Source organism: Pleurodeles waltl, chromosome 12, assembly GCF_031143425.1.
Source record: "Pleurodeles waltl isolate 20211129_DDA chromosome 12, aPleWal1.hap1.20221129, whole genome shotgun sequence".
NCBI classification, from domain to species: Eukaryota; Metazoa; Chordata; class Amphibia; order Caudata; family Salamandridae; genus Pleurodeles; species Pleurodeles waltl.
In genome coordinates, this window is record NC_090451.1 from 42,496,539 (window position 1) to 42,740,331 (window position 243,793).

The 243,793-nt window shown below is 48.5% G+C and overlaps 1 protein-coding gene across 1 annotated transcript; it reads left to right on the forward strand.

Moving 5' to 3' along the window:
- The first annotated feature begins 6,874 nt into the window (after positions 1-6,874).
- On the forward strand, positions 6,875-223,433 carry LOC138268273 (SURP and G-patch domain-containing protein 2-like). The gene is made up of 11 exons (XM_069217767.1): positions 6,875-7,012; positions 14,213-14,317; positions 14,611-16,179; positions 17,172-17,298; positions 39,412-39,755; positions 73,451-73,562; positions 83,165-83,517; positions 83,975-84,033; positions 99,231-99,280; positions 170,678-170,795; positions 223,242-223,433. The coding sequence occupies exons 2-10, from the start codon at positions 14,218-14,220 to the stop codon at positions 170,793-170,795; spliced, it is 2,832 nt and encodes a 943-aa protein (XP_069073868.1). The 5' UTR covers positions 6,875-7,012; positions 14,213-14,217; the 3' UTR covers positions 223,242-223,433.
- The last annotated feature ends 20,360 nt before the right edge of the window (positions 223,434-243,793 follow it).

The following is a 243,793-nucleotide window of genomic DNA, read 5'->3' on the forward strand; positions in this document are numbered from 1 at the left end:
ATACTTATCTCAGACGGCAGCCTCCATGCCACCCCCATCTGCACAGGGCCCTCCTCACTGCAGGGCCCTCCTCACTGCAGAGTGCAGATGACAAGGAAATGATCTGAGAGGACCCTAGCTGAGTCACAGCTTTCTTTGCGTCATTTTTTTCTGGCACTTTTAACACCTGCTCAGAGCAGGCATTAAAAGGAGGTGTCTGTTGGTTACAATGGGCCTCTTGGTGCTTTGCAGGATTAGCATCAAACATTTTGATGCTAATCCTGCAAAGCACAGGACCAGCGTAACAAATTCTGACCCTAGTCCCCTAACTACTGCCATGTTGCGCCATATTTTAAATACAGCGCACACATGGTGGCGTTAGGGGAGCGCTAAGGGGCGCAACAAAAGTGGTGCAGCACTGTGTGCAGCACCACCTTTTTCAAATATGCCCCATAGGGGCATATGTAAGAGCCCCTAGTGCCTTTCTAATGCCACATTAGTGTAGTTTCTTTTAAGCTAATGTGGCGTTAAGAGGCCAAAAATGCTGTACCATATTTACAAAGTGGTGCAATTAATGCTTTGCGCCACTTTGTATCCTTTGTGCTACATTATGCCTGTGCCAGGCATAATGTATGCAAAGGGGGCCTTCCCCCCATTAGGGTGGGGCCAAAAAAATTGTGATTTGCATCATTGTTTTCTGGCACTTTTAACGCCTGCTCAGAGCAGGTGTTAAAAGGAGGCGTCTGTTGGTTACAATGGGCCTCTGGGTGCTTTGCAGGATTAGCATCAAAAAAATGTCCGCTAATCGTGCAAAGCGCCGGACTAGCATAAAACATTCTAACACTAGTCCCCTATCTACCGCCATGTTGTGCCGTATTTTAAATTCAGCGCACACATGGTGGCGTTAGGGGAGCGCTAATGGGTGCTAGAAAAGTGGTGCAGCACTGTGTGGAGCACCACTTTTTTCAAATACACCCCATAGGGGCATATTTAAGAGCCCCTAGTACGATTTTAACGCCACGTTAGTGTGTTTTTCTTAAGCTAATGTGGCGTTAGGAGGCCAAAAACACTGCGCCATTTTTACAAAGTGGAGCAATGCATGCGTTGCGCCACTTTGTAACCCTTTGCGCTACATTATGCTTGCGCCATGCATAATGTATGCAAAGGGGGCATCCCCCCGTTAGGGGAGCCAAAAAAATGGCGTAAAGAAATCTGACAGATTTCTTTGCATCATTTCTTTCCAGCACTTTTAACGCCTGATCAGAGCAGGCATTAAAAGAAAGCTTCCATTGGTTACAAAGGGCCTCTGGGATCTTTGCAAGATTAGCGTGAAAATTTTTGACACTACTCCAGCGCTGGACTAGCGTAAAAAATTCTGACTCTAGTCCCCTAGCTACCGCCATGGTGCGACATATTTTAAATATGACGCACACATGGTAGCGTTAGGGGACGGTAGGGGGTGCAAAAAAAGTGGCGCTGCACTGTATGCAGCTCCACCTTCCTTAAATATGCCCCATAGCTCTGTTTTTTGAAGCAGGCATATGAGCCCTCTATCCTGCTTTATGTTGAGCCAAAGCTGCCACTAGGCAAAACTCCGATCTCTCTCTTTAGCAGGAACATTAATCACAAGACGTATCTTGACATTTTGTTTCTTGAAGGCTAAACGCACAAGGAACTTTTCAGCAGGTGCTTTTAAATTGCAAGTTTCGTAAGTAATTGCTAAACACAGGCCCCCCCTGCGGTCAGCACCCGGTGCCATCCCACCGCTCGCACCGCCCAAAAGCCGGCCCTGGAGACAGTCTCAATTTTGTGTTCAGGTGCAGTTCAACAGCCATGTATGGCAGCCAACAGCTCTGGGGAGCCCTCCGAATTGTCTGCCCCACACTGGCGTGTGACCCGACTGGGCTGTTGTTGCGGTGTCAAGTACTGCGTGATGGTGTTCACCGGGTGTGTGCGCGCTGACCTCTCCTTTATAATGATTTCACAGGATAGTAAATGGGCGCCCACTGCCCCACGCCAGGGAAAATATGGTTGGCCAAGGGCTGCTCGCTTGCCTATGCCAATCCTCACTGCCCCCCAGCAGGGCACCAGGTAGAATCCGATTGAAGGCACGCTGTAACTGGGGGCGTTGGCAGGTAACCCATCAATCTTTGGCAGCTAGTATATTTGAGCATTTCTCACAGGGACTACCTCCAGCCACCTGGGAGCCCCCGCTGCTGCCACCCAATGACGATTACTGTTGGCCTCCTCCCGCCGGCTGGGCAAGTACCATCCCCAGAGCCCAGGAAGGTCCATATGTGCACCCAAAGCACTGCAGGATTGCCGCAGGCTGTTGCCACCAGATCAGGGCTTCCACAAGGGTCCATCCCAGCCACCACCCTTCTGGGCTCCCACCACACCTGCTGTCCCTGAGCAGCATTGCATTGCTTTGCATCCCCCAGGGACCCTTGCGAGTCCAGGACTCTCCGCTACTCATGTGGTGGTGGCGGGTGAAATGGGGCAGTTCATCTCCAGCCCCCAATCGTGGCCACCGCAAGCAACAGCACTGCCCCAGCTGCTCGCTCAGGCCCCGCTCCCAATGGCGTAAGCCAGCAGACCCATGCACCTCAGGGGGCAACCCAAGCTGCTCACCTTTACAGAGGGGGCCCTGAGACTCCTGTCGCCACAAACCGTCCAGGGGCTCCCCTCCCTCGCTCTCAAGATCTCCAGGCGAGGCCAGGCCAGAGGTGCAGCAGCGGCAGAGCAGCTCAACTGCCACTCTGCCCTTAAGCAGGCTAATTAGGGTGGCATCTCCTGCGCCGTGTCAGGGATTCTTGCCTCACAACCACGATATACCGCTATATAGTAGGGCGTTTCACATTTGGCAGTTGCCCTGCAGGGGTCAGCATGGCCGCCCGAGCACATGCTGGATGGCGAACTGCAGAATCATTCAGGGGGATATGGCCCCTACTCTGTACATTTCAATCCGACGGCCACACGCACCCAACAGCATGGATCAGGTCTCTCTCGGTTACAGACAGGACCCACAGTATCGTAAGTTGCTAAGTATCCCTGGGTGGGGGGGCCTCCCCCATTCCAGGTATTTGCAGCCAACTGTGGGCCAAAGAGACGGTGGCCACAGCGCTGACTTGACCCCTGCACTTCACTGTGGTGGGCTAGTTGGCGTGGCCTGTCACGGTCCCACACCACAAGGGTGCCTCAGCCCTTCCGGTTGTGCTGGCTCACAGGATGACAGCAGGGTCAAGGAATCTTCACAGGGAGCCCCAAACGGCTGAAATTTCACCCCACACTGTGGCTGCTCTGCTGGGGGTCTTCACTGCCGTCCCAGCATATAGCAAGAGGTAAGATGGTGCAGGATAATGGTGGGCCAGCCGAGAGCAAAGAGACTCACTTCCTGTCGGCCAGATTGCTTGGCCACACCCCCCCACAAGGAGGTTAGTACTAAACCTCAAAGCTGGTTTCCTTGCAGGTAATTTAAGATAGAGGGTATTCATTTATTGAGAAATCTTCTTAAAGAGTGAGACTGGATGGACTGGAATGCTTATTTAACAATCCATACTTTTGCACCTCACAGGAGGCTTCCTCAGTTTCAGTGGAGGGCTACAATGCTGCAAATTCATGGTGCTGCCTCTTGGCCCTTCTTCAGTGTCATGGTCCTTCAAGGTGATGAAGCTGGTGTTGCAGATGTAGAGGGCCAAGGAGAAAATGAACAGGCACAAAACAGAAACAGGAGTGAGATAGAACTCTTTCAATTTTTTCAAACAAATTGGTTGAATGAGACCAAGACTTAAGCCCTTGTGGGTCGGACCTGTTACACAACAAGCTCTATTAAAGTTTGGCCCAATATTTGAGGAATGATCTGCTGGGGATGCTGTAGTTCATTTGGTTCCAAATATGCTGAACTGTTGTGGGTGAAAGACTTGAGTTCACAAAGTAAGAGGTAGTCAAGATGATGCTTGTCATTTTTAAGAGGCTATAAGCATACATGCCAACATTTACAACCCCAAATAGGGAAATTTTACAAAACAAATATTGGGGGAATGTATTTTTTCCATTGGCTTATATTGAAGCAGAGGCAGTTTAGATGGGAGGCACTTAAAAATAAAGCCATTTGGACTGGGATTATGTAATATGGTTCCAGGAAAGTGTAGTTTTCTCCTTTTACATGTTCATTGATACTGTGAAACTTCAGTAAAAAGAAGAGAAGCATAATCCTCGCTTCCGTAATATGAGGCAGGGGAGTGGAATTCATATAGCCTGACGCCCAGTACATATTATTTGGGGTCAAGGACAACAAGTTTCCATGTTTATTTTGTCCTTGGGACAAGTAAGCTCAACCCCCTGCAGCACAAAACCTTTGGCTGCCAGTTTACAGAGAAGCGAACTGTCTGCAGCTGAGGTAATATTTATGTTTATAGGTTCATGCTGTTCAAACTTGTATTTATGGTTCATTAATGCAAAGCCTTTATTAATATGGTGAGCGCTCTAAATGAATGGTATAAGGTCACACCGCACTAATGATAGTGTTGCCAGTAAAAAGATGTGTAAACACAAGTTTGCAAACTTTAACAATAACAGGCTATGTATAATGCTCTGATTGGATGCAAATGTTTGCAGAAGCTTGTAAGTAAGATTGATGATTCTATGCTTTCAACATAAAATGTTCAGAAAAAATGCAAGTAGGAAAAGTTTTGCTAAATTACTGTGAAATTTTAGGTACTATTTCTTTGAAGCATCATTCAGTAAAATGTGTTGATGCATGCTAGTATTTTAAAAAAAATATTCATAATGGAAAATCAGTGTAACCATTTTCAACAAGATTATGGGAAACATGAAAATAAACAAGCAGTAGCAAAACCAACCCATTTGACATGGGTGGACAGTCTTTTGGTTTTGTCAATGCTTGTCTCGTTTTGACATGGCTTTTGTAACACTTTATTGTTGTGGGAGCTGCCAGGCTTTTGCCATTCTAACAAACATTGGCAAAAAAAAAATGTGGTCTCAAAAAGCACACATTGCCACAGTAGTTCCTGGCACTGAGCAAAACTACTTTGTGTGCCAATATGATCCTTGTGGAAGAGCAGAATGCTGTCACTCACAGTAAAGCCAGCTCACAGATGGATAGAGAAATAGAATTTTAAAAAAAGAAAGGGGCATATTTACAAGCCCCTAGCGCCAACTTGCGCTGCCATAGCGTCATTTGTTTTACGCAAAGGTGGGGCTTCACCTGCGCCATATTTACAAAGTGGTGCAATGTTTGCATTGCGGCACTTCCAACCCCTTGCGCAACATTGTGCCTTCGTCAGGAATAATGTATACAATGGGGGGGCGTTGTGACGCAGGGATACCCCAAAAATGGCGCAGTGAAATTTACATTTCACTGCACCATTTTTTCCTTCATTTTTAACACCTGCTCAGAGCTGGTGTTAAAATGGCGCAACCATTATAGTCAATGACGCTCCCTGTGCTTTGCTGTACTAGCGTCAAAACTTTTGACGCTAGTGCAGCAAAGCTCCACAATAGCATCAAAAAATTTGATTCTATTGTCCTAACTACCACCATAGTTTGCCGTACTGTAAATACAGCGCAATCATGGTGTTGTTAAGTGGGACCGATGCACCCCTTTCTTGTAAATATGCCCCTAAGTGTCTTAGTTAATGCCAGACCTAATTAGAGGCCCAATTCTTAAAGAATGTCACAAAAGCGCACCCATGGTATATGTCTTTGCATTAGTGCCTTTCATGAAATCACAAGAATTTATGAAGTAGACCAAGAAAACGTACTCCTAGAAAATATTTGTGAACTGTATTTTAGCACAAGCAAATATGCATGTGTGGATTTGCACATGCAAAAATGTATTGTGTGTTTACAAGTTCAGTTTCCCTCAAACCAATTTTTTCCCAAACCATGGAAGAACTTCTACTTCTGCCCTTATCAGCAGTAAATTTCCAACCGTTCTCAGTATGGGAAAAGAATAGAGAAGAGCTGGTGAAAATCATTAAAATATGTAAGTTAGTAGGTTTACACTGACTCAGAGGTATTCCAGCCCTGGAACTATTGCTTACTGCTTCTTCCAGCCCCAGGTTGAAGATCTGCGCAAAGGTGGCAAAATAAGGCAATTGCTATAGTAGGTCTTGAATTTGCTAGTATTCAAGCCCTACTATAATAATAGCCATGGCATTTTCAGAGGTTATGAGAGCTCTTACATAATGAGACTGCTGTGATAATTTGTCGATTCGGTGCACTACATAGCATCAAAGGGACAAGTAGATTTTTTTTTACGGGACAGGTATCTTTAAGAAGCAACCTATCCCATGGACAAGTGGATATTTTGTTAAATTCTACACCACTGATGAGGGGTTCTATTTTTTGTTCTTCCGATTTTCAAAAATGCGATTTCTTTCATATGAAAGAGCTATGCACCAAGTATTTAAGTGGTTTGTAGGAAAGGTGATGGTATGACCATGTAGTAACGGGTACATTCCGCCCTACACGATTAGGTCACCTTGGAGTTCCATAATGATGTTTAGAAACACGGCCTTCGCCCTCGCCATGAAGATCCTATAAGACTCGCAATATCCTTGTAATGTACAGCAAGGGTACTTCCATATATTCTCACCTCCTCATAGAAATAAGTATTCTTGACCCAACAGCTACAATTTTTATTTACCCTGCATCTCCCTCTACAAAGATTGCATAAAGGCCTATTGTTTGATGATGGCTGCTGGTAGTGCTTCGAGTCCTATTACGACCCCACTGACTGCGGCCCCCCTAAGAAGCATCCAGTCCGCTGTTGGCTCTGGAAAAAAGCAGCTCCCGGTGGGTCGCGAGGAAGATACACATCCGGTCACTTGAGCGGAAACTTCGTCACAGTTGTCGCCAGGCTCGGAAGTGCGTCATAGTGGGGCGTCGCAGTACGGCACTCGTACTCAGCGCGCGAGGGAGTCGTTTAGTGGCACGGAGTAGCGCAGCGCTGGGACCGAAGCCCGAGCCGCCGCGCGGGTTGAGCCGAGGACTGACCGACTGCACCCCGGTGAGCGTCTCGCCGGCCCGCACCTGTGGTGCAGGCTGCAAGGGGGTGGGGGGTGCTTGGGCATTGAAGACGTGGGCGCGTGACGCTCTCCACGGCCTCTGCCGCGGAGGCGTCAGACGCCCGGCCGCCGGTGTGGGCGCGCGCGCGGCCTCAGGCGCGTCTGTACGTGCCTGCGGCAGCTTCCGCGAGCCCACCGGCCGCCATCTTGGTGGTAGAACGGGGGTCGCCCTGCCGCCATTTCATCCAGGTGGTCGGTGCGGGTCCGCGGCGGCCACCGCTGAGGCCCGGGGGGCGTGGCGCGGTGACCTACGGAGGCTGCCTCCAGCTGAGCGTTGGCACCGCGGGTAGGTCTTTGATGGTGGCCAGTCCGCTTCCCCGTGTGACGGGGATGGGTCATGTGGCCATTGTCTGCTTGGGGGGATGTATGTTGTGTAATTCAAGTGCATGAAGCAGTTGTACCCGTCCCTGCTCCTCTCAGAGCGCTCAGTTCCAGTCGCATTGGTATTGTGGGTTGGATGGTACTCATAGCTTTATGCTAACTGGGCATCTGGGTCTTTCTTGGCCCTTATCTAGCTGAAAGCGCGCGTATTGAGCCGGGCTTTGTATGTGATGGGAGCACCTGGCGGGGGCAGGTGAACCGTGGTGTAGTTGTTGGCTGTCTTTGGTAGTGGGACATTGCGTATGCTCGGATCTGATGAAGACTGCCACAGCCTGTTAGAGATCTTGTGCAAATAAAAATAGACCTCGATAGCTGGTCGAATGAACATCGCTTTTTATTACTTAAGGGCATGTGATTATGACTGGTTGCTGTGCAGAAGAAAAAGACAATCGAAGCTTCTGCGTTTACAGCTCTGAAATCAAGAGCATCGTCACGTCTGCGTCTTGTTTGTACCTGTAAATCGTTGCTCGGCCACCTTTTTGTTTTTCTTTGCCCCTGGTTAGTCCAGTCTGTGGACCACGCTCCATAGTTAACCCTAAGTCCTGCTGTCATTTAGTCTTGTTTTCACTTGTATGTGGTGTGTGTGTTTTTTTTTTTAAATATATATATATATATATATATATATATATATATTGCTCAGCGTTCGCCTTTATCTTGCTCTTTTAGTACCATGCGCACCCCTGAACCCTAAGTTGTAGGTGATTGCCACCATGCTCTAAGGCACGTAGCCTATTTGAAGTTGGTCTCCGGGAATGATAGCCGATGAGGATAATGCACTGCTTTAGTTTTATGCCTGTCCTCCATCTCATAGTTTTATTTGCGTACAGTCGAAGCGCTTTTCAGTGAGTGCCCTTCCCCGAACTCTGAAGGATTAGGGGTGGATAAGGAAAGGGATATATGACTACAGTATTAGTATAGGGAGGTGTGAGTTTATTTTAGTGGAGGACATGTGAGTCTGTTGGATTGAGTAGAATGATGGAGAAATAGGAGGGAATAATGCAGAATAGTTCATTGGCCGATCATAGTAAGATGAGGCTTGGGATTAGGTAGATGGTGCTACTAGTAAAATGGGGTTTTGGGATGAGGCAAAGGAGAGAGAAATTAAGGGGAATTTAGTAGGGTTGTTTAGAAGATCGTAGTGGTAAATTGAGGTTGTCCCATTGTGTGGCAGCTAGTACCGATGGGACTGTGTGATGTTGAATGGAACATTAAATGTATGTGGTACAGAATTAAGCTGTGTTATAAAGATTTACAAGGTGTTTCGGGGGTGGGTATGATCTGTTGCATCTTGATGGCGGTGGGGCGCAATTATGTCATATCTGTACCATACATGTCGGAGAAGGATTTTGTCACCCAGCAGTCTTTACTTGAATGTTCATTTGTGTTGTCATTGGTCATGCTATTGAAATTTGCGACCATGTATGAATGTCCAGTATGGGAAAATGGCTCCTTGTTGCGGTTACCCCCCACGCTTTTTGCCCCAGCACCAGTGTTCTTTCACTAAAAATGTACCATTGTTTCCACAATTGGCATACCCCTGGAACTCATAAGTCCCTTATAAAGGTACCAAGGGCCCTGTGACCAGGGAGGGTCCCTAAGGGCTGCAGCAGGTGTTGTGCCACCCTAAGGGACCCCTCACCTAACACATGCACACTTCCACTGCAGATTGTGTTGGTGGGGAGAAAAAGGCAGTCAACATGGCATCCCCTGGTGCCTTGCACACAAAATACTGCCTCTGGCATAGGTAACTCACCCCTCTGGCAGGTCATAAGCCCTAAGACAGGGTGCACTATACCATAGGCGAGGGCATAGCTGCATGAACAATATACCCCTACAGTGTCTAAATACATTCTCAGACATAGTAAGTCCAGTGTGGCCATATTAAGTATATGGTCTGGGAGTTTGCCAAAACAAACTCCACAGTTCCATAATGGCTACACTGAATACTGGGAAGTTTGGTATCAAACTTCTCAGAATAATACACACACACTGATGCCAGTGGTGGATTTATTAAAAAAAATGCACACAGAGGGTGTAAAGAAATGGCTCCCTGTTGCAGTTACCCCCCACTTTTTGCCTGATACTGATGCTGACTTGACTGAGAAGTGTGCTGGGACCCTGCTAACCAGGCCCCAGCACCAGTGTTCTTTCACCTAAAATGTACAGTTGTCTCCACAATTGGCACAACCCTGGCACCCAGGTAAGTCCCTTGTAACTGGTACCCCTGGTACCAAGGGCCCTGATGCCAGGGAAGGTCTCTAAGGGCTGCAGCATGTCTTATGCCACCCTAGGGACCCCTCACTCAGCACAGACGCACTGCTTGCCAGCTTGTGTGTGCTGGTGGGGAGAAAATGACTACGTCGACATGGCACTCCCCTCAGGGTGCCATGCCAACCTCACACTGCCTATGAAGTATAGATTAGTCACCCCTCTAGCAGGCCTCACAGCCCTAAGGCAGGGTGCACTATATCACAGGTGAGGGCATATATGCATGAGCACTATGCCCCTACAGTATCTAAGCAAAACCTTAGATATTGTAAGTGCAGGGTAGCCATAAGAGTATATGGTCTTGGAGTCTGTCAAAAACGAACTCCACAGCTCCATAATGGCTACACTGAATACTGGGAAGTTTAGTATCAAATTTTCAGAATAATCAACCCACACTGATGCCAGTGTTGGATTTATTACAAAATGCACACAGAGGGCATCTTGGAGATGCCCCCTGTATTTTACCCAATTGTTCAGTGCAGGACTGACTGGTCTTTGCCAGCCTGCTGCTGAGAGACGAGTTTCTGACCCCATGTGGTGAGAGCCTTTGTGCTCTCTGAGGACAGAAACAAAGCCTGCTCTGGGTGGAGGTGCTTCACACCTCCCCCCTGCAGGAACTGTAACACCTAGCAGTGAGCCTCAAAGGCTCAGGCTTTGTGTTAAAATGCCCCAGGGCACTCCAGCTAGTGGAGATGCCCCCCCGCACCACCCAGACACAGCCCCCACTTTTGGCGGCAAGTTCAGGAGAGATGAGAAAAACAAGGAGTCGTCACTGGCCAGTCAGGACAGCCCCTTACGGTGTCCTGAGCTGAGGTGACTCTGACTTTTAGAAATCCTCCATCTTGCAGATGGAGGATTCCCCCAATAGGAATAGGGATGTGCCCCCCTCCCCTCAGGGAGGAGGCACAAAGGGGGTGTAGCCACCCTCAAGGACAGTAGCCATTGGCTACTGCCCTCCCAGACCTAAACAACCTGCAACCTAAGAAGAAGAGGACTGCTAAGCTGAAAAACCCTGCAGAGAAGACGGAGACACCAACTGCTTTGGCCCCAGCTCTACCGGCCTGTCTCCCCACTTCTAAAGACACTGCTCCAGCGACGCTTTCCACAGGGACCAGCGACCTCTGAAGCCTCAGAGGACTGCCCTGCATCTAGAAGGACCAAGAACTCCCGAGGACAGCAGCTCTGTTCACCAAAGACTGCAACTTTGCAACAAAGAAGCAACTTTGAAACAACTTGTGTTTCCCGTCGGAAGCGTGAGACTTGGCACTCTACACCCGACGCCCCCGGCTCGACTTGTGGAGAACAAACACCTTCAGGGAGGACTCCCCGGCGACTGCGAGACCGTGAGTAGCCAGAGTTGATCCCCCACAGCGACGCCTGCAGAGGGAATCCTGAGGCTCCCCCTGACACGACTGCCTGCTTCCAAGAACCCGACGCCTGGTAGGGACACTGCACCCGCAGCCCCCAGGACCTGAAGGATCCGACCTCTAGTGCAGGAGCGACCCCCAGGTGGCCCTTTCCCTTGCCCAGGTGGTGGCTACCCCGAGGAGCCCCCCCTTTGCCTGCCTGCATCGCTGAAAAGACCCCTTGGTCTCCCATTGCTTTCTATTACAAACCCGACACCTGTTTGCACACTGCACCCGGCCGCCCCGTGCAGCGGAGGGTGTACTTTCTGTGTGGACTTGTGCCCCCCCCGTGCCCTACAAAACCCCCCTGGTCTGCCCTCTGAAGACGCGGGTACTTACCTGCTGGCAGACTGGAACCGGGGCACCCCCTTCTCCATTGAAGCCTATGCGTTTGGGCACCACTCTGACCTCTGCACCTGACCGGCCCTGAGCTGCTGGTGTGGTAACTTTGGGGTTGCTCTGAACCCCCAACGGTGGGCTACCTTGGACCCAAACTTGAACCCCGTAGGTGGTTTACTTACCTGCAAAAACTAACAAACTCTTACTCCCCCTAGGAATTGTGAAAATTGCACTGTCTAGTTTTTAAATAGCTATTTGTGATTTATGTGAAAACTGTATATACTGTTTTTCTAATTCAAAGTTCCTAAAGTACCTACCTGCAATGCCTTTCATTTGAAGTATTACATGTAAATCTTGAACCTGTGGTTCTTAAAATAAACTAAGAAAATATATTTTTCTATACAAAAACCTATTGCCCTGGAATTGTCTCCGAGTGTGTGTTCCTCATTTATTGCTTGTGTGTGTACAACAAATGCTTAATACTACTCCTCTGATAAGCCTACTGCTCGACCACACTATCACAAAATAGAGCATTAGAATTATCTCTTTTTGCCACTATCTTACCTCTAAGGGGAACCCTTGGACTCTGTGCATACTATTCCTTACTTTGAAATAGTGCATACAGAGCCAACTTCCTACAGAGGGCATGCCCCCTGTATTTTACCCAATCCCCCAGTGCAGGACTGACTGGTCCGTGCCAGCCTGCCACTGAGACAAGTTTCTGACCCCCTGGGGTGAGAGCCTTTGTGCTCTCCTGGGCCAGAAACAAAGCCTGCACTGGGTGGCAGTGCTTAACACCTTCCCCCGCAGGAACTGTAACACCTAGCAGTGAGCCTCAAGGGCTCAGGCTTCGTGTTACAATGCCCCAGGGCGCTCCAGCTAGTGGAGATGCCCCTGACATAGCTCCCACTTTTGGTGGCAAGTCGGGGATATAATGAGAGAAACAAGGTGTCACCCTGACAGCAAGGTCCACCCCTAAGGTGAACAGAGCTGAAGTGACCCTCTCCTTAGAAAATCCTCCGTCTTGTTTGGGAGGATTTAGCCTAATAGGGATGTGCTCCCCTCCCCAAAGGGAGGGAGCACAAGGACGGTGTTGCCACCCTCAAGGATAGTGGCCGGTGGCTACTGTCCTGTGACCCTAACACACCCCTTAATCCAGTATTTAGAAGTGACCCTGAACCCAGGACTTCAGATTCCTGACGACCTACAAAGAAGGACTGCTTAGCTGAAAAACCCCTCAGACAAGAAGGAAGACAACTGCTTTGGCCCCAGCCCAACCGGCCTGTCTCCTACTTCAGAGAACCTGCACCCCTGTGATGCATCCTGTGGGCCCAGCGGCCTCTGCTGACTCAGAGGACTGCCCTGCAACTACAATGGATCAAGAACTGTGGACAGCCTACTTGTCCAACCCAAGAAAGAAGAAACCACCTTTAAAGGGACTCTCACCTCACTCCAGTAGCGTGAGTCCCCACCACTCTGCACCTGACGCCCCTGTCAAGAGAAGCCAACAACCAGAGAGGATCCCCAGGCGACTCTGACGTGTCCACCCTAGGCTGACCGCCCTGCACTCAGTGATGCCCGCAGATGGAATCCCGAGGACCATAACTGCCCCCCCGCCGAAGGTATCAGACGCCCGGAGAAGCACTGCACCTGCAGCCCCAGGCCAGTGACCAACTGACCACTGGTGCAGCAGTGACCAGCAGGCGGCCCTCACTCTAGCCCAGTCGGTGCCTGGCCAGAGAAGTCCCCCTGTACCCTGGCTGCAACGCCCGAGTGACACTCGGGTCCCTCCATTGAACCCTGTTGAAAACCAGACACCCTGTTTGCCCACTGCACCTGTGCCGCTGAGGGTGTGTTTTGTGTGCCTACTTTTTTGAAGGGGGGGGGGGTGACCTACTAAACCCCCTGGTCTGTGTGTCCCCCCCCCCCCCCCCCCCCAAAAAAAAAAAATCCCCCCCAGGGTCTACTTACCTGCCAGCAGACCAGGACCAGAGCACCCCCCATCTCCATACGCGCCCATGTTATTTTGGCTCCTCTTTGACCTTTGCACCTGACCGGCCCGGTGTTGCTGGGTGTTTGGGGTTGACTTTAACCCCCAGCGGTGGGCTACCTATGCCCCGGAGACTGAACTTGTAAGTGCTTTACTTGCTGTATTAACCAAACTGTACTTACCTCCCCCATGAACTGTTGAAACTTGCAGTGTCCACTTTTAAAATAGCTTATTGTCATTTTTTGAAAAACTGTGTACATCACTGTTTTGGGTCAAAGTTCTTACTATACCTATGCAAAGTACCTTACATTTAATGTACTTACCTGCAATTCGAATCATGTGGTTCTGAAATGAATAAATAAAAATATTTTTCTATATAAAACCTATTGGCCTGGAGTTGTCATTGAGTGTGTGTTCTCATTTATTGCTTAACACTACCCTCTGATAAGCCTAACTGCTCAACCGCACTACCACAAATAGAGCATTAGTATTATCTTTTATTGCCCCTGTCAAGCCTCTTGGGGAACCCCTGGACTCTATGCACACTTTATCTCATTTTGATATAAGGTATACAGAGGCAGCTTCCCACATCCAGCCTGTGCAGGATTCTGTTTGTGGAGACTTCATTTTTACCTCTTTGTGGGTACTAACTTTAGGCGCAAAATGTCAGGGCTAGCACTGAAGTCAGTACAAGTTCAAACTGCTTTTTCCAAGCTAAATTTGTGATACATCCAATTTCCTTTTGTTTTTTACTACAGGTCGTATGATAATGGCAGACAGACAAGTGTCTCGTGAAATTTTCGAAGCAATTATGTCTGAAATGGTTGGAACCGTTCGCATGAATAGGGGAGCTGGTGCTTCAGGTACAAAAAATATTTTTTGAGGCAATACGTAGTGCTAGGTTGGCCTAATTTTCTTGAAGCTGGCAACCTATTGCTAATGTCAGCTTAATTTGGAAATGAGTCTTTAACTGTAACGCTGAATGTAGCAGATGTTAACCTCGAGATTGAAACATGAGTTTTTTTTTTGTTTTTTTGCCTTGATACAAATTAATTTTATTGTCCTCTCAGATTGATCCATCTGTCTGATTTTACTATGGCATTTTTCATGTACGTAAAATTATTTTACTTATTTTTTTTTTTTTTTTTAAACATAGGTCCAATGAGGGCGGCACCTAGACCACGACCCCAAGTATATGGAGATAATTTTCAAGATGTGCCAATTCGCTCTCCCCTTGAGAGTAGAAGAGGGGGCTTTACTGGACCTTCCAGAAGGGATTTTGAAAGTGAACGATCAATTGGGCCTTTCTTGGAGCGCAGAAGATCTCGCAGTCCTCTAAGGGATGAAGATCCTTATTTTAGTAGACGTGCTGCAGTAAATGACGACTTTGGGCAGCAGCGATCTCGAGAACAGGAGTTTCGAATTGCTGCACAGAGAAATCCCAGCCCGCTGAGATCACCAGAGCAACTATTTGGCAGGAGTGTACCTCCACGTGTTGATCCTGAACGGTTTCCTATGCGGGGTGATGGAGGGCCGTTCTCTCCCAGGGGCAATGGGGCGCGGTTCCATCCCAGAGGTGATGGAGGACCTTTTGTAAGGGGTGATGGAGAGAGGTTCCCTCCTCGTGCTGATGTGGGGACATTTCCTCAGCGTGGAGAGGGTGAGAGGTTGCACCTGTGGGGTGAAGGGGGTAGGTTGCCTCTAAGAAGTGAAGGGGGGCTATTTCCTCCCCGTGGTGATGGTGGACCCTTTCCGCCAAGGGGTGGTGGTGTCAGTGGAGCATTCTTTCCTCCAGGAGATGGTGGGCCCGTCTCTGCAAGAGGTCGTGGTGGGAAATTTGGACAGCGATCAGAGGGAGCTTTTCCTGTGCGGGGGCGTGGAGCTGCTGCACGTGGAGGTAGTGCGAGAGGCTCTACAAGAGGCAGAGGAGCATCTAGCAGCAATGCACTGTCTGTAACCAAACCAGGGACAACTATGGACAAGAAATCAAAGGCTGCGCTGGAGTGCAGTACCAAAATAGCAACATGGGCTGGTTTCCACAGAATTAATGCTAATGATTACAGGCGAAAGAATCCAGCTCAGAGTGCCCTGGATACAGAAACTGCTGTCAATACACTGGCCATGTTCAAGCAGCCTTTTCCACCAGAGCTCAGATCACGCTGCTTTTATTTGATAAAGCTTTTTAACCATGCTGCGCTAAAGAAGACCAACCTGGATAAGGATCTTGTGACATTGTTGATTGAGAACAATGTTATTACATCTCCAAAAGATATACGTGACTACATAAATCCATTTGACCAGCACTTAATGTCACTTCAACACTATCTTCTGAAGAGTGCTCACCCACTCTTCTTGGCTTGCAATACGTTTGAAGTAAATGTAAACACTGGATATTACACTCCTGTCAATATTTTTTCTGCTTTGAAGAAAACCATTTTCTATTGTCGTCAGGCCTTGTTGCTATTCGGCCAGACATATTCCCTCGCAACATATTTGAGGCAGAGCAGAATCTTGAAAGTTCTTGGCATTGGGGAAGATGCTCCAAAGCCTGCAGACTTTCCAAATATGGAAGATTCATATTTGTTTGGAACCAAGTACATAGCACAGCTGAAGACCTGGTTGAAGAAAAGCGGCCACCAACTTAAGCTAAACAAAAACATTGATGTCCCTAAGGAGAAAGAAGAACAAGTTATGGAGGCCAAGCTTAAAGATTCAGAGGTTCAAGGTAACTAAACTTTATTTTAATCTTTAAACTTCTTTTTATTTTAAGATGGAGATCTGTCCACTGTAGTGCAAGGTTGTCTGTATTTCACTTGTCATGGACAAACCTCCAGGTGTAATTAACTTTGAGCAGTCCCAACGTGTGCTGTATCTGTCCCTTTCACAAGAACTGTACCAAATAATCTGGCAAAAGTAATCTCAACCTTTAATATTGTCTGTTTCCCTAACAGTGTGCATTGTGTTTTTGAGCTATAGGGCCAGATGTACGACCCCGAATTTTGCGTCTTGCAGTGTGTGACTCATTTGCGAGTCGCAAAACTGTATGTACAACAGTGTACTTCACACTGTTTGCGATTTCCCCATGGGGTCGCAAATGATCTACCTCATTAATATTCATGAGGTAGGTTGCAGTTTGCAACCCCCCTCCTCCAATGGGAATGGCTGCACTCGGATTGGTGGCCTGCTGGGGACAGCAGACCACCATGTCTGTGACTGCTTTTAAATAAAGCAGTTTTTTTCCCCGTTTGTGAATGGGTTAGCACCAGTTTGAAATTGGAGCTAACTACGATTGTTTTGTGACTGCATTCACGGTCACGAAACAATCCTACATCGCACTGCGACTCGCATTTCGGAAGGGAACGCCCCTTCCTAATTGCGACTTGCAAACCCTTTTTGTGATTCAGTAAATAGATTACCAAATCGCACAAAAATGGGCCTGTACATACCAAGGTGCATTTTTTTTTTTATTTAATTTTTTTATTTATTTTATTTTTTAGTCGCAAACGACCTGATTCTGCGAATCAGGCCGTTTGCGGCGAGAAAAAAGGTACGTACATGTGGCCCTTAGTGAAGTGCTCAGAAGTTATACAAGTTACAGACTTAGGAGTGGTACAACGAACTGTAACCATTTCGTTATTGTGTAGTTGTTTGCTATATCAATGTGCTCTTCTTGTCTAGATGATTTAGACAGTCAAATTTTTATTTTGTGATTGTTAGGTCTTAAACCAGCTGATCCAAAGGTCTTGGAGACAGTTGATAAATTGCTTCAGAATGCAATTGACACTTGGAAAGAAAGAGACTCGACGGATGCAGAGAAACCAGAGAAAGAGAAGCCTGACTTTTGGTGAGTGTATAGAAGGCTTCCAAACAAACACCACAGATTGATTTTCAGCTTTTGCAGAAACAAATAGTAATGCCAGGTCTACTATAATAGAGTACCCATGGGTATTTTTGAAAACAAAAATAAAACCTACAGGCATTTCATGTGAAGCACGATTCCTCTGTTGCCAGCTGTAGGAAGTTGGCTCTGTATGTGCTATTTCAAAGTAAGGAATAGCATGCACAGAGTCCAAGGGTTCCCCTTAGAGGTAAAATAGTGGTAAAAATAGATAATACTAATGCTCTATTTTGTGGTAGTGTGGTCGAGCAGTAGGCTTATCCAAGGAGTAGTGTTAAGCATTTGTTGTACATACACATAGACAATAAATGAGGTACACACACTCAGAGACAAATCCAGCCAATAGGTTTTTATATAGAAAAATATCTTTTCTTAGTTTATTTTAAGAACCACAGGTTCAAATTTAACATGTAATATCTTGTTCGAAAGGTATTGCAGGTAAGTACTTTAGGAACTTCAAATCATCAAAATTGCATGTATACTTTTCAAGTTATTGTCAAATAGCTGTTTCAAAAGTGGACACTTAGTGCAATTTTCACAGTTCCTGGGGGAGGTAAGTTTTTGTTAGTTTTACCAGGTAAGTAGGACACTTACAGGGTTCAGTTCTTGGTCCAAGGTAGCCCACCGTTGGGGGTTCAGAGCAACCCCAAAGTCACCACACCAGCAGCTCAGGGCCGGTCAGGTGCAGAGTTCAAAGTGGTGCCCAAAACACATAGGCTAGAATGGAGAGAAGGGGGTGCCCCGGTTCCGATCTGCTTGCAGGTAAGTACCCGCGTCTTCGGAGGGCAGACCAGAGGGGTTTTGTAGGGCACCGGGGGGGACACAAGTTGACACAGAAATTTCACCCTCAGCAGCGCGGGGGCGGCCGGGTGCAGTGTAGAAACAAGCGTCGGGTTTGTAATGGAAGTCAATGGGAGATCTAGGGATCTCTTCAGCGCTGCAGGCAGGCCAGGGGGGGATTCCTCGGGGAAACCTCCACTTGGGCGAGGGAGAGGGACTCCTGGGGGTCACTCCTCCAGTGAAAGTCCGGTCCTTCAGGTCCTGGGGGCTGCGGGTGCAGGGTCTCTCCCAGGCGTCGGGACTTTAGGTTCAAAGAGTCGCGGTCAGGGGAAGCCTCGGGATTCCCTCTGCAGGCGGCGCTGTGGGGGACAGGTTTTGGTACTCACAGTATCAGAGTAGTCCTGGGGTCCCTCCTGAGGTGTTGGATCGCCACCAGCCGAGTCGGGGTCGCCGGGTGCAGTGTGGCAAGTCTCACGCTTCTTGCGGGGAGCTTGCAGGGTTCTTTAAAGCTGCTGGAAACAAAGTTGCAGCTTTTCTTTGGAGCAGGTCCGCTGTCCTCGGGAGTTTCTTGTCTTTTCGAAGCAGGGGCAGTCCTCAGAGGATGTCGAGGTCGCTGGTCCCTTTGGAAGGCGTCGCTGGAGCAGGATCTTTGGAAGGCAGGAGACAGGCCGGTGAGTTTCTGGAGCCAAGGCAGTTGTCGTCTTCTGGTCTTCCGCTGCAGGGGTTTTCAGCTAGGCAGTCCTTCTTCTTGTAGTTGCAGGAATCTAATTTTCTAGGGTTCAGGGTAGCCCTTAAATACTAAATTTAAGGGCGTGTTTAGGTCTGGGGGGTTAGTAGCCAATGGCTACTAGCCCTGAGGGTGGGTACACCCTCTTTGTGCCTCCTCCCAAGGGGAGGGGGTCACAATCCTAACCCTATTGGGGGAATCCTCCATCTGCAAGATGGAGGATTTCTAAAAGTTAGAGTCACCTCAGCTCAGGACACCTTAGGGGCTGTCCTGACTGGCCAGTGACTCCTCCTTGTTATTCTCATTATTTTCTCCGGCCTTGCCGCCAAAAGTGGGGCCTGGCCGGAGGGGGCGGGCAACTCCACTAGCTGGAGTGTCCTGCTGGGTTGGCACAAAGGAGGTGAGCCTTTGAGGCTCACCGCCAGGTGTGACAATTCCTGCCTGGGAGAGGTGTTAGCATCTCCACCCAGTGCAGGCTTTGTTACTGGCCTCAGAGTGACAAAGGCACTCTCCCCATGGGGCCAGCAACATGTCTCGGTTTGTGGCAGGCTGCTAAAACTAGTCAGCCTACACAGATAGTCGGTTAAGTTTCAGGGGGCACCTCTAAGGTGCCCTCTGTGGTGTATTTTACAATAAAATGTACACTGGCATCAGTGTGCATTTATTGTGCTGAGAAGTTTGATACCAAACTTCCCAGTTTTCAGTGTAGCCATTATGGTGCTGTGGAGTTCGTGTTTGACATACTCCCAGACCATATACTCTTATGGCTACCCTGCACTTACAATGTCTAAGGTTTTATTTAGACACTGTAGGGGTACCATGCTCATGCACTGGTACCCTCACCTATGGTATAGTGCACCCTGCCTTAGGGCTGTAAGGCCTGCTAGAGGGGTGTCTTACCTATACTGCATAGGCAGTGAGAGGCTGGCATGGCACCCTGAGGGGAGTGCCATGTCGACTTACTCGTTTTGTCCTCACTAGCACACACAAGCTGGCAAGCAGTGTGTCTGTGCAGAGTGAGAGGTCTCCAGGGTGGCATAAGACATGCTGCAGCCCTTAGAGACCTTCCTTGGCATCAGGGCCCTTGGTACTAGAAGTACCAGTTACAAGGGACTTATCTGGATGCCAGGGTCTGCCAATTGTGGATACAAAAGTACAGGTTAGGGAAAGAACACTGGTGCTGGGGCCTGGTTAGCAGGCCTCAGCACACTTTCAATTGTAAACATAGCATCAGCAAAGGCAAAAAGTCAGGGGGCAACCATGCCAAGGAGGCATTTCCTTACACAACCCCCCCCCAAACGAAAGAGGATGAGACTAACCTTTCCCAAGAGAGTCTTCATTTTCTAAGTGGAAGAACCTGGAAAGGCCATCTGCATTGGCATGGGCAGTCCCAGGTCTGTGTTCCACTATAAAGTCCATTCCCTGTAGGGAGATGGACCACCTCAACAGTTTAGGATTTTCACCTTTCATTTGCATCAGCCATTTGAGAGGTCTGTGGTCAGTTTGAACTAGGAAGTGAGTCCCAAAGAGGTATGGTCTCAGCTTCTTCAGGGACCAAACCACAGCAAAGGCCTCCCTCTCAATGGCACTCCAACGCTGCTCCCTGGGGAGTAACCTCCTGCTAATGAAAGCAACAGGTTGGTCAAGGCCATCATCATTGGTTTGGGACAAAACTGCCCCTATCCCATGTTCAGAGGCATCAGTCTGCACAATGAACTGCTTAGAATAATCTGGAGCTTTGAGAACTGGTGCTGAGCACATTGCCTGTTTCAGGGTGTCAAAGGCCTGTTGGCATTCCACAGTCCAGTTCACTTTCTTGGGCATTTTCTTGGAGGTGAGTTCAGTGAGGGCTGTCACAATGGATCCATATCCCTTCACAAACCTCCTGTAATACCCAGTCAAGCCAAGGAATGCCCTGACTTGAGTCTGGGTTTTTGGAGCTACCCAGTCCAGAATAGTCTGGATCTTGGGTTGGAGTGGCTGAACTTGGCCTCCACCTACAAGGTGTCCCAAGTAAACCACAGTTCCCTGCCCTATCTGGCATTTGGATGCCTTGATAGAGAGGCCTGCAGATTGCAGAGCCTTCAAAACCTTCCTCAGGTGGACCAGGTGATCCTGCCAGGTGGAGCTAAAGACAGCAATATCATCAAGATAAGCTGTGCTAAAGGACTCCAAGCCAGCAAGGACTTGATTCACCAACCTTTGGAAGGTGGCAGGGGCATTCTTTAAACCAAAGGGCATAACAGTAAACTGATAATGCCCATCAGGTGTGGAGAATGCTGTCTTTTCTTTTGCTCCAGGTGCCATTTTTATTTGCCAGTACCCTGCTGTCAAGTCAAAGGTACTTAGAAATTTGGCAGCACCTAATTTATCAATGAGCTCATCAGCTCTTGGAATTGGATGAGCATCTGTCTTGGTGACAGAATTGAGCCCTCTGTAGTCCACACAAAACCTCATCTCTTTCTTTCCATCTGTGGTGTGAGGTTTGGGGACTAAGACCACTGGGCTAGCCCAGGGGCTGTCAGAGCGCTCAATGACTCCCAATTCCAGCATCTTGTGGACTTCCACCTTGATGCTTTCCTTAACATGGTCAGACTGTCTAAAGATTTTGTTCTTGACAGGCATGCTGTCTCCTGTGTCCACCTCATGGGTACACAGGTGTGTCTGACCAGGGGTTAAGGAGAAGAGTTCAGGAAACTGTTGTAGGACTCTCCTACAATCAGCTTGCTGTTGGCCAGAGAGGGTGTCTGAGTAGATCACTCCATCTACTGTGCCATCTTTTGGGTCTGATGACAGAAGATCAGGGAGAGGTTCACTCTCTGCCTCCTGATCCTCATCTGTTACCATCAACAGATTGACATCAGCCCTGTCGTGGAAGAGCTTAAGGCGGTTTACATGGATCACCCTCTTGGGGCTCCTGCTTGTGCCCAGGTCCACCAAGTAGGTGACCTGACTCTTCCTCTCTAGTACTGGGTAAGGGCCACTCCATTTGTCCTGGAGTGCCCTGGGAGCCACAGGCTCCAGAACCCAGACTTTCTGCCCTGGTTGGAACTCAACCAGTGCAGCCTTTTGGTCATACCAAAACTTCTGGAGCTGTTGGCTGGCCTCAAGGTTTTTGGTTGCCTTTTCCATGTACTCTGCCATTCTAGAGCGAAGGCCAAGTACATAGTCCACTATGTCCTGTTTAGGCTCATGGAGAGGTCTCTCCCAGCCTTCTTTAACAAGGGCAAGTGGTCCCCTTACAGGATGACCAAACAGAAGTTCAAAGGGTGAGAACCCTACTCCCTTCTGTGGTACCTCCCTGTAAGCGAAAAGCAGACATGGCAGGAGGACATCCCATCTCCTTTTGAGTTTTTCTGGGAGCCCCATGATCATGCCTTTTAATGTCTTGTTGAATCTCTCAACCAAGCCATTAGTTTGTGGATGGTATGGTGTAGTGAATTTATAAGTCACTCCACACTCATTCCACATGTGCTTTAGGTATGCTGACATGAAGTTGGTACCTCTGTCAGACACCACCTCCTTAGGGAAACCCACTCTGGTAAAGATACCAATGAGGGCCTTGGCTACTGCAGGGGCAGTAGTCGACCTAAGGGGAATAGCTTCAGGATACCTGGTAGCATGATCCACTACTACCAGGATATACATATTTCCTGAGGCTGTGGGAGGTTCCAGTGGACCAACTATGTCCACACCCACTCTTTCAAAGGGCACCCCCACCACTGGAAGTGGAATGAGGGGGGCCTTTGGATGCCCACCTGTCTTACCACTGGCTTGACAGGTGGGGCAGGAGAGGCAAAACTCCTTAACCATGTTGGACATATTGGGCCAGTAGAAGTGGTTGACTAACCTCTCCCACGTCTTGGTTTGTCCCAAATGTCCAGCAAGGGGAATGTCATGGGCCAATGTTAGGATGAACTCTCTGAACAGCTGAGGCACTACCACTCTCCTAGTGGCACCAGGTTTGGGGTCTCTGGCCTCAGTGTACAGGAGCCCATCTTCCCAATAGACCCTATGTGTTCCATTTTTCTTGCCTTTGGACTCTTCAGCAGCTTGCTGCCTAAGGCCTTCAAGAGAGGGACAGGTTTCTTGTCCCTTACACAGCTCTTCCCTTGAGGGTCCCCCTGGGCCTAAGAGCTCAACCTGGTAAGGTTCAAGCTCCAAAGGCTCAGTTCCCTCAGAGGGCAGAACATCTTCCTGAGAAGAGAGGTTCCCTTTCTTTTGCTGTGTTGCAGTTGGTTTCCCAACTGACTTTCCTTTCCTCTTGGTAGGCTGGGCCATTCTTCCAGACTCCAGCTCTACTTGTTCACCCTGTGCCTTGCATTGTGCTCTTGTTTTCACACACACCAGTTCAGGGATACCCAGCATTGCTGCATGGGTTTTTAGTTCTACCTCAGCCCATGCTGAGGACTCCAGGTCATTTCCAAGCAGACAGTCCACTGGGATATTTGAGGAGACCACCACCTGTTTCAGGCCATTGACCCCTCCCCATTCTAAAGTAACCATTGCCATGGGATGTACTTTTCTCTGATTGTCAGCGTTGGTGACTGTGTAAGTTTTTCCAGTCAGGTATTGGCCAGGGGAAACCAGTTTCTCTGTCACCATGGTGACACTGGCACCTGTATCCCTCAGGCCCTCTATTCTAGTCCCATTAATTAAGAGTTGCTGTCTGTATTTTTGCATGTTAGGCGGCCAGACAGCTAGTGTGGCTAAATCCACCCCACCCTCAGAAACTAGAGTAGCTTCAGTGTGGACCCTGATTTGCTCTGGGCACACTGTTGATCCCACTTGGAGACTAGCCATACCAGTGTTACCTGGATGGGAGTTTGGAGTGGAACCTTTCTTGGGACAGGCCTTGTCTCCAGTTTGGTGTCCATGCTGTTTACAGCTATGACACCAGGCCTTTTTGGGATCAAAGTTTTTACCCTTGTACCCATTGTTTTGTGAAGAGGCTCTGGGCCCACCCTCCTGTGCAGGTTTTTGGGGGCCTGTAGAAGACTCTTTACTATTTTTAGTTTTGGTTGTCTCATCACCCTTCTGCTGGGGAGTCTTTGTGACCCCTTTCTTTTGGTCACCCCCTGTTGAAGTCTTGGACACCCTTGTCTTGACCCAATGGTCCGCCTTCTTTCCCAATTCTTGGGGAGAAATTGGTCCTAGGTCTACCAGATGCTGATGCAGTTTATCATTGAAACAATTACTTAACAGGTGTTCTTTCACAAATAAATTGTACAGCCCATCATAATTACTTACACCACTGCCTTGAATCCAACCATCTAGTGTTTTCACTGAGTAGTCAACAAAGTCAACCCAGGTCTGGCTCGAGGATTTTTGAGCCCCCCTGAACCTAATCCTGTACTCCTCAGTGGAGAATCCAAAGCCCTCAATCAGGGTACCCTTCATGAGGTCATAAGATTCTGCATCTTGTCCAGAGAGTGTGAGGAGTCTATCCCTACACTTTCCTGTGAACATTTCCCAAAGGAGAGCACCCCAGTGAGATCTGTTCACTTTTCTGGTTACACAAGCCCTCTCAAAAGCTGTGAACCATTTGGTGATGTCATCACCATCTTCATATTTAGTTACAATCCCTTTGGGGATTTTCAACATGTCAGGAGAATCTCTGACCCTATTTATGTTGCTGCCACCATTGATGGGTCCTAGGCCCATCTCTTGTCTTTCCCTCTCTATGGCTAGGATCTGTCTTTCCAAAGCCAATCTTTTGGCCATCCTGGCTAACTGGATGTCCTCTTCACTGGGGCTATCCTCAGTGATTTCAGAGGTGTTGGTCTCTCCTGTGAGGGAACCAGCATCTCTGACTATTATTTTAGGAGTCAGGGTTTGAGGGACCCTGTTCTCCCTAGATAGGACTGGTAGGGGGGAATTGTCCTCCAAGTCACTATCCTCTTCCTCTGAGTTGCCACCCTCAGAGGGGTTGGCCTTTTCAAACTCTGCCAAAAGCTCCTGGAGCTGTATTTTGGTAGGTTTGGGGCCCATTGTTATTTTCTTTAGTTTACAGAGTGACCTTAGCTCTCTCATCTGTAGATGGAGGTAAGGTGTGGTGTCGAGTTCCACCACATTCACATCTGTGCTAGACATTTTGCTTCTAAAAGTTGGGATACTTTTTAAGAATCTACAACTAGTTCTAGGTTCTAATTCAAACTTTTACAAACTTTTAAACTCTAAAAGAAATGCTAAACAGGATCTAACACAAGGCCCTAGCAGGTCTTTTAAGAATTTAGAAAACTTTTCAAATTGCAAAAATCAATTTCTAATGACAATTTTGGAATTTGTCGTGTGATCAGGTATTGGCTGAGTAGTCCAGCAAATGCAAAGTCTTGTACCCCACCGCTGATCCACCAATGTAGGAAGTTGGCTCTGTATGTGCTATTTCAAAGTAAGGAATAGCATGCACAGAGTCCAAGGGTTCCCCTTAGAGGTAAAATAGTGGTAAAAATAGATAATACTAATGCTCTATTTTGTGGTAGTGTGGTCGAGCAGTAGGCTTATCCAAGGAGTAGTGTTAAGCATTTGTTGTACATACACATAGACAATAAATGAGGTACACACACTCAGAGACAAATCCAGCCAATAGGTTTTTATATAGAAAAATATCTTTTCTTAGTTTATTTTAAGAACCACAGGTTCAAATTTAACATGTAATATCTTGTTCGAAAGGTATTGCAGGTAAGTACTTTAGGAACTTCAAATCATCAAAATTGCATGTATACTTTTCAAGTTATTGTCAAATAGCTGTTTCAAAAGTGGACACTTAGTGCAATTTTCACAGTTCCTGGGGGAGGTAAGTTTTTGTTAGTTTTACCAGGTAAGTAGGACACTTACAGGGTTCAGTTCTTGGTCCAAGGTAGCCCACCGTTGGGGGTTCAGAGCAACCCCAAAGTCACCACACCAGCAGCTCAGGGCCGGTCAGGTGCAGAGTTCAAAGTGGTGCCCAAAACACATAGGCTAGAATGGAGAGAAGGGGGTGCCCCGGTTCCGATCTGCTTGCAGGTAAGTACCCGCGTCTTCGGAGGGCAGACCAGAGGGGTTTTGTAGGGCACCGGGGGGGACACAAGTTGACACAGAAATTTCACCCTCAGCAGCGCGGGGGCGGCCGGGTGCAGTGTAGAAACAAGCGTCGGGTTTGTAATGGAAGTCAATGGGAGATCTAGGGATCTCTTCAGCGCTGCAGGCAGGCCAGGGGGGGATTCCTCGGGGAAACCTCCACTTGGGCGAGGGAGAGGGACTCCTGGGGGTCACTCCTCCAGTGAAAGTCCGGTCCTTCAGGTCCTGGGGGCTGCGGGTGCAGGGTCTCTCCCAGGCGTCGGGACTTTAGGTTCAAAGAGTCGCGGTCAGGGGAAGCCTCGGGATTCCCTCTGCAGGCGGCGCTGTGGGGGACAGGTTTTGGTACTCACAGTATCAGAGTAGTCCTGGGGTCCCTCCTGAGGTGTTGGATCGCCACCAGCCGAGTCGGGGTCGCCGGGTGCAGTGTGGCAAGTCTCACGCTTCTTGCGGGGAGCTTGCAGGGTTCTTTAAAGCTGCTGGAAACAAAGTTGCAGCTTTTCTTTGGAGCAGGTCCGCTGTCCTCGGGAGTTTCTTGTCTTTTCGAAGCAGGGGCAGTCCTCAGAGGATGTCGAGGTCGCTGGTCCCTTTGGAAGGCGTCGCTGGAGCAGGATCTTTGGAAGGCAGGAGACAGGCCGGTGAGTTTCTGGAGCCAAGGCAGTTGTCGTCTTCTGGTCTTCCGCTGCAGGGGTTTTCAGCTAGGCAGTCCTTCTTCTTGTAGTTGCAGGAATCTAATTTTCTAGGGTTCAGGGTAGCCCTTAAATACTAAATTTAAGGGCGTGTTTAGGTCTGGGGGGTTAGTAGCCAATGGCTACTAGCCCTGAGGGTGGGTACACCCTCTTTGTGCCTCCTCCCAAGGGGAGGGGGTCACAATCCTAACCCTATTGGGGGAATCCTCCATCTGCAAGATGGAGGATTTCTAAAAGTTAGAGTCACCTCAGCTCAGGACACCTTAGGGGCTGTCCTGACTGGCCAGTGACTCCTCCTTGTTATTCTCATTATTTTCTCCGGCCTTGCCGCCAAAAGTGGGGCCTGGCCGGAGGGGGCGGGCAACTCCACTAGCTGGAGTGTCCTGCTGGGTTGGCACAAAGGAGGTGAGCCTTTGAGGCTCACCGCCAGGTGTGACAATTCCTGCCTGGGAGAGGTGTTAGCATCTCCACCCAGTGCAGGCTTTGTTACTGGCCTCAGAGTGACAAAGGCACTCTCCCCATGGGGCCAGCAACATGTCTCGGTTTGTGGCAGGCTGCTAAAACTAGTCAGCCTACACAGATAGTCGGTTAAGTTTCAGGGGGCACCTCTAAGGTGCCCTCTGTGGTGTATTTTACAATAAAATGTACACTGGCATCAGTGTGCATTTATTGTGCTGAGAAGTTTGATACCAAACTTCCCAGTTTTCAGTGTAGCCATTATGGTGCTGTGGAGTTCGTGTTTGACATACTCCCAGACCATATACTCTTATGGCTACCCTGCACTTACAATGTCTAAGGTTTTATTTAGACACTGTAGGGGTACCATGCTCATGCACTGGTACCCTCACCTATGGTATAGTGCACCCTGCCTTAGGGCTGTAAGGCCTGCTAGAGGGGTGTCTTACCTATACTGCATAGGCAGTGAGAGGCTGGCATGGCACCCTGAGGGGAGTGCCATGTCGACTTACTCGTTTTGTCCTCACTAGCACACACAAGCTGGCAAGCAGTGTGTCTGTGCAGAGTGAGAGGTCTCCAGGGTGGCATAAGACATGCTGCAGCCCTTAGAGACCTTCCTTGGCATCAGGGCCCTTGGTACTAGAAGTACCAGTTACAAGGGACTTATCTGGATGCCAGGGTCTGCCAATTGTGGATACAAAAGTACAGGTTAGGGAAAGAACACTGGTGCTGGGGCCTGGTTAGCAGGCCTCAGCACACTTTCAATTGTAAACATAGCATCAGCAAAGGCAAAAAGTCAGGGGGCAACCATGCCAAGGAGGCATTTCCTTACACCAGCCCATTATGCTTGGCCCTGTACATGTCTGGTGGACTTAGTTTGAACCCTTTCTGTAAGAACCTGCCTCTTTACATAGTGTACCAAAATGAGGTATACTGTGCAAAGAGTCCAAGGGTTCCCTTACTAGTGGACAGGGACTTGCTGTAACAATCCCAAGGTGCTTTCAGGGGTTAGTGGGGTCAAGTAGCCTTAGGCTTATCAGAGAACAGTATTAAACATTCAATAAATGATGCAGATGACTCTATGGAGATCCACACCAATTTATTAAAAAATGACCGGTATCTTTATATACCACCAGAATCAATACGATTAGGTAAGTACATTTTGGAAGAGACATCTTCATAGTTTTGAAAACTCAACACTTTGTGCAATATTCTGAAGCTGCTATGCTACCCTATGGGAGAAAAATATATCATAAGCAGGTACTCACAGTAGCTTACCAGGACCAATCTTCCAGACTTCAAATGTGTATATGGCAGGATCCTAGAACAAACCAACAGATACCTTGGGTGGCATTGGGGTGACCCAGAGCAGTGGTACTGTTCAGCCTCTGGTACCTAGTTGAAGTTAATAGGGATCAGTCTGGTCGGAAAGATTCTGCAGTTGAGGTCTGGGGGACTAGACTGGGTTAACCCACAAGGAGGTTCAGTTCTTGTGATGCTTTGAAACGTTGGGACACCTGTGGCCCTCTTCTCCTCGGTCTAGGCCAGCTGGTTGCAGAAGTGCAGCGTACCGTTGGGTTTCAATCACCGTTGACAGTCGTAGGTGAGGGTGTAGGAAGCTGGCCTGGTGCGTGGTGTACACCTACGGTGTTGGCACCTTATATTAGGTCCAGGCAACCCCTATTCGTGAATGAAGTCAGTGTCTAGGAAGCCAGGGCTCTCTAGGAGACATGCAAAGTTGGAAAGTACCCTATTTTTGTCATGATTACCCACACTTTCTGCCTGCTGTCAGTGTGCTTTTGACTGTTCACTGGGATCCTGCTAACCAGGAGCCCAGTGACTGCTCTCCCCCTCTAAATATGGCTGTTCCTGACTTTGTACACCCCCCAATTGGCATACTGGTGCCCCAATGGAAGTCCCTAGTATATGGTACCTAGGTATCCAGGGTGTTGGGGCAGCAGGGGTTCCCCATAGTCTGCAGCATGTATTATGTCACCCATGGTAGTCCATGCAGAATGTGTCTGCAGGCCTGCCATTGCAGCCTGTGTGAAAAGGTGCATGTACCCTTTCACTACAGGTCACCGTGTCAAGCCATCCCTATGGTGGACCCTCCTAGTCCAGAGGGCAGGGTCCAAGTGCCTGTGTGTGAAGGCACCCCTGCATGAGCAGAGGTGCCCCGCCACAAGCTCTCGCTCCATTTTCCTGGACTTCATGAGTGTGGGGAAGCCGCTTTATCTGTGTACTAGGCATAGGTCACTACCTATGTCCAGCTATATAATAGTAACTCCAAACCTAGGCATGTTTAATATCAAACATGTTGGAATCAAACCCCAATACTGTTGCCAGAATTGGTTGCATGATTACTCTAGTATTGGAACTTTCATAGATTCACATGCTTGAATATTTCCCTGTCGTTGAGATGGGAGTCCCCGGTGTAATACATAAGAGATGCTTAAATGTATACCTACATTACATGCATTAGTCCTTTAGCTTAGTAACATATCACTGTCCTTTTTTAAAAGGCCCGAACTCAAAATTCAACCAATTTGGTTGTACCGCCCTGTAGAAGCCTCCTGTGAGGAACTGCCTTCCCTCAGATTTTCCACTGCATGTCGTGCTGAGGAGCCTCCTTTGAGCTCTGCTCTCTAACATCTGCTCGCGGAGTCAGTGAAACATAAGAATTTTCAATCCCGGAGCCTTTTCTACAGTTTAGAGGGGATAGATATCCTACGTACAAACCCTAAATTTATCCCCAAAGTACCATCGGACTTTTATATTAATGAGCCTATAGTAGTGAAGTCCTTCTTTCCACAACCTCAGACTGGAGCAGAAAGATCTCTTGACTTGAAAAGATGTCTCAAATTCTACTTACACAAAGCAGTCAATCAGAAATCAAACCATCTCTTCATAGCCTTCAGTGTACCCTGAAGAGGACATCCAGTTACTAAACAGACCATTTTCAAGTGGATTTTGAACACTATAGCCTTTTGCCATCAAAAGGCTGGTCGACCTTTGGGCACGAGAGTGCGTGCACATTCCACTAGAGTGATTTCCACCTCTTGTGCACTGTTCTCGGGCGTATCCCTACCAGACATCTGCCGAGTGGCAACGTGGAAAACGGCCCATGCTTTCACGCAGCACTTGCTTAGATGCTGAAATGCTCAGATGCATCGGTTGGCCAAGCAGCCCTTAAGCATTTGTTCAAATGAAGGTGAGCCATTTCTCTATTCCTGCCGTCTGCTCCTACTGTTTAGTAACACGTTTTCTGTATAATAATAAATTTGCTTGTATGATAGATATCTATCTAAATTTCGCATATGATAGAATGTTATTACAAATACAGGGAGTGCAGAATTATTAGGCAAGTTGTATTTTTGAGGATTAATTTTATTATTGAACAACAACCATGTTCTCAATGAACCCAAAAAACTCATTAATATCAAAACTGAATATTTTTGGAAGTAGTTTTTAGTTTTAGCTATGTTAGGGGGATATCTGTGTGTGCAGGTGACTATCACTGTGCATAATTATTAGGCAACTTAACAAAAAAAAACATATACCCATTTCAATTATTTATCATTACCAGTGAAACCAATATAACATCTCAACATTCACAAATATACATTTCTGACATTCAAAAACAAAACAAAAACAAATCAGTGACCAATATAGCCACCTTTCTTTGCAAGGACACTCAAAAGCCTGCCATCCATGGATTCTGTCAGTGTTTTGATCTGTTCACCATCAACATTGCGTTCAGCAGCAACCACAGCCACCCAGACACTGTTCAGAGAGGTGTACTGTTTTCCCTCCTTGTAAATCTCACATTTGATGATGGACCACAGGTTCTCAATGGGGTTCAGATCAGGTGAACAAGGAGGCCATGTCATTAGGTTTCCTTCTTTTATACCCTTTCTTGCCAGCCACGCTGTGGAGTACTTGGACGCGTGTGATGGAGCATTGTCCTGCATGAAAATCATGTTTTTCTTGAAGGATGCAGACTTCTTCCTGTACCACTGCTTGAAGAAGGTGTCTTCCAGGAACTGGCAGTAGGACTGGGAGTTGAGCTTGACTCCATCCTCAACCCGAAAAGGCCCCACAAGCTCATCTTTGATGATACCAGCCCAAACCAGTACTCCACCTCCACCTTGCTGGCGTCTGAGTCGGACTGGAGCTCTCTGCCCTTTACCAATCCAGCCACGGGCCCATCAAGACTCACTCATTTCATCAGTCCATAAAACCTTAGAAAAATCAGTCTTGAGATATTTCTTGGCCCAGTCTTGACGTTTCAGCTTGTGTGTCTTGTTCAGTGGTGGTCGTCTTTCAGCCTTTCTTACCTTGGCCATGTCTCTGAGTATTGCACACCTTGTGCTTTTGGGCACTCCAGTGATGTTGCAGCTCTGAAATATGGCCAAACTGGTGGCAAGTGGCATCGTGGCAGCTGCACGCTTGACTTTTCTCAGTTCATGGGCAGTTATTTTGCGCCTTGGTTTTTCCACACGCTTCTTGCGACCCTGTTGACTATTTTGAATGAAACGCTTGATTGTTCGATGATCACGCTTCAGAAGCTTTGCAATTTTAAGAGTGCTGCATCCCTCTGCAAGATATCTCACTATTTTTGACTTTTCTGAGCCTGTCAAGTCCTTCTTTTGACCCATTTTGCCAAAGGAAAGGAAGTTGCCTAATAATTATGCACACCTGATATAGGGTGTTGATGTCATTAGACCACACCCCTTCTCATTACAGAGATGCACATCACCTAATATGCTTAATTGGTAGTAGGCTTTCGAGCCTATACAGCTTGGAGTAAGACAACATGCATAAAGAGGATGATGTGGTCAAAATACTCATTTGCCTAATAATTCTGCACTCCCTGTATAGAAAATGTGATAGTCACTGCTTGCTATTCTTATTCAAGCATGTGAATCTATGAAAGTTTTAATACTTACCTGTAACTGTAGTTCTCCAGTATTGGAATATTTCATAGATTCACATGCAGCCCACCCACCCACCTCCCCTGTGGAGCTCACCTTCTCTTAGCGTTTCTTAATATTGCAGCACTTATGCTTGGAAAATCTGAGGGACGGCTTTCCTCACAGGAGACTTCTAGAGGGTGGTGCAGCGTGATTGGCTGAATTTTGAGTTCAGGTCTTTTTTCCACAAACTGACTTTGATATGTTACTTAGTTAAAGGCCTAATGCATGTAATGTAGGTATACATTTAAGCATAGCTTATGTATTACATCGGAGACTCCCATCTCAACGACGGGGAAGTATTCAAGCTTGTGACTCTATGAAAGCTTCCAATACTGGAGAACTACAGTTACAGGTAAGTAACTCATTTCTTCCAAGCACCCTTGGGGGTTCCTTGGAGGGCTCCCCAGCTTTGTTCCTACCAGTTTTCATGGTTTTCTTGGGTAGCGTTGCTGCTTCCATCCTACAGACCGGTTTCTGCTTTCCTGCTGCTTGCCCAGCTCAAGCCCAGGAAGGCAGAACAAAGGATTCCACCAGGGCTTCTCTGCATCGTTCACTTCATCTTCTGGCCACGGCAGCTGTAACTGGAGTCTTCAGGAACCAACAATCTGCAACTCCAGCAACTGCAACATTTCCCTGGCTGTGCGTCCTCTGAGGGAGACGAGTCTTCAGCCTGCACAAGAAGGAATCTCCCTTGGAGTGAAGGAGTCACTCCTCTGCATCAGCAAGCAACGACGACTGGCTGCGTGGATCCTCTAGAACTGCGTGGATCCTGCATCACAGGTGGTGGTCTGGAGTGGTCCCCTTGGTCCAACTCTACCCGCTGTCCAACTTGGGAGAGGGTAAGCCCTTGCTTCTCCTTGCAGGACAGTACCCTGTTCACCACAACTCTTGCAGCACTCTTCTCTGCAGAGCAGTGTCTCCTGCCTGCTGCTCCAGCAACATGGGACTCCTCTCCAGGTGTGCTGAGTGGGCCTCAGTACAAATCCTGTGCCTGCTGCCTGAGGGCTGCATCCTCGACTTCTGGCACCATCCTCAACATGAGCAACAAAACGGCTGATTTGCGTATGGCTGGGTCCACCTTGGTAAGTAAAATGTGTAGAGGGGAGCTGGGAGTACTAGAGAACCACAAAGGGAAGTAACACAGAATTCCCCCCCACCCCCCAAAACGACCAGGAATGCAGGAGTTAAAAAATGGATTTTCCCAAAACACCCAAAAGGAGGAAAAGAAGACTCCCAGAAAAGACTGCAAGAAAACCAGAAGTGGATTCCTGAAGAAAGACCTGTGGAGAGATGGGACCAAATCCAAGAGTCACAGTTGTGGATACAAGAGTTGGTTGACGGTACTGAGGAACAGCACTGCAGCCCAGGAGCCGGAGAAAAGTTCCAGATTGATGCAGAAGGGGTCCCATGCTTGAAGGGAGATTGCAGACTGGTGTCAGTGCAGGATTTCCACTAACTGGCCTTGAGGTTCGTGGAAAAAAAGGTGCTGCAGGAGCAGAGGCAGCTCCCACATGACTGGGACACAGGAGTCACAGAAGGAACTCACACAGCACTACAGAAGTGTATGACATGCTGCAGGAGAACCACACAGGAGGCTGTGCTTTGCAGGATGGAGTGCTGGGGGCTGAAGCTACATGTCGCCTGAAGATCGCTTGGAGGAGATGCAAACAAGCCTTGTCAGCTGCAAGAGACCAAATGTGCCCTTCAAAACAAACCAGTGGCTTGGGGAGGCTAACTCTCCCAAGCCAGTCACACCTATTTCTTAAGGGAGAGGGTGTTGCCTCCCTCTCACAAAGGAAATTCTTTGTTCTGCCTTCCTGGACTTGGTCGGATCAAGCAGCAGGAGGGCAGAAACCTGTCTGAAGTGTGGCAGCAGCTGGGCTGCCCGGAACACCCTGTAAGATTGGTGGTAGCTATGCTGGGGGTCCTCTAGGGAGCCCCCAGAGTGCATGGAATCATACTGGCAACAGTATTGGGGTATGATTTCGAAATCAAACGTGTCCAGGTTCGGAGTTACCCTAATGTAGCCGGACATAGGCAGTAACCTATGTCCATTACACACATAAAATGGTGTCCCCGCTCTCACGAAGTCCAGTAAAATGGGGCTGGAGTTCGTGGGGGCACCTCTGCTATTGCAGGAGTGCCCTCACACACAGGTACCTGCACCCTGCCCTCTGGGCTGAGAGGACCTACCATAAGGTTGGCTTACTGTGACCTGGTGCAGTGACCTGTAGTGGTGTGTGCACCTGGTTCAGGCAGATTACAGTGACAGCCCTGCAGAACCCTCTGCATGGGCTCCCTATGGGTGGCAGAATAACTGCTGCAGCCCATAGGGATCCCCCTGGAACACCAGTGCACTGGGCACCTAGGTACCATGTACTAGGGACCTACATGGTGGGGACCAGTGTTCCAATTGTGGGAAAAAGAAGGTACAATTTAGAGGGGAGAGCAAAACGACTGGGTCCTGCTTAGCAGGAACCCTGTAGACAAAGTCAAACATGCTCACAACAGGCAGAAAATGGGGGTAACCATGCCAAGAAAGAGGGCACTTTCCTACATGCAGAAAACACAGACAGGGTAGCGAGGTGAGCCAAGCACTATTAAGAAACTAGCTTCTTACCCCCAAACGGAAACAAGCCAACAAAGAACTGTTGACCCCCAAATAGCGGCATATATCACTGCACAAACAGGCACACGTCATAAAAGGACCTATGGCAGCAATGATTGACTCGTCTGATATGTATGTTTTATGGCCAGTCAGTTGCAGATAATTTAGGGTTCCATCACAATGATTGATATTACAATGATTTGACACTGTTTTTGATTTATGACCCGTCATGATGATTTCGGACCCAGGAATTAAATTGGGATTGTGCATGCAAGAATAAAAAGCGCCTTTGTTTTTCCGAAAGATACCATGTCTCAAGTGTCTAATTTCTATGGTTTGATTTACGGCAGTGTCCAAGTGCGGGGGCGTTAAAGTGGTTGGCATTCTCTCTGAGGGAAGCCAGATCAGCATACCTGGGGCGGTAGGCTCTTTGAAACCCCCTGCCTTGGAATGCAGATTTGCAGGTCATTCTATGTGTTAACACCTGTGCAGGAGCAGTCTTTGTTCCTGAGAACAGAGGCTCTCACCCTCAAGTGGGGCTGGGGGGGTCCAGAAACATGCCTGTTGGATGCAGGCTGGCTAAAACTAGTCTGCCAGTACACCTGCAGTTGGTAGGTCTCTCAGTGGGCACCTCTAAGGTGCCCTCTGAATCGATGTATTAATAAATCCATGACTGGATTCCGTGTTTTATTAAGACGAGGTGTTCGCTACCAAGTATCCCTAGTTTCATTGAAGCCATCATGTAGCGGTGGAACTGGTATTGACCAGTGTCCAGTCCATGTACTTAAAATGGCTTCCCTGATAACTTACTATGGCTAAGAATTGACAGACCTAGCAGGGGCATATCTGCTCTTGCAGATATGTCCACACATAATGTAATGTGCCCTTCCATAGGGCTTTAAGGCCTTTTGTAGGGGGTGATGTACATATATTGCACGGTGTGTTAGTGGACACACATGCAGTGTGCCATGTCGTGTTTGCAGTTTTAGCTGCACCAAGACGCGCAGCCTGCAATGGCAGTCTGCATGAGCTAGGTGAGGCGTCCCTTGGTGTTGCACAATACGTGCTGCAGACCTTGGGGAACCTGTTTGATACTCCTGCCCTCGGTACCTGGGGTACCATTTACTAGGGACTTACAGGGGTGCCATAGGTGTTGCCAGTTGGGAAACAATTGTACAGTTTGAAGGGCAAAAGATCTGGCGTTGGGGACCTGGATAGCACAAACCCAATACTTTGTCAGAATTGCATCACATACCGGGCGAGAAGTGAGGCGGTGACCATGTCAGAAAGGGGCACTTTCCTGCACTTTACAGTTGGATTAGTTAATTTGGGACAAAACAAGTTCAAATTGAGTCAGTTGCCCTGTCTGAAAGTTTAGACAGCTGGGAAAGGGAGCAATCGGTCAGGCTGTTTAAGGGGCAGTACTTACGGGCCAGATGTTCAAGCAAATGGATATGCTTGCTGTGGACTAAATTGGGTGAGGTTAAGCCTTTATTTGGGTGAGAGAATGGAACACGGGCCAAGAGTCTGATGCCCTCACAAGTGGTCCCCTCAATTTTCAAGTGTCAGTCGATGGTATGTGGAGGGCTAGGTACTGTGAATTAAGGACCACTGTGACAATATCACTGTAATGAAATGCCTTCTTGGCATGGTTACCCCCTGACTTTTTGCCTTTGCTGATGCCAAGTTATGATTTGAGTGTGCTGGGACCCTGCTAACCAGGCCCCAGCACCAGTGTTCTTTCCCTAAACTGTACCTTTTTTCTCCACAATTAGCACAACCCTGGCACTCGGGTAAGTCCCTTGTAACTGGTACCAAGGGCCCTGATGCCAGGGAAGGTCTCTAAGGGGTGCAGCATGTCTTATGCCACCCTGGGGACCCCTCACTCAGCACATGCACACTTCCTTACAGCTTGTGTGTGCAGGTGGGGAGAAAAAGACTAAGTCGACATGGCACTCCCCTCAGAGTGCCATGCCAGCCTCACACTGCCTGTGGCATAGAGTCTGCTAGAGTCACCCCTCTAGCAGGCCTTACAGCCCTAAGGCGGGGTGCATTATACCACAGGTGAGGGCATATGTGCATGAGCCTTAAAACCTTAGACATTGTAAGTGCAGGGTAGCCATAAGAGTATATGGTCTGGGAGTTTGTGAAACATGTACTCCACAGTTCCATAATGGCTACACTGAAATCTGGGAAGTTTGGTATCAAACTTCTCAGCACAATAAATGCACACTGATGCCAGTGTGCAATTTATTGTAACATACACCCAGAGGGCATCTTAGGCCAGGAACAAAGCCTGTACTGGGTGTAGGTGCTTCTCACCACCTCTGCGTGAACTGTAACACCTGATGGTGAGCCTCAGTCTCACCCCTTTCCTTACAGCGCCCCAGGGCATCCCAGCTAGTGGAGATGCCCACCCCTCCAGCCACTGCCCCCACTTTTGGCGGCAATGCTGGAGGAGATAATGAGAAAAACAAGGAGTCGTCACTGGCCAGTCAGGACAGCCCCTAAGGTGTCTTGAGCTGAGGTGACCCCTGCCTTTAGAAATCCTCCATCTTGAGTTTGGAGGATTCCCCCAATAGGAGTGGGGATGTGCCCCCCTCCCCACAGGGACGAGGCACAAAGAGGGTGTAGCCACCCTCAAGGACAGTACCCCTTTGCTACTGCCCTCCCAGACCTAAATACACCCCTAAATTCAGTATTTAGGGGCACCCCAGAACCTAGTAAACTAGATTCCTGCAATCTGAAGAAAGGAGGACTGCTGACCTACAAGCCTGCAGAGAAGGAGGAAGACGACAACTGCTTTGGCCCCAGCCCTACCGGCCTGTCTCCAACTTCGAAAACCTGCAACCAGCGACGCATCCGACAGGGACCAGCGACCTCTGAAGCCTCAGAGGACTGTCCTGGACTAAAGGACCAAGAAGCAACTTCCAAAGACTGCACGTTTCCCACAGGAAGCGTGAGACTTCTCACTCTGCACCAGACACTCCGGGCTCGAGGTTCAGAGAACCAACACCTCAGGGAGGACTCCCTGGCGACTGCGAGCCCGTGAGCAACCAGCGACGACCCCCCTGAGCCCCCAAAGCGGTGCATGCAGAGAGAATCCAGAGGCTCCTCCTGACGCCTGGAACAAGCACTGCACTCGCAGTCCCAGGACCTGAAGGAACCGAACTTTAGTGCAGGAGTGACCCCGAGGCAACCCTCTGCCTAGCCCAGGTGGTGGCTGTCCTGAGAAGGCCCCCCCACCCCGCCCGTGCCTGCCTGCACCGCTAGAGTGACCCCCGGGTCCCTCCATTGTTGTCTACCTAAAACCCGATGCCGGCTTTGCAAACTACACCCGGGGCCGACTCTGTGCCGCTGGGGGTGTGTTTTGTGTGCCTACTTGTCGTTCCACCCCCCCCAAGTGCTCTACAAAATCCCCCTGGTCTGCCCCTGAGGACGCAGGTACTTACCTGCTGGCAGACTGGAACTAGAGCACCCCTGTTCTCTGTAGGCGCCTATGTGTTTTGGGCACCTCTTTGACCTCTGCACCCTGACCTGCTGGTGTGATAACTTTGGGGTTGCCTTGAACCCCCAGCGGTGGGCTGCCTATGCCCCAGAACTGAGACTTGTAAGTGTTTTACTTACCTCCTAATCTAACCCTTACTTACCTCCCCCAGGAACTGTTGATTTTTGCACTGTGTCCACTTTGAAAATAGCTTATTGTCATTTTTTTCAAAGACTAAATTATATTGCTTTTATTCTAAGTTCCTAAAGTATCTAACTGAAGTACCTTGCATTTAAAGTATTTACTGCAAATCTTGAACCTGTGGTTCTTAAAATAAATTAAAATATTTTTCTATATAAAAAGCTATTGGCCTGGAGTAAGTCTTTGAGTGTGTGTTCCTTATTTATTGCCTGTGTGTGTACAACAAATGCTTAACACTACCCTCTGATAAGCCTACTGCTCAACCACACTTCCACGAAATAGAGCATTAGAATTATCTACTTTTGCCACTATCTTACCTCTAAGGGGAACCCTTGGACTCTGTGCACACTATTTCTTACTTTGAAATAGTATATACTGAGCAAACTTCCTACAGAAAGCCTTTAAAAGATCCATTCAAGCGTCTTCCCTGCAGAACTGTTTGTTTTGTTGGCACTAGTATTGACTTCTTGTGATTGGGAGATAGGCCTAACTGTAGCAAGATATTTATTTGCTGATGAGTTCATCCAATGTTTTACTTTGACGAGTCAGTTGTCGAGCTATGGATATCTACTTATCCCTTAATGGCACAGATAAGTTGCAACCGGCACCAGGCAGACGCTTCAGGCCAAATAAAAAGGCTCTGAATTTGTAGCTTTGACCATCCATTACAAAAACACAGCCACTACCAGTGTTTGGGAAGGATGGATAGTTCAAAGTATGCATCCTCCATATCTTCAGTGGTCTAAAATCAGTTTTGTTTATGGATTAGAGCTCATCCTGAAGTGTTAACATTCTGAATGTTTGTCTTCCTCTGACACCCAATTTCTTTGTTTGGAGGACTGCAGCAATGTTTGTTATTGTATGGCTGTGATTCACTACAGCTAGCATCCAACAATCCAATGTCATCTTTGTGCACACTATTTCTTACTTTAAAATAGTATATACAGAGCCAACTTCCTACAATTACCATAAAATTAATTTGTGCATTACGGGTACTGGCTGTTGCACCATTTATGTGTCCCTCACTTGTAAATGATCATGTGCAGTGATTTCGATATTGTTTTTCATTTTCTTTCTAGGTTTTTATTTGATGAAAATTGCCAAGAATACAAATATTACCGTTTAAAGCTGGCAGAACTGCAAAAGTTGAAACAGGCCACAACAGAGCGAACTGTGCAAACTGATGACAAAACTCCAGAAGAGCTAGCAGCTGAATCTAAATCTTTGTTGTATGCCAGAAAAGCTAAAGAAGTTAAGAAGAAAATTATGAAAGGCGTAGTTTCCTCAAAGCATAAAAAGACTGGTAAAACATTAACTGGTGCGTTGTCTGCTAAAAAGAAGCAAACTGGTGATCAAGCAACAGACAAATCAGAGAATGCTGTTGGGAATTCTGAAGACTCCTCAGATGGTGAAAGCTCAGGAGGTGGGATTTTTGTATTTAGCGATTTCTTACTCCTGATGGGCTAGGGAAGCACTTTGCAGATGAGTTGCTTGCTATTCTGTGGAACTGCTTTGGAAAGAAGTGTATTATAGCTTATATGGGTAGTGTAGATGTACTTGAGAGCTAGAGCTGTACTCTAGTCTTGTATTTCTAGTGCACCTGTACAAAAGTTTCAAATGAAAATGAATAATGGGTAGCACACAGTCATAAAAGTATATAGCTGCCATCTGTTAATAGTGATATTACAGAGGTCTCTATGACGTAGCCCATGATAAACGGAAATCAGAACAATGTGGCACATGGAATCCAAGGACCAGAGATTAAGCCCCGGTTGTGGGAGAGCGGGGGGCCTGGGACATTTTTATTTGGCAGCTTTCCACTCTGATAAAGCATAGACATGGTTAGTAAATATGTAACATTACATTTCAGAAGGGCACTTAACATCTTTAGAAGTTTTTTTTTTTCTTTTTTTTTTTTTTTTTTTCCCTCTCTCATCCCAAAAGAATCATTTAAAAGGAAAACTGCCCTATTACTGCAGTCTCTTGCAGCTGTCAAAAACCTATTTAGCTTTGAGTTCACTTATTACACAGGTTTGTGTGTAATACTGTAAAATAATTCAGTTTTAGTATAAGGAGAAACCAATTATCCTAAAGTTTTAACGCAAAAAGGCATGTATGGAATTTCGGTTACTTAAGGTAGCATCCTTTTTTGTTTGATGTAGTGTCTGTATGCTACAAATACCGCAATGGAAAGAGTAGAATTTAAGGAGCAGATGAGAGGAAAATGCCAGGAAAAACTGTACGATTCCCTTAAGAAAGAAGGGTTTGATTCCAGGTTGAACCTTTGTGTTAAGTGCGGTTGTCCAGGTCACAACTTTTGTTATTATATTGCCCATAATGAAAGGGAAGGAATTCTGGATAAGTAGCCTGCCCTGGCAGAGAAGACTACCAAATATATGAAAAACAGTCTTAAGGATAGCTGTGCGTCTGCGCTGGCTAGATCCTTTGCTCCATATGGGTAAAGTGCCACCTTTCTAGCATAGTTACCCAGACTTTTTGCCTGATGTCGGTGTGTTAATATTTCACTGGGATCCTGCTAATCAGGACCACAGTGTCTGTGCTCTCTCCTCTAAATTTGGTTGCTGGTAAACTTTTTACACCCACAATTGGCATACTGGTGCACTTATGTAAGTCCCCAGTATATGGTGTAGGAATCTGACCTCTTGTGTGATAAGCACCTATGATATCACCTTATAGCATGTTGAGGGAGCACCTAGTAGTGAAGTGTAGGCAGTGGCTTGGAAGCCAGGGCTCTCTGGAGATAGCTGTGAATGAGCAGCCAAGACTTATCTAGGAGACATGAAAAGCTTATGCCATACTGTCACACGGCAACTTATCACACATGAAAGAACCACACAGTTTTAGAAAAATAAAGGTGCTTTATTATAGTAACACAACACTATAATACTTATAAGCATTCATCCCCACCCCTGCCTGGACACACTCCCAAACTGGAGGTAAGTACACACTATTTATATACACTTTAGCAATCAGCAATTTGCGTAGTAACAAGCACTGGCAATACTTAGTGAAGCTGGTGTGGTGGGTACCTGAGATACTTACACCTTATACCAGGTCCATATATCTCCTATTAGTGTAGTGTAGTGCAGGCAGCGACCAAGAAGACAGAGGTGTATTCCTGAAGAGAAAGACCTGTGGAAGAAGGGGACCACGTTCAGAAGACGCAGGAGTGTCCAGTGGTGGCAGGAGCCGCTACCCATCAGTCTATGGTTACAGGAGTTGGTAGACGGTATGGCGAAGACAGTCAGCAATGCATCCCAGGAGCTGGAGAAGAGTTCCTGGAGGATGCAGTTGACGTCCCACGCTGGATGGAAGATTGCAGTCGGTTAGTAGCATGGAAAAGCCATCAACAAGCCTTGGCAAAAGCAGAAGTCGCTATGAAGCAAAAGTGGATCTGCCGGGGACCAGCAAGACCCACTGGAAGAGGAACTAGGAGTCGCAGAGAAGCCCAAGCAGCACAACTAGAGAAGGCCTTCATGCTGAAGAAGATATATGCAGAGGGCTGTGCATCGCAGAAAGGATTGCAGGGGCTACAGGGAGCCAGAAGATCCCTTGGAGTAGATGCCAGCAAGCTTTAGTAACTGCAAGAGACGCGGTGCACGGGGGTACTGTCCCGTGTGGGCAGGCAAGGGCTTACCTCCTTCAAAGTTGGACAGCTGGCAGAAAGGAGCAAGAGGACTACTCCGGACCGCCACCCGTGATGCAGGATCCACGCAGCTCAGGATGAGAGGAGTTCCACGCAGCCGGTTGTCATTGCAGTTGGTTTCTGCGGAGGCAGGGAAGTGACTGTAGGAAGTTTTGTGAAGAGGCTCTGGGCCCACCCTCCTGAGCAGGTTTTTGGGGGCCTGTAGAAGACTCTTTACTATTTTTAGTTTTGGTTGTCTCATCACCCTTCCCCTGGGGAGTCTTTGTGACCCCTTTCTTTTGGTCACCCCCTGTTGAAGTCTTGGACACCCTTGTCTTGACCCAATGGTCCGCCTTCTTTCCCAATTCTTGGGGAGAAATTGGTCCTAGGTCTACCAGATGCTGATGCAGTTTATCATTGAAACAATTACTCAATAGGTGTTCTTTCACAAATAAATTGTACAGCCCATCATAATTACTTACACCACTGCCTTGAATCCAACCATCTAGTGTTTTCACTGAGTAGTCAACAAAGTCAACCCAGGTCTGGCTCGAGGATTTTTGAGCCCCCCTGAACCTAATCCTGTACTCCTCAGTGGAGAATCCAAAGCCCTCAATCAGGGTACCCTTCATGAGGTCATACGATTCTGCATCTTTTCCAGAGAGTGTGAGGAGTCTATCCCTACACTTTCCAGTGAACATTTCCCAAAGGAGAGCACCCCAGTGAGACCTGTTCACTTTTCTGGTTACACAAGCCCTCTCAAAAGCTGTGAACCATTTGGTGATGTCATCACCATCTTCATATTTTGTCACAATCCCTTTGGGGATTTTTAACATGTCAGGAGAATCTCTGACCCTATTTATATTGCTGCCACCATTGATGGGTCCTAGGCCCATCTCTTGTCTTTCCCTTTCTATGGCTAGGAGCTGTCTCTCTAAAGCCAATCTTTTGGCCATCCTGGCTAACAGGAGGTCATCTTCACTGAGAGCATCCTCAGTGATTTCAGAAATGTGGGACCCTCCTGTGAGGGACTCACTATTTCTGACTAACACAGTTGGAGACAGGACTTGAGGGGTCCTGTTCTCCCTATTTAGGACTGGAGGAGGGACATTGGCCTCCAAGTCACTAATTTCTTCCTCTGTGATGTCATCATCAGAGGGGTTGGCTTTTTCAAACTCTGCCAACAGCTACTGGAGCTGAATTTTGGTAGGTCTGGAGCCAATGGTTATTTTTTTGATATTAGAGAGACCTTAGCTCCCTCATCTTAAGATGGAGGTAAGGTGTGGTGTCGAGTTCCACCACATTCATCTCTGTATCAGACATTATTTTGCTAAGAGTTGGAAGACTTTTTAAAGAATCTAAAACTGTTTCTAGAATCTAATTTCAAACTTTTAACAAACTTTTTAAACTCTAAAAGACAATGCTAAACAGGGACTTAACACACAAGACCCTAGCAGGACTTTTAAGAATTTAGAAAAATTTCAAATTGCAAAAATGAATTTCTAATGACAATTTTGGAATTTGTCGTGTGATCAGGTATTGGCTGAGTAGTCCAGCAAATGCAAAGTCTTGTATCCCACCGCTGCCACCAATGTAGGAAGTTGGCTCTGTATGTGCTATTTCAAAGTAAGGAATAGCATGCACAGAGTCCAAGGGTTCCCCTTAGAGGTAAAATAGTGGTATAAATAGATAATACTAATGCTCTATTTTGTGGTAGTGTGGTCGAGCAGTAGGCTTATCCAAGGAGTAGTGTTAAGCATTTGTTGTACATACACATAGACAATAAATGAGGTACACACACTCAGAGACAAATCCAGCCAATAGGTTTTTGTATAGAAAAATATATTTTCTTAGTTTATTTTAAGAACCACAGGTTCAAATTCTACATGTAATATCTCATTCGAAAGGTATTGCAGGTAAGTACTTTAGGAACTTCAAATCATCAAAATTGCATGTATACTTTTCAAGTTATTCACAAATAGCTGTTTTAAAAGTGGACACTTAGTGCAATTTTCACAGTTCCTAGGGGAGGTAAGTATTTGTTAGGTTAACCAGGTAAGTAAGACACTTACAGGGCTTAGTTCTTGGTCCAAGGTAGCCCACCGTTGGGGGTTCAGAGCAACCCCAAAGTCACCACACCAGCAGCTCAGGGCCGGTCAGGTGCAGAGTTCAAAGTGGTGCCCAAAACACATAGGCTAGAATGGAGAGAAGGGGGTGCCCCGGTTCCGGTCTGCTTGCAGGTAAGTACCCGCGTCTTCGGAGGGCAGACCAGGGGGGTTTTGTAGGGCACCGGGGGGGACACAAGCCCACACAGAAATTTCACCCTCAGCAGCGCGGGGGCGGCCGGGTGCAGTGTAGAAACAAGCGTCGGGTTTGTAATGGAAGTCAATGGGAGATCTAGGGATCTCTTCAGCGCTGCAGGCAGGCAAGGGGGGGGTTCCTCGGGGAAACCTCCACTTGGGCAAGGGAGAGGGACTCCTGGGGGTCACTTCTCCAGTGAAAGTCCGGTCCTTCAGGTCCTGGGGGCTGCGGGTGCAGGGTCTCTCCCAGGTGTTGGGACTTAGGATTCAAAGAGTCGCGGTCAGGGGAAGCCTCGGGATTCCCTCTGCAGGCGGCGCTGTGGGGGCTCAGGGGGGACAGGTTTTTGTACTCACAGTCTTAGAGTAGTCCTGGGGTCCCTCCTGAGGTGTTGGATCGCCACCAGCCGAGTCGGGGTCGCCGGGTGCAGTGTTGCAAGTCTCACGCTTCTTGCGGGGAGCTGGCAGGGTTCTTTAAAGCTGCTGGAAACAAAGTTGCAGCTTTTCTTGGAGCAGGTCCGCTGTCCTCGGGAGTTTCTTGTCTTTTCGAAGCAGGGGCAGTCCTCAGAGGATGTCGAGGTCGCTGGTCCCTTTGGAAGGCGTCGCTGGAGCAGGATCTTTGGAAGGCAGGAGACAGGCCGGTGAGTTTCTGGAGCCAAGGCAGTTGTCGTCTTCTGGTCTTCCTCTGCAGGGGTTTTCAGCTAGGCAGTCCTTCTTCTTGTAGTTGCAGGAATCTAATTTTCTAGGGTTCAGGGTTCTAAAAGTTAGTCACCTCAGCTCAGGACACCTTAGGGGCTGTCCTGACTGGCCAGTGACTCCTCCTTGTTATTCTCATTATTTTCTCCGGCCTTGCCGCCAAAAGTGGGGGCCGGGGCCGGAGGGGCATTTCCTTACACACGGCTCCTTCCAGCTTCTGCAACATTTCCCCGGCTGTACATCCTTCGAGGACGGCAAGTCTTCAGCCTGCAAAGGAAGGAAGAACTAATCTCCCTTGGAGCGCATGTGTCACTGTAAGGAAATGCCTCCTTGGCATGGTTGCCCCCTGACTTTTTGCCTTTGCTGATGCTATGTTTACAATTGAAAGTGTGCTGAGGCCTGCTAACCAGGCCCCAGCACCAGTGTTCTTTCCCTAACCTGTACTTTTGTATCCACAATTGGCAGACCCTGGCATCCAGATAAGTCCCTTGTAACTGGTACTTCTAGTACCAAGGGCCCTGATGCCAAGGAAGGTCTCTAAGGGCTGCAGCATGTCTTATGCCACCCTGGAGACCTCTCACTCAGCACAGACACCCTGCTTGCCAGCTTGTGTGTGCTAGTGAGGACAAAACGAGTAAGTCGACATGGCACTCCCCTCAGGGTGCCATGCCAGCCTCTCACTGCCTATGCAGTATAGGTAAGACACCCCTCTAGCAGGCCTTACAGCCCTAAGGCAGGGTGCACTATACCATAGGTGAGGGTACCAATGCATGAGCATGGTACCCCTACAGTGTCTAAACAAAACCTTAGACATTGTAAGTGCAGGGTAGCCATAAGAGTATATGGTCTGGGAGTCTGTCAAACACGAACTCCACAGCACCATAATGGCTACACTGAAAACTGGGAAGTTTGGTATCAAACTTCTCAGCACAATAAATGCACACTGATGCCAGTGTACATTTTATTGTAAAATACACCACAGAGGGCACCTTAGAGGTGCCCCCTGAAACTTAATCGACTGTCTGTGTAGGCTGACTAGTTCCAGCAGCCTGCCACACCAGAGACATGTTGCTGGCCCCATGGGGAGAGTGCCTTTGTCACTCTGAGGCCAGTAACAAAGCCTGCACTGGGTGGAGATGCTAACACCTCCCCCAGGCAGGAGCTGTGACACCTGGCGGTGAGCCTCAAAGGCTCACCCCTTTGTCACAGCCCAGCAGGGCACTCCAGCTTAGTGGAGTTGCCCGCCCCCTCCGGCCCCGGCCCCCACTTTTGGCGGCAAGGCCGGAGAAAATAATGAGAATAACAAGGAGGAGTCACTGGCCAGTCAGGACAGCCCCTAAGGTGTCCTGAGCTGAAGTGACTCTAACTTTTAGAAATCCTCCATCTTGCAGATGGAGGATTCCCCCAATAGGGTTAGGATTGTGACCCCCTCCCCTTGGGAGGAGGCACAAAGAGGGTGTACCCACCCTCAGGGCTAGTAGCCATTGGCTACTAACCCCCCAGACCTAAACACGCCCTTAAATTTAGTATTTAAGGGCTCTCCCTGAACCTAGAAATTAGATTCCTGCAACAACAAGAAGAAGGACTGCCTAGCTGAAAACCCCTGCAGAGGAAGACCAGAAGACAACAACTGCCTTGGCTCCAGAAACTCACCGGCCTGTCTCCTGCCTTCCAAAGAACTCTGCTCCAGCGACGCCTTCCAAGGGGACCAGCGACCTCTGACTCCTCTGAGGACTGCCCTGCTTCGACCACACTACCACAAAATAGAGCATTAGTATTATCTCTTTTTACCACTATTTTACCTCTAAGGGGAACCCTTGGACTCTGTGCATGCTATTCCTTACTTTGAAATAGCACATACAGAGCCAACTTCCTACACCGTGCAAACAATGTTGCAAGCAAAGTCTTTGTCGTGGATGCAGACTGTCTGTTTCTGTAGGGTCCAGTCATGGTTTCAGTGGGCAAAAGTCAAAGTAGAGGTTGCAGAGAAGTTCTGCTAGAATCCTGCGTGCTGAATCTGAGGATCCACCCCAGAGGAAGACCCTAAGTAACCCTGAAAGGGGGATTGGTCACCTAGCCAGGTGACCAGCTATCAGGAAGGGGCTCTTACGTCACCTGCCTCACCTGGCCACTCGGATGCCCCCAGAGGCCTCTGCTCACCTTGGATTCAAGATGTCAGAATCTAGGGAGCCTCTGGAGCCCCTAGAGTGGTGGACAGCGGCATGGTTACTCCCCTGTCCTTTGTCCAGTTTCGCGCCAGAGCAGGTACTTTTTTGGGGGTCAGGGCACCAAATGATCTCTTCAAAGCATACCAGTGGCTTGGGGAGGCTACCCCTCCCAAGCCATGTAACACCTATTTCCAAAGGGGGAGGGTGTTACCTCCCTCTCCCAAAGGAAATCCTTTGTTCTGCCTTTTTGTGCTTGAGTGGTGGCAGCAGCTTGGGCTGCCTGGAAAACCATGGAGGACTGGTAGGAGCAATGCTTGGGGTCTTCTAAGGAGCCCCAGAGTGCATGGAATCATTCTTCCAATATTAACAACAGTATTTGGGTATGATTCTGACATGTTTGATAGCAAACATGCCTAGGTTCGGAGTGCATAATGTAGCTAGACATAAGTAGTGACCTCTGTCCAGTACACACATAAAACGGCGTCCCCACACTCACGAAGTCCATGAAAATGGCACTGGAGTTTGTGGGGGGCACCTCTGCTGGTGCAGGGGTGCCTCACACACAGATACTTGCACCCTGCCCTCTGAGCTAGGAGGGCCTGCCATAGGGGTTTCTTACTGTGACCTGGTGCAGTCACCTGTAGTGAAAAAGGGTGCCTGTATCCTTTCATGCAGGCTGCAGTGGCAGGCCTGCAGAACACTTTGCATGGGCTCCCCATCGGTGGCATAATACATGCTGCAGCCCATGGGGGAATCCCCTGGTACCCCAATCCCCTAGGTACCATATACTAGGGACTTACATGGGGGCAAAAGCATGCCAAATGTGTTTCAGCAAACCAAGTTTAAAGGGAGAGATTTGAATCACTGGGGTCCTGGTCAGCAGGATCCCAGTGAACACAGTCAAACACACTGACAACAGGAAGAACATGGGGGTAACTGTTCCAAGAAGGTTACTTTCCTACAGATGTCACCTGCCTGACCTGGCCACTCAGATGCTCCCATGGGCCTCTGCACATCTTGGTTTCAAAATGGCAGAATTAAGTAGCTACTTGGGGTGTAGGGGCAGTCCAGTCCAAAACTGTCTGGATTTTACCCCAGAGTGGCTGGATCTGGCCTCTGCCTACCAGGTGGCGCAGATAAACCACTTTCCCTGCCCTTTCTGGCACTTTGATGCCTTGATAATGAAGCCTGATTTTTGCAGAGCCTCCAGTACACTCCCAAGGTGGATCTGGTGATCCCTGCAGGTGGAGATAAAGACGGCTATATTGTCTAGATACGCTGCACTGAAGCTTTCCAGGCCTTGGAGCGCTTTGTCCACCCACTTCTGGAATGTGGCAGTGTCCTTCTTGAGTCCAAAGGACATCACTGTAAAGTGATAGTGCCCACTAGGAGTGGAAAATGTTTTTTTAAGTTTTGCATCCTCTCATAACTTGATCTACCAGTAGCCCGCAATCGTCTCAAGGGTGCTGAGATGCTTGGCTGAAGTCAAGAGTAAGGGTAGCTCATCTGCCCTAGGGATAGAATGCGTGTCTGTTTTTGTTACTGTATTGAGGAGTCTGTAGTCTACACAGAACCTCATCTCTCTTGCCATTTTGAGAGTGGGTACTTTGGTACAAGTATTACACGACTAGACCAAGGGCTGTCTGAAGGCTCAATAACACTCTGGTCTAGCATCTTTTGCACCTCCGCTTTGATGCACTCCCTGACATGATCCGGCTGTCTGTATGTTCTACTTTTGACAGACTGGCTGTCACCTGTGTCAATATTGTAGTCACACCATGTTTGACCACGAGTCGGAGAACTGTTATCTTTTTTTGCTGCTCAGAGAATTAGTCAGCAAGTGCAGCCACCTATACTGACCCATCTGTAGTATTGAGAGAAGAGGTCAGGGAGAGGGTCACTCTTCCTGACCTTAATCAGTTGCCATTAGCAAAGTTGTCAGCCCTATAATAATAATGAGGCACTCTGTGGGGGCTACAGGGAGAGCCAGATAAGTGACCTCGCCCTTTCTCTCTACAGTACTGTGTGATCCACTTCACCTGTTTTGGAGGCTTGAGTGGTTGCTCCCAGCCTTCCTTCACAAGGGCAAAAGGACCACTGTCACGGTGTCCAAACAAAAGTTCAAAGGGGCTGTAGCCCATTCCCTTTTGAGGCACCTCCCTGTAGGCACAGAGGAGGCAAAGTAACAGGACATCCCACCTCCTTCTGGGTTTCTCTGGGAGTCCCATTATCGCGCCTTTGAGGGGTTTGTTGAGCGTTTAAACTAACCCATTTGTTTGTGGATGATAGAGGGGTGAATTTGTGAGTTACACCAGACTCCTTCCACATAGCTTTAAGGTAAGCAGACATGAAGTTTCCACCTCTGTCTGATGCCACCTCTTCAGGAAAACCCACTTTGGAGACGATTCCCAGGAGGGCCTTGACAAATGCAGGGGCTGCAGTGGTGCTAGGAAGAATGGCCTTTGGATACCAGGTGGCATGGTCCACCACCACCTGTATGAATCTGTTTCTAGAGGCTGTTGGAGGATCCGGGGGGCAACAATATCCACCCAAACCCCCTCAAAGGGTACCCCAACCACTGGTAGTAGAATCAGGTCTTGGTTTGTGGCCTTCAAGGGGTATGTCATGTGCCAAGGTTAACAGGAACTCCCTAATTTTCAGAGAGATGCCCAGTCTCCCTTGCTCCTGAATAAAGGAGGCTGTTATCCCAGTACACGTGTGTGCGCCACTGACCTCCCCTGCCTCTTCTACTGCAGCTTTCTGTCTTAAGCTTTTTAGTGTGGGATAGGTCTGCTGTTCCAAATGGAGTTCCTCCCTGGTGGGCCCCCATGCACCCAAGAGCTTAGCTGTGTCATACTTGAGCTCCTGTGGTGCAGGTTCCACCCAAGGAGTAGATTCCTCTCCCTCAGGAGTAGAATATCCACTGGACCTTTGAGCAGGGGGTAACTTTTTACGCTGTATGCCTTTTCTTTTTGAAGGGCTTCCTGGACCATTGTTTCAGGACTTCCTTTTCCCTTTTCTTTTTGGCCAGTGCTCTGGTCAGGGCAAACATATGACCAGGGATGCCCAGCATTGCTGCATGGGCCTCCAACTCCACTTCAGCCCAAACTTGGTCTCCAAGTCATTACGTAGTGAATATGCTATAGGTAGATCAGAGGACACTACAACCTTTTTAGGGCCAGTAAACACCCCCTCTCCCCATCCTCCCACCCCACCTACCCTCTCAAAAAGAGTCAATAGATGTCATGGGGTGTTATTGAGACCATCAGTCACTTCGTATGTGACCAAGTAGGTGTTGTTCAGCATGCCACCCCAGTTTGGACCCAGCCATATGCAAATCAGTCTTGACCCTGTTCCTCATGAGAACAGTCCAGCCCGAAATGTCAGGACTGGAGACAAGCTGGACTGGAGACCAGCATCCTGGGACCGGTTTCAGGGTATCACCCTTCATCAGCCAGGCTAGCTTGAATCCTGTGGCACAGTGAGCAAGGGGCCCTCGTTTGGGCATACCCTTCCCACTGTGCTTTGCAGGGAAGAGTACTGGGGCAGGGGCTAAATGGAGCCTGAAGATACCTTGGAAGAAGAGACAACAAGCCTTGGTAGCTGCAAGAGTCGTGGTGCACAAGGGTTCTGTCCTGCAAGGAGAGGCAAGGGCTCACCGTCTCCCAAGTTGGATAGCTGGTAGAGACGACTAAGGGGGTGTAGGAAGTTGGCTCTGTATGTGCTATTTCAAAGTAAGGAATAGCATGCACAGAGTCCAAGGGTTCCCCTTAGAGGTAAAATAGTGGTAAAAATAGATAATACTAATGCTCTATTTTGTGGTAGTGTGGTCGAGCAGTAGGCTTATCCAAGGAGTAGTGTTAAGCATTTGTTGTACATACACATAGACAATAAATGAGGTACACACACTCAGAGACAAATCCAGCCAATAGGTTTTTGTATAGAAAAATATCTTTTCTTAGTTTATTTTAAGAACCACAGGTTCAAATTCTACATGTAATAGCTCATTCGAAAGGTATTGCAGGTAAGTACTTTAGGAACTTCAAATCATCAAAATTGCATGTATACTTTTCAAGTTATTCACAAATAGCTGTTTTAAAAGTGGACACTTAGTGCAATTTTCACAGTTCCTAGGGGAGGTAAGTATTTGTTAGTTTTACCAGGTAAGTAAGACACTTACAGGGTTCAGTTCTTGGTCCAAGGTAGCCCACCGTTGGGGGTTCAGAGCAACCCCAAAGTCACCACACCAGCAGCTCAGGGCCGGTCAGGTGCAGAGTTCAAAGTGGTGCCCAAAACACATAGGCTAGAATGGAGAGAAGGGGGTGCCCCGGTTCCGGTCTGCTTGCAGGTAAGTACCCGCGTCTTCGGAGGGCAGACCAGGGGGGTTTTGTAGGGCACCGGGGGGGACACAAGTCCACACAGAAATTTCACCCTCAGCAGCGCGGGGGCGGCCGGGTGCAGTGTAGAAACAAGCGTCGGGTTTGTAATGGAAGTCAATGGGAGATCTAGGGATCTCTTCAGCGCTGCAGGCAGGCAAGGGGGGGGTTCCTCGGGGAAACCTCCACTTGGGCAAGGGAGAGGGACTCCTGGGGGTCACTCCTCCAGTGAAAGTCCGGTCCTTCAGGTCCTGGGGGCTGCGGGTGCAGGGTCTCTCCCAGGTGTCGGGACTTAGGATTCAAAGAGTCGCGGTCAGGGGAAGCCTCGGGATTCCCTCTGCAGGCGGCGCTGTGGGGGCTCAGGGGGGACAGGTTTTTGTACTCACAGTCTTAGAGTAGTCCTGGGGTCCCTCCTGAGGTGTTGGATCGCCACCAGCCGAGTCGGGGTCGCCGGGTGCAGTGTTGCAAGTCTCACGCCTTTTGCGGGGAGCTTGCAGGGTTCTTTAAAGCTGCTGGAAACAAAGTTGCAGCCTTTCTTGGAGCAGGTCCGCTGTCCTCGGGAGTTTCTTGTCTTTTCGAAGCAGGGGCAGTCCTCAGAGGATGTCGAGGTCGCTGGTCCCTTTGGAAGGCGTCGCTGGAGCAGGATCTTTGGAAGGCAGGAGACAGGCCGGTGAGTTTCTGGAGCCAAGGCAGTTGTCGTCTTCTGGTCTTCCTCTGCAGGGGTTTTTCAGCTAGGCAGTCCTTCTTCTTGTAGTTGCAGGAATCTAATTTTCTAGGGTTCAGGGTAGCCCTTAAATACTAAATTTAAGGGCGTGTTTAGGTCTGGGGGGTTAGTAGCCAATGGCTACTAGCCCTGAGGGTGGGTACACCCTCCTTGTGCCTCCTCCCAAGGGGAGGGGGTCACAATCCTAACCCTATTGGGGGAATCCTCCATCTGCAAGATGGAGGATTTCTAAAAGTTAGAGTCACCTCAGCTCAGGACACCTTAGGGGCTGTCCTGACTGGCCAGTGACTCCTCCTTGTTATTCTCATTATTTTCTCCGGCCTTGCCGCCAAAAGTGGGGCCTGGCCGGAGGGGGCGGGCAACTCCACTAGCTGGAGTGTCCTGCTGGGTTGGCACAAAGGAGGTGAGCCTTTGAGGCTCACCGCCAGGTGTAACAATTCCTGCCTGGGAGAGGTGTTAGCATCTCCACCCAGTGCAGGCTTTGTTACTGGCCTCAGAGTGACAAAGGCACTCTCCCCATGGGGCCAGCAACATGTCTCGGTTTGTGGCAGGCTGCTAGAACTAGTCAGCCTACACAGATAGTCGGTTAAGTTTCAGGGGGCACCTCTAAGGTGCCCTCTGTGGTGTATTTTACAATAAAATGTACACTGGCATCAGTGTGCATTTATTGTGCTGAGAAGTTTGATACCAAACTTCCCAGTTTTCAGTGTAGCCATTATGGTGCTGTGGAGTTCGTGTTTGACAGACTCCCAGACCATATACTCTTATGGCTACCCTGCACTTACAATGTCTAAGGTTTTGTTTAGACACTGTAGGGGTACCATGCTCATGCACTGGTACCCTCACCTATGGTATAGTGCACCCTGCCTTAGGGCTGTAAGGCCTGCTAGAGGGGTGTCTTACCTATACTGCATAGGCAGTGAGAGGCTGGCATGGCACCCTGAGGGGAGTGCCATGTCGACTTACTCGTTTTGTCCTCACTAGCACACACAAGCTGGCAAGCGGTGTGTCTGTGCTGAGTGAGAGGTCTCCAGGGTGGCATAAGACATGCTGCATCCCTTAGAGACCTTCCTTGGCATCAGGGCCCTTGGTACTAGAAGTACCAGTTACAAGGGACTTCTCTGGATGCCAGGGTCTGCCAATTGTGGATACAAAAGTACAGGTTAGGGAAAGAACACTGGTGCTGGGGCCTGGTTAGCAGGCCTCAGCACACTTTCAATTGTAAACATAGCATCAGCAAAGGCAAAAAGTCAGGGGGCAACCATGCCAAGGAGGCATTTCCTTACACAACCCCCCCCCAAACGAAAGAGGATGAGACTAACCTTTCCCAAGAGAGTCTTCATTTTCTAAGTGGAAGAACCTGGAAAGGCCATCTGCATTGGCATGGGCAGTCCCAGGTCTGTGTTCCACTATAAAGTCCATTCCCTGTAGGGAGATGGACCACCTCAACAGTTTAGGATTTTCACCTTTCATTTGCATCAGCCATTTGAGAGGTCTGTGGTCAGTTTGAACTAGGAAGTGAGTCCCAAAGAGGTATGGTCTCAGCTTCTTCAGGGACCAAACCACAGCAAAGGCCTCCCTCTCAATGGCACTCCAACGCTGCTCCCTGGGGAGTAACCTCCTGCTAATGAAAGCAACAGGCTGGTCAAGGCCATCATCATTTGTTTGGGACAAAACTGCCCCTATCCCATGTTCAGAGGCATCAGTCTGCACAATGAACTGCTTAGAATAATCTGGAGCTTTGAGAACTGGTGCTGAGCACATTGCTTGTTTCAGGGTGTCAAAGGCCTGTTGGCAGTCCACAGTCCAGTTCACTTTCTTGGGCATTTTCTTGGAGGTGAGCTCAGTGAGGGCTGTCACAATGGATCCATATCCCTTCACAAACCTCCTGTAGTACCCAGTCAAGCCAAGGAATGCCCTGACTTGAGTCTGGGTTTTTGGAGCTACCCAGTCCAGAATGGTCTGGATCTTGGGTTGGAGTGGCTGAACTTGGCCTCCACCTACAAGGTGTCCCAAGTAAACCACAGTTCCCTGCCCTATCTGGCATTTGGATGCCTTGATAGAGAGGCCTGCAGATTGCAGAGCCTTCAAAACCTTCCTCAGGTGGACCAGGTGATCCTGCCAGGTGGAGCTAAAGACAGCAATATCATCAAGATAAGCTGTGCTAAAGGACTCCAAGCCAGCAAGGACTTGATTCACCAACCTTTGGAAGGTGGCAGGGGCATTCTTTAAACCAAAGGGCATAACAGTAAACTGATAATGCCCATCAGGTGTGGAGAATGCTGTCTTTTCTTTTGCTCCAGGTGCCATTTTTATTTGCCAGTACCCTGCTGTCAAGTCAAAGGTACTTAGAAATTTGGCAGCACCTAATTTATCAATGAGCTCATCAGCTCTTGGAATTGGATGGGCATCTGTCTTGGTGACAGAATTGAGCCCTCTGTAGTCCACACAAAACCTCATCTCTTTCTTTCCATCTTTGGTGTGAGGTTTGGGGACTAAGACCACTGGGCTAGCCCAGGGGCTGTCAGAGCGCTCAATGACTCCCAATTCCAGCATCTTGTGGACTTCCACCTTGATGCTTTCTTTAACATGGTCAGATTGTCTAAAGATTTTGTTCTTGACAGGCATGCTGTCTCCTGTGTCCACATCATGGGTACACAGGTGTGTCTGACCAGGGGTTAAGGAGAAGAGTTCAGGAAACTGTTGTAGGACTCTCCTACAATCAGCTTGCTGTTGGCCAGAGAGGGTGTCTGAGTAGATCACTCCATCTACTGTACCATCTTTTGGGTCTGATGACAGAAGATCAGGGAGAGGTTCACTCTCTGCCTCCTGATCCTCATCTGTTACCATCAACAGATTGACATCAGCCCTGTCGTGGAAGAGCTTAAGGCGGTTTACATGGATCACCCTTTTGGGGCTCCTGCTTGTGCCCAGGTCCACCAAGTAGGTGACCTGACTCTTCCTCTCTAGTACTGGGTAAGGGCCACTCCATTTGTCCTGGAGTGCCCTGGGAGCCACAGGCTCCAGAACCCAGACCTTCTGCCCTGGTTGGAACTCAACCAGTGCAGCCTTTTGGTCATACCAAAACTTCTGGAGCTGTTGGCTGGCCTCAAGGTTTTTGGTTGCCTTTTCCATGTACTCTGCCATTCTAGAGCGAAGGCCAAGTACATAGTCCACTATGTCCTGTTTAGGCTCATGGAGAGGTCTCTCCCAGCCTTCTTTAACAAGGGCAAGTGGTCCCCTTACAGGATGACCAAACAGAAGTTCAAAGGGTGAGAACCCTACTCCCTTCTGTGGTACCTCCCTGTAAGCGAAAAGCAGACATGGCAGGAGGACATCCCATCTCCTTTTGAGTTTTTCTGGGAGCCCCATGATCATGCCCTTTAATGTCTTGTTGAATCTCTCAACTAAGCCATTAGTTTGTGGATGGTAAGGTGTAGTGAATTTATAAGTCACTCCACACTCATTCCACATGTGCTTTAGGTATGCTGACATGAAGTTGGTACCTCTGTCAGACACCACCTCCTTAGGGAAACCCACTCTGGTAAAGATACCAATGAGGGCCTTGGCTACTGCAGGGGCAGTAGTCGACCTAAGGGGAATAGCTTCAGGATACCTGGTAGCATGATCCACTACTACCAGGATATACATATTTCCTGAGGCTGTGGGAGGTTCCAGTGGACCAACTATGTCCACACCCACTCTTTCAAAGGGCACCCCCACCACTGGAAGTGGAATGAGGGGGGCCTTTGGATGCCCACCTGTCTTACCACTGGCTTGACAGGTGGGGCAGGAGAGGCAAAACTCCTTAACCATGTTGGACATATTGGGCCAGTAGAAGTGGTTGACTAACCTCTCCCACGTCTTGGTTTGTCCCAAATGTCCAGCAAGGGGAATGTCATGGGCCAATGTTAGGATGAACTCTCTGAACAGCTGAGGCACTACCACTCTCCTAGTGGCACCAGGTTTGGGGTCTCTGGCCTCAGTGTACAGGAGCCCATCTTCCCAATAGACCCTATGTGTTCCATTCTTCTTGCCTTTGGACTCTTCAGCAGCTTGCTGCCTAAGGCCTTCAAGAGAGGGACAGGTTTCTTGTCCCTTACACAGCTCTTCCCTTGAGGGTCCCCCTGGGCCTAAGAGCTCAACCTGATAAGGTTCAAGCTCCAAAGGCTCAGTTCCCTCAGAGGGCAGAACTTCTTCCTGAGAAGAGAGGTTCCCTTTCTTTTGCTGTGTTGCAGTTGGTTTCCCAACTGACTTTCCTGTTCTCTTGGTAGGCTGGGCCATTTTTCCAGACTCCAGCTCTACTTTTTCACCCTGTGCCTTGCATTGTGCTCTTGTTTTCACACACACCAGTTCAGGGATACCCAGCATTGCTGCATGGGTTTTTAGCTCTACCTCAGCCCATGCTGAGGACTCCAGGTCATTTCCAAGCAGACAGTCCACTGGGATATTTGAGGAGACCACCACCTGTTTCAGGCCATTGACCCCTCCCCATTCTAAAGTAACCATTGCCATGGGATGTACTTTTCTCTGATTGTCAGCGTTGGTGACTGTGTAAGTTTTTCCAGTCAGGTATTGGCCAGGGGAAACCAGTTTCTCTGTCACCATGGTGACACTGGCACCTGTATCCCTCAGGCCCTCTATTCTAGTCCCATTAATTAAGAGTTGCTGTCTGTATTTTTGCATGTTAGGCGGCCAGACAGCTAGTGTGGCTAAATCCACCCCACCCTCAGAAACTAGAGTAGCTTCAGTGTGGACCCTGATTTGCTCTGGGCACACTGTTGATCCCACTTGGAGACTAGCCATACCAGTGTTACCTGGGTGGGAGTTTGGAGTGGAACCTTTCTTGGGACAGGCCTTGTCTCCAGTTTGGTGTCCATGCTGTTTACAGCTATGACACCAGGCCTTTTTGGGATCAAAGTTTTTACCCTTGTACCCATTGTTTTGTGAAGAGGCTCTGGGCCCACCCTCCTGTGCAGGTTTTTGGGGGCCTGTAGAAGACTCTCTACTATTTTTAGTTTTGGTTGTCTCATCACCCTTCTGCTGGGGAGTCTTTGTGACCCCTTTCTTTTGGTCACCCCCTGTTGAAGTCTTGGACACCCTTGTCTTGACCCAATGGTCCGCCTTCTTTCCCAATTCTTGGGGAGAAATTGGTCCTAGGTCTACCAGATGCTGATGCAGTTTATCATTGAAACAATTACTTAATAGGTGTTCTTTCACAAATAAATTGTACAGCCCATCATAATTACTTACACCACTGCCTTGAATCCAACCATCTAGTGTTTTCACTGAGTAGTCAACAAAGTCAACCCAGGTCTGGCTCGAGGATTTTTGAGCCCCCCTGAACCTAATCCTGTACTCCTCAGTGGAGAATCCAAAGCCCTCAATCAGGGTACCCTTCATGAGGTCATAAGATTCTGCATCTTGTCCAGAGAGTGTGAGGAGTCTATCCCTACACTTTCCTGTGAACATTTCCCAAAGGAGAGCACCCCAGTGAGATCTGTTCACTTTTCTGGTTACACAAGCCCTCTCAAAAGCTGTGAACCATTTGGTGATGTCATCACCATCTTCATATTTAGTTACAATCCCTTTAGGGATTTTCAACATGTCAGGAGAATCTCTGACCCTATTTAAGTTGCTGCCACCATTGATGGGTCCTAGGCCCATCTCTTGTCTTTCCCTCTCTATGGCTAGGATCTGTCTTTCCAAAGCCAATCTTTTGGCCATCCTGGCTAACTGGATGTCCTCTTCACTGGGGTTATCCTCAGTGATTTCAGAGGTGTTGGTCTCTCCTGTGAGGGAACCAGCATCTCTGACTATTATTTTTGGAGTCAGGGTTTGAGGGACCCTGTTCTCCCTAGATAGGACTGGTAGGGGGGAATTGTCCTCCAAGTCACTATCCTCTTCCTCTGAGTTGCCACCCTCAGAGGGGTTGGCCTTTTCAAACTCTGCCAAAAGCTCCTGGAGCTGTATTTTGGTAGGTTTGGGGCCCATTGTTATTTTCTTTAGTTTACAGAGTGACCTTAGCTCTCTCATCTGTAGATGGAGGTAAGGTGTGGTGTCGAGTTCCACCACATTCACATCTGTGCTAGACATTATGCTTCTAAAAGTTGGAATACTTTTTAAGAAACTAAAACTGATTCTAGAATCTAATTCAAACTTTTAACAAACTTTTAAACTCTAAAAGAAATGCTAAACAGGATCTAACACAAGGCCCTAGCAGGTCTTTTAAGAATTTAGAAAACTTTTCAAATTGCAAAAATCAATTTCTAATGACAATTTTGGAATTTGTCGTGTGATCAGGTATTGGCTGAGTAGTCCAGCAAATGCAAAGTCTTGTACCCCACCGCTGATCCACCAATGTAGGAAGTTGGCTCTGTATGTGCTATTTCAAAGTAAGGAATAGCATGCACAGAGTCCAAGGGTTCCCCTTAGAGGTAAAATAGTGGTAAAAATAGATAATACTAATGCTCTATTTTGTGGTAGTGTGGTCGAGCAGTAGGCTTATCCAAGGAGTAGTGTTAAGCATTTGTTGTACATACACATAGACAATAAATGAGGTACACACACTCAGAGACAAATCCAGCCAATAGGTTTTTGTATAGAAAAATATCTTTTCTTAGTTTATTTTAAGAACCACAGGTTCAAATTCTACATGTAATAGCTCATTCGAAAGGTATTGCAGGTAAGTACTTTAGGAACTTCAAATCATCAAAATTGCATGTATACTTTTCAAGTTATTCACAAATAGCTGTTTTAAAAGTGGACACTTAGTGCAATTTTCACAGTTCCTAGGGGAGGTAAGTATTTGTTAGTTTTACCAGGTAAGTAAGACACTTACAGGGTTCAGTTCTTGGTCCAAGGTAGCCCACCGTTGGGGGTTCAGAGCAACCCCAAAGTCACCACACCAGCAGCTCAGGGCCGGTCAGGTGCAGAGTTCAAAGTGGTGCCCAAAACACATAGGCTAGAATGGAGAGAAGGGGGTGCCCCGGTTCCGGTCTGCTTGCAGGTAAGTACCCGCGTCTTCGGAGGGCAGACCAGGGGGGTTTTGTAGGGCACCGGGGGGGACACAAGTCCACACAGAAATTTCACCCTCAGCAGCGCGGGGGCGGCCGGGTGCAGTGTAGAAACAAGCGTCGGGTTTGTAATGGAAGTCAATGGGAGATCTAGGGATCTCTTCAGCGCTGCAGGCAGGCAAGGGGGGGGTTCCTCGGGGAAACCTCCACTTGGGCAAGGGAGAGGGACTCCTGGGGGTCACTCCTCCAGTGAAAGTCCGGTCCTTCAGGTCCTGGGGGCTGCGGGTGCAGGGTCTCTCCCAGGTGTCGGGACTTAGGATTCAAAGAGTCGCGGTCAGGGGAAGCCTCGGGATTCCCTCTGCAGGCGGCGCTGTGGGGGCTCAGGGGGGACAGGTTTTTGTACTCACAGTCTTAGAGTAGTCCTGGGGTCCCTCCTGAGGTGTTGGATCGCCACCAGCCGAGTCGGGGTCGCCGGGTGCAGTGTTGCAAGTCTCACGCCTTTTGCGGGGAGCTTGCAGGGTTCTTTAAAGCTGCTGGAAACAAAGTTGCAGCCTTTCTTGGAGCAGGTCCGCTGTCCTCGGGAGTTTCTTGTCTTTTCGAAGCAGGGGCAGTCCTCAGAGGATGTCGAGGTCGCTGGTCCCTTTGGAAGGCGTCGCTGGAGCAGGATCTTTGGAAGGCAGGAGACAGGCCGGTGAGTTTCTGGAGCCAAGGCAGTTGTCGTCTTCTGGTCTTCCTCTGCAGGGGTTTTTCAGCTAGGCAGTCCTTCTTCTTGTAGTTGCAGGAATCTAATTTTCTAGGGTTCAGGGTAGCCCTTAAATACTAAATTTAAGGGCGTGTTTAGGTCTGGGGGGTTAGTAGCCAATGGCTACTAGCCCTGAGGGTGGGTACACCCTCCTTGTGCCTCCTCCCAAGGGGAGGGGGTCACAATCCTAACCCTATTGGGGGAATCCTCCATCTGCAAGATGGAGGATTTCTAAAAGTTAGAGTCACCTCAGCTCAGGACACCTTAGGGGCTGTCCTGACTGGCCAGTGACTCCTCCTTGTTATTCTCATTATTTTCTCCGGCCTTGCCGCCAAAAGTGGGGCCTGGCCGGAGGGGGCGGGCAACTCCACTAGCTGGAGTGTCCTGCTGGGTTGGCACAAAGGAGGTGAGCCTTTGAGGCTCACCGCCAGGTGTAACAATTCCTGCCTGGGAGAGGTGTTAGCATCTCCACCCAGTGCAGGCTTTGTTACTGGCCTCAGAGTGACAAAGGCACTCTCCCCATGGGGCCAGCAACATGTCTCGGTTTGTGGCAGGCTGCTAGAACTAGTCAGCCTACACAGATAGTCGGTTAAGTTTCAGGGGGCACCTCTAAGGTGCCCTCTGTGGTGTATTTTACAATAAAATGTACACTGGCATCAGTGTGCATTTATTGTGCTGAGAAGTTTGATACCAAACTTCCCAGTTTTCAGTGTAGCCATTATGGTGCTGTGGAGTTCGTGTTTGACAGACTCCCAGACCATATACTCTTATGGCTACCCTGCACTTACAATGTCTAAGGTTTTGTTTAGACACTGTAGGGGTACCATGCTCATGCACTGGTACCCTCACCTATGGTATAGTGCACCCTGCCTTAGGGCTGTAAGGCCTGCTAGAGGGGTGTCTTACCTATACTGCATAGGCAGTGAGAGGCTGGCATGGCACCCTGAGGGGAGTGCCATGTCGACTTACTCGTTTTGTCCTCACTAGCACACACAAGCTGGCAAGCGGTGTGTCTGTGCTGAGTGAGAGGTCTCCAGGGTGGCATAAGACATGCTGCATCCCTTAGAGACCTTCCTTGGCATCAGGGCCCTTGGTACTAGAAGTACCAGTTACAAGGGACTTCTCTGGATGCCAGGGTCTGCCAATTGTGGATACAAAAGTACAGGTTAGGGAAAGAACACTGGTGCTGGGGCCTGGTTAGCAGGCCTCAGCACACTTTCAATTGTAAACATAGCATCAGCAAAGGCAAAAAGTCAGGGGGCAACCATGCCAAGGAGGCATTTCCTTACAGGGGGCCACTCCAGACCACCACCAATGTTGCAGGATCCTCGTAGTTTTGCAGGAGAGAAGATCCATGCAGCTGGTCATTGTTGCTGTTGGTGCCTGCGGATGCAGGGGAGTGACTCTTCCACTCCAAGGGAGATTCCTTCTTGCTTCTTGTGCAGGCTGAAGACTTGTCGCCCTCAGAGGATGAACAGCCAGGGAAATGTTGCAGTTGCTGGAAGGGGCTGGAGAAAACATGTTGCAGAGCAGTTTTCGCAATCGCTGCAGATTGTAGGTTCCTGTGGAGTCCAGTTGCTGCTTCAGTGGCCAGAAGTCCAAGTAAACGTTGCAGAGTCGTCGTCCTGGAATTTTGCACGTCTTATCTGAGGACCTATCCAAGAGGGAGAACCTAAATAGCCCTAAAGGGGGGGGGGGGGATCGGTCAGTTAGCGAGGTGACCACTTATCAGGAGGATGCTCTGACATCACCTGCCTGGATGCTCTCCAGAGGCCTCTGCCCACCTTGGATTCATGATGGCAGAATCAAGTGGCCACCTGGAGGAGCTTTGGGCATCACCCCTGGGGTGGACAGGGGAGTGGTTACTTCCCTTTCATTGTCCAGTTTTGAACCAAAGCAGGGACTGGGGTTCCCTGGACTGGTGCAAACCGGTTTATACAAGGAGGGCACCAAACATGCCTTCCCAAGCATACCAGTGGCTTGGGGAGGCTACCCCTCCCAAGCCATGTAACACCTATTTCCAAAGGGAGAGGGTGTTGCCTCCCTCTCCCAAAGGAAATCTTTTGGTCCGCCTTCCTGGGCTTGAGCTTGTCAAGCAGCAGGAGGACCTTATTGGTGCCAGTATTGGTAGTATAATTCCGACATGTTTGATACCAAACATGCCCCGGTTCGGAGTCACTTTTATGTAGCAGGACACAGTACACATGTAAAATGGCATCCCCGCACTTAACGAGGTCCTGGAAAAGGGAGCTGGCGTTCGTAGGGGCACCTCTGCTCATGCAGGAGTGGCCTCACACACAGGTACCTGCACCCTGCCCTCTGGGCTAGGAGGGCGTGCTGTAGGTGTGACTATCAGTGACCTGGTGATTCCCCAGGTGCCCCCAATGCCCTGGGTACCATGTACAAAAAGAGGGCACTTTCCTACAGTGATCATCTCCGGTGCTGAATTACAGTGCAGCAGACCACCATTTGTAGAATGGTTGGTCCCATTTGATTGCATCACAGACAAGAATGCAAATCAACGGCAGCATTATATAAGAATTTACCTTTACCTCAAGGCAGAATCCCTGCACTAAGCACATCCAGCCGCCTTAAACATGTGCCAACAAGGAATCTGAGATGCTCCGTAGTTAGACAGTACCTTCTCAAGTGCCAAGGTCTGTCATTTATAGGTCTTCTCACTACTAGAAATTGTTCTGAGTGACGCTCTTTGGACTTTGTAGGAAGTTGGCTCTGTATGTGCTATTTCAAAGTAAGGAATAGCATGCACAGAGTCCAAGGGTTCCCCTTAGAGGTAAAATAGTGGTAAAAATAGATAATACTAATGCTCTATTTTGTGGTAGTGTGGTCGAGCAGTAGGCTTATCCAAGGAGTAGTGTTAAGCATTTGTTGTACATACACATAGACAATAAATGAGGTACACACACTCAGAGACAAATCCAGCCAATAGGTTTTGTATAGAAAAATATCTTTTCTTAGTTTATTTTAAGAACCACAGGTTCAAATTTAACATGTAATATCTTGTTTGAAAGGTATTGCAGGTAAGTACATTAGGAACTTTGAATCATTTCAATTGCATGTATACTTTTCAAGTTATTGACAAATAGCTACTTTAAAAGTGGACACTTAGTGCAATTTTCACAGTTCCTGGGGGAGGTAAGTTTTTGTTAGTTTTACCAGGTAAGTAAGACACTTACAGGGTTCAGTTCTTGGTCCAAGGTAGCCCACCGTTGGGGGTTCAGAGCAACCCCAAAGTCACCACACCAGCAGCTCAGGGCCGGTCAGGTGCAGAGTTCAAAGTGGTGCCCAAAACGCATAGGCTAGAATGGAGAGAAGGGGGTGCCCCGGTTCCGGTCTGCTTGCAGGTAAGTACCCGCGTCTTCGGAGGGCAGACCAGGGGGGTTTTGTAGGGCACCGGGGGGGACACAAGCCCACACAGAAATTTCACCCTCAGCAGCGCGGGGGCGGCCGGGTGCAGTGTAGAAACAGGCGTTGGCTTCGCAATGTTAGTCTATGAGAGATCTCGGGATCTCTTCAGCGCTGCAGGCAGGCAAGGGGGGGATTCCTCGGGGAAACCTCCACTTGGGCAAGGGAGAGGGACTCCTGGGGGTCACTTCTCCAGTGGAAGTCCGGTCCTTCAGGTCCTGGGGGCTGCGGGTGCAGGGTCTCTCCCAGGCGCCGGGACTTTGGATTCAAAGAGTCGCGGTCAGGGGAAGCCTCGGGATTCCCTCTGCAGGCGGCGCTGTGGGGGCTCAGGGGGGACAGGTTTTGGTACTCACAGTATCAGAGTAGTCCTGGGGTCCCTCCTGAGGTGTTGGATCTCCACCAGCCGAGTCGGGGTCGCCGGGTGCAGTGTTGCAAGTCTCACGCTTCTTGCGGGGAGCTTGCAGGGTTCTTTCAAGGCTGCTGGAAACAAAGTTGCAGCCTTTCTTGGAGCAGGTCCGCTGTCCTCGGGAGTTTCTTGTCTTTTCGAAGCAGGGGCAGTCCTCAGAGGATGTCGAGGTCGCTGGTCCCTTTGGAAGGCGTCGCTGGAGCAGGATCTTTGGAAGGCAGGAGACAGGCCGGTGAGTTTCTGGAGCCAAGGCAGTTGTCGTCTTCTGGTCTTCCTCTGCAGGGGTTTTCAGCTAGGCAGTCCTTCTTGTAGTTTGCAGGAATCTCATTTTCTAGGGTTCAGGGTAGCCCTTAAATACTAAATTTAAGGGCGTGTTTAGGTCTGGGGGGTTAGTAGCCAATGGCTACTAGCCCTGAGGGTGGGTACACCCTCTTTGTGCCTCCTCCCAAGGGGAGGGGGTCACAATCCTAACCCTATTGGGGGAATCCTCCATCTGCAAGATGGAGGATTTCTAAAAGTTAGTCACTTCAGCTCAGGACACCTTAGGGGCTGTCCTGACTGGCCAGTGACTCCTCCTTGTTGCTTTCTTTGTTCCCTCCAGCCTTGCCGCCAAAAGTGGGGGCCGTGGCCGGAGGGGGCGGGCAACTCCACTAAGCTGGAGTGCCCTGCTGGGCTGTGACAAAGGGGTGAGCCTTTGAGGCTCACCGCCAGGTGTCACAGCTCCTGCCTGGGGGAGGTGTTAGCATCTCCACCCAGTGCAGGCTTTGTTACTGGCCTCAGAGTGACAAAGGCACTCTCCCCATGGGGCCAGCAACATGTCTCTGGTGTGGCAGGCTGCTGGAACTAGTCAGCCTACACAGACAGTCGGTTAAGTTTCAGGGGGCACCTCTAAGGTGCCCTCTGTGGTGTATTTTACAATAAAATGTACACTGGCATCAGTGTGCATTTATTGTGCTGAGAAGTTTGATACCAAACTTCCCAGTTTTCAGTGTAGCCATTATGGTGCTGTGGAGTTCGTGTTTGACAGACTCCCAGACCATATACTCTTATGGCTACCCTGCACTTACAATGTCTAAGGTTTTGTTTAGACACTGTAGGGGTACCATGCTCATGCCCTGGTACCCTCACCTATGGTATAGTGCACCCTGCCTTAAGGCTGTAAGGCCTGCTAGAGGGGTGTCTTACCTATACTGCATAGGCAGTGAGAGGCTGGCATGGCACCCTGAGGGGAGTGCCATGTCGACTTACTCGTTTTGTCCTCACTAGCACACACAAGCTGGCAAGCAGGGTGTCTGTGCTGAGTGAGAGGTCTCCAGGGTGGCATAAGACATGCTGCAGCCCTTAGAGACCTTCCTTGGCATCAGGGCCCTTGGTACTAGAAGTACCAGTTACAAGGGACTTATCTGGATGCCAGGGTCTGCCAATTGTGGATACAAAAGTACAGGTTAGGGAAAGAACACTGGTGCTGGGGCCTGGTTAGCAGGCCTCAGCACACTTTCAATTGTAAACATAGCATCAGCAAAGGCAAAAAGTCAGGGGGCAACCATGCCAAGGAGGCATTTCCTTACAGACTTCAACAGTAATTTCCCTAGCGAATATCTAGACACATGCAGGCAATATTGAAGGTCCATAAGTGTAGCAAAATTGCCATGCACTAGAGAATGTTTTTACAAAAAAAAAAACTTCAAAATTCACTTGAAGTTGAACAGTTGTTGTAGGAAGTTGGCTCTGTATGTGCTATTTCAAAGTAAGGAATAGCATGCACAGAGTCCAAGGGTTCCCCTTAGAGGTAAAATAGTGGTAAAAATAGATAATACTAATGCTCTATTTTGTGGTAGTGTGGTCGAGCAGTAGGCTTATCAAAGGAGTAGTGTTAAGCATTTGTTGTACATACACATAGACAATAAATGAGGTACACACACTCAGAGACAAATCCAGCCAATAGGTTTTGTATAGAAAAATATCTTTTCTTAGTTTATTTTAAGAACCACAGGTTCAAATTTAACATGTAATATCTTGTTTGAAAGGTATTGCAGGTAAGTACATTAGGAACTTGGAATCATTTCAATTGCATGTATACTTTTCAAGTTATTCACATAGCTATTTTAAAAGTGGACACTTAGTGCAATTTTCACAGTTCCTGGGGGAGGTAAGTTTTTGTTAGTTTTACCAGGTAAGTAAGACACTTACAGGGTTCAGTTCTTGGTCCAAGGTAGCCCACCGTTGGGGGTTCAGAGCAACCCCAAAGTTACCACACCAGCAGCTCAGGGCCGGTCAGGTGCAGAGTTCAAAGTGGTGCCCAAAACGCATAGGCTTCAATGGAGAGAAGGGGGTGCCCCGGTTCCAGTCTGCCAGCAGGTAAGTACCCGCGTCTTCGGAGGGCAGACCAGGGGGGTTTTGTAGGGCACTGGGGGGGACACAAGCCCACACAGAAATTTCACCCTCAGCGGCGCGGGGGCGGCCGGGTGCAGTGTTAGAACAAGCGTCGGGTTCGCAATGGAAGTCAATGAGAGATCAAGGGATCTCTTCAGCGCTGCAGGCAGGCAAGGGCGGGGGCTTCCTCGGGGAAACCTCCACTTGGGCAAGGGAGAGGGACTCCTGGGGGTCACTTCTGCAGTGAAAGTCCGGTCCTTCAGGTCCTGGGGGCTGCGGGTGCAGGGTCTTTTCCAGGCGTCGGGACTTAGGTTTCAGAGAGTCGCGGTCAGGGGAAGCCTCGGGATTCCCTCTGCAGGCGGCGCTGTGGGGGCTCAGGGGGGACAGGTTTTGGTACTCACAGTCGTAGAGTAGTCCGGGGGTCCTCCCTGAGGTGTTGGTTCTCCACCAGCCGAGTCGGGGTCGCCGGGTGCAGTGTTGCAAGTCTCACGCTTCTTGCGGGGAGTTGCAGGGGTCTTTAAATCTGCTCCTTTGGATAAAGTTGCAGTCTTTTTGGAGCAGGTCCGCTGTCCTCGGGAGTTTCTTGTCGTCGAAGCAGGGGCAGTCCTCAGAGGATTCCGAGGTCGCTGGTCCCTTTGGAAGGCGTTGCTGGAGCAGAGTTCTTTGGAAGGCAGGAGACAGGCCGGTGAGGTTCTGGAGCCAAGGCAGTTGTTGTCTTCTGGTCTTCCTCTGCAGGGGTTTTCAGCTAGGCAGTCCTTCTTGTTGTTGTTGCAGGAGTCTAATTTTCTAGGGTTCAGGGTAGCCCTTAAATACTAAATTTAAGGGCGTGTTTAGGTCTGGGGGGTCAGTAGCCAATGGCTACTCGCCCTGAGGGTGGGTACACCCTCTTTGTGCCTCCTCCCAAGGGGAGGGGGTCACAATCCTAACCCTATTGGGGGAATCCTCCATCTGCAAGATGGAGGATTTCTAAAAGTTAGTCACCTCAGCTCAGGACACCTTAGGGGCTGTCCTGACTGGCCAGTGACTCCTCCTTGTTATTCTCATTATTTTCTCCGGCCTTGCCGCCAAAAGTGGGGGCCGGGGCCGGAGGGGGCGGGCAACTCCACTAGCTGGAGTGTCCTGCGGGGCTGTGACAAAGGGGTGAGCCTTTGAGGCTCACCGCCAGGTGTTACAGCTCCTGCCTGGGGGAGGTGTTAGCATCTCCACCCAGTGCAGGCTTTGTTACTGGCCTCAGAGTGACAAAGGCACTCTCCCCATGGGGCCAGCAACATGTCTCTAGTGTGGCAGGCTGCTGGAACTAGTCAGCCTACACAGACAGTCGGTTAAGTTTCAGGGGGCACCTCTAAGGTGCCCTCTGGGGTGTATTTTGCAATAAAATGTACACTGGCATCAGTGTGCATTTATTGTGCTGAGAAGTTTGATACCAAACTTCCCAGTTTTCAGTGTAGCCATTATGGTGCTGTGGAGTTCGTGTTTGGCAGACTCCCAGACCATATACTCTTATGGCTACCCTGCACTTACAATGTCTAAGGTTTTGCTTAGACACTGTAGGGGTACAGTGCTCGTGCACTGGTACCCTCACCTATGGTATAGTGTACCCTGCCTTAGGGCTGTAAGGCCTGCTAGAGGGGTGTCTTACCTATACTGCATAGGCAGTGAGAGGCTGGCATGGCACCCTGAGGGGAGTGCCATGTCGACTTACTCGTTTTGTCCTCACTAGCACACACAAGCTGGCAAGCAGAGTGTCTGTGCTTAGTGAGAGGTCTCCAGGGTGGCATAAGACATGCTGCAGCCCTTAGAGACCTTCCTTGGCATCAGGGCCCTTGGTACTAGAAGTACCAGTTACAAGGGACTTATCTGGATGCCAGGGTCTGCCAATTGTGGATACAAAAGTACAGGTTAGGGAAAGAACACTGGTGCTGGGGCCTGGTTAGCAGGCCTCCGCACACTTTCAATTGTAAACATAGCATCAGCAAAGGCAAAAAGTCAGGGGGCAACCATGCCAAGGAGGCATTTCCTTACAGTTGTGGTTACAAATTAACACTGAAATAACCACATTTCCGTTGGTTCTGCGGTCCTTAACTCGCACACGAAGTGCTGAGCTTCTGACCTCACCTTGATTTGAAAGATGCAGTACGAGTGTTGTAAATGGCTTCACAGGTGAAATTGCACGCCACATAATATTGAGTTTTACTTGCTAATCTTGTGAGTTGAAAACTCGCCAATGGATGCAGTCTTTGCCCTGAATTGTAGTTGTGCTGTATTTGAGAAAGGAGGGCAGAATATTTTGGAATGGGTTAGATCAGATCTTCCTGACGTTCAGTAGTGGGTGCTGCCGCTGGGTTGTTCACCTCCTCCCAGACCATTGTCTGCCAAGAGCTTCCACCCTTTACCCACACATCCATGTTCATTCTAGGGAGACTGTGCCTTACACGACATCGGCTGAGATGCTGGAGACCTAGGGAGGTATTCATAATCCAGATCTGCGCCCTTTTCTTACATCATGGGGGTTTCCAAAGCCTGCTGTTTCATTTATTATTCCTTTTCAGGATTCTGTCCTTTTTGGGTTTAACTCTAACCATATGGTGTCTCATTTGTGCACCGATTATTATAATACAGTCCCTTCTAAAACCACCTATACCCGCCTGAATCTGCTTTGGTGTCCCTGTAAGAGGGCTGGTACAGGCGCTCGTGCGCCTTCAAGAGGTTTACACAATTGTCGGAAGTTGGCTCTGTATGTGCTATTTCAAAGTAAGGAATAGCATGCACAGAGTCCAAGGGTTCCCCTTAGAGGTAAAATAGTGGTAAAAAGAGATAATACTAATGCTCTATTTTGTGGTAGTGTGGTCGAGCAGTAGGCTTATCCAAGGAGTAGTGTTAAGCATTTGTTGTACATACACATAGACAATAAATGAGGTACACACACTCAGAGACAAATCCAGCCAATAGGTTTTGTTATAGAAAAATATATTTTCTTAGTTTATTTTAAGAACCACAGGTTCAAATTTTACATGTAATAGCTCTTTTGAAAGGTATTGCAGGTAAGTACTCTAGGAACTTTGAATCATTACTTTAGCATGTATACTTTTCACATAAAACACAATAAGCTGTTTTAAAAGTGGACACTTAGTGCAATTTTCACAGTTCCTGGGGGAGGTAAGTTATTGTTAGTTTCAACAGGTAAGTAAGGCACTTACAGGTTTCAGTTTTTGGTCCAAGGTAGCCCACCGTTGGGGCTTCAGAGCAACCCCAAAGTTATCACACCAGCAGCTCAGGGCCGGTCAGGTGCAAAGGTCAAAGAGGTGCCCCAAAACACATAGGCTATAATGGAGAGAAGGGGGTGCCCCGGTTCCAGTCTGCCAGCAGGTAAGTACCTGCGTCTTCGGAGGGCAGACCAGGGGGGTTTTGTAGGGCACCGGGGGGGACACAAAGTAGCACAGAAAGTACACCCTCAGCAGCGCGGGGGCGGCCGGGTGCAGTGTGCAAACACGCGTCGGGTTTCCTTCAGGTTTCAATGGGAGACCAAGGGGTCTCTTCAGCGATGCAGGCAGGCAAGGGGGGGGCTCCTCGGGGTAGCCACCACCTGGGCAAGGGAGAGGGCCTCCTGGGGGTCACTCCTGCACAGAAGTTCCGTTTCTTTAGGGGCTGGGGGCTGCGGGTGCAGGGTCTTTTCCAGCCGTCGGGAAATGGAGTTCAGACAGTCGCGGTCAGGGGGAGCCTGGGGATTCCCTCTGCAGGCGTCGCTGTGGGGGCTCAGGGGGGACAACTTTGGTTACTCACAGTCGTAGAGTCGCCGGAGGGTCCTCCCTGAGTTGGTTGTTCTCCACCAGTCGAGTCGGCGTCGCCGGGTGCAGTGTTGCAAGTCTCACACTTCTTGCGGGGAATTGCAGGGGTCTTTAAATCTGCTCCTTGTAACAAAGTTGCAGTTCTTTTGGAGCAGTGCCGCTGTCCTCGGGAGTTTCTTGTCTTTTTCGAAGCAGGGCAGTCCTCAGAGGATTCAGAGGTCGCTGGTCCCTTGGAAAGCGTCGCTGGAGCAGGTTTCTTTGGAAGGCAGGAGACAGGCCGGTAAGTCTGGGGCCAAGGCAGTTGGTGTCTTCTGTTCTTCCTCTGCAGGGGTTTGTCAGCTCGGCAGTCCTTCTTCTTGTAGTTGCAGGAATCTAACTCTTTAGGTTCAGGGAAGCCCTTAAATACTAAATTTAAGGGCGTGTTTAGGTCTGGGGGGTTAGTAGCCAATGGCTACTAGCCCTGAGGGTGGGTACACCCTCTTTGTGCCTCCTCCCAAGGGGAGGGGGTCACATCCCTAATCCTATTGGGGGAATCCTCCATCTGCAAGATGGAGGATTTCTAAAAGTTAGTCACCTCAGCTCAGGACACCTTAGGGGCTGTCCTGACTGGCCAGTGACTCCTCCTTGTTATTCTCATTATTTTCTCCGGCCTTGCCGCCAAAAGTGGGGGCCGGGGCCGGAGGGGGCGGGCAACTCCACTAGCTGGAGTGTCCTGCGGGGCTGTGACAAAGGGGTGAGCCTTTGAGGCTCACCGCCAGGTGTTACAGCTCCTGCCTGGGGGAGGTGTTAGCATCTCCACCCAGTGCAGGCTTTGTTACTGGCCTCAGAGTGACAAAGGCACTCTCCCCATGGGGCCAGCAACACGTCTCTAGTGTGGCAGGCTGCTGGAACCAGTCAGCCTACACAGATAGTCGGTTAAGTTTCAGGGGGCACCTCTAAGGTGCCCTCTGTGGTGTATTTTACAATAAAATGTACACTGGCATCAGTGTGCATTTATTGTGCTGAGAAGTTTGATACCAAACTTCCCAGTTTTCAGTGTAGCCATTATGGTGCTGTGGAGTTCGTGTAAAACAGACTCCCAGACCATATACTCTTATGGCTACCCTGCACTTACAATGTCTAAGGTTTTGCTTAGACACTGTAGGGGCACAGTGCTCATGCACGGGTACCCTCACCTATGGTATAGTGCACCCTGCCTTAGGGCTGTAAGGCCTGCTAGAGGGGTGTCTTACCTATACTGCATAGGCAGTGAGAGGCTGGCATGGCACCCTGAGGGGAGTGCCATGTCGACTTACTCATTTTGTTCTCACTAGCACACACAAGCTGGTAAGCAGTGTGTCTGTGCTGAGTGAGGGGTCTCTAGGGTGGCATAATACATGCTGCAGCCCTTAGAGACCTTCCCTGGCATCAGGGCCCTTGGTACCAGAGGTACCAGTTACAAGGGACTTATCTGGATGCCAGGGTGTGCCAATTGTGGAATCAAAAGTACAGGTTAGGGAAAGAACACTGGTGCTGGGGCCTGGTTAGCAGGCCTCAGCACACTTTCAATTCAAAACATAGCATCAGCAAAGGCAAAAAGTCAGGGGGTAACCATGCCAAGGAGGCATTTCCTTACAACAATTCAAAGGACTCTTGTATCTAAAGGAAATGGTGAAATCATCACTTATCGCTGAGGGGATGTATTTTCTACTTACAGTATCATAAATCAGTGGGTGAAGGCTTGAATGTTTATTGTGGATGTGTGTTTCGATCTAATCCCACTTCCCAAAACTAGATATTTTTCTATTCATTGAAAAATGCAGTTGTGTTCTGTGACCTATTTTGCGGGTGCTTTAGGCTGTTTATGATGGGAACCAGATTGAACAGACTGCTTGTATACGCGCATGAGGGTGCCTGCTTGTTGCTTTCAGTTGCCTGTGGGGTTGGGTAAAGTCACAATCCTGCACACAGAGTAAGACATGCTCGTCTTGCCCTCATATCATTCTTGCACTCCCGTTACGTGATAAAAACCCGTCTTCTGAGTCAATCTGATTCATTCTTTAGAATTCATTTTTTGTGAGCAGCCCTCCAGAAAAGTAAATGTAAATCATATATTTGTGTAATGACAAATGCGACCATAGAAATACAGAATATAGTTCAACATTCCTGGCTGCTTGTGTGAAGCAAATGATGCTTTGAAATCCTGCGATTTAAATATAAATTGGCTTCAAGACATACATTTTCCTGATCTCATTTTAATTCTATTTAGAGAAGTGTTTTGATGTTGTCCTTTTGTGACCTAAAACAGTTCACCATGGTCTTCCTGTAGACCAGTGGTTCCCAAACTTTTTTGACCGGCGCCTCCCTTGACCTATTGGCTGCGGCTCCCCATTATGCTTTTTTTTTTTTTTTTTTTTTTTTTTTTTGGGCGTGTGGGGGGATGTGAGCCGGGCCTCAGGAGTACTTACATTTTTCACGCTGAAAATAATTAGGATAAAGCCAATGAAGATATTATAATCATAGATGTAACAACATAAAAATATAACAGTTTAATTAAAAAAAATATATATGGTTAAGTCAGAAACAATAAAAACTATGCTTAGAAATCTGTACTGAGGGGAATGTCTCCAGTACTAATCCTATGCTAGACAGCATATGCTCTCCTCTGCACTCTGGTGTTTGACTGTGCGTCGCACAAAGCAGCCTATTTGTGTGCTAGATCTGGGAGTGACACCAGCAGCATGCAAAGTTTTGCATATATGGTGCTGCACTCTGTTTTCTCTTTAATGCAACAATGCACAGCAAAATTTGAAGTTTCATCACATTGTGTGAAATCTTAGTAAACTTAAGCCTGCAGGTTTTTGTGAATAGAACTAGTGTGTACTATAATTACTACCACTAGATGGTGTTTGAGGATTAAACTTCAAGGCCCTTCCTTGCTGTATTTCAATTTCTCACTCGAAATTCCACAATCACGAGCTGTGCACTCTAAACAAGGAAAACTGACTTTTTTTAATGGAGTGGGATTATCTAAGTTCTAATATGCAGCTGCAGAATTAGGTCACTGCTATCAGTAATGATGCAGCTCATGGCGCCCCTGTCTTGTTTTGATGGCGCACAGTTTGGGAACCATGGCTGTAGACACTTTAATCATATATCAGTGAAACTAAATTCTAGATCTTTAGTTCAGAATTCAACAATGAGATCTGGTGACTGGTGTCACTGGCTGGACTTCATTCCATAACAGTTTAGTAATTTGATTTTGTTATTTTAAGAAAATGTATGCCTTTTTTGGTGTTTAACTGCAAATTTTGAAGCAGGTGGGGAATTCTGCATTAATGATGAAAGTCCTGAATTAATGTTTTGTTTGGGGAGTCAATTGTCACTCATTACTTCGTTAGATAGACAGTGTTTAATTAGAGAGGCAACGTTTCTGTGTGATTTTATTCTGCACTTTACTGTATTTTCATTATTGTTTGTATAGTTGACTCTAAGACCCGGGAAACTGTACACAATCTTGCCAGGTTGGTTACTGAAATGGGACCGGACTCGAAGGATTTCAGTACGGATAGCATCACTAGCAATCCTGACTTTTGGTAAGTAAGTGGGTTTTTGAGCTTGGAAGATTTTTTTTTTTTTTTTTAGGTGCCAATGCAATTCAAGCACTAAAGTGAAAGCTTTCCACTTGTACATACAAATGTTTCATAGTTTATTGCATAATGTTTTTAAATTTATTTTGATACACCAGGTTGTTCCTTGAACAAAATGCCATGGTAGCAAATTAACTGCCTAATATGGTGCATATATTTTTGAAATTATTTTTAGTTTTTTGAGTTACATCGGGTGCTACGTCTCCTGGTGCATTGGAGACTCCTTAATGATCAAGCAATTGTTTTAAAATTCCTTGTTCTCAGGCAGTGACTTCTCCACGCAGTAATATCAGAAGTTGGTACATTTGGATATTTCAGAGGAGAAATACTCTGAAGGAGAAGTACTCATTAGTTGGTAACATTCATTGGTAACATTCATTGATGTTTAGAAGCCTTGAATGCTTCTACCCAGTTGAAAGAATCTCCAGAAGTTAGCATTGAGCCTGTAGGCCATAGAAAACTATCAAAGGGTATTTATTACAGGCTGAAGTGAGACGTGAAAAAGGCTTGTGTAGTAAAGTTTGACATGGAATGATTACTTGTAGGTGGTCTCCCACCCCTCTTTTTGCATACTGATCGTTTGTACGTGGGGGCACCAGCCTTGGATTTTGAAGCTCTTGCAAATGTCAGTCAACCCTCACATGAAGCTCCCTATGCTTCTGGACACTTCTTGCACAACCCTAGGGATGCAGGGATGACTGACACACCCAGACAGCCGAACTTGGTGATCTGGTATCTGTTTGTGTATATCAGTCTGAGCCAGAAAACCCACTGTTTGTGCCTGCTATGGAAAAGTTGTATGCACTACAGTGTCAATACAAATAGGCAATTTGCTGTATCTGTTCAGGGCATCATCTCTTTTTTTTTTTCTTCTACATCTTTAGTGAAGGTCTAGCAAACATACACCTATTAGCTTACAACTTACTGCCATGGCAGCATACATGCAGAACTGACGGCATCCATCCAGATTTCGTGCCAGTCATTACAGCTTTTGTGGGAAAGTAAAAAACAATTATTCTCCCAAGAACACTTCTTGCACCCGCTTAGAACTTGAATTCGGAATGCTGCTTTGTAGGGCCACATTTAGAACCCCTTCATTCGTCCTTTACAATTCCTTTCCTGGAAAGTTGCTTTCTTACAACTACTTGCAGTCAACTTAAGCTCTTTCCAAAAGTGGGGTCGGCATTCCATATTAACCAGATTATTGAGCTACCTGTCTTTTTTTCCGTCTCTCGACTTAGCATCTCGAAGCATGGTACACACTATAGATGTCAAGAGAGCTAAATGTACTACATTAACTTTTAGTTGATTTTGTAAAATCTCATAAAGGCTTGCCTATTTTCAAGCTAGGTATTGCTAGATAATGAAACCAAGGCAAAGCACACATTGTCGGTACACCCCAAATAGAGTCTACATGTTAAGAAGGGAGCCACATGTGGATGTGCTTACATGTCAACAAATCATATTAGGGCAAGCAGTTCCCAAAACATTGTTTGAAATATTTTGTATCCTCTACCACCCAGCAACTTCCACAAGGCGGTGGGGGGGGCGCACATGGGGAAAAAAAACACTAACCTGTAGTAATTTGTTCGTAATGTTTAAGGGCTCACTTCCACAGCCTGAAGCACTGAACATATTTACACAACATTTGGCATGTAATTGGAGTCCAAAAGAATGCCATTTAAGGGTTAGCGTACATCTGTTCAGTAGCTTATTTTTTTAATATATAATTTCACATCTAAACCTAGAAGGTACCACAGTGGTCCTGAAGAATAAAAAGGGCTGTATGGTTTTACTCTAAGTTAGCAGCAGAGTTTGTATTGCCTGTTATATATATATATATATATATATATATATATATATATATATATATATATAATATCCCCAGTTTAGTCTGGAGTTTTCCAGCAACCACAATCTCATTCGATTACATCTCAGGGATACTCCACTCTATTGGTTCTTCATCTGAAAAGTAAAAATGTCTCTGCAAGATCCTAATTTTTCACCTGATCTTTGGGTTTAGTTTGGTAGTTTCAGATTTATTTTTTGTCAGTTAGGTCCTCCTGCATGTTCTGCTGCAGACGTGTTTTGAAGCAATTCACAGTCCAAAAAGATTCAAGTTCCATCTTATTGTTGTGAGGTTTTTCATTGATCACCAATTTCTCCAGAAGAGCTTGTGTTGTCTGACAAAAATACGGTGGTCCCAATAATGAGGATGTTAAATATTTCATTTTAATTTGCTGTGTGTTAAGGTTTTCATTTGTATTTGAATGAATTTTATAAAATCTAGTGACCTTCCCAATGACGCAACTCCTCACACTGTAACTTGTTTGCCTGAAGCCTGGCTGGCCACCCCCTATTCTGTGTGTATCTGTTCCACCAGAAAGGTAGTGAGACTATGAGAAAGCAGAATAAAAGAAAAAAAATACCTTCATACTCCTCTTTGCTATTCCTCCTTCACAGCATCCCCCTTCTTTCTGATGGATACACCTACCTGTGGATTCCTCACCTATTGAATACTCCCATTGCACCAGCACTCAAGGGAAATCTTCTTCCTAGCTTCTGCACGTCGACGTCACAATTGCCCATGCGACGCCGTCTGACGTCATACAGGCAATAAGAAGTCCTCGCCGACGTCCGTTCCCTTTTTTCCGTGACATTCGAACAACGGTTATTCTTCGAGGGAGCTACTGTTACTACTCGACGTGGTTACAGTTATTTTTGCTGTTTTTGCTTTGAGACAGTTTACAATGTCGCAAAGAAAGTCAGGATTCAAGCCCTGCAACGAGTGCGGTGGCAAAATGACTTTTACGGACCCACATTCTGACTGTTTGTGGTGTCTTAGTTCCGACCACGACGTTGACAAGTGTGACTCTTGTCAACGAATGAATCCAAAGGCCTTAAAAGAACCTGAGGCCAAGCTCTTTTTGGCGAAGTCAAAGAAAAAGGAGAAAAGACATCACCGCAAGTAGTCTTCACCGAAGTCGCATCGACGTCATCGGGACTCCCGGCGTCGTCGAATCTCGATGCCGGTCGAGTAGGGAGAGATCGCGATCGAGGTCACCTTCGACTCGACGCCGGAAGACTTGAAGTTAGTCCCACCATCTCTCCCCAACCGCAGACGCCGTTAGAATCTCCGACTTCCCCGACTTCGCGGACGTCGCCTGTAAATCCTCCTTCGGTGTTCGAGGTTCCACAGTGTCAAGAGTTTTCTCCGGCTTTGCAGACGTTGGGACCGGCATCGATGTCGCCTCCAACCCAGGCTCCTCAGTATCCGGCTTTCCCGGCCCCTGGAGCCGATAGTTCCGCATTCTTGAATGCAATGTTCTCCATCTTTCAACAGATGGCTCCAGGTGGTGGACCGACTGGTCCTTCGGGCCCTTTGGCCTTCAATATGGTTGCTCCGGCTCCGTTATGACCGGCACCCTTTATGCCCTTTCTTCCCTTGGGAAATGTGGGCTCGGCGCAGTTATCGGCGCCTATGGCGTCGGCGTCTCAGCCAGCGATGCCGAAAAGACCTGCGCTGGAACAGTCTTCTGTCCGTCGTTCGGTGCAGAAGAAATCCATGGCGCCGTTAGATCCGGCGTCTGATGGATCCGAGGAGCGGCGTCAAGCTTGGACACCTGCTGACGCCATGTTGACGCCGAGGATTGAGGAGAGATTGCATTTGAGGAGGCTTGCTCTTCGCCTCCTCGAAGAACAAGAATATCGGAGACCGACATTGGAGGAAGGGGAGATTGATGAATCTCGTGAAGATCTCCATGGCTTGGACACGGCTAGTGGTCTGGACACCTCTCCAGAATGGGACTTGTCGTCACCTGGGGAGTACACGGAGGCAGCGGACTTTTTTTTAGACCTCACTTTGCCGGTGTCTGAGCCTAAGCCAAACATTTTAACAGAAGTGTTGCACCCTGCTTCAACAACTGCAGAGCCACTTCTGCCTTTTAATGAGGCTCTGTTGGATCCCATCATGGAAATCTGGAAGAAGCCGGTGTCATCTTCGGCAGTGAATAGATCTGTGGCTCGAAGATATCGAGTGGCACCTGCTGACCCAGGCTTCCTCTCCAGGCACCCAACTCCTGAAAGCCTAGTGGTTCAGGCTTCATGTTCAGTCCGGTCTGCTCCAGGATCGTTTCCAGCTGTGCCCTCAGAGACTCTAAGAAAATGGACATGTCGTCAAAGAAGGCTTTCTCGTCATGTAGCATGGCTTTGAAATCCACCAATGCTGCCTGTATTTTAGGGAGATACATTTACGCCCTGATGGACGAAATAAAGTCAACTCATTCTGAGGTGCCCCAAGAATTAATGAGCATGGTTTCTGATGCTCAAGCAGCGGCAACCCAAGTTATTCAATCTGGGTTGGATACAACTGACTCTGTTGCCAGGGCTATGGGTACTGCTGTGGCTACAAGGAGGCAAGCCTGGCTTCGTAGCTCTGGATTCTCTTCTGATGTACAGTCGACCCTCTTGGACCTTCCTTTCGATGGCGATAAGCTTTTCGGCTCCAAGGCTGATTCATCTCTAGAGAGGTTCAAGGAGAGTAGGGCCACTGCCAAGTCTTTAGGCTTGCAAGCTGCTTCTTCTGCTTCCTCCAGACTTTTTAGAAGGTTTCGAGGATTTGGTTGTGGTTCCTCCTCCTCCTCCTTTCGAGGGAGATTCCAGCATCAACCCACCTCTGCTCTCTCCTATAGATCTTACAGAGGGAGGGGTAGGGTCCGGACCAGAGGAGCCACCCAGCAGCACTCTGCCTCTTCCTCTGGAGGGGTGCAGCATGGGAAGCAGCCTTAGACTTCCACCAATTCCTTCTCACTCCACTCCTGTAGGGGGGAGATTATTGAACTTTCTCCACAAGTGGGAGGTCATAACATCAGACTCCTGGGTCACCAGCATTGTGGGGAAAGGTTATGCCCTTCCCTTTCGGGAGTTTCCGCCCCCCCATCCCGCCCGCCCCGCCCTTCCTCCTGTTCAGAAGAGGATCTCCTGTTGCTAGAACAGGAGGTTCTAGTCCTCCTTTCAAAGGGTGCAGTGGAGTTGGTTCCAGAGCAGGAAAGGGGTCAGGGTTGTTACTCAAGATACTTCCTGATCCCCAAGAAGGATGGCCGGTCGAGGCCAATCCTGGACCTGAGGATCTTGAATTGGTTCCTCAAACAGGAAAAGTTTAAGATGCTGACCCTAGCTCAGGTGCTTTTGCCGCTGAACGGTGGAGATTGGATGGTGTCTGTCGACTTGCAGGATGCTTACTTTCATATCCTGATACTCAAGTCGCACAGGAAGTATCTCCGGTTTGTGGTGGGGTCGCAGCACTATCAGTTTGCGGTCCTCCCGTTTGGTCTTACTTCAGCACCTCGAGTCTTCACAAAGGTGATGTCTGTGGTTGCGGCAGAGCTCAGAAGGAATGGGATAGCTCAGAAGGAATGGGATAGCAGTATTTCCTTATCTGGACGACTGGTTGATCAAAGCCAAGTCTCCGGAGCTTGTATTGCATCACCTTCAGTCGACTACTCAGAAGTTGTTCGACCTGGTTTTTTCAGTGAATGTGCCCAAATCTCACCTAGAGCCCTCTCAGCGCCTCCTGTTCATAGGGGCAGTTCTGGATATAACATTGAATCAAGCCTTTCCTCCGCCTCAGCGGATTCAGGACATTCAGGCGTTGCTTCCAATATTTCGAAGTGGAGCGGTCATTTTGGTCCTCAAGGTCCTGCGCCTGCTCGGTCTGTTTGCTTCTTGCATACTGCTGGTCACTCATGCTCGCTGGCACATGAGGGCTCTTCAGTGGTGCCTCCGAAAGCAGTGGTCTCAACACAAAGGAGATCTCGAAGGTTCAGTGAGGATCTCCAGAGATGCTGCCACGGATTTGAGATGGTGGATTGCGGATGGCAATCCTTCCAGAGGAAGGCCGTTTTCGCAAGCTCCGCCTGTGGCCACAGTAATAACGGATGCTTCCACTCTAGGGTGGGGAGCTCATCTGGGGGACCTGGAGATCAAAGGTCTTTGGACTCCAGTAGAACAGATGTTTCATATAAATCTGTTGGAGTTGCGGGCTGTAAGTCTGGCTCTCAAGGCCTTCCTCCCATCCCTTCGCGGTCAGTCTGTTCAGGTCCTGACGGACAATACTACCGCGATGTGGTATATAAACAAGCAGGGAGGAGTAGGGTCGTACCTTCTCTGCAGGGAAGCTCTACAGCTTTGGTCCTGGGCAAAGGACCATCAGATTTGCTTGGTAGCAAATCATCTGGCCGAAGTCTTGAACGTACGTGCAGACAGTCTCAGTCGTCATTTCTCAGCTGATCACGAGTGGCGTCTCCATCCGGATCAAGTCCGTCTAATCTTCCAGATGTGGGGGTTTCCTCGGATAGATCTGTTTGCCACTCGGGAGAACTCTCACTGCCCGTTATTCTGCAGCCTCCAGTATCCGGGACAAGGAGCATTGGGGGACGCGTTTCAGATGACCTGGTGCGACCAGTTGCTTTACGCGTTTCCCCCCCATACCCTTGATTACTCGAGTTTTGAGGAAAATTCACCAAGACCGGGCCCAAGTCATCTTAATAGCTCCGGATTGGCCAAGGAGGGTATGGTACTCGGACCTTCTCCAACTCTCACTGTGCCCTCCGCTCTGTCTCCCTCTCAGAGCAGACCTCCTCTTGCAGGGGCAGGTTTTACACCCCCACCTCCAGAGCCTGCACTTTCATGCCTGGAGATTGAACGGGGCAACCTGAGTTCCTTTTCTCTCCCGCCTGATGTAGTGGATGTTATCTTATCGGCCAGGCGACACTCCACTAAATCTATCTACGCTAATAGGTGGGCTAAATTTGTGATTTGGTGTGGAGAGAGGCAAATTGATCCCTTACGAGCTCACTTATCAGATATCTTGTCTTTTGCATTGTCCCTGGCACAGAGTGGTTGTGCAGTGGCTACAGTTAAGGGATATTTATCTGCCCTGTCAGCCTTTCTATGTCTTCCGGACCAACCTTCTCTATTCAAATCCCCTATAGTACTTAGATTTTTAAAAGGTCTTATTAACAAATTTCCTCCCACTCCTTTCATTATGCCTCAGTGGGATCTAAACCTGGTTCTATCTTTTCTTATGGGTTCCCCGTTTGAGCCTATGCATTCTTGCCCTTTAAGATTATTGGTCCTAAAGACTGTTTTCCTTGTTGCAATTACTTCCGCAAGAAGAGTGAGTGAGCTGCAGGCTCTATCTGTTAAACCCCCTTACACATCTTTTTATGGGGATAAGGTGGTGTTGAGGACCAAGGCTGCTTTCCTACCGAAGGTTGTTTCACCCTTTCATATGGCCCAGACGATTACTCTCCTCGTTTTATCCTCCGCCTCATCCTTCGAAAGAAGAAGAAAGACTACACCGATTAGACCCGAGGAGAGCGCTAAGCTTTTATGTGGACAGAACGAAGGGTTTCAGGCTGGAGGATCAGCTCTTCATCAGGTACGTGGGAAAGAGGAGAGGAAAGGCAGTACAAGAGAACACTCTCCAGGTGGGTCATTCTTTGCATTAAAATGTGTTACTCTTAAGCAAAGAAAGAACCCCCTGATGGTATAAGAGCTCATTCCACCAGAGCTAAGTTGGCCTCTTCGGCCTTGGCTAGGGGTGTTCTGTGGTCGACATCTGCAAGGCCGCAACTTGGTCATCCCTCCACACTTTTGCGAAGCATTGCTGCTTGGATTCTGAGGTTAGGATGGATGGCCATTTTGCACGGTCAGTGCTGCAGGATTTCTTGGTTTGACCATTCAGGCACCCACCATCGAGTGCGGTACTGCTTTGGGACTCTATTCAATAGGTGAGGAATCCACAGGTAGTTGTATCCATCAGAAGAACGAGTTACTTACCTTCGGTAACGACTTTTCTGGTGGATACATTAGCTACCTGTGGATTCCTCACGGTCCCTCCCGCCTCCCAGTTGCCTGTCTGGTCTAACCAAGTTGTTCTTGGGTGTGCTCCTCTTGGTTTTGGGGGGCTTGTACATATACTATATATTTTTATTTATTAAATATAGTTATTTGATTGCTCATCTCAATGGCCTATTAGTCTCAGGCACGTAAAAAATTTTGGTACGGACGTCAGCACGTCGGCGAGGACTTCTTATTGCCTGTATGACGTCAGACGGCGTCGCGTGGGCAATTGTGACGTCCTCGTCGACGTGCAGAAGCTAGGAAGATTTCTGTCGAGTGCTGGCGCAATGGGAGTATTCAATAGGTGAGGAATCCACAGGTAGCTAATGTATCCACCAGAAAAGTAGTTACCGAAGGTAAGTAACTCGTTCATCTCCCCAGTCAGCATACACGAGCAGCGGTAGGAGCTTATTGTAGGGTTTACCTGCTCTGTGATATTGTGACTGTCACACACTAGTGGCACCCGAGTGTTAATGTTTCATCTTATCAAAGATTTGTCCTTCTCACTGAAGATGTATTACAGAAACTATCGCGGACTTGTCATTTCAACTTCTTGAAAAGACAGCTCTACATTCACATTTGCTAATGATGGGTTTTGTTGACCTTAGCGGTGCTTCAGTACAGAATACTTGTCTGCTGAAATGGTGAGCTGTGGTGGACTGTAACCCTCAGGAATTTACATTCAGTCTCCCCTTTGGGGTTTTGTTACCTAGCGAGTTGAATATGCTCATGCCTATTTAATTTTTAATTGGACAAATTGAGGAAGCTTTAATTGTTCTGCACTCTGACCATCATCACAGTATGAGGTTCTGATGGTTTTGTAGGTCCAAGCACTAGTGGGTATGAGTTAAACTTCATTGCACCGGCTCCTGATGCGCTCTCACGCTTAAGTTATTTTCAGTTTTCACTTCATATGTTGGCATATTCATTTTTGTCAGCCGTATTTATCCATATTTAATTTTAGTTTTATCTTATTACATAAAAAAAAAAAATTGCATTTCCAGAAGTGTTTACATCATTTTCATTCTCACCTGGACACATTAGTTTTTCTGTGCAAGCGGAAGATGGTATCTAATTGATTCATTTGGAGTTTCATCCTTCTCTGCTTGTGCCGTTGCTCTTGACAGTATCTTGCCTGCCAGTGACTGCATGGACAGTCGGCGGCCACGTTTTTATTCCTTTAATAGGTACAAACAGTGAAACTGTTTGCTTTTGGTCTGTTCTGTGTAAAAATCCGTGAAAACTGGGAGCCTTTCTCATGATATGACATTAGTGGCCCTGACTCACTAAGGGCTCACTTGATTAACAGTGGCATTGTGGTGAGCAACGGTTCAATCGGATCTGAACACCTGCTTAAGTTAAAAAGGCTTCAGCAATTTTAATTCAACGCAGTGTAAGCACACAGCCCATTTATAAGTCTTGAAACCCATTCACTCCTGGCTGATCAAGGACGCCAGATGCTCTTGAAACGACCCCCAGTTTTTACGTTGTTACATATGTACTGTTTGTAAATTTTTAAATGGTGGTATCACCCTTCAGTTTGAGTAGATCCTTTTTAGAGTTGATTTTTTTTTATTTTTTTTGTTCTTAGTGATGCACTGCAAATTGACATCCGAAATCTTGTCAACATGTTTGCTTTATAGGTTCTTAAAAGAGGAAGACAGTGAAGCATACAAATACTATCAGAAGAAGTTGGCTGAATTCAAAGAGGCCAAATCCACGTCTGGATCGGCCACAGTTAAAGAGGAACCTAGTGACGCACCAGCCTCTGAACCAGGCGATGGTAATAGCGAAGAGTCTAAGCCTGCGCTGCAGGAACCAGATGCCTCTGATGAAGAGGAGGATGAGGACCAAGATCAAGCTGAATGTGAGGCAGAGAGCAATGCCTCTGAGAGTGCCCCTTCTACTCCTACTCACAGTCGGAAAAGAGGTCGCCCTACTAAGGCTAGCCCCCTTAAATCCCCAAAGAAAGGGCGTGTTGGGGAGCTGTCCAAAGGCAAGTAGATTTATGGCACTGTCCCGTTTACACCATCAAGATTATTCTTTTAGCAAATTAGAGTAACAGCTGCTTCTGTAGCTCAGGCCATATAGTTTAACGCTGTTTCGTCTGAGTCAAACCGTACCAGAAATTGTGAACAATCTGCTTGTACGCACCATTTCAAGGAGAAGGGAAATTACATACGTGAAGGCAGAACTTCTCAAACCCTAGGTGTCCAGGAAAAATCCAGACACAATCATAAAATATTTGAGATGCATCAGAAAATCCATGCTGGGTACCTCAGCATGACTCGTTTGTGGCCTAGCAAATATTGCTCATGCCACCATTTGTATGGCTGTAAAAGACCAGGGATGCCCTTAGGTACTTTAAGTATTGTGGTGGTGCATTTTTGAGATTTGTGGTTATTGACAAGTATGTTCTTCAATCTTAACTATGTCTTCGGTTTAACTTTTAGTTGAGGAACCTGTCACAGTTGCTAATGAAAAGCCAAGTGGACGACCAGCCCTGAGAAAGGTGAGGTGGAATAGATGTCACCCCTCTGTTCAGTGGGAATGACGGAACCCTAGCAGGAAATCTGTGGTTCTTGTTGAAATATGCACATTTTCTTGAGTCTTTAGGCCCAAACAATGAGGCCTTATTTCTCTGTAAGTCTTAACACTAAGCTGGCATGGCTCCCCCCCCATGTGACGTTGCACAAGATAGCACCAAGTCTGTGCATTGACTAGTTTGTCAGTGCAAGACTTGACAACTAATATTCTAAAGAAGCCCAGTTTACGGCAGATATGGGCTTTAAGAGCAGATATTAAAAGGCGGGCTTCACATGCGATAACTGGAGCTGCTACCTTCTAAGGACAGCTCACCAGATGCTAGTCTCTTAGGTTAACGTGTAAATATCATGAGTAACACTGGGCATTCTGTTTTTATTTGTAGTCTTGAACAGTCTGAGGCCAATAAAAGGTTATGCTGGTCTGCACTACCACAGTATTCAGCACTAGATATAAATATATCAGATTGTACCATGTTAATGGAGACAACTGTGGCCTATGGCAATACATTAAGTGCATGAATGGAAAAAAATGGTACCAAGAAGGTACCAATGGTCTTGCTAGGTGCATATTTATTGTATTATGAAAAATGTTTGTACACAGTTGCCTCCTCTCCTAAGTGGAGTCAGCCTTTTTTTGGTAAATAAGCCATGCTACAAATCATTTTACTGTACAAGCAGAACAGTTTAAGCATATACTCTAGGTCTTAGTGTAAAACTGTATTTGCACACCTTTTGGGATATGAGATGGAATTGGTCCATCTGAGTTAATTGACGTATGCAATTCTCAATATACACACACTTTCTAAAAGCTGTGCAGAAAAAAAGATAAATGTGTACAGCTCCAAAGGACCTTATGAACTTGCATGCAGAAATGAGGGAACCAGTTGTTGTTGATCTTGCGAGCACCTAAGCACAATATTTGGCCTAAGCACTAGAATGTTTTAGCATGTGAATTAAGGGGGCAGTGGCTCTGACCCTGACTCTTTAATGAGGAACCAAGCAGAGGACATTCCTGTTAGTCTTTTGGCCCTTCTTCCTCCCCAGGTTTGTGGGGAAGCCGGCTGCCCGGCTCATATTTTAGGCATCTGCTAGACAACTTCTCAAAGCCAAATTGAATTCAAACAAATTGGCAAAAGTGTTTGGATCTCTTCTTGAAGCATTAACATTGCCTAAATCAGTGGTAAATCTTTTAAATGATAGCATGGCTCCATAATCAAAACTGCTAGAATTCCTGAAACAGCCAAATTTATGGGCAGTGGAAGAATCAACTCGAGCATACCGGGTTCGTTTTTGTTCAGCGTTTTCAGCACATAAGGCGATCCATGTGATGTAAACTTGACACAACTAAAAAGGCATTTCTCTAATGGCTATTCCACAAGGAGTCACTTAATTCTTTAGATACAACTTCATGCAGGCAGATAGGTTATGTTTCTGGCATCCTCTAATTCTTTCCAACTTTGTACCCTGACAATTTTTTTGTTTTGAAAGAATAGGACCGCTAGTTTACAGGGATGGTGACTTGGATTTATCATACTTGATGAGCAACACAAATGGCGTTGGTCTGATATGTTAGATGATCAGATAAAGGTAATTTACTCAAGGTAATCTGATTTTGCTTCTTGATGTAGCGCATCCCAATCTTGAGCAATGGGTGGCAGATAACTTACAGAAAAAACCTAGCAGGCAAAGAACATCAGGAAAAATAGTCCATGGTCCTGCTTTTTTGCCCACTATTGGAGATGCATTTTAGCAGAGAATCTGTTTGGTTCTGTAGCTTCCCTTGTTGCTGCACACTGTGCAGGTCACTGTGCCTTAAACTATATTGCCATTTTCTTCCACCCATACATCTTGTCTGTACAAGCTCAAAGTTATACCAAGGAGTGTTTACGTATTTTGTGGAGCATGGGTGATGTGCAATGATTTAGAATTTAGCCTTCCTCAGAAGAGGGTTCCTTCAATATCGTGCTGTCAGTTTTTCCTGTTGGTCCAACTTTTTATTTTTATATGGTAATGTCACTCCTGGAAGATAGTTGCTTGTGTGGTCTGTAATGAAAAACTGTCCAGCGTTTGGCTTCCATGGTTGGATAAGGGAATGTCATGTTCTCATATATATATTTGTTTGATGGCATGTGTAGCTGCAGATACACATGCTGTGCATATCCCGCCATCTAGTGTTGGGCTCGGAGTGTTACCAGTTGTTTTTCTTCGAAGAAGTCTTTTTGAGTCGCAAGATCGAGGGACTCCTCCCCTTTCGGCTCCATTGCGCCTGGGCGTTGACTCCATCTTAGATTGTTTTCTTTCCGCCATCGGGTTCGGACGTGTTCCTCTTCGCTCCGTGTTTCGGTTCAGAAACTTAGTTAGATATCTGAAAATTCGATGGTATTGTTTGCGTTCGGTATCGGGTTAGTTAACGCAGATCGACACCGAATCAAGAAAAAGCGCTGGTGGCCCTTCGGGGCTTCGATTCCCCGGCGGGGCCTGGTCGGCCTGACCACGTGCCTCTTCAAGGCTAATGGAACGGACCCCATTCCGCTTCTGCCCCGAATGCCACAACAAGTATCCTTACACAGATCAACATTTGGTCTGTAATTTGTGTTTGTCTCCTGAACACAAAGAGGATACCTGCGAGGCCTGTCGGCCGGTTCGGTCGAAGAAAACGCTAAGGGACTGTAGAGCACGAAGGCTTCAAATGGCGTCGGCGCCGTCAGGACACCACGACATCGAGGAAGAAGAGACTTTCTCCATTGCTGACTCGGACGAGGTCGAAACAGAGCAGACGGCGAAAACCGTGAGTAAAACAGCCCCTGCCAAAACTCACGTAAAAATCATGAAGGCCCAGGGGACGCCACCGCCGGCAGGCCATGGCTTAACCCGTAAAATCGGTGACCGTCCATCAGCACCGAAAAAGGGCACACATGTGTCGAAGTCATCAGACTCCGGTCGAGATACCGGCACAAAATATACTCGGCACCAGGACCCTAGTTCCGAGCAATCTCGACATCGAGATACCGACACCGAGATGAGTCAGCACCGAGAGATCGGAACACCGAAACTAAAAAAAAAAAAAAAAAAAAAAGTGGCTTCGGAGCCGAAAAAGACTGTTGAAAAGGTTTTGATACCGAAACATCCGGCTTCGGAGCCGAAAACAAGCTCCTACACCGAGGAACAAGGCCTTTCAGCACAAATGCAAGGCCATAAATTCGGACAAGAGCTAGAAGCAGGGGAGCCAGATTATACACTGAGAAGTCTCCATATTCAAAAGGATACAGGGAAAATTAGAACTCTCTCTCCTATAAGGATGAAAAGGAAACTTGCTTTCCAAGACAAAGATAAACAACCACAGGCAAAGGTGGCAAAACGAGTAACTCCGCCACCATCACCACAATACTCAACGCAACCATCACCAATTGCAACCCCACCTATGATGCAGTCTCCAACGCACACAGGGATGAACCAAGATGACCCAGATGCATGGGATCTTTATGATGCGCCTGTATCAGATAATAGTCCCGACTGTTACCCAGCAAGACCATCTCCACCTGAAGACAGTACTGCTTACTCACAGGTGGTGTACAGAGCAGCTGCTTTTCACAGTGTGACACTGCACGCTGACCCGATTAAAGATGACTTTTTATTTAATACTCTGTCGTCAACACATAGTCAGTACCAGAGTCTACCAATGTTACCAGGAATGTTGAAACACGCAAAGCAAGTATTTCAAGAGCCCGTAAAAGGCAGGGCCATCACACCTAGGGTGGAGAAAAAGTACAAGCCTCCCCCTACAGACCCTGTGTACATCACGCAGCAACTGGCACCTGACTCAGTAGTAGTAGGCGCAGCACGTAAAAGGGCGAATTCACACACCTCTGGAGATGCACCACCACCCGACAAGGAAAGTCGAAAGTTCGATGCAGCGGGGAAAAGAGTTGCAGCCAATCAATGGCGGATTGCCAATTCACAGGCTTTGCTATCAAGATATGACAGAGCTCATTGGGATGAAATGCAACACTTTATAGAACATCTGCCCAAAGAGTTCCAAAAGCGTGCACAACAAGTGGTGGAAGAGGGCCAAAGTATCTCGAATAACCAGATACGATCGGCAATGGATGCAGCCGACACAGCTGCAAGAACTGTAAATACAGCGGTCACTATTCGGAGACACGCATGGCTACGCACCTCAGGATTCAAGCCCAAAATCCAACAGGCTGTGCTTAATATGCCTTTTAATGGACAGCAGTTGTTTGAGCCGGAAGTGGACACAGCTATTGAGAAGCTGAAAAAGGACACAAATACGGCCAAGGCCATGGGCGCGCTCTACTCCCCACAGAGCAGAGGCACATTTAGGAAGACACAATTTAGAGGGGGGGGTTTCGGGGCCAAACCACAGAACCCCCAACCTCACAAATCAGACCCACATACCAGAGCCAGTATCAGAGAGGAGGCTTTCGGGGACAATACAGAGATGGACAGTTCCCTAAAACTAGAGGAAAGGTCCAAAGACCCCTCAAAATAAACATAACACCAGTGGGGGGGAAGACTAACAGATTTTTACCAAAACTGGGAGGAAATAACAGACTCGTGGGTCCTAGCCATTATCCAACATGGTTATTGCATAGAATTCCTACAATTACCACCAAATGTGCCTCCAAGAACACACACCATGTCCAGACAACACATGGATCTATTACAGCTAGAGGTCCAAGTGTTATTGCAAAAAGATGCAATAGAACTAGCAGAAAGGAACGGGTGTTTACTCCCTGTACTTTCTCATACCCAAAAAGGACAAAACTCTAAGAGCCATCTTAGATCTCAGAACACTAAATCTTTACATCAAATCAGATCACTTTCACATGGTGACACTTCAAGACGTAATCCCCTTGCTCAAACAACAAGACTACATGACTACATTAGATCTCGAGGATGCGTATTTCCATATACCCATACATCCTTCGCACAGAAAATACTTAAGGTATGTAATCCAAGGGGTACATTACCAATTCAAAGTGTTGCCATTCGGGATAACAACAACGCCAAGAGTCTTAAAAAAATGCCTTGCTGTAGTGGCAGCCTGTAGGAAGTTGGCTCTGTATGTGCTATTTCAAAGTAAGGAATAGCATGCACAGAGTCCAAGGGTTCCCCTTAGAGGTAAAATAGTGGTAAAAATAGATAATACTAATGCTCTATTTTGTGGTAGTGTGGTCGAGCAGTAGGCTTATCCAAGGAGTAGTGTTAAGCATTTGTTGTACATACACATAAACAATAAATGAGGTACACACACTCAGAGACAAATCCAGCCAATAGGTTTTTGTATAGAAAAATATATTTTCTTAGTTTATTTTAAGAACCACGGGTTCAAATTCTACATGTAATATCTCATTTGAAAGGTATTGCAGGTAAGTACTTTAGGAACTTTAAATCATAAAAATTGCATGTATACTTTTCAAGTTATTGACAAATAGCTGTTTTAAAAGTGGACACTTAGTGCAATTTTCACAGTTCCTAGGGGAGGTAAGTTTTGGTTAGTTTTACCAGGTAAGTAAGACACTTACAGGGTTCAGTTCTTGGTCCAAGGTAGCCCACCGTTGGGGGTTCAGAGCAACCCCAAAGTCACCACACCAGCAGCTCAGGGCCGGTCAGGTGCAGAGTTCAAAGTGGTGCCCAAAACACATAGGCTAGAATGGAGAGAAGGGGGTGCCCCGGTTCCGGTCTGCTTGCAGGTAAGTACCCGCGTCTTCGGAGGGCAGACCAGGGGGGTTTTGTAGGGCACCGGGGGGGACACAAGCCCACACAGAAATTTCACCCTCAGCAGCGCGGGGGCGGCCGGGTGCAGTGTAGAAACAAGTGTTGGGTTTGTAATGGAAGTCAATGGGAGATCTAGGGATCTCTTCAGCGCTGCAGGCAGGCAAGGGGGGGGTTCCTCGGGGAAACCTCCACTTGGTCAAGGGAGAGGGACTCCTGGGGGTCACTCCTCCAGTGAAAGTCCGGTCCTTCAGGTCCTGGGGGCTGCGGGTGCAGGGTCTCTCCCAGGTGTCGGGACTTAGGATTCAAAGAGTCGCGGTCAGGGGAAGCCTCGGGATTCCCTCTGCATGCGGCGCTGTGGGGGCTCAGGGGGGACAGGTTTTTGTACTCAGTCTTAGAGTAGTCCTGGGGTCCCTCCTGAGGTATTGGATCGCCACCAGCCGAGTCGGGGTCGCCGGGTGCAGTGTTGCAAGTCTCACGCTTCTTGCGGGGAGCTTGCAGGGTTCTTTAAAGCTGCTGGAAACAAAGTTGCAGCTTTTCTTGGAGCAGGTCCGCTGTCCTCGGGAGTTTCTTGTCTTTTCGAAGCAGGGGCAGTCCTCAGAGGATGTCGAGGTCGCTGGTCCCTTTGGAAGGCGTCGCTGGAGCAGGATCTTTGGAAGGCAGGAGACAGGCCGGTGAGTTTCTGGAGCCAAGGCAGTTGTCGTCTTCTGGTCTTCCTCTGCAGGGGTTTTCAGCTAGGCAGTCCTTCTTCTTGTAGTTGCAGGAATCTAATTTTCTAGGGTTCAGGGTAGCCCTTAAATACTAAATTTAAGGGCGTGTTTAGGTCTGGGGGGTTAGTAGCCAATGGCTACTAGCCCTGAGGGTGGGTACACCCTCTTTGTGCCTCCTCCCAAGGGGAGGGGGTCACAATCCTAACCCTATTGGGGGAATCCTCCATCTGCAAGATGGAGGATTTCTAAAAGTTAGAGTCACTTCAGCTCAGGACACCTTAGGGGCTGTCCTGACTGGCCAGTGACTCCTCCTTGTTGCTTTCTTTGTTCCCTCTAGCCTTGCCGCCAAAAGTGGGGGCCGTGGCCGGAGGGGGCGGGCAACTCCACTAAGCTGGAGTGCCCTGCTGGGCTGTGACAAAGGGGGGAGCCTTTGAGGCTCACCGCCAGGTGTCACAGTTCCTGCCTGGGGGAGGTGTTAGCATCTCCACCCAGTGCAGGCTTTGTTACTGGCCTCAGAGTGACAAAGGCACTCTCCCCATGGGGCCAGCAACATGTCTCTGGTGTGGCAGGCTGCTGGAACTAGTCAGCCTACACAGACAGTTGGTTAAGTTTCCGGGGGCACCTCTAAGGTGCCCTCTGTGGTGCATTTTACAATAAAATGTACACTGGCATCAGTGTGCATTTATTGTGCTGAGAAGTTTGATACCAAACTTCCCAGTTTTCAGTGTAGCCATCATGGTGCTGTGGAGTTCGTGTTTGACAGACTCCCAGACCATATACTCTTATGGCTACCCTGCACTTACAATGTCTAAGGTTTTGTTTAGACACTGTAGGGGTACCATGCTCATGCACTGGTACCCTCACCTATGGTATAGTGCACCCTGCCTTAGGGCTGTAAGGCCTGCTAGAGGGGTGTCTTACCTATACTGCATAGGCAGTGAGAGGCTGGCATGGCACCCTGAGGGGAGTGCCATGTCGACTTACTCATTTTGTTCTCACTAGCACACACAGGCTTGTAAGCAGTGTGTCTGTGCTGAGTGAGGGGTCTCTAGGGTGGCATAAGACATGCTGCAGCCCTTAGAGACCTTCCTTGGCATCAGGGCCCTTGGTACTAGAAGTACCAGTTACAAGGGACTTATCTGAATGCCAGGGTGTGCCAATTGTGGATACAATGGTACATTTTAGGTGAAGGAACACTGGTGCTGGGGCCTGGTTAGCAGGGTCCCAGCACTCTTCTCAGTCAAGTCAGCATCAGTATCAGGCAAAAAGTGGGGGGTAACTGCAACAGGGAGCCATTTATTTACACAGCCCATATCAGAAGACAGCACATACATGTATTCCCGTATCTGGACGATTGGTTAATCAAAACCAATACGCAAGAACGGTGTTCTCAACACACAAAATACATCATAGAAACCCTTCACAAACTAGAGTTATCACTGAACTACCAAAAATCACACTTACAGCAGTGTCAAATACAACAGTACTTGGGAGCAACGATCAGCACAAAAAAAGGAATTGCCACTCCAAGTCCACAAAGGGTACAAGCATTCCAAAACGTAATACAGGGCATGCACCCAAACCAAAGGGTCCAGGTAAAATTAGTGATGAAACTACTAGGCATGATGTCCTCATGCATAGCCATTATCCCAAACGCAAGGTTGCACATGCGGCCCTTACAACAGTGCCTAGCAACACAATGGTCACAAGCACAGGGTCAACTTCAAGATAGACCGCTAAACATACACCTCGCTTCAATGGTGGAATACTATAAATTTAAACCAAGGGCGGCCTTTCCAAGACCCAGTGCCTCAATACGTGATCACAACAGATGCTTCCATGGTAGGGTGGGGAGCACACCTCAACCAACACAGCATCCAGGGACAATGGGACACAACAAAAACAACTTCATATAAATCAGTTAAAACTACTAGCAGTGTTTCTAGCGTTGAAAGCATTTCAACCACTAATAGCCCACAACACATTCTTGTCAAAACAGCCAACATGACAACAATGTATTACCTGAACAAACAGGGAGGGACACACTCGACACAGTTGTGTCTCTAAGCACAGAAGATTTGGCATTGGGTGATTCACAACCACATTCACCTAATAGCGCAATACATACCAGGAATTCAAAACCAGTTAGCCGACAGTCTCAGTCGGGATCACCAACAGATCCACGAATGGGAAATTAATCCCTAGATACTACAAACTTACGTCCAAAGATGGGGAACACCGCAAATAGACCTATTTGCAACAAAAGAAAACGCAAAATGCCAAAACTTCGCATCCAGGTACCCACAGCCTCACTCCCAAGGCAATGCGTTATGGATGAGTTGGTCAGGGATATTTGCTTACGCTTTTCCCCCTCTCCCACTCCTTCCGTATCTGGTAAACAAATTGAGTCAAAACAAACTCAAACTAATACTAATAGCACTAACTTGGGCACGACAACCTTGGTACACAACTCTACTAGACCTGTCAGTAGTGCCTCATATCAAACTGCCAAACAGACCAGATCTGTTAACTCAACACAAACAACAGATCAGACACCTGAATCCAGCATCGCTCAATCTAGCAATTTGGCTCCTGAAATCTTAAAATTCGGACATCTAGACCTTACACAAGAATGCATGGAGGTCATCAAACAGGCTAGGAAACCTACTACAAGACATTGCTACGCAAATAAGTGGAAAAGATTTGTTTATTACTGTCATAATAATCAAATACAACCATTTCACGCATCTGCAAAAAACATTGTAAGCTACCTACTACACTTACAGAAGTCCAAGTTAACTTTTTCATCCATTAAAATACATCTCACAACAGTTTCGGCTTATCTGCAAATTACACATTCTACTTCACTATTCAGAATCCCAGTCATAAAAGCATTTATGGAGGGTCTGAAAAAGATTATTCCACCAAGAACACCACCAGTTCCTTCGTGGAACCTCCATATCATATTAACACGAGTCATGGGTCCACCATTTGAACCCATGCACTCTTGTGAGATACAGTACTTAACATGGAAAGTAGCCTTCCTAATAGCGATCACATCTCTCAGAAGAGCAAGTGAAATACAGGCCTTTACCATACAAGAACCCTTTATACAGATACACAAACATAAAGTAGTTCTTCGCACAAATCCCAAATTCTTGCCAAACGTCATATCACCGTTCCACTTAAATCAGACAGTGGAACTCCCAGTGTTCTTCCCAGAACCAGATTCTGTAGCTGAGAGAGCATTACATACATTAGACATAAAAAGAGCACTAATGTACTACATTGATAGAACCAAACAAATTCACAAAACAATTGTTTGTTGCTTTCCAAAAACCTCATACAGGGAATCCAATATCCAAACAAGGCATTGCCAGATGGATAGTTAAATGTATTCAAACCTGTTATATGAAAGTGAAAAGAGAACTGCCTATTACACCAAAGGCACACTCCACTAGAAAGAAAGGTGCCACCATGGCCTTTCTAGGAAACATACCAATGACGGAAATCTGTAAGGCAGCCACATGGTCTACGCCTCATACATTTACTAAACATTACTGTGTGGATGTGTTAACAACACAACAAGCCACAGTAGGCCAAGCAGTATTAAGAACATTATTTCAAACTACTTCAACTCCTACAGGCTAAACCACCGCTTTTGGGGAGATAACTGCTTACTAGTCTATGCACAGCATGTGTATCTGCAGCTACGCATGCCATCAAACAGAAAATGTCACTTACCCAGTGTACATCTGTTCGTGGCATGAGACGCTGCAGATTCACATGCGCCCTCCCACCTCCCCGGGAGCCTGTAGCTGTTTTAAGTTGATAAAAATAAACTTGTACATTTGTAAACTTGCAAATATAACACTTTTAATCACATTATGTACATACATACTTACTCCATTGCATGGGCACTATTACTATATACACAACTCCTACCTCACCCTCTGCGGGGAAAACAATCTAAGATGGAGTCGACGCCCATGCGCAATGGAGCCGAAAGGGGAGGAGTCCTTTGATCTCGTGACTCCAAAAGACTTCTTCGAGGAAAAAAACAAAACTTGTAACACTCCGAACCCAACACTAGATGGCGGGATATGCACAGCATGTGAATCGGCAGCGTCTCATGCTACGAACAGATGTGCACTGGGTAAGTGACATTTCCCATATATATGAACCTAACACGTTTTTGTGTGTTCCCTAGTTGGGAGCACTTGAAACTTTTTTTTTCTTCTGTCCAAACCCCCCAACCAAAACTCCCCCGCACCAAAAAAAAAAAAAAAAACACTTTGTGGGAGCATAACTGGCCCTTTCTCATCTTCCCTGCTGGTCAAAGTTGAAAGGACATGTTAAAAACTAAACGCTTACTATCCTTTGCAAAGCTTGTCAAAGGCTGAAGAGGGGAATGGAAGACGCCAAATAGGTAAGTTATTCCTCCTAGTTGGTCTGGCTTTGACTCTACCTGCTTCTCCGATTTGAAATTGCCCCTTTACTGTTGATCGCTGCATTAATAGTCCAGTTTTTACAGCTACAGAAATTGCTTTTTTCAGACTTGGGTTATTTAGAAAGTCTGTTGGTGGAGAGTGTGACTGCCAAAACTGTAAATAATGTGATTTAACTCAGCACCATTTGACAGCAAGAAGCATTTTGGTGGTCCTCAAAATTCTAGTGGAGAGTGGAAGCTACAAAAGGGGCAGTGCTTTGTGGTCCTGCCCTTGGGTGAATATGGTGGGGTAAAAGATTGGTTTGAAGCCAAAGCTAGTACCAGAGAACGCTCAATCTTCAATTTTCAGGGCAGGAGGGTGGAGCGCATGTAACTTTCTGAGCAATAACTGTGCTGGAAACCTGCAGTTTTCCCTCTTTCTCTTCTCCAGCATTTTCATAGATTCACATGCTTGAAGTATGATTAACAAAGCATTACCAGTAAGCAGAGGTAGGTGGGAGTAAGGGCAACCTTATGTGAAAAGGTTCTGGAGAATTACTTTGTCCCCCTTTATTATTATTATTTTTTTTTCTTTTATTTAATGACTGCATGCTTGTCCTTTGTGAAAACGCACTTTGTCCACAGCCTTGCAGATCTGTTTGAGGCGATCTGGGGAAGGGAGCAGTTGCTGATGCCCTTCTTGTCTTAATGCAGCCTCTTACAGTGGCTGATAAAATGCCTGGTCATAATTTTGTGGCACTGATGCAGCAGCTGTCCACCGCTCCATAGTCTGAAGTGAAGTGGGCCATTGGAAGGTTTAAGTCTTCTGAGTGGTGTCATTTTTGAACAGGTTCCCCTTAAGGTGCTCTATCACCTTCAACGAGTATTTGTGATAATTGGTGCACCCTTTCAAAGAATTGAAGAGTTATCTGCTTGTGTTGATTGCTTCACTGTAGTAAGAGTCTTACAGTGATCCTGAGGATTTGCCGTTTTGAGTTGGGTTAAGTCATAGGGGAGTTTTGATCTTTTACGTTTATTTTCCTATTTCGCTTACCAATTGAGGATACTTTATTGCTTAATCAGTGGTGATTTGCGTTTTTAATAGATTTCGTTCAACAAGAGTTGCTTGAAAGGGAAGTTTTAAAAGTGGATGCAGTGGTGATTTTTGACATCATCTGCCAATAACTTTGCCCTTTTACTCATTAAAACTAATTTATTTTCTTCCTTGTCTGGAGGAGCCGTAAATTGCCATTTACTTTTCGGTCCTGGATACATTTATTGTTGCAGAAGTAGGATTTTTAATCATTGGCAGGCCTTTCTCCCATATGTGATATGAGCATACTTTCCAAGAGACCGTGGAAGCATCTGCTCCTGTTTTTGAGGCAATCCCTCGGCACTGGTTCTGGTTTAGTATCACTGGCTGCTGAAAGCTGATATTTATCTGTGCAGTGATCTTTTCTGTTCTCCTGGTCATCTGAAATTTCATTATTCGCAGTTGATATCCCATCTTCGTGATCTCCACCAACATTAGTATTACTGCAAATACTCTTTATTCAGCACCACTCTGGGTGCCTGACAGTTGAGACTGAAAGATTTGGTGGTTGTGGCGTAGTCACTGTTGTAGGTTGGGAAGATGCTTATATTGTAGGCAGAACTTTGTGTATTATTTTTGTACGGTGGTTATATGCTGTCAAGGCCCTTAAACCAATGACATTTAAACTGGTGAACACCTCTGCAGCAGGGGTGGTTCTTGCGACACATGCCTTCTCCGAAAAGGAAAAAAAAAATATGGGCCATATTCTTTTTTCTAAATCCAGATATTTGATGTGTTCTTCTCTTTTTGAGTTTTTAATCCGACTCGCTGAAGAATGCTTGTCACCCAGTTTTCCTGTCATCACCTTCCTGGCCCGCAGGAGCCATCCTGAGCACCTCTTCTGGGGGCTTCAACCGAATGGTTGGTGCTAAGTGATTGAAGGGGCGTGGTAGAAACCCACAGCGCTGTCAGAGGAGAGCTAATGCTGTGACGCTTGTTGATGAAACTACTGTGGTAATTGCTTGCAAAATTGAAGCATCCTCATTGACTAGGCCATCTTCACGAATGGAAATAATTGAGGAACTAGTTTACAAGTTGCCAACAAGGTAACCAATATCTTTAATGGTCTCTTGTCACCTAATACGGATTTGGAAGGAGTATGTTTAGGGCGTCCCTTCGAGGCACTGTATTATAGTGGTATGTATTAATGTTTTGCAACCCAAAGAAGGTGGAAACCCTTTCGCAAGCGCGAAGGGGTCCTCAGGGGACACCTTCCGCTTTGTGAATACTAAAAAAAAAAAATGTTAGAGATAGAGATATCTTGAGAGTAGGCAGAAGGGCAGAAGACCATATATTACATGCATCACATTTCCAGATGAAAAATAAATTATTTATTTAAAAGCAATCACAGGCTTGGTGGGCATCTGACCGCTGCCGTGATGGCTGTGAATTACTAGTGGTGTTTTTTTTTCTTTTCTAAGCATAACTTCACTACTTGGAGAGGTGATGTGAGTATGTTAAGGGGTGCTGCTTCCTTTCTCTGACCTTGGGGGACTAACCTGCAGTCTGCACCCTAGTCAAAGGGATCATGGAGAACCTTATTTCTAATGAGAAAGTTTGTGACTGGGAGCTTCACTGAGCTAATTTTTTTTTTTTTTTAAACTCCTTTTGCACCCCCCCTTCCTCACTAGTGTTGCTTTTTCCAGAATATGCCCTCGATTTAGGGAGGACATAAACCTAGCATATGTGAATCAGGCAAAAAGAAATCTTGCAGATATGTAATAATGACTTATTGGTAGTCTGTCAAACTGGAATGGAATTTAGCAAATTATTCAGTGGAAAAACATTTGGAAAGTGAAGGGCTGGTCTCCAGAAGAACCCTGTAAGAAGGTGAAAAATAAAGTCTTATTTGGAAAAAGCTCCTTTCTATCACTAGATTTATGGTAGAAATCTGGTTGTTAGCAGCCTCTGGGCGGAATAAGGACTTTGAGTCCTATGGCCTGATTGAACAATGTTCATGTCACAAGGGGGTTGACTGATTACATGCTGACTCTCTCTCTTCGTTGTTATTGAGTGTCTGCATATACTGCTATGTTAATAACTACCAAGGGCTTCCAGACATGTGAAAGATCCATGTGTGCGCTAAGTCAGTTATGCCTCTACAAATGTTTGCTAGCTAGTCTAGCAGTTGAATGAGTCTTGAGTAAGATCCCTGCCCAGGGTACTCGACCATACCCTCTTTTTCTCTACGCCATTGTCTCCCAGTGGTATCTAATCCTTTTCTGATTTACTCCTAGCATTCCCAGTCTATTATTATTATTTTCCTTTAGTATTTATCCCGTGCCTCTGACACTCTTTGTGCAGGTGCAGTGTTCTAAATATCTGGCAGTGTTTCTGTGTCGAGGATCTATCTTTTAAGTGCAGTTTGTCAAAGTCCTAAGGCGTGTGAAAATGCACATCTGAACGTCCGAAATCTGCGTCTCAGCCAGTGTTATTGTTTCACCACTCTGTACCTTGGCTGACTAAATCCAGTGTCTGCACTGGTCACCACCGTGATGTCAGTAGATGCTGATATGCCTTTCTTCAGTATAAATTAGACTTTTGATCTGGTCATCAGGGGGATAGTCAGAGTGGTGTTCTGTGCCACATCTTATATATTGGATTTGTGTTAACTTTCATTGTTTGACTTGGCGTACTGTTGTATTCTTAGTGGACTACAAACTTGAAGCAGTGGCGGTCTCTTGTGTTAAATGGTAGTTGGCGTTTTTTTAAATTTCAGAGAAACATCTTCTGAGTTAGTTGGCAGATGAGCAGTGTCTTCTCAGTTGACGGTTTAACCAGGCTGCGATCATTCCATACTCATTCACCTGACTGCTTAATTGTCAGAGAGTATGATCTCTGCACAGCTTGTTTTATGCAGGGTTATCTTTGATTTCAACTCTAATATTGCTCTAGAAGTTTGCTGTTGAGCAACAGTCCATGTTTTTAGATATCTTCACTTTCAAAGCTAATACTACATTGAAATGGTAATACACATGCAGTCTCTGGTGGGCAGTCCCCAGACATCTAATCGGCCAGAGTCGGGAACTGCTAGTATTTGCAAATGGAGTTTCTTATACCTTAAGTAATGGAGGCTCTATTTCAAGCCCCTGCACTTGTCCTCAACTTCTGATCTTGTAGTTCATATGTAAATGGATATTAATTATCACAGCTAACTTTTTTTTATTTTTTTTATTTCCTTCTTCTAAACAGAAGCAAGCTAAACAAAATGAGGAGGAAGAGGACGATGAAGGTGTGAAACTGTAAGTACAAGAACCGGCTATCCATGTCCGTGTTTATGGCAGCCTATATTTATGTTCATGTTACGAATGTTAAACTTGATTAAGCCTTAAAATGTTTATTATCGTTTAAGCCATTAAAAACAGAAAACTCATGGTTTCATTATCTCACCCCCTTCTAAAGGATTTTTACCATATAATTGTAGTCTAATGCTTGGCCCAGAGCCATACATTCTCTTTAGTATGTTAATTATACATCTGTTAACTAATGTAAAATACCTTCCATGTTGGCCTCGCAGTCCATGGGGTTTTTCTGTAGGGTGACGACCTTACTGGAATTCCTTCTTTCTATTCAGCATGAAAACAATTAAAGATACAATGAACTTGGGCATTCAATATTTTGGAGAACTCCATGACTATGTAAGCCTGTATAGCCAATAGTTGGGCACTGAGTTGCTCTTTGTGCTTTGACTACAGTTCATTGTCTCTGGATTCAAAGAAACTCCGTTAGCTTCTGGTCCATATTCTATCCGTATGTGACTTAATGCCAACATGGCTAACAAAAGTTAATTGAGGAAAACACTAGTTGTCTGTAAAACATAGTCCACTGTGAAAAGGTTTAAAAAGAAGCAGTGTTGTAACCTGTCCCTGTTGGAAGCCATTTGTAAGGAAATGCCTCCTTGGCATGGTTACCCCCTGACCTTTTTGCCTTTGCTGATATCAAGTTATGATTTGAAAATGTGCTGAGGCCTGCTAACCAGGCCCCAGCACCAGTGTACTTTCCCTAACCTGTACTTTTGTTTTCACAATTGGCACACCCTGGCATTCAGGTAAGTCCCTTGTAACTGGTACCCCTGGTACAAAGGGCCCTGATGCCAGGGAAGGTCTCTAAGGGCTGCAGCATGTCTTATGCCACCCTGGGGACCTCTCACTCAGCACAGACACACTGCTTGCCAGCTTGTGTGTGCTGATGGGGAGAAAATGACTAAGTCGACATGGCACTCCCCTCAGAGTGCCATGCCACCTCACACTGCCTATAGGCATAGATAAGTCACCCCTCTAGCAGGCCTTACAGCCCTAAGGCAGGGTGCACTATACCATAGGTGAGGGCATAAGTGCATGAGCACTGTGCCCCTACAATGTCTAAGCAAAACCCTAGACATTGTAAGTGCAGGGTAGCCATATGCATAGACTACAAAGCAGTTAGTCCTCCATAAAAAGCAGTGGCTAGCCTGTAGGAGTTAAAGTTGTTTGAAATAGTGTTCTTAAGCCAGCTTGGCCTACAGTGGCTTGTTGCTGTGAAAAAACATTTTCAGTAGTGTTTTGTAAATGTATAAGGAGTTGGCCATGTGGCTCCTTAACTGTAGGAAGTTGGCTCTGTATGCACTATTTCAAAGTAAGGAATAGTATGCACAGAGTCCAAGGGTTCCCCTTAGAGGTAAGATACTGGCAAAAAGAGATAATTCTAATGCTCTATTTTGTGGTAGTGTGGTCAAGCAGTAGGCTTATCAGAGGAGTAGTGTTAAGCATGTGTTGTACACACACACAGGCAATAAATGAGGAACACACACTCAGACAATTCCAGGCCAATAGGTTTTTGTACAGAAAAATATATGTTCGATGGCATCTGTCGCTGTAGATACGCATGTTCTGCAATAGCTCGCCATCTGGTGTTGGGCCGGAGTGTTACAAGTTGTTTTTCTTCGAAGAAGTCTTTCGAGTCACGGGACCGAGTGACTCCTCCTTTTGTCTCCATTGCGCATGGGCGTCGACTCCATCTTCGATTGTTTTTTTTCCGCCATCGGGTTCGGACGTGTTCCTGTCGCTCCGAGTTTCGGAACGGAAAGATAGCTAATTTCGGAAGATTTTCGTCGGTATTGTTGCGTTCGGGATCAGCGTACTTAGATTCCACACCGCATCGAAGATCGAAGAGCTCCGGTGCCCTTCGGGGTAGTTTTTCGATCCCCCGTCGGGGCCTGGTCGGCCCGACCGCGTGCTGAAGAACGCCGATGGAACGGACCCCGTTTCGTTTCTGCCCCAAATGCCACAATAAATACCCCTACACAGACCAACACTTGGTCTGCAACCTGTGCCTGTCACCTGAGCACAGCGAAGACACCTGCGAGGCCTGTCGTGCGTTCCGGTCCCGAAAAACACTCCGAGACCGTCGAGCCAGAAGACTTCAAATGGCGTCCGCACCGACAGCCCAACGGGAGTTCGAGGAACAGGAAGAAGAAGGTACCTTCTCGATCCAAGACTCAGACTCCGAAGGATTCGACGACACACAAACCGTGAGTAAGACGTCGAAAACCACACAAAGAAACATTTACAAGGCCCAGGGGACGCCACTGCCACCAGGCCATGGCTCCACCCATAAATTCGGTGACCGACCGTCGGCACCGAAAAAGGCCAAAACAGTGCCGAGATCGTCCGACTCCGGTCGAGACACCGGCACGCAGCCTTCTCGGGACCGAGAAAGTGCTGGAGACAAGCCTCGACACCGAGATGCCGGTGTGGACACGGCTCGACGCCGAGACAGCGGCACCGAAACAGATCGACGGCGAGAGGTTTCGGCCCCGAAAAGGAAAAAAGTCACCTCGGAGCCGAAAAAACACGCAGACAAAGTTTCGACGCCGAAACAAACTGCAAGCGACCCAGCTTCAGGCTCTTATACAGAAGAGCACTCGCTAACCTCCCAAATGCAAAAGCATAGTGTAAGGAAATGCCTCCTTGGCATGGTTGCCCCCTGACTTTTTGCCTTTGCTGATGCTATGTTTACAATTGAAAGTGTGCTGAGGCCTGCTAACCAGGCCCCAGCACCAGTGTTCTTTCCCTAACCTGTACTTTTGTATCCACAATTGGCAGACCCTGGCATCCAGATAAGTCCCTTGTAACTGGTACTCCTAGTACCAAGGGCCCTGATGCCAAGGAAGGTCTCTAAGGGCTGCAGCATGTCTTATGCCACCCTGGAGACCTCTCACTCAGCACAGACACACTGCTTGCCAGCTTGTGTGTGCTAGTGAGGACAAAACGAGTAAGTCGACATGGCACTCCCCTCAGGGTGCCATGCCAGCCTCTCACTGCCTATGCAGTATAGGTAAGACACCCCTCTAGCAGGCCTTACAGCCCTAAGGCAGGGTGCACTATACCATAGGTGAGGGTACCAGTGCATGAGCATGGTACCCCTACAGTGTCTAAACAAAACCTTAGACATTGTAAGTGCAGGGTAGCCATAAGAGTATATGGTCTGGGAGTTTGTCAAACACGGACTCCACAGCACCATAATGGCTACACTGAAAACTGGGAAGTTTGGTATCAAACTTCTCAGCACAATAAATGCACACTGATGCCAGTGTACATTTTATTGTAAAATACACCACAGAGGGCACCTTAGAGGTGCCCCCTGAAACTTAACCGACTATCTGTGTAGGCTGACTAGTTTTAGCAGCCTGCCACAAACCGAGACATGTTGCTGGCCCCATGGGGAGAGTGCCTTTGTCACTCTGAGGCCAGTAACAAAGCCTGCACTGGGTGGAGATGCTAACACCTCCCCCAGGCAGGAATTGTCACACCTGGCGGTGAGCCTCAAAGGCTCACCTCCTTTGTGCCAACCCAGCAGGACACTCCAGCTAGTGGAGTTGCCCGCCCCCTCCGGCCAGGCCCCACTTTTGGCGGCAAGGCCGGAGAAAATAATGAGAAAAACAAGGAGGAGTCACTGGCCAGTCAGGACAGCCCCTAAGGTGTCCTGAGCTGAAGTGACTCTAACTTTTAGAAATCCTCCATCTTGCAGATGGAGGATTCCCCCAATAGGGTTAGGATTGTGACCCCCTCCCCTTGGGAGGAGGCACAAAGAGGGTGTACCCACCCTCAGGGCTAGTAGCCATTGGCTACTAACCCCCCAGACCTAAAACACGCCCTTAAATTTAGTATTTAAGGGCTACCCTGAACCCTAGAAAATTAGATTCCTGCAACAAGAAGAAGGACTGCCCAGCTGAAAACCCCTGCAGCGGAAGACCAGAAGACGACAACTGCCTTGGCTCCAGAAACTCACCGGCCTGTCTCCTGCCTTCCAAAGATCCTGCTCCAGCGACGCCTTCCAAAGGGACCAGCGACCTCGACATCCTCTGAGGACTGCCCCTGCTTCGAAAAGACAAGAAACTCCCGAGGACAGCGGACCTGCTCCAAGAAAAGCTGCAACTTTGTTTCCAGCAGCTTTAAAGAACCCTGCAAGCTCCCCGCAAGAAGCGTGAGACTTGCAACACTGCACCCGGCGACCCCGACTCGGCTGGTGGAGATCCGACACCTCAGGAGGGACCCCAGGACTACTCTGATACTGTGAGTACCAAAACCTGTCCCCCCTGAGCCCCCACAGCGCCGCCTGCAGAGGGAATCCCGAGGCTTCCCCTGACCGCGACTCTTTGAATCCAAAGTCCCGACACCTGGGAGAGACCCTGCACCCGCAGCCCCCAGGACCTGAAGGACCGGACTTTCACTGGAGAAGTGACCCCCAGGAGTCCCTCTCCCTTGCCCAAGTGGAGGTTTCCCCGAGGAATCCCCCCCTTGCCTGCCTGCAGCGCTGAAGAGATCCCGAGATCTCTCATAGACTAACATTGAAAACCCGACGCTTGTTTCTACACTGCACCCGGCCGCCCCCGCGCTGCTGAGGGTGAAATTTCTGTGTGGACTTGTGTCCCCCCCGGTGCCCTACAAAACCCCCCTGGTCTGCCCTCCGAAGACGCGGGTACTTACCTGCAAGCAGACCGGAACCGGGGCACCCCCTTCTCTCCATTCTAGCCTATGTGTTTTGGGCACCACTTTGAACTCTGCACCTGACCGGCCCTGGGCTGCTGGTGTGGTGACTTTGGGGTTGCTCTGAACCCCCAACGGTGGGCTACCTTGGACCAAGAACTAAGCCCTGTAAGTGTCTTACTTACCTGGTTAACCTAACAAATACTTACCTCCCCTAGGAACTGTGAAAATTGCACTAAGTGTCCACTTTTAAAACAGCTACTTGTGAATAACTTGAAAAGTATACATGCAATTTTGATGATTTGAAGTTCCTAAAGTACTTACCTGCAATACCTTTCGAATGAGATATTACATGTAGAATTTGAACCTGTGGTTCTTAAAATAAACTAAGAAAAGATATTGTTCTATACAAAAACCTATTGGCTGGATTTGTCTCTGAGTGTGTGTACCTCATTTATTGTCTATGTGTATGTACAACAAATGCTTAACACTACTCCTTGGATAAGCCTACTGCTCGACCACACTACCACAAAATAGAGCATTAGTATTATCTATTTTTACCACTATTTTACCTCTAAGGGGAACCCTTGGACTCTGTGCATGCTATTCCTTACTTTGAAATAGCACATACAGAGCCAACTTCCTACATTGGTGGATCAGCGGTGGGGTACAAGACTTTGCATTTGCTGGACTACTCAGCCAATACCTGATCACACGACAAATTCCAAAATTGTCATTAGAAATTGATTTTTGCAATTTGAAAAGTTTTCTAAATTCTTAAAAGTCCTGCTAGGGCCTTGTGTGTTAAGTCCCTGTTTAGCATTTCTTTTAGAGTTTAAAAGTTTGTAAAAGTTTGAATTAGATTCTAGAACCAGTTGTAGATTCTTAAAAAGTATTCCAACTTTTAGAAGCAAAATGTCTAGCACAGATGTGACTGTGGTGGAACTCGACACCACACCTTACCTCCATCTTAAGATGAGGGAGCTAAGGTCACTCTGTAAAATAAAGAAAATAACAATGGGCCCCAAACCTACCAAAATACAGCTCCAGGAGCTTTTGGCAGAGTTTGAAAAGGCCAACCCCTCTGAGGGTGGCAACTCAGAGGAAGAGGATAGTGACTTGGAGGACAATTCCCCCCTACCAGTCCTATCTAGGGAGAACAGGGTCCCTCAAACCCTGACTCCAAAAATAATAGTCAGAGATGCTGGTTCCCTCACAGGAGAGACCAACACCTCTGAAATCACTGAGGATAACCCCAGTGAAGAGGACATCCAGTTAGCCAGGATGGCCAAAAGATTGGCTTTGGAAAGACAGATCCTAGCCATAGAGAGGGAAAGACAAGAGATGGGCCTAGGACCCATCAATGGTGGCAGCAACATAAATAGGGTCAGAGATTCTCCTGACATGTTGAAAATCCCTAAAGGGATTGTAACTAAATATGAAGATGGTGATGACATCACCAAATGGTTCACAGCTTTTGAGAGGGCTTGTGTAACCAGAAAAGTGAACAGATCTCACTGGGGTGCTCTCCTTTGGGAAATGTTCACAGGAAAGTGTAGGGATAGACTCCTCACACTCTCTGGACAAGATGCAGAATCTTATGACCTCATGAAGGGTACCCTGATTGAGGGCTTTGGATTCTCCACTGAGGAGTACAGGATTAGGTTCAGGGGGGCTCAAAAATCCTCGAGCCAGACCTGGGTTGACTTTGTTGACTACTCAGTGAAAACACTAGATGGTTGGATTCAAGGCAGTGGTGTAAGTAATTATGATGGGCTGTACAATTTATTTGTGAAAGAACACCTGTTAAGTAATTGTTTCAATGATAAACTGCATCAGCATCTGGTAGACCTAGGACCAATTTCTCCCCAAGAATTGGGAAAGAAGGCGGACCATTGGGTCAAGACAAGGGTGTCCAAGACTTCAACAGGGGGTGACCAAAAGAAAGGGGTCACAAAGACTCCCCAGGGGAAGGGTGATGAGACAACCAAAACTAAAAATAGTAAAGAGTCTTCTACAGGCCCTCAAAAACCTGCACAGGAGGGTGGGCCCAGAGCCTCTTCACAAAACAATGGGTACAAGGGTAAAAACTTTGATCCCAAAAAGGCCTGGTGTCATAGCTGTAAACAGCATGGACACCAAACTGGAGACAAGGCCTGTCCCAAGAAAGGTTCCACTCCAAACTCCCATCCAGGTAACACTGGTATGGCTAGTCTCCAAGTGGGATCAACAGTGTGCCCAGAGCAAATCAGGGTCCACACTGAAGCTACTCTAGTTTCTGAGGGTGGGGTGGAGTTAGCCACACTAGCTGTCTGGCCGCCTAACATGCAAAAATACAGACAGCAACTCTTAATTAATGGGACTAGAATAGAGGGCCTGAGGGATACAGGTGCCAGTGTCACCATGGTGACAGAGAAACTGGTTTCCCCTGGCCAATACCTGACTGGAAAAACTTACACAGTCACCAACGCTGACAATCAGAGAAAAGTACATCCCATGGCAATGGTTACTTTAGAATGGGGAGGGGTCAATGGCCTGAAACAGGTGGTGGTCTCCTCAAATATCCCAGTGGACTGTCTGCTTGGAAATGACCTGGAGTCCTCAGCATGGGCTGAGGTAGAACTAAAAACCCATGCAGCAATGCTGGGTATCCCTGAACTGGTGTGTGTGAAAACAAGAGCACAATGCAAGGCACAGGGTGAACAAGTAGAGCTGGAGTCTGGAAGAATGGCCCAGCCTACCAAGAGAACAGGAAAGTCAGTTGGGAAACCAACTACAACACAGCAAAAGAAAGGGAACCTCTCTTCTCGGGAAGAAGTTCTGCCCTCTGAGGGAACTGAGCCTTTGGAGCTTGAACCTTATCAGGTTGAGCTCTTAGGCCCAGGGGGACCCTCAAGGGAGGAGCTGTGTAGGGGACAAGAAACCTGTCCCTCTCTTGAAGGCCTTAGGCAGCAAGCTGCTGAAGAGTCCAAAGGCAAGAAAAATGGAACGCATAGGGTCTATTGGGAAGATGGACTCCTGTACACTGAGGCCAGAGACCCCAAACCTGGTGCCACTAGGAGAGTGGTAGTGCCTCAGCTGTTCAGGAAGTTCATCCTAACATTGGCCCATGACATTCCCCTTGCTGGACATTTGGGACAAACCAAGACGTGGGAGAGGTTAGTCAACCACTTCTACTGGCCCAATATGTCCAACATGGTTAAGGAGTTTTGCCTCTCCTGCCCCACCTGTCAAGCCAGTGGTAAGACAGGTGGGCATCCAAAGGCCCCCCTCATTCCACTTCCAGTGGTGGGGGTTCCCTTTGAAAGAGTGGGTGTGGACATAGTTGGTCCACTAGAACCTCCCACAGCCTCAGGAAATATGTATATCCTGGTGGTAGTGGATCATGCTACCAGGTATCCTGAAGCTATTCCCCTTAGGTCGACTACTGCCCCTGCAGTAGCCAAGGCCCTCATTGGTATCTTTACCAGAGTGGGTTTCCCTAAGGAGGTGGTGTCTGACAGAGGTACCAACTTCATGTCAGCATACCTAAAGCACATGTGGAATGAGTGTGGAGTGACTTATAAATTCACTACACCATACCATCCACAAACTAATGGCTTGGTTGAGAGATTCAACAAGACATTAAAAGGCATGATCATGGGGCTCCCAGAAAAACTCAAAAGGAGATGGGATGTCCTCTTGCCATGTCTGCTTTTCGCTTACAGAGAGGTGCCACAGAAGGGAGTAGGATTCTCACCCTTTGAACTTCTGTTTGGTCATCCTGTAAGGGGACCACTTGCCCTTGTTAAAGAAGGCTGGGAGAGACCTCTCCATGAGCCTAAACAGGACATAGTGGACTATGTACTTGGCCTTCGCTCTAGAATGGCAGAGTACATGGAAAAGGCAACCAAAAACCTTGAGGCCAGCCAACAGCTCCAGAAGTTTTGGTATGACCAAAAGGCTGCACTGGTTGAGTTCCAACCAGGGCAGAAAGTCTGGGTTCTGGAGCCTGTGGCTCCCAGGGCACTCCAGGACAAATGGAGTGGCCCTTACCCAGTACTAGAAAGGAAGAGTCAGGTCACCTACCTGGTGGACCTGGGCACAAGCAGGAGCCCCAAGAGGGTGATCCATGTGAACCGCCTTAAGCTCTTCCATGACAGGGCTGATGTGAATCTGTTGATGGTAACAGATGAGGATCAGGAGGCAGAGAGTGAACCTCTCCCTGATCTTCTGTCATCAGACCCAAAAGATGGCACAGTAGATGGAGTGATCTACTCAGACACCCTCTCTGGCCAACAGCAAGCTGATTGTAGGAGAGTCCTACAACAGTTTCCTGAACTCTTCTCCTTAACCCCTGGTCAGACACACCTGTGTACCCATGATGTGGACACAGGAGACAGCATGCCTGTCAAGAACAAAATCTTTAGACAGTCTGACCATGTTAAGGAAAGCATCAAGGTGGAAGTCCACAAGATGCTGGAATTGGGAGTGATTGAGCGCTCTGACAGCCCCTGGGCTAGCCCAGTGGTCTTAGTCCCCAAACCTCACACCAAAGATGGAAAGAAAGAGATGAGGTTTTGTGTGGACTACAGAGGGCTCAATTCTGTCACCAAGACAGATGCCCATCCAATTCCAAGAGCTGATGAGCTCATTGATAAATTAGGTGCTGCCAAATTTCTAAGTACCTTTGACTTGACAGCAGGGTACTGGCAAATAAAAATGGCACCTGGAGCAAAAGAAAAGACAGCATTCTCCACACCTGATGGGCATTATCAGTTTACTGTTATGCCCTTTGGTTTAAAGAATGCCCCTGCCACCTTCCAAAGGTTGGTGAACCAAGTCCTTGCTGGCTTGGAGTCCTTTAGCACAGCTTATCTTGATGATATTGCTGTCTTTAGCTCCACCTGGCAGGATCACCTGGTCCACCTGAGGAAGGTTTTGAAGGCTCTGCAATCTGCAGGCCTCTCTATCAAGGCATCCAAATGCCAGATAGGGCAGGGAACTGTGGTTTACTTGGGACACCTTGTAGGTGGATGTAGGAGGCTGGACTGGCTTGTAGTGAGTACCAAGGGGTACTTGCACCTTGCACCAGGCCCAGTTATCCCTTATTAGTGTATAGGGTGTCTAGCAGCTTAGGCTGATAGATAATGGTAGCTTAGCAGAGCAGCTTAGGCTGAACTAGGAGACGTGTGAAGCTACTACAGTACCACTTAGTGTCATATGCACAATATCATAAGAAAACACAATACACAGTTATACTAAAAATAAAGGTACTTTATTTTTATGGCAATATGCCAAAGTATCTTAGAGTGTACCCTCAGTGAGAGGATAGGAAATATACACAAGATATATATACACAATAGCAAAAATATGCAGTATAGTCTTAGAAAACAGTGCAAACAATGTATAGTTACAATAGGATGCAATGGGGAAACATAGGGATAGGGGCAACACAAACCATATACTCCAGAAGTGGAATGCGAACCACGAATGGACCCCAAACCTATGTGACCTTGTAGAGGGTCGCTGGGACTATTAGAAAATAGTGAGAGTTAGAAAAATAACCCTCCCCAAGACCCTGAAAAGTGAGTGCAAAGTGCACCAAAGTTCCCCTAAGGACAAAATAGTCGTGTTAGAGGGAGAATGCAAGGAAAACACAAATCAGCAGTGCAACAACGATGGATTCCTGTCTGAAGGTACCTGTGGAACAAGGGGACCAAGTCCAAAAGTCACAAGCAGCTCGGAGATGGGCAGATGCCCAAGAAATGCCAGCGGTTGGTGCAAAGAAGCTCTTACTAGGCTGAAGAACTGTGAATACTGCAGGAACGACAAGGACTAGAGACTTCCCCTTTGGAGGATGGATCCCGCACGCCTTGGAGAGTCGTGCAGAAGTGTTTTCCCGCCGGATGGACGCCAACAAGCCTTGCTACACGCAAATCGTGCGTTTGGCGTTTTTGGACGCTGCTGGGGCCCAGGAGGGACCAGAAGGTCGCAAATTGGACCTGCAGAGAGAGGGGACGTCGAGCAAGACAAAGAGCCCTCACTGAAGCAGGTAGCACCCGGAGTAGTGCCAGAAACAGGCACTACGAGGATGCGTGAAACGGTGCTCGCCGAAGTTGCACAAAGGAGTCCCACGTCGCCGGAGACCAACTTAGAAAGTCGTGCAATGCAGGTTAGAGTGCCGTGGACCCAGGATTGGCTGTGCACGAAGGATTTCCGCCGGAAGTGCACAGGGGCCAGAGAAGCTTGCAAAGTCGCGGTTCCCAGCAATGCAGCCCAGCGAGGTGAGGCAAGGACTTACCTCCACCAAACTTGGGCTGAAGAGTCACTGGACTGTGGGGGTCACTTGGACGGTGTCGCTGGATTCGAGGGACCTCGCTCGTCGTGCTGAGAGGAGACCCAAGGGACCGGAAATGCAGCTTTTTGGTGCCTGCGGTTGCAGGGGGAAGATTCCGTCGACCCACGGGAGATTTCTTCGGAGCTTCTGGTGCAGAGAGGAGGCAGACTACCCCCACAGCATGCACAAGCAGGAAAACAGTCGAGAAGGCGGCAGGATCAGCGTTACAGAGTTGCAGTAGTCGTCTTTGCTACTATGTTGCAGGTTTGCAGGCTTCCAGCGCGGTCAGCGGTCGATTCCTTATCAGAAGGTGAAGAGGGAGATGCAGAGGAACTCGGCTGAGCTCATGCATTCGTTATCTAAAGTTTCCCCAGAGACAGAGACCCTAAATAGCCAGAAAAGAGGGTTTGGCTACCTAGGAGAGAGGAAAGGCTACTAACACCTGAAGGAGCCTATCAGCAGGAGTCTCTGACGTCACCTGGTGGCACTGGCCACTCAGAGCAGTCCAGTGTGCCAGCAGCACCTCTGTTTTCAAGATGGCAGAGGTCTGGAGCACACTGGAGGAGCTCTGGACACCTCCCAGGGGAGGTGCAGGTCAGGGGAGTGGTCACTCCCCTTTCCTTTGTCCAGTTTCGCGCCAGAGCAGGGGCTAAGGGGTCCCTGAACCGGTGTAGACTGGCTTATGCAGAATTGGGCACATCTGTGCCCAACAAAGCATTTCCAGAGGCTGGGGGAGGCTACTCCTCCCCTGCCTTCACACCATTTTCCAAAGGGAGAGGGTGTCACACCCTCTCTCAGAGGAAGTTCTTTGTTCTGCCATCCTGGGCCAGGCCTGGCTGGACCCCAGGAGGGCAGCTGCCTGTCTGAGGGGTTGGCAGCAGCAGCAGCTGCAGTGAAACCCCAGGAAGGGCAGCCTGGCAGTACCAGGGTCTGTGCTACAGACCACTGGGATCATGGAATTGTACCAACAATGCCAGGATGGCATAGAGGGGGCAATTCCATGATCATAGACATGTTACATGGCCATATTCGGAGTTACCATGGTGAAGCTACATATAGGTAGTGACCTATATGTAGTGCACGCGTGTAATGGTGTCCCCGCACTCACAAAGTCCAGTGAATTGGCTCTGAACAATGTGGGGGCACCTTGGCTAGTGCCAGGGTGCCCTCACACTAAGTAACTTTGCACCTAACCTTTACCAGGTAAAGGTTAGACATATAGGTGACTTATAAGTTACTTAAGTGCAGTGTAAAATGGCTGTGAAATAACGTGGACGTTATTTCACTCAGGCTGCAGTGGCAGGCCTGTGTAAGAATTGTCAGAGCTCCCTATGGGTGGCAAAAGAAATGCTGCAGCCCATAGGGATCTCCTGGAACCCCAATACCCTGGGTACCTCAGTACCATATACTAGGGAATTATAAGGGTGTTCCAGTAAGCCAATGTAAATTGGTAAAATTGGTCACTAGCCTGTTAGTGACAATTTGAAAGTAATGAGAGAGCATAACCACTGAGGTTCTGGTTAGCAGAGCCTCAGTGAGACAGTTAGGCACCACACAGGGAACATATACATGCACACCTATGAGCACTGGGGCCCTGTGTGACAGGGTCCCAGTGACACATACATATAGGCCACAAACCTATGAGCACTGGGGTCCTGACCAGCAGGATCCCAGTGACACATAACAACCATACTGAAAACATAGTGTTTTCACTATGAGCACTGAGGCCTGGCTATCAGGATCCCAGTGAGACAGTGAAAACAGTGACAAACACCCTGACATACACTCACAAACAGGCCAAAAGTGGGGGTAACAAGGCTAGAAAGAGGCTACCTTCTCACACAACCCCCCCCCAAACGAAGGACAATAAGGCTAACCTTGGCCAGTTGAGACTTTATTGTCTAAGTGGTGATAAGTAGAGAGTAGCTCTGCAATAGACTGGTTACTCCCTTTATCATCCACTATATGGTTACTTCCCTGTGGGGATGTAAACCACCCTGTTTGAAGTTTTTTAGCTAAGCAACAATGTGAAGATGTATTTTCAGAGTTTCTATCAGTAAGTTTTAGTTTAGAGCAGTGGGAATTGTCCACTGAACCTATTTGTAGTGATGGAAATGCCAGACAGGGATGCTGTCTCAGAAAAGCCATAGCTGGGCAAAAACTTTGTCCATCTGGCTGGAAGAGAGAACAGGGATGCTGTTTCTCTTCAGTTGGAGCAGGGCAGGGATGCTGTCCTATGAGCTCCACACTAGGGCAGGGATGCTGTCCTAAGTGTTGTGAGGTAGTGCAGGGTTTCTGCACTAAAGTTTCTCTGGGAGGGTTGGAGGGATGCTCCATGTTAACTAAAATGGTGCTGTTTTTCTCACCAATGTTAGTTATCCCACAGAGAGGTACTTCCACCTCAGGGAGTCCAGCTTTGCCAGCTGATGATTCCCTTGGAACAGGTGCCACCCCAGGAGAGGTTTCTCCCACCACAGGAATAGTATCCTGAATGGTAGGGTGGTTAGGGGATACTGTGATACCCTTTTTACCTGTTGATGGAGAGGGATCCTGAGTTTTCAGGCCTTCTCTCCTTTGTTTTTTCATTTCACTTGAAAAGAGAGGGAACAATTCCTCAGGGATGCCCAGCATGGCTGCATGGGCATAAAACTCTACATCAGCCCAACCTGAGGCCTCTAGGTCATTACCTAAGAGACAGTCTACAGGTAAGCTAGGTGATACCACCACCTGCTTAGGGCCAGTAACTCCACCCCAACTAAACTGAATTATAGCTAAGGGAAGAAACTTAGTGGAGTTATGGACATCAATAATCTTATACTGTTGTCCAATGATGTGTTGTTCAGTAGGCACTAGGTTTTCAGTCACCAAAGTGAAACTGGCACCTGTGTCCCTGTAGGCCAAGGCCTCAACACCATTTATTGAAACTGTCTGCCTGTACTTATCCATTGTAAGGGGACAAGCAGCCAGTGTGGCAAGGCCAATGCCACTAGGTGTGACAGAAACTGTCTTGGGACTGATTACATCAGTTTCCACTATGGACCCATAAGTGAACCCAACTACACCCTTAGCTTGACTGTTGCCAGCAGTCCCACCACTAGTACCACTACTGCTAGGGGCACTAGAGCTTGATGTATTAGTGGTGGTAGGCTCAGGGGGTTTACCTGGACAGGACTTATCCCCTGGCCTATGGCCTCTGTTTTTACACACAAAGCACCAAGGCTTTTTAATGTGTGCAGGTTGGGAAGAAGAGGAAGAATTTGTTTTATCCCCACCCTCTGAAGAGTGTTTAAGATTTGAAGTGGGATCTTTGGTTTTACCCTTATCCCCATGCTTATCTTGAGATTTTTCACCATCTTTCTTCTTATTGCCATCTTTGTCACCCCCTGTATGAACTTTTCTGTTCACCCTTGTTCTGACCCATTTGTCTGCCTTCTTTCCCAATTCTTGGGGAGAGGTCAGATCAGAGTCTACCAGGTACTGGTGCAACAAATCAGACACACAATTATTAAGTATATGCTCTCTCAGGATTGTGTTATACAGGCTTTCATAATCAGTAACTTTACTGCCATGTAACCACCCCTCCAAGGCCTTCACTGCCTGGTCAATGAAATCAACCCAGTCTTGTGAAGACTCCTTTTTGGTATCTCTGAACTTTATCCTGTACTGTTCAGTGGTTAAGCCATAACCATCCAGGAGTGCATTCTTAAGAACTTGGAAATTATTGGCATCATTTTCTTTCACTGTAAGGAGCCTATCCCTACCTTTTCCACTAAATGATAGCCATAGGATAGCAGCCCACTGCTTTTGAGGGACATCCTGTACAGCACAGGCCCTCTCAAGTGCAGCAAACCACTTGTTAATGTCATCCCCCTCCTTATAAGGGGGAACTATCTTGTGCAGATTCCTGGAATCATGCTCTTTTGCAGGATGACTATGGGGAATACTGCTGCTGCCATGGGTATCTAAACCCATCTTCTGTATTTCCCTCTCTATTTCTAAAGACTGTCTATCCAAATCCAGCTGTTGCTTCTTGAGCTTCAGTCTGGTTTGCTCCACTCTCAATCTATTGAGCTCCCTTTCTAACAATCTGTCATCAGGGTGGGTGGGAGGGACATTTCTAGATACAGAGGTATGATGGGAATGAACAGAAGGAGACCTGTCCCTTACCAAGGGCACCCTAACAGCTTGGCTACCAGCATAATGTGAGAGCACATCATCAGTATGATGTGATTCAACCTCTGTACCAACTATGCTAGACTGTCTAGTAATGGGCAGGCTGAGAAGTTTCTTTCCTGAACCTTTTCCTGGGGGAGTCCCTGGATCAGATTGAGAACCATTAGCTACTTTTTCTACAGATTGGGCACTTATGGCCTTATCCTGTACTCTAAGCATATTAATTAACAGTTCTAAGGAAGGATTCTTCCCTACACTCAAACCTCTCTCTATGCAGAGACTCCTTGCTCCTTTCCAGCTAAGGTGATCATATGCAAGTTTGGGCAGTTCAACTTTTTGGCCTGTGCCAGACATTTTTTAGAGAGAGTTAAAGGGATAGACAAAGAGAAAAAAGTTTTCAGAACTTTTTGGAAAGACAGAAAAAACTTTTTAAACTTTTAAGAACTTTTTGAAAGTTTAGAAGTACTTTTCAGCACTTAGAAAAGAGTGAAAAGAGGAAATGCAAAACTTTTTGGCTATGTGTATATACACTGACCTTGTTTTGTATATTTTTCTCTTATGAAAAGTACAATGACAAGAGTGGTAAGTAGTCTCAAAGCACTTATCCCACCACTGCACAACCAATGTAGGAGGCTGGACTGGCTTGTAGTGAGTACCAAGGGGTACTTGCACCTTGCACCAGGCCCAGTTATCCCTTATTAGTGTATAGGGTGTCTAGCAGCTTAGGCTGATAGATAATGGTAGCTTAGCAGAGCAGCTTAGGCTGAACTAGGAGACGTGTGAAGCTACTACAGTACCACTTAGTGTCATATGCACAATATCATAAGAAAACACAATACACAGTTATACTAAAAATAAAGGTACTTTATTTTTATGGCAATATGCCAAAGTATCTTAGAGTGTACCCTCAGTGAGAGGATAGGAAATATACACAAGATATATATACACAATAGCAAAAATATGCAGTATAGTCTTAGAAAACAGTGCAAACAATGTATAGTTACAATAGGATGCAATGGGGAAACATAGGGATAGGGGCAACACAAACCATATACTCCAGAAGTGGAATGCGAACCACGAATGGACCCCAAACCTATGTGACCTTGTAGAGGGTCGCTGGGACTATTAGAAAATAGTGAGAGTTAGAAAAATAACCCTCCCCAAGACCCTGAAAAGTGAGTGCAAAGTGCACCAAAGTTCCCCTAAGGACAAAATAGTCGTGTTAGAGGGAGAATGCAAGGAAAACACAAATCAGCAGTGCAACAACGATGGATTCCTGTCTGAAGGTACCTGTGGAACAAGGGGACCAAGTCCAAAAGTCACAAGCAGCTCGGAGATGGGCAGATGCCCAAGAAATGCCAGCGGTTGGTGCAAAGAAGCTCTTACTAGGCTGAAGAACTGTGAATACTGCAGGAACGACAAGGACTAGAGACTTCCCCTTTGGAGGATGGATCCCGCACGCCTTGGAGAGTCGTGCAGAAGTGTTTTCCCGCCGGATGGACGCCAACAAGCCTTGCTACACGCAAATCGTGCGTTTGGCGTTTTTGGACGCTGCTGGGGCCCAGGAGGGACCAGAAGGTCGCAAATTGGACCTGCAGAGAGAGGGGACGTCGAGCAAGACAAAGAGCCCTCACTGAAGCAGGTAGCACCCGGAGTAGTGCCAGAAACAGGCACTACGAGGATGCGTGAAACGGTGCTCGCCGAAGTTGCACAAAGGAGTCCCACGTCGCCGGAGACCAACTTAGAAAGTCGTGCAATGCAGGTTAGAGTGCCGTGGACCCAGGATTGGCTGTGCACGAAGGATTTCCGCCGGAAGTGCACAGGGGCCAGAGAAGCTTGCAAAGTCGCGGTTCCCAGCAATGCAGCCCAGCGAGGTGAGGCAAGGACTTACCTCCACCAAACTTGGGCTGAAGAGTCACTGGACTGTGGGGGTCACTTGGACGGTGTCGCTGGATTCGAGGGACCTCGCTCGTCGTGCTGAGAGGAGACCCAAGGGACCGGAAATGCAGCTTTTTGGTGCCTGCGGTTGCAGGGGGAAGATTCCGTCGACCCACGGGAGATTTCTTCGGAGCTTCTGGTGCAGAGAGGAGGCAGACTACCCCCACAGCATGCACAAGCAGGAAAACAGTCGAGAAGGCGGCAGGATCAGCGTTACAGAGTTGCAGTAGTCGTCTTTGCTACTATGTTGCAGGTTTGCAGGCTTCCAGCGCGGTCAGCGGTCGATTCCTTATCAGAAGGTGAAGAGGGAGATGCAGAGGAACTCGGCTGAGCTCATGCATTCGTTATCTAAAGTTTCCCCAGAGACAGAGACCCTAAATAGCCAGAAAAGAGGGTTTGGCTACCTAGGAGAGAGGAAAGGCTACTAACACCTGAAGGAGCCTATCAGCAGGAGTCTCTGACGTCACCTGGTGGCACTGGCCACTCAGAGCAGTCCAGTGTGCCAGCAGCACCTCTGTTTTCAAGATGGCAGAGGTCTGGAGCACACTGGAGGAGCTCTGGACACCTCCCAGGGGAGGTGCAGGTCAGGGGAGTGGTCACTCCCCTTTCCTTTGTCCAGTTTCGCGCCAGAGCAGGGGCTAAGGGGTCCCTGAACCGGTGTAGACTGGCTTATGCAGAATTGGGCACATCTGTGCCCAACAAAGCATTTCCAGAGGCTGGGGGAGGCTACTCCTCCCCTGCCTTCACACCATTTTCCAAAGGGAGAGGGTGTCACACCCTCTCTCAGAGGAAGTTCTTTGTTCTGCCATCCTGGGCCAGGCCTGGCTGGACCCCAGGAGGGCAGCTGCCTGTCTGAGGGGTTGGCAGCAGCAGCAGCTGCAGTGAAACCCCAGGAAGGGCAGCCTGGCAGTACCAGGGTCTGTGCTACAGACCACTGGGATCATGGAATTGTACCAACAATGCCAGGATGGCATAGAGGGGGCAATTCCATGATCATAGACATGTTACATGGCCATATTCGGAGTTACCATGGTGAAGCTACATATAGGTAGTGACCTATATGTAGTGCACGCGTGTAATGGTGTCCCCGCACTCACAAAGTCCAGTGAATTGGCTCTGAACAATGTGGGGGCACCTTGGCTAGTGCCAGGGTGCCCTCACACTAAGTAACTTTGCACCTAACCTTTACCAGGTAAAGGTTAGACATATAGGTGACTTATAAGTTACTTAAGTGCAGTGTAAAATGGCTGTGAAATAACGTGGACGTTATTTCACTCAGGCTGCAGTGGCAGGCCTGTGTAAGAATTGTCAGAGCTCCCTATGGGTGGCAAAAGAAATGCTGCAGCCCATAGGGATCTCCTGGAACCCCAATACCCTGGGTACCTCAGTACCATATACTAGGGAATTATAAGGGTGTTCCAGTAAGCCAATGTAAATTGGTAAAATTGGTCACTAGCCTGTTAGTGACAATTTGAAAGTAATGAGAGAGCATAACCACTGAGGTTCTGGTTAGCAGAGCCTCAGTGAGACAGTTAGGCACCACACAGGGAACATATACATGCACACCTATGAGCACTGGGGCCCTGTGTGACAGGGTCCCAGTGACACATACATATAGGCCACAAACCTATGAGCACTGGGGTCCTGACCAGCAGGATCCCAGTGACACATAACAACCATACTGAAAACATAGTGTTTTCACTATGAGCACTGAGGCCTGGCTATCAGGATCCCAGTGAGACAGTGAAAACAGTGACAAACACCCTGACATACACTCACAAACAGGCCAAAAGTGGGGGTAACAAGGCTAGAAAGAGGCTACCTTCTCACAGTGGAGGCCAAGTTCAGCCACTCCAACCCAAGATCCAGACTATTCTGGACTGGGTAGCTCCAAAAACCCAGACTCAAGTCAGGGCATTCCTTGGCTTGACTGGGTATTACAGGAGGTTTGTGAAGGGATATGGATCCATTGTGACAGCCCTCACTGAACTCACCTCCAAGAAAATGCCCAAGAAAGTAAATTGGACTGTGGAATGCCAACAGGCCTTTGACACCCTGAAACAGGCAATGTGCTCAGCACCAGTTCTCAAAGCTCCAGATTATTCTAAGCAGTTCATTGTGCAGACTGATGCCTCTGAACATGGGATAGGGGCAGTTTTGTCCCAAACAAATGATGATGGCCTTGACCAGCCTGTTGCTTTCATTAGCAGGAGGTTACTCCCCAGGGAGCAGCGTTGGAGTGCCATTGAGAGGGAGGCCTTTGCTGTGGTTTGGTCCCTGAAGAAGCTGAGACCATACCTCTTTGGGACTCACTTCCTAGTTCAAACTGACCACAGACCTCTCAAATGGCTGATGCAAATGAAAGGTGAAAATCCTAAACTGTTGAGGTGGTCCATCTCCCTACAGGGAATGGACTTTATAGTGGAACACAGACCTGGGACTGCCCATGCCAATGCAGATGGCCTTTCCAGGTTCTTCCACTTAGAAAATGAAGACTCTCTTGGGAAAGGTTAGTCTCATCCTCTTTCGTTTGGGGGGGGGTTGTGTAAGGAAATGCCTCCTTGGCATGGTTGCCCCCTGACTTTTTGCCTTTGCTGATGCTATGTTTACAATTGAAAGTGTGCTGAGGCCTGCTAACCAGGCCCCAGCACCAGTGTTCTTTCCCTAACCTGTACTTTTGTATCCACAATTGGCAGACCCTGGCATCCAGATAAGTCCCTTGTAACTGGTACTCCTAGTACCAAGGGCCCTGATGCCAAGGAAGGTCTCTAAGGGCTGCAGCATGTCTTATGCCACCCTGGAGACCTCTCACTCAGCACAGACACACTGCTTGCCAGCTTGTGTGTGCTAGTGAGGACAAAACGAGTAAGTCGACATGGCACTCCCCTCAGGGTGCCATGCCAGCCTCTCACTGCCTATGCAGTATAGGTAAGACACCCCTCTAGCAGGCCTTACAGCCCTAAGGCAGGGTGCACTATACCATAGGTGAGGGTACCAGTGCATGAGCATGGTACCCCTACAGTGTCTAAACAAAACCTTAGACATTGTAAGTGCAGGGTAGCCATAAGAGTATATGGTCTGGGAGTTTGTCAAACACGGACTCCACAGCACCATAATGGCTACACTGAAAACTGGGAAGTTTGGTATCAAACTTCTCAGCACAATAAATGCACACTGATGCCAGTGTACATTTTATTGTAAAATACACCACAGAGGGCACCTTAGAGGTGCCCCCTGAAACTTAACCGACTATCTGTGTAGGCTGACTAGTTTTAGCAGCCTGCCACAAACCGAGACATGTTGCTGGCCCCATGGGGAGAGTGCCTTTGTCACTCTGAGGCCAGTAACAAAGCCTGCACTGGGTGGAGATGCTAACACCTCCCCCAGGCAGGAATTGTCACACCTGGCGGTGAGCCTCAAAGGCTCACCTCCTTTGTGCCAACCCAGCAGGACACTCCAGCTAGTGGAGTTGCCCGCCCCCTCCGGCCAGGCCCCACTTTTGGCGGCAAGGCCGGAGAAAATAATGAGAAAAACAAGGAGGAGTCACTGGCCAGTCAGGACAGCCCCTAAGGTGTCCTGAGCTGAAGTGACTCTAACTTTTAGAAATCCTCCATCTTGCAGATGGAGGATTCCCCCAATAGGGTTAGGATTGTGACCCCCTCCCCTTGGGAGGAGGCACAAAGAGGGTGTACCCACCCTCAGGGCTAGTAGCCATTGGCTACTAACCCCCCAGACCTAAAACACGCCCTTAAATTTAGTATTTAAGGGCTACCCTGAACCCTAGAAAATTAGATTCCTGCAACAAGAAGAAGGACTGCCCAGCTGAAAACCCCTGCAGCGGAAGACCAGAAGACGACAACTGCCTTGGCTCCAGAAACTCACCGGCCTGTCTCCTGCCTTCCAAAGATCCTGCTCCAGCGACGCCTTCCAAAGGGACCAGCGACCTCGACATCCTCTGAGGACTGCCCCTGCTTCGAAAAGACAAGAAACTCCCGAGGACAGCGGACCTGCTCCAAGAAAAGCTGCAACTTTGTTTCCAGCAGCTTTAAAGAACCCTGCAAGCTCCCCGCAAGAAGCGTGAGACTTGCAACACTGCACCCGGCGACCCCGACTCGGCTGGTGGAGATCCGACACCTCAGGAGGGACCCCAGGACTACTCTGATACTGTGAGTACCAAAACCTGTCCCCCCTGAGCCCCCACAGCGCCGCCTGCAGAGGGAATCCCGAGGCTTCCCCTGACCGCGACTCTTTGAATCCAAAGTCCCGACACCTGGGAGAGACCCTGCACCCGCAGCCCCCAGGACCTGAAGGACCGGACTTTCACTGGAGAAGTGACCCCCAGGAGTCCCTCTCCCTTGCCCAAGTGGAGGTTTCCCCGAGGAATCCCCCCCTTGCCTGCCTGCAGCGCTGAAGAGATCCCGAGATCTCTCATAGACTAACATTGAAAACCCGACGCTTGTTTCTACACTGCACCCGGCCGCCCCCGCGCTGCTGAGGGTGAAATTTCTGTGTGGACTTGTGTCCCCCCCGGTGCCCTACAAAACCCCCCTGGTCTGCCCTCCGAAGACGCGGGTACTTACCTGCAAGCAGACCGGAACCGGGGCACCCCCTTCTCTCCATTCTAGCCTATGTGTTTTGGGCACCACTTTGAACTCTGCACCTGACCGGCCCTGGGCTGCTGGTGTGGTGACTTTGGGGTTGCTCTGAACCCCCAACGGTGGGCTACCTTGGACCAAGAACTAAGCCCTGTAAGTGTCTTACTTACCTGGTTAACCTAACAAATACTTACCTCCCCTAGGAACTGTGAAAATTGCACTAAGTGTCCACTTTTAAAACAGCTACTTGTGAATAACTTGAAAAGTATACATGCAATTTTGATGATTTGAAGTTCCTAAAGTACTTACCTGCAATACCTTTCGAATGAGATATTACATGTAGAATTTGAACCTGTGGTTCTTAAAATAAACTAAGAAAAGATATTGTTCTATACAAAAACCTATTGGCTGGATTTGTCTCTGAGTGTGTGTACCTCATTTATTGTCTATGTGTATGTACAACAAATGCTTAACACTACTCCTTGGATAAGCCTACTGCTCGACCACACTACCACAAAATAGAGCATTAGTATTATCTATTTTTACCACTATTTTACCTCTAAGGGGAACCCTTGGACTCTGTGCATGCTATTCCTTACTTTGAAATAGCACATACAGAGCCAACTTCCTACACATAGGTTTGAGGAAGAGCTACAAGCAACTGATGTGGACCATACGCAAAAGCGTATCTTCATTCAGCAGGGGACAGGAAAAATAAGCACCCTTCCCCCCATTAGGAGAAAGAGAAGGTTGGAGTTCCAGACGGAACAAGCACCACAACCAAAAGTGGTTAAAAGAATTACACCACCACCCTCTCCTCCGCCCGTGATTAACGTTTCACCAGCACAAACTCCATCTCACTCCCCAGCTCACACCACCATGAGCCAGGGTGACCAAGATCAGGACGCATGGGACCTATACGACGCCCCAGTGTCAGATAACAGCCCGGAGGCCTACCCTACAAAGCCATCTCCACCAGAAGACAGCACCGCTTACTCTCAGGTGGTGGCTAGAGCAGCACAATTTCATAACGTAAGCCTCCACTCAGAACAAGTCGAGGATGATTTCTTGTTCAACACACTCTCCTCCACCCACAGCTCCTACCAAAGCCTGCCTATGCTCCCTGGTATGCTCCGGCACGCAAAACACATATTTAAGGAGCCGGTCAAAAGTAGGGCAATCACACCAAGGGTGGAAAAGAAGTATAAGCCGCCTCCTACGGACCCGGCTTTCATCACTACACAGCTGCCACCAGACTCTGTTGTTGTAGGAGCAGCTAGGAAAAGGGCCAACTCTCACACATCTGGAGATGCACCACCCCCAGATAAAGAAAGCCGCAAGTTCGATGCAGCTGGTAAAAGAGTCGCAGCACAAGCTGCAAACCAGTGGCGCATCGCGAACTCCCAGGCACTACTTGCGCGCTATAACAGAGCCCACTGGGACGAGATGCAACATCTCATTGAACATCTGCCCAAGGACTTCCAGAATAGGGCGAAACAAGTGGTTGAGGAGGGACAGACCATCTCCAACAACCAGATACGTTCCTCCATGGACGCTGCAGATACAGCTGCACGGACAATTAATACATCTGTAACTATCAGACGGCATGCATGGCTCCGAACGTCTGGATTTAAACCAGAGATTCAACAAGCAGTTCTCAATATTCCTTTTAATGAAAAAGAACTGTTCGGTCCAGAAGTGGACACAGCGATTGAGAAACTCAAAAAAGATACGGACACTGCCAAAGCCATGGGCGCACTCTACTCCCCGCAGAGCAGAGGGAATTACAGCACATTCCGTAAAACGCCCTTTCGAGGGGGGTTTCGGGGTCAAAGCACACAAGCCAGCACCTCACAAGCAACACCGTCCACTTACCAGGGACAGTATAGAGGAGGTTTTCGGGGACAATATAGAGGAGGGCAATTCCCTAGAAATAGAGGGAGATTTCAAAGCCCCAAAACCCCTACTACTAAACAATGACTCACATGTCACTCACCCCCTCCACACAACACCAGTGGGGGGAAGAATAGGTCATTATTACAAAGCATGGGAGGAAATCACTACAGACACTTGGGTTCTAGCAATTATCCAACATGGTTATTGCATAGAATTTCTACAATTCCCTCCAAACATACCACCAAAAGCACAAAATTTAACAACACACCATTCCAATCTCCTGGAGATAGAAGTGCAGGCACTATTGCAAAAGAATGCAATCGAATTAGTGCCAAACACACAAATAAACACAGGAGTTTACTCACTGTACTTTCTGATACCAAAGAAGGACAAAACGCTGAGACCAATCCTAGACCTCAGAGTAGTAAACACTTTCATCAAATCAGACCACTTCCACATGGTCACACTACAAGAAGTATTGCCATTGCTAAAACTACACGACTACATGGCAACTTTAGACCTCAAGGATGCTTATTTCCATATACCAATACACCCATCGCACAGGAAATACCTAAGGTTTGTATTCAAAGGAATACATTACCAATTCAAGGTACTGCCTTTCGGATTAACAACCGCACCAAGAGTCTTTACCAAATGTCTTGCGGTAGTCGCTGCACACATAAGAAGGCAGCAGATACATGTGTTCCCATATTTGGACGACTGGCTAATCAAGGCCCATTCGTTCATACAGTGCTCAAATCACACAAATCAGATCATACAAACCCTCTTCAAACTCGGGTTCACCGTCAATTTCACAAAATCCAAAATTCTGCCACGCAAGGTACAACAATACCTGGGAGCCATAATAGACACATCAAAAGGAGTAGCCACTCCAAGTCTACAAAGAATTCAAAATTTCAACACCATCATACAACGCATGTATCCAACACAAAAAATACAAGCAAAGATGGTATTACAACTCCTAGGCATGATGTCATCATGCATAGCCATTGTCCCAAACGCAAGACTGCACATGAGGCCCTTACAACAGTGCCTAGCATCACAGTGGTCTCAAGCACAGGGTCACCTTCTAGATCTGGTGTTAATAAACCGCCAAACTTACCTCTCGCTTCTGTGGTGGAACAACATAAATTTAAACAAGGGGCGGCCTTTCCAAGACCCAGTGCCACAATACGTAATAACAACAGATGCTTCCATGACAGGGTGGGGAGCACACCTCGATCAACACAGCATACAAGGCCAATGGAATGTACATCAAACAAAACTGCATATCAATCACCTAGAACTTCTAGCAGTTTTTCAAGCACTAAAAGCTTTCCAACCAATAATAGTTCACAAATACATTCTCGTCAAAACAGACAACATGACAACAATGTATTATCTAAACAAGCAGGGAGGGACGCACTCCACGCAGTTAAGCCTGCTAGCACAAAAAATTTGGCATTGGGCAATTCACAACCAAATTCGCCTAATTGCACAGTTTATACCAGGGATACAAAATCAACTCGCAGACAATCTCTCTCGAGATCACCAACAGGTCCACGAATGGGAAATTCACCCCCAAATTCTGAACACTTATTTCAAACTCTGGGGAACACCTCAGATAGACTTGTTTGCGACAAGGGAGAACGCAAAATGCCAAAACTTCGCATCCAGGTACCCACACAAACAATCCCAAGGCAATGCCCTATGGATGAACTGGTCAGGGATATTTGCTTACGCTTTTCCTCCTCTCCCTCTCCTTCCTTACCTGGTAAACAAACTCAGTCAAAGCAAACTCAAACTCATATTGATAGCACCAACTTGGGCAAGGCAACCCTGGTACACAACGCTGCTAGACCTATCAGTGGTACCCTGCATCAAATTGCCCAACAGGCCAGATCTGTTGACACAGCACAACCAAAAGATCAGACACCCAGATCCAGCATCGCTGAATCTAGCAATCTGGCTCCTGAAATCCTAGAATTCGGGCACTTACAACTTACCCAAGAATGTATGGAAGTCATAAAACAAGCAAGAAGGCCATCCACCAGGCACTGCTATGCAAGTAAATGGAAGAGGTTTGTTTGCTACTGCCATATTAATCAAATACAACCATTACACACAACTCCAGAACACGTAGTGGGTTACTTGCTTCACTTACAAAAATCTAACCTAGCTTTCTCTTCCATTAAGATTCACCTTGCAGCAATATCTGCATACCTGCAGACTACCTATTCAACTTCCCTATATAAAATACCAGTCATTAAAGCATTCATGGAGGGCCTTAGGAGAATTATACCACCAAGAACACCACCTGTTCCTTCATAGAACCTAAATGTTGTCCTAACTAGACTTATGGGTCCACCTTTTGAACCCATGCACTCCTGCGACATACAGTTCCTAACCTGGAAGGTGGCATTTCTCATCGCCATTACTTCCCTGAGAAGAGTAAGCGAGATTCAGGCGTTTACTATACAGGAACCTTTTATACAACTACACAAAAATAAAGTCGTCCTAAGCACCAATCCTAAATTTTTGCCAAAGGTTATTTCACCGTTCCATCTAAATCAAACAGTGGAACTTCCAGTGTTCTTTCCACAGCCAGATACCGTAGCTGAAAGGGCACTACATACATTAGATGTCAAAAGAGCATTGATGTATTACATTGACAGAACAAAGAACATTAGAAAGACTAAACAACTCTTTATTGCATTTCAAAAACCTCATGCAGGAAACCCAATTTCAAAACAAGGTATAGCCAGATGGATAGTTAAATGCATCCAAATCTGCTACCTTAAAGCTAAACGACAGCTGCCCATTACACCAAGGGCACACTCAACCAGAAAGAAAGGTGCTACCATGGCCTTTCTAGGAAACATCCCAATGCAAGAAATATGTAAGGCAGCCACATGGTCTACGCCTCACACATTCACCAAGCACTACTGTGTAGACGTGTTATCCGCACAACAAGCCACAGTAGGTCAAGCTGTATTAAGGACATTATTTCAGACTACTTCCACTCCTACAGGCTGATCCACCGCTTTTGGGGAAATAACTGCTTACTAGTCTATGCAGAACATGCGTATCTACAGCGACAGATGCCATCGAACTGAAAATGTCACTTACCCAGTGTACATCTGTTCGTGCCATCAGTCGCAGTAGATTCGCATGTGCCCACCCGCCTCCCCGGGAGCCTGTAGCAGTTTGGAAGTTACCTTCAATTATTTATATATGTATCATCTCAACCTTAAATAGGTGTATACTTAGTCACTCCATTGCATGGGCACTATTACTACAATTCAACTCCTACCTCACCCTCTGCGGGGAAAAACAATCGAAGATGGAGTCGACGCCCATGCGCAATGGAGACAAAAGGAGGAGTCACTCGGTCCCGTGACTCGAAAGACTTCTTCGAAGAAAAACAACTTGTAACACTCCGGCCCAACACCAGATGGCGAGCTATTGCAGAACATGCGAATCTACTGCGACTGATGCCACGAACAGATGTACACTGGGTGTAGGAAGTTGGCTCTGTATGTGCTATTTCAAAGTAAGGAATAGCATGCACAGAGTCCAAGGGTTCCCCTTAGAGGTAAAATAGTGGTAAAAATAGATAATACTAATGCTCTATTTTGTGGTAGTGTGGTCGAGCAGTAGGCTTATCCAAGGAGTAGTGTTAAGCATTTGTTGTACATACACATAGACAATAAATGAGGTACACACACTCAGAGACAAATCCAGCCAATAGGTTTTTATATAGAAAAATATCTTTTCTTAGTTTATTTTAAGAACCACAGGTTCAAATTTAACATGTAATATCTTGTTCGAAAGGTATTGCAGGTAAGTACTTTAGGAACTTCAAATCATCAAAATTGCATGTATACTTTTCAAGTTATTGTCAAATAGCTGTTTCAAAAGTGGACACTTAGTGCAATTTTCACAGTTCCTGGGGGAGGTAAGTTTTTGTTAGTTTTACCAGGTAAGTAGGACACTTACAGGGTTCAGTTCTTGGTCCAAGGTAGCCCACCGTTGGGGGTTCAGAGCAACCCCAAAGTCACCACACCAGCAGCTCAGGGCCGGTCAGGTGCAGAGTTCAAAGCGGTGCCCAAAACACATAGGCTAGAATGGAGAGAAGGGGGTGCCCCGGTTCCGGTCTGCTTGCAGGTAAGTACCCGCGTCTTCGGAGGGCAGACCAGGGGGGTTTTGTAGGGCACCGGGGGGGACACAAGTTGACACAGAAATTTCACCCTCAGCAGCGCGGGGGCGGCCGGGTGCAGTGTAGAAACAAGCGTCGGGTTTGTAATGGAAGTCAATGGGAGATCTAGGGATCTCTTCAGCGCTGCAGGCAGGCAAGGGGGGGATTCCTCGGGGAAACCTCCACTTGGGCGAGGGAGAGGGACTCCTGGGGGTCACTCCTCCAGTGAAAGTCCGGTCCTTCAGGTCCTGGGGGCTGCGGGTGCAGGGTCTCTCCCAGGCGTCGGGACTTTAGGTTCAAAGAGTCGCGGTCAGGGGAAGCCTCGGGATTCCCTCTGCAGGCGGCGCTGTGGGGGCTCAGGGGGGACAGGTTTTGGTACTCACAGTATCAGAGTAGTCCTGGGGTCCCTCCTGAGGTGTTGGATCGCCACCAGCCGAGTCGGGGTCGCCGGGTGCAGTGTTGCAAGTCTCACGCCTTTTGCGGGGAGCTTGCAGGGTTCTTTAAAGCTGCTGGAAACAAAGTTGCAGCTTTTCTTGGAGCAGGTCCGCTGTCCTCGGGAGTTTCTTGTTTTTTCGAAGCAGGGGCAGTCCTCAGAGGATGTCGAGGTCGCTGGTCCCTTTGGAAGGCGTCGCTGGAGCAGGATCTTTGGAAGGCAGGAGACAGGCCGGTGAGTGTCTGGAGCCAAGGCAGTTGTCGTCTTCTGGTCTTCCGCTGCAGGGGTTTTCAGCTGGGCAGTCCTTCTTCTTGTAGTTGCAGGAATCTAATTTTCTAGGGTTCAGGGTAGCCCTTAAATACTAAATTTAAGGGCGTGTTTAGGTCTGGGGGGTTAGTAGCCAATGGCTACTAGCCCTGAGGGTGGGTACACCCTCTTTGTGCCTCCTCCCAAGGGGAGGGGGTCACAATCCTAACCCTATTGGGGGAATCCTCCATCTGCAAGATGGAGGATTTCTAAAAGTTAGAGTCACCTCAGCTCAGGACACCTTAGGGGCTGTCCTGACTGGCCAGTGACTCCTCCTTGTTATTCTCATTATTTTCTCCGGCCTTGCCGCCAAAAGTGGGGCCTGGCCGGAGGGGGCGGGCAACTCCACTAGCTGGAGTGTCCTGCTGGGTTGGCACAAAGGAGGTGAGCCTTTGAGGCTCACCGCCAGGTGTGACAATTCCTGCCTGGGAGAGGTGTTAGCATCTCCACCCAGTGCAGGCTTTGTTACTGGCCTCAGAGTGACAAAGTGTAGGAAGTTGGCTCTGTATGTGCTATTTCAAAGTGAGGAATAGCATGCACAGAGTCCAAGGGTTCCCCTTAGAGGTAAAATAGTGGTAAAAATAGATAATACTAATGCTCTATTTTGTGGTAGTGTGGTCGAGCAGTAGGCTTATCCAAGGAGTAGTGTTAAGCATTTGTTGTACATACACATAGACAATAAATGAGGTACACACACTCAGAGACAAATCCAGCCAATAGGTTTTTGTATAGAAAAATATCTTTTCTTAGTTTATTTTAAGAACCACAGGTTCAAATTCTACATGTAATAGCCCATTCGAAAGGTATTGCAGGTAAGTACTTTAGGAACTTCAAATCATCAAAATTGCATGTATACTTTTCAAGTTATTCACAATTAGCTGTTTTAAAAGTGGACACTTAGTGCAATTTTCACAGTTCCTAGGGGAGGTAAGTATTTGTTAGTTTTACCAGGTAAGTAAGACACTTACAGGGTTCAGTTCTTGGTCCAAGGTAGCCCACCGTTGGGGGTTCAGAGCAACCCCAAAGTCACCACACCAGCAGCTCAGGGCCGGTCAGGTGCAGAGTTCAAAGTGGTGCCCAAAACACATAGGCTAGAATGGAGAGAAGGGGGTGCCCCGGTTCCGGTCTGCTTGCAGGTAAGTACCCGCGTCTTCGGAGGGCAGACCAGGGGGGTTTTGTAGGGCACCGGGGGGGACACAAGTCCACACAGAAATTTCACCCTCAGCAGCGCGGGGGCGGCCGGGTGCAGTGTAGAAACAAGCGTCGGGTTTGTAATGGAAGTCAATGGGAGATCTAGGGATCTCTTCAGCGCTGCAGGCAGGCAAGGGGGGGGTTCCTCGGGGAAACCTCCACTTGGGCAAGGGAGAGGGACTCCTGGGGGTCACTCCTCCAGTGAAAGTCCGGTCCTTCAGGTCCTGGGGGCTGCGGGTGCAGGGTCTCTCCCAGGTGTCGGGACTTAGGATTCAAAGAGTCGCGGTCAGGGGAAGCCTCGGGATTCCCTCTGCAGGCGGCGCTGTGGGGGCTCAGGGGGGACAGGTTTTTGTACTCACAGTCTTAGAGTAGTCCTGGGGTCCCTCCTGAGGTGTTGGATCGCCACCAGCCGAGTCGGGGTCGCCGGGTGCAGTGTTGCAAGTCTCACGCCTTTTGCGGGGAGCTTGCAGGGTTCTTTAAAGCTGCTGGAAACAAAGTTGCAGCCTTTCTTGGAGCAGGTCCGCTGTCCTCGGGAGTTTCTTGTCTTTTCGAAGCAGGGGCAGTCCTCAGAGGATGTCGAGGTCGCTGGTCCCTTTGGAAGGCGTCGCTGGAGCAGGATCTTTGGAAGGCAGGAGACAGGCCGGTGAGTTTCTGGAGCCAAGGCAGTTGTCGTCTTCTGGTCTTCCTCTGCAGGGGTTTTTCAGCTAGGCAGTCCTTCTTCTTGTAGTTGCAGGAATCTAATCTTCTAGGGTTCAGGGTAGCCCTTAAATACTAAATTTAAGGGCGTGTTTAGGTCTGGGGGGTTAGTAGCCAATGGCTACTAGCCCTGAGGGTGGGTACACCCTCTTTGTGCCTCCTCCCAAGGGGAGGGGGTCACAATCCTAACCCTATTGGGGGAATCCTCCATCTGCAAGATGGAGGATTTCTAAAAGTCAGAGTCACCTCAGCTCAGGACACCTTAGGGGCTGTCCTGACTGGCCAGTGACTCCTCCTTGTTGCTTTCTTTGTTCCCTCCAGCCTTGCCGCCAAAAGTGGGGGCCGTGGCCGGAGGGGGCGGGCAACTCCACTAAGCTGGAGTGCCCTGCTGGGCTGTGACAAAGGGGTGAGCCTTTGAGGCTCACCGCCAGGTGTCACAGCTCCTGCCTGGGGGAGGTGTTAGCATCTCCACCCAGTGCAGGCTTTGTTACTGGCCTCAGAGTGACAAAGGCACTCTCCCCATGGGGCCAGCAACATGTCTCTGGTGTGGCAGGCTGCTGGAACTAGTCAGCCTACACAGACAGTCGGTTAAGTTTCAGGGGGCACCTCTAAGGTGCCCTCTGTGGTGTATTTTACAATAAAATGTACACTGGCATCAGTGTGCATTTATTGTGCTGAGAAGTTTGATACCAAACTTCCCAGTTTTCAGTGTAGCCATTATGGTGCTGTGGAGTTCGTGTTTGACAGACTCCCAGACCATATACTCTTATGGCTACCCTGCACTTACAATGTCTAAGGTTTTGTTTAGACACTGTAGGGGTACCATGCTCATGCACTGGTACCCTCACCTATGGTATAGTGCACCCTGCCTTAGGGCTGTAAGGCCTGCTAGAGGGGTGTCTTACCTATACTGCATAGGCAGTGAGAGGCTGGCATGGCACCCTGAGGGGAGTGCCATGTCGACTTACTCGTTTGGTCCTCACTAGCACACACAAGCTGGCAAGCAGTGTGTCTGTGCTGAGTGAGAGGTCTCCAGGGTGGCATAAGACATGCTGCATCCCTTAGAGACCTTCCTTGGCATCAGGGCCCTTGGTACTAGAAGTACCAGTTACAAGGGACTTATCTGGATGCCAGGGTCTGCCAATTGTGGATACAAAAGTACAGGTTAGGGAAAGAACACTGGTGCTGGGGCCTGGTTAGCAGGCCTCAGCACACTTTCAATTGTAAACATAGCATCAGCAAAGGCAAAAAGTCAGGGGGCAACCATGCCAAGGAGGCATTTCCTTACACAACCCCCCCCCAAACGAAAGAGGATGAGACTAACCTTTCCCAAGAGAGTCTTCATTTTCTAAGTGGAAGAACCTGGAAAGGCCATCTGCATTGGCATGGGCAGTCCCAGGTCTGTGTTCCACTATAAAGTCCATTCCCTGTAGGGAGATGGACCACCTCAACAGTTTAGGATTTTCACCTTTCATTTGCATCAGCCATTTGAGAGGTCTGTGGTCAGTTTGAACTAGGAAGTGAGTCCCAAAGAGGTATGGTCTCAGCTTCTTCAGGGACCAAACCACAGCAAAGGCCTCCCTCTCAATGGCACTCCAACGCTGCTCCCTGGGGAGTAACCTCCTGCTAATGAAAGCAACAGGCTGGTCAAGGCCATCATCATTTGTTTGGGACAAAACTGCCCCTATCCCATGTTCAGAGGCATCAGTCTGCACAATGAACTGCTTAGAATAATCTGGAGCTTTGAGAACTGGTGCTGAGCACATTGCTTGTTTCAGGGTGTCAAAGGCCTGTTGGCAGTCCACAGTCCAGTTCACTTTCTTGGGCATTTTCTTGGAGGTGAGCTCAGTGAGGGCTGTCACAATGGATCCATATCCCTTCACAAACCTCCTGTAGTACCCAGTCAAGCCAAGGAATGCCCTGACTTGAGTCTGGGTTTTTGGAGCTACCCAGTCCAGAATGGTCTGGATCTTGGGTTGGAGTGGCTGAACTTGGCCTCCACCTACAAGGTGGCCCAAGTAAACCACAGTTCCCTGCCCTATCTGGCATTTGGATGCCTTGATAGAGAGGCCTGCAGATTGCAGAGCCTTCAAAACCTTCTTCAGGTGGACCAGGTGATCCTGCCAGGTGGAGCTAAAGACAGCAATATCATCAAGATAAGCTGTGCTAAAGGACTCCAAGCCAGCAAGGACTTGATTCACCAACCTTTGGAAGGTGGCAGGGGCATTCTTTAAACCAAAGGGCATAACAGTAAACTGATAATGCCCATCAGGTGTGGAGAATGCTGTCTTTTCTTTTGCTCCAGGCGCCATTTTTATTTGCCAGTACCCTGCTGTCAAGTCAAAGGTACTTAGAAATTTGGCAGCACCTAACTTATCAATGAGCTCATCAGCTCTTGGAATTGGATGGGCATCTGTCTTGGTGACAGAGTTGAGCCCTCTGTAGTCCACACAAAACCTCATCTCTTTCTTTCCATCTTTGGTGTGAGGTTTGGGGACTAAGACCACTGGGCTAGCCCAGGGGCTGTCAGAGCGCTCAATCACTCCCAATTCCAGCATCTTGTGGACTTCCATCTTGATGCTTTCCTTAACATGGTCAGACTGTCTGAAGATTTTGTTCTTGACAGGCATGCTGTCCCCTGTGTCCACATCATGGGTACACAGGTGTGTCTGACCAGGGGTTAGGGAGAAAAGCTCAGGAAACTGTTGTAGGACTCTCCTACAATCAGCCTGCTGTTGGCCAGAGAGGGTGTCTGAGTAGATCACTCCATCTACTGTGCCATCTTTTGGGTCTGATGACAGAAGATCAGGGAGAGGTTCACTCTCTGCCTCCTGATCCTCATCTGTTACCATTAACAGATTCACATCAGCCCTGTCATGGAAGAGCTTAAGGCGGTTCACATGGATCACCCTCTTGGGGCTCCTGCTTGTGCCCAGGTCCACCAGGTAGGTGACCTGACTCTTCCTCTCTAGCACTGGGTAAGGGCCACTCCATTTGTCCTGGAGTGCCCTGGGAGCCACAGGCTCCAGAACCCAGACTTTCTGCCCTGGTTGGAACTCAACCAGTGCAGCCTTTTGGTCATACCAAAACTTCTGGAGTTGTTGGCTGGCCTCAAGGTTTTTGGTTGCCTTTTCCATGTACTCTGCCATTCTAGAGCGAAGGCCAAGTACATAGTCCACTATGTCCTGTTTAGGCTCATGGAGAGGTCTCTCCCAGCCTTCTTTAACAAGGGCAAGTGGTCCCCTTACAGGATGACCAAACAGAAGTTCAAAGGGTGAGAACCCTACTCCCTTCTGTGGTACCTCCCTGTAAGCGAAAAGCAGACATGGCAGGAGGACATCCCATCTCCTTTTGAGTTTTTCTGGGAGCCCCATGATCATGCCCTTTAATGTCTTGTTGAATCTCTCAACTAAGCCATTAGTTTGTGGATGGTAAGGTGTAGTGAATTTATAAGTCACTCCACACTCATTCCACATGTGCTTTAGGTATGCTGACATGAAGTTGGTACCTCTGTCAGACACCACCTCCTTAGGGAAACCCACTCTGGTAAAGATACCAATGAGGGCCTTGGCTACTGCAGGGGCAGTAGTCGACCTAAGGGGAATAGCTTCAGGATACCTGGTAGCATGATCCACTACTACCAGGATATACATATTTCCTGAGGCTGTGGGAGGTTCCAGTGGACCAACTATGTCCACACCCACTCTTTCAAAGGGCACCCCCACCACAGGAAGTGGAATGAGGGGGGCCTTTGGATGCCCACCTGTCTTACCACTGGCTTGACAGGTGGGGCAGGAGAGGCAAAACTCCTTAACCATGTTGGACATATTGGGCCAGTAGAAGTGGTTGACTAACCTCTCCCACGTCTTGGTTTGTCCCAAATGTCCAGCAAGGGGAATGTCATGGGCCAATGTTAGGATGAACTCTCTGAACAGCTGAGGCACTACCACTCTCCTAGTGGCACCAGGTTTGGGGTCTCTGGCCTCAGTGTACAGGAGCCCATCTTCCCAATAGACCCTATGTGTTCCATTTTTCTTGCCTTTGGACTCTTCAGCAGCTTGCTGCCTAAGGCCTTCAAGAGAGGGACAGGTTTCTTGTCCCTTACACAGCTCCTCCCTTGAGGGTCCCCCTGGGCCTAAGAGCTCAACCTGATAAGGTTCAAGCTCCAAAGGCTCAGTTCCCTCAGAGGGCAGAACTTCTTCCTGAGAAGAGAGGTTCCCTTTCTTTTGCTGTGTTGCAGTTGGTTTCCCAACTGACTTTCCTGTTCTCTTGGTAGGCTGGGCCATTTTTCCAGACTCCAGCTCTACTTTTTCACCCTGTGCCTTGCATTGTGCTCTTGTTTTCACACACACCAGTTCAGGGATACCCAGCATTGCTGCATGGGTTTTTAGCTCTACCTCAGCCCATGCTGAGGACTCCAGGTCATTTCCAAGCAGACAGTCCACTGGGATATTTGAGGAGACCACCACCTGCTTCAGGCCATTGACCCCTCCCCATTCTAAAGTAACCATTGCCATGGGATGTACTTTTCTCTGATTGTCAGCGTTGGTGACTGTGTAAGTTTTTCCAGTCAGGTATTGGCCAGGGGAAACCAGTTTCTCTGTCACCATGGTGACACTGGCACCTGTATCCCTCAGGCCCTCTATTCTAGTCCCATTAATTAAGAGTTGCTGTCTGTATTTTTGCATGTTAGGCGGCCAGACAGCTAGTGTGGCTAAATCCACCCCACCCTCAGAAACTAGAGTAGCTTCAGTGTGGACCCTGATTTGCTCTGGGCACACTGTTGATCCCACTTGGAGACTAGCCATACCAGTGTTACCTGGATGGGAGTTTGGAGTGGAACCTTTCTTGGGACAGGCCTTGTCTCCAGTTTGGTGTCCATGCTGTTTACAGCTATGACACCAGGCCTTTTTGGGATCAAAGTTTTTACCCTTGTACCCATTGTTTTGTGAAGAGGCTCTGGGCCCACCCTCCTGTGCAGGTTTTTGGGGGCCTGTGGAAGACTCTTTACTATTTTTAGTTTTGGTTGTCTCATCACCCTTCTGCTGGGGAGTCTTCGTGACCCCTTTCTTTTGGTCACCCCCTGTTGAAGTCTTGGACACCCTTGTCTTGACCCAATGGTCCGCCTTCTTTCCCAATTCTTGGGGAGAAATTGGTCCTAGGTCTACCAGATGCTGATGCAGTTTATCATTGAAACAATTACTTAACAGGTGTTCTTTCACAAATAAATTGTACAGCCCATCATAATTACTTACACCACTGCCTTGAATCCAACCATCTAGTGTTTTCACTGAGTAGTCAACAAAGTCAACCCAGGTCTGGCTCGAGGATTTTTGAGCCCCCCTGAACCTAATCCTGTACTCCTCAGTGGAGAATCCAAAGCCCTCAATCAGGGTACCCTTCATGAGGTCATAAGATTCTGCATCTTGTCCAGAGAGTGTGAGGAGTCTATCCCTACACTTTCCTGTGAACATTTCCCAAAGGAGAGCACCCCAGTGAGATCTGTTCACTTTTCTGGTTACACAAGCCCTCTCAAAAGCTGTGAACCATTTGGTGATGTCATCACCATCTTCATATTTAGTTACAATCCCTTTGGGGATTTTCAACATGTCAGGAGAATCTCTGACCCTATTTATGTTGCTGCCACCATTGATGGGTCCTAGGCCCATCTCTTGTCTTTCCCTCTCTATGGCTAGGATCTGTCTTTCCAAAGCCAATCTTTTGGCCATCCTGGCTAACTGGATGTCCTCTTCACTGGAGTTATCCTCAGTGATTTCAGAGTTGTTGGTCCCTCCTGTGAGGGAACCAGCATCTCTGACTATTATTTGTGGAGTCAGGGCTTGAGAAGCCCTGCTCTCCCTAAGTAGGACTGGGGGGGGGGAATTTCCCTCCAAGTCACTATCTTCATCCTCTGAGTTGCCATCCTCAGAGGGGTTGGCCTTTTCAAACTCTGCCAAAAGCTCCTGGAGCTGTACTTTGGTAGGTTTGGGGCCCATTGCTATTTTCTTTAGTTTACAGAGTGACCTTAGCTCTCTCATCTGTAGATGGAGGTAAGGTGTGGTGTCGAGTTCCACCACATTCACATCTGTGCTAGACATTATGCTTCTAAAAGTTGGAATACTTTTTAAGAAACTAAAACTGGTTCTAGAATCTAATTCAAACTTTTACAAACTTTTAAACTCTAAAAGAAATGCTAAACAGGATCTAACACAAGGCCCTAGCAGGTCTTTTAAGAATTTAGAAAACTTTTCAAATTGCAAAAATCAATTTCTAATGACAATTTTGGAATTTGTCGTGTGATCAGGTATTGGCTGAGTAGTCCAGCAAATGCAAAGTCTTGTACCCCACCGCTGATCCACCAATGTAGGAAGTTGGCTCTGTATGTGCTATTTCAAAGTGAGGAATAGCATGCACAGAGTCCAAGGGTTCCCCTTAGAGGTAAAATAGTGGTAAAAATAGATAATACTAATGCTCTATTTTGTGGTAGTGTGGTCGAGCAGTAGGCTTATCCAAGGAGTAGTGTTAAGCATTTGTTGTACATACACATAGACAATAAATGAGGTACACACACTCAGAGACAAATCCAGCCAATAGGTTTTTGTATAGAAAAATATCTTTTCTTAGTTTATTTTAAGAACCACAGGTTCAAATTCTACATGTAATAGCCCATTCGAAAGGTATTGCAGGTAAGTACTTTAGGAACTTCAAATCATCAAAATTGCATGTATACTTTTCAAGTTATTCACAATTAGCTGTTTTAAAAGTGGACACTTAGTGCAATTTTCACAGTTCCTAGGGGAGGTAAGTATTTGTTAGTTTTACCAGGTAAGTAAGACACTTACAGGGTTCAGTTCTTGGTCCAAGGTAGCCCACCGTTGGGGGTTCAGAGCAACCCCAAAGTCACCACACCAGCAGCTCAGGGCCGGTCAGGTGCAGAGTTCAAAGTGGTGCCCAAAACACATAGGCTAGAATGGAGAGAAGGGGGTGCCCCGGTTCCGGTCTGCTTGCAGGTAAGTACCCGCGTCTTCGGAGGGCAGACCAGGGGGGTTTTGTAGGGCACCGGGGGGGACACAAGTCCACACAGAAATTTCACCCTCAGCAGCGCGGGGGCGGCCGGGTGCAGTGTAGAAACAAGCGTCGGGTTTGTAATGGAAGTCAATGGGAGATCTAGGGATCTCTTCAGCGCTGCAGGCAGGCAAGGGGGGGGTTCCTCGGGGAAACCTCCACTTGGGCAAGGGAGAGGGACTCCTGGGGGTCACTCCTCCAGTGAAAGTCCGGTCCTTCAGGTCCTGGGGGCTGCGGGTGCAGGGTCTCTCCCAGGTGTCGGGACTTAGGATTCAAAGAGTCGCGGTCAGGGGAAGCCTCGGGATTCCCTCTGCAGGCGGCGCTGTGGGGGCTCAGGGGGGACAGGTTTTTGTACTCACAGTCTTAGAGTAGTCCTGGGGTCCCTCCTGAGGTGTTGGATCGCCACCAGCCGAGTCGGGGTCGCCGGGTGCAGTGTTGCAAGTCTCACGCCTTTTGCGGGGAGCTTGCAGGGTTCTTTAAAGCTGCTGGAAACAAAGTTGCAGCCTTTCTTGGAGCAGGTCCGCTGTCCTCGGGAGTTTCTTGTCTTTTCGAAGCAGGGGCAGTCCTCAGAGGATGTCGAGGTCGCTGGTCCCTTTGGAAGGCGTCGCTGGAGCAGGATCTTTGGAAGGCAGGAGACAGGCCGGTGAGTTTCTGGAGCCAAGGCAGTTGTCGTCTTCTGGTCTTCCTCTGCAGGGGTTTTTCAGCTAGGCAGTCCTTCTTCTTGTAGTTGCAGGAATCTAATCTTCTAGGGTTCAGGGTAGCCCTTAAATACTAAATTTAAGGGCGTGTTTAGGTCTGGGGGGTTAGTAGCCAATGGCTACTAGCCCTGAGGGTGGGTACACCCTCTTTGTGCCTCCTCCCAAGGGGAGGGGGTCACAATCCTAACCCTATTGGGGGAATCCTCCATCTGCAAGATGGAGGATTTCTAAAAGTCAGAGTCACCTCAGCTCAGGACACCTTAGGGGCTGTCCTGACTGGCCAGTGACTCCTCCTTGTTGCTTTCTTTGTTCCCTCCAGCCTTGCCGCCAAAAGTGGGGGCCGTGGCCGGAGGGGGCGGGCAACTCCACTAAGCTGGAGTGCCCTGCTGGGCTGTGACAAAGGGGTGAGCCTTTGAGGCTCACCGCCAGGTGTCACAGCTCCTGCCTGGGGGAGGTGTTAGCATCTCCACCCAGTGCAGGCTTTGTTACTGGCCTCAGAGTGACAAAGGCACTCTCCCCATGGGGCCAGCAACATGTCTCTGGTGTGGCAGGCTGCTGGAACTAGTCAGCCTACACAGACAGTCGGTTAAGTTTCAGGGGGCACCTCTAAGGTGCCCTCTGTGGTGTATTTTACAATAAAATGTACACTGGCATCAGTGTGCATTTATTGTGCTGAGAAGTTTGATACCAAACTTCCCAGTTTTCAGTGTAGCCATTATGGTGCTGTGGAGTTCGTGTTTGACAGACTCCCAGACCATATACTCTTATGGCTACCCTGCACTTACAATGTCTAAGGTTTTGTTTAGACACTGTAGGGGTACCATGCTCATGCACTGGTACCCTCACCTATGGTATAGTGCACCCTGCCTTAGGGCTGTAAGGCCTGCTAGAGGGGTGTCTTACCTATACTGCATAGGCAGTGAGAGGCTGGCATGGCACCCTGAGGGGAGTGCCATGTCGACTTACTCGTTTGGTCCTCACTAGCACACACAAGCTGGCAAGCAGTGTGTCTGTGCTGAGTGAGAGGTCTCCAGGGTGGCATAAGACATGCTGCATCCCTTAGAGACCTTCCTTGGCATCAGGGCCCTTGGTACTAGAAGTACCAGTTACAAGGGACTTATCTGGATGCCAGGGTCTGCCAATTGTGGATACAAAAGTACAGGTTAGGGAAAGAACACTGGTGCTGGGGCCTGGTTAGCAGGCCTCAGCACACTTTCAATTGTAAACATAGCATCAGCAAAGGCAAAAAGTCAGGGGGCAACCATGCCAAGGAGGCATTTCCTTACACAAAGGCACTCTCCCCATGGGGCCAGCAACATGTCTCGGTTTGTGGCAGGCTGCTAAAACTAGTCAGCCTACACAGATAGTCGGTTAAGTTTCAGGGGGCACCTCTAAGGTGCCCTCTGTGGTGTATTTTACAATAAAATGTACACTGGCATCAGTGTGCATTTATTGTGCTGAGAAGTTTGATACCAAACTTCCCAGTTTTCAGTGTAGCCATTATGGTGCTGTGGAGTTCGTGTTTGACATACTCCCAGACCATATACTCTTATGGCTACCCTGCACTTACAATGTCTAAGGTTTTATTTAGACACTGTAGGGGTACCATGCTCATGCACTGGTACCCTCACCTATGGTATAGTGCACCCTGCCTTAGGGCTGTAAGGCCTGCTAGAGGGGTGTCTTACCTATACTGCATAGGCAGTGAGAGGCTGGCATGGCACCCTGAGGGGAGTGCCATGTCGACTTACTCGTTTTGTCCTCACTAGCACACACAAGCTGGCAAGCAGTGTGTCTGTGCAGAGTGAGAGGTCTCCAGGGTGGCAGAAGACATGCTGCAGCCCTTAGAGACCTTCCTTGGCATCAGGGCCCTTGGTACTAGAAGTACCAGTTACAAGGGACTTATCTGGATGCCAGGGTCTGCCAATTGTGGATACAAAAGTACAGGTTAGGGAAAGAACACTGGTGCTGGGGCCTGGTTAGCAGGCCTCAGCACACTTTCAATTGTAAACATAGCATCAGCAAAGGCAAAAAGTCAGGGGGCAACCATGCCAAGGAGGCATTTCCTTACACAACCCCCCCCCAAACGAAAGAGGATGAGACTAACCTTTCCCAAGAGAGTCTTCATTTTCTAAGTGGAAGAACCTGGAAAGGCCATCTGCATTGGCATGGGCAGTCCCAGGTCTGTGTTCCACTATAAAGTCCATTCCCTGTAGGGAGATGGACCACCTCAACAGTTTAGGATTTTCACCTTTCATTTGCATCAGCCATTTGAGAGGTCTGTGGTCAGTTTGAACTAGGAAGTGAGTCCCAAAGAGGTATGGTCTCAGCTTCTTCAGGGACCAAACCACAGCAAAGGCCTCCCTCTCAATGGCACTCCAACGCTGCTCCCTGGGGAGTAACCTCCTGCTAATGAAAGCAACAGGTTGGTCAAGGCCATCATCATTGGTTTGGGACAAAACTGCCCCTATCCCATGTTCAGAGGCATCAGTCTGCACAATGAACTGCTTAGAATAATCTGGAGCTTTGAGAACTGGTGCTGAGCACATTGCCTGTTTCAGGGTGTCAAAGGCCTGTTGGCATTCCACAGTCCAGTTCACTTTCTTGGGCATTTTCTTGGAGGTGAGTTCAGTGAGGGCTGTCACAATGGATCCATATCCCTTCACAAACCTCCTGTAATACCCAGTCAAGCCAAGGAATGCCCTGACTTGAGTCTGGGTTTTTGGAGCTACCCAGTCCAGAATAGTCTGGATCTTGGGTTGGAGTGGCTGAACTTGGCCTCCACCTACAAGGTGTCCCAAGTAAACCACAGTTCCCTGCCCTATCTGGCATTTGGATGCCTTGATAGAGAGGCCTGCAGATTGCAGAGCCTTCAAAACCTTCCTCAGGTGGACCAGGTGATCCTGCCAGGTGGAGCTAAAGACAGCAATATCATCAAGATAAGCTGTGCTAAAGGACTCCAAGCCAGCAAGGACTTGATTCACCAACCTTTGGAAGGTGGCAGGGGCATTCTTTAAACCAAAGGGCATAACAGTAAACTGATAATGCCCATCAGGTGTGGAGAATGCTGTCTTTTCTTTTGCTCCAGGTGCCATTTTTATTTGCCAGTACCCTGCTGTCAAGTCAAAGGTACTTAGAAATTTGGCAGCACCTAATTTATCAATGAGCTCATCAGCTCTTGGAATGGGATGAGCATCTGTCTTGGTGACAGAATTGAGCCCTCTGTAGTCCACACAAAACCTCATCTCTTTCTTTCCATCTGTGGTGTGAGGTTTGGGGACTAAGACCACTGGGCTAGCCCAGGGGCTGTCAGAGCGCTCAATGACTCCCAATTCCAGCATCTTGTGGACTTCCACCTTGATGCTTTCCTTAACATGGTCAGACTGTCTAAAGATTTTGTTCTTGACAGGCATGCTGTCTCCTGTGTCCACCTCATGGGTACACAGGTGTGTCTGACCAGGGGTTAAGGAGAAGAGTTCAGGAAACTGTTGTAGGACTCTCCTACAATCAGCTTGCTGTTGGCCAGAGAGGGTGTCTGAGTAGATCACTCCATCTACTGTGCCATCTTTTGGGTCTGATGACAGAAGATCAGGGAGAGGTTCACTCTCTGCCTCCTGATCCTCATCTGTTACCATCAACAGATTGACATCAGCCCTGTCGTGGAAGAGCTTAAGGCGGTTTACATGGATCACCCTCTTGGGGCTCCTGCTTGTGCCCAGGTCCACCAAGTAGGTGACCTGACTCTTCCTCTCTAGTACTGGGTAAGGGCCACTCCATTTGTCCTGGAGTGCCCTGGGAGCCACAGGCTCCAGAACCCAGACTTTCTGCCCTGGTTGGAACTCAACCAGTGCAGCCTTTTGGTCATACCAAAACTTCTGGAGCTGTTGGCTGGCCTCAAGGTTTTTGGTTGCCTTTTCCATGTACTCTGCCATTCTAGAGCGAAGGCCAAGTACATAGTCCACTATGTCCTGTTTAGGCTCATGGAGAGGTCTCTCCCAGCCTTCTTTAACAAGGGCAAGTGGTCCCCTTACAGGATGACCAAACAGAAGTTCAAAGGGTGAGAACCCTACTCCCTTCTGTGGTACCTCCCTGTAAGCGAAAAGCAGACATGGCAGGAGGACATCCCATCTCCTTTTGAGTTTTTCTGGGAGCCCCATGATCATGCCTTTTAATGTCTTGTTGAATCTCTCAACCAAGCCATTAGTTTGTGGATGGTATGGTGTAGTGAATTTATAAGTCACTCCACACTCATTCCACATGTGCTTTAGGTATGCTGACATGAAGTTGGTACCTCTGTCAGACACCACCTCCTTAGGGAAACCCACTCTGGTAAAGATACCAATGAGGGCCTTGGCTACTGCAGGGGCAGTAGTCGACCTAAGGGGAATAGCTTCAGGATACCTGGTAGCATGATCCACTACTACCAGGATATACATATTTCCTGAGGCTGTGGGAGGTTCCAGTGGACCAACTATGTCCACACCCACTCTTTCAAAGGGCACCCCCACCACTGGAAGTGGAATGAGGGGGGCTTTTGGATGCCCACCTGTCTTACCACTGGCTTGACAGGTGGGGCAGGAGAGGCAAAACTCCTTAACCATGTTGGACATATTGGGCCAGTAGAAGTGGTTGACTAACCTCTCCCACGTCTTGGTTTGTCCCAAATGTCCAGCAAGGGGAATGTCATGGGCCAATGTTAGGATGAACTCTCTGAACAGCTGAGGCACTACCACTCTCCTAGTGGCACCAGGTTTGGGGTCTCTGGCCTCAGTGTACAGGAGCCCATCTTCCCAATAGACCCTATGTGTTCCATTTTTCTTGCCTTTGGACTCTTCAGCAGCTTGCTGCCTAAGGCCTTCAAGAGAGGGACAGGTTTCTTGTCCCTTACACAGCTCTTCCCTTGAGGGTCCCCCTGGGCCTAAGAGCTCAACCTGGTAAGGTTCAAGCTCCAAAGGCTCAGTTCCCTCAGAGGGCAGAACATCTTCCTGAGAAGAGAGGTTCCCTTTCTTTTGCTGTGTTGCAGTTGGTTTCCCAACTGACTTTCCTTTCCTCTTGGTAGGCTGGGCCATTCTTCCAGACTCCAGCTCTACTTGTTCACCCTGTGCCTTGCATTGTGCTCTTGTTTTCACACACACCAGTTCAGGGATACCCAGCATTGCTGCATGGGTTTTTAGTTCTACCTCAGCCCATGCTGAGGACTCCAGGTCATTTCCAAGCAGACAGTCCACTGGGATATTTGAGGAGACCACCACCTGTTTCAGGCCATTGACCCCTCCCCATTCTAAAGTAACCATTGCCATGGGATGTACTTTTCTCTGATTGTCAGCGTTGGTGACTGTGTAAGTTTTTCCAGTCAGGTATTGGCCAGGGGAAACCAGTTTCTCTGTCACCATGGTGACACTGGCACCTGTATCCCTCAGGCCCTCTATTCTAGTCCCATTAATTAAGAGTTGCTGTCTGTATTTTTGCATGTTAGGCGGCCAGACAGCTAGTGTGGCTAAATCCACCCCACCCTCAGAAACTAGAGTAGCTTCAGTGTGGACCCTGATTTGCTCTGGGCACACTGTTGATCCCACTTGGAGACTAGCCATACCAGTGTTACCTGGATGGGAGTTTGGAGTGGAACCTTTCTTGGGACAGGCCTTGTCTCCAGTTTGGTGTCCATGCTGTTTACAGCTATGACACCAGGCCTTTTTGGGATCAAAGTTTTTACCCTTGTACCCATTGTTTTGTGAAGAGGCTCTGGGCCCACCCTCCTGTGCAGGTTTTTGGGGGCCTGTAGAAGACTCTTTACTATTTTTAGTTTTGGTTGTCTCATCACCCTTCTGCTGGGGAGTCTTTGTGACCCCTTTCTTTTGGTCACCCCCTGTTGAAGTCTTGGACACCCTTGTCTTGACCCAATGGTCCGCCTTCTTTCCCAATTCTTGGGGAGAAATTGGTCCTAGGTCTACCAGATGCTGATGCAGTTTATCATTGAAACAATTACTTAACAGGTGTTCTTTCACAAATAAATTGTACAGCCCATCATAATTACTTACACCACTGCCTTGAATCCAACCATCTAGTGTTTTCACTGAGTAGTCAACAAAGTCAACCCAGGTCTGGCTCGAGGATTTTTGAGCCCCCCTGAACCTAATCCTGTACTCCTCAGTGGAGAATCCAAAGCCCTCAATCAGGGTACCCTTCATGAGGTCATAAGATTCTGCATCTTGTCCAGAGAGTGTGAGGAGTCTATCCCTACACTTTCCTGTGAACATTTCCCAAAGGAGAGCACCCCAGTGAGATCTGTTCACTTTTCTGGTTACACAAGCCCTCTCAAAAGCTGTGAACCATTTGGTGATGTCATCACCATCTTCATATTTAGTTACAATCCCTTTGGGGATTTTCAACATGTCAGGAGAATCTCTGACCCTATTTATGTTGCTGCCACCATTGATGGGTCCTAGGCCCATCTCTTGTCTTTCCCTCTCTATGGCTAGGATCTGTCTTTCCAAAGCCAATCTTTTGGCCATCCTGGCTAACTGGATGTCCTCTTCACTGGGGCTATCCTCAGTGATTTCAGAGGTGTTGGTCTCTCCTGTGAGGGAACCAGCATCTCTGACTATTATTTTAGGAGTCAGGGTTTGAGGGACCCTGTTCTCCCTAGATAGGACTGGTAGGGGGGAATTGTCCTCCAAGTCACTATCCTCTTCCTCTGAGTTGCCACCCTCAGAGGGGTTGGCCTTTTCAAACTCTGCCAAAAGCTCCTGGAGCTGTATTTTGGTAGGTTTGGGGCCCATTGTTATTTTCTTTAGTTTACAGAGTGACCTTAGCTCTCTCATCTGTAGATGGAGGTAAGGTGTGGTGTCGAGTTCCACCACATTCACATCTGTGCTAGACATTTTGCTTCTAAAAGTTGGGATACTTTTTAAGAATCTACAACTAGTTCTAGGTTCTAATTCAAACTTTTACAAACTTTTAAACTCTAAAAGAAATGCTAAACAGGATCTAACACAAGGCCCTAGCAGGTCTTTTAAGAATTTAGAAAACTTTTCAAATTGCAAAAATCAATTTCTAATGACAATTTTGGAATTTGTCGTGTGATCAGGTATTGGCTGAGTAGTCCAGCAAATGCAAAGTCTTGTACCCCACCGCTGATCCACCAATGTAGGAAGTTGGCTCTGTATGTGCTATTTCAAAGTAAGGAATAGCATGCACAGAGTCCAAGGGTTCCCCTTAGAGGTAAAATAGTGGTAAAAATAGATAATACTAATGCTCTATTTTGTGGTAGTGTGGTCGAGCAGTAGGCTTATCCAAGGAGTAGTGTTAAGCATTTGTTGTACATACACATAGACAATAAATGAGGTACACACACTCAGAGACAAATCCAGCCAATAGGTTTTTATATAGAAAAATATCTTTTCTTAGTTTATTTTAAGAACCACAGGTTCAAATTTAACATGTAATATCTTGTTCGAAAGGTATTGCAGGTAAGTACTTTAGGAACTTCAAATCATCAAAATTGCATGTATACTTTTCAAGTTATTGTCAAATAGCTGTTTCAAAAGTGGACACTTAGTGCAATTTTCACAGTTCCTGGGGGAGGTAAGTTTTTGTTAGTTTTACCAGGTAAGTAGGACACTTACAGGGTTCAGTTCTTGGTCCAAGGTAGCCCACCGTTGGGGGTTCAGAGCAACCCCAAAGTCACCACACCAGCAGCTCAGGGCCGGTCAGGTGCAGAGTTCAAAGCGGTGCCCAAAACACATAGGCTAGAATGGAGAGAAGGGGGTGCCCCGGTTCCGGTCTGCTTGCAGGTAAGTACCCGCGTCTTCGGAGGGCAGACCAGGGGGGTTTTGTAGGGCACCGGGGGGGACACAAGTTGACACAGAAATTTCACCCTCAGCAGCGCGGGGGCGGCCGGGTGCAGTGTAGAAACAAGCGTCGGGTTTGTAATGGAAGTCAATGGGAGATCTAGGGATCTCTTCAGCGCTGCAGGCAGGCAAGGGGGGGATTCCTCGGGGAAACCTCCACTTGGGCGAGGGAGAGGGACTCCTGGGGGTCACTCCTCCAGTGAAAGTCCGGTCCTTCAGGTCCTGGGGGCTGCGGGTGCAGGGTCTCTCCCAGGCGTCGGGACTTTAGGTTCAAAGAGTCGCGGTCAGGGGAAGCCTCGGGATTCCCTCTGCAGGCGGCGCTGTGGGGGCTCAGGGGGGACAGGTTTTGGTACTCACAGTATCAGAGTAGTCCTGGGGTCCCTCCTGAGGTGTTGGATCGCCACCAGCCGAGTCGGGGTCGCCGGGTGCAGTGTTGCAAGTCTCACGCCTTTTGCGGGGAGCTTGCAGGGTTCTTTAAAGCTGCTGGAAACAAAGTTGCAGCTTTTCTTGGAGCAGGTCCGCTGTCCTCGGGAGTTTCTTGTTTTTTCGAAGCAGGGGCAGTCCTCAGAGGATGTCGAGGTCGCTGGTCCCTTTGGAAGGCGTCGCTGGAGCAGGATCTTTGGAAGGCAGGAGACAGGCCGGTGAGTGTCTGGAGCCAAGGCAGTTGTCGTCTTCTGGTCTTCCGCTGCAGGGGTTTTCAGCTGGGCAGTCCTTCTTCTTGTAGTTGCAGGAATCTAATTTTCTAGGGTTCAGGGTAGCCCTTAAATACTAAATTTAAGGGCGTGTTTAGGTCTGGGGGGTTAGTAGCCAATGGCTACTAGCCCTGAGGGTGGGTACACCCTCTTTGTGCCTCCTCCCAAGGGGAGGGGGTCACAATCCTAACCCTATTGGGGGAATCCTCCATCTGCAAGATGGAGGATTTCTAAAAGTTAGAGTCACCTCAGCTCAGGACACCTTAGGGGCTGTCCTGACTGGCCAGTGACTCCTCCTTGTTATTCTCATTATTTTCTCCGGCCTTGCCGCCAAAAGTGGGGCCTGGCCGGAGGGGGCGGGCAACTCCACTAGCTGGAGTGTCCTGCTGGGTTGGCACAAAGGAGGTGAGCCTTTGAGGCTCACCGCCAGGTGTGACAATTCCTGCCTGGGAGAGGTGTTAGCATCTCCACCCAGTGCAGGCTTTGTTACTGGCCTCAGAGTGACAAAGGCACTCTCCCCATGGGGCCAGCAACATGTCTCGGTTTGTGGCAGGCTGCTAAAACTAGTCAGCCTACACAGATAGTCGGTTAAGTTTCAGGGGGCACCTCTAAGGTGCCCTCTGTGGTGTATTTTACAATAAAATGTACACTGGCATCAGTGTGCATTTATTGTGCTGAGAAGTTTGATACCAAACTTCCCAGTTTTCAGTGTAGCCATTATGGTGCTGTGGAGTTCGTGTTTGACATACTCCCAGACCATATACTCTTATGGCTACCCTGCACTTACAATGTCTAAGGTTTTATTTAGACACTGTAGGGGTACCATGCTCATGCACTGGTACCCTCACCTATGGTATAGTGCACCCTGCCTTAGGGCTGTAAGGCCTGCTAGAGGGGTGTCTTACCTATACTGCATAGGCAGTGAGAGGCTGGCATGGCACCCTGAGGGGAGTGCCATGTCGACTTACTCGTTTTGTCCTCACTAGCACACACAAGCTGGCAAGCAGTGTGTCTGTGCAGAGTGAGAGGTCTCCAGGGTGGCAGAAGACATGCTGCAGCCCTTAGAGACCTTCCTTGGCATCAGGGCCCTTGGTACTAGAAGTACCAGTTACAAGGGACTTATCTGGATGCCAGGGTCTGCCAATTGTGGATACAAAAGTACAGGTTAGGGAAAGAACACTGGTGCTGGGGCCTGGTTAGCAGGCCTCAGCACACTTTCAATTGTAAACATAGCATCAGCAAAGGCAAAAAGTCAGGGGGCAACCATGCCAAGGAGGCATTTCCTTACACTGGGTAAGTGACATTTTCATTTCTTAGTTTATTTTAAGAACCACAGGTTCAAGATTTACAAGTAATACTTTAAAGGAAAGGTATTGCAGGTAGGTACTTTAGGAACTTTGAATTAGCAAAATAGCATATAGTTTTCACATAAATGTCATATAGCTATTTTAAAACTAGACACTTAGTGCAATTTTCAACAGTTCCTGGGGGAGGTAAGTGTGTGTTAGTTTTCGCAGGTAAGTAAACCACCTACGGGGTTCAAGTTTCGGTCCAAGGTAGCCCACCGTTGGGTAACTTGAGAGCAACCCCAAAGTTACCACACCAGCAGCTCAGGGCCGGTCAGGTGCAGAGGTCAAAGTGGTGCCCAAAACGGATAGGCTTCAATGGAGAAGGGGGTGCCCTGGTTCCAGTCTGCCAGCAGGTAAGTACCCGCGTCTTCGGAGGGCAGACCAGGGGGGTTTTGTAGGGCACCGGGGGGGGACACAAGTCCACACAGAAAGTACACCCTCAGCGGCACGGGGGCGGCCGGGTGCAGTGTGCAAACAAGCGTCGGGTTCGCAATGGAAGTCAATGAGAGATCAAGGGATCTCTTCAGCGCTGCAGGCAGGCAAGGGGGGGCTTCCTCGGGGAAACCTCCACTTGGGCAAGGGAGAGGGACTCCTGGGGGTCACTTCTGCAGTGAAAGTCCGGTCCTTCAGGTCCTGGGGGCTGCGGGTGCAGGGTCTTTTCCAGGCGTCGGGACTTAGGTTTCAGAGAGTCGCGGTCAGGGGAAGCCTCGGGATTCCCTCTGCAGGCGGTGCTGTGGGGGCTCAGGGGGGACAGGTTTTGGTACTCACAGTCGTAGAGTAGTCCGGGGGTCCTCCCTGAGGTGTTGGTTCTCCACCAGCCGAGTCGGGGTCGCCGGGTGCAGTGTTGCAAGTCTCACGCTTCTTGCGGGGAGATTGCAGGGTTCTTTAAAGCTGCTCCTTTGGATAAAGTTGCAGTCTTTTTGGAGCAGGTCCGCTGTCCTCGGGAGTTTCTTGTCGTCGTCGAAGCAGGGCAGTCCTCAGAGGATTCAGAGGTCGCTGGTCCCTTTGGAAGGCGTCGCTGGAGCAGAGTTCTTTGGAAGGCAGGAGACAGGCCGGTGAGTTTCTGGAGCCAAGGCAGTTGTTGTCTTCTGGTCTTCCTCTGCATGGGTTTTCAGCTAGGCAGTCCTTCTTCTTGTAGTTGCAGGAATCTAATTTTCTAGGGTTCAGGGTAGCCCTTAAATACTAAATTTAAGGGCGTGTTTAGGTCTGGGGGGTTAGTAGCCAATGGCTACTAGCCCTGAGGATGGGTACACCCTCTTTGTGCCTCCTCCCAAGGGGAGGGGGTCACAATCCTAACCCTATTGGGGGAATCCTCCATCTGCAAGATGGAGGATTTCTAAAAGTTAGTCACCTCAGCTCAGGACACCTTAGGGGCTGTCCTGACTGGCCAGTGACTCCTCCTTGTTGCTTTCTTTGTTCCCTCCAGCCTTGCCGACAAAAGTGGGGGCCGTGGCCGGAGGGGGCGGGCAACTCCACTAAGCTGGAGTGCCCTGCTGGGCTGTGACAAAGGGGTGAGCCTTTGAGGCTCACCGCCAGGTGTTACAGCTCCTGCCTGGGGGAGGTGTTAGCATCTCCACCCAGTGCAGGCTTTGTTACTGGCCTCAGAGTGACAAAGGCACTCTCCCCATGGGGCCAGCAACATGTCTCTAGTGTGGCAGGCTGCTGGAACTAGTCAGCCTACACAGACAGTCGGTTACGTTTCAGGGGGCACCTCTAAGGTGCCCTCTGTGGTGTATTTTACAATAAAATGTACACTGGCATCAGTGTGCATTTATTGTGCTGAGAAGTTTGATACCAAACTTCCCAGTTTTCAGTGTAGCCATTATGGTGCTGTGGAGTTCGTGTTTGACAAATTCCCAGACCATATACTCTTATGGCTACCCTGCACTTACAATGTCTAAGGTTTTGTTTAGACACTGTAGGGGTACCATGCTCATGCACTGGTACCCTCACCTATGGTATAGTGCACCCTGCCTTAGGGCTGTAAGGCCTGCTAGAGGGGTGACTGACCTATACTTGCATAGGTAGTGAGAGGCTGGCATGGCACCCTGAGGGGAGTGCCATGTCGACTTACTCGTTTTGTTCTCACTAGCACACACAAGCTGGCAAGCAGTGTGTCTGTGCTGAGTGAGAGGTCTCCAGGGTGGCATAAGACATGCTGCAGCCCTTGGAGACCTTCCTTGGCATCAGGGCCCTTGGTACTAGAAGTACCAGTTACAAGGGACTTATCTGGATGCCAGGGTCTGCCAATTGTGGATACAAAAGTACAGGTTAGGGAAAGAACACTGGTGCTGGGGCCTGGTTAGCAGGCCTCAGCACACTTTCAATTGTAAACATAGCATCAGCAAAGGCAAAAAGTCAGGGGACAACCATGCCAAGGAGGCATTTCCTTACAAACATCTTTTAAGTAATTGTTTCAATGACAAACTGCATCAACATCTGGTAGACCTAGGTCCAATTTCTCCAAGAATTGGGTAAGAAGGCAGACCATTGGGTCAAGACTAGGGTGACCAAGATTTCCAAAGGGGGTGACCAAAAGAAAAGGAAAAAGTCTTCTACAGGGCCCCAAAAACTACAGGAGGGTGGGCCCGAGCCTCTTCACAATCTTCAAATTGCTATAAGGGTAAAAACTTTGATCCCAAGAAGGCCTGGTGTCAAATCTGTAGTCAGCATGGACACCAAACTGGAGACAAGGCCTATCCCAAGAAATATCTCACAACATGTACTACTCCAGTTAGCACTGGAATAGCCAGTCTCCGGGTGGGATCAACAGTGTGCCCAGAGGAAATCAGGTTTTAACCTGAAGCTACATTAGTCTTTGAGGGTGGGGTGGATTTAGCCACACTTGCTTCCTGGCCGCCTAACATGCAAAAATACGGGCTGCAGATCTTAATGGGACTAGAGTAGAATCCCTGTGGGATACAGGTGCCATTGTCACAATGGTGACAAACTGGTTTCCCCAGGACAGTACCTGTCTGGACAGACATATGCAGTCACTAATGGTGACAATCAATCTAAAGTCCATCCCATGGCAATGGTAACTTTAGAATGGGGAGGGGTCACTGGCCTGAAACAGGTGGTAGTTTCCTATGCAATTCCAGTAGAATGGCTGCTAGGGAATGATCTGGAGTCCTCAGCATGGCCTGAGGTAGAGCTCAAGAGCCATGCTGGGTATCCATGAACTGGTGTGTCGAGACAAGGGCACGGAGCAGTGCTCAGGGTGAAAAGGAAGTGTTGGAGTCTGGAATAATGGCCCAACCTTCCAAGAGAAAAGTAAAGAAGACTGGGGTACCAGCTTCAACACAGCAAAACAAACAGAACTTCTCTTCCCAGGAAGATGTTCTATCCCCTGAGGGAACTGAGTCTATTTAGCTGGAGCCTTACCAGGTTGAGCCCTTGGGCCCAGGGGGACCCTCATGGGAACAGCTGTGTAAGGAGCAAGAATCTTGTCCCACTCTTGAAGGCCTACAACTGCAAGCAGCTGAGCAAGAAAAAGGAAATGTCAGTGGAACCCACAGGGTCTATTGGGAAGATGGGCTCCTTTACACTGAGGCAAGAGATCCAAAACCTGGTGCCACTTGGAGAGTGGTAGTGCCTCAGGAGTTTAGGGAGTTCATTCTGACCTTAGCCCATGACATTCCTCACTTTTGGCGGCAAGGCCGGAGGAGATAATGAGAAAAACAAGGAGTCACTGGCCAGTCAGGACAGCCCCTAAGGCAACCTGAGCTGAAGTGACCCTGACTTTTAGGAATCCTCCATCTTGCAGATGGAGGATCCCCCCCAGTAGTGATAGGAATGTGACCCCCTCCCCTTGGGAGGAGGCACAAAGAAGGTGTAGCCACCCTCAGGGCTAGTAGCCATTGGCTACTGCCCTCCCTGACCTAAACACTCCCCTAAATCCTGTATTTAGGGGCTCCCCTGAACCTAAGAAATCAGATTCCTGCAACTTACGAAGAAGAGGACTGCTGAGCTGAAAAACCCTGCAGAGAAGACTGAGACACAAACTGCTTTGGCCCCAGCCCTACCGGCCTATCTCCCTCCTTCGGAAGAAAACTGCTCCAGCGACGCTTTCCCCAGGACCAGCGACCTCTGAATCCTCAGAGGACTGCCCTGCTTCAAAAAGGCCAAGAAACTCCCGAGAACAGCGGCACCGGTCAACAAAGACTGCAACTTTGTTCCAGAGGAGCAGATTTAAAGACCCCTGAAATTCCCGCCAGAAGCGTGAGACTTGCAACACTGCACCCGGCGACCCTGACTCGACTGGTGGAGAAACAACGCTACAGGGAGGACCTCCTGGTGACTCCGAGACTGTGAGTAACCAAAGTTGTCCCCCCTGAGCCCCCACAGCGACGCCTGCAGAGGGAATCCCGAGGCTCCCCCTGACCGCGACTGCCTGACTTTAAAATCCCGACGCCTGGAAAAGACCCTGCACCCGCAGCCCCCAGGACCTTAAGGATCGGAACTCCAGTGCAGGAGTGACCCCCCAGGAGGCCCTCTCCCTTGCCCAGGTGGTGGCTACCCCGAGGAGCCCCCCCCTTGCCTGCCTGCATCACTAGAGAGACCCCTTGGTCTCCCATTGAAACCTATTGAAAACCCGACGCGTGTTTGCGCACTGCACCCGGCCGCCCCAGTGCCGCTGAGGGTGTACTTTTTTGTGCTGACTTGTGTTCCCCCCCCCCCAGGTAAGGAATAGCATGCACAGAGTCCAAGGGTTCCCCTTAGAGGTAAAATAGTGGTAAAAAGAGATAATACTAATGCTCTATTTTGTGGTAGTGTGGTCGAGCAGTAGGCTTATCCAAGGAGTAGTGGTAAGCATTTGTTGTACATACACATAGACAATAAATGAGGTACACACACTCGGAGACAAATCCAGCCAATAGGTTTTGTTATAGAAAAATATATTTTCTTAGTTTATTTTAAGAACCACAGGTTCAAATTTTACATGTAATATCTCACTTGAAAGGTATTTCAGGTAAGTACTCCAGGAACTTTGAATCATTACTTTAGCATGTATACTTTTTACATAAAACACAATAAGCTGTTTTAAAAGTGGACACAGTGCAATTTTCACAGTTCCTGGGGGAGGTAAGTTATTGTTAGTTTTAACAGGTAAGTAAGTCACTTACAGGTTTCAGTTTTTGGTCCAAGGTAGCCCACTGTTGGGGGTTCAGAGCAACCCCAAAGTTATCACACCAGCAGCTCAGGGCCGGTCAGGTGCAAAGGTCAAAGAGGTGCCCAAAACACATAGGCTTCAATGGGGAGAAGGGGGTGCCCCGGTTCCAGTCTGCCAGCAGGTAAGTACCCGCGTCTTCGGAGGGCAGACCAGGGGGGTTTTGTAGGGCACCGGGGGGGACACAAGTCAGCACAGAAAGTACACCCTCGGCAGCGCGGGGGCGGCAGGGTGCAGTGTGCAAACACGCGTCGGGTTTTCAATGGAAGTCAATGAGAGATCAAGGGATCTCTTCAGCGTCGCAGGCAGGCAAGGGGGGGGCTCCTCGGGGTAGCCACCACCTGGGCGAGGGAGAGGGCCTCCTGGGGGTCACTCCTGCACAGAAGTTCCGTTTCTTTAGGGGCTGGGGGCTGCGGGTGCAGGGTCTTTTCCAGCCGTCGGGAAATGGAGTTCAGACAGTCGCGGTCAGGGGGAGCCTGGGGATTCCCTCTGCAGGCGTCTCTGTGGGGACTCAGGGGGGACAACTTTGGTTACTCACAGTCGTAGAGTCGCCGGAGGGTCCTCCCTGAGTTGGTTGTTCACCAGTCGAGTCGGGGTCGCCGGGTGCAGTGTTGCAAGTCTCACGCTTCTTGCGGGGAGTTGCAGGGGTCTTTAAATCTGCTCCTTGTAACAAACTTGCAGTTCTTTTGGAGCAGTGCCGCTGTCATCGGGAGTTTCTGGTCTTTTTCGAAGCAGGGCAGTCCTCAGAGGATTCAGAGGTCGCTGGTCCCTTGGAAAGCGTCTCTGGAGCAGGTTTCTTTGGAAGGCAGGATACAGGCCGGTAAGTCTGGGGCCAAAGCAGTTGGTGTCTTCTGTTCTTCCTCTGCAGGGGTTTTTCAACTCAGCAGTCCTTCTTCTTGTAGTTGCAGGAATCTAAAATCTTAGGTTCAGGGAAGCCCTTAAATACTAAATTTAAGGGCGTGTTTAGGTCTGGGGGGTTAGTAGCCAATGGCTACTAGCCCTGAGGGTGGGTACACCCTCTTTGTGCCCCCTCCCAAGAGGAGGGGGTCACATCCCTAATCCTATTGGGGGAATCCTCCATCTGCAAGATGGCGGATTTCTAAAAGTTGGAGTCACTTCAGCTCAGGACACCTTAGGGGCTGTCCTGACTGGCCAGTGACTCCTCCTTGTTGTTTTCTTTGTTTCCTCCAGCCTTGCCGCCAAAAGTGGGGGCCGTGGCCGGAGGGGGCGGGCAACTCCACTAAGCTGGAGTGTCCTGCGGTGCTGTGACAAAGGGGTGAGCCTTTGAGGCTCACCGCCAGGTGTTACAGTTCCTGCCTGGGGGAGGTGTTAGCATCTCCACCCAGTGCAGGCTTTGTTACTGGCCTCAGAGTGACAAAGGCACTCTCCCCATGGGGCCAGCAACATGTCTCTAGTGTGGCAGGCTGCTGGAACCAGTCAGCCTACACAGATAGTCGGTTAAGTTTCAGGGGGCACCTCTAAGGTGCCCTCTGTGGTGTATTTTACAATAAAATGTACACTGGCATCAGTGTGCATTTATTGTGCTGAGAAGTTTGATACCAAACTTCCCAGTTTTCAGTGTAGCCATTATGGTGCTGTGGAGTTCGTGTAAAACAGACTCCCAGACCATATACTCTTATGGCTACCCTGCACTTACAATGTCTAAGGTTTTTCTTAGACACTGTAGGAGTACAGTGCTCATGCACTGGTACCCTCACCTATGGTATAGTGCACCCTGCCTTAGGGCTGTAAGGCCTGCTAGAGGGGTGTCTTACCTATACTGCATAGGCAGTGAGAGGCTGGCATGGCACCCTGAGGGGAGTGCCATGTCGACTTACTCATTTTGTTCTCACTAGCACACACAAGCTGGTAAGCAGTGTGTCTGTGCTGAGTGAGGGGTCTCCATAAGGAAGCAAGAGAGCATTACAATAATTATAATGTTAGGATTGATCTCCCACCGAAGGCCGCTCCATTTGTATGTATATTGTCAGGAGTCCCAGAACTTAGTTCAGGTAAAAAAAGAAGGTTACAATGACTTAAAAAACAAAGTAGCCTTCTGGCTTACTAAGAATAGACCCCTCCCCCCTACCATTGATGGTAAAATCTTAAATGTGAGAAGGGTGGGTTGGCTTGGCCACATGATTAAAGATATCCCAGGTGATCTGGTAATAGTTAATTTCAGGAGTATTAATGTCGTCCCATTTTTGAGAGGTTGGTGCCCGCAACTTGCAGATGGACCAATAGTCACGTGGGAACTACTAGATTTTTATCCTACGGTGTATCCCGAGGTGAAGGTGCCTTCCCAGATTAACAAAAATGTCATTAACCCTCCCAGGGGTTGGTTCGCACCAGAAAGCATTGAACCCTTGATTACTGCCGGGAGATATGGGCCGTTATCCTGCCTAGATGAGAATGATTGACTCATCGGTAGAGAAGAAATAGTTAATTTAACTTTATTGAAATCCCCCCACATAGAAGATATAAGTTGGAAGGCTATTGCCACAGATCAAAGTTATAATCCTGACACTACCCCTGTTGGTATATTGTCTGCATTACCCAATTTTAGTACGGACTCACCCTCTGCTTTAGCTGAGCCTGTTGATCTGTTATCAAGGTATATATCCTGGAATATAGCCGGTCTGGAGTCCAGCCAGTGTATTCCGGATTGGAGGGACTTAATAGATCAGGGCGATATAATTGCATTCCAGGAAACATGGGCTATCACACCGATTTTTCGGGTGGGGTATCTGAACTTTAGCAAGCCAGCAACTAGAGGCCAGAAAGGGCGTCCTGTTGGAGGTCTTACAATCTGGGTCCGCCAAAGTGCGGGTGTAAGAGTTGAAGAAGTGACAATTGATAGTCCAGACATAATTGCCTTAAAGATAAAGTCCAACCAAGGTACAAACATCCTGTTGGTTAATATTTATGTTAGGGGCCTCCAGGGAGGAAGGGTTTCTCCGACCCTCCTCCTGTTGGATGACATTCTATCAGGACCAACGACCGATGGCCACAAGATTGTGATGGGGGATTTTAATACTTGTTTTGAGCCTTTGGGTATTGAGGACGGCCCGCTCACCGAGGATGAGGATCTATCCTGGGGTATTCCCCAACTCGAGATACCTCCGATTGCTAAGTGGTCGAGCTCAGCCACCTATATCAAGGGGCTATGCCTGGATATGGGTCTGTAGGAAGTTGGCTCTGTATGTGCTATTTCAAAGTAAGGAATAGCATGCACAGAGTCCAAGGGTTCCCCTTAGAGGTAAAATAGTGGTAAAAATAGATAATACTAATGCTCTATTTTGTGGTAGTGTGGTCGAGCAGTAGGCTTATCCAAGGAGTAGTGTTAAGCATTTGTTGTACATACACATAGACAATAAATGAGGTACACACACTCAGAGACAAATCCAGCCAATAGGTTTTTATATAGAAAAATATCTTTTCTTAGTTTATTTTAAGAACCACAGGTTCAAATTCTACATGTAATATCTCATTCGAAAGGTATTGCAGGTAAGTACTTTAGGAACTTCAAATCATCAAAATTGCATGTATACTTTTCAAGTTATTGACAAATAGCTGTTTTAAAAGTGGACACTTAGTGCAATTTTCACAGTTCCTAGGGGAGGTAAGTATTTGTTAGGTTTACCAGGTAAGTAAGACACTTACAGGGTTCAGTTCTTGGTCCAAGGTAGCCCACCGTTGGGGGTTCAGAGCAACCCCAAAGTCACCACACCAGCAGCTCAGGGCCGGTCAGGTGCAGAGTTCAAAGTGGTGCCCAAAACACATAGGCTAGAATGGAGAGAAGGGGGTGCCCCGGTTCCGGTCTGCTTGCAGGTAAGTACCTGCGTCCTCGGAGGGCAGACCAGGGGGGTTTTGTAGGGCACCGGGGGGGACACAAGCCCACACAGAAATTTCACCCTCAGCAGCGCGGGGGCGGCCGGGTGCAGTGTAGAAACAAGCGTCGGGTTTGTAATGGAAGTCAATGGGAGATCTAGGGATCTCTTCAGCGCTGCAGGCAGGCAAGGGGGGGGTTCCTCGGGGAAACCTCCACTTGGGCAAGGGAGAGGGACTCCTGGGGGTCACTCCTCCAGTGAAAGTCCGGTCCTTCAGGTCCTGGGGGCTGCGGGTGCAGGGTCTCTCCCAGGTGTCGGGACTTAGGATTCAAAGAGTCGCGGTCAGGGGAAGCCTCGGGATTCCCTCTGCAGGCGGCGCTGTGGGGGCTCAGGGGGGACAGGTTTTTGTACTCACAGTCTTAGAGTAGTCCTGGGGTCCCTCCTGAGGTGTTGGATCGCCACCAGCCGAGTCGGGGTCGCCGGGTGCAGTGTTGCAAGTCTCACGCCTTTTGCGGGGAGCTTGCAGGGTTCTTTAAAGCTGCTGGAAACAAAGTTGCAGCCTTTCTTGGAGCAGGTCCGCTGTCCTCGGGAGTTTCTTGTCTTTTCGAAGCAGGGGCAGTCCTCAGAGGATGTCGAGGTCGCTGGTCCCTTTGGAAGGCGTCGCTGGAGCAGGATCTTTGGAAGGCAGGAGACAGGCCGGTGAGTTTCTGGAGCCAAGGCAGTTGTCGTCTTCTGGTCTTCCTCTGCAGGGGTTTTTCAGCTAGGCAGTCCTTCTTCTTGTAGTTGCAGGAATCTAATCTTCTAGGGTTCAGGGTAGCCCTTAAATACTAAATTTAAGGGCGTGTTTAGGTCTGGGGGGTTAGTAGCCAATGGCTACTAGCCCTGAGGGTGGGTACACCCTCTTTGTGCCTCCTCCCAAGGGGAGGGGGTCACAATCCTAACCCTATTGGGGGAATCCTCCATCTGCAAGATGGAGGATTTCTAAAAGTCAGAGTCACCTCAGCTCAGGACACCTTAGGGGCTGTCCTGACTGGCCAGTGACTCCTCCTTGTTGCTTTCTTTGTTCCCTCCAGCCTTGCCGCCAAAAGTGGGGGCCGTGGCCGGAGGGGGCGGGCAACTCCACTAAGCTGGAGTGCCCTGCTGGGCTGTGACAAAGGGGTGAGCCTTTGAGGCTCACCGCCAGGTGTCACAGCTCCTGCCTGGGGGAGGTGTTAGCATCTCCACCCAGTGCAGGCTTTGTTACTGGCCTCAGAGTGACAAAGGCACTCTCCCCATGGGGCCAGCAACATGTCTCTGGTGTGGCAGGCTGCTGGAACTAGTCAGCCTACACAGACAGTCGGTTAAGTTTCAGGGGGCACCTCTAAGGTGCCCTCTGTGGTGTATTTTACAATAAAATGTACACTGGCATCAGTGTGCATTTATTGTGCTGAGAAGTTTGATACCAAACTTCCCAGTTTTCAGTGCAGCCATTATGGTGCTGTGGAGTTCGTGTTTGACAGACTCCCAGACCATATACTCTTATGGCTACCCTGCACTTACAATGTCTAAGGTTTTGTTTAGACACTGTAGGGGTACCATGCTCATGCACTGGTACCCTCACCTATGGTATAGTGCACCCTGCCTTAGGGCTGTAAGGCCTGCTAGAGGGGTGTCTTACCTATACTGCATAGGCAGTGAGAGGCTGGCATGGCACCCTGAGGGGAGTGCCATGTCGACTTACTCGTTTGGTCCTCACTAGCACACACAAGCTGGCAAGCAGTGTGTCTGTGCTGAGTGAGAGGTCTCCAGGGTGGCATAAGACATGCTGCATCCCTTAGAGACCTTCCTTGGCATCAGGGCCCTTGGTACTAGAAGTACCAGTTACAAGGGACTTATCTGGATGCCAGGGTCTGCCAATTGTGGATACAAAAGTACAGGTTAGGGAAAGAACACTGGTGCTGGGGCCTGGTTAGCAGGCCTCAGCACACTTTCAATTGTAAACATAGCATCAGCAAAGGCAAAAAGTCAGGGGGCAACCATGCCAAGGAGGCATTTCCTTACACAACCCCCCCCCAAACGAAAGAGGATGAGACTAACCTTTCCCAAGAGAGTCTTCATTTTCTAAGTGGAAGAACCTGGAAAGGCCATCTGCATTGGCATGGGCAGTCCCAGGTCTGTGTTCCACTATAAAGTCCATTCCCTGTAGGGAGATGGACCACCTCAACAGTTTAGGATTTTCACCTTTCATTTGCATCAGCCATTTGAGAGGTCTGTGGTCAGTTTGAACTAGGAAGTGAGTCCCAAAGAGGTATGGTCTCAGCTTCTTCAGGGACCAAACCACAGCAAAGGCCTCCCTCTCAATGGCACTCCAACGCTGCTCCCTGGGGAGTAACCTCCTGCTAATGAAAGCAACAGGCTGGTCAAGGCCATCATCATTTGTTTGGGACAAAACTGCCCCTATCCCATGTTCAGAGGCATCAGTCTGCACAATGAACTGCTTAGAATAATCTGGAGCTTTGAGAACTGGTGCTGAGCACATTGCTTGTTTCAGGGTGTCAAAGGCCTGTTGGCAGTCCACAGTCCAGTTCACTTTCTTGGGCATTTTCTTGGAGGTGAGCTCAGTGAGGGCTGTCACAATGGATCCATATCCCTTCACAAACCTCCTGTAGTACCCAGTCAAGCCAAGGAATGCCCTGACTTGAGTCTGGGTTTTTGGAGCTACCCAGTCCAGAATGGTCTGGATCTTGGGTTGGAGTGGCTGAACTTGGCCTCCACCTACAAGGTGGCCCAAGTAAACCACAGTTCCCTGCCCTATCTGGCATTTGGATGCCTTGATAGAGAGGCCTGCAGATTGCAGAGCCTTCAAAACCTTCTTCAGGTGGACCAGGTGATCCTGCCAGGTGGAGCTAAAGACAGCAATATCATCAAGATAAGCTGTGCTAAAGGACTCCAAGCCAGCAAGGACTTGATTCACCAACCTTTGGAAGGTGGCAGGGGCATTCTTTAAACCAAAGGGCATAACAGTAAACTGATAATGCCCATCAGGTGTGGAGAATGCTGTCTTTTCTTTTGCTCCAGGCGCCATTTTTATTTGCCAGTACCCTGCTGTCAAGTCAAAGGTACTTAGAAATTTGGCAGCACCTAACTTATCAATGAGCTCATCAGCTCTTGGAATTGGATGGGCATCTGTCTTGGTGACAGAGTTGAGCCCTCTGTAGTCCACACAAAACCTCATCTCCTTCTTTCCATCTTTGGTGTGAGGTTTGGGGACTAAGACCACTGGGCTAGCCCAGGGGCTGTCAGAGCGCTCAATCACTCCCAATTCCAGCATCTTGTGGACTTCCATCTTGATGCTTTCCTTAACATGGTCAGACTGTCTGAAGATTTTGTTCTTGACAGGCATGCTGTCTCCTGTGTCCACATCATGGGTACACAGGTGTGTCTGACCAGGGGTTAGGGAGAAAAGCTCAGGAAACTGTTGTAGGACTCTCCTACAATCAGCCTGCTGTTGGCCAGAGAGGGTGTCTGAGTAGATCACTCCATCTACTGTGCCATCTTTTGGGTCTGATGACAGAAGATCAGGGAGAGGTTCACTCTCTGCCTCCTGATCCTCATCTGTTACCATTAACAGATTCACATCAGCCCTGTCATGGAAGAGCTTAAGGCGGTTCACATGGATCACCCTCTTGGGGCTCCTGCTTGTGCCCAGGTCCACCAGGTAGGTGACCTGACTCTTCCTCTCTAGCACTGGGTAAGGGCCACTCCATTTGTCCTGGAGTGCCCTGGGAGCCACAGGCTCCAGAACCCAGACTTTCTGCCCTGGTTGGAACTCAACCAGTGCAGCCTTTTGGTCATACCAAAACTTCTGGAGTTGTTGGCTGGCCTCAAGGTTTTTGGTTGCCTTTTCCATGTACTCTGCCATCCTAGAGCGAAGGCCAAGTACATAGTCCACTATGTCCTGTTTAGGCTCATGGAGAGGTCTCTCCCAGCCTTCTTTAACAAGGGCAAGTGGTCCCCTTACAGGATGACCAAACAGAAGTTCAAAGGGTGAGAACCCTACTCCTTTCTGTGGTACCTCCCTGTAAGCGAAAAGCAGACATGGCAGGAGGACATCCCATCTCCTTTTGAGTTTTTCTGGGAGCCCCATGATCATGCCCTTTAATGTCTTGTTGAATCTCTCAACTAAGCCATTAGTTTGTGGATGGTAAGGTGTAGTGAATTTATAAGTCACTCCACACTCATTCCACATGTGCTTTAGGTATGCTGACATGAAGTTGGTACCTCTGTCAGACACCACCTCCTTAGGGAAACCCACTCTGGTAAAGATACCAATGAGGGCCTTGGCTACTGCAGGGGCAGTAGTCGACCTAAGGGGAATAGCTTCAGGATACCTGGTAGCATGATCCACTACTACCAGGATATACATATTTCCTGAGGCTGTGGGAGGTTCCAGTGGACCAACTATGTCCACACCCACTCTTTCAAAGGGCACCCCCACCACTGGAAGTGGAATGAGGGGGGCCTTTGGATGCCCACCTGTCTTACCACCGGCTTGACAGGTGGGGCAGGAGAGGCAAAACTCCTTAACCATGTTGGACATATTGGGCCAGTAGAAGTGGTTGACTAACCTCTCCCACGTCTTGGTTTGTCCCAAATGTCCAGCAAGGGGAATGTCATGGGCCAATGTTAGGATGAACTCTCTGAACAGCTGAGGCACTACCACTCTCCTAGTGGCACCAGGTTTGGGGTCTCTGGCCTCAGTGTACAGGAGCCCATCTTCCCAATAGACCCTATGTGTTCCATTTTTCTTGCCTTTGGACTCTTCAGCAGCTTGCTGCCTAAGGCCTTCAAGAGAGGGACAGGTTTCTTGTCCCTTACACAGCTCTTCCCTTGAGGGTCCCCCTGGGCCTAAGAGCTCAACCTGGTAAGGTTCAAGCTCCAAAGGCTCAGTTCCCTCAGAGGGCAGAACATCTTCCTGAGAAGAGAGGTTCCCTTTCTTTTGCTGTGTTGCAGTTGGTTTCCCAACTGACTTTCCTTTCCTCTTGGTAGGCTGGGCCATTCTTCCAGACTCCAGCTCTACTTGTTCACCCTGTGCCTTGCATTGTGCTCTTGTTTTCACACACACCAGTTCAGGGATACCCAGCATTGCTGCATGGGTTTTTAGTTCTACCTCAGCCCATGCTGAGGACTCCAGGTCATTTCCAAGCAGACAGTCCACTGGGATATTTGAGGAGACCACCACCTGTTTCAGGCCATTGACCCCTCCCCATTCTAAAGTAACCATTGCCATGGGATGTACTTTTCTCTGATTGTCAGCGTTGGTGACTGTGTAAGTTTTTCCAGTCAGGTATTGGCCAGGGGAAACCAGTTTCTCTGTCACCATGGTGACACTGGCACCTGTATCCCTCAGGCCCTCTATTCTAGTCCCATTAATTAAGAGTTGCTGTCTGTATTTTTGCATGTTAGGCGGCCAGACAGCTAGTGTGGCTAAATCCACCCCACCCTCAGAAACTAGAGTAGCTTCAGTGTGGACCCTGATTTGCTCTGGGCACACTGTTGATCCCACTTGGAGACTAGCCATTCCAGTGTTACCTGGATTGGAGTTTGGAGTGGAACTTTTCTTGGGACAGGCCTTGTCTCCAGTTTGGTGTCCATGCTGTTTACAGCTATGACACCAGGCCTTTTTGGGATCAAAGTTTTTACCCTTGTACCCATTGTTTTGTGAAGAGGCTCTGGGCCCACCCTCCTGTGCAGGTTTTTGGGGGCCTGTAGAAGACTCTTTACTATTTTTAGTTTTGGTTGTCTCATCACCCTTCTGCTGGGGAGTCTTTGTGACCCCTTTCTTTTGGTCACCCCCTGTTGAAGTCTTGGACACCCTTGTCTTGACCCAATGGTCCGCCTTCTTTCCCAATTCTTGGGGAGAAATTGGTCCTAGGTCTACCAGATGCTGATGCAGTTTATCATTGAAACAATTACTTAACAGGTGTTCTTTCACAAATAAATTGTACAGCCCATCATAATTATTTACACCACTGCCTTGAATCCAACCATCTAGTGTTTTCACTGAGTAGTCAACAAAGTCAACCCAGGTCTGGCTCGAGGATTTTTGAGCCCCCCTGAACCTAATCCTGTACTCCTCAGTGGAGAATCCAAAGCCCTCAATCAGGGTACCCTTCATGAGGTCATAAGATTCTGCATCTTTTCCAGAGAGTGTGAGGAGTCTATCCCTACACTTTCCAGTGAACATTTCCCAAAGGAGGGCACCCCAGTGAGATCTGTTCACTTTTCTGGTTACACAAGCCCTCTCAAAAGCTGTGAACCATTTGGTGATGTCATCACCATCTTCATATTTAGTTACAATCCCTTTGGGGATTTTCAACATGTCAGGAGAATCTCTGACCCTATTTATGTTGCTGCCACCATTGATGGGTCCTAGGCCCATCTCTTGTCTTTCCCTCTCTATGGCTAGGATCTGTCTTTCCAAAGCCAATCTTTTGGCCATCCTGGCTAACTGGATGTCCTCTTCACTGGAGTTATCCTCAGTGATTTCAGAGTTGTTGGTCCCTCCTGTGAGGGAACCAGCATCTCTGACTATTATTTGTGGAGTCAGGGCTTGAGAAGCCCTGCTCTCCCTAAGTAGGACTGGAGGGGGGGAATTTCCCTCCAAGTCACTATCTTCATCCTCTGAGTTGCCATCCTCAGAGGGGTTGGCCTTTTCAAACTCTGCCAAAAGCTCCTGGAGCTGTACTTTGGTAGGTTTGGGGCCCATTGCTATTTTCTTTAGTTTACAGAGTGACCTTAGCTCTCTCATCTGTAGATGGAGGTAAGGTGTGGTGTCGAGTTCCACCACATTCACATCTGTGCTAGACATTATGCTTCTAAAAGTTGGAATACTTTTTAAGAAACTAAAACTGGTTCTAGAATCTAATTCAAACTTTTACAAACTTTTAAACTCTAAAAGAAATGCTAAACAGGATCTAACACAAGGCCCTAGCAGGTCTTTTAAGAATTTAGAAAACTTTTCAAATTGCAAAAATCAATTTCTAATGACAATTTTGGAATTTGTCGTGTGATCAGGTATTGGCTGAGTAGTCCAGCAAATGCAAAGTCTTGTACCCCACCGCTGATCCACCAATGTAGGAAGTTGGCTCTGTATGTGCTATTTCAAAGTAAGGAATAGCATGCACAGAGTCCAAGGGTTCCCCTTAGAGGTAAAATAGTGGTAAAAATAGATAATACTAATGCTCTATTTTGTGGTAGTGTGGTCGAGCAGTAGGCTTATCCAAGGAGTAGTGTTAAGCATTTGTTGTACATACACATAGACAATAAATGAGGTACACACACTCAGAGACAAATCCAGCCAATAGGTTTTTATATAGAAAAATATCTTTTCTTAGTTTATTTTAAGAACCACAGGTTCAAATTCTACATGTAATATCTCATTCGAAAGGTATTGCAGGTAAGTACTTTAGGAACTTCAAATCATCAAAATTGCATGTATACTTTTCAAGTTATTGACAAATAGCTGTTTTAAAAGTGGACACTTAGTGCAATTTTCACAGTTCCTAGGGGAGGTAAGTATTTGTTAGGTTTACCAGGTAAGTAAGACACTTACAGGGTTCAGTTCTTGGTCCAAGGTAGCCCACCGTTGGGGGTTCAGAGCAACCCCAAAGTCACCACACCAGCAGCTCAGGGCCGGTCAGGTGCAGAGTTCAAAGTGGTGCCCAAAACACATAGGCTAGAATGGAGAGAAGGGGGTGCCCCGGTTCCGGTCTGCTTGCAGGTAAGTACCTGCGTCCTCGGAGGGCAGACCAGGGGGGTTTTGTAGGGCACCGGGGGGGACACAAGCCCACACAGAAATTTCACCCTCAGCAGCGCGGGGGCGGCCGGGTGCAGTGTAGAAACAAGCGTCGGGTTTGTAATGGAAGTCAATGGGAGATCTAGGGATCTCTTCAGCGCTGCAGGCAGGCAAGGGGGGGGTTCCTCGGGGAAACCTCCACTTGGGCAAGGGAGAGGGACTCCTGGGGGTCACTCCTCCAGTGAAAGTCCGGTCCTTCAGGTCCTGGGGGCTGCGGGTGCAGGGTCTCTCCCAGGTGTCGGGACTTAGGATTCAAAGAGTCGCGGTCAGGGGAAGCCTCGGGATTCCCTCTGCAGGCGGCGCTGTGGGGGCTCAGGGGGGACAGGTTTTTGTACTCACAGTCTTAGAGTAGTCCTGGGGTCCCTCCTGAGGTGTTGGATCGCCACCAGCCGAGTCGGGGTCGCCGGGTGCAGTGTTGCAAGTCTCACGCCTTTTGCGGGGAGCTTGCAGGGTTCTTTAAAGCTGCTGGAAACAAAGTTGCAGCCTTTCTTGGAGCAGGTCCGCTGTCCTCGGGAGTTTCTTGTCTTTTCGAAGCAGGGGCAGTCCTCAGAGGATGTCGAGGTCGCTGGTCCCTTTGGAAGGCGTCGCTGGAGCAGGATCTTTGGAAGGCAGGAGACAGGCCGGTGAGTTTCTGGAGCCAAGGCAGTTGTCGTCTTCTGGTCTTCCTCTGCAGGGGTTTTTCAGCTAGGCAGTCCTTCTTCTTGTAGTTGCAGGAATCTAATCTTCTAGGGTTCAGGGTAGCCCTTAAATACTAAATTTAAGGGCGTGTTTAGGTCTGGGGGGTTAGTAGCCAATGGCTACTAGCCCTGAGGGTGGGTACACCCTCTTTGTGCCTCCTCCCAAGGGGAGGGGGTCACAATCCTAACCCTATTGGGGGAATCCTCCATCTGCAAGATGGAGGATTTCTAAAAGTCAGAGTCACCTCAGCTCAGGACACCTTAGGGGCTGTCCTGACTGGCCAGTGACTCCTCCTTGTTGCTTTCTTTGTTCCCTCCAGCCTTGCCGCCAAAAGTGGGGGCCGTGGCCGGAGGGGGCGGGCAACTCCACTAAGCTGGAGTGCCCTGCTGGGCTGTGACAAAGGGGTGAGCCTTTGAGGCTCACCGCCAGGTGTCACAGCTCCTGCCTGGGGGAGGTGTTAGCATCTCCACCCAGTGCAGGCTTTGTTACTGGCCTCAGAGTGACAAAGGCACTCTCCCCATGGGGCCAGCAACATGTCTCTGGTGTGGCAGGCTGCTGGAACTAGTCAGCCTACACAGACAGTCGGTTAAGTTTCAGGGGGCACCTCTAAGGTGCCCTCTGTGGTGTATTTTACAATAAAATGTACACTGGCATCAGTGTGCATTTATTGTGCTGAGAAGTTTGATACCAAACTTCCCAGTTTTCAGTGCAGCCATTATGGTGCTGTGGAGTTCGTGTTTGACAGACTCCCAGACCATATACTCTTATGGCTACCCTGCACTTACAATGTCTAAGGTTTTGTTTAGACACTGTAGGGGTACCATGCTCATGCACTGGTACCCTCACCTATGGTATAGTGCACCCTGCCTTAGGGCTGTAAGGCCTGCTAGAGGGGTGTCTTACCTATACTGCATAGGCAGTGAGAGGCTGGCATGGCACCCTGAGGGGAGTGCCATGTCGACTTACTCGTTTGGTCCTCACTAGCACACACAAGCTGGCAAGCAGTGTGTCTGTGCTGAGTGAGAGGTCTCCAGGGTGGCATAAGACATGCTGCATCCCTTAGAGACCTTCCTTGGCATCAGGGCCCTTGGTACTAGAAGTACCAGTTACAAGGGACTTATCTGGATGCCAGGGTCTGCCAATTGTGGATACAAAAGTACAGGTTAGGGAAAGAACACTGGTGCTGGGGCCTGGTTAGCAGGCCTCAGCACACTTTCAATTGTAAACATAGCATCAGCAAAGGCAAAAAGTCAGGGGGCAACCATGCCAAGGAGGCATTTCCTTACAGGGTCTAAGAGCTGTTAACGGAAGGGTCAAGTCAGATAGGAAGGGCAGGCATACGTTCAACAACGGCAGACACAGTAGTCGTATCGACTATATTTTGGTCGATGTGAGGCAGTGGTTTGCAGTTGTTGATATGCTAGTTACGGAACGCCCAGAGAGCGATCATGACCCGCTGGTTTTGACCTTAAGGGATTCCAGCTTTCAGAGGTCTGAGGGCAGTGGTCCTAATATAACAGAAAAAGAGGTCATTGTGAGCAATGATACGCGCAGGGTACGCTGGCCCAAAATAGCTGTGGACGCTGGGGCCCGCAGGGCTATAAGAACCTTAGTGTCTAGTTCTGTGGAGCTTTTAAACAATTGTGGCTCACAGGACGAGATTATCAGCGAACTTATACGTACCCATTCTGACTTGTTTCAGGAACTTAAAAAGTTGTTCATCAAATTTATCCCTAAACAACCTAGGACCAAGAAATATTCATCCACTACCTGGTTTGATAAAGAGTGTAGCAAGACAAAAAGAGTTCTCTTTGAGGCTATTAAAAACAAAAATCCTAGCCAGATTAGATCTTGTAGAAAACTCTATAATGAGGCAAAACGCAAAGCAAAACAAAAGTGGGACGAGGAACGCTGGCTTATGCTGTCAGAAGCCTGTGGTAAACGCAATATGCAACAGTTTTGGTACCTCATAAAATGGGGTATCTCGCAAGACGCCTACTATAGTCCAGCTTCTGTCTCTAATCATCAGTGGGTAAAAAAATTTGAGGATCAGTTTAAGTGTCATACAGAAGAAGTGACTATACCCTACTGTCTTGAGCCCGTCGAGCCGTTAATATTCTCAGTTACTGAAGTTACCAATTGCCTGCAAAACATTCCCAAAGGGAGGGCCCCTGGCCCAGATGGTATTCCAGCCGACATTTTTTTGGAAGACCAGGACCTGTGGGTACCTTATATACTTCACCTGGTGAATGCAGTTGCAGCAGGCGCTAAAATTCCTGACTCATGGTATGGGGCAGAAATCCTTCCTATATACAAGAAAGGCGATCGCTCAGTACCCTCAAATTACCGGCCTATCAGCCTTATTGATGCGATCCAAAAAATCATAGCGCCTCATTTTAGGGAGGCTACAGGAATGGATAACAGACTCAGATATTTTGACTCCGTTGCAGGCGGGTTTTAGACCTCATGTAAGCACCCTTGATCAAGCCTTTCGTTTTGCCCTTTTATATTGGAAAACAGTTTTTTTTAGGTAAGGGCAAGTTGTATGCAGCTTTTGTGGATCTAAGATCTGCATTCGACTTGGTCCCTAGGACTAAATTATGGGATTGCATACTGGAACAGGGAATGCCCAGGGCTATAGTGCGACTCTTAATGAATCTTCATGCATACACCTATGCCCAAGTCCGCTGGGGTAAGCCTGGCGAGGTTACGAACAGGTTCCATGTTTTGAAAGGTGTTAGACAAGGATGTGTCCTGGCTCCCACTTTGTTTTCCCTGTTTATCAACGGGGTTACCAAATATTTTGCAACACATCCCACGGATGCTCCCCAGATAGTGGGAATGAAAGTACCATTGCTCATGTTCGCGGATGATACCTTGTTATTATCAAAGACAAGGCAAGGGCTCCAGCAGGCCCTACTCAGATTTGAGTTATTTTGTGACGAGCATGAGCTAGAAGTAAATGTTTCTAAAACAAAATTCATGGTACTAAGAGGTCGAATACAAACTGTGGCAAGGGTTAAAATGGGTGGTGCTATTCTTGAGCAAACTAATGTATTTACATATCTGGGTGTGCATTTTAGTGACAATTTTAGTTGGAAACCCCAGATTGATATCCAAGCACTTAAACATGTTCAATTAGGCGGTGCCCTTCTTAAGGAATATAAAAGATCATTTACCCGCCCGATGTCCCCACTTATGCAAATCTATGGGTCAAAAATTCTTCCCTCAGTCTTGTATGGGGCAGAGCTTTGGGGTTATAGCAATCTGGACCGACTGATGCTGGCCCAAAATAGATTTACAAGAGGGGCGGTTGGTCTTCCGAGGTCATCCCCACGCATCCCGCTCCTTTATGACCTTGGGCTCCAACCGGTGGAAGATCAAGCCAGATTTCGGCCCTTGGCCTTCTGGCGGAGGTTGTGGTCTACCCCAGAGCTGTTATTATATGCGAAAGCATGCCTCGAAGTAAGGGACACCCTAGGATCCGATCAGATTGGTTGGTTTAAGGGTGTTAGAACCACCCTTTGTGCCATGGGTCTAGGTGCCCTTTGGCACAATCCAGACTCAGCTACTTTTCCTTCAAAAAAAGAGCTGAAACAACTATATTGGGAATGGGTGGTAGGCATAAGACACTCATCCCTTATAGGTAGTTCCCTTACAACAACATTTGTACACGTGAAAGATGTCTCTGCAATTGAAATGTATTGGGATGTTATTACAAAACCTATGGACCGCAAATTATATCACCAAGTTAGAGTGGGCTCAATACCTTTAAGGTGTTTAACCTCAACCTGGGGCATTGGAGGCCCAGATAAATGCCCATTGTGTATTGAAATGCGGGAAAATGTGAGCCATTTGTTCTTTGTCTGTCCATTATATGCTGCCCCAAGGAAGAAGTGGTTGGTACCCCTATGCAAAAGTCTGGGCACTCAATCGGCCGAGACTGCTTGTAGGATCCTTAAAACTGATCTTTCACCTACTATAGCAATAGGGGTGGCCAAATTCCTGGGGTGGGCATGGATAATTCGTTCTAAACTACTAAAACAGTTACATGTTTTAGATAAGTAAATTATTTTGAACTTTAGAACTGAGTTTTTAAAGTAATGTACTTCCTTTTTTAATATGTTAAAATATTTAACAAATGAAGTATTAGTAGCTTTTATGAAATATTGTATTTATTGTTTTAATTGCTAGCACTGTTAATTTTATAAGTATTATGACGTATAGCATGTCTTTTATGATGAAATATCGAATAAAGACCTCATTGACTTGACTTGATTGATAAATTAGGTGCTGCCAAATTCTTAAGTACCTTTGACTTAACAGCAGGGTACTGGCAAATCAAAATGGCACCTGGAGCAAAAGAAAAGACGGCATTCTCCACACCTGATGGGCATTATCAGTTTACTGTTATGCCCTTTGGTTTAAAGAATGTCCCTGCCACCTTCCAAAGGTTGGTGAATCAAGTCCTTGCTGGCTTGGAGTCCTTTAGTGCAGCCTATCTTGATGATAGTGCTGTCTTTAGCTCCAACTGGCAGGATCACCTGGTCCACCTGAAGAAGGTTTTGAAGGCTCTGCAATCAGCAGGCCTCTCTATCAAGGCATCCAAATGCCAGATAGGGCAGGGAACTGTGTAGGAAAGTGCCCTCTTTTTTGCATGGTTACCCCCACTTTTTGCCTGCTATCAGTATGGGCTATTTTCACTGGGATCCTGCTAACCAGGACCCATAGTGATTGTGCGCTCTCCTCCTAAATTTTGTTTGTTTATAATTTTGCACACAATTGGCATACTGGTGCCCCTATATAAGTCCCTAGTGTAGAAGAATGCCTCTGATGGTATGGTTACCCCCTGACTTTTTTTGCCTTTTTGTTAATGCTAAGTTATGGTTTGAAAGTGTGCTGGGACCCTGCTAACCAGGCCCCAGCACTAGTGTTCTTTCCTTAAACTGTACCTTTGTCTCCACAATTAGCACAGTCCTTGCACACAGTTAAGTCCCTTGTAAATGGTACCCTTGGTACCAAGGGTCCTGTGGCCAGGGAAGGTCTCTAAGGGCTGCAGCATGTCTTATGCCACCCTGGGGACCCCTCACTCAGCACATGCACACTGCTTCACATCTTGTATGTGCTGGTGGGGAGAAAATGACTAAGTCGACATGGCACTCCCTTCAGAGTGCCATGCCAACCTCACACTGCCTGTAGCAAAGGTAAGTCACCCCTCTAGCAGGCCTTACAGCCCTAAGGCAGGGTGCACTATACCAGAGGTGAGGGCATGTGTGCATGAGCACTATGCCCCTACAGTATCTAAGCAAAACCTTAGACATTGTAAGTGCAGGGTAGCCATAAGAGTATATGGGCTGGGAGTTTGTCAAACACGAACTCCACAGTACCATAATGTCTACACTGAAAAATGGGAACTTTGGTATCAAACTTCTCAGCACAATAAATGCACACTGATGCCAGTGTACAATTTATTTAAAATACACCCAGACGGCATCTTAAAGATGCCCCCTGAAAACATACCGACTTCCAGTGTAGGCTGACCAGGCCAGCTTCCAACAAAATGTACTCCGGCTGCCTTCCCCAACATGCTGCTATTGCCTTTTCACTCACACTGGCCGCTGTCAAAGCATAGGTACTTGGTAGAAGCTGAGCTATGTCTTTGTTTGTTGCCATGCAGTAGTAATATTTTTGTTGTATTTTAATTTGAAGAAGATAATTGGAAATACAACAGCATTTATTATCCGTTTTAATCCCACAGAGGTACAGGCTCTGGTGATGAGGAACCTGTGGTTACAAGTCAGCAATCCAAGCAAGATGCAGCTGATGTGCTCACAAAAGAAACTGGGAAACGAACACGGAAGAAAAAAGCAGATTAGGTATATTTATTTGGCATTTTGTTTGCCTTCATATCATAAAATGGATTCTGCTGTAAACTATTACTGTTGGTGTGAATATTCCATTAATTTGTGTATGGTAGGAATCTTAGGAATCTTCAGTGCTATTCTTGAAGACTGAGTTTTCTTACACCTATACTGATAACAAACATTGATCGATGGATAGATGGAGATGGATAGCTAGTCCTATCTCTAGCCACCTTATCATAATTGTGTTTTTGAATAACTAACAATTTGAGAAAACTTAGTGGAGCCTTGGTGCATCAAATCTTCAGTAATCCTTTACTTAAAAGGAGAACTGGGGTTAAATGGCTTTAAAGGCATACTTTCCTGTTAAGGTAGCAGTGTTACTGCCCTACAAAAGGCCTGGTTTCTCCAGTTTCCTTATTTTCTTTGCTCTTGCTCTTTTGAGCATGCTTCCTGGAGCTACAGGCGTTGAGCTGTGCCTTCACTTTTTGTGACAGGAAATTTGTCTTTTTGACTCTTTAGAACTAGTCACTTACCAGTCTTGTCTTTCCCAGTGGTTAACAATGAAAGATCCTGGAATGTTCAATATGCCAGCAGAAGCCTTGTGGATAGTAAGAGTTTTTGACTACTACAGACCAGAGTAGTAGTGACCTGTAGCACAAGTGTCTTGGGTAGGCAGTCTGGTCGCCCCTCATCTCATAGGTCGACTTCAAGACATCTCTAACATTTGATAATTTAAAATCCTTACTGGGCTCTGGGTCTTCAAACTTCTGCCATTGATGCTGGTGTATTAGATGTGCTGTGGGACCTAATGAGCATGCTTACTGTGCAACATTCAATACCAAGTTGTCAAAGGACCCATCTGTGCTGAGGGTTTGTATATCAAAAAGGTCACGGTCACTGATATTGAGATTCACATTTGTTTACTCAGTTTTCTGAGAAATATCCCTCAACTTCAAGATACAGATGCAGACCTCGAAAAAATCTACTCACCCACTCGCTTTGGTGAATAATATTTTATCAGGTCAAACTATTTTTAGTTCCTGCTCTCACCTTCTAGTGAGTTGACAAAGAGCAAGTCTTCTATTCAGCCAGAAAGGAGCAATAAAGACGCCTTTACATCTTGTCCTTGCCACTTTTGCTCTGTTCAGAGACAGAGGTCCAAAGTCAGTTTGTCTTTTTTCCTTCTGACTGCAGAGATCCAGGCTTTTGTAAGGTGCACTGTGTGACCTGCTGTTAGGTGTGACATAAATGGCTCTAGGGTGTCAGGTTTTTCTTAACACTCATTTAAATAACTTAGTCAAGTGTACAAACATTACAAAATGTCAATAGTTATGAAAGGCCATTTTTTGTACACTTGGTGATGTGCAAACGGTAAATATTTTCTGAAATCCAATTTCCACAGATTAATACACTGTAGTTTTCTCAGTAAAGCAGCAAGTTAGTGGGAAGGTTTTTTTTAATTTACTGTCTATAAATGAGTGTGCTACCACTTCATGCTTTAGTAATTATCAAAAGTGAGTGTGCAAACAAACTGAGAAACACTCCTACCCTGATGGGAATGCTTTTGTAAACGTAGGCAAGTCATGGACCCTGTGTACCCTGTATGCACTAAAATCTTAATATACATGGAGCAATCATTTAGTTTAATCAGTTTTTTTTTTGTACAGCAGAAATGCTGAACTCGCATAGTTGAAGGTGCACTTATATGTGAGAATGAAGAAAAAGGTAACTGTAAAATAAAAATTTGCCTATGATCACACAGCTTAAGACCAGTTTATGGGTCAAGTAGATTATTCAAGTTACTCGACCTGCAGGTCTAGTAACATTTTTATGTGTTTTTGAGGCCTGAGATCGTCCTACAATATAGAAACATTTGGTGCAGGACAAGGGGAAACAAGGATGAACAGTTCCAACCACCACAGGTTGAAAGGTCTGATCTTTGATACACTGCTGATTAGCACCCTCCTACTACCTCTTAACCCATTAGTCTTCTAATTTATCTTTCCATGGGGCATGTAGGAGGCTGGCTACGTTTATGGTGCACACCTGTGGTTTGGCACCTTATACCTAGTCCAGGCAACCCTTAGTGATAGCGAATAGGTGTCCAGATAGCAAAGTTCTTTGGGTAGCTGAGGCGAGCAGCTGAAGCTTATCCAGGAGGAGTGTAAAGCACTTGCACTACCACAGTAGTCAGACAGTAACTCATTCATGTAGGAAGTTGGCTCCGTATATACTATCTCAAAGTGAGATATAGTTTGCACAGAGTCCAAGGGTTCCCCTTAGAGGTTGATAGTGGCAATAATCGGTAATACTAATGCTCTACTTACGGTAGTGTGGTCGAGCAGTAGGCTTATCAGGGGGTAGTGTTAAGCATTTGTTGTACACATACAGGCAATAAATGGGAACTGTAGGAAGTTGGCTCTGTATGTGCTATTTCAAAGTAAGGAATAGCATGCACAGAGTCCAAGGGTTCCCCTTAGAGGTAAAATAGTGGTAAAAATAGATAATACTAATGCTCTATTTTGTGGTAGTGTGGTCGAGCAGTAGGCTTATCCAAGGAGTAGTGTTAAGCATTTGTTGTACATACACATAGACAATAAATGAGGTACACACACTCAGAGACAAATCCAGCCAATAGGTTTTTATATAGAAAAATATCTTTTCTTAGTTTATTTTAAGAACCACAGGTTCAAATTCTACATGTAATATCTCATTCGAAAGGTATTGCAGGTAAGTACTTTAGGAACTTCAAATCATCAAAATTGCATGTATACTTTTCAAGTTATTCACAAATAGCTGTTTTAAAAGTGGACACTTAGTGCAATTTTCACAGTTCCTAGGGGAGGTAAGTATTTGTTAGGTTAACCAGGTAAGTAAGACACTTACAGGGCTTAGTTCTTGGTCCAAGGTAGCCCACCGTTGGGGGTTCAGAGCAACCCCAAAGTCACCACACCAGCAGCTCAGGGCCGGTCAGGTGCAGAGTTCAAAGTGGTGCCCAAAACACATAGGCTAGAATGGAGAGAAGGGGGTGCCCCGGTTCCGGTCTGCTTGCAGGTAAGTACCCGCGCCTTCGGAGGGCAGACCAGGGGGGTTTTGTAGGGCACCGGGGGGGACACAAGTCCACACAGGAATTTCACCCTCAGCAGCGCGGGGGCGGCCGGGTGCAGTGTAGAAACAAGCGTCGGGTTTGTAATGGAAGTCAATGGGAGATCTTGGGATCTCTTCAGCGCTGCAGGCAGGCAAGGGGGGGGTTCCTCGGGGAAACCTCCACTTGGTCAAGGGAGAGGGACTCCTGGGGGTCACTCCTCCAGTGAAAGTCCGGTCCTTCAGGTCCTGGGGGCTGCGGGTGCAGGGTCTCTCCCAGGTGTCGGGACTTAGGATTCAAAGAGTCGCGGTCAGGGGAAGCCTCGGGATTCCCTCTGCAGGCGGCGCTGTGGGGGCTCAGGGGGGACAGGTTTTGGTACTCACAGTATCAGAGTAGTCCTGGGGTCCCTCCTGAGGTGTTGGGTCTCCACCAGCTGAGTCGGGGTCGCCGGGTGCAGTGTTGCAAGTCTCACGCTTCTTGCGGGGAGCTTGCAGGGTTCTTTCAAAGCTGCTGGAAACAAAGTTGCAGCCTTTCTTGGAGCAGGTCCGCTGTCCTCGGGAGTTTCTTGTCTTTTCGAAGTAGGGGCAGTCCTCAGAGGATGTCGAGGTCGCTGGTCCCTTTGGAAGGCGTCGCTGGAGCAGGATCTTTGGAAGGCAGGAGACAGGCCGGTGAGTTTCTGGAGCCAAGGCAGTTGTCGTCTTCTGGTCTTCCTCTGCAGGGGTTTTCAGCTAGGCAGTCCTTCTTCTTGTAGTTGCAGGAATCTAATTTTCTAGGGTTCAGGGTAGCCCTTAAATACTAAATTTAAGGGCGTGTTTAGGTCTGGGGGGTTAGTAGCCAATGGCTACTAGCCCTGAGGGTGGGTACACCCTCTTTGTGCCTCCTCCCAAGGGGAGGGGGTCACAATCCTAACCCTATTGGGGGAATCCTCCATCTGCAAGATGGAGGATTTCTAAAAGTCAGAGTTACCTCAGCTCAGGTCACCTTAGGGGCTGTCCTGACTGGCCAGTGACTCCTCCTTGTTGCTTTCTTTGTTCCCTCCAGCCTTGCCGCCAAAAGTGGGGGCCGTGGCCGGAGGGGGCGGGCAACTCCACTAAGCTGGAGTGCCCTGCTGGGCTGTGACAAAGGGGTGAGCCTTTGAGGCTCACCGCCAGGTGTCACAGCTCCTGCCTGGGGGAGGTGTTAGCATCTCCACCCAGTGCAGGCTTTGTTACTGGCCTCAGAGTGACAAAGGCACTCTCCCCATGGGGCCAGCAACATGTCTGTGGTGTGGCAGGCTGCTGGAACTAGTCAGCCTACACAGACAGTCGGTTAAGTTTCAGGGGGCACCTCTAAGGTGCCTTCTGTGGTGTATTTTACAATAAAATGTACACTGGCATCAGTGTGCATTTATTGTGCTGAGAAGTTTGATACCAAACTTCCCAGTTTTCAGTGTAGCCAGTATGGTGCTGTGGAGTTCGTGTTTGACAGACTCCCAGACCATATACTCTTATGGCTACCCTGCACTTACAATGTCTAAGGTTTTGTTTAGACACTGTAGGGGTACCATGCTCATGCACTGGTACCCTCACCTATGGTATAGTGCACCCTGCCTTAGGGCTGTAAGGCCTGCTAGAGGGGTGGCTTACCTATACTGCATAGGCAGTGAGAGGCTGGCATGGCACCCTGAGGGGAGTGCCATGTCGACTTACTCGTTTTGTCCTCACTAGCACACACAAGCTGGCAAGCAGTGTGTCTGTGCTGAGTGAGAGGTCTCCAGGGTGGCATAAGACATGCTGCAGCCCTTAGAGACCTTCCTTGGCATCAGGGCCCTTGGTACTAGAAGTACCAGTTACAAGGGACTTATCTGGATGCCAGGGTCTGCCAATTGTGGATACAAAAGTACAGGTTAGGGAAAGAACACTGGTGCTGGGGCCTGGTTAGCAGGCCTCAGCACACTTTCAATTGTAAACATAGCATCAGCAAAGGCAAAAAGTCAGGGGGCAACCATGCCAAGGAGGCATTTCCTTACAGGAACACACTCCAACACTTAACTCCAGGCCAATATGTTTTGATATTGAAAAATATTCTTCTCTTTTATTTTAGAACCACAAGATTCAAATTGCAGGTGTAAGGAAATGCCTCCTTGGCATGGTTGCCCCCTGACTTTTTGCCTTTGCTGATGCTATGTTTACAATTGAAAGTGTGCTGAGGCCTGCTAACCAGGCCCCAGCACCAGTGTTCTTTCCCTAACCTGTACTTTTGTATCCACAATTGGCAGACCCTGGCATCCAGATAAGTCCCTTGTAACTGGTACTTCTAGTACCAAGGGCCCTGATGCCAAGGAAGGTCTCTAAGGGCTGCAGCATGTCTTATGCCACCCTGGAGACCTCTCACTCAGCACAGACACACTGCTTGCCAGCTTGTGTGTGCTAGGGAGGACAAAACGAGTAAGTCGACATGGCACTCCCCTCAGGGTGCCATGCCAGCCTCTCACTGCCTATGCAGTATAGGTAAGACACCCCTCTAGCAGGCCTTACAGCCCTAAGGCAGGGTGCACTATACCATAGGTGAGGGTACCAGTGCATGAGCAGGGTACCCCTACAGTGTCTAAATAAAACCTTAGACATTGTAAGTGCAGGGTAGCCATAAGAGTATATGGTCTGGGAGTCTGTCAAACACGAACTCCACAGCACCATAATGGCTACACTGAAAACTGGGAAGTTTGGTATCAAACTTCTCAGCACAATAAATGCACACTGATGCCAGTGTACATTTTATTGTAAAATACACCACATAGGGCACCTTAGAGGTGCCCCCTGAAACTTAACCGACTATCTGTGTAGGCTGACTAGTTTTAGCAGCCTGCCACAAACCGAGACATGTTGCTGGCCCCATGGGGAGAGTGCCTTTGTCACTCTGAGGCCAGTAACAAAGCCTGCACTGGGTGGAGATGCTAACACCTCTCCCAGGCAGGAATTGTCACACCTGGCGGTGAGCCTCAAAGGCTCACCTCCTTTGTGCCAACCCAGCAGGACACTCCAGCTAGTGGAGTTGCCCGCCCCCTCCGGCCAGGCCCCACTTTTGGCGGCAAGGCCGGAGAAAATAATGAGAATAACAAGGAGGAGTCACTGGCCAGTCAGGACAGCCCCTAAGGTGTCCTGAGCTGAGGTGACTCTAACTTTTAGAAATCCTCCATCTTGCAGATGGAGGATTCCCCCAATAGGGTTAGGATTGTGACCCCCTCCCCTTGGGAGGAGGCACAAAGAGGGTGTACCCACCCTCAGGGCTAGTAGCCATTGGCTACTAACCCCCCAGACCTAAAACCGCCCTTAAATTTAGTATTTAAGGGCTACCCTGAACCCTAGAAAATTAGATTCCTGCAACTACAAGAAGAAGGACTGCCCAGCTGAAAACCCCTGCAGCGGAAGACCAGAAGACGACAACTGCCTTGGCTCCAGAAACTCACCGGCCTGTCTCCTGCCTTCCAAAGATCCTGCTCCAGCGACGCCTTCCAAAGGGACCAGCGACCTCGACATCCTCTGAGGACTGCCCCTGCTTCGAAAAGACAAGAAACTCCCGAGGACAGCGGACCTGCTCCAAGAAAAGCTGCAACTTTGTTTCCAGCAGCTTTAAAGAACCCTGCAAGCTCCCCGCAAGAAGCGTGAGACTTGCAACACTGCACCCGGCGACCCCGACTCGGCTGGTGGCGATCCAACACCTCAGGAGGGACCCCAGGACTACTCTGATACTGTGAGTACCAAAACCTGTCCCCCCTGAGCCCCCACAGCGCCGCCTGCAGAGGGAATCCCGAGGCTTCCCCTGACCGCGACTCTTTGAACCTAAAGTCCCGACGCCTGGGAGAGACCCTGCACCCGCAGCCCCCAGGACCCGAAGGACCGGACTTTCACTGGAGGAGTGACCCCCAGGAGTCCCTCTCCCTCGCCCAAGTGGAGGTTTCCCCGAGGAATCCCCCCCTTGCCTGCCTGCAGCGCTGAAGAGATCCCGAGATCTCTCATAGACTAACATTGCAAACCCGACGCCTGTTCCCACACTGCACCCGGCCGCCCCGCGCTGCTGAGGGTGAAATTTCTGTGTGGACTTGTGTCCCCCCCGGTGCCCTACAAAACCCCCCTGGTCTGCCCTCCGAAGACGCGGGTACTTACCTGCAAGCAGACCGGAACCGGGGCACCCCCTTCTCTCCATTCTAGCCTATGCGTTTTGGGCGCCACTTTGAACTCTGCACCTGACCGGCCCTGAGCTGCTGGTGTGGTGACTTTGGGGTTGCTCTGAACCCCCAACGGTGGGCTACCTTGGACCAAGAACTAAGCCCTGTAAGTGTCTTACTTACCTGGTTAACCTAACAAATACTTACCTCCCCTAGGAACTGTGAAAATTGCACTAAGTGTCCACTTTTAAAACAGCTATTTGTGAATAACTTGAAAAGTATACATGCAATTTTGATGATTTGAAGTTCCTAAAGTACTTACCTGCAATACCTTTCGAATGAGATATTACATGTAGAATTTGAACCTGTGGTTCTTAAAATAAACTAAGAAAAGATATTTTTCTATATAAAAACCTATTGGCTGGATTTGTCTCTGAGTGTGTGTACCTCATTTATTGTCTATGTGTATGTACAACAAATGCTTAACACTACTCCTTGGATAAGCCTACTGCTCGACCACACTACCACAAAATAGAGCATTAGTATTATCTATTTTTACCACTATTTTACCTCTAAGGGGAACCCTTGGACTCTGTGCATGCTATTCCTTACTTTGAAATAGCACATACAGAGCCAACTTCCTACAGCAGGTAAGTACATTATATGTAAGGTACTTTGCATAGGGATAGATAGAACTTTGAATCAAAACAGTAATGCACACAGTTTGGCATAAAATGGCAAGCTATTTTAAAAGTAGACAGTGCAAAAATCTTTCCTGTGGGAGATAAGTATTGGTTAGTTTTTCAGGTAAGTAAAGCACCTACAAGTTCAGTCTCAGGGGGCATAGGCAGCCTACCGTTGGGGGTTGAAGTCAACTCCAACAAACACCCAGCACCACCGGGCCGGTCAAGTGCAAAGGTCAAAGAGGGGCCCAAATAACATAGGTGCCTATGGAGACATGGGGTGCTCTGGTTCCAGTCTTCTAGCAGGTAAGTACCCGGGGTCACTCTATGATGCAGGCAGGGCATGGGGGCTTCTCTGGCCAGCCACCGACTGGGCAACAATGAGGGCCCCCTGCTGGTCACTACTGCACCAGTATTTGGTTCCTCTTGGGCCTGGGGCTACAGGTGCAGTGCTTCTTCCAGGCATCGAGTTCTTTACCAGGTAGTTGCGGTCAGGGGGAGCCTCTGGATTCTCTTTGCAGGCGTCAACGTGGGGGTGCAGGGAGGTTGTCTCAGGGTGTCCCCGTCGTGGGAGTCGCCTGGGGGTCCTCGCTGCAGTGTTGATTTTTCTGGATACGAGCTGGGGGCGTTGGGTGCTGAGTGTTGGGGACTCACTCTTCAGGAGTGAGGCTGGAGTCCCTTTTAAAGATGGTTTCTTTGTTGTAAGGAAATGCCTCCTTGGCATGGTTGCCCCCTGACTTTTTGCCTTTGCTGATGCTATGTTTACAATTGAAAGTGTGCTGAGGCCTGCTAACCAGGCCCCAGCACCAGTGTTCTTTCCCTAACCTGTACTTTTGTATCCACAATTGGCAGACCCTGGCATCCAGATAAGTCCCTTGTAACTGGTACTTCTAGTACCAAGGGCCCTGATGCCAAGGAAGGTCTCTAAGGGCTGCAGCATGTCTTATGCCACCCTGGAGACCTCTCACTCAGCACAGACACACTGCTTGCCAGCTTGTGTGTGCTAGTGAGGACAAAACGAGTAAGTCGACATGGCACTCCCCTCAGGGTGCCATGCCAGCCTCTCACTGCCTATGCAGTATAGGTAAGACACCCCTCTAGCAGGCCTTACAGCCCTAAGGCAGGGTGCACTATACCATAGGTGAGGGTACCAGTGCATGAGCATGGTACCCCTACAGTGTCTAAACAAAACCTTAGACATTGTAAGTGCAGGGTAGCCATAAGAGTATATGGTCTGGGAGTCTGCCAAACACGAACTCCACAGCACCATAATGGCTACACTGAAAACTGGGAAGTTTGGTATCAAACTTCTCAGCACAATAAATGCACACTGATGCCAGTGTACATTTTATTGTAAAATACACCACAGAGGGCACCTTAGAGGTGCCCCCTGAAACTTAACCGACTGTCTGTGTAGGCTGACTAGTTCCAGCAGCCTGCCACACCAGAGACATGTTGCTGGCCCCATGGGGAGAGTGCCTTTGTCACTCTGAGGCCAGTAACAAAGCCTGCACTGGGTGGAGATGCTAACACCTCCCCCAGGCAGGAGCTGTGACACCTGGCGGTGAGCCTCAAAGGCTCCCCCCTTTGTCACAGCCCAGCAGGGCACTCCAGCTTAGTGGAGTTGCCCGCCCCCTCCGGCCACGGCCCCCACTTTTGGCGGCAAGGCTGGAGGGAACAAAGAAAGCAACAAGGAGGAGTCACTGACCAGTCAGGACAGCCCCTAGGGTGTCCTGAGCTGAGGTGACTCTGACTTTTAGAAATCCTCCATCTTGCAGATGGAGGATTCCCCCAATAGGGTTAGGATTGTGACCCCCTCCCCTTGGGAGGAGGCACAAAGAGGGTGTACCCACCCTCAGGGCTAGTAGCCATTGGCTACTAACCCCCCAGACCTAAACACGCCCTTAAATTTAGTATTTAAGGGCTACCCTGAACCCTAGAAAATTAGATTCCTGCAACTACAAGAAGAAGGACTGCCTAGCTGAAAACCCCTGCAGAGGAAGACCAGAAGACGACAACTGCCTTGGCTCCAGAAACTCACCGGCCTGTCTCCTGCCTTCCAAAGATCCTGCTCCAGCGACGCCTTCCAAAGGGACCAGCGACCTCGACATCCTCTGAGGACTGCCCCTGCTTCGAAAAGACAAGAAACTCCCGAGGACAGCGGACCTGCTCCAAGAAAAGCTGCAACTTTGTTTCCAGCAGCTTTAAAGAACCCTGCAAGCTCCCCGCAAGAAGCGTGAGACTTGCAACACTGCACCCGGCGACCCCGACTCGGCTGGTGGCGATCCAACACTTCAGGAGGGACCCCAGGACTACTCTAAGACTGTGAGTACAAAAACCTGTCCCCCCTGAGCCCCCACAGCGCCGCCTGCAGAGGGAATCCCGAGGCTTCCCCTGACCGCGACTCTTTGAATCCTAAGTCCCGACACCTGGGAGAGACCCTGCACCCGCAGCCCCCAGGACCTGAAGGACCGGACTTTCACTGGAGGAGTGACCCCCAGGAGTCCCTCTCCCTCGACCAAGTGGAGGTTTCCCCGAGGAACCCCCCCCTTGCCTGCCTGCAGCGCTGAAGAGATCCCTAGATCTCCCATTGACTTCCATTACAAACCAGACGCTTGTTTCTACACTGCACCCGGCCGCCCCCGCGCTGCTGAGGGTGAAATTTCTGTGTGGGCTTGTGTCCCCCCCGGTGCCCTACAAAACCCCCCTGGTCTGCCCTCCGAAGACGCGGGTACTTACCTGCAAGCAGACTGGAACCGGGGCACCCCCTTCTCTCCATTCTAGCCTATGTGTTTTGGGCACCACTTTGAACTCTGCACCTGACCGGCCCTGAGCTGCTGGTGTGGTAACTTTGGGGTTGCTCTGAACCCCCAACGGTGGGCTACCTTGGACCAAGAACTAAGCCCTGTAAGTGTCTTACTTACCTGGTTAACCTAACAAATACTTACCTCCCCTAGGAACTGTGAAAATTGCACTAAGTGTCCACTTTTAAAACAGCTATTTGTGAATAACTTGAAAAGTATACATGCAATTTTGATGATTTAAAGTTCCTAAAGTACTTACCTGCAATACCTTTCGAATGAGATATTACATGTAGAATTTGAACCTGTGGTTCTTAAAATAAACTAAGAAAAGATATTTTTCTATACAAAAACCTATTGGCTGGATTTGTCTCTGAGTGTGTGTACCTCATTTATTGTCTATGTACAACAAATGCTTAACACTACTCCTTGGATAAGCCTACTGCTCGACCACACTACCACAAAATAGAGCATTAGTATTATCTATTTTTACCACTATTTTACCTCTAAGGGGAACCCTTGGACTCTGTGCATGCTATTCCTTACTTTGAAATAGCACATACAGAGCCAACCTCCTACATTTGTTGTTTGGACAGAGCCGCTGTCCACAGGAGTTTCTTGGTCCTTTGGGTTGCAGGGCAGTCGGAGTCACCAGAGGTTGCTGGTCCCACTGGATGCGCCTAAAGGGGTGTTTCTGATGGATACAACTACCTGTGGATTCCTCACCTCATGAATACTCCCATGGCGCCAGCATTCTACGGAAATCTTCTTACTAGTCTCTGCACGTCGACGAGGACGTCACTGTCTCGCACGCGACGCCGTCTGACGTCATACAGGCAATAAGAGGTCCTCGACGACGTGCGGACGTCAGTTCCCTTTTTTCCGTGCATTCGAAACGGTTATCTTCGAGGGAGCAACTGTTACTCTTGCGGTTACAGTGTATATCTTGCTGCGTACTCTTTCTCTGTGGAAATAATGTCGCAGAGAAAGTCTGGATTTAAGCCTTGTCGTGAGTGTGGAGGCAAGATGTCGGTGACGGATCCTCATTCCGATTGCCTTTGGTGTTTGAGCTCCGACCACGACGTCTCGACTTGTGATTCGTGTCAGCACATGAATCCGAAGGCCATTAAAGAACGCGAGGCGAAGCTGTTTATGGCCAAGTCAAAGGAGAAGCATCACAAGAAAAAGTCTTCTCCAAGACATCGGCGTCATCGAGACTCCCGGCGCCGTAGAGAATCTCGGCGTCATTCAAGGGAGGCTCGTTCCAGGTCTCCGGATCGGCGCCGGAGGACATGGGAGGTCAGCCCCACGGTGACGCCGCATCCTTCGACGCCGTTGCTCTCTCCGACGTCTCCAACTTCGCCTGGACAGGCGTCGGTGATTGAGGTATTGGAGCCTCAGGTGTTTTCTCCGGCGCAGACGCTGAGGCCGGCGTCGGGGTCGCCTCCGAGTCAGGCACCCCAGTATCCGGCTTTTCCCACCCCTGGAGCCGATAGTTCCGCATTCTTGAATGCGATGTATGCCATCTTCCAACAGATGGCTCCAGGGGGTGCTCCGGCTGGGCCTTTGGCCTTTTCTTTGGGGGATCCTGCGCCTCTTCGGCCGGCACCCTTTATGCCCTTTCTCCCGTTTGGGAACGTGGGCTCGGCGCCAGTGTCGGCGCCGGTGGCCGCTCCGATGGCTTCGGAGGGATTGGCCCCAGGGATTTCCATCCCGTCGACGTCGAGATTTCGGCCTGTGACTCCGGTGGGTCCATCCGTTTCATCTGCTCTTCAGTCGGCGCCGAAGTTACCTGTGGCGCCGGATGCGGCGTCGGTGGCTTCGGAAGATCGGCGCCGATCTCCGACTTCGGCGGAGGTGTTGTCGACTCCGCGGATTGAGCAACGGCTGCATTCAAGGAGGCGTCCTCTCCGGGTACTAGAGGAGCAGGAGTACCAACGAGCCCTAGAGGAAGGAGAGCTAGAGGACTCGGGTGATGGGCTGCGTGGACTGGAGTCGGCCAGTGGGCTGGACACTTCCCCTGAGTGGGACCTTTCGTCCCCGGGGGAATATACCGAGGAAGCTGCTTCCTTTCATACAGTGGTACGGAAGGCAGCTAGTTTTTTGGACCTGCCTTTGCCGGTGGTGGAGGCGAAACAAAACCTTTTGACAGAGGTGTTGCATCCGGCCTCAGCCGCGGCGGAGCCTCTATTACCTTTTAATGACGCTCTGCTGGATCCGGTTTTAGAGGTGTGGAAGAAGCCGGCATCTTCCCCAGCAGTTCAGAGCCGTGGCCAGGAGGTATCGGACGGCTCCAACTGATCCTGGTTTCCTATCTAGGCACCCTACGCCGGAGAGCTTGGTTGTGCAGGCCTCCTGTTCGTCCAAATCAGCGCCTGGTTCTTTCCCGACGGTGCCTGGGGACAGAGACTCAAAAAAGCTAGAGGCGCAGTCGAAGAAGATTTTTTCGTCCTGCAGTCTGGCGTTAAAAGCCACTAATGCGACCTGTATCCTGGGGAGGTATATTCATGCTCTGATGGATGACATCTCCTCTTCGTTTACAGAGCTTCCCCAGGGTCTTTTGGATCTTGTCTCTGATGCCCAGGCTGCTGCGACCCAAATTATCCAGACGGGACTGGATACCACCGACTCGGTAGCCAGAGCAATGGGCACAACTGTGGTGGAAAGGAGACAGGCCTGGCTACGTAACTCGGGCTTTTCGGCAGATGTACAGTCCACATTGTTGGATCTCCCGTTTGATGGGGACAAACTGTTTGGGGCTAAGGCTGATTCGGCCTTGGAACGTTTTAAGGAGAGCAGGGCCACGGCTAAGTCGTTGGGACTCCAAGCTCCTTCTTCCACGGCCTCTTCCAGATTCTTCAGGAGGTTTCGTGGATTTGGGCGTGGCTCTTCCTCCTCTTCCTTTCGGGGAAGATATCCGCAACCTGCCTCTTCCCATCCCTATAGATCTTTTAGGGGGAGTGGTAGGGTCCGCACCAGGGGAGCCTCTCAGCAGCACTGTGCCTCTTCCTCATCCTCTGGCGGGGTGCAGCAGGGGAAGCAGCCTTAGGCTTCCACCATTTCCCACTCACTCCTCTCCTGTAGGGGGAAGATTACAGCATTTTCTCACCAAATGGGAGACTGTTACGTCGGACACTTGGGTTCTCAGTGTTGTGGGAAAAGGCTACACCCTTCGCTTTCGGGAGTTTCCGCCCCTCATCCCGCCCCGCCCTTCGTATTGTTCACAAGAACACCTCCTGTTGCTAGAACAGGAGGTAGAAGTCCTCCTTTTAAAGGGCGCGGTGGAGTTGGTCCCGGAGCAGGAAAGGGGTCAAGGAGTTTACTCAAGGTATTTCCTGATTCCCAAGAAGGATGGTCGTTTGAGACCAATTCTGGACCTGAGGATCTTGAATTGGTTCCTCAAGCAGGAAAAGTTCAAGATGCTGACCCTAGCACAGGTGCTTTTGGCGTTGAACATGGAAGACTGGATGGTGTCTGTCGACTTGCAGGATGCTTACTTTCATATCCCGATACTCAAGTCACACAGGAAGTATCTCCGGTTTGTGGTGGGATCGCAACACTACCAGTTTGCGGTCCTTCCGTTTGGTCTTACTTCAGCACCTCGAGTCTTCACGAAGGTGATGTCGGTGGTTGCGGCAGAGCTCAGAAGGAAGGGGATAGCAGTATTCCCTTACTTGGACGATTGGTTGATCAAAGCCAAGTCCCCGGAGCTTGTGTTGCGTCATCTGCAGTCAACAACCCAGTTGTTGTTCGACCTGGGCTTTTCGGTGAACGAGCCCAAATCTCACCTGGAGCCCTCTCAGCGCCTCCTGTTCATAGGGGCAGTTCTGGATACGACATTGGGTCGGGCCTTTCCTCCGCCTCAGCGGATTCAAGATATTCAGGATTTGGTTCCAATGTTTCGAAATGGAGCGGTAGTTCCAGTCCTCAAGGTCCTTCGTCTGCTCGGTCTTTTTGCCTCCTGCATTCTGTTGGTCACGCATGCTCGCTGGCACATGAGGGCTCTTCAGTGGTGCCTCCGAAGGCAGTGGTCTCAACACAGAGGGGATCTAGAGGGTGCTGTCAAGATCTCCAGAGATGCTGCTGTGGATTTGAAGTGGTGGATTGCAAGCAACAATCTTTCACAAGGAAAACCGTTCCAGCAGTCGCCACCAGTGGCCACAGTCATAACGGATGCTTCCACTCTAGGGTGGGGAGCTCATCTGGGGGATCTGGAGATCAAAGGTCTTTGGTCTCCAGAGGAACAGATTTTTCACATCAATCTGTTAGAGTTACGGGCTGTACGCCTAGCTCTCAAGGCCTTCCTCCCTTCCCTTCGTGGTCAGTCGGTACAGGTCCTAACGGACAATACTACCACGATGTGGTACATAAACAAGCAGGGAGGAGTGGAGTCGTACCTTCTCTGCAGAGAAGCTCTTCGACTATGGTCCTGGGCAAAGGACCATCGGATTTGCTTGATAGCAAACCATCTGGCCGGAGTCTTGTGCGTGCGGACAGTCTCAGTCGCCACTTCTCGGCAGACCACGAGTGGCGTCTCCATCCAGATCAAGTCCGTTTAATCTTCCAGAAGTGGGGGTTTCCTCGGGTAGATCTGTTCGCCACTCGAGAGAACGCGCATTGTCCGTTGTTCTGCAGCCTTCAGTATCCGATGCAGGAAGCGTTGGGGGACGCGTTTCAAATGACCTGGTGCGGCCAGTTGCTTTACGCGTTTCCTCCCATACCCTTGATTCCTCGAGTATTGAGGAAGATTCGCCAAGACCGGGCTCTAGTAATCGTAATAGCTCCGGATTGGCCAAGGAGGGTGTGGTACTCCGACCTTCTCCAACTCTCAACGTGCCCGCCGCTCCGTCTCCCTTTCAGGGCAGACCTCCTCTCGCAGTCGCAGGGGCAGGTTCTACACCCCAACCTCCAGAGTCTGCACCTACATGCCTGGAGATTGAACGGGGCAACCTGAGTTCCTTCTCTCTCCCGCCTGAGGTAGTGGATGTTATATTAGCGGCCAGGCGACACTCCACTAAATCTATCTACGCTAATAGGTGGTCTAAATTTGTTGCATGGTGTGGAGAGAGGCAGATTGATCCTTTACAAGCTCATCTATCGGACGTTTTGTCTTTTGCTCTATCTCTGGCGCAGAAAGGTTGTGCAGTGGCTACCATTAAAGGTTATTTATCGGCCTTGTCAGCCTTCATATGTCTTCCAGACCAACCATCTTTATTTAAATCCCCTATTGTTATCAGATTCTTGAAAGGTCTTCTAAATCAATATCCTCCAAAGCCATTCGTTATGCCGCAATGGGATTTGTCCTTAGTCCTGACTTTCCTTATGGGGTCCCCTTTTGAACCTATGCATTCTTGCCCCTTGAGGTATTTGTTTTTAAAAACAGTCTTCCTGATAGCTATAACATCAGCAAGGAGAGTGAGTGAGTTGCAGGCCTTATCAGTAAAACCCCCTTATACAACTTTTTATGGGGATAAGGTGGTGTTGAGGACCAAGGCTGCTTTCCTCCCGAAGGTTGTTTCACCCTTCCATTTGGCTCAGGCAATTACTTTGTCCACGTTCTATCCTCCGCCTCATCCTTCCAAAGAGGAAGAAAGACTGCACCGTCTGGATCCAAAGAGAGCGTTGAGCTTCTTTATCGATAGAACAAAGGATTTCAGGCTGGAGGATCAGCTGTTTATTGGATACGTGGGCAAGAGGAGAGGAAAGGCAGTCCACAAGAGAACACTATCCAGGTGGGTTGTTCTTTGCATTAAAATATGTTACTCTTTGGCAAAGAAGGATCCTCCTGAGGGCATTAGAGCTCATTCCACCAGAGCTAAGTCGGCCACTTCGGCCTTAGCCAGAGGTGTTCCTGTGGTCGACATCTGCAAGGCCGCAACTTGGTCGTCCCTTCACACTTTTGCAAAACATTACTGTTTAGATTCTGAGGTTAGAAGGGACGGCCATTTTGCACGGTCAGTGCTGCAGGATTTCTTGGTTTGACCATTTAGGCACCCACCGCCGGGCGTGGTACTGCTTTGGGACTCTCATGAGGTGAGGAATCCACAGGTAGTTGTATCCATCAGAAGAACGAGTTACTTACCTTCGGTAACGACTTTTCTGGTGGATACATTAGCTACCTGTGGATTCCTCACGGTCCCACCCGCCTCCCCGTTGCCTTTATGGTCTTGCCAAGTAATCCTTGAGTGCGCTCCTCTTGATCTTTGAGGGTGCAATAGATGTATATATATAATATATTTATATATATATATAGGTATATGTGTATATATCTTTATGTATATACTTGGTGTGTGTATATATTTTTAAAAGAAAGAGTTTTATTTATATATATATATATATGTACATAAAAAAGATTTACAGTTATTCATACAATGTGGTTTATTTTTACAATATAATGGATGTTGCTTTGTTCTTTCATTGCATTGCCTGGTTGTTCTCATGCACGTAAAAAATGATTGGTACTGACGTCCGCACGTCGTCGAGGACCTCTTATTGCCTGTATGACGTCAGACGGCGTCGCGTGCGAGACAGTGACGTCCTCGTCGAAGTGCAGAGACTAGTAAGAAGATTTCCGTAGAATGCTGGCGCCATGGGAGTATTCATGAGGTGAGGAATCCACAGGTAGCTAATGTATCCACCAGAAAAGTCGTTACCGAAGGTAAGTAACTCGTTCGTTTAGGGCTGGAGGGCAGTAGCCAATGGCTACTGCACCTACATCTCTAATCCTCTTGGGGGGGCAAATCCTCCAAAGCAAGATGGAGGATTTTCTAAGGTAGGGGGTCACCTCAGCTCAGGACACCTTAGGGGCTGTCCTGGCTGGGGGGTGGTGACTCCTTGTTTTTCTCATTATCTCCTCTGGACTGGATGCCAAAAGGGGGGGGCGGTGTCAGGGGGGGTCGCAGGCATCTCTACTAGCTGGAATGCCCTGGGGTGCTGTAACACCAGGTTTGAGCCTTTGAGGCTCACTGCCAGGTGTTAGTTCCTGCAGAGGGAGGTGTGAGGCACCGCCACCCAGGACAGGCTTTGTTCCTGGTAACAGAGTGACAAAGCCACTCACCACATGTGGCAAGAAACCTGTCTGGATGTGGCAGGCTAACACAAGTGGCAGGCTGGCAGAAACTGGTCAGCCTAGCACTAGTAGTTGGGCTGGTATACAGTGGCATCTCTAATATGCCCTCTGTGTGCATTTCAGAATAAATCCCACACTGGCATCAGTATGGATTTATTGTATTGAGAATTTTGATACCAAACTTCCCAGTATTCAGTGTAGCCATTATCGAACTGTGGAGTTCGTTTGACAAACTCCTAGACCATATACTCTTTATGGCTACCCTGAACTTACATTGTCTTCAAACTGGCTAAGTCACTGTAGGGGCATAGTGCTCATACAGCTATGCCCTCACCTGTGGTATAGTGAACCCTGCCTCAGGGCTGTAAGGCCTGCTAAAGGGGTGACCTACCTATGCCACAGGCAGTGGGTTTTGGGCATAGAACTCTGCGGGCGTGCCATGTCGACTTAGTCATTTTCTCCCGACCAGCACACACAAGCTGTGAGGCAATGTGCATGTGCTGAGTGAGGGGTCCCCTGGGTGGCATAATACATGCTGCAGCCCTTGGAGACCTTTCCTGGCCACAGGGCCCTTGGTACCAGGGTTACCATTTACAAGGGACTTATCTGGATGCCAGGGTGGGCCAATTGTGGAATCAAAAGTACAGGTTAGGGAAAGAACACTGGTGCTGGGGCCTGGTTAGCAGGCCTCAGCACACTTTCAATTCAAAACATAGCATCAGCAAAGGCAAAAAGTCAGGGGGTAACCATGCCAAGGAGGCATTTCCTTACACCTATCCTAGCCATAGAAAGGGAAAGACGAGATGGGCCTAGGACCCATCAATGGTGGCAGCAACATAACTAGAGTCAGAGATTCTCCTGACATGTTAAAAATCCCTAAAGGGATAGTGACTAAATATGAAGATGGTGATGACATCACCAAATGGTTCACAGCTTTTGAGAGGGCTTGTGTGACCAGATCTCACTGGGGTGCTCTCCTTTGGGAAATGTTCACTGGAAAGTGTAGGTATACACTCCTCACACTCTCTGGAAAAGATGCAGAATCCTATGACCTCATGAACGCTAACCCGATTGAGGGCTTTTGATTCTCCACTGAGGAGTATAGGATTAGATTCAGGGGGGCTCAAAAATCCTTGAGCCAGACCTGGGTTGATTTTGTAGACTACTCAGTAAAAACACTAGATGGTTGGATTCAAGGCAGTGGTGTAAATGATTATGATGGGCTGTACAATTTATTTGTGAAAGAACACCTATTAAGTAATTGTTTCAATGATAAACTGCATCAGCATCTGGTAGACCTAGGACCAATTTCTCCCCAAGAATTGGGAAAGAAGGCAGACCATTGGGTCAAGACTAGGGTGACCAAGACTTTCACAGGGGGGTGACCAAAAGAAAGGGGTCACAAAGCCTCTCCAGGGGAAAGGTGTTGAGACATCCAAAAACAAAAATAGTAAAGAGTCTACTACAGGCCCCCAAAAACCTGCACAGGAGGGTGGGCCCAGAGCCTCTTCACAAAACAATTTTGGGTACAAGGGTAAAAACTTTGATCCCAAAAAGGCCTGGTGTCGTAGCTGTAATCAGCCTGGACACCAAACTGGAGACAAGGCCTGTCCCAAGAAAACTACCACTTCCAACTCTCCAAGTGGGATCAAGTGTGCCCAGAGCAAATCAGGCGCCGCACTGAAGCTACATTAGTCTCTGAGGGTGGGGTGGATTTAGCCACACTGGCTGCCTGGCCTCCTAACATGCAAAAATACAGGCAGCAGCTCTTAGTGTAGAAGGCCTGAGGGATACAGGTGCCAGTGTCACCATGGTGACAGAGAAACTGGTTTCCCCTGGTCAATACCTGGCTGGACAAACTTATCCAGTCACCAATGCTGACAATCAAACTGAAGTACATCCCATGGCAATGGTAACTTTAGAATGGGGAGGGGTCAATGGCCTGAAACAGGTGGTGGTCTCCTCAAATATCCCAGTAGACTGTTTGCTTGGAAATGACCTGGAGTCCTCAGCATGGGCTGAGGTAGAACTGAAAACCCATGCAGCCATGCTGGGTATCCCTGAACTGCTGTTTGTCAAGACAAGGGCACAGTGCAAGGCTCAGGGTGAAAAAGTAGATCTGGAGTCTGGAAAAAGGGCCAAGCCTACCAAGAGAAAAGGAAAGCCAGCTGGGAAACCAGCTGCAACACAACACCAAAAAGAGAACCTCTCTTCTCAGGAAGAAGTTCTGCCCTCTGAGGGAACTGAGCCTATGGAGTTGGAACCTTATCAGGTTGAGCTCTTAGGCCCAGGGGGACCCTCAAGGGAGCAGTTGTGTAAGGGGCAAGAAACCTGTCCCTCTCTTGAAGGCCTTAGGCAGCAAGCTGCTGAAGAGTCCAATGGCAAGAAAACTGGAACACATAGGGTCTATTGAGAAGATGGGCTCCTGTACACTGAGGCAAGAGATCCCAAACCTGGTGCCACTAGGAGAGTGGTAGTGCCTCAGGAGTTCAGGGAGTTCATTCTGACCTTAGCCCGTGATATTCCCCTTGCTGGGCATTTGGGACAAACCAAGACGTGGGAGAGACTAGTCAACCACTTCTACTGGCCCAACATGTCCCAGAAAGTTAAGGAGTTTTGTGTCTCCTGTACCACCTGTCAAGCCAGTGGTAAGACAAATGGACATCCAAAGGCCCCCCTCATTCCACTTCCAGTGGTGGGGGTCCCATTTGAAAGAGTGGGTGTGGACATAGTGGGTCCACTTGAACCTCCCACAGCCTCAGGAAATATGTACATCCTGGTAGTAGTGGATCATGCTACTAGGTATCCTGAAGCTATTCCCCTTAGGTCAACTACTGCCCCTGCAGTAGCCAAGGCCCTCATTGGTATCTTTACCAGAGTGGGCTTCCCTAAGGAGGTGGTGTCTGACAGAGGTACCAACTTCATGTCAGCATACCTGAAACACATGTGGAATGAGTGTGGAGTGACTTATAAATTCACTACACCTTATCATCCACAAACTAATGGCCTTGTTGAGATATTCAACAAGACATTAAAGGGCATGATCATGGGGCTCCCAGAAAAACTCAAAAGGAGATGGGATGTCCTCGTGCCATGTCTGCTTTTCGCTTACAGAGAGGTGCCTCAGAAGGGAGTAGGGTTCTCACCCTTTGAACTTCTGTTTCGCCACTCTGTAAGGGGACCACTAGCTCTTGTGAAAGAAGGCTGGGAGAGACCTCTTCATGAGCCTAAACAAGACATAGTGGACTATGTACTTGGCCTTCGTTCAAGGATGGCAGAGTACATGGAAAAGGCAAGTAAAAACCTTGAGGCCAGCCAACAGCTCCAGACGTTTTGGTATGACCAAAAGGCTGCAATGGTTGAATTTCAACCAGGGCAGAAAGTCTGGGTTTTGGAGCCTGTGGCTCCCCGGGCACTTCAGGACAGATGGAGTGGCCCTTACCCAGTGCTAGAGAAGAAGAGTCAGGTCACCTACCTGGTGGACCTAGGCACTAGCAGGAGCCCCAAGAGGGTGATCCATGTGAACCGCCTAAAGCTCTTCCATGACAGGGCTGATGTAAATCTGTTGATGGTAACAGATGAGGACCAGGAAGCTGAGAGTGAACCTCTCCCTGATCTCCTCTCATCAAACCCTAAAGATGGTTAAGTAGATGGAGTGATCTATTCAGACACCCTCTCTGGCCAACAGCAATCTGATTGTAGGAAGGTCCTGCAACAGTTTGCTGAGCTCTTTTCCCTAACCCCTGGTCAGACACACCTGTGTACCCATGATGTGGACACAGGAGACAGCATGCCTGTCAAAAACACAATTTTCAGACAGTCTGACCAAGTTAAGGAAAGCATCAAAGTGGATGTCCACAAGATGCTGGAATTGTTAGTAATTGAGCACTCTGACAGCCCCTGGGCTAGCCCAGTGGTCTTAGTCCCCAAACCTCACACCAAAGATGGAAAGAGAGAGATGAGGTTTTGTGTGGGCTACAGAGGACTTAATTCTGTCACCAAGAGAGATGCCCATCCCATTCCTAGGGCTGATGAACTGATTGATAAATTAAGTGGCGCGAAAGTGCTGTTACGCCCCCCGGGCCCGGGCCTTTAAATTGTAACAAGGTACACCGCACCGCGGGGCGTGCGTGGGCGGCGCCGGGCAAAGGGTGGGCCCTCTGAGGCCAGAAGAGACTGGACTGGGCACGGGACTCTGCCTAAAACTGTAAATTTGTTGCATTACATCTTGATTACGCGGTTTTGTGTTTTGTATTGCTGAATTATAGCTGGTGGTACTTACTGCAACCAACCTATGATGGCTAACTGTAATAACTCCGCCAAAAATCTAGGGGCTACTATGCTTGATAACTACCTGGTTAAGGTGGTTAAAAAGATTAATAGCGATCGCAGAGTCTCCCTAGGGAAAGGAGGTTCCCCCGTTCAGACACACCCCAGTTCCTCTCCACATATAGAGTCTACTTTTGAGGATCTGGGCGTCAACACTGACAAGGATATGATACTAACTGAGGCACAGATACATTCTAATCCCTTAGACTCAACGAATATAATTGGCGAGAGCCCATTTAGCCCCGTGGTTATGGCAGTGACTCCCCCCCCCAACCAGCAAGAGCAGTTAGGGCTTGTAGAAAGTAGCTGGGCAAAAGAGGAGTGGGGAAGGTCAGCAACTCTCGAAAGCCCCTCGAAGTAAAAACCCATACTATTAAAACAAAAGGATTAGACGGGGGATCTGATAAGCCAGTGGGTTGCTGTCATAGCAGGCAGTATATAGAAAATATACTGGCAACAGTAGAGGATAAGTTAGTGACAAAAATGGCTGAAATTTTTAGTACATTATTGCTGAAAATTGAAGTACTTACCCTAGAGGTTCATAGTCTGAGGGTACAAGCAACATCGACACCAGCAGATGTACTAACGGTACCTCTAGATTTACCATCTGGAAATTGTGTTGAGCAGGCAATACTTGCGGGCAGCAGTTTAAGACATAAAGCCCCATGTAACGAAACAAGTTTGGAGGCGGAGCCCACTATACCTAGGGAACCCGAAGTGATTCCACAGCCCTTGTGTGCCAGGGCTGTGCCAATTGTAGAGTCAAAGGTATAGTTTTAGGGAAAGAACACTGGTGCAGGGTCCCGGTTAGCAGGGTCCCAGCACACTTTAAATCATAACTAGCATCAACAAAAGGCAAAAAGTTAGGGGGTAACCATGCCAACAGTGGCATATTCCTACAATTCACAAGAAAGAACTACACAAGTGTTGCAAAAAATACACTATACTTTATTACAGCACTACTACTAGACTAGCATTGGTATAATATGCTTATGGAGATTATTACACATAATGTATGCACAAAAATAACCAACAGAAATAGCATAATATATACATGGCCCTATGGGAGGGCCAAACCAGATACTAACAGTGGTATGTGAAATAGTGAGCCCAATCAAGCTAAGTGTGGTAGTTGGCTAGGGGTAGATGAAAACAGCAGAGGTAAGTACAGTAAGTGTTCCCAGCTACCAGGTGCAAGGTAGTTACCCAGCCAGTTGTCCCGTAGACCTCTCAGGAAGTAGTGGTTGGAGTGGAAGCGATTCAGGACCCTTCCCGGTGAACCCCAAGGAAGCCAGCAGACCAGAGGATGGAGAGTGCTCCTACCCCCAGAACATCCAGAAGACAGGAGTACCTACACCAGGGACCCGGATGCATAGGGGAGAAGGGACTTTCTCTGAAGTCAGTTGAAGCCTCTGATTGTCCAGCTGTTGTCATAACCCTCGGTCCTGGCCGGTGGAACGCAGGAACAGATTCCAGATGTGGAAGACCTGTAAAGGAAGGGGACAGAGTGCAGCACCCTTGGAGGTGCCCAGGTGGTGCAGGTCCTCCTAGAGGTGATGTTCCTGCAAGTTTGTGGAAAGAAGTCCAGCTGCGGGGTCCAGGGGCTGCAGAAGATCCCAGGAGCTGCCTACGAGTTGTCTTTTGATGGTTGCCAGATTGCAAGACGGTTAATGACCAACCAGGTCGCCGACAAGCACTGGCAAATGCAAACGAGCTGAAGATGTGTGTATAAGGTTTGAGACCAGGAAGGCAAGTCTTGGCAAATGCAATAGTCAAGGTGCACATGAGTTCCAGTTCAATGGCAGGAGAAGGGGGCTGTAGGAAGTTGGCTCTGTATGTGCTATTTCAAAGTAAGGAATAGCATGCACAGAGTCCAAGGGTTCCCCTTAGAGGTAAAATAGTGGTAAAAATAGATAATACTAATGCTCTATTTTGTGGTAGTGTGGTCGAGCAGTAGGCTTATCCAAGGAGTAGTGTTAAGCATTTGTTGTACATACACATAGACAATAAATGAGGTACACACACTCAGAGACAAATCCAGCCAATAGGTTTTGTATAGAAAAATATCTTTTCTTAGTTTATTTTAAGAACCACAGGTTCAAATTCTACATGTAATATCTTATTCGAAAGGTATTGCAGGTAAGTACTTTAGGAACTTCAAATCATAAAAATTGCATGTATACTTTTCAAGTTATTCACAAATAGCTGTTTTAAAAGTGGACACTTAGTGCAATTTTCACAGTTCCTAGGGGAGGTAAGTATTTGTTAGTTTTACCAGGTAAGTAAGACACTTACAGGGTTCAGTTCTTGGTCCAAGGTAGCCCACCGTTGGGGGTTCAGAGCAACCCCAAAGTCACCACACCAGCAGCTCAGGGCCGGTCAGGTGCAGAGTTCAAAGTGGTGCCCAAAACACATAGGCTAGAATGGAGAGAAGGGGGTGCCCCGGTTCCGGTCTGCTTGCAGGTAAGTACCCGCGTCTTCGGAGGGCAGACCAGGGGGGTTTTGTAGGGCACCGGGGGGGACACAAGTCCACACAGAAATTTCACCCTCAGCGGCGCGGGGGCGGCCGGGTGCAGTGTAGAAACAAGCGTCGGGTTTTCAATGTTAGTCTATGAGAGATCTCGGGATCTCTTCAGCGCTGCAGGCAGGCAAGGGGGGGATTCCTCGGGGAAACCTCCACTTGGGCAAGGGAGAGGGACTCCTGGGGGTCACTTCTCCAGTGAAAGTCCGGTCCTTCAGGTCCTGGGGGCTGCGGGTGCAGGGTCTCTCCCAGGCGTCGGGACTTGGGATTCCAAGAGTCGCGGTCAGGGGAAGCCTCGGGATTCCCTCTGCAGGCGGCGCTGTGGGGGCTCAGGGGGGACAGGTTTTGGTACTCACAGTATCAGAGTAGTCCTGGGGTCCCTCCTGAGGTGTTGGCTCGCCACCAGCCGAGTCGGGGTCGCCGGGTGCAGGGTTGCAAGTCTCACGCTTCTTGCGGGGAGCTTGCAGGGTTCTTTAAAGCTGCTGGAAACAAAGTTGCAGCTTTTCTTGGAGCAGGTCCGCTGTCCTCGGGAGTTTCTTGTCTTTTCGAAGCAGGGGCAGTCCTCAGAGGATGTCGAGGTCGCTGGTCCCTTCGGAAGGCGTCGCTGGAGCAGGGTCTTTGGAAGGCAGGAGACAGGCCGGTGAGTTTCTGGAGCCAAGGCAGTTGTCGTCTTCTGGTCTTCCGCTGCAGGGGTTTTCAGCTGGGCAGTCCTTCTTCTTGTTGCAGGAATCTAATTTTCTAGGGTTCAGGGTAGCCCTTAAATACTAAATTTAAGGGCGTGTTTAGGTCTGGGGGGTTAGTAGCCAATGGCTACTAGCCCTGAGGGTGGGTACACCCTCTTTGTGCCTCCTCCCAAGGGGAGGGGGTCACAATCCTAACCCTATTGGGGGAATCCTCCATCTGCAAGATGGAGGATTTCTAAAAGTTAGAGTCACTTCAGCTCAGGACACCTTAGGGGCTGTCCTGACTGGCCAGTGACTCCTCCTTGTTGCTTTCTTTGTTCCCTCCAGCCTTGCCGCCAAAAGTGGGGGCCGTGGCCGGAGGGGGCGGGCAACTCCACTAAGCTGGAGTGCCCTGCTGGGCTGTGACAAAGGGGTGAGCCTTTGAGGCTCACCGCCAGGTGTCACAGCTCCTGCCTGGGGGAGGTGTTAGCATCTCCACCCAGTGCAGGCTTTGTTACTGGCCTCAGAGTGACAAAGGCACTCTCCCCATGGGGCCAGCAACATGTCTCTAGTGTGGCAGGCTGCTGGAACCAGTCAGCCTACACAGCTAGTTGGTTAAGTTTCAGGGGGCACCTCTAAGGTGCCCTCTGTGGTGTATTTTACAATAAAATGTACACTGGCATCAGTGTGCATTTATTATGCTGAGAAGTTTGATACCAAACTTCCCAGTTTTCAGTGTAGCCATTATGGTGCTGTGGAGTTCGTGTTTGACAAACTCCCAGACCATATACTCTTATGGCTACCCTGCACTTACAATGTCTAAGGTTTTGTTTAGACACTGTAGGGGCACAGTGCTCATGCACTGGTACCCTCACCTATGGTATAGTGCACCCTGCCTTAGGGCTGTAAGGCCTGCTAGAGGGGTGTCTTACCTATACTGCATAGGCAGTGAGAGGCTGGCATGGCACCCTGAGGGGAGTGCCATGTCGACTTACTCATTTTGTTCTCACTAGCACACACAGGCTTGTAAGCAGTGTGTCTGTGCTGAGTGAGGGGTCTCTAGGGTGGCATAAGACCTGCTGCAGCCCTTAGAGACCTTCCTTGGCATCAGGGCCCTTGGTACTAGAAGTACCAGTTACAAGGGACTTATCTGAATGCCAGGGTGTGCCAATTGTGGATACAATGGTACATTTTAGGTGAAGGAACACTGGTGCTGGGGCCTGGTTAGCAGGGTCCCAGCACACTTCTCAGTCAAGTCAGCATCAGTATCAGGCAAAAAGTGGGGGGTAACTGCAACAGGGAGCCATTTCTTTACACAAGCCCCCCCCAGCCTACAGGCCAGGAGACTCAGCCCAAGCTGGGAGAGTCTTCCTAGTCTGTCAGGCGAGGAAGAGTAGGAGAAATAGGCTGGTTAGTTGCAGGGCCTACTCTGCCTTACATCCTTCTGTTCAGGTCATTCCCTTTGGGGAACTGACCCACTTCCACAGTGATAGGACCTAGTCTGAATTGCCTCTTGTCTGCCTCTTCAATGTCTCCACCCATTCTTTCTATTTTGGTCTTAGAGGTATCCACCTCTGCTAACCTTATCTTGGCCAGGGTTACCCCTAGCTTACCCAGAGAGGTTACCCAGAGCTGGAGTAACCCCACCATGACCAATAGGGTCAGGGGGCCTAACTTGCTATTTGGCATGGGGTCAGACCACCATGCTAAGGATAGTGCAGCCATAAAGGCTAACACCCAGCAGAGGCCACTGACAGCTGTCAGTGCCCAGAACCACACCTTTAGCTCTTCACCTAAAAGGGAAGGGGCTAAGTTACAGGCTTCTTTGGGTTCAGGTTGCCTGTCTGCTGTATTAGAGTGGGGGGTTACCACATCTGGTAGTAAACACCCTTCTTCCACTCTTTCTTCTGTTAGCTGAGGAGCCACCCACTCAGGTTTAACAGTTGCCTGACTAGCCAGGACTTCTTGTGGGTCAGGTTGGACTTTATCAGGGCCATTTTTGGAGTTCTCCCCTACTGGAGCAAAATCTCCTTGGCTTGCTGTAACCTTGGCTAAAGGTTGTCCACCCTTCCTACTCTGTTTTCGTTTCTTCTTCTTCTGGGGCCTGCTTGCATTTACTGCAGAGGCAGGACTTCCAGAATCCTTGGGAGAGGACTGGCACTGGACCAGTTTCTCTCTTGGGCTCTGACTAACCTCTGGGTAGTCATTTCCAAGGAGACAATCAAGGGGGAGGTCTGTACTGACTACTACCCTTCTCCAGCTAAGAGTGCCACCCACTTCTATGGGCACTAAAGCCACAGGCCTCTTAGTGACCCTGTCTAGGCTAACTCTTACCCTGGCAGTCTCACCTGGGATGTACTGGTTTGAGAGCACCAGCCTGTCATGCACAATAGTGTGACTGGCACAAGTGTCTCTCAGGGCAGTGGTTGGGATTCCATTCACCAGTAGGTGGTGGAAGTGTCTACTTCCCTCTGGAATCTCCAACTCACCTGTTGGGCCCTGTTTCCAGTTGAAGGCTAGGAAGACCTCCTCATCTGAGGAGTCATCTCCCATGGCTACACTGGTTACCCCTGGAATTTTGTTCTGGGGTTTGTTTTTGGGACAAGAAGTGTCCTTGGTGTGGTGCCCAGACTGTTTACAGTTGTGGCACCATGCCTTAGTGGCATCCCAGTTCTTACCCTGGTACCCACCTTTGTTTTGGGTTGTGTCTTGGGGCCCACCCACCTGTTCTGGTTTTTGGGGGCCTACAGAGGACTCTGTTTCTTTGTTTCTAGTGTTACCCACTTTCTCCTGGGGAGTTTTTGTAACCCCTTTCTTTTGGTCACCCCCAGTGGAAGTTTTGGTTACCCTAGTCTTGACCCAGTGGTCTGCCTTCTTTCCCAATTCTTGGGGAGAAATTGGACCTAGGTCTACCAGATACTGATGCAACTTTTCATTGAAGCAGTTACTTAAGATGTGTTCTTTCATAAACAAATTATAAAGCCCAACATAGTCACACACTTCATTTCCAGTTAACCAACCATCTAGTGTTTTCACTGAGTAGTCTACAAAATCAACCCAGGTCTGGCTCGAGGATTTTTGAGCCCCCCTGAATCTAATTCTATACTCCTCAGTGGAGAATCCAAAGCCCTCAATCAGGGTACCCTTCATGAGGTCATAAGATTCTGCATCTTTTCCAGAGAGTGTGAGGAGTCTATCCCTACACTTTCCAGTGAACATTTCCCAAAGGAGAGCACCCCAGTGAGATCTGTTTACTTTTCTGGTTACACAAGCCCTCTCAAAAGCTGTGAACCATTTGGTGATGTCATCACCATCTTCATATTTTGTTACAATCCCTTTGGGGATTTTTAGGATGTCAGGAGAATCTCTGACCCTATTTAAGTTGCTGCCACCATCGATGGGACCTAGGCCCATCTCTTTTCTTTCCCTTTCTATGGCTAGGAGCTGCTTTTCCAAAGCCAATCTTTTGACCATCCTGGCTAACAGGGGGTCATCTTCACTGGAGTTATCCTCAGTGATTTCAGAGGTGTTGGTCTCTCCTGTGAGGGAACCAGCATCTCTGACTATTATTTTTGGAGTCAGGGTTTGAGGGACCCTGTTCTCCCTAGATAGGACTGGTAGGGGGGAATTTTCCTCCTGGTCACTATCCTCTTCCTCTGAGTTGCCACCCTCAGAGGGGTTGGCCTTTTCAAACTCTGCCAAAAGCTCCTGGAGCTGTATTTTGGTAGGTTTGGGGCCCATTGCTATTTTCTTTAGTTTACAGAGTGACCTTAGCTCTCTCATCTGTAGATGGAGGTAAGGTGTGGTGTCGAGTTCCACCACATTCACATCTGTGCTAGACATTATGCTTCTAAAAGTTGGAATACTTTTTTAAGAAACTAAAACTGGTTCTAGAATCTAATTCAAACTTTTACCAAACTTTTAAACTCTAAAAGAAATGCTAAACAGGATCTAACACAAGGCCCTAGCAGGTCTTTTAAGAATTTAGAAAACTTTTCAAATTGCAAAAATCAATTTCTAATGACAATTTTGGAATTTGTCGTGTGATCAGGTATTGGCTGAGTAGTCCAGCAAATGCAAAGTCTTGTACCCCACCGCTGATCCACCAATGTAGGAAGTTGGCTCTGTATGTGCTATTTCAAAGTAAGGAATAGCATGCACAGAGTCCAAGGGTTCCCCTTAGAGGTAAAATAGTGGTAAAAATAGATAATACTAATGCTCTATTTTGTGGTAGTGTGGTCGAGCAGTAGGCTTATCCAAGGAGTAGTGTTAAGCATTTGTTGTACATACACATAGACAATAAATGAGGTACACACACTCAGAGACAAATCCAGCCAATAGGTTTTGTATAGAAAAATATCTTTTCTTAGTTTATTTTAAGAACCACAGGTTCAAATTCTACATGTAATATCTTATTCGAAAGGTATTGCAGGTAAGTACTTTAGGAACTTCAAATCATAAAAATTGCATGTATACTTTTCAAGTTATTCACAAATAGCTGTTTTAAAAGTGGACACTTAGTGCAATTTTCACAGTTCCTAGGGGAGGTAAGTATTTGTTAGTTTTACCAGGTAAGTAAGACACTTACAGGGTTCAGTTCTTGGTCCAAGGTAGCCCACCGTTGGGGGTTCAGAGCAACCCCAAAGTCACCACACCAGCAGCTCAGGGCCGGTCAGGTGCAGAGTTCAAAGTGGTGCCCAAAACACATAGGCTAGAATGGAGAGAAGGGGGTGCCCCGGTTCCGGTCTGCTTGCAGGTAAGTACCCGCGTCTTCGGAGGGCAGACCAGGGGGGTTTTGTAGGGCACCGGGGGGGACACAAGTCCACACAGAAATTTCACCCTCAGCGGCGCGGGGGCGGCCGGGTGCAGTGTAGAAACAAGCGTCGGGTTTTCAATGTTAGTCTATGAGAGATCTCGGGATCTCTTCAGCGCTGCAGGCAGGCAAGGGGGGGATTCCTCGGGGAAACCTCCACTTGGGCAAGGGAGAGGGACTCCTGGGGGTCACTTCTCCAGTGAAAGTCCGGTCCTTCAGGTCCTGGGGGCTGCGGGTGCAGGGTCTCTCCCAGGCGTCGGGACTTGGGATTCCAAGAGTCGCGGTCAGGGGAAGCCTCGGGATTCCCTCTGCAGGCGGCGCTGTGGGGGCTCAGGGGGGACAGGTTTTGGTACTCACAGTATCAGAGTAGTCCTGGGGTCCCTCCTGAGGTGTTGGCTCGCCACCAGCCGAGTCGGGGTCGCCGGGTGCAGGGTTGCAAGTCTCACGCTTCTTGCGGGGAGCTTGCAGGGTTCTTTAAAGCTGCTGGAAACAAAGTTGCAGCTTTTCTTGGAGCAGGTCCGCTGTCCTCGGGAGTTTCTTGTCTTTTCGAAGCAGGGGCAGTCCTCAGAGGATGTCGAGGTCGCTGGTCCCTTCGGAAGGCGTCGCTGGAGCAGGGTCTTTGGAAGGCAGGAGACAGGCCGGTGAGTTTCTGGAGCCAAGGCAGTTGTCGTCTTCTGGTCTTCCGCTGCAGGGGTTTTCAGCTGGGCAGTCCTTCTTCTTGTTGCAGGAATCTAATTTTCTAGGGTTCAGGGTAGCCCTTAAATACTAAATTTAAGGGCGTGTTTAGGTCTGGGGGGTTAGTAGCCAATGGCTACTAGCCCTGAGGGTGGGTACACCCTCTTTGTGCCTCCTCCCAAGGGGAGGGGGTCACAATCCTAACCCTATTGGGGGAATCCTCCATCTGCAAGATGGAGGATTTCTAAAAGTTAGAGTCACTTCAGCTCAGGACACCTTAGGGGCTGTCCTGACTGGCCAGTGACTCCTCCTTGTTGCTTTCTTTGTTCCCTCCAGCCTTGCCGCCAAAAGTGGGGGCCGTGGCCGGAGGGGGCGGGCAACTCCACTAAGCTGGAGTGCCCTGCTGGGCTGTGACAAAGGGGTGAGCCTTTGAGGCTCACCGCCAGGTGTCACAGCTCCTGCCTGGGGGAGGTGTTAGCATCTCCACCCAGTGCAGGCTTTGTTACTGGCCTCAGAGTGACAAAGGCACTCTCCCCATGGGGCCAGCAACATGTCTCTAGTGTGGCAGGCTGCTGGAACCAGTCAGCCTACACAGCTAGTTGGTTAAGTTTCAGGGGGCACCTCTAAGGTGCCCTCTGTGGTGTATTTTACAATAAAATGTACACTGGCATCAGTGTGCATTTATTATGCTGAGAAGTTTGATACCAAACTTCCCAGTTTTCAGTGTAGCCATTATGGTGCTGTGGAGTTCGTGTTTGACAAACTCCCAGACCATATACTCTTATGGCTACCCTGCACTTACAATGTCTAAGGTTTTGTTTAGACACTGTAGGGGCACAGTGCTCATGCACTGGTACCCTCACCTATGGTATAGTGCACCCTGCCTTAGGGCTGTAAGGCCTGCTAGAGGGGTGTCTTACCTATACTGCATAGGCAGTGAGAGGCTGGCATGGCACCCTGAGGGGAGTGCCATGTCGACTTACTCATTTTGTTCTCACTAGCACACACAGGCTTGTAAGCAGTGTGTCTGTGCTGAGTGAGGGGTCTCTAGGGTGGCATAAGACCTGCTGCAGCCCTTAGAGACCTTCCTTGGCATCAGGGCCCTTGGTACTAGAAGTACCAGTTACAAGGGACTTATCTGAATGCCAGGGTGTGCCAATTGTGGATACAATGGTACATTTTAGGTGAAGGAACACTGGTGCTGGGGCCTGGTTAGCAGGGTCCCAGCACACTTCTCAGTCAAGTCAGCATCAGTATCAGGCAAAAAGTGGGGGGTAACTGCAACAGGGAGCCATTTCTTTACAGGGGCCCACAGTCTTCCCACGTTTGTCAGAAGACAAGCAGGACCCAGAGGATGCCAGACTCAACACCTGTGAAGCAGAGCCTTTTGATGTTTGTGGAACATCAGATCCCACCAACCGGTCATAGTCTTGGGGTGCCTGCAGTTGCAGGGAGTGACTCCTTCACTCCAAGGGAGATTCCTTTGTGCTTCCAGGTGCAAACTGAGTCCTTGTGATCTTGGAGGATGCACAGCCTTGGATGTTGCAGAATTCTTGCAGGATCTGGAGAAACAAGGTTGCAATGTGAACCTTCCCACCAGAAGCAGATGTTTCGATTCCAAATCAGAACAACAGTGGTTCCAGAGGCCAGGAACAGATGTCTTGCAGAGAGTTCCTTCAATAGTCTTGTTCGAATCTGAGGACCCACCCCTGGGGGATCCCTTAAGTAACTCTAAAAGGGGGTTGGACACTCTGAAGTGACCCACCTATCAGGGGCTTAGGGACATCATCCACCTGGCCTAACCGATCATATGCTCCCAGGGTCCTCTGCCCATCTTGTTTCCAAGATGGCACAATTAATTGACCACCTGGCAGAGTTCTGTGCTCCTCCCTCTGGGACCAGCTGGACAGGGGGGTGGTTACTCCCCTGCACTGTGTAGTTTCAAGCCAGGTTTCAGGGGTTCCTTAACTGGTGCAAACTGGATTATGTGAAGAGGGCACCAAATGTGCTCTTGAAAGCAGTCTGTTGGCGCTCAGATGCATGCACCCTTTCACGCAGGCTGCAATGGCAGGCCTGAAGGCAAGGTTTGCATGGGCCTCCATGCGTGCACAGTACATGCTGCAGCCCATGGGGGAACCCCTGGTGTACTTAGGCCGTGGGTACCTAGATACCATGCACCAGTATGCCAATTGTGAGTGTAAAAAGTTACTAGCAATCAAATTTTAGAGGAGAGAGCACAGACACTGGGGTCCCGATTAGCAGGATCCCAGTGAATTAGTCTAAACTCACTGACATTGGGCAAAAAATGTCAGTAACTATGCTACAAGATGGCACATTGCTACTTCTGTCATCCAGCATCATGCGCTTTCAAAGTCTGTTTTTAAAACTTAAGGTTTAAAAAGAGCTACTGCTCTTCTCAGACGCCCACCAGTAAAGACATTGATACCCTTTCATTACTCAAGGAATGTAGGAAGTTGGCTCTGTATGTACTACAGAGTAAGAAATAGCATGCACAGAGCCCAAGGGTTCCCCTTAGAGGTAAGATAGTGGCAAAAAGAGATAATTCTAAACTGTGCATAAGAAGATTGTCAAGGCCCAGGGGACGCCACTGCCACCAGGCCATGGCTCCACCCATAAATTCGGTGACCGACCGTCGGCACCGAAAAAGGCCCAATCAGTGCCGAGACCGTCCGACTCCGGTCGAGACACCGGCACGCAGCCTTCTCGGGACCGAGAAAGTGCTGGAGACATACATCGACACCGAGATAGCGGTGTAGACACGGCTCGACGCCGAGACAGCGGCACCGATGAAGATCGACGCCGAGATGTTTCGACTCCGAAAAAGAAAAAAGCCACCTCGGAGCCGAAAAAAGATGCAGACAGGGTTTCGGTGCCGAAACAACCTGCAACCGACCCAGTTTCAGGCTCTTATACCGAAGAGCAATCAATGACCTCCCAAATGCGAAAGCATAGGTTTGAGGAAGACCTGCAATCCACCGATGTAGACCATACGCAGAAACGTATTTTTATACAGCAGGGGACAGGAAAGATAAGCACCCTTCCCCCTATTAGGAGAAAGAGAAGACTGGAATTTCAAACTGACCAAACACCACAAACAATGGTGAAAAGGGTTACTCCGCCACCCTCTCCTCCACCTATAATTCACGTCTCGCCAGCACAAACTCCATCACATTCCCCGGCTCACACCACCAGGAGCCAAGGTGACCAGGATCAGGACGCATGGGACTTATACGACGCCCCTGTGTCAGATAACAGTCCGGAGGCATACCCTACAAAGCCATCACCACCAGAGGACAGTACTGCATATTCTCAGGTGGTGGCTAGAGCAGCACAATTCCACAATGTAAGCCTCCACTCAGAACAAGTCGAGGATGACTTTCTATTCAACACCCTCTCTGCCACCCACAGCTCCTACCAAAGCCTGCCTATGCTCCCTGGTATGCTTCGGCACGCAAAAGACATCTTTAAGGAGCCGGTCAAAAGTAGGGCAATCACACCAAGGGTGGAAAAAAAGTATAAAGCGCCTCCTACAGACCCTATTTTCATAACTTCGCAGCTGCCACCAGATTCTGTCGTTGTAGGAGCAGCTAGGAAAAGGGCCAACTCCCACACATCTGGGGACGCACCACCCCCAGATAAGGAAAGCCGCAAGTTCGATGCAGCTGGAAAGAGAGTCGCAGCACAAGCTGCAAACCAGTGGCGCACCGCTAACTCACAGGCACTTCTTGCGCGCTATGACAGAGCCCATTGGGATGAGATGCAACATCTCATTGAACATCTACCCAAAGACCTACAAAAGAGGGCAAAGCAAGTGGTTGAAGAAGGACAGAACATTTCAAACAACCAGATACGCTCCTCCATGGACGCAGCAGACACAGCTGCAAGAACAATAAATACATCTGTGACCATCAGAAGGCATGCATGACTACGAACGTCTGGGTTTAAACCAGAGATTCAGCAGGCAGTTCTCAATATGCCATTCAACGAAAAAGAACTGTTCGGTCCAGAAGTGGACACGGCGATTGAGAAACTTAAAAAGTACACGGACACTGCTAAAGCCATGGGCGCACTCTACTCCCCGCAGAGCAGAGGAAATTACAGCACCTTCCGCAAAACACCCTTTAGAGGGGGGTTTCGGGGTCAGGCCACACAAGCCAGCACCTCACAGGCAACACCATCCAGTTACCAGGGACAGTACAGGGGAGGCTTTCGGGGCCAATATAGAGGAGGGCAATTCCCTAGGAATAGGGGAAAATTTCAAAGCCCCAAAACCCCTACAACTAAGCAGTGACTCACATGTCACTCACCCCCTCCACACAACACCAGTGGGGGGAAGAATAGGTCATGATTACAAAGCATGGGAGGAAATCACTACAGACACTTGGGTTCTAGCAATTATCCAAAATGGTTATTGCATAGAATTTCTACAATTCCCTCCAAACATACCACCAAGAGCACAAAATTTATCAAAACATCATTCCGAGCTCCTGGAGATAGAAGTTCAAGCACTATTGCAAAAGAACGCAATCGAGTTAGTACCAAACACACAAATAAACACAGGAGTTTATTCACTGTACTTCTTAATACCAAAGAAGGACAAAACGCTAAGACCAATCCTAGACCTAAGAATACTAAACACATACATCAAATCAGACCACTTTCACATGGTAACACTACAAGAAGTGTTACCATTGCTGAAACTACACGACTACATGACATTAGACCTCAAAGACGCGTATTTCCATATACCAATACATCCATCGCACAGGAAATACCTAAGGTTTGTATTCAAAGGAATGCACTACCAATTCAAGGTACTGCCTTTCGGTTTAACAACCGCACCAAGAGTCTTTACCAAATGTCTAGCAGTAGTCGCTGCACACATCAGAAGGCAGCAAATACATGTATTCCCGTATCTAGACGACTGGCTAATCAAGACCCATTCGTTAATAACGTGCTCACACCACACAAATCAAATCATACAAACCCTCTACAAACTAGGGTTCACAGTCAACTTCGCAAAATCCAACATTCTGCCGCGCAAGGTACAACAATACCTAGGAGCCATAATAAACACAACAATAGGAGTAGCCACTCCAAGCCCACAAAGAATTCAAAATTTCAACAACATCATACAACGCATGTATCCAACACAAAAAATACAAGCAAAGATGATATTACAACTCCTAGGAATGATGTCTTCATGCATAGCCATTGTCCCAAACGCAAGACTGCACATGAGGCCCTTACAACAGTGCCTAGCATCACAGTGGTCACAAGCACAGGGTCACCTTACAGATCTGGTGTTAATAGACCGCCAAACTTACCTCTCGCTTCTATGGTGGAACAATATAAATTTAAACAAAGGGCGGCCTTTCCAAGACCCAGTGCCACAATACGTATTAACAGATGCTTCCATGACAGGGTGGGGAGCACACCTCGATCAACACAGCATACAAGGACAATGGAACGTACATCAAACAAAACTGCATATAAATCACCTAGAACTGCTAGCAGTTTTTCAAGCACTAAAGGCTTTTCAACCAATAATAGTTCACAAATACATTCTCGTCAAAACAGACAACATGACAACAATGTATTATCTAAACAAACAAGGGGGGCGCTGTAAGGAAATGCCTCCTTGGCATGGTTGCCCCCTGACTTTTTGCCTTTGCTGATGCTATGTTTACAATTGAAAGTGTGCTGAGGCCTGCTAACCAGGCCCCAGCACCAGTGTTCTTTCCCTAACCTGTACTTTTGTGTCCACAATTGGCAGACCCTGGCATCCAGATAAATCCCTTGTAACTGGTACTTCTAGTACCAAGGGCCCTGATGCCAAGGAAGGTCTCTAAGGGATGCAGCATGTCTTATGCCACCCTGGAGACCTCTCACTCAGCACAGACACACCGCTTGCCAGCTTGTGTGTGCTAGTGAGGACAAAACGAGTAAGTCGACATGGCACTCCCCTCAGGGTGCCATGCCAGCCTCTCACTGCCTATGCAGTATAGGTAAGACACCCCTCTAGCAGGCCTTACAGCCCTAAGGCAGGGTGCACTATACCATAGGTGAGGGTACCAGTGCATGAGCATGGTACCCCTACAGTGTCTAAACAAAACCTTAGATATTGTAAGTGCAGGGTAGCCATAAGAGTATATGGTCTGGGAGTCTGTCAAACACGAACTCCACAGCACCATAATGGCTACACTGAAAACTGGGAAGTTTGGTATCAAACTTCTCAGCACAATAAATGCACACTGATGCCAGTGTACATTTTATTGTAAAATACACCACAGAGGGCACCTTAGAGGTGCCCCCTGAAACTTAACCGACTATCTGTGTAGGCTGACTAGTTCTAGCAGCCTGCCACAAACCGAGACATGTTGCTGGCCCCATGGGGAGAGTGCCTTTGTCACTCTGAGGCCAGTAACAAAGCCTGCACTGGGTGGAGATGCTAACACCTCTCCCAGGCAGGAATTGTCACACCTGGCGGTGAGCCTCAAAGGCTCACCTCCTTTGTGCCAACCCAGCAGGACACTCCAGCTAGTGGAGTTGCCCGCCCCCTCCGGCCAGGCCCCACTTTTTGGCGGCAAGGCCGGAGAAAATAATGAGAATAACAAGGAGGAGTCACTGGCCAGTCAGGACAGCCCCTAAGGTGTCCTGAGCTGAGGTGACTCTAACTTTTAGAAATCCTCCATCTTGCAGATGGAGGATTCCCCCAATAGGGTTAGGATTGTGACCCCCTCCCCTTGGGAGGAGGCACAAGGAGGGTGTACCCACCCTCAGGGCTAGTAGCCATTGGCTACTAACCCCCCAGACCTAAACACGCCCTTAAATTTAGTATTTAAGGGCTACCCTGAACCCTAGAAAATTAGATTCCTGCAACTACAAGAAGAAGGACTGCCTAGCTGAAAACCCCTGCAGAGGAAGACCAGAAGACGACTACTGCCTTGGCTCCAGAAACTCACCGGCCTGTCTCCTGCCTTCCAAAGATCCTGCTCCAGCGACGCCTTCCAAAGGGACCAGCGACCTCGACATCCTCTGAGGACTGCCCCTGCTTCGAAAAGACAAGAAACTCCCGAGGACAGCGGACCTGCTCCAAGAAAGGCTGCAACTTTGTTTCCAGCAGCTTTAAAGAACCCTGCAAGCTCCCCGCAAAAGGCGTGAGACTTGCAACACTGCACCCGGCGACCCCGACTCGGCTGGTGGCGATCCAACACCTCAGGAGGGACCCCAGGACTACTCTAAGACTGTGAGTACAAAAACCTGTCCCCCCTGAGCCCCCACAGCGCCGCCTGCAGAGGGAATCCCGAGGCTTCCCCTGACCGCGACTCTTTTGAATCCAAAGTCCCGACACCTGGGAGAGACCCTGCACCCGCAGCCCCCAGGACCTGAAGGACCGGACTTTCACTGGAGGAGTGACCCCCAGGAGTCCCTCTCCCTTGCCCAAGTGGAGGTTTCCCCGAGGAACCCCCCCCTTGCCTGCCTGCAGCGCTGAAGAGATCCCTAGATCTCCCATTGACTTCCATTACAAACCCGACGCTTGTTTCTACACTGCACCCGGCCGCCCCCGCGCTGCTGAGGGTGAAATTTCTGTGTGGGCTTGTGTCCCCCCCGGTGCCCTACAAAACCCCCCTGGTCTGCCCTCCGAAGACGCGGGTACTTACCTGCAAGCAGACCGGAACCGGGGCACCCCCTTCTCTCCATTCTAGCCTATGTGTTTTGGGCACCACTTTGAACTCTGCACCTGACCGGCCCTGAGCTGCTGGTGTGGTGACTTTGGGGTTGCTCTGAACCCCCAACGGTGGGCTACCTTGGACCAAGAACTGAACCCTGTAAGTGTCTTACTTACCTGGTAAAACTAACAAATACTTACCTCCCCTAGGAACTGTGAAAATTGCACTAAGTGTCCACTTTTAAAACAGCTATTTGTGAATAACTTGAAAAGTATACATGCAATTTTGATGATTTGAAGTTCCTAAAGTACTTACCTGCAATACCTTTCGAAGGAGATATTACATGTAGAATTTGAACCTGTGGTTCTTAAAATAAACTAAGAAAAGATATTTTTCTATATAAAAACCTATTGGCTGGATTTGTCTCTGAGTGTGTGTACCTCATTTATTGTCTATGTGTATGTACAACAAATGCTTAACACTACTCCTTGGATAAGCCTACTGCTCGACCACACTACCACAAAATAGAGCATTAGTATTATCTATTTTTACCACTATTTTACCTCTAAGGGGAACCCTTGGACTCTGTGCATGCTATTCCTTACTTTGAAATAGCACATACAGAGCCAACTTCCTACATTGGTGGATCAGCGGTGGGGTACAAGACTTTGCATTTGCTGGACTACTCAGCCAATACCTGATCACACGACAAATTCCAAAATTGTCATTAGAAATTGATTTTTGCAATTTGAAAAGTTTTCTAAATTCTTAAAAGACCTGCTAGGGCCTTGTGTTAGATCCTGTTTAGCATTTCTTTTAGAGTTTAAAAGTTTGTTAAAAGTTTGAATTAGATTCTAGAATCAGTTTTAGTCTCTTAAAAAGTATTCCAACTTTTAGAAGCATAATGTCTAGCACAGATGTGAATGTGGTGGAACTCGACACCACACCTTACCTCCATCTACAGATGAGAGAGCTAAGGTCACTCTGTAAACTAAAGAAAATAACAATGGGCCCCAAACCTACCAAAATACAGCTCCAGGAGCTTTTGGCAGAGTTTGAAAAGGCCAACCCCTCTGAGGGTGGCAACTCAGAGGAAGAGGATAGTGACTTGGAGGACAATTCCCCCCTACCAGTCCTATCTAGGGAGAACAGGGTCCCTCAAACCCTGACTCCTAAAATAATAGTCAGAGATGCTGGTTCCCTCACAGGAGAGACCAACACCTCTGAAATCACTGAGGATAGCCCCAGTGAAGAGGACATCCAGTTAGCCAGGATGGCCAAAAGATTGGCTTTGGAAAGACAGATCCTAGCCATAGAGAGGGAAAGACAAGAGATGGGCCTAGGACCCATCAATGGTGGCAGCAACATAAATAGGGTCAGAGATTCTCCTGACATGTTGAAAATCCCTAAAGGGATTGTAACTAAATATGAAGATGGTGATGACATCACCAAATGGTTCACAGCTTTTGAGAGGGCTTGTGTAACCAGAAAAGTGAACAGATCTCACTGGGGTGCTCTCCTTTGGGAAATGTTCACAGGAAAGTGTAGGGATAGACTCCTCACACTCTCTGGACAAGATGCAGAATCTTATGACCTCATGAAGGGTACCCTGATTGAGGGCTTTGGATTCTCCACTGAGGAGTACAGGATTAGGTTCAGGGGGGCTCAAAAATCCTCGAGCCAGACCTGGGTTGACTTTGTTGACTACTCAGTGAAAACACTAGATGGTTGGATTCAAGGCAGTGGTGTAAGTAATTATGATGGGCTGTACAATTTATTTGTGAAAGAACACCTGTTAAGTAATTGTTTCAATGATAAACTGCATCAGCATCTGGTAGACCTAGGACCAATTTCTCCCCAAGAATTGGGAAAGAAGGCGGACCATTGGGTCAAGACAAGGGTGTCCAAGACTTCAACAGGGGGTGACCAAAAGAAAGGGGTCACAAAGACTCCCCAGGGGAAGGGTGATGAGACAACCAAAACTAAAAATAGTAAAGAGTCTTCTACAGGCCCCCAAAGACCTGCACAGGAGGGTGGGCCCAGAGCCTCTTCACAAAACAATGGGTACAAGGGTAAAAACTTTGATCCCAAAAAGGCCTGGTGTCATAGCTGTAAACAGCATGGACACCAAACTGGAGACAAGGCCTGTCCCAAGAAAGGTTCCACTCCAAACTCCCATCCAGGTAACACTGGTATGGCTAGTCTCCAAGTGGGATCAACAGTGTGCCCAGAGCAAATCAGGGTCCACACTGAAGCTACTCTAGTTTCTGAGGGTGGGGTGGATTTAGCCACACTAGCTGTCTGGCCGCCTAACATGCAAAAATACAGACAGCAACTCTTAATTAATGGGACTAGAATAGAGGGCCTGAGGGATACAGGTGCCAGTGTCACCATGGTGACAGAGAAACTGGTTTCCCCTGGCCAATACCTGACTGGAAAAACTTACACAGTCACCAACGCTGACAATCAGAGAAAAGTACATCCCATGGCAATGGTTACTTTAGAATGGGGAGGGGTCAATGGCCTGAAACAGGTGGTGGTCTCCTCAAATATCCCAGTGGACTGTCTGCTTGGAAATGACCTGGAGTCCTCAGCATGGGCTGAGGTAGAACTAAAAACCCATGCAGCAATGCTGGGTATCCCTGAACTGGTGTGTGTGAAAACAAGAGCACAATGCAAGGCACAGGGTGAAAAAGTAGAGCTGGAGTCTGGAAAAATGGCCCAGCCTACCAAGAGAACCGGAAAGTCAGTTGGGAAACCAACTGCAACACAGCAAAAGAAAGGGAACCTCTCTTCTCAGGAAGAAGTTCTGCCCTCTGAGGGAACTGAGCCTTTGGAGCTTGAACCTTACCAGGTTGAGCTCTTAGGCCCAGGGGGACCCTCCAGGGAGGAGCTGTGTAAGGGACAAGAAACCTGTCCCTCTCTTGAAGGCCTTAGGCAGCAAGCTGCTGAAGAGTCCAAAGGCAAGAAAAATGGAACGCATAGGGTCTATTGGGAGGATGGACTCCTGTACACTGAGGCCAGAGACCCCAAACCTGGTGCCACTAGGAGAGTGGTAGTGCCTCAGCTGTTCAGAGAGTTCATCCTAACATTGGCCCATGACATTCCCCTTGCTGGACATTTGGGACAAACCAAGACGTGGGAGAGGTTAGTCAACCACTTCTATTGGCCCAATATGTCCAACATGGTTAAGGAGTTTTGCCTCTCCTGCCCCACCTGTCAAGCCAGTGGTAAGACAGGTGGGCATCCAAAGGCCCCCCTCATTCCACTTCCAGTGGTGGGGGTGCCCTTTGAAAGAGTGGGTGTGGACATAGTTGGTCCACTGGAACCTCCCACAGCCTCAGGAAATATGTATATCCTGGTAGTAGTGGATCATGCTACCAGGTATCCTGAAGCTATTCCCCTTAGGTCGACTACTGCCCCGGCAGTAGCCAAGGCCCTCATTGGTATCTTTACCAGAGTGGGTTTCCCTAAGGAGGTGGTATCTGACAGAGGTACCAACTTCATGTCAGCATACCTAAAGCACATGTGGAATGAGTGTGGAGTGACTTATAAATTCACTACACCTTACCATCCACAAACTAATGGCTTAGTTGAGAGATTCAACAAGACATTAAAGGGCATGATCATGGGGCTCCCAGAAAAACTCAAAAGGAGATGGGATGTCCTCCTGCCATGTCTGCTTTTCGCTTACAGGGAGGTACCACAGAAGGGAGTAGGGTTCTCACCCTTTGAACTTCTGTTTGGTCATCCTGTAAGGGGACCACTTGCCCTTGTTAAAGAAGGCTGGGAGAGACCTCTCCATGAGCCTAAACAGGACATAGTGGACTATGTACTTGGCCTTCGCTCTAGAATGGCAGAGTACATGGAAAAGGCAACCAAAAACCTTGAGGCCAGCCAACAGCTCCAGAAGTTTTGGTATGACCAAAAGGCTGCACTGGTTGAGTTCCAACCAGGGCAGAAGGTCTGGGTTCTAGAGCCTGTGGCTCCCAGGGCACTCCAGGACAAATGGAGTGGCCCTTACCCAGTACTAGAGAGGAAGAGTCAGGTCACCTACTTGGTGGACCTGGGCACAAGCAGGAGCCCCAAAAGGGTGATCCATGTAAACCGCCTTAAGCTCTTCCACGACAGGGCTGATGTCAATCTGTTGATGGTAACAGATGAGGATCAGGAGGCAGAGAGTGAACCTCTCCCTGATCTTCTGTCATCAGACCCAAAAGATGGTACAGTAGATGGAGTGATCTACTCAGACACCCTCTCTGGCCAACAGCAAGCTGATTGTAGGAGAGTCCTACAACAGTTTCCTGAACTCTTCTCCTTAACCCCTGGTCAGACACACCTGTGTACCCATGATGTGGACACAGGAGACAGCATGCCTGTCAAGAACAAAATCTTTAGACAATCTGACCATGTTAAAGAAAGCATCAAGGTGGAAGTCCACAAGATGCTGGAATTGGGAGTCATTGAGCGCTCTGACAGCCCCTGGGCTAGCCCAGTGGTCTTAGTCCCCAAACCTCACACCAAAGATGGAAAGAAAGAGATGAGGTTTTGTGTGGACTACAGAGGGCTCAATTCTGTCACCAAGACAGATGCCCATCCAATTCCAAGAGCTGATGAGCTCATTGATAAATTAGGTGCTGCCAAATTTCTAAGTACCTTTGACTTGACAGCAGGGTACTGGCAAATAAAAATGGCACCGGGAGCAAAAGAAAAGACAGCATTCTCCACACCTGATGGGCATTATCAGTTTACTGTTATGCCCTTTGGTTTAAAGAATGCCCCTGCCACCTTCCAAAGGTTGGTGAATCAAGTCCTTGCTGGCTTGGAGTCCTTTAGCACAGCTTATCTTGATGATATTGCTGTCTTTAGCTCCACCTGGCAGGATCACCTGGTCCACCTGAGGAAGGTTTTGAAGGCTCTGCAATCTGCAGGCCTCTCTATCAAGGCATCCAAATGCCAGATAGGGCAGGGAACTGTGGTTTACTTGGGACACCTTGTAGGTGGAGGCCAAGTTCAGCCACTCCAACCCAAGATCCAGACTATTCTGGACTGGGTAGCTCCAAAAACCCAGACTCAAGTCAGGGCATTCCTTGGCTTGACTGGGTATTACAGGAGGTTTGTGAAGGGATATGGATCCATTGTGACAGCCCTCACTGAACTCACCTCCAAGAAAATGCCCAAGAAAGTAAACTGGACTGTGGACTGCCAACAGGCCTTTGACACCCTGAAACAGGCAATGTGCTCAGCACCAGTTCTCAAAGCTCCAGATTATTCTAAGCAGTTCATTGTGCAGACTGATGCCTCTGAACATGGGATAGGGGCAGTTTTGTCCCAAACAAATGATGATGGCCTTGACCAGCCTGTTGCTTTCATTAGCAGGAGGTTACTCCCCAGGGAGCAGCGTTGGAGTGCCATTGAGAGGGAGGCCTTTGCTGTGGTTTGGTCCCTGAAGAAGCTGAGACCATACCTCTTTGGGACTCACTTCCTAGTTCAAACCGACCACAGACCTCTCAAATGGCTGATGCAAATGAAAGGTGAAAATCCTAAACTGTTGAGGTGGTCCATCTCCCTACAGGGAATGGACTTTATAGTGGAACACAGACCTGGGACTGCCCATGCCAATGCAGATGGCCTTTCCAGGTTCTTCCACTTAGAAAATGAAGACTCTCTTGGGAAAGGTTAGTCTCATCCTCTTTCGTTTGGGGGGGGGTTGTGTAAGGAAATGCCTCCTTGGCATGGTTGCCCCCTGACTTTTTGCCTTTGCTGATGCTATGTTTACAATTGAAAGTGTGCTGAGGCCTGCTAACCAGGCCCCAGCACCAGTGTTCTTTCCCTAACCTGTACTTTTGTGTCCACAATTGGCAGACCCTGGCATCCAGATAAATCCCTTGTAACTGGTACTTCTAGTACCAAGGGCCCTGATGCCAAGGAAGGTCTCTAAGGGATGCAGCATGTCTTATGCCACCCTGGAGACCTCTCACTCAGCACAGACACACCGCTTGCCAGCTTGTGTGTGCTAGTGAGGACAAAACGAGTAAGTCGACATGGCACTCCCCTCAGGGTGCCATGCCAGCCTCTCACTGCCTATGCAGTATAGGTAAGACACCCCTCTAGCAGGCCTTACAGCCCTAAGGCAGGGTGCACTATACCATAGGTGAGGGTACCAGTGCATGAGCATGGTACCCCTACAGTGTCTAAACAAAACCTTAGATATTGTAAGTGCAGGGTAGCCATAAGAGTATATGGTCTGGGAGTCTGTCAAACACGAACTCCACAGCACCATAATGGCTACACTGAAAACTGGGAAGTTTGGTATCAAACTTCTCAGCACAATAAATGCACACTGATGCCAGTGTACATTTTATTGTAAAATACACCACAGAGGGCACCTTAGAGGTGCCCCCTGAAACTTAACCGACTATCTGTGTAGGCTGACTAGTTCTAGCAGCCTGCCACAAACCGAGACATGTTGCTGGCCCCATGGGGAGAGTGCCTTTGTCACTCTGAGGCCAGTAACAAAGCCTGCACTGGGTGGAGATGCTAACACCTCTCCCAGGCAGGAATTGTCACACCTGGCGGTGAGCCTCAAAGGCTCACCTCCTTTGTGCCAACCCAGCAGGACACTCCAGCTAGTGGAGTTGCCCGCCCCCTCCGGCCAGGCCCCACTTTTTGGCGGCAAGGCCGGAGAAAATAATGAGAATAACAAGGAGGAGTCACTGGCCAGTCAGGACAGCCCCTAAGGTGTCCTGAGCTGAGGTGACTCTAACTTTTAGAAATCCTCCATCTTGCAGATGGAGGATTCCCCCAATAGGGTTAGGATTGTGACCCCCTCCCCTTGGGAGGAGGCACAAGGAGGGTGTACCCACCCTCAGGGCTAGTAGCCATTGGCTACTAACCCCCCAGACCTAAACACGCCCTTAAATTTAGTATTTAAGGGCTACCCTGAACCCTAGAAAATTAGATTCCTGCAACTACAAGAAGAAGGACTGCCTAGCTGAAAACCCCTGCAGAGGAAGACCAGAAGACGACTACTGCCTTGGCTCCAGAAACTCACCGGCCTGTCTCCTGCCTTCCAAAGATCCTGCTCCAGCGACGCCTTCCAAAGGGACCAGCGACCTCGACATCCTCTGAGGACTGCCCCTGCTTCGAAAAGACAAGAAACTCCCGAGGACAGCGGACCTGCTCCAAGAAAGGCTGCAACTTTGTTTCCAGCAGCTTTAAAGAACCCTGCAAGCTCCCCGCAAAAGGCGTGAGACTTGCAACACTGCACCCGGCGACCCCGACTCGGCTGGTGGCGATCCAACACCTCAGGAGGGACCCCAGGACTACTCTAAGACTGTGAGTACAAAAACCTGTCCCCCCTGAGCCCCCACAGCGCCGCCTGCAGAGGGAATCCCGAGGCTTCCCCTGACCGCGACTCTTTTGAATCCAAAGTCCCGACACCTGGGAGAGACCCTGCACCCGCAGCCCCCAGGACCTGAAGGACCGGACTTTCACTGGAGGAGTGACCCCCAGGAGTCCCTCTCCCTTGCCCAAGTGGAGGTTTCCCCGAGGAACCCCCCCCTTGCCTGCCTGCAGCGCTGAAGAGATCCCTAGATCTCCCATTGACTTCCATTACAAACCCGACGCTTGTTTCTACACTGCACCCGGCCGCCCCCGCGCTGCTGAGGGTGAAATTTCTGTGTGGGCTTGTGTCCCCCCCGGTGCCCTACAAAACCCCCCTGGTCTGCCCTCCGAAGACGCGGGTACTTACCTGCAAGCAGACCGGAACCGGGGCACCCCCTTCTCTCCATTCTAGCCTATGTGTTTTGGGCACCACTTTGAACTCTGCACCTGACCGGCCCTGAGCTGCTGGTGTGGTGACTTTGGGGTTGCTCTGAACCCCCAACGGTGGGCTACCTTGGACCAAGAACTGAACCCTGTAAGTGTCTTACTTACCTGGTAAAACTAACAAATACTTACCTCCCCTAGGAACTGTGAAAATTGCACTAAGTGTCCACTTTTAAAACAGCTATTTGTGAATAACTTGAAAAGTATACATGCAATTTTGATGATTTGAAGTTCCTAAAGTACTTACCTGCAATACCTTTCGAAGGAGATATTACATGTAGAATTTGAACCTGTGGTTCTTAAAATAAACTAAGAAAAGATATTTTTCTATATAAAAACCTATTGGCTGGATTTGTCTCTGAGTGTGTGTACCTCATTTATTGTCTATGTGTATGTACAACAAATGCTTAACACTACTCCTTGGATAAGCCTACTGCTCGACCACACTACCACAAAATAGAGCATTAGTATTATCTATTTTTACCACTATTTTACCTCTAAGGGGAACCCTTGGACTCTGTGCATGCTATTCCTTACTTTGAAATAGCACATACAGAGCCAACTTCCTACAGGCGCACTCAACGCAATTGAGCCTGCTGGCACAAAAGATATGGCGTTGGGCAATTCACAACCAAATTCGCCTAATAGCACAATTTATCCCAGGAATTCAGAATCAACTCGCAGACAATCTCTCTCGATCACCAACAGGTCCACGAATGGGAAATTCACCCCCAAATTCTGAACACTTACTTCACGCTCTGGGGAACACCTCAAATAGACTTGTTTGCGACAAAAGAGAACGCAAAATGCCAAAACTTCGCATCCAGATACCCACACAGGCAGTCCCACGGCAATGCCCTATGGATCAACTGGTCAGGGATATTTGCCTACGCTTTTCCTCCTCTCCCTCTCCTTCCTTATCTGGTAAACAAACTCAGTCAAAACAAACTCAAACTCATATTAATAGCACCAACTTGGGCAAGGCAACCCTGGTACGCAACGCTGCTAGACCTATCAGTAGTACCCCACATCAAACTGCCCAACAGGCCGGATCTGTTAACACAACACAACCAAACGATCAGACACCCAGATCCAGCATCGCTGAATCTAGCAATCTGGCTCCTGAAATCCTAGAATTCGGACACTTACAACTTACCCAAGAATGTATGGAAGTCATAAAGCAAGCCAGAAGGCCATCCCACCAGGCACTGCTATGCCAGTAAATGGAAGAGGTTTGTTTGCTACTGCCATATTAATCAAATCCAACCATTACACGCAACTCCAAAACATATAGTAAATTACTTGCTCCATTTACAAAAAGCAAAGCTAGCCTTCTCTTCTATTAAAATACACCTTGCAGCAATATCTGCATACCTGCAGAGTACCTATTCAACTTCCTTGTATAGGATACCAGTCATCAATGCATTCATAGAAGGTCTTAAAAGAATTATACCACCAAGAACACCACCTGTTCCTTCATGGAACCTAAACGTGGTCCTAACAAGACTCATGGGCCCACCTTTCGAACCCATGCACTCTTGCGGAATACAATCCCTAACCTGGAAAGTTGCCTTTCTCATCGCCATTACATCTCTAAGAAGAGTAAGTGAAATTCAAGCGTTCACAACACAAGAACCTTTTATACAAATACATAAAAATAAGGTCGTCCTACGACCTAATCCTAAATTTTTACCAAAAGTTATTTCACCGTTCCATCTAAATCAAACGGTAGAACTACCAGTTTTTTTCCCCACATCCAGATTCTGTGGCTGAAAGAGCACTACATACATTAGATGTCAAAAGAGCATTAATGTACTACATTGACAGAACAAAGAACATCAGAAAGACTAAACAGCTATTTATTGCATTCCAAAAACCTCATGCAGGTAACCCAATATCAAAACAAGGTATAGCCAGATGGATAGTTAAATGCATCCAAATCTGCTACCTTAAAGCAAAGACAACTGCCCATTACTCCCAGGGCACATTCAACAAGGAAAAAAGGTGCTTCAATGGCCTTTTTAGGAAACATCCCAATGCATGAAATATGTAAGGCAGCCACATGGTCTACGCCTCACACATTCACCAAACACTACTGTATAGATGTGCTATGCGCACAACAAGCTACAGTAGGTCAAGCTGTATTAAGAACTCTATTTCAGACAACTTCTACTCCTACAGGCTAAACCACCGCTTATGGGGAAATAACTGCTTACTAGTCTATGCAGAACATGTGTATCTACAGCGACAGATGCCATCGAACTGAAAATGTCACTTACCCAGTGTACATCTGTTCGTGGCATCAGTCGCTGAGATTCACATGTGCCCACCCACCTCCCCGGAAGCCTGTAGCAGTTCAGAAGTTACCTTCAATTTTGTACATTTGTATATATATTATTTAAACCTTTAATAGGTACATACTTACACATTTCATTGCGCGGGCACTATTACTATAGTACAACTCCTACCTCACCCTCTGCGGGGAAAACAATCGAAGATGGAGTCGACGCCCATGCGCAATGAGCACAGAAGGAGGAGTCACTCGGTCCCGTGACTCGAAAACACTTCTTCGAAGAAAAACAACTTGTAACACTCCGACCCAACACCAGATGGCGAGCTATTGCAGAACATGTGAATCTCAGCGACTGATGCCACGAACAGATGTACACTGGGTAAGTGACATTTTCATTCAGACTACTCCCACTCCTACAGGCTGAGCCACCGCTTTGGGGAGATAACTGCTTACTAGTCTATGCAAAACATGCGTATCTACAGCGACAGATGCCATCAAACTGAAAATGTCACTTACCCAGTGTACATCTGTTCGTGGCATCAGTCGCTGTAGATTCGCATGTGCCCACCCGCCTCCCCGGGAGCCTGTAGCAGTTCGGAAGGTACCTTCAACTATTTGTATATATATTATTTTAACCTTAAATAGGTACATACTTAGTCAGTCCATTGCATGGCCACTATTACTACAATACAACTCCTACCTCACCCTCTGCGGGGAAAAACAATCGAAGATGGAGTCGACGCCCATGCGCAATGGAGACAAGAGGAGGAGTCACTCTGTCCCGTGACTCGAAAGACTTCTTCGAAGAAAAACAACTTGTAACACTCTGACCCAACACCAGATGGCGAGCTATGCAAAACATGCGAATCTACAGCGACTGATGCCATGAACAGATGTACACTGGGTAAGTGACATTTTCATTTCTTAGTTTATTTTAAGAACCACAGGTTCAAGATTTACAAACAATACTTTAAATGAAAGGTATTTCACTTAGGAACTTTGAATTAGCAAAATAGCATATACAGTTTTCACACAAATGGCAATAAGCTATTTTAAAACTGGACACTTAGTGCAATTTTCAACAGTTCCTGGGGGAGGTAAGTGTTTGTTAGTTTTGCAGGTAAGTAAACCACCTACAGGGTTCAAAGTTGGGTCCAAGGTAGCCCACCATTGGGGGTTCAGAGCAACCCCAAAGTTACCACACCAGCAGCTCAGGGCCGGTCAGGTGCGGAGGTCAAGTGGTGCCCAAAACGCATAGGGTTCAATGGAGAAGGGGGTGCCCCGGTTCCAGTCTGCTAGCAGGTAAGTACTCGTGTCTTTGGAGGGCAGACCGGGGGGGTTGTAGGGCACCGGGGGGGGGGGGGGGACACAAGTCAGCACAAAAAGTACACCCTCAGCGGAACGGGGGCGGCCGGGTGCAGAGTGCAAACAGGCGTCTGGTTTGCAATGTAGTTCAATGGGATACCCAGGGGTCTCTTCAGCGATGCAGGCAAGGGGGGGGGCTCCTCGGGGTAGCCACCACCTGGGCAAGGGAGAGGGCCACCTGGGGGTCTCTTCTGCACTGGAGGTCGGATCCTTCAGGTCCTGGGGGCTGCAGGTGCTGTGTCCTTACCAGGCGTCGGGTTCTTAGAAGCAGGCAGTTGCGATCAGGGGCGCCTCTGGATTCCCTCTGCTGGCGCCGCTATGGGGGATCAGGGGGGTCAACTCTGGCTACTCACGAGCTTGCAGTCGCCGGAGAGTCCTCCCTGTAGTGTTGGTTCTCCACAAGTCGAGCTGGGGGCATCTGGTGCAGAGTGCAAAGTCTCACGCTTCCGGTGGGAAACATGTGTTCTTTCTAAGTTGCTTTTTTGTTGCAAAGATGTTTCTTCTTTGGAACAGGGCTGCTGTCCTCAGGCGTTCTTGGTCCTTCTAGATGCAGGGTAGTCCTCTGAGGCTTCAGAGGTCGCTGGACCCTGTGGAATGCATCGCTGTTGCAGTTCTCTTGAAGTGGGGAGACAGGCCGGTAGAGCTGGGGCCAAAGCAGTTGGTGTCTCCGTCTTCTCTGCAGGTTTTTCAGCTCAGCAGTCCTTCTTCGTCTTAGGTTGCAGGAATCTAGTTACCTAGGTTCTGGGAGCCCTTAAATACTCAATTTAGGGGTGTATTTAGGTCTGGGGGGTTATTAGCCAATGGCTACTAGCCCTGAAGGTGGCTACACCCTCTTTGTGCCTCCTCCCTGAGGGGAGGGGGGCATATCCCTAATCCTATTAGGGGAATCCTCCATCTGCAAGATGGAGGATTTCTAAAAGTTAGTCACCTCTGCTCAGGACACCTTAGGGGTTATCCTGACTGGCCAGTGACTCCTTGTTTTTCTCATTATCTCCTCCGGCCTTTCTGCCAAAAGTGGGGCCCTGGCCGGAGGGGGTGGGCAACTCCACTAGCTGGAGTGCCCTGGGGTGCTGTAACAAAGGGGTGAGCCTTTGAGGCTCACCGCCAGGTGTTACAGATCCTGCCTGGGGGAGGTGTTAGCATCTCCACCCAGTATAGGCTTTGTTACTAGCCACAGAGTGACAAAGGCACTCTCCCCATGTGGCCAGCAACATGTCTGGTGTGTGGCAGGCTGCTAAAACTAGTCAGCCCACACTGGAAGTCGGGTATGGTTTCGGGGGGCATCACTAAGATGCCCTCTGGGGTGTATTTCACAATAAAATGTACACTGGCATCAGTGTGCATTTATTGTGCTGAGAAGTTTGATACCAAACTTCCCAGGTTTCAGTGTAGCCATTATGGTGCTGTGGAGTTCGTGCATGACAGACTCCCAGACCATATACTCTTATGGCTACCCTGCACTTACAATGTCTAAGGTTTTGCTTAGACACTGTAGGGGCATAATGCTCATGCACTTATGCCCTCACCTATGGTATAGTGCACCCTGCCTTAGGGCTGTAAGGCCTGCTAGAGGGGTGACTTATCTATGCCATAGGCAGTGTGAGGTTGGCATGGCACCCTGAGGGGAGTGCCATGTCGACTTAGTCATTTTCTCCCCACCAGCACACACAAGCTGGCAAGCAGTGTGTCTGTGCTGAGTGAGGGGTCCCCAGGGTGGCATAAGACATGCTGCATCCCTTAGAGACCTTCCCTGGCATCAGGGCCCTTTGTACCAGGGGTAGCAGTTACAAGGGACTTACCTGGATGCCAGGGTGTGCCAATTGTGGAAACAAAGGTACAGGTTAGGGAAAGAACACTGGTGCTGGGCCCTGGTTAGCAGGCCTCAGCACACTTTCAAATCCTAACTTGGCATCAGCAAAGGCAAAACGTCAGGGGGTAACCATGCCAAGGAGGCATTTCCTTACAACTAACTAATCTGCTTTTCAGAACCAAAAATGCTCTAGTTAAATTGGTTTGATCTCTGTAATATTCTTGTTGATGTATAGTGTAGAATCTCTTTGCTTTAGCCAAGATCTTTAACTTTAAAATTGGGGAATATTGGTAGTAGAGGGTCCATTAGTTATGGAAATGTCTGAAGCATTTGATGGTATCCCACTTAGTTAATTATAATGATGAAGGTGTTCATCTCCTGGTGTCCTAATTTTGGATGTAGTTCTGGTCTGATTTGATTAAGCCAAGCACAAGACAGTTTCTGTATTCAGAGCACACTTTATTCCTTTTTGGAGATTTCATGCTGATGGGGGGGCCTCTGTTTGAAGGTAGTGGCCTGATGTGTTGGTTATAAAGAGAGGGTGACATATTTGAGGTAATTTAAAAATCTAAGGCTTTATTGCCTTGCGTAGGAGTATTCTAGACCTACAATTCTGTGGCATTAAATTGCAATGTACCTTTGGTTGTTTAGAACCTTAACTCCACTCTTTTCTTTGATTTGCAGGGTTCCGTCCATGATGACTGCAAGCCTCCTCCACATTAAATTCCAGTGCTAGGTTTCGTCTGTGCGTTGTACTCCCGTTTCTGCTTTAGCAGTTTAGGTTTTATATTTGTGTTGTGTGAGAAGACAGTCGTAGAATAGCCACTAATGAAGGAAGCTGGTTTTGTTGTGTAATAAAGCATCCTTTTAATAGTTGTAATGTTGTGTTTCTGTTCTGTCTTGAGCGTGTAATTTCCTGGGGGCTTTTATTTACATGCATTGGCCACCTGGGAAGGGAGGACTCGTACTCCCTATCAGACCCGTAAGGGACGGACTGCTGTGCAGGAGCATGATGTTTGCGATTGCTCTGTGCCATGGACCATGTTGCATCTGTGCTGTCCTGATGCTTCAAGCCAGATCAGCGTTTACTCTGCAAAGGTGTGTGGCTGGACCCAAGGAGCTAAGCACATTGAATGTTTTCAGAACAGTATTTTGAGTAAGCTTCCTGCAGGTCTGACAGTTTCATTAGACATGAAATTTGGAGATACAGAACACTGGATGCTGGTAGGGGGCTGAAGAGATGCTGGATAGACTCCTAACAAACATGAACGGATGACATTACCTGAAGGCAAGATCAACATAAATGTGCTGATGATAGTGTGCATATTGAAAGTGTGCATAACCACACTATAATTCACCCAGGCATCTGTGTGGCTCTGAATGAAAGATAATGCCTTGGAGGGTGACCGATGACAGAAGATCTCAAACCACAAAGTAAGATCTGCACAGCCAAGTAGAACGCATCACTTAGGGTCATCATACGAACGCTTGAAAAAGGAGTCGCAAGTAGATTACATCGCTAATTGTACTTACTGAGCTGCTGTTTGAGGTCCCATACTTGCTAAAGAGAACCTCCGGTGACTCCACTTCCACCCACCCCCCCCCCCCCCACCCCAACAGTTGTGGCTTGTGTATTGCCAGGCTTCGATCTGCAGCATGGCACAGTATTTAACATACATTGCAATACTGAAGTTAAACAGGGCTGCAGCCCAAATCTCCGAACTAGCAGCCTTGCAGCCACCTGCCATGAAGAAATACAAGCTGCTAGTTAGCCAACGGCCTGCCTGGTTTGTAGCAAATACGTCTGAGTTTTGCTATTATCCTGTGGTTCTCCCGTGGAGGAAATTTGGGAACTTATATTTCAATTAGCTCTGCAGCCAGGCTGAGAGAGTTAATTTTGATTGTTTCACAAAACATTTCTACCCACCCCTAGATGTAAGTGTTGCTTGTCTTTGATCAGGCCACTTACTATCCATTTCTTTTAAGTTGTTAAGTTACTCCACATCTTATTTCGTGGCAGCATGCAGCTGATATGACTTTATAGTTTTATGTTTTAATTTCATATGAAGGCTCATATCTAGCAAACTTGTGTAGTATAGCAGAATATGTATACTAAATGCCGTACTAGGCCAGCCTAATTGCCCCCTTCAAGCAATAGGCATAGTGTCAATCGTAATGTTCTGACGTGAAGGCTTTTGCTGTAGCCCATTAGTTTCTAGAATTGAAGCCATCGGTGTTGGTGAGATTTTGCAATGACATTTTTCTGCTAGAAGCTTCACTTGTATGCTTATTGTATGTCTGTTTTTATACTGTGGCTGTTGTCTTGAACCAATAAAAATGGATGTTAAACTAAATTTATCTGGTCAAACTTCAGTATTAAAAGTGAATGGGCTATGATCACCTGGCATAAGCTTCTGAGGAATTTCACTGGTTGAGGATGCTTCTCCAAAAAATTGAAGTCTTCAGAGAAATAGCCAACAGTCGCCATTTTTAAGCGTCCTGTGCGCTAGAAGAAGGGTGCACCCGCTCTGGTAGCTTGTGTGCAGTCTGTCTTCATACTCCCACAAATTCAGTTTTTCCTCCAAAATATGTAGGATGCTTAGCTAGAGATACAAAATGTGTTTAAATTGCAGAGTAGAAGCTTCAGAATGAGGAAGGGCTTTGCTCTTTCTACCGAGTGCGTTTCAAACCCATCTCAGGACCCCTGAAAAGATAGACTGGACACACATAGGTGCACACAGACAGTGACACACTAGTCCAGGCTTTTCCAGTGAGTAGCTTGTGAGCTACTGGTTGCTTTCCAGCTACTTGTAAATGGCTCTCCACTGTGCATCACAGCCTACTAAATTAGAAGCTTTTGGTTGAACTATTGTCTGTGTCCCAAAATTGAAAAGGTGCTATTTGATTATTCAATTGTCTCCTTGGAAGATTTATTAGTCATTATTACATTGGTTCCGGGGCTTTGCTGCTATGGTTGTCATGTATTCATCGTAAAGAGGCATTTCACATTCATAAAGCATTTTTTTTTTTTTTTTTTGCATTACTGCTGGCAACCCTGCCTGATGAAATGAGGTTATTGCTGCTGGTAGCCTTCCATATGGTGACCACCAATATATTGCCTGATGTGGTCACTGTTACCACGTGTAAGGAAATGCCTCCTTGGCATGGTTGCCCCCTGACATTTTGCCTTTGCTGATGCTATGTTTACAATTGAAAGTGTGCTGAGGCCTGCTAACCAGGCCCCAGCACCAGTGTTCTTTCCCTAACCTGTACTTTTGATTCCACAATTGGCACACCCTGGCATCCAGATAAGTCCCTTGTAACTGGTACTTCTAGTACCAAGGGCCCTGATGCCAAGGAATGTCTCTAAGGGCTGCAGCATGTCTTATGCCACCCTGGAGACCTCTCACTCAGCACAGACACACTGCTTGCCAGCTTGTGTGTGCTAGTGAGGACAAAACGAGTAAGTCGACATGGCACTCCCCTCAGGGTGCCATGCCAGCCTCTCACTGCCTATGCAGTATAGGTAAGACACCCCTCGAGCAGGCCCTACAGCCCTAAGGCAGGGTGCACTATACCATAGGTGAGGGTACTAGTACATGAGCACTGTACCCCTACAGTGTCTAAGCAAAACCTTAGACATTGTAAGTGCAGGGTAGCCATAAGAGTATATGGTCTGGGAGTCTGTTTTACACGAACTCCACAGCACCATAATGGCTACACTGAAAACTGGGAAGTTTGGTATCAAACTTCTCAGCACAATAAATGCACACTGATGCCAGTGTACATTTTATTGCAAAGTACACCCCAGAGGGCACCTTAGAGGTGCCCCCTGAAACTTAACCGACTATCTGTGTAGGCTGACTAGTTCCAGCAGCCTGCCACACTAGAGACATGTTGCTGGCCCCATGGGGAGAGTGCCTTTGTCACTCTGAGGCCAGTAACAAAGCCTGCACTGGGTGGAGATGCTAACACCTCCCCCAGGCAGGAGCTGTAACACCTGGCGGTGAGCCTCAAAGGCTCACCCCTTTGTCACAGCACCGCAGGACACTCCAGCTAGTGGAGTTGCCCGCCCCCTCCGGCCACGGCCCCCACTTTTGGCGGCAAGGCTGGAGGGAACCAAGAAAGCAACAAGGAGGAGTCACTGGCCAGTCAGGACAGCCCCTAAGGTGTCCTGAGCTGAAGTGACTCTAACTTTTAGAAATCCTCCATCTTGCAGATGGAGGATTCCCCCAATAGGGTTAGGATTGTGACCCCCTCCCCTTGGGAGGAGGCACAAAGAGGGTGTACCCACCCTCAGGGCTAGTAGCCATTGGCTACTAACCCCCCAGACCTAAACACGCCCTTAAATTTAGTATTTAAGGGCTACCCTGAACCCTAGAAAATTAGATTCCTGCAACTACAAGAAGAAGGACTGCCTAGCTGAAAACCCCTGCAGAGGAAGACCAGAAGACGACAACTGCCTTGGCTCCAGAAACTCACCGGCCTGTCTCCTGCCTTCCAAAGATCCTGCTCCAGCGACGCCTTCCAAAGGGACCAGCGACCTCGACATCCTCTGAGGACTGCCCCTGCTTCGAAAAGACAAGAAACTCCCGAGGACAGCGGACCTGCTCCAAGAAAAGCTGCAACTTTGTTTCCAGCAGCTTTAAAGAACCCTGCAAGCTCCCCGCAAGAAGCGTGAGACTTGCAACACTGCACCCGGCGACCCCGACTCGGCTGGTGGCGATCCAACACCTCAGGAGGGACCCCAGGATTACTCTAAGACTGTGAGTACAAAAACCTGTCCCCCCTGAGCCCCCACAGCGCCGCCTGCAGAGGGAATCCCGAGGCTTCCCCTGACCGCGACTCTTTGAATCCTAAGTTCCGACACCTGGGAGAGACCCTGCACCCGCAGCCCCCAGGACCCGAAGGACCGGACTTTCACTGGAGGAGTGACCCCCAGGAGTCCCTCTTCCTTGACCAAGTGGAGGTTTCCCCGAGGAACCCCCCCCTTGCCTGCCTGCAGCGCTGAAGAGATCCCTAGATCTCCCATTGACTTCCATTACAAACCCGACGCTTGTTTCTACACTGCACCCGGCCGCCCCCGCGCTGCTGAGGGTGAAATTTCTGTGTGGACTTGTGTCCCCCCCGGTGCCCTACAAAACCCCCCTGGTCTGCCCTCCGAAGACGCGGGTACTTACCTGCAAGCAGACCGGAACCGGGGCACCCCCTCCTCTCCATTCTAGCCTATGTGTTTTGGGCACCACTTTGAACTCTGCACCTGACCGGCCCTGAGCTGCTGGTGTGGTGACTTTGGGGTTGCTCTGAACCCCCAACGGTGGGCTACCTTGGACCAAGAACTAAGCCCTGTAAGTGTCTTACTTACCTGGTTAACCTAACAAATACTTACCTCCCCTAGGAACTGTGAAAATTGCACTAAGTGTCCACTTTTAAAACAGCTATTTGTGAATAACTTGAAAAGTATACATGCAATTTTGATGATTTGAAGTTCCTAAAGTACTTACCTGCAATACCTTTCGAATGAGATATTACATGTAGAATTTGAACCTGTGGTTCTTAAAATAAACTAAGAAAATATATTTTTCTATATAAAAACCTATTGGCTGGATTTGTCTCTGAGTGTGTGTACCTCATTTATTGTCTATGTGTATGTACAACAAATGCTTAACACTACTCCTTGGATAAGCCTACTGCTCGACCACACTACCACAAAATAGAGCATTAGTATTATCTATTTTTACCACTATTTTACCTCTAAGGGGAACCCTTGGACTCTGTGCATGCTATTCCTTACTTTGAAATAGCACATACAGAGCCAACTTCCTACATTTGGTATCAAACTTCTCAGCACAATAAATGCACACTGATGCCAGTGTGCATTTTATTGTAAAATACACCACAGAGGGCACCTTAGAGGTGCCCCCTGAAACTTAACCGACTATCTGTGTAGGCTGACTGGTTCCAGCAGCCTGCCACACTAGAGACATGTTGCTGGCCCCATGGGGAGAGTGCCTTTGTCACTCTGAGGCCAGTAACAAAGCCTGCACTGGGTGGAGATGCTAACACCTCCCCCAGGCAGGAGCTGTAACACCTGGCGGTGAGCCTCAAAGGCTCACCCCTTTGTCACAGCACAGCAGGACACTCCAGCTTAGTGGAGTTGCCCGCCCCCTCCGGCCACGGCCCCCACTTTTGGCGGCAAGGCTGGAGGAAACAAAGAAAACAACAAGGAGGAGTCACTGGCCAGTCAGGACAGCCCCTAAGGTGTCCTGAGCTGAAGTGACTCTAACTTTTAGAAATCCTCCATCTTGCAGATGGAGGATTCCCCCAATAGGATTAGGGATGTGACCCCCTCCCCTTGGGAGGAGGCACAAAGAGGGTGTACCCACCCTCAGGGCTAGTAGCCATTGGCTACTAACCCCCCAGACCTAAACACGCCCTTAAATTTAGTATTTAAGGGCTTCCCTGAACCTAAGATTTTAGATTCCTGCAACTACAAGACGAAGGACTGCTGAGCTGAAAAACTCCTGCAGAGGAAGAACAGAAGACACCAACTGCCTTGGCCCCAGACTTACCGGCCTGTCTCCTGCCTTCCAAAGAAACCTGCTCCAGCGACGCTTTCCAAGGGACCAGTGACCTCTGAATCCTCTGAGGACTGCCCTGCTTCGAAAAAGACAAGAAACTCCCGAGGACAGCGGCACTGCTCCAAAAGAACTTCAACTTTGTTACAAGGAGCAGATTTAAAGACCCCTGCAACTCCCTGCAAGAAGCGTGAGACTTGCAACACTGCACCCGGCGACCCAGACTCTACTGGTGGAGAACAACCAACTCAGGGAGGACCCTCCGGCGACTCTACGACTGTGAGTAACCAAAGTTGTCCCCCCTGAGCCCCCACAGCGACGCCTGCAGAGGGAATCCCCAGGCTCCCCCTGACCGCGGCTGTCTGAACTCCATTTCCCGACGGCTGGAAAAGACCCTGCACCCGCAGCCCCCAGGCCCTAAAGAAACGGAACTTCTGTGCAGGAGTGACCCCCAGGAGGCCCTCTCCCTTGCCCAGGTGGTGGCTACCCCGAGGAGCCCCCCCCCTTGCCTGCCTGCGACGCTGAAGAGATCCCTTGATCTCTCATTGACTTCCATTGAAAACCCGACGCGTGTTTGCACACTGCACCCGGCCGCCCCCGCGCTGCTGAGGGTGCACTTTCTGTGCTGACTTGTCACCCCCGGTGCCCTACAAAACCCCCCTGGTCTGCCCTCCGAAGACACGGGTACTTACCTGCTGGCAGACTGGAACCGGGGCACCCCCTTCTCTCCATTGAAGCCTATGTGTTTTGGGCACCTCTTTGACCTTTGCACCAGACCGGCCCTGAGCTGCTGGTGTGATAACTTTGGGGTTGCTCTGAACCCCCAACGGTGGGCTGCCTTGGACCAAAAACTGAAACCTGTAAGTGACTTACTTACCTGTTAAAACTAACAATAAGTTACCTCCCCCAGGAACTGTGAAAATTGCACTGTGTCCACTTTTAAAACAGCTTATTGTGTTTTATGTAAAAAGTATACATGCTAAAGTAATGATTCAAAGTTCCTAGAGTACTTACCTGAAATACCTTTCAAATGAGATATTACATGTAAAATTTGAACCTGTGGTTCTTAAAATAAACTAAGAAAAGATATTTTTCTATAACAAAACCTATTGGCTGGATTTGTCTCTGAGTGTGTGTACCTCATTTATTGTCTGTGTATGTACAACAAATGCTTAACACTACTCCTTGGATAAGCCTACTGCTCGACCACACTACCACAAAATAGAGCATTAGTATTATCTCTTTTTACCACTATTTTACCTCTAAGGGGAACCCTTGGACTCTGTGCATGCTATTCCTTACTTTGAAATAGCACATACAGAGCCAACTTCCTACAATTAGCATGTATACTTTTTACATAAAACACAATAAGCTGTTTTAAAAGTGGACACAGTGCAATTTTCAAAGTTCCTGGGGGAGGTAAAGTATTGTTAGGTTTCACAGGTAAGTAAGTCACTTACAGGTTTCAGTTCTTGGTCCAAGGTAGCCCACCGTTAGGGGTTCAGAGCAACTCCAAAGTCACCACACCAGCAGCTCAGGGCCGGTCAGGTGCAGAGGTCAAAGAGGTGCCCAAAACACATAGGCTTCAATGGAGAGAAGGGGGTGCCCCGGTTCCAGTCGGCCAGCAGGTAAGTACCCGCGTCTTCGGAGGGCAGACCAGGGGGGTTTTGTAGGGCACCGGGGGGGACACAAGTCAGCACAAAAAGTACACCCTCAGCAGCGCGGGGGCGGCCGGGTGCGGTGTGCAAACACGCGTCGGGTTTACAATGGTTTTCAATGAGAGACCAAGGGATCTCTTCAGCGTTGCAGGCAGGCAAGGGGGGGGGGGCTCCTCGGGGTAGCCACCACCTGGGCAAGGGAGAGGGCCTCCTGGGGGTCACTCCTGCACAGGAGTTCTGTTCCTTTAGGTGCTGGGGGCTGCGGGTGCAGGGTCTTTTCCAGCCGTCGGGAAATGGAGTTCAGGCAGTCGCGGTCAGGTGGAGCCTCGGGATTCCCTCTGCAGGCGTCGCTGTGGGGGCTCAGGGGGGACAACTTTGGTTACTCACAGTCTCGGAGTCGCCGGAGGGTCCTCCCTGAGGTGTTGGTTCTCCACCAGTCGAGTCGGGGTCGCCGGGTGCAGTGTTGCAAGTCTCACGCTTCTTGCGGGGATTTGCAGGGGTCTTTAAATCTGCTCCTTGAAACAAAGTTGCAGTTCTTTTGGAGCAGTGCCGCTGTCCGTCGGGAGTTTCTTGTCTTTCTTGAAGCAGGGCAGTTCTCAGAGGATTCAGAGGTCGCTGGTCCCTTGGAAAGCGTCGCTGGAGCAGGTTTCTTTGGAAGGCAGGAGACAGGCCGGTAAGTCTGGGGCCAAAGCAGTTGGTGTCTTCTGTTCTTCCTCTTCAGGGGTTTTTCAGCTCAGCAGTCTTCTTCTTCTTGTAGTTTCAGGAATCTAAATTCTTAGGTTCAGGGGAGCCCTTAAATACTAAATTTAAGGGCGTGTTTAGGTCTGGGGGGTTAGTAGCCAATGGCTACTAGCCCTGAGGGTGGGTACACCCTCTTTGTGCCTCCTCCCAAGGGGAGGGGGTCACATCCCTAATCCTATTGGGGAATCCTCCATCTGCAAGATGGAGGATTTCTAAAAGTTAGTCACTTCAGCTCAGGACACCTTAGGGGCTGTCCTGACTGGCCAGTGACTCCTCCTTGTTGTTCTCATTATTTCCTCCGGCCTTGCCGCCAAAAGTGTGGGCCGTGGCCGGAGGGGGCGGGCAACTCCACTAGCTGGAGTGTCCTGCGGTGCTGGCACAAAGGGGTGAGCCTTTGAGGCTCACCGCCAGGTGTGACAGCTCCTGCCTGGGGGAGGTGTTAGCATCTCCACCCAGTGCAGGCTTTGTTACTGGCCTCAGAGTGACAAAGGCACTCTCCCCATGGGGCCAGCAACATGTCTCGGTTGTGGCAGGCTGCGCGGACCAGTCAGCCTACACAGATAGTCGGTTAAGGTTTCAGGGGGCACCTCTAAGGTGCCCTCTGGGGTGTAGTTTACAATAAAATGTACACTGGCATCAGTGTGCATTTATTGTGCTGAGAAGTTTGATACCAAACTTCCCAGTTTTCAGTGTAGCCATTATGGTGCTGTGGAGTTCATGTAAAACAGACTCCCAGACCATATACTCTTATGGCTACCCTGCACTTACAATGTCTAAGGTATTGCTTAGACACTGTAGGGGCACAGTGCTCATGCACTGGTGCCCTCACCTATGGTATAGTGCACCCTGCCTTAGGGCTGTAAGGCCTACTAGAGGGGTGACTTATCTATACCTGCATAGTCAGTGAGGCTGGCATGGCACCCTGAGGGGAGTGCCATGTCGACTTACTCGTTTTGTTCTCACCAGTACACTCAAGCTGGCAAGCAGTGTGTCTGTGCTGAGTGAGGGGTCTCCAGGGTGGCATAAGACATGCTGCAGCCCTTAGAGACCTTCCTTGGCATCAGGGCCCTTGGTACCAGGGGTACCACTTACAAGGGACTTATCTGGATGCCAGGGGGTGCCAATTGTGGATACAAAAGTACAGGTTAGGGAAAGAACACTGGTGCTGGGGCCTGGTTAGCAGGCCTCAGCACACTTTCAATTCAAAACATAGCATCAGCAAAGGCAAATAGTCAGGGGGTAACCATGCCAAGGAGGCATTTCCTTACACAGGGTGTTGTATCTTAAAAAGTGGGACCTGTGCTTTTACATGTTCCAACAGCAAAAAACCCAAGTTGTTGTTTTACTGTTGACAGGCTAGTAACCTGTCCAGTAAAGTACAGAGTTACAGGCCGACACCTCAGTTAAATTCTGTATTGGACTGCCAAATTTTGTACTGCAAGGTATCAAATGGATCAGTACGTTAAATCCACTTTAATGGTTAAATCGAAATTGTCACTGGTGGGCAAAGTGCAACTTGAAAAGTTGCCACTTTAGTTGCCCAAGATTTCCCTTGCCTATTTACTGTTGTACTTGGTGACTGCCATGCAGACAGCTTTCTGCCCTCCTGGGGAGACATGTTAATGATGCCCAGGAAAGTATACAGTAGGGGCCTGTTCTGGAAGGAGGTGTTGCCTCCCTCCTGCAGGAAGCCACATGGGTGTTGGCCCCAAGGCATGCTGTAGAGGAGAACCCACATTTGAAGGGCAAATGGGTAACCCTTGGGAGAATGGATGTTCTATTAAAGTAAACAGGCTGGCAGTAGGGGCAGTGAAGGGGAATCCAGTTGTTAAACTGTTCTTCCAGAGGAGTGTATCCCCCTTGGTAGCCACACCTCTGGGTTGAGCTAGGTATCTTTGTGCTTAGAGGGGGCTCTGCCAACTTGGGGGTGGGGAGAATGCGGCATCCTGGGATAGCCAGATACCACCCTTCCCACGAAGTGGTCGTCAGAGGGAGGGGATGTAGTAGCCTATTGGTTACCATCTGCATCCTACCTGAATGGCATTTTCTGACCATAACTATGATTCTCTGGCACCCAGAACCTCGATCTGGATTGAAGGAACTTGCCTACTGCACCATGAAACCAGTGAATAGAGCCTGCACCAATGTCAATTGCACCTGCTAAACCAGTGGCCAAACGGAGAGGGCCTGTACCTGCTATGTCCTGCTCAAGGAGAAGCCATCTCCAGAGCACAGCCAAAGCGAAGAGACTGAGCTGGCTTCCTGTTCACACCATAGGAATACAACAGCTGAGCAGCCTGCTGGGGCAAGTTGGTAGCTCAAACTACCTGCTGTCATGCAGTCCCTGGAGCTGTCCAACAAAGTTGCACTCAAGTTTGTTGAGCCCAGGAGTGTCTGAGGTGTGAGGAACCCTCAGAGGACTAGTTATCGACCCAGGAAGGATTGGCCTGTGACTGATAACTGGGTGTCCAGTAGTCTTGTGGTGACTGTACTTCTGCCAGGACAGAGAGAACGTTGAAGGACCTTGACCCTGAGACCAGGACTGCCTTATACCCGCTGTGTCATGAAGACTAGTTGCAGTAAGATTCCTCCATTGACTCAGCATCCTTCCCTTGCATGAGGACCACTTCCATAGGAAAACTCTGTAGCAGACAATTGTCTGGAACTGACTGATGACTGCCTCACCTACCGAAGTTACTGTCTGAGGCCCTTGATGGTCCCCGTGACTGGTTCCCTACTGGAGTTGATTGCCTAAAGTGAATTCTACATCTCAGGAACACCATGGTGGATCTTTTTGGTTGTAGTGTCTAAAAATAGTCTTTTTTACATAAATTGGTATTGGATTTCTTCGGTGTTTTATCTATTTCTTCAATTGTTATGGTGCTGTTTAAATGACACTTGTTCATTTGTGTACACCTTGCTGCTCAGATCCTCGGCTACCCAGGGTTTAGCTGAAGGTATGACCAGACCTAAGGGTCCTAAAGTTAGAATTGGTAAGTGTATTACACAGTGAGGTTTGACTACCGCACCATATAATACCTCATTTTTTTCACATGCAAGGTTAAAACACCCCCGCCCCGCATTGTCACAACTATTGATCTACTCTTAAGTACCAGATGTAGTTATTGACCTAGCTGTTTAACACTGTGTAGGAAAGTACCCCTTTTTCAAATGGTCACCCCTTCGTTTTGTCCAAAAGAACACTGGGTTCTTGCTAACCAGGTCCCCAGTGCCAGATTTCTTTCCCTAAAACTGTACAATTGTCCCCCAACTGCCAATGCCAATGGCACACCTATATGTCCCTAGTAAATGGTACCCAGGGGCAGGAGCACCAGAGAGGGTCCACAAAGGCTGCAGCATATATTGTGCCACCTTCAGATACCCCTCAACTAGTTCTTGCAGACTGCAGTGACAGGCAGTCTTGGTGCAGCTACAAGTGAAAACAAGACCTAGCACACAGCCTGATGCCATGTCCACGAACAGTGTGCAATATAGGTAAGTCACCCCTACAACAGACCTCACAGCCCCAACGCAGTGTGCATTATATTACATATGTGGACATATCTGCAAGAGCAGACGTGTCCCTAATATGTCTTTGTGTATTCCTAGACATAGTGAGTGATCAGGGAAGCCATTTTAAGTATATTTGCTAGACACTGTAGGAAAGTAATCTCTTTGTCATGGGTACCTGCACTTTTTTGCCTGTTGTCAGTATGTTTTGACTGAGTTCACTGGGATTCTGCTTACCAGGACCCCAATGACTGTGCTCTCCATATAAACTTGGCTGCTTGGACCACAAACACCCCACATTTGGCATACTGGTGCCCCTAATAAGACCCTTTTATATGTTACCCAGGGCTTTGAGGCACCAGGCGTCCCCCATGGGCTGCAGCATGTATTATGCCACCCATGGGAAGCCCATAGGGCAGGTTCCTGTGTGTGAGGGCACCCGTGCATGAGCAGAGGTGCCCCTACGAACTCCAATTCCAATGCACTGGACTTCGTAAGTGCAGATAAGCCATTTTACCTGTGTACTGGCCACAAGTCACTTCTTCCTTTGTTCCAGCTACATAATGGTAACTCCGAACCTAGGCATGTTTGGTATCAAACATGTCGCAGTCATACCCCAATACTGTCAGTTTTGAGTTTGGATTCCATGCACTCTAGGGGATTTTTACATGACCCCCGCATTGCTCCGACCATCTTTCAGAGGTTTTCCGGGCAGCCCATGCTGCTGCCACCCTTCAGATGGGTTTCTACCCGCCTGCTGCTTGATCAGCTCAGGCCCAGGAGGGCAGAACAAAGGATTTCCTTAGAGGGGGTAACACCCTCTCCCTTTAGAAATAGGTGTTATATGGCTTGGGAGGGGTAGCCTCCCCAACCACTGGACCAGTGACCCAGTCTGCACCAGTTCAGGGACCTCCAGTCCCTGAAAACTGGACAATGGAGAGGGGAGTGAACCCACTCCCCTGTCCATCACCACCCCACAGGTGGTGCTCATAGCTCTTCCAGATGGCCCCTTGATTCTGCCATCTTGAATCCAAGGTGGGCAGAGGCCAGTGGGAGCATTTGAGTGGCCAGGTCAGGCAGGTGCGATGAGTCCCCTCCTGATCGATGGTCACCTGGCAAGGTGACCAATCCCCCTTCCAGGGCTATTTAAGGTCTCCCTCTTGGGTGGGTCCTCAGATTCGACGGGCAAGACTCCAGCAGGACTCCTTTGCACAGTTTACTTTGACTTCTGGCCACTGGAACTTCAACTGGACTCCACAGGAACCTACAGCGATGCTACTGCAACATTGTTTCTCTAGCTCCTTCCAAAGTGGCTCCTGGTTCGGGTAGAACAAGTAACTTGCCTCTTTTCTCCTGGTCGCTGAGGGCACTCTAGTACTTAAATTTGAGATTTCCTAGAACCTCCAGCTTCCCTATTCGGATTCAACTTCCTTGGTTGGGGACCCGACCTTCGCATTCCATTTTTTTTTTAGTGCATGGTTTGGTCTCCCCCTAGGCCTTCAGTATTGCTTGTTATACCAATTTCTGATTAGCACTGTACATACAATAGTGCTTACTTACCTCCTGTTGGAGAATTGCCTATCTAGTGTTTTAGTATTTGTCACTAAAATAAAGTACCTTTTATTTTTGTACAACTGAGTGTTTTCTTTCATGTGTGTATGTGCTGTGTGTCTACAATGGTATTGCATGAGCTTTGTATGTCTCGTAGATAAGCTCTGGCTGCTCATCTACAGCTATGCTCCAGCAGGGATGTTGATAAATAGCTCCCAACAGGGTGACCTGGAAATCTCCATTCCAAGGCAGGGGGCTCTAAAGAAGACTACCATCCTTGATCGGGAGATCTGGCTAATTTGACGACAGAGATTGCCCCCCACCCTCTTTGCCCACGCGCTTTTGGCACCTGGAGAGTTGGGAAATTTAGTATTCAGGTTAGTCCCACTCCTAAAGAGTTGTCTGATGCGGACACAGCATTTAGAAGTCTGCCATCTTGATGTTGGCAGAATTAGGAACCTTGGACAAGGGTTATGCCTACTTCCCATAGGAACTGTTCTTATTTGGACTGTGCTGGTCCCCGGCAGCCTCACTTTTGCTTCACCGTGACTTCTGCCTTTGCCAAGGCTTGTTGGTGGCTTTTCCATGCCACTGACTGGCTGCAATCATCCATCCGGGGTGGGACGTCTACTGCGTCCCCCAGGAACTCTTCACCGACTCCAGGACTGCCTTCGCCCTACTGTCAACCAACTCCTACAACCACAGCTGGGTGGGTAGTGGCTCCTGCCGTCCCCCCCTTTCCCCCCAAACTGGACTCTTCTGTACTTGGTCCCCCTCTTCAACATGTCTTCCTTGTCAGAAATCCACTGCTTGTTTCATGCAGTCTTGTTTGGGTGTTGCATTATCTTCATTTTCTTCCTCTTGGGTGGGTTGGAGAAAATCCTGTAACTTACTCCTTTCTTACTGGTTGCTGGGGGGCAGTGTGGTACTTACCTTTGCGGTTTCCTAGTTTCCCTCTACTCCTCCCACTTACCTAGGTGGGGGGGTCCTGCATTCGCATTCCAATTTTGTAGTATATGGTTTGGAGTCCCCCTAAGGTCACTATTGCAGTGTTTTCTACTGCTTTTTATGCCTATTTCTAATTACTAGTGTACATATCTAGTGTGTTACCTCCTACTGGAGGGTTACCTCTAGTACTTTTTGGTAATTGTGTCACTAAAATAAAGTACCTTTATTTTTCTTACAGTGAGTGTTTTCTTTCATGTGTATAAGTGCTGTGTGACTACAGTAGTATTGCATAAGCTTTGCATGTGTCCTAGATAAGCCCTAGCTGCTCATCCACAGCTCCCTCTAGAGAGCCTGGCTTCTAGACAATCCTTACACAACACTAATAGGGGATACCTGAACCTCATATAAGGTGTAAGTATCTCAGGTACCCACCACACACGAGGCCAGCTTCCTACAGGTGCTAATACAATTTTTTTGCAGACCTTTGCATTTTTCTTAACATGATCATTTTGGGGGAAGGGTAGACTCAGTGGCACTGACTGAATTATATGCACCAATTGAACGAGGTGGCCCAGGTGCAATGAATTAGGGGTGCTATTTGTAAGAAAGTAGCCTCTTTTTGCATGGTTACCCCCACTTTTTGCCTGCTGTCAGTGTGTTTTTGACTTAACTGGGATCCTGCTAACCAGGACCCCAGTGACTGTGCTCTCTCCCTCTAAATGTGGTTGTTCCTAACTTAGTACACCACACAATTGGCATACTGGTTTCACCATGTAAGTTCTTAGTATATGGTACCTAGGTACCAAGGGCACTGGGGCACCAGGGGTTCCCCATGGACTGCAGCATGTATTATGCCACCCATGGGAGCTCATGCAAAATGTGTCTGCCAGCCTGCTATTGCAGTCTGCACGAAAAGGTGCATGCACCCTTTCACTGCAAGTCACTGCACCAGGTCACTGTATGTCACACCTGTGGCATGTCCTCTTAACCCAGAGGGCAGGTTGCAAGTACCTGTGTGTGAGGGCACCTCTGCATGAGTAGAGGTGCCCCTACCAACTCCAGCTTAATTTTCCTGGATTTCATAAGTGTAAGGAAGCCATTTTACCAATGTACTGGACACAGGCCACTACCTATGTCCAGCTAAATAATGTTAACTCCGAACCTGGGCATGTTTGGTATAAAACATGTTGCTTACCCTAGCACTGTGTTCTCAAACATGACATTCTTGATCACTTTGTGCTTCAGTCAAGGCTACAGTTTGGTACATTGCCGGTGAACGTGGTAGAAGTTTAGTCTCCAACATTCATAGAAAATACACATCCTTATGTAGGGACATTTTCTTAGAACATCAGCTGTGTTATTATAAAAACACTTCCTGGTCCCATTACACATTAAGAGGGAGATTCCAGCCAGGGGACCACGACTGTATGCTGGTTGCTGAATGCTTTGCTGCAAATGCTAAGGCAGACTACAGGCCCTTGCTCAGGTATGAGGGCTGATGTCCTCCCGGGGGAACCTGAAAGGCAGAATTAGATCTTAACATGCTGTGCTCAGATTAGGACTTAGATAGGAAATAGTCCCTAGGTTCTAGTGACAATATGATAGCGTTATTCTTATGCTTCACTCCTCGTCACCATTTTAATATTGTCATGTTGTATCGTCCTGGTTATTGCAGCTCATGCTTTGCTATCTAAAATGCAGTTGTTTTATTAAACCAGCCTTTAAAACTCATACTGCTTCTTTTTGTCATTTATATATGAGACCGACTTGTGAATGAGAGAACCTGATGCGACCTGAGTGACCACGACTTCCCTGAGAAGTATATGTCATGCACTCGGCTGCCCAATCATCTCTCTCTATTGGTGGAAATGAGGCACTGCTAGTTAGCCGGAGCAAAACCCAGATTTAGAGCAACATGTGTCACCAGCAGTGGGTCAGTCTCAGTCTCCCACACCGTGGGCGATCTTGCTGCTCCAAATCCAGTAGTCTCATTAGAATAATGAGAGCCTACGTGACATGGCGCCGCCATCGTTTGGTCAGGCTCTAATGTTCGGGTCCTCTGGAGTATCTCTGTCTCATTATAAATAATGACACCTCAGTGCCGTATGCGGAGGCGTCCGTGGTGCTGAGGATTTCCACCACAGCTGTGTAGGTAAGCCTACTACAACTGGTGGTTGTTAAAGCTTGAAATTTAAAAGGAGAAAAACCCAATTTTTGTGTGCCTTCTCTGTACTCAGTGTTACTAACATGGCAAATCCCCAACAGGTACAAATGGCTGTTAATATGAGGCAACCTCTAACAACACACTTACTAGCAAATGGCCTAACGGCCCAGGGAGGTCCAGTCACATTTGTGGTGGACGCCCATGCAGCTTATAGAACAGAACTTTTTTACTCTTGGGTCACATTTCCAGCAGATGATGGGAACACAAATACATTTCATCAATATACACCTGCGAACGCGCCTGGACAATACAGAGCGTACGCATATTTAGAGATACCTCTATCTTATCAAGAACATAATAATTGGCTTGATGGCGCCCTACCCCCACACAATATTACCAGTAAGGTTAGGTCCACTAAGTAATGACAGTCCTACCTGGCCTTTATTGGCCACCTATACACCACATCCTGCAGTAGCAAATTTAGCAGTAGCTGAGGTTTGTCGCTTATATATTGTGTTAATAGCAATATACTGTATATAGACGATTAGTACAATTTGTGATGCAAACACTAAATACAAACCCAGCTCATCCACAGGCAGTAACGCCTGGTATAAATCCTGCGACTTTACATTCCATTATGGGTAAAGTACCCTCCAAACTAGAGGAAACTCCGTTTTGGTTATCCCAGAAAATTAATAAGCTGGAGGCAGTATTTCCCCATACGGGACCTCAGGATCAACATAGAATATTAACGATGTGCTTGCCCTTTGGGATGGTCCCTATAATAGAAAACTGTAATACCTGGGACATGGTATTTGCAGCGCTCTACACAACCGCACGCAGTACACGGACACTTGAAAATTTACCGGAAGTGCTGAAACAAATTCAAGATGAATATGGGGCTGCCCCGGCCCTAGATTTGGGGATGCAATTGATGGGCAATTCTGCCACAGTGTCGTCAATCATTTTAAGTAACCTTAAAGGGGAAGCAGTCGCACTTGCAGTGCGAATGCGGCTTCATGATGTTCCACAACAAGATCAACAACGAGAGCTGCCTAAAATAATAGCAGAGACATATTCAAGTATCTGTCGAGATAGCTTAGGGGCCAGACCACAAAAACCTTAATTTCAGGGTAAATCAAAGAACGATACCCCAAGCAAGCACCTGAGGGTAATAAACGCTGGGATAAAAACAAAAAAAAACTCCTAAGAAAGAAAGGAGAGAATCTCCCCGTATAGAGACCCCACAAAATAAGTATAATCTCCGAAACAGAGATAATATAAAAACGCCTGATAGGTATCTATATACTCAGAAAAAAGAAATGAGAGAGGTGGGCGATCAGAGCGAAGAACAGAGTACGTGAAACCGAGACAGGAATCACAACGCTCTTTGGAGGTTTCTGTTAAAAAGGAAGAGAAACCCGCTGTAAGGAAATGCCTCCTTGGCATGGTTACCCCCCTGACTTTTTGCCTTTGCTGATGCTATGTTTTGAATTGAAAGTGTGCTGAGGCCTGCTAACCAGGCCCCAGCACCAGTGTTCTTTCCCTAACCTGTACTTTTGTATCCACAATTGGCACACCCTGGCATCCAGGTAAGTCCCTTGTAACTGGTACCCCTGGTACCAAGGGCCCTGATGCCAGGGAAGGTCTCTAAGGGCTGCAGCATATCTTATGCCACCCTGGGGACCCCTCACTCAGCACAGACACACTGCTTACCAGCTTGTGTGTGCTGGTGAGGACAAAATGAGTAAGTCGACATGGCACTCCCCTCAGGGTGCCATGCCAACCTCACACTGCCTATGCAGTATAGATAAGTCACCCCTCTAGCAGGCCTTACAGCCCTAAGGCAGGGTGCACTATACCATAGGTGAGGGCACCAGTGCATGAGCACTGTGCCCCTACAGTGTCTAAGCAAAACCTTAGACATTGTAAGTGCATGGTAGCCATAAGAGTATATGGTCTGGGAGTCTGTCAAACACGAACTCCACAGCACCATAATGGCTACACTGAAAACTGGGAAGTTTGGTATCAAACTTCCCAGCACAATAAATACACACTGATGCCAGTGTACATTTTATTGTAAAATACACCCCAGAGGGCACCTTAGAGGTGCCCCCTGGAACCTTAACCAACTACCTGTGTAGGCTGACTGGTTCTAGCAGCCTGCCACACTCGAGACATGTTGCTGGCCCCATGGGGAGAGTGCCTTTGTCACTCTGAGGCCAGTAACAAAGCCTGCACTGGGTGGAGATGCTAACACCTCCCCCAGGCAGGAGCTGTAACACCTGGCGGTGAGCCTCAAAGGCTCACCCCCTTTGTTCTAGCACCGCAGGGCACTCCAGCTAGTGGAGTTGCCCGCCCCCTCCGGCCACGGCCCCACTTTTGGTGGCAAGGCCGGAGGAAATAATGAGAATAACAAGGAGGAGTCACTGGCCAGTCAGGACAGCCCCTAAGGTGTCCTGAGCTGAAGTGACTCTAACTTTTAGAAATCCTCCAGATTCCCCCAATAGGGATAGGATTGTGACCCCCTCCCCTTGGGAGGAGGCACAAAGAGGGTGTACCCACCCTCAGGGCTACTAGCCATTGGCTACTAACCCCCCAGACCTAAACACACCCTTAAATTTAGTATTTAAGGGCTTCCCTGAACCTAAGAATTTAGATTCCTGCAACTACAAGAAGAAGAGGACTGCTGAGCTGAAAGACCCCTGCAGAAGAAGAAAAGAAGACACCAACTGCTTTGGCTCCAGCGACGCTTTCCCCAGGACCAGCGACCTCTGAATCCTCAGAGGACTGCCCTGCTTCAAGAAAGACTAGAAACTCCCGAGGACAGCGGCCCTGTTCCAAAAAGACTGCAACTTTGTTACAGAGGAGCAGATTTAAAGACCCCTGCAATCCCCGCAAGAAGCGTGAGACTTGCAACACTGCACCCGGCGACCCCGACTCGACTGGTGGAGAAACAACGCTACAGGGAGGACCCTCCGGCGACTCCAAGTCTGTGAGTAACCAAAGTTGTCCCCCCTGAGCCCCCACAGCGACGCCTGCAGAGGGAATCCCGAGGCTCCCCCTGACCGCAACTGCCTGACTCTGAGATCCCGATGCCTGGAAAAGACCCTGCACCCGCAGCCCCCAGGACCTGAAGGATCGGAACTCCAGTGCAGGAGTGACCCCCAGGAGGCCCTCTCCCTTGCCCAGGAGGTGGCTACCCTGAGGAGCCCCCCCTTGCCTGCCTGCACCGCTGAAGAGACCCCTTGGTCTCCCATTGACTCCCATTGGAAACCCGACGCCGGTTTGCACACTGCACCCGGCCGCCCCTGCGCTGCTGAGGGTGTACTTTTTGTGTGGACTCCCCCCCCCCCCCCCCCCCCCCCGGTGCCCTACAAAACCCCCCTGGTCTGCCCTCCGAAGACGCAGGTACTTACCTGCTGGCAGACTGGAACCGGGGCACCCCCTTCTCTCCATTGAAGCCTATGTGTTCTGGGCACCTCTTTGACCTCTGCACCTGACCGGCCCTGAGCTGCTGGTGTGGTGACTTTGGGGTTGCTCTGAACCCCCACAACGGTGGGCTACCTTGGACCAAGAACTGAAACCTGTAAGTGACTTACTTACCTGTGAAACCTAACAATACTTTACCTCCCCAGGAACTGTGAAAATTGCACTGTGTCCACTTTTAAAACAGCTTATTGTGTTTTATGTAAAAGGTATACATGCTAATGTAATGATTCAAAGTTCCTAAAGTACTTATCTGCAATACCTTTCAAATGAGATATTACATGTAGAATTTGAACCTGTGGTTCTTAAAATAAACTAAGAAAATATATTTTTCTATAACAAAACCTATTGGGCTGGAATTGTCTCTGAGTGTGTGTTCCTCATTTATTGCCTGTGTGTATGTACAACAAATGCTTAACACTACTCCTTGGATAAGCCTACTGCTCGACCACACTACCACAAAATAGAGCATTAGTATTATCTCTTTTTGCCACTATCTTACCTCTAAGGGGAACCCTTGGACTCTGTGCATGCTATTCCTTACTTTGAAATAGCACATACAGAGCCAACTTCCTACATTGGTGGATCAGCGGTGGG

Coding starts and splice junctions, on each gene's coding strand:
- LOC138268273 (XM_069217767.1), top strand. CDS start 14,218: ATGATAATGGCAGACAGACAAGTGTCTCGTGAAATTTTCGAAGCAATT. Junction 73,563..83,164: donor ACTAGCAATCCTGACTTTTG/GTAAGTAAGTGG, acceptor TTTGCTTTATAG/GTTCTTAAAAGAGGAAGACA. Junction 84,034..99,230: donor GACGACCAGCCCTGAGAAAG/GTGAGGTGGAAT, acceptor TCTTCTAAACAG/AAGCAAGCTAAACAAAATGA.